Source organism: Carcharodon carcharias, chromosome 10 (assembly GCF_017639515.1).
Source record: "Carcharodon carcharias isolate sCarCar2 chromosome 10, sCarCar2.pri, whole genome shotgun sequence".
NCBI classification, from domain to species: domain Eukaryota; kingdom Metazoa; phylum Chordata; class Chondrichthyes; order Lamniformes; family Lamnidae; genus Carcharodon; species Carcharodon carcharias.
The window spans coordinates 119,047,820-119,336,177 of record NC_054476.1 but is presented as its reverse complement, the minus strand read 5'-3'; the positions used below and the strand labels follow the sequence as shown (position 1 = coordinate 119,336,177).

General features: G+C 44.4%; 1 protein-coding gene across 1 annotated transcript; it reads right to left on the bottom strand.

Annotated features, from left to right (window-relative positions):
* Positions 1–66,185: 66,185 nt before the first annotated feature.
* LOC121283062 (double C2-like domain-containing protein beta) lies at positions 66,186–287,940 on the bottom strand. Its single transcript, XM_041197088.1, has 7 exons — positions 287,471–287,940; positions 236,506–236,585; positions 184,830–184,904; positions 141,290–141,399; positions 81,908–82,034; positions 68,398–68,555; positions 66,186–66,468 (listed from the first exon to the last, which is right to left on the bottom strand). The coding sequence occupies exons 1-7, from the start codon at positions 287,784–287,786 to the stop codon at positions 66,336–66,338; spliced, it is 999 nt and encodes a 332-aa protein (XP_041053022.1). The 5' UTR covers positions 287,787–287,940; the 3' UTR covers positions 66,186–66,335.
* Between the last annotated feature and the right edge of the window lie 418 nt (positions 287,941–288,358).

The window sequence follows — 288,358 nt, the reverse complement described above, 5'->3', positions numbered from 1 at the left end:
ACACAAGTATCCTCTAAGACACAGACATGCCAAGTATAGAGGCCATGATAATCTCACATTAGCTGAGGTAGATAGGACATGTTGTCAGAATGCCCGACCCAAGGCTGTCCAAACACATGCTCTACTCATGCTCTGGTGTCAAAATCTTCCAATCAACAAGAGCAGACACAGAATAGAGAGAGAGGCGGAAGGAGAGGGCAACCTGCTCCAACTAACAATCCACCACCACTTCCACGAGCTGATAACCAATGTCCTCACTGTGGGAAAGCCTGCAAGGCTAAGACAGAACTCATAAGCCATTTGCGAATTCACAGCCAACATTGATATCTCACTTTCACCCAACCATCACAAGAGAGAATCATCCTTGACATGAGGGACTGCCGACAGATAGATAGATAGGTAAAAAGCAGCTTAGACTGTACTGCGGACTAGTTAAAAGCTTTTCACATACTCAAAATTTAATCAGCTGTGCACATCCAATCATTCAGGGTAACTGCCACAGTGATAGTAAAGTACAATCAATAGACATACTGTGTGACCTCATAAGCTACTTCTTTGAATATGTACACAGGAGAGAGCAGAGGCATAATGTTAGAAGTGGAACCTTATGTATTGCCTGTAATTTCCTTTCATATGAAATTGATTAAGAGTAATTTAATTAATTGGAGCAGAATCAATGGGCCAAATAGCTTACTCCTGTTATCATGTTCTTAATTCATGAGGATTGCGTAGCAGTTCCTTCATCACTGCAAAGTTTTGCTGCAAACATCAGTTAAAGTTTTTTTAGAGTGAAAATTTCAGTGTTAAAGAATGTACTTTATGTACCTGGTATCAATATAAAGCAGAGTCATAGCACAGGTTCATTAAAGAGAAAATTTCCCTCTGTACTGCTCTACATGAACCTTAATGATATACTCAATGCTGCACAGAGGCTACCTGCACCAGTGTGGCATTTGTTGTGACAATTCTCAATTAAACTGTCTTATTTGCATCAGTTAGGCAGAAGTTCTATGCTGTGGACTTGCATTAACTAGAAACTGGATCAATACCGATGAAAATCCTTTTATTTAGCACCCTTGGAGCAATCAAAAGAAATAAAAATTTATTCCTTTTAACTTTCTGAATGGAAATGTCTGCCTCTAAACTGCGTCATGTAGTTCTGAAGCAACTTTTAATTGTCAATGGTGACTGTATTCATTCACAATTTTCTTGATGTTACCCAAATCATTTATCTGTGGAAATGAAAGAGTAACTTTTAACGTTGGGTTTTTAAAAACATAATCTATTCAGACAAATGTTTGAGAAACGCTGGGGCAATAGGTTGTTAACAATTACTTCACATCAATTTTCCCATTGAACAGAGTGAGGAGGACAGGGATTAGCACATAATCTAGGGGGCAGAAGATTTTTGAAATAGAATAGGGCATAAACTGTGCTAGAGGAACTGCTAGAAATGACTTGATTTAAGCCAAGTGAGATGACTTCCTGGTGTCAGAAAGTGTGGTGTGTTCTTTATATTATATTATTCAGCAAAGATAACTTGCAATTTTTGAATTGAGAATGATCATTACTGCCATTCATTATACCATGTTACTGTGAAATAAAGCACTTAGAACAACAACTTGCATATATATAGCACCTTTCATGTAGTAAACTACTTGAGGTGCTTCAAAGGAGTGTTAATAAAACAAAATTTGACACTGAGCTACGTAAGAAAATCTGAGGGCAGATGACCTAAAGCTTGGCCTAAAAAGTAGGCTTTTAAGAGCACCTTATTGGAGAGCATTAGAGCGGAGAGGTTTAGGGAGGGGACTCTTCAGTTTAGGGGCTTGCTAACAGCACAGCCAATAATGGTGCAGTGTTTAAAATAGGAGATGCACAAGAAACCAGAATTGGAGGAGCGCAGAGATCACATAGGGTAGCTGGGGGTGATTACAGAGCTGGGGAGGCATTGGGCCATCCAGGGGTTTGAAAATGAGGATCATAATTTTAAAATTGAGGCATTGCTGAACTGGGACCTAAAACAGGTGAGTGAACACAAGGGTGACAGGCTACTGAGAAGGTATGATTTAGGATACGGGCAGTAGTGCTTTGTATGAGCTCAATTTTATAGAGTCTGGAATATGGGAGGTTGTCTTGGAGAGCATTGTATTAGTTCATGTCTAGAGGTATTAAAGGTAGGGATAAGGGTTTCAGTAGCAGATGAGTTGAGGCAGAAATCCTTTGCAGGATGAGGGTGCCGCTGGAAAGGCCAGCATATATTTCCTATCCCGAAACCCCCCTGAAAAAATGGCAGTGAGCCACCTCCTTGAATACAACTGAGTGGCTTGGCAGGTCATTTCAAAGGGCAGTCAAGTGTTCACCACATTTCCATGAGCCTGGAGTTGCATATAGGCTGTAATGGGTAAGGATGACAATTCCTTCCCTAAAGGGCTTTCATGAACAAGATGATTTCTTATTTTGTATTCACCATTACTAGGGCTAGGCGTTTATTACAGATTTATTTAATTATTTGAATTCTAAGCTACTATGTTGAGATTTGAACTCATGTCTCCAGGCTCTGGGTTACTAGTCTAATATCATAGCCACTACACTTCTGTGCCCCCAATGTTATTGAGGTGGTCTTAGTGATGGCACAGATATTTGGTCATAGGAACATAGGAAATAGGAGCAGGATTAGGCCATTCAGCCCATTGAACCTGCTCGACTATATCATGGTTAATTTTCTACCTCAATGCCATTTTCCAGCACTATCCCTGTATCCCTTGAGATCTTAAATAGATGGAAATCTGTTGATCTATGTCTTGAATATACTCAATGACTGAGCCTCCACAGCCCTCTGGAGTAGAGAATTCCAAAAATTCACTACCCTTTGAGTGAAGAAATTCCTCCTTATCTTAGTTCCAAGTGGCCGACCTCTTATTCTGAGACTGTGTCCCCTAGTTCTAAACTCCCAGCCAAGGAAAACATCCCTCCTGCATCAACCTTGTCGAGCCTTTTAAGAATTTTGTATGTTTCAATTTTCATTCTTCTAAACTCTAGTGGATACAGGCCCAGTCTCCTCAATCTCTCCTCACAGGACAATCCTGCCAACCAAGGTATCAGTCTGGTGAATCTTTGTTGCACTCCCCTCTGTGGGGAGTATATCCTTCCTTGGATAAGGAGACCAAAACTGTACACAAGGCTCCAGGTTCAGTCTCACCAAGGCTCAATACAATTGCAGCAATATTTCTTCACTCCTGTACTCAAATCCTCTTGCAATAAAGACCAACATACTATTTGCCTTCCTAATTGCTCGTGGACCTGCATGTTATATTTCAGTGGCTCATGAACAAGGATACCCAGGTCCCTTTGGACATTAACACTTTCCAATCTTTCACCATTTAAGAAATACCCTGCCTTTCTGTTTTCCTACCGAAGTGGATAACTTCACATTTTTCCACATTATATTCCATCTGTTCTTGTCCACTCACTTAGCCTGTCTAAATCCCCTTGAAGCCTCTTTACAACTCTCATTACCACCTAGTTTTGTGTCATCAGCAAAATGGAAATATTACATTTGGTATCATTCATATAGGTTGTGAATAGCTGGGGCCCCAAGCACTGATTCTTGCCGTGCACCCTACTCGTCGCAGCCTGCCAATCTGAGAATAACCCATTTATTCCTACTCTCTGCTTTCTGTCCATTAACCAATTCTCAATCCATGTTAGTCTATTACCCTCAATCCCATGTGCTCCAATTTTGTTTACGAACCTCCAGTGTGGGACTTTATTGAAAGCCTTCTCAAAATCCAAATACAGCACATTCACTCGTTCCCCCTTATCTATTCTGCTAGTTACATCCTCAGAAAACTTTAACAGATTTGTCAAACATGATTTCCCTTTCATAAATCCATGTTGACCCTACCCAATCGTACCATTCTTTTCTAAGTGTCCAGTTATCACATCCTTCATAATGAATTCTAGCAATTTCCCTCCTCCTGATGTCAGGCTAACAGGTCTGTGGTTCCCTATTTCTCTCTCCCTCCTTTCTTGAATAATGGGGTTACATTTGCCACCTTCCAATCTGCAGGAACCATTCCAGAATCTATAGAATTTTGGAAGATGATCATCAATGCATCTACTACCTCTACAGCACCTCTTTCAACACTTTGGGGTGTAGATCATCAGGTCCAGGGGATTTATCAATTTTCAGTCTCATTAATTTCTTCAGCACTACTTTTGTACTAATATTCAATTCTTTCAGTTCCTCATTCTCGCTAGTCCTTGGTTCTCTAATATTTGTGGGAGGTTTTTTGTATCTTCCTCTGTGAAGACAGACACAAAGTATTTGTTTAGTTTCTCTGCTACTTCCTTATTACCTGTTGTAAATCCTCCTGTCTCTGCCTGTAGTGGGCCCACATTTGTCTTGGCTAATCTTTTCCTTGTTACATACCTATAGAAGCTTTTACAGCCTGTTTTTATGTATCTCGCTATTTCACTTTCATATCCTATTTTATCTTTCTATGTCAGTTTCTTGGCCCCCTTTTGCAGATTTTTAAAATGCTCCCAATCCTCAGGCTTACTACCTTTTTGGCAACTTTATAAGCCTCTTCCTCTGACCTAATACAATCTTTAACTATCTTGTTAACCACAATTGGATCATCTTTTCTGTTTTTGTGCTTCAAAGGAATGTAAATTTGTTGGAAACCATGTATTAATTTTTTAAATGCTAGCCATTGCCTGTCTACCATCATAGCTTTTAATGCGGTTTCCCAATCTACCACAGCTAATTTTCCCCTCAAAGCCTCGTATTTTCCTTTGTTTAGACTTGAGGTCCTGGTTTTGGATTGAACTATATCACTTTCAAACTTAATGTAAAATTCCACTATATTATGGTCACCCTTCCCTAGAGGGTCCTCCACAAGATTGTTAATTATCCCTTTCTCATTGTACAATACTAAATCTAAAATAGCCCATTCTCTAGTTCGTTCCTCAACATACTGTTCTAGAAAACCATTGTGTTTACATTCCAGAAATTCATCTTCCTCAGCACCAGTCTATATGTAGATTGAAGGCCCCCATGATGACTGCATTATCCTTGTTACACCCCTAATTTCTTGATTTACGCTGTGCACTACATTACCAATACTGCTTGGTGGCCTATAACAACTCCTACCAATATTTGCTGCCCCTTGCTGTTTCTTAGCTCTACCCAAACTGATTCTACATATTGATCTTCTGATCTAAGGTTCTCTCTCACTAATGTACTGATCTTATCCATTATTAACAGTGCGACCCCGCCTCCTTTTCCTTTCTGCCTTTCCTTCCTAAAAGTCGAATATTCTTGAACATTTAGTTCCTAGCCTTAGTCACCCTGCGGCCACGTCTCCATAATGGCAATTCGATCATACCTCTTTACTTCCACTTGTGTCATCAATTCATTCACCTCGTTATGAATGCTGTGCTGGCTGCTCGTTTTGTCTAAGCAATTCTTTACTAGCCCGACCCATGTCATTGGTACCTACGTGGGGCACGAGAAATGGATCTTGCCTCTTCCACTGCAGGTTTCTCTCCTGTCAAGAACATATGTTTTGAATGCTGGCACAGAGCAGGCAACACAGCTCCTGGACTCTTGCTCTCGGCTGCAGAGGCCTGTGTCTATCCCCCTGAATATACTGTCCCCTGTTACCACTACATTCCTATTAATTCCTCACACTTGAATAGCTTCCTGTACCAAAGTGCCATGCTCAGTTCGCTCACCTACCATGCAGCTTTCTTCCTTACAGGCTGCAAAAACCTCAAACCTGTTCGTCAATTGCAAGAGCTGAGACTTCTCCACTTCTACCTTCTCGATCCCCATACCTATCTCACTCACACCCTCCTCTCCCTGACCATGGACCAAATTAGATGACCCTACCTTAAGGAATGTGACCGCCTCCTGCCACAAAGTGTCCATGTAACTTTCCCCTTCCCTGACGTGTTGCAGTGTCTGTAGTTTGGCTTCCAGCTCTATGGCTCCAAGCCAAATTTCCTCTAGCCACAGACACTTACTGCAGATTTTTTTTTTGCCTTCAATCACACAGTTGTCTGGGAGTCCCACATTTTGCAGCTGCCACACATCACCTGCCCTGCCAGCTTTATAGCATTTACTTAATTATTTTACTGATGAAATTTTAATGTCTCTAGTCCTACCTGTGCTTATACTCTTAATTCAATAAATGTTTTACTTACCCCGGTCAAAGTTCCATAGTTAAGATAAATATAAAATACTCACCAGCCAATCTAATAAGCTTTACTACAATTAGTAAACCTTACTACTACTAATAAAACCTTACTAAAATTACCAATGTTGTGAAAGATAAATGTGAAAAAGACTCGCAATTCAATCAACTGTGTGATGTTACACTTTGATTTTTCTCAGTATGTGGTCAGTCAGCTCTGGAGACATCGATTGGATAACTTTTAGGCGCTGCTGCCTGTCTCCGGGTCCTCCTCTCTCCCACTCTATTAGGTGTTGCCACCTGTCTCCGGGTCCTCCTCTCTCCCACTCTACTAGGTGCTGCTGCCTGCCTCCTGGTCCTCTTCTCTCCTGCTCTTTTTTTTCTCAGGTTGGGATCTAATTTGACATCAATACTGGAAATGGTCTGGTTTAACTTTAGACAGTTACTGATGCAACTGATGGATTTGGTGACTAGGGAACAAATTTTGTTGAAGAACCAAAGAAAATGGCTTTGATCTTCCCAATATTTAATCAGAACAGCTTCGCAAATTGGAGGGGTTAAGAGAAGTGGTGGTGAGGTCTCATTGGGAACACCAGTGTACATATGTAATTTGACATGTTTCTGGATGGTGTCACTGAGGGGCAGCATGTAAATAAGAAATAGAGGGCGCCAAGTACAGACTCCTGGGGGCTCCGGAGGTAATGGTGCAGGAGCAGGAGAAGAAGCCATAGCAAGTATATCTCTGGTAATGACAGGATAGGTAAAAATGGAATTAGGTGAGGGTAGTCTCCCCCCTAGGTGTACGGCACTGGAGAGGTGCTGGAAGGTGTTCTGATCAATTGTTTCAAAAACTGCAGACAGGTCAAGAATGGTGAGAAGGGATAGTTACCACAGTTACACACACTGATGTCACTCTTGACTTATTGATTCCTTTCAGACCTCATTTCACCTGTTTATTGTTTCAGAAAAATTGAAGAATGATCCATGTAAAAGAAACAAACATCCAATCTAGAATACAAGTGGATGCTCATATTATGTCCTGCAGTTACTTTATTGTGCAAACAGATATAGGGCTGTGTAAGTCAATTCTAGTTCTTCTAGGTAGCAGAGGTCAGGGTTTGGAAGGTGATGTTGGAAGAGCCTCGGTGAGTTACTGCAGTGCATCCTGTAAATGGTACAAACTGTTGCCACATCAGTGGTGGAGAGAGTGCCAATCAAGCAGGTTTCTTTGAGCTTCTTGATTATTGTTGGAGCCACACTTATCCAGGTAAGGAGGAGAGCATGTTATCACACTCATGAATTGTACTTTGCAGCTGATGGGAGGGATTTGCAGAACCAGTTGGTGAGTTACTTGCTAAAGAATTCCCAGCCTTGAACCCTGATCTTATAGCTATAGTATTTGTCTGGCTGGTCTAGTTAAATTTCTGGTCAATCATAATCCCAGTACGATGATGGTGGGTGATCCAGGGAAGATAATGCTTAGGGGTTGGATTCTCTCTTGTTGGAGATGGTCACTGTTATGTCTCTGAAAGGGGCGTTGTCAGAGCACTCCAGAAACCTCAGTGAGTTTACGCAGTGAGTAGCTGAGCCATGTAGATTAAAAAGATTCTAGAACTAACTTTCCACCTACATTGCACTTGTTGATTTCAGATAAAATGACAATTTGCACCAGCATCTTTGGATTAGGGACAGCAAAATCGTCCAGAATTTGGATGCTTGATTGCTCCCCAACCACTGCAGCTGAAAACTTGTGATATTTGCACATCAGGTAAAAAAATAGAACTTTCTCTGATGATGCTTACCATGATCAACTGACCCACAGCCACATGCTATCAAGACTCATATGTGATTAATGACCACCTTGAACAAGGTCCTAAATCGCAACTGTTGCTTTACAAATGCCAAAGCTTTCAAGTGAGGAAAGTAAGGGGAATAATTGCCGAGAATACCAACAATAAAACTTGTATTTACATAGTGCTTTTAAAGTAGTAAAAATGTTTTAAGGCACTTCACAGAGGTGTAATCAAACAAAAATATATACTGAGGCAAAGGAAGTGATATTAGTAGTGATGACCAAATAGTAGGTCAAAGTGGCAGATTTTAAGGAGACCCATAAAGTACGACAGGGAGAGGGTGTTAGGAAGGGAATTCTAGAAGCTGGGGAATAGACAGCCAAAGACACAGCTGCCAAATGTTTGTAGAAGACAGGGCTGATGGTGGGACAGGAGGATGATGGGTGGATGCACGATTGAAATGGTGAGTTCGGGGTTGTAGGGCTGGAGGAGGATGTGGAACTGCGGGCGAGACTATAAAGGGATTTAAATTCAAAGATAAAAAAATTAAATGTGAGGGATTGGGGCCATTGTTGCGTTATGATGTGTTATGATGACATGCACCTTTAAACTGCTGTCAATCATTACACACCAGCAGGATGTGAAGTTTAGTCCCATGACTTGTAGTCAGTGGGCAAGCAGGAGTAGGAGTCAGATGCACTATACATGGTCTCCCAGTTAATCTATCTGTACATAGTCTTATCTTCAAACAAAGAACACACGTTATTGCTTCACCAACCCTTGTTTATGTCAAAGAGAAGAACGTAACAGCCAGGAGCCAATGCAGACCAGCATTAGGCGCTAATGGGCTGCAGAATAAGATATGGGCAGCAGAATTTTGGAGGAGCATCAGGGCTAGGAATGGAGGTCAGCCAGGACAGCATTATAACAAACGAGGTGCAAAGGTATGGTTGAGGGCTGCAGTGGCAAATGGGCTGAAGTAGGAGAGGAGGCAGGCAATATTTGAGGGGTGGAAACAGGCCATTTTTGTGATGGAGACTAAATTTGGGTGAAGCTCAGTTAAAAGCACCGTCTTCATCATCAAGGATGAGTAGCTAAACCAGTTACATGTTATTTTCATCCCAACAAAGTCACAGGAAAATAATGCACTGTCATCTTGTTACAAATACCTGCCAAACAAAATCACGTTTACTAACTCTCCTTAGGTTAAAATTAAGCTTTCTTAATCTGCAAAATAGAGGATGGAATGCAGTATATTCATAGAATCTCAGTTAACAATTTGTTTGGTAAACTCCAAAGTTCTAGAAAGTTTCTTTCCTTGCTTCATTTTTATTAAAAGATATTTCCATCAACTCTTCCCTCTCAGAATAATATTTCTAATTAATATGCTGCCAGGCCAAATTAAATAAATATAAGAAATGTTCCAATTCGCTGTTAAAAAAAAGGTATTCATTTTAAAATCACCAGAAAACAAGCTCACCGCCAACAGTCTTATCACAGTTTTAGAATTCCATACAATTTCTCATCATACAAATTCAGACTGGCATAATGCATTTACAAAGCCATTAACTTACTGTGGCACTAATCATCAAGGATTTCATGGTTAAAATAGTGTGGTGAAATTTCTGTACAATTTTGAAATGAAATAACATTTATTTTTTCACTTAATTTAAAGAAACCAATTGATTAAAAATTTGTGTGCTTGGAATCTGTTCTAGATTCTTATCCTTTCTTACAACTACTTGGTATTGTTGAATAATTTGACAAGATTCTCACAAATGATGTACGAAGAAAAACAGCTTTGCGTATTGCACAATACCAAACAGATTAATCTTGCACTGAATACATGTCTCCTTGCTTTTACTACAAGAGCCATGTCTGGCTAAAATTTGATTGATTTGGTTTTTGGGATTCCCTCCATTAATAAAACATCGGAACAAAATCCAAGGGGTAAAAACAGTGCTGATCTAAATGGTGAAATCTCCTTCCACCATTGAATTTCTACATTAATCACACTTAAGAGGACAGTAATTACAGCTGAGAGGACACAAGTCACTGACAACTGTGTCAACATGACGAATCAGTCCCCAAAATCTGAAAGATGTTTAGCTTTTTATCACTGAGCAATGTTCCACAATGCCATGGCAAATTAGTGGGCTTTGGCCTCATCTTTGCAATATAAATCATCTTAATTGTTTGTGATTCCACTGACTGATGCTTCCTTTTGCAACTTTGTGAAGGTGATTCAATAATGTGCTCACTTTTCTGAGTGAGAAATCAAACTGCCTGTCCTGAAAACACCATGATTTCCCTTGGTTTGTGCCCAGGTGCATAATGGAGATCAGTAATTCTCCTAGGAATAGGAGACAGATAGGAATTCACCTCTTTAAAGAACCTACCCTATTTTCTGATATTTGCTGTACCCAGATGATCCACTGCAACCAGGAAAATCCCCTCTATTAACTTAGCCTGCCAGGTAAACGTGCAGCTTCCTGGGCTGGCTTCTTTTTTAAAAAAATGTGAACCTTTTAAAATAAAACACTGCTTTTCTTCCGCTTAGAGTGTGCTTCCTATTCTCCATTCTGCTTTTTTTCTGCTTATCATGCAGTCAGTGGTAAAGCAACTCTGTGTAGAATCACTGACAGCAACTTGTATACTTCCATGTTTAACTGCGCATGTGCAGACTCCAAAAGTTGCTGTCAGTTTCAGAGGAGTAACGATGGTGAATGTTGACAGTTTCACTGGCCCCACTACTGTAAAACCTGAGTCACTATTTTCATTTAATCTTTTACATAGCCAAATATATTCATTTATCATATATATATTTTCTGCTAGAAAAAAGTTTAAACACTTTATTTACTACTTCTCTTCTGACCTCTTGCTCCCATTGTCCGTGTGGGATGTAAAAGCTGACATTTGACTTATTGCCAGCTGGACAGCAAGGCCATCAATTGAAGGTCAAGAGTGTAAGGAGCAACATAATCATTGCAATGATGTGAGCCAATGAACCTTTAATGCAATTTTATTTAAAGAACAGATCCACAATGCTTTAAATTGTATAACTCTTCTATGCGGCAGCAGGAGCTCATTTTATTTTATTAGTTATACTTCACACAAAACATCTAACCATTTTGAACTTAGTGCTGTGCGAAATTCTATCTTCCAGCCGGTCCTGAGCATTTAAGTTTTCCAGTAACTATACATTGACACTTACCTGAATGCTGTCTTCCCCATTGCTTTTGTTGTTACAAAAGTTATGTATACATTGCATAGGAAAATTCAGCAATGCAAAAAAAAAATTAGATCACTAAAACTCATCCCCCAGCCTAATTATTCTTACATTAATTAAGCTTTAAAAATTTACTTTTCACTATAAATTTATGTCCTCTGATCCTACACACCAGGACTGAGCAATCTCTCCTTGATAGCCAGTATCCTAGGATATATACCATTGGGCCCAGGAGATATTTCGCAGTTTGAAATGACAGGTAGGGAAAGATCAGTTGGTCCGTCAAGCCTGCCCTAAACACATGACACCCATGACTAGACGCTTCCTACAAAGCAACCTCCAAGCTGAAGCTTAAAAGGACAAAAAACCAAGGAAGAACATACCCCATTTTTACATCATTAACTATACTCAGCTGTGGATCCTCTTTTCATTTTTAACGTAATTTTTATTTTATTTTTTGCAAATTCGTAGATTCTCTACTGTCTTTTCCCTGGTACATAGTTGTTGCTTTATATTCCAACTTGTTCACCCATTCATTTTAAAGACTGCTCATTTGACTTGCATTTATTTCCTGGGGTATATATTTAAAATGCATACTTACTATTAATGCTTTAAAATATCATACATTCCTTCGATTGGGATATCATTCTGTAATAACTCCCAGTTATTGGGTGTGGAATTCATCTTGGTGGGTAACACAAAATGGATGATAATAAATTGGAAGCCTCTTTTATACCCTGTCCAATTTCCTTTTCCATTGCTATTGCTGTTTTGTGCAAGTGCCCAACACAATTTGCACCCCTAATTTCTTTTGATTCTTCTGTCATTCATTTAACTTAGAAAAATCATGCTTTCTTGGCCTGGTCCTTATTGGTGCTGATTGCCAAATAACTATAAATCATGTTATCATCAATCCCTAGAAGTCTCACCACTTCTAAATTATAGGTTCAATCTCACTTGCTTGTAAGCATGAGGTGAAATGATGAGTTAGCCCATTGGGGTCTTTGACAGGTGAATAGACACATTTTCAAGTTGTAGACTGGCTGTTAACTTGCATTGCAGGATGACTGTCCATTATTGAAACTACTTAATGCCTCATTCCCATTGATTTCACATAGGCTGGGATTATACCAGCTCTTTGGAAACAGGCTGGGGGGGTGCTAGTAAAATGGCAGCAGAAGGCATCAGCAGGCATGCCCGATGTATTCCACCACCAGGGGATACTGCCAGCAGCAGGAATGCAGGGCCTGGGGGGGAGAGGGAGAGGGTGGGTGGGAGGGAGAGGGAGAGGGTGGGTGGGAGGGAGAGGGCGGGTGGGTGGGGAGAGAGGGAGAGGGCGGGTGGGTGGGGGGAGAGGGAGAGGGCGAGTGAGTGGGGGTGGAGAAGGAGAGGGGGAGTGGGTGGGGGGGAGAGGGGGAGTGGGTGGGGGGGAGAGGGGGAGTGGGTGGGGGGGAGAGGTGGGGGGGAGAGGGAGAGGTGGGGGGGAGAGGGAGAGGTGGGGGGGAGAGGGAGGGGGGAGAGGGGGAGTGGGTGGGGGGGAGAGTGGGGAGTGGGTGGGGGGGAGAGTGAGTGGGGGAGTGGGTGGGGGGGGAGGGGGGGAGGGGGTAGTGGGGGAGGGGGGGAGGGAGGGAGATGGGGAGAGAGGGGGAGTGGGTGGGGGGTGTGGGTGGGGGAGAGGGGGTGTGGGTGGGGGAGAGGGGGAGTGGGTGGGGGAGGAGAGGGGGTGTGGTTGGGGGAGAGGGGGAGGGGGAGTGGTGGGGGGGAGAGGGAGGGGGGAGTGGGTGGGGGGGAGAGGGGGAGGGGGAGTGGGTGGGGGGGAGAGGGGGAGGGGGAGTGCGTGGGGGGGGGGGGGAGTGGTTGGGGGGGGAGAGGGGGAGTGGGTGGGGGGGAGAGGGGGGAGGGGGAGTGGGTGGGGGGGAGAGGGGGAGGGGGAGTGGGTGGGGGGGAGAGGGGGAGGGGGAGTGGGTGGGGGGGAGAGGGGGAGGGGGAGTGGGTGGGGGGGAGAGGGGGAGGGGGAGTGGGTGGGGGGAGAGGCGGAGTGGGGGAGGGGGAGTGGGTGGGTGGGAGTGGGGGAGGGGGAGTGGGTGGGTGGGAGTGGGAGAGGGGGAGTGGGTGGGTGGGAGTGGGAGAGAGGGAGTGGGTGGGTGGGAGTGGGAGAGGGGGAGTGGGTGGGTGGGAGTGGGAGAGGGGGAGTGGGAGAGGGGAGTGGGTGGGTGGGAGTGGGAGAGGGGGAATGGGTGGGTGGGAGTGGGAGAGGGGGAGTGGGGGGGGGGGGAGTGGGTGGGGGGGAGTGGGGGGGGGGGAGTGGGTGGGGGGAGAGGGAGATGGGGAGTGGGTGGGGGGAGAGGGGGAGTGTGTGGGGGGAGAGGGAGAGGGGGTGGGGGGGAGATGGAGAGGGTGAGTGGGTGGGTGGGAGATGGAGAGGGTGAGTGGGTGGGGGGGGAGATGGAGAGGCGGAGTGGGTGGGGGGGAGATGGAGAGGCGGAGTGGGTGGGGGGGAGATGGAGAGGCGGAGTGGGTGGGGGGGAGATTGAGAGGGGGAGTGGGTGGGGGGGAGATTGAGAGGGGGAGTGGGTGGGGTGGGGGGAGAGGGAGAGTGGGTGGAGGGAGTGGGCGAGTGGGTGGAGGGAGTGGGCGAGTGGGTGGGAGGGAGAGGGCGAGTGGGTGGGGAGGGAGAAGGAGAGGGCGAGTGGGTGGGGAGGGAGAAGGAGAGGGCGAGTGGGTGGGGAGGGAGAAGGAGAGGGCGAGTGGGTGGGGAGGGAGAAGGAGAGGGGGAGTGGGTGGGGGGGAGAGGGAGAGGGGGAGTGGGTGGGGGTGGAGAGGGGGCGTGGGTAGGGGGGAGGGGGGAGAGGGGGAGTGGGTGGGGGGGAGAGGGGAGTGGGGGGAGAGGGAGAGGGGGAGTGTGTCGGGGGGGAGTGGGTGGGGGGTCGGGGGGGAGTGGGTGGGGGGCAGAGGGGGAGTGGGTGGGGGGGAGAGGCAGAGGGGGAGTGGGTGGGGGGGAGATGGCGAGGGGGAGTGGGTGGGGGTCGAGGGAGAGGGGGAGTTGGTGGGGAGGGAGAGAGGGAGTGGGTGGGGGGGAGAGGGAGAGGGGGAGATGGAGAGGGGTAGTGTGTGGGGGGGGAGAGGGAGTGGGTGGGTGGGGTGAGGGAGAGGGGGAATGGGTGGGGGGAGAGGGGGAATGGGTGGGGAGGAGTGGGGGGGAGTGGGTGGGGGTGGGAGAGGGGGAGTGGGTGGGGTGGGTGTAGGGTGGTGAGAGTGGGTGCGGGGGGGAGAGTGGGTGCAGGGTGTGGGGGGGGAGAGTGGGTGGGGGGGAGAGTGGGTGGGGGGGAGAGTGGGTGGGGGGGGAGGGAGGGTGGGTGGGGGGGGAGGGAGGGTGGGTGGGGGGGAGGGAGAGTGGGTGGGGGAGGGTGTGGTGAGCTTGAGAGGGGCAGTAGGTGGGGGGGAGAGGGAGAGGCGGAGTGGGTGGGGGTGAGAGGGGGAGTGGAGGGAGAGGGTGGGGTGAGGGGGGGTGGGAGGGGAAGAGGGGGGAGTGGGTGGGGTGGGGGGAGAGGAGGGGTGGGGTGGGGGAGAGGAGGAGTGGGTGGGGGAGAGGGGGAGTGGGTGGGGGGGAGTGGGTCGTGGGGGGAGAGGGGGAGTGGGTCGTGGGGGGAGAGGGGGAGTGGGTGTGGGGGGAGAGGGGGAGTGGGTGTGGGGGGAGGGGGAGAGCGGGTGGGGGAGGAGTTGGGGTGGAGAGGGGGAGTGATCGGGAGAGGGGGAGTGGGGGGGATAGGGGGTGTAGTGGTGAGGGGGAAGAGGGGGAGTGGGTGGGGGGGAGAGGGAGTGGTGGAGTAGGTGGGGCGGAGATGGAGAGGGGGATGGGGGAGTGGATGGGGGGGAGAGGGGGAGTGGGTGGGGGTGAGAGGGAGAGGTAGAGGGGGATTGGGTGGGGGGAGAGGGAGCGGGGGAGTGGGGAGGGGGATTGGAGGAGGGTGAGTGGGAGTGGGAATGTGTGGGGGGAGTGGGATTGGGGGAGGGGGATTGGAGGAGGGTGAGTGGGAGTGGGAATGTGTGGGGGGAGTGGGAGAGGGTGAGTGGGTGGGGGGGAGAGGGTTGGTGGGAGTGGGTGGGGGGGGAGAGCGGGAGGGGGAGAAGGGGAGTGGGTGGTGAGGGAGAGCGGGAGGGGGAGAAGGGGAGTGGGTGGTGAGGGAGAGGGGGAGTGGGTGGAGGGGGAGTGGGGGGAGTGGGTGGAGGGGGAGTGGGGGGAGAGAGGGAGAAGGGGAGTGGGTGGGGGTGAGAGGGAGAGGGGGAGTGGATGGGGGAGGGGGAGAGGGGGAGTGGGTTGGGGGAAATGGAGAGGGGGTGTGGGTGGGGGGGAAGTGGAGAGGGGGTGTGGGTGGGGGGGAGATGGAGAGGGGGTGTGGGTGGGGGGGAGATGGAGAGGGGGAGTTGGTGGGGGGGAGAGGGGGAGTTGGTGGGGGGGAGAGGGAGAGGGGGAGTGGATGGGGGTAGAGGGGGAGAGGGTGATGGGGGAGTGGGTGGGGGTGAGAGGGAGAGGGGTAGTGGGTGGGGGAGAGAGGGAGAGTTGTAGTGGGTGGGAGAGGGGGAGAGGGAGAGGGGTAGTGGGTGGGGGGGAGAGGAAGAGAGGGAGAGAGGGGGAGTGGATGGGGGGGAGAGGGGGAGTGGTTGGGGGGAGAGGGGTTGGGGTGGGGGGGGAGTGGGTGGGGGTGGGAGAGGGGGAGTGGGTGGGGTGGGGGAGAGGGGGAGTGGGTGTGGGGGAGAGGGGGAATGGGTGCGGGGCGTGGAGAGTGGGTGCGGGGGGTGGAGAGTGGGTGCGGGGGGGAAAGAGTGTGTGCGGTGGGGGGAGAGTGGGTGCGGGGGGGAGAGTGGGTGGGGTGGAGGGGGAGGGTGTGGTGAGGATGAGAGGGGGATAGGGTGGGGGGGAGAGGGGGAGTGGGTGGGGGGAGGGGGAGGGAGGGAGGGGGAGTGGGTGAGGGGGATTGGGTGGAGGGGAGAGGGAGAGTGGGTGGGGAGGGAGAGGGGGAGTGGTTGGGGGGAGAGGGGGAGTGGGTGAGGGGAGGGGGAGAGGGGGAGTGGGTGGGTGGGAGGTGGAGAGGGAGCAGGGGAGGGGAGAGGGGGATTGGGGGAGGATGAGTGGGAGTGGTTGGGGGGAGTGGGTGGGGGGGAGTGGGTGTGGAGAGGAGAGGGGGAGTGGGTGGGGAGGGGGAGTGGATGGGGGGGAGAGGGAGCGGGGGAGTGGGTGGCATGGTGGGGTGGGGGAGAGGGGGAAGGGGTGGGGGAGGAGTAGGGGTATGGGTGCGGGGGTTTGAGAGTAGGTGGGGGGGAGAGGGAGAAGGGGAGTGGGTGGGGGGAGAGGGGGAGTGGGTAGGGGGGAGAGGGAGTGGGTGGGGGAGGGGGGAGAGGGGGAGTGGGTGGGGGGAGGTGGAGAGGGAGAGGTGGAGTGGGTGCAGGGGAGTGAGGGAGGGGGAGTGGGGATGTGGGGGAGTGGGTGAGGGGGATTGGGTGGGAGGGAGAGGAGGAGAGGGAGAGGGGGAGTGGTTGGGGGGGAGAGGGAGAGGGGGAGTGGGTAGGGGGAGTGGGTGGGAGGTGGAGAGGGAGAGGGAACGGTGAGGGGGAGAGGTGGAGGGGGATTGGGGGAGGTTGAGTGGGAGGGGAGAGGGAGAGGGGGAGTGGGTGGGGAGGGGGAGTGGGTGGGGGGGGAGAGGGGGAGTGGGTGGGAGGGGAGAGGGGGAGTGGGTGGGGAGGGAGAGTGGGAGTGGGTGGGAGCGGAGAGGGGGAGTGGGTGGGGAGGGAGAGTGGGAGTGGGTGGGAGCGGAGAGGGGGAGTGGGTGGGGAGGGAGAGTGGGAGTGGGTGGGAGCGGAGAGGGGGAGTGGGCGGGGAGGGAGAGTGGGAGTGGGTGGGAGCGGAGAGGGGGAGTGGGTGGGGAGGGAGAGGGGGAGTGGGGAGGAAGAGGTGTAGTGGGTGGGGGTGAGAGGGAGAGGTAGAGGGGGAGTGGTTGGGGGGGAGGGGGAGGGGGAGTGGGTGGGGCGAGGGGGATTGGGAGCGGGAGGGAGGGGAGAGGGGAGGGAGATTGCGGGAGTGGGAGTGGGTGGGGGTGAGAGGGAGAGGGGGAGTGGGTGGGGGGGAGAGGGGGAGATGGAGAGGGGGAGTGTGTGGGGTGGAGACGGAGCGGAGGATGGGGAGAGGGGGAGTGGGTGGGGCGAGGGGGAGGGGGGGAGTGGGGTGTGGGTGGGTGGGTGGGAGGGGGAGTGGGTGGGGTGGAGGGGGAGAGGGAGCGGGGGAGGGGAGAGGGGCAGGGGGATTGGGGGAGGGTGAGTGGGAGTGGGTGGGTGGGAGGGGAGAGGGGGAGTGGGTGGGGGGGAGATGGAGAGGGGAGTGGGTGGGGGGAGAGGAGAGGGGGAGTGGATGGGGGGGAGATGGAGATGGGGAGTGGGTGGGGGGGAGATGGAGAGGGGAGTGGGTGGGGGGAGAGGAGAGGGGGAGTGGATGGGGGGGAGATGGAGATGGGGAGTGGGTGGGGGGGAGATGGAGAGGGGGAGTGGGTGGGGGGGAGAGGGGGAGTGGGTGGGGGGAGAGGGAGAGGGGGAGTGGGTGGGGGGAGAGGGAGAGGGGGAGTGGGTGGGGGGAGAGGGAGAGGGGGAGTGGGTGGGAGGAGAGGGGGAGTGGGTGGGGGGGAGATGGAGAGGGGGAGTGGGTGGGGGGGAGATGGAGAGGGGGAGTGGGTGGGGGGGAGATGGAGAGGGCAAGTGGGTGGGGGGGGAGAAGGAGAGGGGGAGTGGGTGGGTGAGGGAGAGGGAGAGTGGGTGAGGGGAGCGGGAGCAGGGGAGTGGGTGGGGGGGAGAGGGAGCGCGGGAGTGGGTGGGGGGAGGGGGGAGTGGGTGGGGGGAGAAGGAGATGGGGAGTGGGTGGGGGGGAGAGGGAGAGGTGGAGTGGGTGGAGGGGGAGGGAGGGGGGAGAGGGGGAGTGGGTGGGGGGAGAGGGGGTGGGGGGAGAGGGGGTGGGGGGGAGTGGGTGGGGGGGGAGAGGGGGAGTGGGTGGGGGGAGAGGGGGTGGGGGGGAGTGGTTGGTGGGGAGTGGGTGGGTGGGAGATGGAGAGGGGGATTGGGTGGGTGGGAGATGGAGACGGGGACTGGGTGGGGGGAGATGGAGAGGCGGAGTGGGTGGGGGGGAGATGGAGAGGCGGAGTGGGTGGGGTGGGGGGAGAGGGAGAGTGTGAGTGGGTGGGGGGAGAGGGAGTGGGCGAGTGGGAGGGGGGGAGAGGGAGAGGGCGAGTGGGTGGGGTGGAGAGGGAGAGGGGGAGTGTGTGGGGGGGCGGAGTGGGTGGGGGGGAGATGGAGAGGGGGTGGGGGGGAGTTGGTGGGGGGAGATGGAGAGGGAGAGTGGGTGGGGGGGAGATGGAGAGGGGGAGTGGATGGGGGGAGAGGGCAATGGGGGAGTGGGTAGGGGGGAGAGGGAGAGTGGTAGTGGGTGGGAGAGAGGGAGTGGGTGGGGAGGAGAGGGAGATGGGGAGTGGGTGGGTGGGAGAGGGAGAGGGGGAATGGGTGGGTGGAGATGGAGAGGGGGAGTGGGTGGGGGGTAGAGGGAGAGGGGGAGTGGGGTGTAGAGGGAGAGGGGGAGTGGGGTGTAGAGGGAGAGGGGGAGTGGGTGGGGGGAGAGGGAGATGGGGGGGAGAGGGAGATGGGGAGTGGGGGGGAGAGGGAGATGGGGAGTGGGTGGGGGGCAGAGGGAGATGGGGAGTGGGTGGGGGGGAGAGGGAGAGGGGGTGTGGGTGGGGGGGAGATGGAGAGGGGGAGTGGGTGGGTGGGAGATGGAGACGGGGAGTGGGTGGGGGGGAGATGGAGAGGGGGAGTGAGTGGGGGGGAGATTGAGAGGGCGAGTGGGTGGGGGGGGAGAAGGAGAGGGGGAGTGGGTGGGGGAGAGAGGGAGAGGGGGAGTGGGTGGGGCGGAGAGGGAGAGGGCGATTGGGTGGGGGGGGAGAGGGAGAGGGGGTGGGGGGGAGTGGTGGGGGGAGATGGAGAGGGAGAGTGGGTGGGGGGGAGATGGAGAGGGGGAGTGGGTGGGGGGCAGAGGAAGAGGGGGAGAGGGAGAGGGGGAGTGGATGGGGGGAGAGGGCAATGGGGGAGTGGGTAGGGGGGAGAGGGAGAGTGGTAGTGGGTGGGAGAGGGGGAGTGGGTGGGGAGGAGAGGGAGATGGGGAGTGGGTGGGTGGGAGAGGGAGAGGGGGAATGGGTGGGTGGAGATGGAGAGGGGGAGTGGGTGGGGGGGGAGAGGGAGAGGGGAAGTGGATGGTGGGGAGAGGGGGAGAGGGTGGGGGGGTGAGGGGGAGTGGGTGGGGAGGAGAGGGAGATGGGGAGTGGGTGGGTGGGAGAGGGAGAGGGGGAATGGGTGGGTGGAGATGGAGAGGGGGAGTGGGTGGGGTGGAGAGGGAGAGGGGGTGGGGGGGAGTGGTGGGGGGAGATGGAGAGGGAGAGTGGGTGGGGGGGAGATGGAGAGGGGGAGTGGGTGGGGGGGAGATGGAGAGGGGGAGTGGGTGGGGGGGAGATGGAGAGGGGGAGTGGGTGGGGGGGAGATGGAGAGGGGGAGTGGGTGGGGGGGAGAGGGAGAGGGAGCAGGGGAGTGGGTGGGGGGGAGAGGGAGATGGGGGGGGAGAGGGAGATGGGGAGTGTTTGGGGGGGGAGAGGGAGAGGGGGAGTGTGTGGGGGGGAGGGGGAGTGGGGAAGTGGGAGGGAGAGGGGGAGTGGGTGGGTGGGAGATGGAGACGGGGAGTGAATGGGGGGGAGATGGAGAGGGGGAGTGGGTGGGGGGGAGATTGAGAGGGGGAGTGGGTGGGGGGGAGATTGAGAGGGGGAGTGGGTGGGGGGGAGATTGAGAGGGGGAGTGGGTGAGGTGGGGGGAGAGGGAGAGGGCGAGTGGGTGGGGGGGAGAGGGAGAGGGGGAGTCGGTGGGGGTGGAGAGGGAGAGGAGGAGTCGGTGGGGGGGAGAAGGAGAGGGGGAGTGGGTGGGGGTGGAGTGGGGGAGTGGGTGGGGGGAGAGGGAGAGGGGGAGTGGGTGGGGTGGAGAGGGGGAGGGGGAGTGGGTGGGGGGGGAGAGGGAGAGTGGTAGTGGGTGGGGGGGAGAGGGAGACGGGGAGTGGATGGGGGGGAGAGGGAGAGGAGGAGTCGGTGGGGGGGGGAGAAGGAGAGGGGGAGTGGGTGGGGTTGGAGAGGGGGAGTGGGTGTGGTGAGAGGGAGAGGGGGAGTGGGTGGAGGGAGATGGAGAGGGGGAGTGGGTGGGGGGGGAGAGGGAGAGGGCGAGTGGGTGGGGGGTGAGGGAGGGGGGAGAGGGGGAGTGGGTGGGGAGACAGGGAGTGGGTGGGGGATGGAGAGGGGGAGTGGGTGGGGGGGAGAGGGAGAGGGGGAGTGGGTGGGGGGAGATGGAGAGGGGGAGTGGGTGGGGGGGAGAGGGAGAGGGGGAGTGAGTGGGGGGGAGAGGGAGAGGGGGAGTGGGTGGGGGGCAGAGGAAGAGGGGGAGTGGGTGGGGGGCAGAGGAAGAGGGGGAGAGGGAGAGGGGGAGTGGATGGGGGGCAGAGGAAGAGGGGGAGAGGGAGAGGGGGAGTGGATGGGGGGAGTGGGTAGGGGGGAGAGGGAGAGTGGTAGTGGGTGGGAGAGGGGGAGTGGGTGGGGAGGAGAGGGAGATGGGGAGTGGGTGGGTGGGAGAGGGAGAGGGGGAATGGGTGGGTGGAGATGGAGAGGGGGAGTGGGTGGGGGGGGAGAGGGAGAGGGGGAGTGGATGGTGGGGAGAGGGGGAGAGGGTGGGGGGGTGAGGGGGAGTGGGTGGGGTGGAGAGGGAGAGGGGGAGTGGTTGGAGGGGGAGTGAGTGTGGGGGGAGGGGGAGTGGGGGAGTGGGAGGGAGAGGGGGAGTGGGTGGGTGGGAGATGGAGACGGGGAGTGGATGGGGGGGAGATGGAGAGGGGGAGTGGGTGGGGGGGAGATTGAGAGGGGGAGTGGGTGGGGGGGAGATTGAGAGGGGGAGTGGGTGGGGGGGAGATTGAGAGGTGGAGTGGGTGAGGTGGGGGGAGAGGGAGAGGGGGAGTCGGTGGGGGTGGAGAGGGAGAGGAGGAGTGGGTGGAGGGAGAGGGGGAGTGGGTGGGGTGGAGAGGGAGAGTGGTAGTGGGTGGGGGTGAGTTGGTGGGGGGGAGAGGGAGAGGGGGAGTGGATGGGGGGGAGAGGGAGAGGAGGAGTCGGTGGGGGGGAGAGGGGGAGAGGGGGAGTGGGTGGGGTTGGAGAGGGGGAGTGGGTGTGGTGAGAGGGAGAGGGGGAGTGGGTGGAGGGAGATGGAGTGGGTGGAGGGGGAGAGGGCGAGTGGGTGGGGGGGGGAGAGGGAGAGGGGGAGTCGGTGGGGGGGAGAAGGAGAGGAGGAGTGGGTTGGGGGAGAGGGTGGGGGGCGAGGGAGGGGGGAGAGGGGGAGTGGGTGGGGAGACAGGGAGTGGGTGGGGGGAGATGGAGAGGGGGAGTGGGTGGGGGGGAGAGGGAGAGGGAGAGGGAGTGAGTGGGGGGGAGAGGGAGAGGGGGAGTGGGTGGGGGTGGAGTGGGGGAGTGGGTGGGGGGGGAGAGGGAGAGTGGTAGTGGGTGGGGGGGAGAGGGAGAGGAGGAGTCGGTGGGGGGGAGAGGGAGAGGGGGAGTGGGTGGGGTTGGAGAGGGGGAGTGGGTGTGGTGAGAGGGAGAGGGGGAGTGGGTGGGGGGTGAGGGAGGGGGGAGAGGGGGAGTGGGTGGGGAGACAGGGAGTGGGTGGGGGGAGATGGAGAGGGGGAGTGGTTGGGGGGGAGAGGGAGAGGGGGAGTGGGTGGGGGGAGATGGAGAGGGGGAGTGGGTGGGGGGGAGAGGGAGAGGGGGAGTGAGTGGGGGGGAGAGGGAGAGGGGGAGTGGGTGGGGGGCAGAGGAAGAGGGGGAGAGGGAGAGGGGGAGTGGATGGGGGGAGAGGGCAATGGGGGAGTGGGTAGGGGGGAGAGGGAGAGTGGTAGTGGGTGGGAGAGGGGGAGTGGGTGGGGAGGAGAGGGAGAGGGGGAGTGGGTGGGGCGGAGATGGAGAGGGGGAGTGGGTGGGGCGGAGAGGGAGAGGGCGATTGGGTGGGGGGGGGAGAGGGAGAGGGGGTGGGGGGGAGTGGTGGGGGGAGATGGAGAGGGAGAGTGGGTGGGGGGGAGATGGAGAGGGGGAGTGGGTGGGGGGCAGAGGAAGAGGGGGAGAGGGGGAGTGGATGGGGGGAGAGGGCAATGGGGGAGTGGGTAGGGGGGAGAGGGAGAGTGGTAGTGGGTGGGAGAGGGGGAGTGGGTGGGGAGGAGAGGGAGATGGGGAGTGGGTGGGTGGGAGAGGGAGAGGGGGAATGGGTGGGTGGAGATGGAGAGGGGGAGTGGGTGGGGTGGAGAGGGAGAGGGGGTGGGGGGGAGTGGTGGGGGAGATGGAGAGGGAGAGTGGGTGGGGGGGAGATGGAGAGGGGGAGTGGGTGGGGGGGAGATGGAGAGGGGGAGTGGGTGGGGGGGAGATGGAGAGGGGGAGTGGGTGGGGGGGAGATGGAGAGGGGGAGTGGTTGGGGGGGAGAGGGAGAGGGAGCAGGGGAGTGGGTGGGGGGGAGAGGGAGATGGGGGGGGAGAGGGAGATGGGGAGTGTTTGGGGGGGGAGAGGGAGAGGGGGAGTGTGTGGGGGGGAGGGGGAGTGGGGAAGTGGGAGGGAGAGGGGGAGTGGGTGGGTGGGAGATGGAGACGGGGAGTGAATGGGGGGGAGATGGAGAGGGGGAGTGGGTGGGGGGGAGATTGAGAGGGGGAGTGGGTGGGGGGGGAGATTGAGAGGGGGAGTGGGTGGGGGGGAGATTGAGAGGGGGAGTGGGTGAGGTGGGGGGAGAGGGAGAGGGCGAGTGGGTGGGGGGGAGAGGGAGAGGGGGAGTCGGTGGGGGTGGAGAGGGAGAGGAGGAGTCGGTGGGGGGGAGAAGGAGAGGGGGAGTGGGTGGGGTGGAGTGGGGGAGTGGGTGGGGGGAGAGGGAGAGGGGGAGTGGGTGGGGTGGAGAGGGGGAGGGGGAGTGGGTGGGGGGGGGAGAGAGAGAGTGGTAGTGGGTGGGGGGGAGAGGGAGAGGGGGAGTGGATGGGGGGGAGAGGGAGAGGAGGAGTCGGTGGGGGGGGGGAGAAGGAGAGGGGGAGTGGGTGGGGTTGGAGAGGGGGAGTGGGTGTGGTGAGAGGGAGAGGGGGAGTGGGTGGAGGGAGATGGAGAGGGGGAGTGGGTGGGGGGGGAGAGGGAGAGGGCGAGTGGGTGGGGGGTGAGGGAGGGGGGAGAGGGGGAGTGGGTGGGGAGACAGGGAGTGGGTGGGGGGAGATGGAGAGGGGGAGTGGGTGGGGGGGAGAGGGAGAGGGGGAGTGGGTGGGGGGAGATGGAGAGGGGGAGTGGGTGGGGGGGAGAGGGAGAGGGGGAGTGAGTGGGGGGGAGAGGGAGAGGGGGAGTGGGTGGGGGGCAGAGGAAGAGGGGGAGTGGGTGGGGGGCAGAGGAAGAGGGGGAGAGGGAGAGGGGGAGTGGATGGGGGGCAGAGGAAGAGGGGGAGAGGGAGAGGGGGAGTGGATGGGGGGAGTGGGTAGGGGGGAGAGGGAGAGTGGTAGTGGGTGGGAGAGGGGGAGTGGGTGGGGAGGAGAGGGAGATGGGGAGTGGGTGGGTGGGAGAGGGAGAGGGGGAATGGGTGGGTGGAGATGGAGAGGGGGAGTGGGTGGGGGGGGAGAGGGAGAGGGGGAGTGGATGGTGGGGAGAGGGGGAGAGGGTGGGGGGGTGAGGGGGAGTGGGTGGGGTGGAGAGGGAGAGGGGGAGTGGTTGGGGGGAGAGGGAGCAGGGGAATGGGTGGGGGGAGAGGGAGAGGGGGAGTGAGTGTGGGGGGAGGGGGAGTGGGGGAGTGGGAGGGAGAGGGGGAGTGGGTGGGTGGGAGATGGAGACGGGGAGTGGATGGGGGGGAGATGGAGAGGGGGAGTGGGTGGGGGGGAGATTGAGAGGGGGAGTGGGTGGGGGGGAGATTGAGAGGGGGAGTGGGTGGGGGGGAGATTGAGAGGTGGAGTGGGTGGGGGGGAGATTGAGAGGTGGAGTGGGTGAGGTGGGGGGAGAGGGAGAGGGGGAGTCGGTGGGGGTGGAGAGGGAGAGGAGGAGTGGGTGGAGGGAGAGGGGGAGTGGGTGGGGTGGAGAGGGAGAGTGGTAGTGGGTGGGGGTGAGTTGGTGGGGGGGAGAGGGAGAGGGGGAGTGGATGGGGGGGAGAGGGAGAGGAGGAGTCGGTGGGGGGGAGAGGGGGAGAGGGGGAGTGGGTGGGGTTGGAGAGGGGGAGTGGGTGTGGTGAGAGGGAGAGGGGGAGTGGGTGGAGGGAGATGGAGTGGGTGGAGGGGGAGAGGGCGAGTGGGTGGGGGGGGGAGAGGGAGAGGGGGAGTCGGTGGGGGGGAGAAGGAGAGGAGGAGTGGGTTGGGGGAGAGGGTGGGGGGCGAGGGAGGGGGGAGAGGGGGAGTGGGTGGGGAGACAGGGAGTGGGTGGGGGGAGATGGAGAGGGGGAGTGGGTGGGGGGGAGAGGGAGAGGGAGAGGGAGTGAGTGGGGGGGAGAGGGAGAGGGGGAGTGGGTGGGGGTGGAGTGGGGGAGTGGGTGGGGGGGGAGAGGGAGAGTGGTAGTGGGTGGGGGGGAGAGGGAGAGGAGGAGTCGGTGGGGGGGAGAGGGAGAGGGGGAGTGGGTGGGGTTGGAGAGGGGGAGTGGGTGTGGTGAGAGGGAGAGGGGGAGAGGGTGGGGGGGTGAGGGGGAGTGGGTGGGGTGGAGAGGGAGAGGGGGAGTGGTTGGGGGGAGAGGGAGCAGGGGAATGGGTGGGGGGAGAGGGAGAGGGGGAGTGTGTGTGGGTGGAGGGGGAGTGGGGGAGTGGGAGGGAGAGGGGGAGTGGGTGGGTGGGAGATGGAGACGGGGAGTGGGTGGGGGGGAGATTGAGAGGGGGAGTGGGTGGGGGGGAGATTGAGAGGTGGAGTGGGTGAGGTGGGGGGAGAGGGAGAGGGGGAGTCGGTGGGGGTGCAGAGGGAGAGGAGGAGTGGGTGGAGGGAGAGGGGGAGTGGGTGGGGTGGAGAGGGGGAGGGGGAGTGGGTGGGGGGGGAGAGGGAGAGTGGTAGTGGGTGGGGGTGAGTTGGTGGGGGGAGAGGGAGAGGGGGAGTGGATGGGGGGGAGAGGGAGAGGAGGAGTCGGTGGGGGGGAGAAGGAGAGGGGGGAGAGGGGGAGTGGGTGTGGTGAGAGGGAGAGGGGGAGTGGGTGGAGGGAGATGGAGTGGGTGGAGGGGGAGAGGGCGAGTGGGTGGGGGGGGAGAGGGAGAGGGGGAGTCGGTGGGGGGGAGAAGGAGAGGAGGAGTGGGTTGGGGGAGAGGGTGGGGGGCGAGGGAGGGGGGAGAGGGGGAGTGGGTGGGGAGACAGGGAGTGGGTGGGGGGAGATAGAGAGGGGGAGTGGGTGGGGGGGGAGAGGGAGAGGGGGAGTGGATGGGGGGAGAGGGAGAGGGGGAGTGGGTGGGGGGGAGAGGGAGAGGGGGAGTGAGTGGGGGGGGAGAGGGAGAGGGGGAGTGGGTGTGGAGGCAGAGGAAGAGGGGGAGAGGGGGAGTGGATGGGGGGACAGGGGGAGTGGATGGGGGGAGAGGGCAATGGGGGAGTGGGTAGGGGGGAGAGGGAGAGGGTGAGTGGGTGGGGGGGAGAGGGAGAGGGGGAGTGGGTGGGGGGAGAGGGAGAGGGGGAGTGAGGGGGAGAGGGGGAGTGGGTGGGGGTGAGAGGGAGAGTGGGCGTGGGTGGGGCAAGGGGGTGAGTGGGGTGTGGGTCGGTGGGAGGTGGAGGGGGAGAGGGGAGTGGGATTGGGGGAGGGGGATTGGGGGAGGGTGAGTGGGAGTGGGAGTGGGTGGGGGGGAGAGGGTGGGGGGGAGTGGTTGGGGGGGAGCGCGGGAGGGGGAGAAGGGGAGTGGGTGGTGAGGGAGAGGGGGAGTGGGTGGGGGTGATAGGGAGAGGGGGAGTGGGTGGGGAGGGGGGGAGAGGGTGGGGGGGAGATGGAGAGGGGGAGTGCGTGGGGGGGGGAGATGGAGAGGGGGAGTGCGTGGGGTGGGGAGAGGGTGAGGTGGGGAGAGGGGAGTGGGTGGGGCGGAGAGGGGAGTGGGTGGGGCGGAGAGGGGAGTGGGTGGGGCGGAAAGGGGGAGTGGGTGGGGGGGGAGAGGGAGCGGAGGAGGGGGAGAGGGAGAGGGGGAGTGGGATCGGGGGAGTGGGGGAGGGGAGAGAGGGAGTGGGATTGGGGGAGGGTGAGTGGGAGTGGGAGAGGGGGAGTGGGTGGGGCGGAAAGGGGGAGTGGGTGGGGGGAGAGGGAGCGGAGGAGGGGAGAGAGGGAGAGGGATCGGGGGAGTGGGGGAGGGGAGAGAGGGAGTGGGATTGGGGGAGGGTGAGTGGGAGTGGGAGAGGGGGAGTGGGTGGGGTGGAGGGGGGAGAGGGAGCGGGGGAGTGGGGGAGGGGAGAGGGGGAGTGGGATTGGGGGAGGGGGAGAGGGGGAGTGGGTGGGGGGGAGACGGAGCGGGGGAGAGGGAGAGGAGAAGTGGGTGGGGAGGGGGGGAGTGGGGTGTGGGTGGGTGGGAGGGGGAGTGGGTGGGGTGGAGGGGGAGAGCGAGCGGGGGAGTGGGGGAGAGGGAGCGGGGGAGAGGGGGAGGGGGATTGGGGGAGGGTGAGTGGGAGTGGGAGTGGGTGCGGGGAGTGGGAGAGGGTGAGTGGGTGGGGAGGAGTGGGTGAGGGGGGGAGAGCGGCAGGGGGATAAGAGGAGTGGGTGGTGAGGGAGAGGGGGAATGGGTGGGGGGGAGAGGGGGAGTGGGGGGGGAGAGGGGGAGAGGGGGAGTGGGGGGGGAGAGGGGGAGTGGGTGGGGGGGAGATGGAGAGGGGGAGTGGGTGGGGGGGAGATGGAGAGGGGGAGTGGGTGGGGTGGGGAGATGGAGAGGGGGAGTGGGTGGGGTGGGGAGAGGGGGAGTGGGTGGGGTGGGGAGAGGGGGAGTGGGTGGGGGGGCGAGGGGGAGGGGGAGTGGGTGGGGGGGAGCGGGAGAGGGGGCGTGGGTGGGGGGGAATGGGTGGGGAGGGAGAGTGGGTGGGAGGGGAGAGGGGGAGTGGGTGGGAGGGGAGAGGGGGAGTGGGTGGGAGGGGAGGTGGAGTGGGTGGGGGGGAGAGGGAGAGTGGGGAGGAAGAGGGAGAGGGGGAGTGGGTGGGGGTGAGAGGGGGAGTGGGTGGGACGAGGGGGAGAGTGGGAGTGGGATGTGGGTGGGTGGGAGGGGGAGTGGGTGGGGTGGAGGGGGAGAGGGGAGAGGAGGGAGGGGAGAGGGTGAGTGGGATTGGGGGAGGGGGATTGGGGGAGGGTGAGTGGGAGTGGGAGTGGGTGGGGGGAGTGGGTGGGGGGGAGGGGGGAGGAGGAGTGGGTGGGGGGGAGAGCGGGAGGGGGAGAAGGGGAGTGGGTGGGGGGGAGATGGAGAGGGGGAGTGGGTGGGGTGGGGAGAGGGGGAGTGGGTGAGGTGGGGAGAGGGGTGGGCGGGGCGGAGAGGGGAGTGGGTGGGGCGTAGAGGGGGAGTTGAGGGGGAGAGGGGAGTTGAGGGGGAGTGGGGTGTGGGTGGGTGGGAGGGGGAGTGGGTGGGGTGGAGGGGGAGAGGAGGGAGGGGAGAGGGTGAGTGGGATTGGGGGAGGGGGATTGGGGGAGGGTGAGTGGGAGTGGGAGTGGGTGGGGGGGAGGGGGGAGGAGGAGTGGGTGGGGGGGAGAGCGGGAGGGGGAGAAGGGGAGTGGGTGGGGGGGAGATGGAGAGGGGGAGTGGGTGGGGTGGGGAGAGGGGGAGTGGGTGAGGTGGGGAGAGGGGAGTGGGCGGGGCGGAGAGGGGAGTGGGCGGGGCGGAGAGGGGAGTGGGTGGGGCGGAGAGGGGGAGTTGAGGGGGAGTGGGTGGGGGGAGAGAGAGGGGGAGTGGGTGGGGGGGAGAGGGAGGGGGGGAGGGAGAGGGGGAGAGGGAGAGGGGGAGTGGGTGGGTGGGGGGGAGAGGGAGAGGGGGAGGGGGGGAGAGTGAGAGGGGGAGGGGGGAGTGAGAGGGGGAGTGGGAGGGGGAGAGGGAGAGGGGGAGGGGGGAGGGGGGAGAGGGAGAGGGGGAGTGGGTGGGGGGGAGAGGGAGAGGGGGAGGGGGGAGGGGGAGAGGGAGAGGGGGCGTGGAGAGGGAGAGGGGGCGTGGAGAGGGAGAGGGGGCGTGGGTGGGCGGAGAGGGAGAGGGGGCGTGGGTGGGGGGGAGAGGGAGAGGGGGAGTGGGTGGGGGTGGAGAGGGAGAGGGGGAGATGGAGAGGGGTAGTGTGTGGGGGGGTGGAGAGGGAGAGGGGGAGTGGTTGGGGGGGGAGAGTGGGTGGGGTGGAGAGGGGGTGGGGTGGGGGAGAGAGGGAGTGGGTGGGGTGAGGGAGAGGGGGAGTGGGTGGGGTGAGGGAGAGGGGGAGTGGGTGGGGTGAGGGAGAGGGGGAGTGGGTGGGGTGAGGGAGAGGGGGAGTGGGTGGGAGAGGGGGAGTGGGTGGGGTGGGGGAGAGGGTGTGGGGGGAGAGGGGGAATGGTTGGCGGTGGGAGAGGGGGAGTGGGTGTAGGGTGGTGAGAGTGGGTGTGGGGGGAGAGTGGGTGTGGGGGGAGAGTGGGTGCAGGGTGGGGGAGAGTGGGTGCAGGGTGGGGGGGGAGAGTGTGTGTGGGGGGAGGTAGATTGGGTGGGGGGGAGGTAGAGTGGGTAGGGGGGAGGTAGAGTGGGTGGGGGGAGGGGGAGGGTGTGGTGAGCTTGAGAGGGGCAGTAGGTGGGGGGAGAGGGAGAGGCGGAGTGGGTGGGGGGGAGAGGGGGAGTGGGTGGGGGGGAGAGTGGGGGGGAGAGTGGGTGGGGGAGTGGGTGGGGGGGAGTGGGTGGGGGAGTGGGTGGGGGGGAGAGTGGGTGGGGGAGTGGGTGGGGGGAGAGGGGGAGTGGGGGGAAGAGGGAGAGGGGGCGTGGGTGGGGGGGAAGAGGGGGAGTGGATGGGCTGGGGGAGAGAGGGGGAGTGGGTGCGGGGGGGGAGAGAGGGGGAGTGGGTGCGGGGGGTGAGTGGGTGCGGGGGAGTGGGAGAGCGGGTGGGGGGCAGTTGGGGTGGAGAGGGGGAGTGGGGGGGGAGAGAGGGGGTGTAGTAGTTGGGGGGGGGGGGAGGCTTTCTTCCTGGAGGCTCCATGCCCTACAGAGACCCCCTGGAGGCAACAGCCAAACCCACGGCTCTGCTGCCACCACTGGAGGGTTCACCCCTCTGATCACCAGGTCCTGCCTGCTTGGCACATTAAAAAGAAGTCTTACCTGTTCTTCAAATGTGCCTCAATATGGAGGTGCCCTGTTCTTCTTTCTGGAGCCTCAGCAGTGACCTCCTCTACTGGTGGCACCATCAAGGCTGCCAAGCTGCCAACCCTCTACAACAAAAACAGAATTACCTGGAAAAACTCAGCAGGTCTGGCAGCATCGGCGGAGAAGAAAAGAGTTGACGTTTCGAGTCCTCATGACCCTTCGACAGTTCTATCGAAGGGTCATGAGGACTCGAAACGTCAACTCTTTTCTTCTCCGCCGATGCTGCCAGACCTGCTGAGTTTTTCCAGGTAATTCTGTTTTTGTTTTGGATTTCCAGCATCCGCAGTTTTTTTGTTTTTATCTCTGTGCCAACCCTCTAATTGGGCCAATAGTTTGGAGAGCAGGTCCCAGTGTCAACCTCTTAATTGGCAACCGCTGGCAAAATCTCCTCCATGGTACCGCCGTTTGCCTGTGCAAACTTGAGATCCGCATTTGGTCCCAGAGGCATGACCCACAGCATACCAGTAAAATTCTGGCCATGGTTTCCACAAGCTGGTCCGCATACCATATCAGCTCAAAAAGCAGTTTTGTATCACATTCATTAGTTAAGATTTTGTTGCATCACTCCCTATTTATGTTGGGTTGACTGAAGTCACCCATGATGCAAGTATTATTGGGCTTGAAATTAAGCTGATCAATTTTATGAAAAGAACCCTGATAAAATTCCTTTTTCTGTTATTTCAATTTGTGTCTTTATCCTTCACGTCCACCCCCACCCTCTGTGAAAAAAGAACCTTACATTTCAGCTTTAAAACTTCACAATGAGAAGAAATGCTGCTACTGCAGCATCAACAGTCTGACAACCAGTTAAAAGTAGGTTCACTGTGCTGTACGGTTTTCTACAAATTAAAAAAAAATGAGCGAAAGAAGAGCTGGTGCTTTTCATTAGGCTAACAGGTGGGCTCAGTGATATCCTGCTTAGAGATTATAACATTCCTTTCTAATGATGAAAAACAAATTATCCATTAGGAATTCCAGATTATATTTCCTCGAGGGAATTAGAATTGCAGGCTGTCGTCTTTAACTGAGCTAAACTGCTTTATTTGAATAAGACAGGTCACCAAATGGGCCCTTTTAATTCTGCGGCATGTTTCTCCCCAGCAAACGATGTTTTCCGACATCACAAACAGCATAGCAAAACATCCACGCGCAACACAAATACAAAGGTTGGTTTTTGTCACCGAATGCTTCTGCATTGTAAAAGCTGGCAGCTGTTTCTGGTTGGACTAATCTCTTGCTTTTTTTGTCCTTTGTTGCCGTTCCAAGCGAACGAGAATTACTTTTGTTTACATCTGCTCCTCACAGGGGACTGTCTCCTAGCAACACGCTCACACTGCGCTTCTAACATCGTACAATTGTGGTGCACAGCGCACAGGGTAATGGTAGAAACTTCAAGAGTCGGAATAGACAATAAATAAACAAATGGATACATTTCAAGCTCTTGAATATTTTCCAGTAAAAATGAAGTAAAATAAAATTAATAAACAGGTATACTGATAAGTATCTGAAGTGGGTGCACTCTGCAAAAATAATTGAAAAAGCATTTTTACCCAAGGCTGACATTGAACATATATATAAAAAAAGCTTGCGGATAAGAAACTGATCTTGCAGCAAAGGGCTCGTATTACACACGCATGTTCTTACTTATATGAATGAACTGATAAAATGTACCAAACATAATGTGCCATTGTCATACATCTGGGGAGAAGCGTTCAATGGAAAATTACATTTTTCAAGTTCCTTTTCTTTTCCATTATGTATTCTCCCACTCCACTTACATTAACATCGGAAGATAGAATTGGATAGGTAAAATCAGAAATTGGAAGGGGCATCATTTGGGTGTGGGTCCAGGATTGGGTGGAAATTTTGCCTGCCCAATGGATGAGGGCCTGGCCAAGTCCCAGTCCCATATCCTGGGGCCATATGCATTTAGATAGGTTGCTGATAGGTGCTCTTACTATTTATAGGTGGGAAGAGGGATTATATATGTTTGTACTGTCTTCCCTCTGTGTAATCCCCCAATGATATTCATATATATTATGTAATAAAATATAACACATTTAATAATTGAGGTTTATTGAAGGATTATTGAGGGATTAGTACCAGTGAAGGTATTTATTGGGAGTTTTCATGCTGTAAGAGGGGCTTTTGGGAGGGGGGTTAGTGCTGTGGTGGGGATCTTTTAGGGTTTGTAATACTGTGATGGAGGCTTACTGAGGTGGCTGAATATTGAAGTGTGGGTTTTACTGAGGAGTTACATTTTTGAGTGGTGGGTTTAATTTCACTTAATTTAGTTTATCGAGGTGGGGACCCCATCAAGGGGGATTAGTGGCTAGGCTGTATTGCACCGGCAGGCACCACAGGGGGCCAATTAAGCAAAAAAATCGATACTTGAACCTGTGACTGATTGCTTTTGAACAGGGCACTTTTTAAATTTGAAAACTCCGAAGGCCCTTGGCAACATTGGATGTCAGGAAAGCACAGGGGTTCCTTGTGTTACTGTTGCTAGGGTGTGAGTGACAGGCAATTTATTGTATGACCGAATTCCTTTGTTTCCATCATGTCAGTATATGCCCAACCAAATGTCGTCAGGTGTATTACATGTGCAGTCCCACTTCAATCAGAATTTAAATGCAGCAGACCCAGCATAGCCAAGTCCCATCCCAAATTCCACCCCAACTCAGGTAATGGCATCTTCGCCTCTCAGGTCTTGAAATGTTGGGCATATAATCTCCTTAGAAGAATCAATACCTTTCATCAGCCCTATTCCTCCAAAACCCAATTCCCAGACTCAGGAAATCTGGAATTTGCTCCAAAAGCAAATTCACCTTTGGATGAATGCCAATGGTAGGAGAATTTAAAATAGAAAATGGTTTATTTTTCTTCATGCTGCTCATGCAATATTCTAAAATTGCAAATTTCTATCCCTGCAAAATCAGATACATAAGTCTTTATTTCATTCTTAGTTTTAAGCCTTCTGGGCGTTAATGAGTTACTGTACCACTGCAATGTCAACCCAATGTCATTTCTTTAAGTTGTTTAGGAATAGGGATAGGGATGTAACTTATACTTGAGTAAGACCTTATGCACCAGATTTTAGTCTGCCTAAAAATAAGGCAGGAACTATGTTATTGGTGGGACTGGACATTAAATCAAGCAATGATCAAAGATTAGACTTTTCAATAAAGACCTTCCAAATTAACTTGGCTTTCCATCTGATAACCATTCACTTGCTGACGCAAAAGGGAAGGAACAAATCACAATAATTCCCTTGACGGTTCAATACTAGACACCATGGGTGGAATTTAATAAGAATGACACAACTTACTACAGCAGGACAGGAAGTGAACGACATTTCCACTCAGTGTTGGAAGCTGCCACGCACACAATCACAAGTTAAATTTTAATTGTATGCAGCGGGCATATGTCCCATGTGTGAGCATCCAGTCTCTCCAGGGAGAGAGATGTGCTCATCCACCTGCTAGGCCATGTTTAAAATTTTTCAGCAACACACAACCTCTATCTCTCCTTGGCACCCTCCAATCATGGAACCTCCATCTGATCCTCCCCTTTCATCTGTCAATTTATGTTCTTGACACCTCTAATACTCCCTCCTTTCATCGGCATTGTTATATTTTTGGACTTCCATCACAGACCCCATTCACTTATATCGCTACCCCACCGCCCCGCCACCTGGCCAGCACCATTCACCAAGAAGTCTTGCCACAGACAAAGAACGGACCCATGTTCTCTTCCCCAGGGGTGGCAACAGGAGACCCTCCCACTTGAGCAAGGTGGCCTGGGCAGAGATCGCAGAGGGGTTGAGCAGCCACGGAGTCCAGTGCAGCAAATGATTGAACGACTGGGTTCGGTCAGCCAGGGTAAGTGGCAACGTGGTGTTGCATCAAAGGGCCTCTCATGAGGGTATCAATCCAAGGGATTTTGTAAGCAGGAAAACGCATGCTCATCATCAGTACCGCGTGGCCAAAGAGGCCAAATTGCATGACAGTTGTTTATGATGAGGCGAAGGAATACCAGTTATATTGTGGAGCCAGTATGTGGTCTGGGAATGCATGGGGACAAGGAAGCTGAGTATCTCTAGACATGCCAATAGCTCTCCAATTTGTCATGCAGGATAAGGACACATTCAATGCCAGGGAGGGGGCTAAAACAGGAGGATGAGTGACCAAGCTGAGAATCATCATGCCTTTGGGGCAGGAGGCCTTGGAAATAGCTGGAGAAGAGAGGATGCTCTGCTGCAGATGATGAAGATGGACTAGCCAGCCAGCAGAATGAGAATGCCCCCAACTTGATGTTGAGACATTGGCACAATAGAGACAGGTGTGAAACTGTGGTTTCCTGATGAACTGAGCTGCTCCCTAATGTCCTTCATCTTGTTCTCCATTGCGGATCGTCACCACAGGCTGAAAAGGGAAAAGGCAACAGTACCAACCAGCGAGTCCACCTCTGATGAAGATGAAGAACAACCAGAGGGCGCACCATCATCTGCCTCTCCCTGATCGTCCACCAGGACAGTTACATTTACATAGCTTTCCAACAGTTTGTTTGTGGAATCAGGTGCACATGCTGGTGATCAATTACAGATACATCCCAGCAGCTGAGGGAGGCTTTGTCAGTTGAGGTGTCTGACAGTGGGAGACTGTTGTGGATCAGGCCCATGCTGAGACCCATGCTGATGACGAGCCTCTGGTCTTGGCCATGGTAAGCTGGGGGACATCTGGCAGAGGTGCCAAAGTCTATGTGGAACCTTGTATGGATGGTGGGGGAGACCATCCATGCCCTGACTTCTGCCATGGCTCCAACATGTGAATGCATGGCGTCGTCCATGGAGAGGTTGGTAACTGCCATGTAGAAACATATATCATATGCGTGAGGTCTTGCATTCTGTCACTCTGGTCATGGGCTTAATACAGCAGTGGCCAGGCAAGAGGGGAACAAGGCACTGGACCTCCCTTCTGGTGCCCCTTCTCCTCAGGGATACAGGGAGGTGCCATTATCCACTGGGAATGAGGAGTGGTGCCAGCCAGCCACCCGAGGGGAGTCTTCTCAGGACACTCCCAGGGTGAAAGGTAGCTCCTCATCCCCTCTGCCAATGGTCTCAGGGCCTCCAACAGGCAAAGCCAAGGAAGGTGGCCCTGTACCTGCGCAGGAGTTCCCCAGTAGTCCTCAAGGCCTTGGAACACCAGAGAACGGCTACCAAGGTAATCACATGCAATGGGGCATCATCTTTAGAAGCATGCCTCATTGGCTGCTCATGTCCAGGTCACACCAAGGCATAGTGGTTGTTAAAAGAAAAATTAAGAAGTACTGAGGACACAATGATGGCACAGTGCTGAGGCACTGTTATTGTATATAAGTATATAGATATCACAATATATTTTGTTTGCTTGACTATTATGTGCATTATGTGTATTTGTTGAGTGGTCCTCTTTCGAGGGGCATATTGCACTGTCATGCTTCATGTTGGCCATCATTGCTGAATGAAGGGGACTGAGGGACATCTCACCTATGTCAGCAACAATGTGATAATGTGTCAGAGGTCAGTCTTTTTTTGGATGGTAATAGGTGTGAGTTGATTTGTATTCTCAAGGCAAAGCAACATGGCTGAACATGTAGCATTTGCTGGCCTCCCCATAAATGATGTGCCAAGGAGATTGACCAAGGTCACTGATGAACATGAAAGGTCATGTGATACTCAAGGAATTATGCCCTTGGCCAAGGAGCAGAGAGATGGCTCATGATAGCTTCATTGACTTGAGTACCAGTCAGTGCAAAGCCAGTATCCTTGAGGACAGACATCTCTTTTCATCCTGTGTGAGAACAGTCCACTTCCCTTGGCCTTCTAATGGGTAGAAGTAGTATGTAGTGAGGAAGCTCCAGGTGGAGACTGGCCAAGGTGGGTGCTCAATCAGAGCTGACAAAGGTTTGCAGGTAAGGAAATTATGGTCAGGTAGGTGTGTCACTCTTGGTCAAAACGATTGAAGGTGAGCTTGTCTCTGACAGCCCTAGCACATCTCTCTGCTCCTGCACATCCTTTAGAATAGTATCCTTTATTTTATACTGTCTCCCCATGTTCTTTGTACCAAAGTGCATCACCTCACACTTTTTTGCATTGAACATCATCTGCCACCTATTTGCCCACTCCAGCAATGTGTCAATGTCCTTTTGAAATTCTATACTGTCCTCACAGTTTACAATTTTCCCAAGTTTTGTGTCATCCACAAACTTTGAAATCTTCCCCTGCACATCAAGATGTAGATCATTTATATATATCAGGAAAAGCAAGGGTCCCAATACTGGCCCCTGGGGAACTCCACTACAAACCTTCTTGCGGACTGAAAAATACCCATTAACTGTTATTCTCTGTCCCTATCCCTCAGCCAATTTTGTATCCACGTTGCTACTGTCCCCTTTATTCCATGACCTATAACTTTCCTCACAAGTCTGCTGTGAGGCATTGTATCAAATGCATTTTGGAAATCCATATACCCCATATCAATGGCCTGTCCCATCTCCGTTACCGCTTCAAAAAGTTAGTTAGACACAATTTTCCTTTAACAACCCCAAGCCCGACTCTTCCGAATCAATCCACATTTTACCATGTGACTATTAATTCTCTCGAATAATTGTTTCTAGATATTTCCCCACCACTGAAGTTAGACTGACTGGTCTGCAATTGCAGGGCAGGTCTTTACAACCTTTTTTGAACAAGGGCATAATGTTTGCAATTCTCCAATCCTCTGGCACCTCCCCTGAATCCAAAGATTATTGCCAGTGCCTCTGCAATTTCTACTCTCACTTCCTTCAATATTCTTGGATGCATCTCATCCGGTCCCGGTGCCTTATTAGCTTTAAGTATCGACAGCTTATCCAATACCTCCTCCTTATCGATTTTAAGCCCTTCTAGTGACCAAGCTTCCTCCTCTGTCACCTTGGCCTGGGCAGCATCTACCTCATAGGTAAAGACAGATGCAAAGGATTTATTTAACACCTCAGCCATGCCACTTGCCTATATGTGTAAATCCCCTTTTTGGTCCCTAATCAGCCCTACTCCTCCTTTTACCACCTTTTTACTATTAATGTGCTTATAGAATACTTTGGGATTTCCTTTTATGTTAGATGCCAACTTTTTTCATAATCCCTCTTTGCTTCTCATATTTGCTTTTTCACATCCCTTCTGCACCTTCGGTATTCAGCTTGGTTCTCAATTATATTTACTACCTGACACCTGTCATAAGCACACTTTTTCTTAGTTAACTTAATTTCTATCTCCTTTGTCATCAAGGGAGCTCTGGATTTGTTTGTCCTACCCTTCCCTTTTGAGGGAACATACCTTGACTGTGCCCAAACCATCTCCTTTTTGAAGGTAGCCCATTGTTCAGCTACTGTTTTTCCCACCAACGTTTGGTTCCAGTCTATCCAGCCCAGCTCCTTTCTAGCCCCATTGAATTTGCTCTGTGCCAATTGATTATTCTTACTCTGGATGGACCAATATCCTTTTCCACCATCATCATAAACCTTATGATACAATGATCACTGTCCCCTACATGTTCCCCCACTGTCACTTGATCTACTTGGCCTACCTCATTCCAAGAACCAGGTCTAGTACCTCTTTTTTTGGTTCAGCTGGACACATACTACTGTAGGAAATTCTGCTGAACACAATCTAGGAATGCTTGTCCCTACCTGCCCCTTACACTACCATTATCCCAGCCTATATATATGTAATTATAGTCCCCCATTATAACTACTCTATGATGTTTATACTTCTCTGTAATTTCCTTGCAGATTTGTTCTTCTACATCCTTCCCACTAGCTGATGGTCTATATATTACATCAAGCAATGTAATTTCACATCTCTTATTCCTTAGTTCTAGCCAAATCGATTCTGTCCTTGAATCCTCTGACACATTTTTTTTCTCCAGTACTGCAATACTCTCAGCCCTCCTCCTTCTTTGACAGCATCTCCCAAACCCGTGACCTATGTCACCTAGAAGAACAAGCTGGCACATGGGAACACCACCACCTGCAAATGTCACATCACTTGGAAATATATCGCCGTTCCTTCATCGTGGCTGGGTCAAATTCCTGTAATAGCACTGTGTGTATACCTTCACCACACAGACTGCTGAGGTTCAAGGAGGTAGTTTACCACCTTCTCAAAGGCCATTAAGGATGAACGATAGATGCTGGCCTATCCAGCGATGTCCACATTCCATGAAGGCATAAAAACAGAGATATATTTTGAACTTAACTCAGTAATGTCTAAATTGGAATCTTGAACGCTGATTGCAATTATGTTTTACCAATACCAAGCAAAATGAGGTAAATGCTGAGATACTAAAGTAGTTACACATTTACTATTATTCTTATAATGATTGTGATGTTGGTTGATATCAGTTTACATCTGCTGCATTGCTGATACAGAAACTCATTCGTAATCATAGTCAAATCAAGCAAGAACTAAGTGTACCCCAATCTGTGTTGTACTGTGAGTCCATTGCTGAGAAACCTGGTTTGGCCAATAATAAATTGCTTCAGAATAGGTTATGCAGGATGAATGGAACAAACTAATTTAGGCATCAGATCTGAAATCTTGCAGTTAATAGTGATCCACATTTTAATTTTCTGATCTCCATGTCGCTGAAAGAGGGTGGGATGTGATAATCTGATATTCAATTGACATAGGTTATGTGCTGACAAATTTCTTGTAATATAATGGGGATCGTGCAAGAGTTAGTGCTCACATTTCTAAACATAGACCTGCAGCTGATTGGTCGATATTCAAAGTTCTCAACTTTTTTAATATACAAAATTTTCAAAAATAAAGAAAACTCAACCATTAAGTAACTTTAGCTTGTTTATACTTCAGCTAGCCAACAACAAGGTAAAATAGCACTTTTATATCATAAAACAAGTAAAATCATTAAAAATGATTTCAGCTTATTTATAAAATTTCTGTTATATCTGTGAAGAATGTTCTGAGACAAGTTTAAAAGCAAAAATGTTTATGTCACATTCTAACTGATTTCCTCCAACTACAGATGGCAGATACAGTTAGAGAAGTGAACAGAGATACAGTGGAGGGAAAAGACTTTAGCAGGAATCACTTGAAGAGCAAAGTCTTCAGTAGTTATGCCAGCTGCATTTCTCTTAGTTATTCCTATACCCAAGCCTCAAAACAACTTTATTTCCTATTAACAAGAGAAATGTCTAGAAAAATATCATTCAAGTTTGGAGGGAAGTTCAAAATATATGATTGCCACGAAGCTATTAACGTATATAATATTATTGGAAAATATTTTTCTATTAAAATAGAGGTTTAGTCTGCGGGTGTGTCTTAATTGGATTAAAGCCAGTCTGGGTGCTTTGATGTGTGCTAGTTTTGATATGTAAGAGAGATAGTGTGCATTTGCATTTTTTGAATAGAGCATTCAAGAATTGGGATGAAAACGGACACCTATCTAGTAGATAACACATCATATGTTTATATTACTAATAAAATTGGTTCTGTGATAGGGGTTTTATTGTTAGAAGAGGCTAGTGATACAATGAGAATTTACATTCAATGGGTCGTGGTAGGTATGACTTCAGCAGTTTTCAGCTGTGCAGAGGAGAGGCAATGTGAGATCAAAAGGCAGCTGTAAGCCTCCAACTGGCTTCACAAGAACCAAAGTGAAAAGAACCTCATTTTGAATTCTTAAGGTGAAAATGTTTTATCTGGTGTCTGCTTAAGTCTATGGGTTACTATTGCCTTAATGAAGATTAGTTTGGGAATTGGTTAAAAGTTATGATAGGAATTTGTAACCTTGTGTATATATATATTAACCTGTGTAAACTAATAAAATGTTTCATTTAGTTTAATGTAAAACCTTGAGAACTAATGGTCTGAATCCTGAATTTAGAGTCACATCTCAAACATAACACTTAAAATTATAGGTTATGACAATTGTTTAAAGTTTCCCTCTGGGATTTTTAAATAACTCTGCTTTACCAACTGTATCAGTCACAACAATGTTCTGAATATAAACATTCGTTCATTTTTAGGGATACTCTATTTACAGAGATGGTTGTTAAAGAAGGAAAGGCGTAAATATATTTAATGCTTTCTTAATTCTTACAAATTTCGAGTATTTGTTATAAAAAATCATACCCTAGATAGACAGTGAAAAAGTGATGCTTCCACATGTTAGGTGCAGAAATGTAGTGATTGTAAAAGTGATATGTCGCGGACACAAATGGATTTATCCACTCATCATTTTTCAGAGGTTAATCAAAAACACTTCATTGTTAATGAGGAAATCCCTTGCGCCTCCTCTTAAATTCTCTCAGCGGAGATTTTCACCCCACTCCAACTTTCACACACCCCTTGCAATAGCATAACCATTCATTCATTATGAACAATGTTATGGGAAAGCTACTAGTATTCATAACACACAGCATAGGTTAATTATGTCTTACATGCTCTGTTCACCAACTTCTTTCTGGCCATTGAAAATCAGATTCTACATTAGAAGCTTTAAAGTAAATTAACTCAGAGAGAATAATGCTGGTCATCACTGGCTCTGATGCACAAAACCTTTACAAAAGATTATCTGATTTTCATCGTGATGTGTTCAATTTTTACCTTTATATAATTGAATCATTTGACTGTGCCACAAGGCTGACATTGTTTAATGAATCCAGCTTCCTTACATATGCTTCTGGATACTAAACAGATGGTATATGTTTGAGCCTGTGCTCAAACACTGTTAATATGCAGCTTGATTTGATAACACCACAAATATTGAGAGCTTGAAAATGTTGGTAGCAAAACTGGCCATATGGGTGTTAAACAATTGTCACCATGGGCACGATTTTCCTGTGGGCTTTGGGACCTCATCATCAGGCTTAAAGGTGTTCAGAAGCCCACAATGGGCTTAATCTCATGGCCATTTCTGGGAGCCCCGAAGCAATTTCATGTCCGTTAGGCATTGGGCCTATCGTCCCTTTAAGGTCGGAGGTCCTGCCTCCAAGAGCAGCTGGCCAATGGGATGGGCAGTAAATTCCACCCAATGTCTGTGTATGGAATGATTTCAGTTGGGCTCATTGTCCTTGGGTTGAGAGTAGGGAAGAATTCTTATCACTCTTAATTACAGTTTCATAATCTTACTGGAACTGCCTACCATCTAAGGGATAACGAAAGGCAATATAAAAATGAAAGAGGTGATAAATGATAATCAGACGAAATGTTGGAAGAGAAAAATTCCAACATGAAATTGTAATCTTAAGAGCAACGTCTTACCTTTTAAAAATAATGACAGCACTTTACATCATAATCAAAATATGTTTCCAGGTTCAATGCTGACAGTACATGCTGTATATAAAATTAACAGAAATCGATAAGACAGTTAGGCCGAATGGCTTAATTTCTGCTCCTATGTCTTATGGTGTCTTATAGTTTGAAGACTTCACATATCTCTGTTAGACTTTAAGAGATTTGCATGTGCGTACTTTTTCTGCCTTAGTTGTCTTGCTATTTCTAACCAGTGAATAGAGATAAAAAGAAAATCCATAAATTCAGAGCATCTGAACTAATCACAGGCCAGTGATAGCTTTCTCTTTCATTTGCTTAATGATGTCCATTTCCAACATTCCCTGTTTCCACCAAGTGCACAATCTGGCTCCAAAGTGAAAGTAAAGAAGCGGTCTGGAAACATGTAGAAAAGAGAAAAAAAACAAAAAAACTGCGGATGCTGGAAATCCAAAACAAAAACAGAATTACCTGGAAAAACTCAGCAGGTCTGGCAGCATCGGCGGAGAAGAAAAGAGTTGACGTTTCGAGTCCTCATGACCCTTCAAGGTCATGAGGACTCGAAACGTCAACTCTTTTCTTCTCCGCCGATGCTGCCAGACCTGCTGAGTTTTTCCAGGTAATTCTGTTTTTGTTTTAGAAAAGAGAAAACTTCATTTCTGTAAATTTAATGTACATCGACCTGATCGCTCACAACTTTTCACATGGTGAGTTAAGACCATGAGTGGAATTTAATGCCCACCTGGAGGTGACTTCTGAGGCCAGTGGTTGGGGGGGGGGGGGGGGAATGGTGTCTGATCAGACAGGAGGGCTGACAGGAGGGTTTGGGGTGGGGACCCCGCTTGCCTCTTTGTTCCCCTTCAATTAAGTGCAGGGTGGCCAGGCTTGCTGGTGGCCTTCCTGCCCATTCACCAATTGAGGACCTTAAGTGGTTAATTAATGCTCACTTGAGGGTCTCAGCCGCCGCTGCTGGTATTCAACCAGTGGCAGAGTACTCACCATGCGGGGAGAGTCAGGTTTGCTTGCGGCTACCTGGGGGATGGGGTGGGCGGGTCCCTTGTTCAAAGGCACTCTCGCTGCCTGATTGAGGGGCACGCATCATGAAAGTGAGTGTCCACCGAAAGCCTCCCCCCCGCTGCCCTTTCCTCCCGACCTGCTCCTCATTGGTGATCCCCTCCTCATGACCCCACCCATTCCACTGTTATTTATCTTTCTCCAAGGATCCCTGGTGAAGGCCCAAGTAAATTATCAACCATTAACAGACAGCTGCCAGCCTCTGATTGGCTGACTGCTCTCAGGGGCAGGATTTCTGCATTCTGGGGGAAGTGCAGCAACAAAATATTTCCACGGAGCTGGGAGCCCTGGAGATGGCGTTGTTGTGACCAGTTAGAGACTTAATTTGCCTGGGACTCACAGTGATCAGATTGGTGGGTTTCAGTAGCAGACATTGGGTCCCTCACCATCTCAATAAATTCCGCTTTGTGTGTATGTGTAGTTTTCAGGGTTAGTAGATGGGATATAATTCGAGCAGGGTACATAGATATAATTCAGTCCCCATTTTAAGTTTACATTCTATCTGTATTTTAATATTCCATATTTATAATGATAGCCAGCTATGCAAACATATAATTACACTTTCTATCTGTGGCAACACTACAGCACCATCACAGAGTGAAGAGTGCAATTTTGGTATGGCTGGTTTACACCGTTAGGGCAGGATTTTGCCCTTGGCAGGGGTGCACGGCAGGGGACGGTTGGAAAGCATCCCACAATCGGCTCCGGGGGCCAATTAAGGCCTGCCCTGTGTGGGTCGCAAGCGGCAGCGCTTAGTGCTGCCTGTGCGGGCAGGGGGCAGGAGGGTGAGCCGGGCCTAGCGTGCAGTTCGCGCATGTGCTAGAAAGAGCACTTCAGTCTCCCTGAGGCACAGAGCTGCCTCAAGGAGATTGAAGCACTGTGTAAAAAAAAATGGAGAGAATAAAAATTGGATAAAACATGTCCGCTCATGTGACTCTGTCCTACCCTGCTCTATAGCCTCATGTACACCGAGCGTAATATTCTGCCTTTAGTTTCCAGTATAGACATAAGACTTTATAATGGAAAATATCAAAGGGACCTGCGAAGTCATAATTATTTAATATATTGTATGTATGGAAATATTTTTATTAAAACATTTTGGTCCAGTATTAATTAGGTATCTGGCTGCTGATTTATTCAAGCATTAATAATAGATTAATTTTTCTCCTGCATCAGGGCCATAAATTCCAATCAACAATGAGCCAGGGGCAAGATACTGTCAAATATTCTTAGTTCAAACCAAACAACTGTGCATTTGCTTAGCACAAAAAAGTAAATGTGAAGCAGTAGAAGAAAAACACTTTAACAGTGACTCGTTTATTTTTTGAATATAGTAGTTTCTCAAAACCTTACTTTCATTTAGAACTTGGCTTGTGGTTTGGCTAGATAAAAGACATAAGGTGCAACAATCGTATGCATGAAGAGCTGGTTAGTGGGACAGGGAGGAGCTGGTTATTGGGACAGGAAGGGGCCGATTAGTGGGGCAGAGAGTGTCCAGTCAGTGGGGCAGGGAGGAATCGGTCAGTGTGGCAGAGTGAAATAGAGGTCATTGAGATGGAGAAGTCAGTCAGTGGAACGGGGAGGAACCACTCAGTGATTTACTGAATGCAAAGAATTTAGGGCATTACGAAGGTGTAATAAGTTGATGTGTAAATGGATGTTCTTTCTTTTTCTCAACAGGACTCGAGACGTTCAGTGAAAAGTTCATCAGATTGCACTATATCTCTCAATTTAGTTACCTTTTCAATTTCTTCCTCCAGCAAGGTTAAAGTAATATCCATGATAGATGAGGGAATCGGTATTGATTGTGTTAATATTTCAACTCTTTCTTGGACTCGAACGCAAGTTCTGTCGAAGGGTCATGAGGACTCGAAACGTCAACTCTTTTCTTCTCCGCCGATGCTGCCAGACCTGCTGAGTTTTTCCAGGTAATTCTGTTTTTGTTTTGTGTTAATGAGTTTTCCGGGCAAAGGCTGAAGACTACAATTCCCAGCATGCCCGGGAGCTCTGGCGCAAGCGCAGAAATCAGAAAGATGGACAGGCCACGTATGTGCAAGGACAACCTACTCGCAGCGGGCATAAAAACCAGACCACAGGACCAGGGTCTGGCATGAAAATGGGCTCACGTGACAGAGCCAGTCAGGAGCAGAAGAGGGTCGATTCCATGCAGCTGAAGTGCTGCTATTAGTTCCATGCTGCTGAGGGGACTGGGGCACGGAGAAGCCCCAGCAGCTGTTGGTAGATTTGTACTGTTAAGAGTTGGAGCTCAGGGAAGCCCCAGAGCAGTATTTGCTAGGTGCTAAGAGCTGGAGCTCAGGGAAGCCCAGAAGCAGTTGTTGGCAGCTGCATGGCTGAGAAGCCAGGACCGTGTTTGTGTTTAGATGCTGGAATAGCCTGGTCAACTCAGGGGAACACAGTCTCGGAGGTAGTTTAGCTCAGCTGGAAAAAAGACCAAGACGACTGGACCTGGGAGCAGATTTGAGAGAGATCTGGAATAGTGTGCTTTTTGGGTGAGGATTGTACCCCTGGAGCTCAGGTGGAGTAGAGGTGCCAACAGCCATGAATCAGACTAGCTCTTTGAAGGAGAGGAGCTTAAATTCCTTGTGAAGAAGACTGAGTTTTAAAGAATTTTTGTGGCTCACAGTGATGACTAATGTCTGGGTGGGTTGCTGTGAAACTTGGGGATCTGCATTGGTTGGGTTTGCCATTTAATGTGCAGTTTGTGGTGTGTTCGACCATAGTTTGCCTGTTGGTTCATGTTTACCTCGAGTTAATTCTGAATATTAGAGCATAAGATAGATTGTATTGACTTTGTTTTGCTGACTCATGCATAGTAAAATTTCTGTTTGTTTGAAACAGTGGAATCTTGTGGCTTTATTCTTTTTGCAAGTAACTGGGAGATCTAATTTAATCTACTTTAAACAAAAATTGCTGGTCTCTAACCAGATCATGACCAAAATTTTGGGGTCTGGTCTAGTATCATAACAGCGCACACTTCCACAAATCATTAGCAAATGAAATAAATCAAATGTTTTATATTTCCAACCAATATGCCCCACTCTCTTTGTGACTGTCTCCCCAAACCACTATGTCTTGTTTTGTCTCTCTTATTTAGTGTACTTTTAAATTACCTCTCTATTTTTCCCTTTATCACATGCTTTGCATTTTTCTTTCCACCTATGTAAAGTGTTTGAGTAATTGTTATAAATGAGGGGCACTCTATTGTATATGAACATGGCCTTGGCTGATCTTCTGATATTTACACTTTGTGGAGAAGTTCTGACCTTCTCTTCGTCTCTTCCTACTTCCACATAGAGGGGTAGTAAAAATTGGAAACCCATGGTGTGAAAAATGATAACTACAGCCTTTCTCCTGATCCGGATGACCAACTGTCCCATATTTTAAGGGATTTTCCCCTATTTTGACTGTGTCCATGTGCCTTAAGGATGCATTTTACCTCTTATTTCTAGGACAGCCTGTAGGAGACTGAGCCTGGGAATTGTCACTTCGCTTTGCCTCTTTGTTTTTTTTGTGAGCATTTGCATTGTGGCCACTGGTCACCAGGGGGAGTTATGATCACCCCCACCCATCATTTTTTGTGGTTACCAGCACCACCACCCTTTTTCCCCCACCCCCAGTTGAAGTGTCCCTTTATTTTATTTCATAAAAACTGGTCACTCTGCACCCGATACCTGATTGCACCAGTTCCCGATAAGACCCATTGAAACAAGACGATCTTTATGGTTAAAAAAAATCTATGTGTACAAATGAAGTATTTTCATGCAATTTCAATCTGATGATTTGTTCCTTTTTTAAAATTTTCAACTGTGGTCACAACTGGGCAGAAGGTCCAACAAATTAGGAAGAAATACTTCAAAACATGTTTCAATACACCATGGTTTTATGTATGTCACATTTTCTTTGCTCTCAAATTACACACGGCAACAAGGCAGTGGTTTCTGAAAATTGCGATTGGATATAACCTGCCAAATATTTTTGACAGCCTACATCACTATGCCAAAATTACATTATGGATAAAAATGCATTATTTATGCATTCATTGTAGCAGGGAAGATCCTTTAATTAAAAAAAAATCATTAACCTCGTATACATTATAAAAAATGTTCAGTAATTCTCAATTAATGTAAGAGTGGCCAGTTGAAAGTGGCACTGGCACAAGCATGCCTCCCTCTCCATTCATTTGTTTACACCAAGATGCTATGTCTGTTATCATCATTGTGGATCTTAGATGGGGTTGTCCTTGATAGACACTGCTGGAGGCAAGGCTGTTGGTAAACTTTACCTTTTATTGAACAATCTACTGTGTATAGTAAAAGGCTTAGCATGATACTTCACATATAGAACTATCTCTCAGCATACTGTGTTGCCATGTGATCACTAATTACATATTTAACATTAACCCTTTAACACTGCAGTATGTTGATGCAAGGCAGTAACCTAGACGAGAGGGAGTCTAACTTTTGCGGTTTTACTTTGAAACTTCAAAGTAATAGATTGAGCAGTAGGGCCCTCAATTATAAGCAAAGCTACTTTAATGCATTTCACCTCTGCATTCAAAAATACTATAACCAATTGTAATAGCATCAGATAAAATCTCACTATTTATGTCATCTACATCCTCTGGTCAACTATTGTGTTGCAATTCACTGCAAGGTAGTCAGTATGCTTTAGGGTACAGAAATTATACAACTGAACTATTGATGCGGAGCTTTGCTGGATGTAGGTGTGGGACACAGAATCAGTGTCTTATCTGCAGTGGGTACTTGTGTCTCGTGAGGCGCCACAAGACCCTTGCATTTACAGTTCTTATTTCATTGCCAGTGTTATATAGCTGGAGTTGTTTATAAATAGTGTTTTTTAAAACAGACTACTTGGAGGCTTTACATCACATCAAAGTTCACCATTGGCTATAAGCTGTGAAGGAAATATATTATAAATGAATAATGTTACTCAATGGAATTATTGCAATTCCCTTTTGTAGATTCAGCTGCCACTGTTAATGAATTTGCTCTGCGACTGTTAATTAGCTCTGACAGTGAAGGTGGCACAGCACAATCAAAACTTCCCCATTCGATCAAATTTACATTCAAACTATAAAACCAAAGGCCAAATATTTTCACCTTTTATATGAGGGAATGATCCTAATTTCAAAACTGGAGTGGTTTCAGTCCCTTTGATAGTCAGGGCTGGAATAGCCTTGCCATAACATTTGAACTGTAGGAAACTGATATCATAAGAATATATCACTTTAAGCATGGTTACCAAATTCAAGATCATTACTAACAGAAGGGTCTAATGTGTAGTCCCTACCATGCTAGGGTATGATGCATATTGAAGAAGATGTAAGGAGATGATATCTGCAAATTTGCTAATAGACAAGAAAGTGCTGTCTGGATTTGAGAATAGATACATTTGATGGAGGTATTGAAAAAGTGACAATAGGTACTGAGGCTTAGGCAAGGGATTGAGGGGCCCAGTATATTGACCAAGGTATTGTGGTAATAACAATGGTAAGGTTATCAGCGCTTACCATATTATGGATAAATTTGAAAGCAACAACCAGCATCTGCACACATGCAATTAAATGCAGAAATCTGGGAATTGTTGTCAGGGATACCTCACTCTTCCGCAGGGTGCACTGTTGTCGTGCTCACCAATAGACTGAGCGCTTAAATGACTATGACACCTGAACTTGCTGTACTCCCCACTAGTTCCCCACTAAGGGTGACAAAGTTAGCACCAGTGCTTTCACAAGTGAGCATTTAATAGTGATAAGTGACAATTACTGCTGGACAACCTTGCTGGTCCTGAAAATTTTATTTTTACAACAGTGGAGACTTGTTCCTTTAGAAGAAAATAAGTGTTGGAAATTTAAAATAATTTTTTTCACCTTTTCAATCTGAGTGAAGAGCCTCACTATTTCTTGCCCAATTCATGGACACCACAAATTTCCCATAGAGGGCTCCACACAAACAAGTGCTGAATTAGCGGATGTTCATGCTCCAAGGCCAGTCAAAACTTCTGTGAGCAGCTGTCACTCCTTTGCCACTGATCACAATATCTAAGCCAATATGTTTTAGAATACATTGGACACCATGGGCAGGATTTTCCCTGTCAGCTTCTGAACCCTACAGCCAGGCTTATATGGAGGTCATGTAAACCAACACATCATTTAAATTGTATTGTATTAATCACTTTTGCTCATGTAACTGTGCTTTTATTTATTTCATATTAATGAATGTAAGTTCGTTGTGGTGGAGTCCTCTGGCAGTTTGTCTCATGGTGGTAAAAAGATGGAGCTATGAAGAGTTTTGACTGAAGACATCACTGAGGCTCATGCTGAACTTTGTAAAAATAAAGATAGTTTCAACTAAACACATACACACATACAAACGTCAGGGCAGGTCCCCTAGGTGGTGGTTTGCACAGAAATTAAATTAGACAGTGGCTGCTCAGGAATATGTAAATGGCCTTCTTCCTGCCCCAAGATACTGTGATCACGCCCATTGTTGGCATGCAACTGGAGACACCCCACCCCACCCACCCCCAGCCCGACCCGAGGGCAGGATATGATCACATAGAGGTGGTCCCGGATGACCAGAGTGGGATTAATAATCCAATCGGACGACTGATTCAATGTATTACATTATAAGCCAAAGGGTCGGGAAGGTATATAAAGAAACAGCCCTCAAGGACATTGTTACTGCGGTTGGTTGAGTGGTTTAGTCAGCCATTCCGAAATCACGCTGGGAGATCTGCTGAAGGGCTGACCACCCGAGACGAGCCCCGGCTCGCAGGATCCCTAAGCAACCAGTGCCATTGTGACCATGTGCTATTACTTAGAGATTAAATAAAAGTGTTTCACATTTAGTTAAACAGTATGCAGGTTATTGTGTGCCATGATATAAAGAGTAGAGACAAGAGCCTTTAGACCAGAGAGAAGGGGGTCTTACAAGTGTCGAGTAGGGCAGGAGTCTTGAAGATAAAGAAATGGCAGAATAGGCTATGGATGGGTTAGTCATGAAATACGTGGCAGGGAAATTAGCTCTTAAGTAGAGGTGGGTCGAGTTATCCTTGAGGGGGATGATTCAGTAGATGAGGCAGTACAGTGGATGCAGGGGTCCAAAAATAAGTGGGCTTTGATGAAGGCAGTTTGGCTGATGGTGTATCAGCAGCAGCACAGGAAAGGTGAGGCTGAGAAAACAAAATTCAAGCAGGAACTGAAGGAGGGAGATAAGAAGCTCAGTGAACAGGATGTGGTTTTTAATGGGTTAATGAAACAGCTGGAGGCAGAGAGAGAGATGAGGAAAAGGAACCTGAACAATTGAGCTGGAAGGGGAGCGGTGGTTAAGCAGAACTCAATTTTTGGAAAGCCAGTGTGTTAACAATCAGCATCAGCGTGATGAATGGGCAACACAAGAAGCAGAGCAGTGCCACAAGGCAGACAGAGCAGAACAAGAGGCTGAGGATGTGAAGGCTGCCTACTGTGTTAAGTACCAACAACATAAAGGAGAAAAAAGCACGAAAGCAGAGCACACTGAGTGTCAGTGTGAAATAGAGAGACTGAGAAAGGAGCTGCGGGTGCACAGGAGTGTTGCGTGTGCGATGGGTGTCGGTAAGGTAAAGATTACAGGAGGAGGATTCCGGTACTGATGGGGATAATCTGCTGGTACCAGATGGGCATGATGATGGCCAGTCAGAAAGTCACCTAGCCACCCATGGCCCCTGTGAGACAACAGAGGTTCCTTCTTCCAGCTAACAACCAGCAGCCCCTCGGGGCACTGGGCTGAGAGTTTGTATTTAGCTGAAACGCTGCGGAAAATGGCAGCGGACATGTCAAAGTTAGAAATAGGGAATGATCCACACGGCCACTTCTTGGAAATGGATCAGATGGCAGGATTGCACAGCCCAGACAAGGAAGGGGAAAATAAACCGTTACCCTTTACCTTAGGAGCTAACATCTTTGTGGCAGGCCCAGCCGAAGGAAAGATGCAACAGGGAGCCTGGGGTACAATGAAGTGGAGAGTGATAACAGCTATGGGCTTCAGAAGGGGAGACCCTTTTAAATTGTTAGAGGCAGTGAGACAGGGACCCACTGAAAGTCTGAATGTCTATGCTGAGCGACTACGGTTGGCCTGTAATGCGGCTCTCGGAGGTCCGGAACAGATCTGAGCCCATCTCCAGGAAGCAGCTTTAAACCACTGGCTGTAGACACCATTAGCCCATCATTACCATATTTACAATCTGCCTTTGACCCAGAGACAGCAAACAATATGTAAGCGGGAGGAAGATGACACTCTGGTTTGATAGGAGGCAGGCAGACAAGGCTGCAGGCAGGGTTATTAGCAAGCCAAAAGGGAAAATGTGTGAAGTAAAGGAGATAGCCCCTAAGACATGGCGACAGGAAGGAAATCCCAAAGAGCAAGGAGCTGTGGAGTATTCCAATTGTGGAGTAAAGGGACACCTTAAACGAGAGGGTACAAAGCCTTTCAGGGAGAAGGGAAGCAATGGACAGGCACCACCAGGTCCTAGTGTCCCCAACCACTACGAGGAGGTGGAGGATCTGACAAAGTGAGTAAAGGAGCTTGAAGTCTTGCAGGGGAAACTCCATGTAGCCTGGGTGGGGGGAGAGGGGGGCGGTGTTGTGGGAAGTCCTGAGCTGAATCAATGCTGACAGGATCGGACCCAGTCAAGTATCTGTGTCCACTCAGGTACGATGAATGGGGGCAACTGTGTGGTGACACTGAGGTGGAATGGAAGACCAGGAGATATTTAGTGGATACAGGAGCATCCTGTACCGTGGTGTATTGCTCATCACTTCAATCATCCCCATGGTCCAGCATGGCCCCGTTTGTGTTACAGGGACCTACAGGTGATGTGGTGTCTGGGATGGTATCTAAACCACTGGGAGTCAGGGTAGGACCCCTGAAAACCAAATGGGAATGTATTTTGGCAAAGTGGAGTGAACCCAAGAAGGGGGATGTTAGGAGCTGACTGGATGGCAGCACATTGTGTTCCCGTGGACATGGATAATGATTGTCTGTGAGGAGGTGTGGAAGGAGAGAAGGGAGAAGCTAGTATCCCAGACAGAGGAAGGCATGTGTTGCCTCTGTCAAGTCGTACTCGGGAGGCATGGTGATCCCATGGTCAAGCCAGTGGCAATATACATTTCCAAAGGAAGCAGAAGGGGACTTAGAGACAGCTCACTCCCTTGTAGAGCAGAAAGTTGAGAACAATTGCCGCCTGTGTGAATTCTCCCATCTGGTCAGTTATGAAACTGGATGGATCATAGAGAATGACAGTGGATTATTGGATTTTAAATAAGAATGTACCATCCTGTGTTCTGATGGTGGCAGCAGTAGCAGATCTAGTAGCTGACATCCTGAATGAAGCACAGGTGTTCACGGTACAGGACATCTCTACTGGATTTTGGTCTGTGCCCGTCCATATGAAAGGCCAGCATAAGTTCTCTTTTACTTTTAAGGTGCAGCAGCAGACCCGAATTGGTCTGCCCCAGGGATTTCACGATAGCCCATCAATACTTCCCCAGTGTATAGCAGATTGCCTGACAGGGTTTAGCCAGCCTGACCAGCTAACCCAATATGTGGAAAACCTCCTGTTATTTTCAGAAACCAAGGAAGAACATCGGGAATTGTTATTGGAATTATTAGGACTTCTGAGGAAAGTAGGACTGAAAGTAAAGCCCAAAAAGGCTCAAGTGGGCCAGGGGGAAGTACAGTTCTCGGGTCTGACAATCAGGCATGGAGAGATAGAGCCATAGAGGGAGGAAAGCATAAGGCAGGGAAAGAGTTAAATGGACCAGGCTCAGTCACAGCTCTCAGGACATCCTTGGGACTGACAGGATACTTCAGGGAGTTTATTGAAGGATATGCAGCTACGGCTGCACCCCTGTTGAGACTTGTAAGAAAAGGGGTGAATTGGGATCGGGTCGAAGGATGTGAGAATGCTTTAGTACAGTTGAAACAGGGCTTACAGACAGCCCGAGCACTGGGAGCAATTAACACGGCGAAGGATTTTGCAGAGAAGTGTCAGCCACAAACATTCGTTTAAGCGCAGTTCTCATGCAAGAGATCAATGGACAGTCTAGGCTGATAGCTTATGTCTCAAGGGTATTAAGTGAGGTAGATAAGGGGTATTCAGTCTGCAAAAGGCATCTGTTAGCCACCTTTTGGCAGTGTTCACCAGAACCCGCTCAGTGACTTTGACCACCCACCACACTTCGACTAGGTTATCTCTGGAAGGGCATATTAAGCAGGGAACAGTGTCCAGTGCATGCATAGCAAGTTGAACACTGTTGCTAGGGGGCATGGATTTTAAGGTCGGGGCATTGCTGAGCCTCGGTGTGGTTATCTGGGGTGCAATATACCTTTAAGAGAATGTAAGCAGATTGACTACATGATTGTATTATCCAATTGCTGTGTCGTGCGGGCTACAATGTTAATCAGTAGTTTAGAATAGTCTGGTTGGATAAGCACACATTGTGTTAGTGCTCTGTTAATTGTGTAAATGAACAGCATGTGCTTCATCTTATATTGGTCTCTGCATCTGCAGTAAACTGTTTGCCAACTCAGCCACTGGTAGATAGGCATGCAACCGTGTTTGTGAGCAAAGCAACCCGGCAGGAGAAACATAACAACTGGCGACGAGGCAAAACACAACCAGTCGACGACACCAAGGAAAGCCATGAAAATTCCACTGAAGTGAATCAGCTCTGCCTTGCAGGTCAATTGCAAGTACAGACCTCACCATAGTCGAAGTTATCTCCCCCGAGAATGCCACAGTTTGGCCGCATCGAACCGTTTGATCGGCCCACCGGTGACTGGTCACATTATTTGAATGCCTCACATTTTTCTTTTTGGTCAATGACATATCGGGAGAGGAGAAGAGGTGGGGGATCCTCTTATCGATATGTGGCAGTAAAACATATGGCCTAATGCATAGTCTAACAGCACCCAACGTTCCAGATTCCAAGAGCTTTGAGGAGTTGGTAAATCTTGTGGAAAGCCACTTTCATCTGAAATCCTTGGTAACAACGCGGTGTTTTAAATTTAATTTGAGGTGTCAAGCCCCAGGAGAGACATTGCTTGCTGTTTAGCAGCCATGAAACAACTGACAGAGTACTGAGTTCAGGATGTTGATTAACAACATGTTAGGTGACCAATTAGTATTTGGGATTAACAAAGACACCATTCAAAAAAGGTGGCTGTCAGAAATGAATTTAGACTTCAGCAAGGCACTGGGTTTGGTGCTCGCAATGGAGAATGCAGTTAGGGACTCGGAAGCAATCAAGGGAGCACAAAATGGCATCGTCCATCACATTGGGAGGGAAGCCCCGGTTAGAAATGGTGAGGAAGCGCAGGGCTCCATGGAAAGGCATGAAACAGCCACCATTAACAGACCAGCAAAAAACAGCGAAAACCTACATTAATAATGGCAGAAATGGAACCAGACAGCCTGCAAACAAATGACAATTTAAAAGAAGCGAGTGTTTCTACTGCCATCGTAATGGGCACATTGTGTGATATTGCAAAGACAGACAAAATTTTAAACAAAAAGGTAGAAATCGTGAAATCCATATAATAGAGGAACCAGAAGAAACAGAGTCAGAAATTTACTCACTACACAACTTAAAAATGGGTAAAACAGAGTCAATCCACGTAACAGTGGAAGTTAATGGAAAACCCATCCAAATGGAGGTGGATACAGGGGCATCCACAACAGTGAGAGGGGAACATACCTTCAAATATCTGAATGGAGGAGACCACTCACTATAGTTGGAAAATTCAGACGCTAAATTAAAGACGTATGCTGGTGAAGACATACGAGTGAGAGGTATATGCAAAGTTCCAGTACAGTATGGAAGCCATTCTGTTAATTTACCCCTGATAGTGGTAGCATGGGAGGATCCAATTCTACTTGGTTGGAACTGGCTGAAGGAAATAAAGTTGGAATGGACCGAGATTTTTCAACTCAGAAAGAAAGATCTGCAAGAATCATTACGGAAATATGACTCTGTGTTCAGGGAAGGGCTTGGGAAGATTCAGGGGCTGCAAGCTAAAATTCACGTGGATACTGGGGCAACTCCCGGATACTTGAAAGTGAGACCAGTCCCCTATGTATTATGGGAAAAGGTTGATATTGAATTAGACAGGCTGGAAAGGTTGAGAGTCTTGCAACCTGTACAATTTTCTGAATGGGCAACACCCATAGAACCCGTACTAAAGCCTGACCAGAGTGTGTGAATATGTGGAGACTACAATTTGACCGTTAACAAAGTGGCCAGACTTAATGGGCAAACTAAACCAAAAATTGATGAATTGTACTCCAAGCTGGCAGGGGGAACCGCACATACAATGCTCGATATGAGCCAGGCTTACCAGCAAGTTGAACTAGAAAAGGCCTCTTGAGATTATGTGACTATCAACATATCAATATAGCGGGTTATACCAATATACCAGGTTACCCTTCGGAGTCTCATCAACTTGCCCAATTTTCCAATGGACAATGGAAAATTTACTTCAAGGTCTACCCAATGTGGTAGTTTATCTCGATGATGTCCTAGTAACAGGACCAGCTGCTGAAGGACACCTGGAAGAGGTATTGAAGCATTTCTCACAAGCCAGAGTACGTTTGAAAAGAGAAAATGTATCTTCCAAGCAAAATAGGTGGTTTACCTGGGTCATAGGGTCAACTCACAGGGCCTTCACCCAGTAGAAGACAAGGTGGGAGCTATTCGTGAGGCACCAGCACCGAAAAGTGCCACAGGACTCAAGTCCTTCTTGGGAATGGTTAACTATTATGGCCTTTTGTTCCTAAATTTATCAACAATACTGGCTCCATTATACGGGTTACTCAAGAAAAATCACAGGTGGACTTGGCAAGCTCCACAGAAACAGACTTTTATGGCAGTAAAGCAGTTGCTATATTCATCAGCCCTGTTGATACATTTCGACCCAAAGAAAGAATTCATTTTAACCTGCGACGCATCCCCTTACAGAGTAGGGGCAGTATTCTTCTACTGGATAATGGATGACTCTGAATGACCCAATGCTTACGTCTCAAGGACTCTCAGTGTGGCAGAACAAAGATACTCACAAATAGAGAAAGGAGGCTTATCCATCGTATTTGGCATTAAGAAATACCACCAATACATCCATGGCTGCCACTTCACCATTGTATCTGACCACAAGCCACTATTAGGCTTGTTTGGGGAAGATAAGGCAATACCCCCAATCACCTCAGTATGCATCCAAAGATTCTAGCTGCTTATGAATATACTTTTATCCATGGCTCGGAAGCCAGAGTGCAAATGCCGACGCACTGAGCCAATTACCTCTAAAAGACAGCAATGTGAACACCCCATTCCACAAGAGCTGGTCATTATTAAATTTTCTGGATTTGTCACCAGTACATGCCAAACAAATAAGAAAGTGGACAGACCACGATCCAGTTTTGTTTCACGTCAGGAAACAAGTCTTGCAGGGATGATCTAATGAGCCAAAGTCTGATGAAATGAAGCCCTATTTTAATAGGAAATACAAGCTCACTTGCCAGGATGGCATCTTGCGGTCGGGAGCGAGAGTCATTGTGCCTCCGAGATGAAGACAGCCATTATTGACCAAACTGCAGAGTGCTCATCCCGGCATCTCTGGAATGAAAATGTTGGTGTGCAGCTACTTACGGTGGCCAGGGATGGGCACAGGAATCAAAAACTTGGTCAAGAGATGCATGCAGTGCCAACAGGTGCAGAAATTACTCCCTTCTGCTCCACTGCATCCCTGGGAATGACCAGGAAGGCCATGGGTCCACCTCCACGTTGACTACTTGAGACCTTTTTTGTACAATGTTCCTCTTGATTATAGACGCTCACTCGAAATAGATGGATGTATACAAGGTTAGATCACCCACATCTGCCGCTACCATAGACAATTGCATCAGAGTTTTGCGATATATGGGTTACCAGAGATAATAGTGTCTAATAATGGAATGTCATTCACCAGCGGGGACTTACAAAGATTTTTAAGTCTCAATAGCATAACACATGTTAAGACCTTGCAATACCACCCTGCATCCAATGGTTTGGCCAAGAGGACAGTCCAGATCTACATGTCTGGAATGAAAAAAACTGGATGGAGACTCTATAGCAACTAAATTATCACATCTCTTACTCAGCTATAGGACTACGCCACACACGACCACTGTTTTTTCCCCCATAGAGTTATTAATGAAGAGACGTATCAGGGCAGGTTTGAGTCTCATAAGGCCAAATTTAGGGGGGAGGCTAGAGAGAGGTCAGGAGGCTCAGAAAAATGGACATGATTACCACAATCGTGAAGTAAACTTCACTGTTGAAGACAGAGTTTTGGCAAAGAACTTTGGGGATGGGCCCAAATGGCTATCAGGTGAAGTTAGTGCTGTGACAGGGCCCGTCCTATCATATATCAGTTGAAGGTCGGATATTTAGGAGACACATAGATCACCTCAGGAAAAGGGAAACAGATCGATAAGAAAGGATTCACCAAGCATTCCCGTTGGAGTCTACACCACATGTAGAAGGAGTTCCCCTTAGTTTGGAAGTACCTCTAGGATCTGTTAAGCCTGAGGGAGTCAAAGAGACAAACTTACAGGTTCCTACTGGAGAGTCTAGTGGACAGATGACTCCTGAGAGGGAGCCCTCAGATAAACCATCTGAAGTCATAGAACTATGACATTCAACACATTTAAAGAAGTCTCCAGAGAGACTGAATTTGTAAATAGTTAATTTATGTAAATAGTTGATATATTGTAAAGATCATATATTGTACTTTTGAGTACTGGGGGACAGATGTGGTAATCTGAGGTGCAATACACCTTTAAGAGAATGTGAGCAGATTGACCATGTGATTGTATTACCCAATTGCTGTGTAGCATGGGCTGCAATGTTAGTCAGTGGTTGAGAGTAGGGTCTGGTTGGAGAACCACACATTGTTACTTGTGTAAAACAGCATGTGCTTCATCTTATATTGGCCTCTGCGTCTGCAGTATATTGTTTGCCAATTCACCCATCGGTAGATAGGCATGCAACCATGTTCACAAGCAAAGCAACCCAACAGAAGGAACATAACACTCGTTTAGCTGCTAACCTCCAGTATGAGGAAGAGCCTCACACTTGCACGGTGTGGAGCAATACAGGGGAGAGACATCAATGTGGATGCCTCCAGTTTTGTGGAGGTAGGGGTTGGAAGACATGGCGTGGTGTCTATAACCCCGGAAGGGGTGTAGAAATGGCCATTAAATTGCCAACCACACTCAGTGCATAGCAGGCAAAACTAGTAACTGTCACTTATTTAAAACCCATCCTCAGGAATTTCCCACTCCTTACACTAACTGTTCAGACTCCATGTTTACATGTAACTCCTGTACAGAATCTCTGTTTTCTTGGACTTGTCAAGGCTTCACCTCAGCCGATAGGTGACCACTCGTTACAGCCTCCATGCTGAGGACCATAGTAGAGAATATAGGGAAAGCACAGAGTGATTATTATATTCACAAGGTGTGGGCCCGTTCCAAAGTGGAACCTAGGTGGGGGGCTAACAAGGCAGCGGATGTTTTAGCATGAAAGGGGGTAGAATAGGGCAAACCATGGGATTATTCATATCAGTCAGTGTTGGTTATATCATTTACTCCACGGGATAGTGATAACAACGTACCCCTTCCTCCCGACTTGAAGGAAGTACAACAGAAGGATATGGTGCTAAAGGCAGTTTTGCAGGCAAAACAAGCAGGAACTCCAATCGAGGGTCCGTTTGGAGAACCTGATATGGAAGTTAAGGAAGGGATGCTTTTTAAAGGGGACAGGTGGATCGTGCTTGAAGGGTACAGAGAGGAAGTGATGCAGTTAGCACACAGAAGTCCTGGGGCAGGACATCCTGGCCAAGATCACAGTGGAACGGATTAATATGGTGGGATGGTGGCCTCATATGCGGGGAGATGTGGTGCATTACTATAAAGATTGTTTAGTCCATGCTGCAAATAATCCAGACCCACACAGAAGGAAGGCGCCTACTGGACACACTCGATGAGTTGATGGGCCTTGGCGGTGCATTCAGGTAGATTTTATAGGGCCACTCCCAGCCTCTAAGAAGGGTAATAAATTCTGGTATGGAGATAATTTTACCAAGTGAGTCAAGGCATTTCCATGCAAGTCAGCTACAGCACTATGGACAGCAATAACTTGAGAGAGAGAAGTATTTTCTAGATTGGGGGCTCCCTAGGGTTGTAGAATCAGATCAAGGCTGTCACTTCACAGGGCAGATGATGCTGGCCACTCTGAAGTTATTGGGAATAGAAGGGAAATGGCATGAGGCACACAACACACAATCGTCGGGGATAGTGGAAAGGGAGAATTTCAGGCTAAAGGTGGCCCTATGAAAAGAGTTAAATGAACAGGAAAAGAAATTGGATGAGGTGATTCCTTTGGTCCTGATGGGAATAAGGAGCACCAAATCAAAGGGAACAAGGTATTCACCCCACGAGTTGGTAACCGGGCGACCCATGCGTACACCTACACGTCAGCTGTTCCCCACGTTTTCTGAACAACAAACCCAGGAGATTACCAAAGATAAGTTTGTGAAAGATCTGTGGAACCTGCAGGTGGCCAACAATATTGGCAAACCCCCAAAAAATAGGCTGCAGTTGGCTCCAAGCAACCTGCAGGAATGGAGCAACGGTGATCAGGTGATGGTACAAAACTATGTAAGGGTGGGTATGTTTGAATGCCTGTACAGTGGAGCCTACAGCATAGTGGACAAGACTAGCCCCATGGTATATGCAGTGCAATTGCCCAAATGGGGTAAAGTGATTCCACATTAACCAGGTGACACTACCAACGTCCCAAAACAATACACCTCACCAACAAGGAACTGTTATGTGCAGGAAGGGTCACATCATGCCAATAGTGTGAGATTGCCCCTACAAATCCCAAAACAGGAGGGTGAGGATGATGATAGTGACAGTGATGGGGCAAATGCAGAAGCAGCTGGACCCCAACAGATGGTAAAAGAGGTGAGACAGGAAGGGGAAGTCATGGGGGAGTCGTCACCACCATAACAGGGTCGGTCATGACAAAGACAGTCTGGACCACCCCCTTCCTCACAAAAGAGGAGAAGTAGCAGAAAAAGACAGCTTTGTGTCGATGCTAGAAGTGGGGAAAGGGCTGCAATGCTTTGACACCAGGCCACATTGGAAAACAGGCCCGATTTGGTTAATGGTTGCTAAAGGGTGGCGGGGAGGTCCATAAGGTGAAGGTGCTAAGATACCCAAAGCAAGCGGAAGATAGGGAATTGGGAAACCACAGCAGCAGGGAGATCCTGAGATGATATGGATGGGAGGTCACATCAAAGGTACAAAGTGGGAAGAAGTTAGGATTAGTCCTGCTGCTAGGTTGTACTTGAACTTCATGATTTCAAGACAGTATAGATTAGTGATCCCCATGGCCGTGACAACAGTAGAAGTGGAACGTGGGGCACGGCTCTGTATTGTATGCCCTCGGCCTAGTCAAAATTAATGGCTTTAGAGTGGGAACATGAGAAGAGAGGAAGGTCTGATTGGGTACAGTATGGCAATACCAAGGCTGTTACTGTCTGCTGGACTCAAACGGAGGGAGGGCAGGCATGTAGACATGTGTCCCTGCCCAGAAACAGGGGGCTTGGAGACCAACATTGGGTGTAAGGGTGGTATTGCCCAAGAAGCCAATCAAGTCACCACCCCTCAGCCACCTCCAACTCATAACAAGATTCAGGCTGCTGAGTGTCCGAAGCACATACCTTGTCCTTCAAATGGTTTAGTATTAATACCCACAGGGAAAATATTGTATCATGATGCACACCATGAGTTAGTACCACTGATGTTGAAGTTAACAGGGATAGGATTACTGGATTGGTGTGGTAAAAAGAAAAAGTGTCTGTATGAGAGACTGCTGGGACAAGTGCTCGATCAAGCCATCGGCCCAGAGATAGGGGCAGTGGTTTGGAAACAGTCCTACAAGTCTGCAGTGGAAGGGATTAAATCAAGGAGGGAGAGAGACTTAGTTAATGATGCAGCCACAATATTTAATGCGGCTACTTCATTAGTGAATAGTTTGGATTTGGCCTCTCAGGAGGTAGAGATGCAAAAACTTAAGGGAAAAATTAAGGACATTTTGATTAAAGAAAATATCAACCAGGGCTCTGAGCCAAAAGAGGATCAAGTTCTGACAGTCCACATGGAAAAGGTGGTGTAACAATTGGAAAATCATGTTAGGATTATCACTGGACTCATCCAGGAGGATAGGAATGCCTCCAATGAGGCCGCCAGGGGTAAGGCATGTGTTATGTATGGTTCCTGTTCAATAGAACAAGTCCGTGAAAATATGAGACAAATTTCTGAAGGGAAGTGCCCTCATGGGTTACCAATGACCATTTGGAAACATTGATTATATACGAAAATAACATCAATGTGTATCAACTTAGAGGTTTGGTCCAGGTATATCCTGTACAAATAGATTGCAAAGGGAGGAGTTAAGGTGAAGGGATTGGTACTTTATTTTCTGGTAATACCGCATGAGGTGACACTGCTTCTGATATATAGGGGCGAGCATATCGGGGTTATAGAAGGGGATAACTATGTACAGTATCATGATTCATCATATTCAGTGAATTGGGATGATTATTTAATGGGAACCCACCTTGGGGTTGCAACACTCGAAGCGGTAAACTGGTGTGTCCCTATAGGATGGAAAAGCATGGTCAGCTGACCTGTGGGTTTAACATGGAGATACTGAAGACAATGTTTAAGCCTACTCAGGTAGCCTGTGTAGGGGAGGGAGAGTATTGTGTTACCACAAACAGGAAATGGTATCAGTATGGGTCGAATTTTTAATGCCCCATAATCCTACCTACATTTTGTTTCTCCCCCAAGAGATCTGCAAGGCCTGGGGAAAGGGAATTGGTGAATATTTACAGTCATAACAGCATTGAAATTAAAGCCTGGGACACAAATAAGGTAAAGTTGCAGGAATATGTGGAAAGGTTTGCTTAGGATATTCCCCCACTACCAGAACATCTAGTTGAGCTGCGAGAGGGGATTGATAAATCCCAGAAAATTTATTATCAGTTACAACAGACATAAGATCCTGCAGGAAATCCAGACCATTAAACAACGGTTTTGGTGGGACATGTAATGGGACTGGGGAAATAATATTGAAGTCCGCCCTTGGATTTGAATCATCTGTCATGTGTTAGTTGTTCTGCAGTTGATTGTCATATATCTATTGAATGATGTATGTCATCAATGTAGAGGTAGAAAGCTGAAGCAATGGGCTATAAAAGACTACGTGCTGAGCAAGAAAAGTTTATGCAAGTATAGTAATGTTCTCAGAAATAAAAATTATACTCTTAAAGGGTGGTTGCTATAAGCCAATGCATAATTTAAATTGTATTGTATTAACTTTTGATCATGTAACCGTCCTTTTATTCTTTTCATATTAATGAATGCAAGCTGGTTGTGGTGCAGTCCTGTGGGCAGTGTTTGTCTCATGAAGATAGAGTTACGGAAAAGAGTTTTGACTGAAGACATCACTGAGGCTCATACTGAACTTTGTAAAAATAAAGACAGTTTCAACTAAACGCGCGCACACACACACACACAGACACAGACACACATACACACATACACGGACACACAGACACACACACGCATCAGGGCAGGTCCCTGAGGTGGTGGTTTGCAGCAGACACTCAGCCTACAGAAACTGAACTAAACAATGGCCACTCGGGAATGTGTGAATGGCCTACTTCTTGCCCCAAGATACTGTGATCCATTGTTGGTATGCAACAAGAGGCAATCCCCTGCTGAGGGCAGGATATGACCACGTAAAGATGGTCTGGATGGCCAGGGTGGGATTAAGAATCAAATCAGATGGTCAAATTTAAGGTATTACTTTATATGTCAAGGCTCAGGGTCAGGAAGGTGTATAAAGAAGCACCCCTCAAGGACATTGTTACTGCAATTGGTAGAGTGCTTTGGTCAGCCATTCCAAAGTTGCGCTGGGAGATCTGCTGAAGGACTGACCACCAGAGATGAGCCCTTGTTTACTGGATTCCTAAGCAACCAGTGTCATTGTGAGTATGTACTATTACTTAGAGATTTAATAAAGGTACTTCACATTTAGTTAAATGGTATCCAAGTTATCATATGCCATAATATCAAGAGTAGAGACAAGAGCCTTTAAACCAGAGAGAAGGGGGTGGGGTGGGGTCTTACGGTCAGAAGCTCGCACTGTGTGGGAAACAGACATTCACTGTGGGGGTTATTAGTTAATTAATTAATCAAATAAATAAATATATAAAGCGATGGCAGGACGGGCGATGTGTTGCTGCTGCGGCACGTGGGTGCTGCTGGACACCAAGGTGATCCGGAACAAACACATCTGTAGTAAGCGTTTGCAGCTCGAGGAACTTGGAATCTGAATTAAGGAGCTGGAGTCTGAGCTGCAGACATTGTGCCACATCCGGGAGGGGGAAAGTTGCCTGGACACTTTGCTGCAGGAGGCGGTCGCATCCCACAGGTTAGATAGTTCGAAATTGGTCTGTGATCAGGGACAGGGGGGCGTGACTGCAGGTGAGGCAGGTATGGGGACCCAGGAGGTAGCGTTCAAGGAGCCTCAGCCCCTGCAATAGTCAAACAGTTACAAATTTATTGCAAGATGTGCGGACGAGAGCAGGAATTGCAAGGAGGATGAACAAATTGACCACGGCACCGTGGTACAGGGAGCTATTCAAGTGCAGGGCGGGGGGGGAAATAAGAGCATAGTAGTGGTAGGGGACAGTATAATTAGGGGGGGTAGATACTGTTCTCTGCTGCTGTGAATGAGAGTCCCGAAGGCTGTGTTGCCTGCCCAGTGCCAGGGTTAAGGACATCTCCTCAGGGCTGGAGAGGAACTTGGAGTGGGAGGGGAGGGATCCAGTTGTTGTCATCCGCGTTGGTACCAATGATGTTGATAGGACTAGAAAGTAAGTTCTGCTGAAAGAATTTGTACAGTTAGGAGCTAAATTAAAAAAACAGGGCCTCCAAGATAATAATCTCAGGCTAACTACCTGAACCACGGGCAAACTGGCATAGGGTAGATAAAGTCAAGGAGTTAAATGTGTGGCTCAAAGATTGGTCTGGGAGGAATGGGTTTCACTTCATGGTATCAGTACTGGAGTAAAAGGGAGCTGTTCCGGTGGGACAGAATTCACTTGAACCATGCTGGGACTAGTGTTCTGGTGAACAAATAACTAAGGCTGTAGAGAGGGCTTTAAACTAAACAGAGGGTGGGAGGGTTCTGGAGAGGGGATAAGTAGGCTTACAAAGCAAAAGAATATGGCAGCATTGCAGGGCAGCTACTTAGGTAGTAGTATCCAGAGTGTAACAGGAAGAGACAGAGTGTACAAACATAAAAAAAGCAGCAAATAGGGTCAAAGGAGGAAAAAATGGTAAAAAGGCAAAATTAATGGTGCTTTATTTAAATGCATGTAGTATTCTGAACAAAATAAATAAATTAATGGCACAAAAAGAGATTAATGGGTATGATCTTATAGCCATTACAGGGACACGGTTGCAAGAAGATCAAAGCTGTGAACTAAATATTCAGGTGTATGTGACTTTTCAAAAGGATAGAGATGAAAGAAAGGGTGGTGGGGTAGCTTTGTTAGTATGAGATGGAATAAGTATGATAGCAAGAAATGATCTTGGATCGGAATCCATATGGGTGGAGGTAAGAAACAACAAAGGGAAGAAGGCGCTGGTGGGAGTAGTCTATAGGCTGCCTAACAGTAGCTATGCTGTAGGACACAGAATAACTCAGGAAGTAATGAGGACATGTAAAAAAGGCAGTATATTAATCGTGAGTGACTTTAATCTTCATGTAGATTGGGAAAATCAAATTGTCAGAGGTAGCCATGAGCAAGAATTCATAGAGTGTATTCGGTACAGTTTCCTAGAACAATATGTTGTGGATCCAACCAGGAATCAGGCTATTTTGGATCTGGTAATGAGGCAGGTTTAATAAATGATCTCAGAGTAAAAGATCCCTGAGGAAACAGAGACCATAACATGGTGGAATTTAGCATTCAGTTTGAAAGTGAGAAACTTAGTACAGAAACAACTGTGCTAAACTTAAATAGGGGTATTTACAAAGGAATGAGGGCTGCGTTGGCTGGAGTGAACTGGGAAAGGAGTTTGGCAGAAAAGACGGTTGATAAACAATGGCAGACATTTAAGAAAATAGTTCATGACTCACAACAAAGATATATCCCAGTGAGGAAGAAGGATTGTAGTAAGGGGATAAATCAACCATGGTTAACCATGGAAGTTAAGGATTGTATCAAAGTGAAGAAAAAACATATAATGTGGCAAAGATTAGTGGTAAGCCAGAGGATTGGGAAAGTTTTAAAAAACCAACAGAAGATGACCAAAAAAATAATAAAGAGGGAGAAAATAAACTTTGAGGGTAAACTAGCAAGCGATATGAAAATGGATAGTAAGAGCTTCTTTAAAAATATAAAAAGGAAGACAGAGGCCAAAGTCAATATAGACCCCTTAGAGAATGAGGCTGGGGAAATAATAATGGGGAACCAGGATGTGCTATCGCCAAGTTTGCGGATGACACAAAAATAGGTGGGAAGGCAAGTGGTGAGAATGATGCAAAGAGTCTACAGAGGGATATAGACAGGTTAAATGAGTGGGCAAAAACGTGCCAGATGGAATATAATCTGGGAAATTGTGAGGTTATGCACTTTGGCAGGAAGAATAGATGAATTGAATATTGCTTAAATGGAGAAAGACTGAAGAAAACTACAACACAGAGGGATTTGGGGGTCCTCATGCATGAAGCTCAAAAAGCTAGCATACAAGTTCAGCAGGTAATAGGGAAAGCAAATGGAATATTGGCTTTTATTTCAAAGAGAATGGAGTATAAAAATAGGGAAGTCTTGCTAAAACTAAACAAGGCACTAGTTAGACCACACCTAGAATACTGTGAACAGTTTTGGTCCCTTTATCTAAGGAAAGATATACTGGCATTGGAGGCAGTCCAGAGAAGGTTCACTAGGCTGATCCTGGGGATGGAGGGATTTTCTTATGAGGAGAGGTTGAGTAGATTGGGCCTGTGCTCATTGGAGATTAGAAGAATAAAAGACGTTATTGAAACATATAAGGTTCTTAAGGGGCTTGACAGGGTAGATGCTGAAAGATTGTTTCCCCTTGTGGGAGAGTCTAGGACCAGAGGGCATAATCTCAGAGTATGGGAGTGCCCATTTAAAACAGAGATGAGGAGGAATTTCTTCTCTCAGAGGGTAGTCAATCTGTGGAATTCTTTACCGCAGAGGGCTGTAAAGGCTGGATCGTTAAGTATACTCAAGGCTGAGGTAGACAGATTTTTAATCAGTAAGGGAATCAAGGGTTATGGGGAAAAGGCAGGAATGTGGAGTTGAAGATTATCAGATCAGCCATGATCACATTGAATGGCGGAGCAGCTCCTACATCTTATAGTTTTATGGGTTAAAAGGGTGTGAACCCCTCCAAGGGGAAGCAGCCTGCTACTGCTTGTGCAGGCAGGTAGGAGCCTGCTGCTGCTCATGCAGGGAGGCAGGAAGAGAGGGCCTCCAAGCCTAACTGGAACATTAGCTTCCACAAAAGTCATGAGAGGCCACTGCCAAGCAGCTAGATTGGTCAGCACCACCTCCAAGAGCTTGGAGGCTGACTGGAAAATCCCAGTCGGCCATCCTCAATTGGTCTTAAGTGAGCCTTCATTAGCTTAATTGTCTATCTGCCACATGTGGTTGGGTAACCCTGCCACTCCCCCACATCCCATCTCTGGGAAGATGGCCCAGAATGGAATGGAGCCAGTTAACCGGCATGCTGGTTGGTGGCGCTATTTTTAGCATCTGCCCACCTCTGTTCCCAAACCCGACAGAGGGGCTAAAAATCTATTGCCACATTTATGCTTACGGAGTTGCCTAAAATGTCTTCAGTGCTTTTCAGCAATGTACATTCTTTAAAATATTATAAATTTATTTCTGAATAGGATATATTCTATTATGAAAAGCAATAGCTTATCTTAAAGTTGTCTTATCAGCAAATTCATGACAAAAAGTTCCAGTTGGTAAATTTTATCCACAAATTTACAAGGCATAAAACAGACACAAAAGGTAAAGCCTACACATGAAAATATATGATACATATAGAAGCCTCGGTATTTTAATCAATTTGGATGCATACTTCTACTTTACATTAAAATATTTACTTATGAGCTACAAGACAGTGAAATGAGGAAGAGAAAGAATAGCCAACATGAAGAGGTAAAGGTAACAAAGAATTGATGAGCATTGAAATTAGTTTTAATTGGCCCTCCATGGTCTTTTACAACATTTCTGTTCCTGGAATTATAAATAAAAGAACTGTTGGCTTTCAGGTTTAGAGATTTATTACAAAATCTCAGTACACTAAATCTCTAAAGTAACATGGAGTGCCAGGTAAGTGCATTGTAAACACATAATGCTTTATTATTGCTCATTAGGTGTACAATTTTACATATTATATTGACAGGATATTGAAATGATTAATAGTTGCAGTGAGCTCATGATATACTTTGGGTTCCAGGGAGATGGAATGGTAGGCATAATACATTTAATTACCAGTCACATTTAATGCAAGGAAATCTGATCCATAATGGCACTGGGACTTAGGAGAAGAAGATTGAAAAACAAAGGTTTATTTTTATATAAGGCAGCTCCTAGTTGTCTGTGTCAGTCCTGGTTCAGTTGGTAGCATGCTCACCTCTAGGTTGGAATTTTGTGGATTCAATTCCTTCTCCAAAGACCTGAGCACATGAATAAGGCTGATACTCCAATCCAGTACCAACGGAGTGCTGCACTGTCGGAGCTGCCATCAAACTTCTCAGTTGGAAGTAAAAAATTCATAGCAGTATTCAAGAAGAGCAACAGAATTCTGCCCATTGTCCTGGCCAATATTTATTCCTCAACTAATATCACCAAAACTGATGCTCTGGTTATTTATTGTATTGCTGTTTGTGGAAGCTTGCTCTGTGCAAATTGGCTGCCAGGTTTCCTACATCACAACAGTAACTACATTTCAAAAGTAATTCATTGGCTCTATAGTGCTTTGGGGCACCCTGAGGTTCTGAATGAATATCTACAAATGCAAATCTTCATTTTAGATATTCTAAGCAGGATCAGTGTAAAGTAAACTTTACTAAGTGCTTCCCTGGGCATGACCTTTGCCAACTGAGTGAATCAAAGCAAGAAGTGAAAGGAAATCAGTAAACATGATAGGTTGGTAAATTACATTGAGAATGGTGGTAAGTTGCACGAACGGGAAACTGACATTACCATGCCGAGGTGCTCAGAACCATTTCTTACTATTTAATACTCACTTGCTTTGTCCCAGAAGGAACTTACCTTTTTAAAGTTCAACATTAGATATTATAGAAATCTGGCTGCTTACCTCTATCAAATCAAGGACAAATTTACTACAAACACAAGGGACTGCTGCAACTCATTTTGCAGTTTTCCAGTGAATGATCTATATCTGGAAAGGAGGTGGTAAAATATCCAAAGCGCACAAACCAAATGTATAGGGAGATTATGTTTTATGGTCTCAATTATGTGATTATTTAGACGTCCTTTAATAAATTTGGAGCACAATATTTACAATGGCTTAACTAAAGAAGGTTCCCATTGAAAAACAATTGCAGTGAGAAGAATAGAAGGAAACTGAAAGCTGAAGGCTGAACAATACAATGGCCGCTTTGAAAAACTTTTGAACTAATCTAATTTAAGCCATGTTACTTTATTTTACTTCAAAGCCCCCAACCCTCTGGGTCAGGGAAGAAATAAAAGCTTTTATCGTGTGATTCCCATTGGATTTCTAACTAAATATTCCTTCAGTGATTGTGTCACAGTGCATCACTGAAATTACTTCACAAGTATAATGGCTGCAAATGGTTACAATGGCTTTTCATACACCCGAAGAAATATCAGTAATACATCGTTGATTGTGCAATACTCTATGGGTGTGCCATTTTTAAGGTATAAACATGCTCAGAAATTGCACATTAACAACCTTCCCAATGGAGTAGGAATGTTTCTAAAGCAATCTAGTAATAGATGGTTATTTTCAACCAATTTATATGATCTTTCACAACAATCTGTGGTCAGTATGGACAATATTTACACAAAAGCTTTTTTGGTTGATATGAGCTATGATTTTTAGATTGAACTTTTCCTAGGTCAAGAATTCCCAATATGCAAGTCTCCTTATCTATTAAGACACAGTTTGTTACTTACATTTTTACAAAAGGATCTGAGTAGCCATTTGCATCCATAGCTGCTAAATGTGCACATCGTGCAATGCCAACGACAAGCCCAGTTTTCTGTGAGCTGTACTTCAAAGAGATGAGAATCCGACCACGCTCCTCCAGTGACTTGTCCTCTGTTTTATCTATCTGCAAGGAGGTACAGTGTTAAATTTATCATTTACTGAATATCAATGTTAGCCACACAGAGTAATGCCAAGTGCCTGGACATGCAGAAGAACAGAATAGAGTTCTCTTAAACTAAATTTATATTCAAAAAATCAATACAGTGTCAATTGTTATGAACCCAGATGTTAATGCTGGACAAGTCAGATCCCAAAGTAAAACCTGGCTTGATAGATCCTAGCTTTGGTTTTAAGAAACTGTGGAGGAAAGTTACTGAACAAATTCACAGGAATCTGCTGATGAACTTTCAATACAAAGTATTTACTAAATCTAAAAAATTGAACCATGCTACACCAGACAAAAAGGTTGGCAAGATCTCAATACAAACACAAGAAGACAATTCAAATTCCCACAATTCCTTTACCCCAGGAATATCTTTATAGACATGAACTAGTGAAGAGGTACCACTAGCTTGACACAAAGGCTTCTCACTTGGGACTGGCACAGTTGCAAATGGTTTTCTTTCAGTAAATTCCTGAGCATTCACTTGATGCTTCTAACCAACCTATATCTCTCCCGCCACACCCAAAACTGCACTCTAAATTCACCGTTTCCTAAACTCAGTCTTCCAGTTACACCTCTGCTTAATTGATCACTTTACTGAGTCCCATAACAGATTATTCAATTAACTACTATCCCACTAGCTTTGCAGTTTCTGTCCTCAGAAAGCTTCAAATCCCTGTCTTCTCTCTCTGATACACACACTTTCAAAGCCGTCTCTCTCAACTCCTGTCTTTTCTGTGTCTATGTCATTGGATCACTGTAACTAAGAAACAGTAAAGCTTTCCTTCTTTGTGTTTCGTTTCCAGAATCACTGAACTTTCACCCTTTAACCCATCTCTTTAGCTTCACGGGTTGTAAGCCCTCAATAAAATTGTATATTTACAAACAAACCCAAAAGACCTAAAACCTACCCTGACACCTAGGCACCAAGGTTCACAAACAAAGCCTAAATGAAACAGAAACCATTTTTACCTTTCTTAACAGACGAATGTAGATATAAATTCAACTTAAAATTATACATAGTTCATAACACTTTACAATAGCTTGTTGCAACAAAATTATTTTGCATCAGACTGGGATACTGCCTTTTATACTGAAATGGTAACTAGTGCCAGGGTCTATGTCTCTAATTATAAAGCCCACTGATGGCTCAGATTTCATTATGATAAACTTGATAATATTATGCAACCAACTCTGCTTCTTTGAACCTAGCCCTAGCCCTATCCAGACAGCAACATCCAAAAGACTTGTATTTCACAAGGACCGCAAACAACAATCCAATGTACAAATGAGAATATCTTGAACTTACAGTGACATATTCTATTGACATATGGCTCCTGGTTTCATTTCCAAGTTTAAAAATGGCAAAACCTTCCAGTAAATTAGCACCAACCTATTCACCTGCAATAATGCGCTATTTCTATCCACCCAAGTAAGCTTTGTAAACAGAAAATTCACACTTTGCATTCAGTGGTAAATACTTTCCCATTTTAAATTGAAACTAACCACAAATACAAATGCCCAGCATGGAGCATATAATAGGAGAACAAAGTATTACAGATGTTGGAAATCTGAAATATAAATAGAAAATGCTGGAAATACTCAGCAGCATATGTGGAAAGAGAAACAGAGTCAATGCTTCAGGGTGCTCGATCTGCACTCCTTTTGACGAAGGGTCACTGGCTTCTGTTTCTCTCTGCATAGATGCTATAAGACATGCTGAGTATTTCCAACACTTCCTATTTCTATTGGAGCAAAATAACTCCTTTTGCCAGCCCTCCAGGCTTATGAGCTTCTCATTCCCCTTTAGCAAGAAACCCAGCAACAGCCGCCTGAGATCCGGTTTGGCACAAGATGAAACATGAAATTCAAAAAAAAGGTTAAGGTATGCAGAAAGTGTTAGAAACTTGCTGAGCCAGAAAAACAATGTCAAAGCAATAAATTGATAATTTTAAAAATGAGTAATTATTAAAAAAGACCATTAAAATGCCAAGCAGAAGAGCTAGCTAATAAACCTTTTTTGCTTTATTGTTTAAGAAGCAGAACTAGAGAGAGACAGACTAGACTCCAAGTCCAGGTTGCCAGGGAAGGGGACTGGGTCTGAACTAAAGAATTGAGTTTAACTAACAGCGATCTTGCATTTGCCTCTGGTGGTGCACACACAAAGCTGGCCGCGGCAGAATTCATATGAAAGTGTGGTAGGAAGCAGGTTGCCTTTCAGCCTGGGGGTTGGTGTGCATGTACCGAGCAGCGTCTGTGTGTGTGTGTGAGTGTGTGCGTGCGTGTGAGAGAGAGTTAGTGAGTGCATGCGTGCGAGAGTGAGTGAATGAGTGTGTGCATGCACGTAAGAGTGAGTGAGTGAGTGTATGTGAGAATGAGTGAGTGTGTGTGTGCATGTGAGTGTGTGGGTGCATACAAGTGCGTGGGTGTGTGCAAGAGTACGTGCGTGCATGTGAGTGTCACTCACTCACTCACTTCCCCCAGGCCCGAGAGGTTTAGAGAATTTTTCACTGAGCAGGAGTTTGGGATGGCTATGAAATTAACAAGACTGAGCTTCCTCTCAGGCCTGTCTAACACTCCATCTGCTGGGTCTTGCTGTTGCTGCAACCGACTTTCCTCCTGCCCTCCCTAGCCCTTTGCCACCTTCTTTTCTGTAGTCCTTTAGTAGGCCGACACCTGTGCAGGAGGGTGTCAGCGTGGCCGAGGGTGGATTACATCACCCAGAATGCACCCTGGCTGTCAAAACAAATGGCTGCACAGACTCAGGCTCTCGCTCCAATAACCCCTTATACTACAGAACCTTGACCCAGAGTGGAGCGTTTTTTTGTGAGCACATCGAGACGTGAGGCAGCCACTTGAGAGAGGGCCTGTGCTGCTGGAGCCTGGGGGCTCCCCAAAGGCAGGGACCCCAGTGATTAGCACTCTGTGCAATCCCCCTTTCCCAGGCCCTCTCCTCATATAATGGATTTGTGCCCAGTTTGTAGTTTTGACTCTGTTGACACTGACAGTGAAAAATTAATAGCCACCTTAGGGGATAGTAGGGAATGCAGGCAGATCAATTTGTCTTCACATGTGTTACAGACTTATGCATGCAAGCAAGGCCAGTTAAAATAATTTTTGTGTTTTGTATTTTCACCAAAATTTTGTTTCCAGAGCCATACAATCAGAAAGGACTAGAAGCAAAACATCTGGCAATGTAGAGGCACAGCAGGTAAGAGAAGGACCAGTGAAATATTTCCTTTATACATCCAGAGAGACTGTGTGAATACCGACCACATTAACATCAATTTTATTTATTTTCTCATTCAGCAGAAAATGACTGTTCTAGCAATTTGTGATCATTATGCTTTTGACTTGAGCAGATGAAACCTCTGAGATGGAGGAGAGGGCACAATCAGTCAAGTACCCTGAAAATAGTAATGCTGGAAAATTTCACAAGCTTGTCACAAACCAAGAGGGATTTACAGAAAGGATAAATGAAGTAAATGACACTTAATGATGTACAACTGATTGCTGCATAAAGGTTTGGGAATCGTAATGTGGCACGCCGTGGTAAATTGAGATGATGGAACCATTTTGATTGTGCTGCAAACAGGGCAGCCAGTTGCTTTTCCCAGAGATCAATTTCATCCACTGAATGTTTAAACATTAGTCCTGAATTTCCTCTGTTCTGGAGATGAATAAATCCTACTATCTTGGAAAGGAGACAACAGGTTTGGAATGGGGCTCACTAATGTTGAATCCTAATCATTTTTAATTCCATTGGATTTCACATAAAAATTAGAGCAGGTGACTAAAATGGTCTCACCGTAGCTACATCTGTGGCTAGTCAATGATTTCTATTGGACATGCTGACAAGGAGTGCAGAGGTTTGGATCTCTAACACCCAAAATATTTCACACAGATGTTGCTTTGTGGGTAGGAGATGTGCATTCACAGGATGCCTCAGCCTAAGTCTTTTGTTATTCTCATGGTAGGATGCCTGAGGGTGGATTTTAACTCCAGGAGAGATGACTGCCAGATGCACTGCTAGCCAGCTGCCCGATAGTTTTTGCGGGAGGCCTGGTCCATTTGAGGAGTGGGCCTCACCACAATGCTGCTGTCAGGTAGTGGGCACTAAACTGGTGCTCCATTGTTGCTTGGTTCTGGGCCGGTGCAATATCAGGCATCCCAGAGGTGGTCCCTGGCCAGTTGCAGGGTAGATGTGGGGAAACGTTCCTCCTCCTGTTGGCCCCAGAGAAATTATTTTCAACTTACCATTTTTGGCCCTCTTTGGCTGTACTGCCAGATAAAGGCAGGGCACGTATGGCAATTTCCATACTAGAAGGGCCTACCACCTGCAACAGGCAGGCACTCTGGCCTTCCAGTGGTAAGCTCCTCTCTGAATGGCATTAGCCAGATATGGAGCAGGAATTGCAGCTTTCCTCTACAATTTGCCCAGCATTACTGTCCCATTTCCACTTGGTAAACCCTGGGCAGAGATACTGACACATTCATGGGCTCCGGAAACTCACAGCAAATGAAAAGTGCAACACTCGGTAAAATATAGAGCACACATTCTCTCTAATTAGTTCCTTTCACACATGGAAGAATTTCTGTCTATTCCACTTAGTATAAACCATTCCTTTCTGTATTGGAACCAAAGTTGATCAGTCACCTCAGAGGTAAGTAGAATATTTCTTGTGGGCCTTATTGAGATAAACCACAAATGCAAGGGTGACATCTGAGAATATACTTTTCACGTGCAACTAGTTCATTAAGTGCCAAGATGTTTTTAGCCCTACGATATTGGATGTGTACAAGCAGATGATGGCTGGGGAAGTGGGATTGGAAGTAATTGCACATAGTGCTTTTAAATGCAAAGAATGCCAATAAAAGTAGTATAAAACAAATATGAAGAAAAACACTATTCTAAGAAATTCCTTTCTGAGCTGAATTTGGAAGGCAGAAAATCAAACCCATTCTTTACATTAAAATTGTTAAAAGCCCCTTAAGTTTGATAGCTTATATTAAAAGAAAATGCAAGGATACAAAACTAATTCTCATTTGCAAGAGAGCCCATAAAAAAGTAGCAATCTAAGTAGTTTTTAGTTATTTTGCACCACACTTAATGCATTTACACTACAACTGCAGCATTGGTAAAAAGCGTTGCCATTTGACATTATTGTAAATTCAACCCAATTCCAGCCAAGGTCAGGCCAGACACTGGAGTGAAGACGACTCTGAACCCAAGTCATTTGATCTTTGACATTCGATTTACATTGCACAAGCAGAAGCAAAGCAAAGCTGAAATCGATTCACATCATGTTAAAGTTGTAATGAGGATGCCCTGTTAAATGTTGGATAGGCAGGCATGCAAGTAGATTTAATCATCGCCAATGCATCATTTGCTAGATTGAACTCATCTGCCAAAACTGTTCCAGGATTAACCCGGGCTGCAAAAATGGCCTTTGGCTTCTCTACTCTACTACAAATCATCTTCTTAAACATGTCTAACCTGCTTGCTACATCCTGACCTCAAACAAGTGTGAGTAGCTCGTGATCTTGTTTTCAGATTGAGACTATTCAGCTTCCTCTGTCGCTTTCTTCCCTTCCAGTAGTCCACCAAACCAGACTTCCCCAAGGTTTCCCACTACACTAGCCCTGAATTTGTACCTTTCTCTAGTTTCTCTCCTATCTCTCTTCATATCCTTTCTGAGCTTACCTTGTCCATGAGACTTACTTCCTGCAGCCTCAATCCAATTCCCACTGAACTATTGACCAATTAACTTCCCTTCCTGATTTTGATATTATTAATAGGCACCATTCCTCAGTCTTCAAATCTTCCCTCATCATCAGCGTTATGACGGGGCAGGCAATATGTAACACGTGGACCAAATCCACAAGGGAAACTTGGCCATGCTATCACAATGGTTTTGCAATTTATATTTATTACGAGAAGATGTGTGCACTGAATTCAGAAGCAAGGAGTCCATTAAGACCTTTAGGGATTTAAAAAAAATAAAGTATTTATTAGCAGAAGAAAAGATTTATACATAAGACTACAATTACTACTATAATGAATCCTAAAATTCCTAATTAACCTGCCTCCCAATTACACGCCCTCTTTAAGGCAATGGTCCAAAATAGATTTTAAGTTTAAGAAAACAAGCCAGCAAGTTACCACAGTACCCACTTGACAATGGAATTTCCAAAAGCTTGTCTCCAATTTTAGTTACTGGACACAGTAGACTTATGTACAAATGGCTGGAGGCTTCCCAAGGGCTGTTTCACACACTCCTACTAGATCTTATATGGCAGCCCAGCATAGCCTTTCATTTCCCTTTATATATGTTTCTCTCTCTTTAATATGTAAAATTTACTGTTCCATATGTCTTTGGAACTGTACCTTTCTGATAATATAAAAATCTTTCATGTTGCCAGCTTTGTCAGTAACCTTTGGGAAAAATAAACACACTGCTTAGCCTTGCTTATCTGACTGGTTGTAAACATCCTAACATTCCTTGGAAATCCAAAAAACCCCTTCACTTATCTAAAAATGCAAATTCCCTTCACAATTTACATGTAAAGACCCCATGCATGTTTACTTATCATTTCAAGTATACTTCTACACCTAATTTATTTTGATAATTTCAAGCTTGCAGTCTACCTGACTCCAAGGTAATTAAATCACACAGTCAGAACCAGCTACCCTCACACCCATAAACATACTTTACAATAAACCAGAATATTATGAAAAGTATTATACTTTTGTAACATCTTTATCCTTATGGAAAAATTGACCGTCATAATTTTAAAAGATGGCTTCATTTTCTGAACACATCTTACACTATTTACTATACTTATCTATATTTCCAAACTATTACATTACCAGGTGCATGCATTAACATAACAATACATGTCCAGGTTGTAAATGTCCAATTTCTTTTGAGTTTTAAACTCTCAACAATGCGCCTGCAATTAGATTTTCTCATCCAGCCACATGTATAATCTGTAGGTTAAATGGTTGCAGTAATAAACTCCATCTGAACAGTATTATACTTTGGTCTCGAGATTTGTCCAGAAATTTTAAAGCATTGTGGTCTGTATAAACAATTGGTTCTGATGAATTGCTTGCAACATAAACCTCAAAATGCTGCAATGCTAACACCAGACCCAGAGTCTCCTTTTCGATCATTGAATATCTTCTCTGTTGGACATTCAGCTTTGTGAAAAATACCCTATCAGTTTCTCAATTCCAGTTTCATCTTCTTGCAGCAGTACAGCCCCAAAGTCTATATCTCTTGCGTCAACTGTCAATTTAAACTGCTTGGCATTATTAGGCACTGCCAAAACTGGTGTTGTAACCAATAGAGTTTTTAAACTGTCAAATGCCTTCTAACACCTCTGTGTCCATTGAAACTTCCTGTTCTTTCTGAATAGTTCAGTCAATGGAGCCATCACACTGCTAAAATTTGGTACAAACTCCTGGTAAAACCCACTTAGGCCTGGAAATCTCAAAACTTCTAATTTTTTTCTTGTCACAAGGAAATTCACAATGGCTTTGGCTTTCACGTTTCTCAGAGACACTTTACCATGTCCAATGGTATGGCCTAGATATATAACTTGCACTTTTGTAAACTCGGTCTTAGCCAAGTTCATCACCAAATTAGCTCCTTGCAGTTGATTAAACAGTTTTTCCAGATGTTTTAAATGCTCCTCCCACATTTGACTGAAAACTATCAGGTCGTCACTATAAACAGCACAATGCTCTGTCCTGCAATGACCTTGTCAGTCCTCGAAATGTTGTTGGTTCATTTTTCATACCAAATGGCATAACTTTAAACTGATATAGTCCATCTGGCGTCACAAAAGCCAATATCTCCTTTGCCCTCTCCGACAATGGTACTTGCCAATATCCTCTCAGCAAGTCGATCTTTGCGATAAACTTTGATTGTCCCACTCTCTCAATACAACCTTCCAACCATGGCATAGGATATGAATCCGCTTTTGTTACTGCATTCACTTTTTGATAGTCCACACTCAGTTTTTGTGTTCCATCCGGTTATGGTACCAGCGCACCAGGCGAACTCCAGTTATTGCAACTAGACTCAATGATGTCATTTTGAAGCATGAATTCAATTTCTTTCTGTACATGTGATAATTTTGCTGGACTTAACCTATGAGGATGTTGCCTTTTTGAAACTGAATCCTCCACATTTACATCATTTGTCTCCCCATCTTATTCCCACTGCAATAGCTTCTCTAAATCACTTTGAATTTTGTCCAGAAGGTAACTTAATATTACATTTAAATTCTTAAGTCCCCCCTCATTATCCAGATATTGATTAGATTAGAGGAAAATCAATTTCAGAATCTTTCATTTCTACCTCTTTCTCCTTATCTACCAGCACTAATACCTCCTTTTGGAAATCTTCCCTGTCAGGGTACTTTTTAACCACATTTACATTACACACCCTCTACTTCTTTCTTCTATCTAGAGTATTTATTAAATAATTTACTTCACTCAGTTTCTCTTGAATCCTGTAAGGCCCACTAAACATTGCTTTTAATGATTCACCCAGTGCTGGTAACAAAACTAACATTTTTTTCTCCAGCAACAAAACTAAAAGCTCTCTTATCTGCCTTCGCTTCCATCACCTGCTGTGATATCTTTAAATGTTCCCTAGCTAACTCACATGCTCTGTTCAATCTTTCTCTGAAGTTTGTCACATAATCCAGGAGAGCAGTCTCTGAATTTTTACCCACTGATTTCTCCTGAATCAGTTTCAGAGGTCGCCTTACCTCAGGACCATGGATTAATTCAAAATGACTAAATCCTGTTGATGCATTCCTGTTGATGGAATTCCCCTATCCCAATTCTGTGGATAGTCTTGACCATAAACCCTCATCATGATTTTTAAAGTTTGATGCCATCTTTTCAAAGCACCCTGTGATTCAGGATGGTAAGCTGTTAATTTAAACTTTTAATCCCAAGCTGTTCATTACTTCCTTAAACAGCTGTGACATGAAATTTGAACCCTGATCTGATTGTATTTCTTTTGGCAAACCATATCTTGTAAAAATTTAGTTAATTCTCCCACAATTCTCTTTGCTGTAATATTTTGCAAAGGTATCACTTCCGGAAACCTTGTAGATACATCTATTATTATAAGCAAGTACTGATTTCCAATTTTAGTCTTAGAGAACAGCCCTGCAGAATCAATCAGGACCCTAGTAAAAGGTTCCTCAAATGGTTGAATTGGAATTAAAGGTGCCGATTTAACCACTGCTGGAAGTTTCCCTGTCACCTGATGTGTGACATGTTCTACAGAATTGGAATACATCTTTACGCAAACTAGGCCAATAGAAATGTTTTTATATTTTCGCCTGAGTCTTCCTAATTCCTCAATGTCCCCCTATTGGAATGTCATGAGTTACTCTCAATATCTCATTTCTGTATCCAGATGGCATAGCAATCTGATGCCCATCCATCTATTTTTCATCTGCTGAAACATGAGATGGCCTTCACTTCCTCTTTAACACATTGCCTTTAAGGTAATAACATTCTGGAATATATTCTGCATCTGTTTCTGAGTAAGCTGTCTGATATAACTACTTTATTCATGGATCCTTTTGTTATTACTCTACCAATTTCCTTGAGCTAAACACTTCAGCAACATTCTCCTCCATTCTCTCTCCCTGAACAATCCTAACAAAGATAGTATCAGTTAATTGAATTTCAACATCTTTTCCCTGCCTTTTAATTTCCGCCTCTTTCTGTTTTAACCTTTGAGTTTGTGACCTAGTTACTACACAATCTGGAAACAATCCAGGATGCTCTTTCTGCAACACCTCTGCTGAATCACCTTCCTTAAAAAGAAACACACTTAACCCCTGTGTTCTTGGAAATGATTACCCCATTTCCATCCTCCATTTCCTCTCCAAGATCCTTGAATGTGCTCTCCTCCAAAAGCCATGCCCATCATTCCTGTAATTCCATGTTTGAATTCCCAAATCAGGTTTCGATCCTGCAACAGCACTGAAACTGCTCTTATCAAACTGACAAATGACATCTTTTGTCACTGACAGTGGTAAGCTATCCCTCCTCATCCTTCTTAAACTGTCTGCAGCCTCTGACATGGTTTACCACAACATCTTTCCCTAATGTTTTTCCTCCAATGTCCAGCTGGGTGGGAAAGTTCTCACGTGGTTTCATTCTTGTCTCTCCAGCTGTAATCAGAGAATCACCTAGATGGCTTCTCCTCCCATTCCTGCAATATTAGCTCTGGTATTCCCCCAAGGACCTGTTCGTTTTCACCTACATGATACCCATCAGTGACATCATCTAAAAACATCAGGTTCTGCATGTACATTGATGACACCAAACTCTAGCTCATCAACTTCTCTCTCAATCCCTCCATTGCCTCTGAATTTTCAGACTACTTGTCCGACATCCAGTCCTGGATAAGCAGAAAGCTCCTCCAATTAAATATTAGGAAAATCAAAGCCATGACTTTGGTATCAATCATAAACTTCATTCTCTAGCCACTGACTCCACCCCTCTCCCATACCATTACCTGAGTTTAAATCACACTGTTTGCAACCTATCTGACCCCGAGATAATCTTTCAACCACTTACCCTCTCCTTCACCAAAGCTGCCTACTTCCACCTCCATAACATTGCCTGATTCTGACCCTACCAAAATTCATCTACTGCTGAAAACCCATCCATGCCTTTGTCACCTCTAGATTTGACTATTCCAATGCTCTCTTGGCCAGCCTCCCATTTCCACCATACATAAACTTGAGCTCATCCAAACCTCTCCTATAATCTAACTCTTACTAAGTCCCATCCACTGGTGCTTGCTGACTGACATTGGCTCCTAGTATGGCAATACCTCAACTTTAAAACTATATTTCACATTTCAAATCGTTACATGGCTTTGCCCTTTCCTATTCCTGTAACCTCCCCCGCATCTACAATGCCCCAAGGTCTCTAAGCTCCTTCAATTTTGATTTCTCGTGCAACCACAATTTTAATCACTTCTTCGTCTTCAGCTACCTAGACCCTTACTCCCTCCCTGAGCCCCTGTACCTCTCTCTCGTTCTTTCAGATGCACCTTAAAACTGACCTCTTTGGCCAAGTTTTTGGTTACCAACCTAATAACTTTATGTCACTCAATGTCAAATTTTGTTTGATAATGTACCGTGAAGCACCTTGTAATATTAAAGGAGCTCTATAAATGCAATTTATTATTGTTGTCATCTAGGGTAGGTGGTGACAATGTTAAATAATTCATTAAACCCCTTCATTCCCGACAAAAGATTGCAGCCAAATATATCTCTTTGTAGTGTGTCTATGTGCTGTCCTATTATCCTAATTTGACCTTTTAGCATTATGTACCAGTTTCCTTCTTCACTCTTAAAGTACCATCATTTTCATTAAGAGTTGCTAACATTATAGCTGATGTCTGTTGAGATTAGGTAACTATGCCAACAAGATGCTCAGCAGACATCTGGGAAAAGCTACATTTTCTTATCAGTTCTTCAGCCAAATAGAACTTTCAGGAGCATAGGACAATGGGGTTAAACCCCTCCTGGTGGAAGCAGGATAAAGCGCAGTTAAAATAGCTGAGTAAAAACTAATTACATTGTTCCAGCTCCAATCCTCCATGTCACCATCTCAACTGGGTCTTCTTCATAGGCTGCAGAAGAATCCCCCTGACTTATGAGAAGCTTCATTTATATATGGTGATGCTATGATATAACTTCAAGAAATTATTAGTTGTAACTTACAGATGTTGTGCTGTAAACTTTAGAACAGAAACTTAATTCTTTAATTTCCTGGCCATTCCTCCTGATATGGCTCCTATCTTCACTCCCTCAAGCCCAAGTGATATAGATTTTAGTGTGTCTGGCATATCAGATCTGGCCAGGCCACAACAAGGGCTATTGGGTCTTACTCTCCTCAGCAATCTGCAGGATGATCTTAGAGAACAGAAATAAACCTGTCTTCTTTTCTCTGCTATCAACCATTTTTTAAAACACTTTGTCTTTACCCACCAATCCAAACATTCCGTCAAGCAGTTTCCTGCTGTAACTTTAAACACAAGTATTTCTCTAGTTTTTTCTGCTACTTCCCATCATTCCCTCCCTGGGTTCATCTGCATCCAGTGTTGCCTCGACCCCAATCCTACTAAACCATGGATTATTAAACTTTCTTTCCTGGTGTTCATGCTGCAGACCAGTGTAAATGATTGTCTTTGCTCTGGTATTGTCCCTTCCCATTGAAAACTGCTAACATCATCATCCCTCCTCAAAAAGTCCATCCTTTCACTTCCTTGTCCTTATAAACTAACACCCAGCTCTAGCCCTACCTTTCCTCTCCAAAGTCCTCAAACTTGTTGGTGCCTCCTAATTTTGTACCAATCTTCCCCATAACTCCATATTTGAAACTTGCCAAATAGATTTCCACGCTTTCACAGCACCAAAATGCTCCAATCCACGTTACAAATCACATCCTCTGTGACTCTGACCTTGATGTACTATATTACTCATCCTTCTCAATTTCTCTGTATCTCTTGGTACATTTACCACTCCACTCTCCCTGAATGCCTTTCTTCCATTGTCCAGCTCAGTAGGTCCATTCTCTCTTGGTTTCACTCTTACCTTAGAGTGAAAGCATCTGTTCCCATTCCACACTGTTAACTCTGGATTCCCCTAGGATCTATGCTTGCTCTTTCCTCTTCTTCATTCTTATCTACATGCTGCAATTGCATCAACTGACATAGGATCAGCTTCCAGTTATGCTGATGACATCCCGTTCTAACTACCCACCACCTCTCTGGACAGTGTTGTCAGACTATTTGTCCATCATTCAGTCCTGGATGAGTCACTGCGTCCTCCAGTTAAATATTGGGAAAACCAAAGGCGTCATCTTCATCCCTCACTACTCCAAGTATTTCATTCTTATGTTTAAATCCTTTCATGTGGCATGATCAAAATTCCTGAGAAAAAGGTTTAGCAACAGAGTTAACCTTTATGTTTGAAATTGCGCCAAGATTTTAGGATTTTTTGACATAAGTTCCAAAATATAACAAAGATCTGTGAACAACCACTATGGAAAGAACTTGACTTTTTCATTATAATCTTATGCAGTGAAGAAAATGCAGAGAAAATGGGATACCTTTTGATGGTATTGCATCCAAAAGATACACTGACATATTTGGAATCTGAAAGGAAAAGTGAGTATCTAACTGGTTATTGCCCATGAAGACCTTACATTTATGGCCTTCAAGTGAGTAATCAATGCAAACAGGATTAATACTCACTGGCAGCTGTTTCTCCAGGCAAATGTTGAAAGGCTTCGTTTGATTCGGCTTTAGTTTTTTCAGTGGAATTCTGGTCTCACCAATAAACTCATTATGACGGAATTTATCTTCATCACATACTGAAATTCTGCAAAAGATAAAAATACAGACATTATCAGCAATTATTTTTGCACCAGTGACACTGTTGAATTAATATACATGTACTGGTAAGAAAACTATGCCTGACACTTATCTTTGAAATGATGAACATGATTGTAAACAACAAAAAACATGAAAGGGTATGTTATTAACAAAGCAATTAATTCTTCCAATCAGTAAATGTACAATAATTATTTCCAGGGAGGAAGTAAATGAGGCTGTGGTGCAAATGATGTTTAGAAGCCAATGAAGAAATATTTGAGCAGTTTATGCTGAGCTTTCAAATAAGGAACACGAACACAATCTCACTATTTATTGATTATATAAAAGTAAAAGGCATAAAATAGCAAGGAGGATTGTATTAGACTTTAGGAGTACAGGCATTTATCAGATTGAGGTACACAAATGGCAAATGCAGCTTCAAGCTCATTGGAGTGAAATAATAAGATTAATGACAAGGGAAGAAAAACTATGACTGAGAATATAGAATTAATGGGAAGATGCTGAAGGGTGCAAATGAAAACTGAGATCTAAAAGTTCAAAAAAATTTATTGAAAGTGCAACCTTATATAGTTAGTTACATAAAAGGTAACAGTTTTTGAATTTTATAAATGGGGGTGTAAATTACAAGAGTGAAGAGATGATAAATTTGTGGAAGGGCAATAATTAGGCAACAGATAAATCAACCTACCCTCACCACATAAGGATGTCAATCAAGCAAAGTTAACAAGTCACTTCAATTGTTGGAACAAAACCTCCTACTGAGGTAATGCTTTTATTGGTCTGGGATCATAGCCAAGGCTGCTTGACATCATTAAGTGATTATAAGAAGTTGTCCTTTCTGTGATCTCTTTTGCCAATGTTTCAATGTTAATTTGGTCGAGCTTAAGAGGTGTGAAGGGTTTGAACACTATGTTATTGATACTTTAATGGTATGTCTGATTAACAGATTTATAGATTTATAGGAACAGCAGTTCTTTTTCTAAAAATGATTTGTGATTGGGTGTTTTTTTTCTCTCAGCAGTTCCACACTTGCCATTGTTATTATATGGCTCGTAGATTATATACATAGTGCATACTGGGTGAATAGGCACAGAAGGGGCATGAGTTGGTATTGAGTTGACATGGACAGTATGAGGGGCCATTGGGGTGGCTGAGGGGCATGGATTGGCATGGAGAGGCCATGAAGAGCATGGAAGGGGCATGGGCCCTTTGAGGAGCTGTGAACCATGAGTCATGGAAAAGCTGACACAACTCCATGAAACTTGTGAGGCGGGGGAGGGGGGGGCGCTAGGGAATCCCTGCTCCCACAGCGGAGCAGCCAAGTCAGGAGTGCAAGATGTTGGCTCACTACCGGCACCCTTATCCTGTGCCAGTGAAAATCGGGGATGCTGGGAATGGGAGTATTAATCCCAGAATTGGGTCCCATCCGCCAATTTTAAATAGCTCTGGAGTTGTTCTGACTCTGAAAATCTGGGCATTTATTACACAAAGTGCATTAAAGTCACAGGGAGTATACAATGCAAATTCACAAAAAATATTCCCGGGAAATTATAGTAATGAGTAGAGACATAAAGTAATGGGATTATTCCCAGTGGAGCACAGAAGACTAAGAGGAGATCCAAGAGAGGATTTTAAAATTATGAAGTGTTTTGTTAGGTTGATTAAGGAAAGGCCATTTCCTGTAACTGGGGAGTGAGTGACAAGGTTCATCAATTTAAAACTGTCAGGAAGAAGAGTTAAGAGAAATGTCTTCACACTAAGTTGTTAAGAGTATGCAACACTTTGCCAGCGAAATTGGTTGAGGCAATGTCATTTGTCTTTTTAAGGGATCATTACAAATATTTAAAATAGAAGATGTAGAATAATGGGGAGAGAACCACACAACTGGATTAGTTTTGGATTGCTCTAGCAAAGAACAAGGACAGGCAATGATAGACCAAAGGTCTCTTTCTGTACAGTATTATATACATCTATGGTTTCCTCCCTTCATTGCAGAAAGATGCATTAGTTCACACAAAACTATTAGGGTCAAAAGAGAGTGGCATTTGGTTTAGGTAATACAATTTTTAAAAAGTAATTGAAGCAAATTAAATTGAAACCTTCAATGTGATCAGAGTGAAGTATACCCAAATCATAACTAGTAAAAAAGATCTGCTTCATGCTGGTGATCATTTTAGATTCTTCATTTGCTCGGTATGCAAATGTAATCTTTTTTTAAGATTACAAAACCAATATTTCAATGGTGTAATAATTTATTGATTGGTATTTATGTAAACAAAAAGTTTAAAATACTGAGAATATTGTTTCATTGCTACCATCACAGCAAGCTATAAAGCATTAGTCATATAGTCGAGGTTTCCAAATCGATAGCAGTGACTTTTGCTGCACAATCAATGCAATACAGGTGTAGAACTTTCTTTTTCCCTTGTCAAATGTCAAGCTCTTTTAAAAATGAAAATCCAGTGAATTGAATAGGATCTTGAAAGAGATTGAGAAAAAAATTAACAATGTGCATGATCTTGGTCAACACTGAGTGTGTCATCAGCCCAACTTCCCACACAGCACTAACAGACTGGACAAGGTTTCATGAATTGAAAGTAAAATAAACATTTGTTGAAGAGATAAACACCTTTTCACAGTGATAGTAACTTTAATGGCATCTGAAATGCAACAATTTTTATTATCATATTGCTACTTTACCTATCATATCTGAAGAACAACAAATATATAATGTTATGAAAATAATTTTCATAATATTTTCCTGATTTGTTGTAAAATAGGTTCATGGGTGTGAGTGTAGCTTGTTCTGTATGTGTGATTTAATTACATTTGGAGTCAGGTAGACTGCAAGCTTGAAATTATCAAAAGAAGCTAGGTGTAGAAATGTACTTGAAATGCTAATGAAAATACATGGATGTTGCCTTAGCATGTAAGGTGTGAAGGGAATTTGCATTTTTAGATAAGTGAAGGGATTGTTTGGATTTCAAAGGGATGTTAGTCTGTTTACAACTAGCCAGATAAGCAAGGCTAAGCAGTGTGTTTATTTTTCCCAAAGGTTACTGACAATATTGGCAACATGAAAGTTTTTATATTATAAGAAAGATACAGTACCAAAGACATGTGAAACAATAGAATTTATATATTAGAGAGAAACATATATAAATTTGAATAAAAAGCTACGATGGGGGTCATGTAAGATCTAACAGGAGTGTGTGAAACAGCCTTGAAGAAGCCTCCAGCCATTTGTGCATAAGTCTGTTGTGTCCAACTAAAGTTGGAGAAAGCCCATTTGGAACTCCACTGTCAAATGGGTACTGTGTTAACTTGCTGTTTTTTAAAATCTAAAATTTATTTTGGACTGTTGCCGTAAAGGGGATGTGTAACTGGGAGTCAGGAAATTAGGAATTTTAGGGGTTGTTTTAGCATCAAGTAATTGTAGTCTTATGTATGTGCTTGAAACCTTTTATTCTGTTAATAAATATTTTAATTTAATTTTTAAAATTGCTAAAGGTCTTGGTGGACTCATTACTTCTGAATTCAGTGTACTCATCTTGTAATAAATATAAATTGCAATACTATTGTGATAGTGTGGCCAAGTTTCCATTGTGGATTTGGTCCACCTGGCACATCATAACAATAATTAATTCATGTTTTCAATGTAATCAAATCTCAAAGTACTACACAAGGGCAAAAATGACCAGAACTTGGAAATGCAGGAAGGAGAATGAGGACATGAGTCCTGAATCAAAAAAGTAGGCTTTGATAAGGTTTTTGAAGGAGGCTGAAGAGGTATCAAGGTTTAGCAGAAATGCTTCAGAGTGCAGGGCCAAAACATATGAAGTCCCTGTTGCAAAAACTGAGGCAGATAGAAAGGACAGTGCAAAGGAGGAAAGGAGGATATGAAACAGGAAGACTAGAAGTGCAATCAGCTCACTGAGACTGAATGAGTTTTTCAGATTGTGAGGGGCAACGCATAAATTGAGTTGTAAATGTGCACAAGGATGTTTAACTTTATGTATAGGCAGATAGACAACCAATGAAGCTTGGCAAGCACAGAATCATGGGAATAGAACTTAGTGTGTTAGGACTTTGGTCCTTGAAGTTTTGGATGAATTGCAATTAGTGAAGGGGAGAACTCAGGAAGCTGGTAACAAACACATTTTTGAAGGTGACAAAGGCATGGATAAAAGTTTCAATTATCAAGATGCGATAGAAGCAGAGGTGTTCAATGTTACAGAGGTGGAAATAGATGGTCTTGGTGCTTGAAATGTTGTGGGGTTTGATGTTTAGCTCAAATTCAAACAGGACAGCAGGAGTTTGTTCACACTGTCAGCATTAGTCCGAGGAAACAGCTAGAGAGGGTGCAGCTAGGTGCTAAGGTGCAGAGTTATAGGCAGAAGCCTAGTGGAATAACTTTGTTCTTGCTGATGTTGAGCTCAGGTAAATTCTTGAGGAGTAAGTGTGTTGGCACAGAGACAAATCTGGGTGTCATCAACATGCATGTGAAAAACTGGTTTCTGATTGGATGTCGTCACCAAAGGGTGGCATGCAAATAGGAAAAGGGGCCCAAGTATGAAACCTTGAGGCACGCCAAACATGACCTTGAAGAGCAGGTTGAAAAACCAACGTAGGAGATGTGCTGGTTTTATTGTGACAGGCAGAAATTGAACCAAGTTGCAGCATTTACACAGAAATAAGAGATGGAAGAAAAGGATGAAGTTGCCAACTGTGTTGAACATCACAAGGGCCGAGGAGCAGGAGGAGGATGGAGCAACATAGTCACAGGCACAATGCCATTGTCGGATTTTGATGAGGGGTCAGTCAGAAACTAGAGCAAAGGATTTAAAAAGGGAGTAAGGGGAAGAGGTAGGTGCAAACCTGAATTATGAAAACATGCTTGGAGGCTTTTAGAAAATTTTCACAGAACTTCAAAGATGTTAGTAAGTGAGTTCACGAGAAAGAATGTCTTCGAGCTCTGCAGAACTTGACAATGATCAATAGCTATGGTAAGGTTCTGAAGGAATCAATTTACAACCCAACAATATGCACTTTAGTACAGTCATTTTTGAAGAAGTGTTGAGTATATCAATAATATTGAATACAAGGCTACAGCCAAGCTACATCATTTCATCTCTGTCACACTTGCTGCAATTAATTGTTTAAAGTTTGGATTTGATGGATTGAGAATTGAATAAGAGAAGGGATGATACTATCAAAAGTATTGACTGTGTGGCTTGATTACACATATGACACAATTAACTTCTTCTAACTTTGCTAAAAAGAAACCCTGCTCAAATGTTTGAATAAGTTATTTTTTCCAGACTCTACTGACAAATAAAATTGCCCGAGAGCTTACATTACACTTTGGTCCTGCATAAGTAAATATGCAATTGAATTTTTTGTTATAGGAAGAATTGAAAATATATTCCCGCACCATTAAATCGAGTCATGGTAAACACCAGAAGTGATCAGATGCAACAGCAGAGAAAGGCTCAAACATTCAAACGGTAATTGAGGGAAAATGTTCTTTCATATGTTTGCTGAAAAGCAGCAAGTACCAGACACGTCAGCTGAATCTGATAATAAAAGTATTAAACAGACCAGCATTTGTCTCAGTTCAGGTATCAGATATTAAATTTGCAGCTGTCAGATACTGACTCAGATTTATATTAAGCTACGTCCCTTTATCCCTTCAAAATTTCTACACAGCTTTCTATTATTTGTAGTAGAAACCGAAGTGGTTAGCTCAATTTATTTAGCACCATAGTATCAATTTCAGGCAATAAAAAACTATATTGGGTCTGGCAAGTACAATCATGGCTGCATTAGTTAAACCTTTGAACAATTAAGCAAGACGGCAAAGTTCCTCCAAAGGCCAACTGAGTAAAGGCACCACTGTTTTAGCATTAACATCATGCATAGAACAAGGGTAGTATCACACTTGGATAGAATCTGTAACCTGCTGTGGCTCTACATCCATCCGAGATCTCTGTGTTCCTCCAATTCTGGCCTCTGGCACATCCCTGATTTTTATCGTTCCAACGTTGGCAGCCATGTTTTCAGCTACTAAGGCCCTAAGCTCTGGAATTTCCCTCTCTAAACCTCTTTACATCTCTATCTCTCTCTCTCTACCTTGAAGGGGCTCCTTAAAACCTACCTGTTTAACCTCCTGCTCTAATCTCTCCTTATGTGGATCTTGGTGCCAAATTTTGTTTGATAACACCCTTGTAACACATCTTATGTCTTGCAACATTATAGGTGCTGCATAAATGCAAGTATGTTGTTATAGGGCAGAAAACAAAAAGGAGGGGTAAAAAGACAGTTCCTAGGATGTGATGAGTGATGTTCCATGAGCTTGGGCTCATTGTTAGTTATTATACATGTGCATGATCTGAAATTAGAAATTAAGGAAACAATATTAAAGTTTGATGAGCTAATAACTGAAGGATGATGTAGGCTAGCAGGACAGGTGGAAGATGCAGTTCAAGATAAAAAAAATGAAATAATACATTTTGGAAGTAAGACTAAAACAGTAGAATCTTACCAGTCAAGATATATTTTAACAGAGTAGTGTAGCTTAGGAACCTTGTTATGCAGGTACACAGACCATTGAAAGTTTAAGTAAATATGAAATCGAAAAGCTAGACAGAATCCTTAGCTATGGATCTATAGATATAGAACACAGAGGTAATTCTTAACTTATATAAGATTCTAAGCCATAGATTTGGGCTACCCATTATTAACAATGCAATGTATATTCATTAGGCGGCTACCTGGAGGAAACAAGTTATGCTTCAGAAGAAAAATCTGAAAAGTTATTGATTGTTTTTAATCAAAACTGAGAAGATTAAGGATGACCTGATATAAACCTTCAGGATCATGACCAGTTGTAAAGGTCGGAACTTTACGTGGTTTGCATGCGGGCTAGCAGGTTGGAGGTGTGTAAAATTGGATGGCATGGCAGGGAGCTCTGTATCCATTGTTTATCTGCCTGTGCTGCAATTTTACCAGCTGTGGGACAGGTGGCAGGCAGACTTCCTGCCTTTGGGCCAAGTGAGGCCCTTAAGTGGCCAACTAATGGCTATTTAATGGTCTACTCCCATTGCCGCAGGTATTTTATCAGTGCAGGGGGGGTGCCCATACCAGATGGCAAGGGCACCAGGAAGTGCCTGGCAGCCTGACAGTGGGCTCAAGGGTTCTCTCCCTTCTCACACTGTGCCCAACGGAGGCCCCCTACTACAACAACTGTCATCGCTGCCCCCCCATGTTTCCTTTCCCATCCCCACCTCACCAGGACTTTTCTGACTGGCCGGCAGCTCTCAGGGGGCGGGATATCCTCCCAGATGAGCAACTTAATAGCCTGAGCATTACAAAATCAGGCTATGGCTTCCCAGCCTGCAGAAGCAGGGGTACCCTTGACTTTCTAGGCAGAGGGCAGGTCCACAAAAAAAAATCAAGTCAATAAATTAAATATTGATATGTGATTTACTCAGATTAGTGTTTAGAAATAAATTTTCTCAATGTGGAGTGAGGTTAAATTGTGGCATTCTCCGTCACAAACTATTGTGATATCAGAATCCTTAGTTATTTAAGTAGACGATTAAGATGGTTGCATGGGAAAGAAAAGGTATGGGAAAAAGCAGAAGTGTGGTCTTAGACTAGACTTACATTGGAGGAAAACAGCAGGCACCCATGATGGGCCAAATTGCCCTACAGGAGTCTCATGTTACCTTGCTACTTGAGAGTATGTCACCTTCCATGTTACACTGGTGTAGTGCCATGAGAGGGGTGTCTAGAGGGCTGGCTGTGCTGCTGTCCTGAGAGATGACAGTATGCTGCAGCTCTGACTCTTGAGCAGCTAAGTCCTTACCACCCTCCTCATTAACTATCACCATCTTCCTTGTCTTTTGCTTTCCATTATTGTGATGCACCTGAAGGAAAATCAGTTAGACACTAGGGGCCGGATTTTCGCTGGTGAGGCAGATAGCTTGAGTTGGAAAATATCACTACTTGGCAGACCCGCCTTGGTTTCAAAGGTCCCATTAGACCCAATTTTCACTTCAGCGTGGTGGGGCAGTATTGAGGTTGGGCTGCTGAACCTGGAAACAGATGCTATGTAACCATGGAGGCAGGCGAGTACAGGGTGGACTGATTAGTAGGCTCTTTTCAGTTCTCTGGGACTTCATCTTACTAGTTTTAGAAGCTGTTGGGCACTCTAGCCCTACCCCTCTCACAGACCCCTCCATGTGCCCTTGTTTCTCACCATTCCACCTCCACAGTCACTCATCCTGTATCTACCATGAGCAGACCTCAGGAGCCACGTGGAGATGAAAACAAAATAATCCTCTAACAATCTAATACAGCTCCCACTTCTACACACTTGATAGTGATAAAAACTGCAGGTAGCTTGTCAATCAAAGTCATCCAGCAGTGTTTTTTTTTCCCAGACCCTCAGTGATAGTTTTGCCCTGCTTTTTCATGTTTAAAGAGCAGGGATTTAAAAGACTTCAGATCATGACACACCTTATCTGCCCTTCAAGAGCATTTATGTACACTGCATAAATTTGTGACTCCCACGCTAGGGGTTAAAACCCTTGGACCAGCCACATGAGGTCTCTTTGAACTGAACACTATGTTCAAATGGCCCTGCTGAGTTTGGGCTTCCCTTCTGTGTGAGTCTTGAACTGAACACTATGTTCAAATGGCCCTGCTGAGTTTGGGCTTCCCTTCTGTGTGAGTCATGCTTGCCCCCCACCCCCCACCAACCACTGCCAGCAAGAATTGGATCTTGGTGCCGCCTGCCATTTTTAAAAGTCCACAAAGTCTTTTCGACTCCATGAAAATCCAGCCCTGAGAATGGGTGAGCAATTCCACCTTTGGAATGAGAAAGAGAGGAGAATGCAAGGTTATGTCCTTGTGGTACCTCACTGGGTTGCGGTGATGGTGCGGATGTTTAATCAGTAACTTGGGATGAGTGTTTAAAGGTAGGGATGTCCTTCTGGTTGCTTGCTTTCAGCAGGCATTGCATGTCAATTTGTCTTGAGAGAAAATAGAGTGAATGAGGCCAAGGCTAGCTGGTGAGAAGTTTCTGCCAAGGGGCAGGGAGAGGTGAAAGTAAAAGATGTGGGGGGTATGAAGCTGAGACAGCTGAGAAAAGGTTTTTGATTGTGCACATAAGTTATCACTGTGAATGGAGCTTGATAACCATGGACCAATTACTTAACGTGAGGACACTGTGTAGGGTTAGGTGAGAGGGTGAGGAAGCCTGAGGAAGGAAGAAGAGGGAGAGATGTATTACCATGCGTGCCCTGCTGAGGATGTTGACCTTTTTTTAATATTTGTTCACAGATGTGGGCGTCACTCGCTAGGCCAGCTCACTCTGGTTTTACACTAATGCCTGCATTAATGGGGATGCTAATGAGCAGATCCAGAAAATTCATTTGTATCTCCCTCTAGAAGTGTTGCAACAAAGACAAGTCATTCTGAGGGAATTCTTGGCTTCTATGCAATGCTTTTTGTATTCCATGTAGGGTCTCTCTGCAGCTCACCTGCTGGATAATATCTACCATGGCTCTCCTGAGCTGATGTTTTCATGAGTTGTGTTTTTTAGCAGCAAATAATCTACTTAATGGCAAAGCAATGCATGCAACCAAACAAAATCTTTTAGTTACTAACAATCCACACTTCCCCATGTTAATTATTCATCCACTAGCTAATTTACACCATTGAGTGATGGCAACGGCCAACAGACAGAGCATTAGATTCTGGCAAGCATCCATTTAATCGGATATACATTTAACAGTTTTTTTTTAAAAAAAACCTCATGTGTTAGATCCTTGAAGAAGTGTTCAGAGATGACTCATAGTAGATACTTTATCTGATTCCATCAAAATCTTCAGAAATGTCTGTTGTGGAAAATTTTAGTTTATAACGAGTCCTTATACATATGTTGCACATGTTATTATTTAAATACTAACAAGACTGAAGACAAATATTGTCTGGCAAAAATATATTAAAAATTCAATTATCAGTCTGAATTAATGTAATTTTAATCTTAATCAAAGGCAAAGTATATTGACTCCTTTTCCTTAGCAGCACCCACTGGATACTATCCTTGGACAGTCTTGAACGACATGACAATCTTTTCCACTTAATTACTGAATATCACACCCATGACTGGCTTGCTACTACTGTGACTGAAACTCATTGCACATCAATGTTATAGATTTAAGATCTTGCAGAGCTCCATGTCAGAATATGCCAGATATGTGATTAAGTTTCAGTCTTTTTTCCACTAGGGCACACAATACCAGGGCCTCAGCTCTGAGACAAAGCTGACAGGTTATCCAACTTGCTCTAAGTTACTGAGAGGCATTGAAGCCAATCTTTTCAGTTGAATTAATCACCCTGTCATTCACATTGTGGAAAGAATTGATTGAGATTCTACATAAAAACAGTTACTAAACTTCAGAAGTAAATGGCTGTTAAGTATTTGAGATATTACAATTTTATACAAGTATTAGGAGTGGCTATCATTTAAAGATAGATATTTTAATATAATCCCACATTTCCAAGATGTAACCTATTCTGAATTTAACAGTTATGATTTAAGGTCTATTACAAAAATTCTGAGTTAATCCACTGCTGTTTATTGATTTCCTTAAACTGACAATTCATAAGGCATTTTTAAAAATCAAAAAGAAAAACAGAAATACCTGGAAAAACTCAGCAGGTCTGGCAGTATCGGCGGAGAAGAGCAAAGTTGATATTTCGAGTCGTTATGACCCTTCAACAGAACTAAGTAAAAATAGGAGAGGGGTGAAATATAAGCTGGTTTAAGGGGGAGGGGGAGAGAAGGGGGGGGAGGTTGGGGGGGAGGGTGATTGTTGGGACAAGCAAGCAGTGATAGGAGGAGATAACCAAAAGATGTCACAGACAAAGGAACAAAGGTGGTGATATTATCTAAAAGAATGTGCTAATTAAGAATGGATAGCAGGACAAGCAAGGTACAGATAGCTCTAGTGGGGGTGGGGTGAAATAAGATTAAAAGGGCATAAAAGGTATAGATAAATGATCGGTGAAATACATTAAAATAATGGAAATAGGTGGGAAAAGAAAAATCTGTATAAATTATTGGAAAAAACAAAAAGGAGGAGGAAGAAACGGAAAGGTGGTGGGGATGGAGAAGGGAGTTTAATATCTAAAATTGTTGAACTCAATATTCAGTCCGGAAGGCTGTAAAGTGCCTAGTCGGAAGATAAGGTGCTGTTCCTCCAGTTTGCGTTGAGCTTCACTGGAATAATGGAGCAGACCAAGGACAGACGTGGGCAAGAGAGCAGGGTGGAGTGTTAAAATAGCAAGCGACAGGGAGGTCTGGGTGATGCTTGTGGACAGACCGAAGGTATTCTGCAAAGCGGTCACCCAGTCTGCGTTTGGTCTCTCCAATGTAGAGGAAACTGCATTGGGAGCAACGAATGCAGTAGACTAAGCTGAAGGAAATGCAAGTGAAATGCTGCTTCACTTGAAAGGAGTGTTTGGGCCCTTGGATGGTGAGGAGAGAGGAAGTGAAGGGGCAGGTGTTGCATAACTTGCGTTAGCATGGGGAGGTGCCGTAGGAGGGGGTTGAGGAGTAGGGGGTGATGGAGGAGTGGACCACGGTCTCAGGGAGGGAATGATCCCTACGGAATGCCGCCGGGGGGTGAAAGGAAGATGTATTTGGTGGTGGCATCATGCTGGAGTTGGCGGAAATGGTGGAGGATGATCCTTTGAATGTGGAGGCTGGTGGGGTGATAAGTGAGGACAAGGGGGACCCTATCATGTTTCTGGGAGGGAGGAGAAGGTGTGAGGGCGGATGCGCGGGAGATGGGCTGGACACGGTTGAGGGCCCTGTCAACTACCGTGGGTGGAAAACCTCGGTTAAGGAAGAAGGAGGATATGTCAGAGGAATTGTTTTTGAAGTTAGCATCATCAGAACAGATGCAACAGAGGCGAAGGAACTGAGAGAATGGGATGGAGTCCTTACAGGAAGCGGGGAGTGAGGAGCTGTAGTCGAGGTAGCTGTGGGAGTCGGTAGGCTTGTAGTGGATATTGGTGGACAGTCTATCACCAGAAATTGAGACAGAGAGGTCAAGGAAGGGAAGGAAAGTGTCAGAGATGGACTATGTGAAAATGATGGAGGGGTGGAGATTGGAAGCAAAATTAATAAATTTTTCCAGGTCCTGATGAAATTTTTATTTTTAAAAATCAAACTAGTGACAAACTTTCCCTCAGAAGTTTGAGTAGGGTGGGGGCAGTGATTTATTTTGTTGGATAAAAAGAACTACAATGTTATTAAAACAATTATGTTACTACAGCGGCAAACCTGTATTGAAGTTTTTGATAAGTATCATTCAAGGAAGAATTCTGTCACCACCCCCAACCCCAACCCCCAACCAAATACTGTCAGCCACACAGGACAGAGTAAATTTCATTAGAAGAAATACAGAATATATTCTTGTCAGGTTTTGCAAATTTTGAAACATTTATGTCTGGAATTTAATAAACAGTTCTGAAGTGCATGATTTAACCTAAACCCAGACATCAAAGCTGAGGTTGGCTTCAACAACAATGAGATCTTAGGTCCATCATCTCTGGGGACACTTTTGTCAGATAGTTTTGAAAACATTGAACTGTGAAGAGGAAAGGTGATTTAAATAAGCAATAAATCTAATTTTATCAAACATTAATGAAGGTGTTCTCACGAAATAAACTCTTCTGTATTATTTTATTAATGCTGCCGCAATCAAGACTGTGCTTCCTTATTTTGTTATAAAATAACCATCACTCCCAGCCTGGAGTTTCCACATGAAATTTTCCACTGGGCTGCACTTGAAGTCTTATCAATAAAACAAAATGCACATAATATACAACATCTAATCAACGCAGTTGTTTTGCACGTATAACCTGAGCAAACCCAAAAAATGTCAACCTTGTTGGCAGTGATTTAACTCACAGGCTGGTTCATCGCAGCATGCTGTCATTAACCTTAGAAATCATTGATCTGTAAAGGAGTTTCCCATGAGCAACAGGAAAATCTGCAGTTCCTATGGCAACATTGTTGCATTCTTTCAGATGTGGTCACCACTACAATTTGGATCTAACTAGGGTTTTTGTTCAAATAACAACAGCTTTCTAATGTGCCACATTATTATCTACAGATAGAGAACGATTTATTTTTTTAAATTAAAATGGGCCCCATCCTGCACACGTCAACCGCGAAATGAGCGTGTGCATACTGCCTGCCATGCTGAATAATCAGCATGTAACTTCCGTGGGGCCGTACCTTCCATGGGTTGGCAATCATAGTTAGGTTGCCACTCTGCTCCTATTTACCTGCACTAAAATGTAGCCGCACCTTTTATGCGTGACATTCCGAGTTGGGCCGGGCGAGAAAGGTACAGTGCAGTAGGTTTCCGAGGCTGTGTGTCGAACACACGCCCCTTTTTGTACAGCACTTGCTGCCATAAAGCAGGTAGGTTTAAAGGTCCAGCCACTTTGAGAAGCCAGGGAGAAAGTAAGTGTATAAATTAAGCGGATAAGATTGGGGGGTAGGGGTGCATCAGGTGGTCAGTCGGGAGGGTGATGAGTGAGGGTGTCAAATGGTCAGTGGGAGAGTGGTAAGTGGAAGAGATGGTCAGTTGCGGGGGGTGGTCAGTGAAGGGGATTGAGTGGTCGGGGAGATAGTCAGTGTTTGGCAGGGGTAGCTGGGGGGGGTGGGGTGTAGTCGTGGGGTGTGGGGAGGGTATTCGGGGTGGGGAGGGCAGCAGTCACGGGGCTAGTTGGGGGTTCCTGTGGGGTTTGGGGGGTGGGGAGAGTCCTATTTGGGGTGGGGGCGTCAGTGGGGTAGTCAAGGGGTGGTGGGGGGTATGGGGGGTAGTCATGGCATGTGGGAGGTAGTCAGGGATTTCTGTGGGGGGTTGGGGATAGTCAGGGGTCCTGTGGAGGGTCGGGAAGGGTGGGGGTGTCCCATGGGGGTTGTGGGGTGGGAGGGGTGTCACTACTATAGTTACCCAGGAGTTAGAAGTGGCTTCAATTCTTATAAAGTTTTATGGGTAACTATTACTGTAAGACAGTTGGAACCACCCAAAGTTTATGATTTAAAATTGAAGTTTCATATGGTCTCCAGTGCAGGGCAATTGCCCAACGGTAGTATGAACTTCCAGGCAATTGTTGTGCAATCCTTATGTGGGGATTTCTGGAGTGGGTATCCCCCAGTGCTTTTTTGGGGTACCTCCCTCCCTCCCTTCCGCACCTTCCCCCCCATCCACCCCCTGGTACAATGCTCTGGAGGTCAGAGGCTATGGGCCTAGATGTCTGTTTTATGTCCGTAAGTCTGATGTCGTGCCAACATATTTTTTTGCCCAAATATGATTAGATGACATAATGCTTTCTGAAATCAAATAGGAAGATCATTTGATCATAGAAAGCAATATAAGCAGAGATTGATCTTGGTCTGGATTTTGTGCTTAGTGGCAAAGCACTTGCTGTTCACCTTGCAGAATGGTCACAGAGCTTATGGGCTTCTCAGAGTAGATTTCTTCTAATCTGATGCCTTTTCCAACATCGAGCCTTTACGGGGATTGGTGGCATCTGTGAGCAGAGTAAGAAACAACAAGGCTTTCGAACCATATCTAACCAATTAGATGCAGAATCTTCACTGAGATAGGCAGAGTCCAAACCAAGAAATACAAAAAGCAGGAATATTAATTAGATTTAAATGATGTACAGAAGGCAAAGTAAAGATTGGGGAACACAGATGGAATTAATGGAAAGAGATAAAATAGAAAAACAGAAAAAAATTTAATTATTCAATTTTTAAAAATTAACAACACTAATTTTTTCCCCCGAGGGAATGAGATTCCATACTTGTAAATTAATTTTTCAGGGTCATAAAGATTGTTTGGTAGTAATTATCACTTAGCACTCCCACTCCCACCACCACCGCCACACACATACATGCACACATGCATTATATATGTGCCCTAACCTTTCCTCAATTAGTATCAGCAGCTCTTAATCACAGCTAGAGCATACATTCAATTGTCATAGCATTTGTAACAATAACAGTGGACGCTCAAAATTGCTGTTCTATTTGTCAAGTAATAATAGTAAATGTTGATAGCCTTAACATTATCATTACTGCAAAGTCCACGTCATTGTATTTACCTGAAGGCTGAATTTATAAATATTCCAGCACAGGACTGTGATCTGGAATTTCTACCTTCCCTAGCCCAGGCACAGAGGCTAAAATTCTCATAGATCTGAATTATCTGAGTTATCTAATTTCAGTTAAAATAGCAGTAGGGTAGAATTAGCTTCAGCATCTCCCAGTTAGCAAGGGATTAAACAAATAAAATGTCTGGTGTTCTTACCTCCTGATCCTTGCTGGAAATAGTGAGGGTAATTTTAACTTTAAATTTTGACATCTATGGAAAGACAATTAGACAGGTTGTATAACAGGCAGCCACTCCGATATCACTCATTCTTACACTCTTTCCAAACTCTGTGTGTGTGTGTATATATATATATATATATATACATATATATATATATGCATCATGTATACATGTCAAGGGAGGGGACAAGATCAGATTCAGCTGTAATATCATCTTGATTAAATTTCCTACTGACCCTCAGGTTATTCACTATGTTGAGGAAGGGCCTCTGCAATCCTATCCCAGAGTAAGTCATAATCTTCAGGAGACAAGGGTAAAACCATCAGGGCACAATGAACCTTTCCCAGGAACAGCACATTATCTCACCTGGCACATTGCCATCTTGTCAAGAAGATAAGTAATTTTGTTTATTCATATGTAAAATAAGAGTTCATGTTGAGTACTTTCGCTGTTGCTTTAGATTGACACCGAATTGCTGTACAGCACAGATTTATTTCTCAGTTGATGAGATTTTAATGGAGCATTGATTTTTAAGGTGTTTTCTAAGAACCAATAGAACGGCAAACAATTAGGTATTTTTTAAGACAGTGATGCATTGATCCAAGATTGAGATTCCTCACTCACACTGTGACAAAAAAACCCAGCACACTCATTATATTATCTTGAAGTAGCACAGATCTTTGTATTGACCATGCTGTTGCATTTTGCTGTCCAATCAGTTATTGCTTAATTGCGGTACTTTAATGTTTAAATCGGTAAATGCATGGACTTTAAATGATTAAAATGTAATTGACTCAAACTGATCAACTTTTACCAAATTTTCTTACCTACAGTGTACCACCAGTTTAGAAATAACATCAAATAGGGTCCTAATACAGGACCTATAATGGGCACAGTGGATAGCGTCCCTGCCTCTAAGCCAGAAATTCTGGGTTTGAGTCCCACCCCAGAGCCAAGGAAGGTGTGTCCATAACACAGCCAAACAGGTTGAGTATCAACTTGCAAATCCTTCCAACACACGCCTATGACAGGCGCTAAGTGCAGGAGAGATTCCTGGTCAGCCATGCGATGGAAAGAATGTTGGTGCCGCTACCTTTGCCATCCGGATTAGCTCCAGACTACATAACACATGTAAAAGTGCATGTTGCCACCAAAACTCTGACTCCTTGAGTGAACTGTAACACACCCACCGCCCCCACAAGGCCCAGTGCACTTATTCTCCTCAGCCATCATGCAACATTTAAGGCAGGGTGCCAGCAGACAAAATTCCAGTGGTGAGGCCTTGGTTTCTGGTGCTGTTGCAATGGGACTTTGGAGTTGGACGCTACAGGGATTCTTCGTGATAGCAAGAGTCCCATCGCAGTATTAGGGCAGAATCAGAATTGCAATCTGATGGCTCACCCCAGTGGAACCAGAAGAGAATTCAGCCCATTCTTCCTGGTCATCCCAAGGACTTACCTTGCCCAACTTTGCCAAACTTTATTAATGACAATAGATTTTCAAACAGGAGAGACATTTTTGAATGAAAAGTTTGAAATCATTAAATAGTTCAGATAAGTCGTGGATTTTCTGCTCAGGTAGTGCAGATGGAGGATTGAGTGTTAATCTTGTTGCTTGATGTCAACTGGACTGACCTGACTGCCAGCTTCTGGCACCAGCCTCATTTTGATCATTTGGGCAAGGTCTAAAAATCAGGATCACCACTCACTGGTTCAGGTTCAGTTGACACAAGTATCTCACTTGATTTCATATAGTACCATGAAGCTTACTCTTCCACAGATCAGTGTCCTCGTAGAGGCAGTGCCCAGCATAGTGGCATAGAAGGTCTGAATTGCTTTGAATGAACCCAAGGATGTGATAAGGCAAATGCAAACTCTTTCTTTCTTAAATGACACCGTGTTGAAAATCACAACGTCCAAGGGAAAAAATAAAATCAAACCTAATCAAAAACTTTAGTTTGAGAAAATGACTCTGTGATGCGAATGAAAATGGACTGATTCCTTCAGGATCAGGGAATAACTTCTGTTAGGGTATTTGTATAGTATTTCGATAGGCAGTATGATTGATGTCTGGAAGTCAAAACTGTTAAAACTCGAGGAGGTTAATGTTGCAAACATGAGAATCTAATCAATATCAGTTCTGGGAAGTAGGAACATTTGGGAAAGAAAGCATAGAGTTTACAATATTGGCACCATCTCCAAAGCTATGAAAGATAATAATGACCTCTGAAGGACCTTCAGTTCAAAAACTGATACTAGTTTGAATTCTGCAGAGCAAGCCATGAACTCCTAGTTTGCCAGTGTCAATGTTGATTATCTTGCCAAATGCTGCTTTGACAGCAAGTTGCACTTTATGGTTATGGAACCAAATGGAGTCTCTCAGATTCAGTGGGTAAGCTGGCTGCGTTGAGTGCAGTTGGCAGACTAAGCTGCAAAATTGCATTAAAAACATGGAACTGTTGTCACTGCAGGTCTTCATTTGATTCTGTGTAAAACTATAACAGTCTGTAAACAGAGAATAGAATTTGCAAGGCCGATAAACAATGGGTAAGTTTATACTCCTAGAGAGGAGTCTAACCCACTGGCAGTGAATATCAGAAAAACAGGCAGTTGATAATTCTCAGACAATTGCTATAAAAGGTTGGGAGAGCATACATGGTATGATCTCACTTTTTTGGTATGTGCTTCCAGTGAATGTGACTCCCTGGCAAGGGTGAATGTTCAAAAAAATAACCTCAGGAGAGGAGGAGAAATATGTCATACACTGAAGGGAGAAATACATATAAAATGCATGACTTCATAATTTAAATCTAGGAATTTACTTTAAATTTCAGTATTTCATAGACTTAAGATACAGATTATATAGCCATATGATATGAGGATTATTGGGATGGTATTACAAAGGCACTGAAGTGCACAAAGACCATAAGGTCTAACTTGACCAAGAAACAAATCACATCCAAAAAGGGTTGGAGGTGTAGAGAAGGGTGGATCTCCCTGCACAAACTGGATATTAGACTGATCAGGTCCCTGGCCTTCATATAAATCAGGTGAGGCCCAGGAATATACTGGAGAAGTTTAGGATTGCTACAGCTGTAAAATAATCATTTGAAAAGGACACCGTAGGTGAGGCCATCTTTAAAGAAACCAGAAGTCCTGGCATCCTCTTTATGTTATCCTACGGCATCTCTCCTCCCCATTGCAGAGAATTTCCCAGAGCCAAAGGGGTAGTCAGTGGTCCTTATCTGCTAGTGCATGACACTGCAGCTATGGCTCCAAGTATGTCACTCGTCATGCAAGTAGAGTACCATAGGACTATTCATTATCCTGCGTGCTCAGCTTACTTTTGCACAGACATGTAAAGTGCCTACTCACTCACCAACATTAACAATGCTACACCTGAGGTACTTAATGACCCTTTTATTTCAAATTACGCCACAAATGAAAATTACATTCATTCATGGCTTTGGTTTTACCTGTGTGCTTGGCCTGTGCCTGCAAATAGCTTAGTGAGTGAGAGCGATGAGCAATTCCTTGATCTGATACTCCCAACAGAGTTCTATTCAGGCAAGGAAAACGTCATGGATAAATCATAGGCTTAGCCCCCATGATTGTACCGACATGATCGAGTATAATGAGTGTTTCTACAATTCAGTTCACAGACCGCATTCATGCTTGTTCGGCCTGTAATCTTCCATCCCCTGTTCAAAAAATAACTCTAACATGTAACAAATAGGGATGATTGCACGAACTGGAGAACCTGACTGTGGAATTACCACAAGGGAATATATTCTTGATCATTTTTATCCAATTGCATAATTAGAGGTGAACCTCATTTGGATTATTTTCATTTTCATGGTGTAGCAATACTTTTATAAATGATGACCTGGTTTTTATTGGACTTTGTGAGCAGTATGGTTTTTGTCCCATCTTTAAAGGCATGTCTTCTGCCAGTCACCCAGCCTTGAGATTCCTATGGCTATCCAAGGCCTACCACCACTTTCAGGTGTCATCTAGAGAGCAGATGTAAGCAGAGCAAATGGGAGGGAAAGAGGTTGGGAACATGGGCTCTGTGCCTCCACTGAGATTTGCATCGAGGAGGCAGAAAAGGGCAGTTCTGGTTGAGACAGGCAGTCAGAACTGAGACCGGATCTGGCAGGTAGTGTTAGAGTTCGCCACCTGATATCCTTTGTGGGGAATTTTATGGAGGTGACAGAGGTCTTGGCCACTGGCTGGAGAGCTGGTGAGAGACTCATGCAGACTCCTCATGGGAAAGCCCGCTTTATTGCAAGCCAATCAGGCAGTTGAGAGGTCACTGGTTAGCCTTTTATGCAATCAGGACCCAGGGGTGGGAAGATCCACCTGCCGACAGCTGCTGGCCAGTCAGAGGTCAGCAGTTCTTTTGCTCAGCAACGCCAATAAGAAGATAGTGGCAGGAAATATACCCACTAGTGGTCCAGGATCGCAGAGTGACCCAGCCATAGTTAAGAAATGGCAGGAGAGCTTTCACAGGGTAGGTGTTATGGGGGAGGAGGGTGTAGGACAGTTAGTAGCAAGGGCAGGAGGGTGACTCTCAATGGGCCCCCCCATCCCAATGTGGGGTCCCTCAATCGAGCGCCAAGAGCCTTTAAATGAGGTACCCCCCAAGAGACAACAAGCAACCTGCACTGCTTGACATATTGTGATCCCCAAATGGCGACTGACCTACCCACTGCAGCAAGAAGAAGTCCTTAATTAGGTATTAATTGCCCCCTCAAGAGCCTCAATTGGCAGTGGGGTAGGAAGGTTATCCTTGTGCCTTTCGGGGGGGGGGGGGGGGGGGGGGGTGCTCCCATAAGCCACCATCCTGCCCAAATAAATACCCTCCCTGCCTCCAATCTCAACGTGGGGGAAGAGCATAAAATAGCATCCCTTGTTTATCCATGCCTATCCTGCCCAATTCATGGGATAGCAGAGGAGAATTCAGGCTCATGTATCAAGGCAGTCAAATTACACTTCACACTTTACCAATGATTGTAGAAATATACTTAATGCTATTTTGATACCTACTTAAAACATTCATGTTATAACGCAACTAAAACTCAGGGAGAGATGATAACAAGAACAATCTTAAAATATCAAATGTTTGAGCTCAGAATGATCAGTGAGTATGCATCAACTATTAGCCTAAACAAAAATGGCAGGTTCACTATAATTGCCCAAAGTTGAACAATAAAACTTTGACTAAGATCTTGAAGCTACAAATCATCAGTTTATGTAGCTTTAAGGAGGCTATTTTTCACTAGAATGTTTTTCTGAGCCTCTGTTGAAATAATATCTGCAGGGAATGCTATAAAAGTTTGTCAATTTTCAGTAGGAGCGAATAACAATTTATTTTTACTTTAAACTGGATCACCACTAAAATGTAAAGTAAAACGGTTGCTTGTCTCAGATGCTTGCTAATGTCTTTTTTTTTTGCTAATGACTGATGTCAGACTTAGCTGATACAGTGATGCTAAACATTAAGTTTGCCTCCTACAGTCAGCCTTGTGCCTCTTGCCTTTGGGCATAGAAATTTTTATCTTCTGAAGTCAGGCACATAGGTAGTTTAACAGGCATGTCATGTTTCTCATGGCTGTGAGTAGACGTCAGCTTTTACTCCCCCATTGTGTCAGGCGTCAGTTGCAGTTTACTTTCCTTGAGTCATCTGTTAATTACTTCCCTCCTTGCAAACATTAGCTTTAATTCATCAAGGTGTTAACATGCAACAGTATTGCAAGTAAATGTCTAGAACCTATTAAAATTTAAGCTGAAATTTATTTTAGTTTTCTAATCAGGTAAATCCTGGGTGAGTGGTAAGGTGATTCTGGGGGAACAGGGTGTTAGGTCCCCATTTGCTTACGTAAAGTACACAATGTCTGTTTCAGGTACAGGCTCTAGATGCCTCTTTTTCTGCCTGTATTTATATGATGATGGCACATTTCCAATGTCAATGAGTGCATATGCCCGAACTGCCATATTGGATATTCAGGCTCCTATTTTGGCATTGGAAAATGGACACCATGCCAACAAATTTCTAGGCCTTCACTAGATCATATGAAACAGGAGAAAGAATATGAGTAGGCTATTCTTCCCATCGAGTCTGCACCGCCATTCAATAAGACCATGGCTGATCTGATTGTCGTCTTAACTCCAATTCCCTGCCTGCCGCCGGCCCCCCCCACCCTTGATTCCCTTGTAGGTTAAAAATCTGTGTAACTCACCCTTGAATATATTCAAAGACTTGGCCTCCATTGCTCTCTGAGGAAGAGGATTCCAAAGATTAACAACCCTTTGAGAGAAGAAATTCCTCCTCATCTCCGTCTTAATTGGGAGACCCTTTACTTTTAAACTCTGCCCTCTAGTTCTAGATTCCCCCACAAGGGGAATCATCCTCTCAGCATCTAATCTGTCAAGCCCCCTCAGAATCTTATAGATGGAACTTTAACTGTGGTGCACCATTCCCCATGGTGTACCCAGAAGTGGACATTGCTTCTGCTCTCATGCTTTTTGCCAGTTCCCACACGATTCCAATTAAAATTTAAAATGCCGGCGGTGTGCATGGGAGACACTGTAATCGCACAACGGGGGTAACTTTCCAGTGGTGAAACCCACCATCAGCTGACAATGCAAGAGGTATGTGAGGACAATAACAGAGTCTCCTGGGATGCTCTGCAACATGGCCACAACTTTGCTGCCAAACACCATTGCCATTCACATAAGACTTATTAAGAGCATAAAGGTGGCATGGGTGTTTTTATAAATATAAATTTAACTTGTGAATCTCTCACATTACATTGCTATGACTTTATTCATGTGTGCATCATCATTATTTGCTCAGGCCCGCTTAGTCAGAGAGCTAGATGTACTGCCATGCCTCATTGACATGCATTGATGGTTACAGAGGATTGAGGGATATTTCTTTAGTGTGGAAGAAATGATGATGTGTTTTTGAGTTCACTCTTTATTGAAGGTTCATGTTAGTGTCCACTTGCCACTCTGTGGGACATGGCTGAGCTTACAGGCTTAGTTGGCCCTTCCTTCTATGCATTGTACAGGAGGTTATCCAAGATCACTCTCAATGAAATGTTGTAGGGGAATTCAAAGCCTTAGAAGGACTATGCCAGACAACAAACTGAGAGGGACTCACATTGGACAGTATTGACTCTATCTTTTAGGCCCCTCTTTTCTTACCCTGTCTGACTTCCCCTACCAAACCCTGGACATCATGCCCTTCCCTCTTGCACTTTTCCATGCCTCCAACCCACCCTCTGTCCTCCCTTGAATCCCTCTTCCACTCCTCCATGCCCCTGACCCCACTCCACAACTCCTCTCACCCCTGCCTTGCTTGTGCTGGTCCTGAGCCTCCATGCAAGCTGCCAATCTTCTGCATTCCTCCTTTGTGCTGCAGAGTTCAAAAGAAAAAACACTGACTACACAAAACCGACTGTTGCACGCCACCTTTGAATGAACGTGAGCCAGATGCCACAAGGTTCTTGTGCACTGCTGACTTAATCTTGAAGGTGAGAGGTAATTACAAAGAAGTTTTAATATAATGAGTATTCATACACACAAATGTATTACAAGTAGGAACCCGCCACAGGACAGTGAGGCCTGACTCACAACAAATGCACCACTGACTTAATCTCTAAATTTGAACCCACTGTTGGAAAAGTGAAATTTCAGCTCCAGTCTGATCAAGTCACCCTGTCTGCTACGTTTCCCACTCTTAGAGGCCCCACACAATTCCCCTCTATACATTCCAATAAGATCATCTCTCATTCTTCTGAACTCCAATGATTATAGGCCCAACCTGCTCAATCATTCCTCATTAGACAAACCCTTCATCCCAGGAATCAAGCTAAAGAACCTTGTCTGAGCTATTTGCAATGAAAAAATGCACCCCTTTAATAAGGCGGCCAAAACTGGACACAGTACTCTAGGTGTGGTTTCACGAATGCCTTCTACAGTTGTAGCGAGGCTTCCCTAATCTTTATATTCCATCCCCCTTGCAATAAAGGCATTCCATTTGTCTTCTTAATTACTTGCTGTGGCTACATGCTAAGTTTTTGTGATTCTTGTACCAGGACACCCAGATCTTTCTGTACTGCAGCATTATTCAGACACTGTCCATTTAAATAATATTCTGCTTTTTTGTTCTTCCTGCTAAAGTAGCCAACCTCACATTTTCCCACATTATAATCCGTCTACCAACATTTTGGCCATTCACTTAACATATCCACGTCTCTTTAAAGACGCTTTGTATCCTCCTCACAACTTGCCTTCCTACCTATCTTTGTATCATCAGCAAATTTGGCTATAATACAATTGATCCCTTCATCCAAGTCATTGATATAGATTGTAAATAGTTGAGGCCCCAGCACTGATCTCTGCAGCACTCAACTCGTTACAGTTTGCCAAGGCGAAAATGATCCATTTATCCCAACTCTGTTTCCTGTTAGCTAACCAATCCTCTTTCGAAGGGTCATGAGGACTCGAAACGTCAACTCTTTTCTTCTCCGCCGATGCTGCCAGACCTGCTGAGTTTTTCCAGGTAATTCTGTTTTTGTTTTGCTCTTTATACCCAATTCACCACTCCTAAGAGCATGAACTCTTATCTTGTTCAGTAACCTTTTATGTGGCACTTTATCAAATGCTGTTTGTAAATCCAAATACACTCCATCCTTTATACACTTTGCTTGTCACATCCTCAAAGAACTCTGATAAGCTTATCTAACATGATTTTTTTTCATAAAACCACGTTGACCCTGCCCAATTGTACAATTATTTTCTAAATGTCTGGCTGCTATTTTCTTAATAATGGATTCTAGCATTTTCCCAATACAGATATTAGGCTAACTGGTCAAGAGTTTCCTCCTTTCTGCTCCATCCTTTCTTGAATAAAGTTATTACATTTGCAGTTTTCCGATCTGCTGGGGCCTTTCCAGAATGATTCAGTGATTGAAAATTCAGCTGACTCAATTCTACCCTCTGAAGCACTCCATCTACATCCCTTTGCAGTGTCACCTCCTGCATCTCCTTCAATAACCTCCTCATAATGACTGCTTTGACCACGAACTTTGCTGCCTAACATCTTTCACTGCTTGGTGTCCATTTTTGTCTCTGCCAAGTTTGGGGATGTTTCACTATGTTAAGTTTACCAGATCAGGATGGCTAACCTTTCAAAGCTAACGAACTGTAAAAAGAACACTTCATTTGACAAGCAGCTGCACATATTCATGCCTCTTTAACTTTACAGCTCTGGGCCTGGAAGAATAATGTTAAAAGTAGTTTTCTGCATTCTTCAGCTTTCCAGAGGTCTGACAATTTATATTCATGAGGGTAGTTGACAGCAAGAGAGCCACTCTCCTTTAGTTCACAGCACTCCATTACTAGGAAAGTATCTTAATTAAAATATACCGTTGGCTTTATGTAACCCGTGGCACATTTTATTGGATGCAGTTACGGCAACAAAATTCCAGGGATCATTTTCTTCGATTAAAGGTAATTGGTTTCCAAAAATAATAATAATTCCAGGAACTAAGTTTTAAGAATCAAAATTCAATAGCCTTTGTTAAGAAATATCCCTATCGCTAGTAGAAAGCGTAAAAATAACAGCAAAATACTGCAGATGCTGGAGATCTGAACTAGAAACAGAAAGTGCTGGTAAAACTCAACAGGTCTGGTCACATCTGTGAAGAGAGAGACAGTTAATGTCTCGAGTCCAACCTGAGTTCCGAGGAAGAGTCATATTAGACTCAAAACTTTGACTTTTGTTTCCCTCTCCAAAGATGCTGCCAGACCTGCTGAGTTTTTCCAGCATTTCCTGTTTTTACTACTGGAAAGCAGTTGGCCCAAAAGGGCTGAACTATGTCACCAAAAGCAGAGCAGGAAAAAGTGGAATGCACCAGGGGGGCCACGTGTCAGAGAACTGGGTGACATAGGATATGCAAGGTTGCAGAGGTAGAATAGATCAAGCTTATGCAGGGGATTTGTAGTTGAAGTCATGAATTTGAAATTCAATCCGCTAGACAGTTGGAGCCATTGTAGGTCAGCGTGTATAGAGGGACGGATAAGTGAGCTTAGTGTCAGGCCACATGCAGGTAGCAGAGTTTTGGGTAATTTGAAACTTATACTTGGTGAAGGTTGGGAAGGCTTCTGCAGGCAGCAATTAGGCATATAGGGAATAGAGCAGCCATTTCAAACAGGTTTCAGCTTCATTCTCACCCTTACAAGAATTTCTGATGGGTTGGGACGGGTCCTACTTCCACCAGCCATCCTGATGAAAATGTCTGGCTGAACCTCAGCTTCTCCAAAAGTTCCTATTTATATTTATATTACATAGCCAGCGGTAAGTAATTGATGTTCAAATGTGCAGCACATCACTGAGGGTAGGACAGAAATGAAAGATATGGGGCATTCTCCTGTTCTCTGCCCATGATAGAACTGCTCTGAAATGCCACCTGATCCATGAGCAGGGACTTCAGTAACAGCTGTTGAACCAAATCCTAATATTGAAATCACCCCATTCCTGGACGTTGGGTGGATCCTTCACTGTAAACCTTGGCAGCCTCCCAATGGGCTTGAGGGGTTGGGGGGACCTTCCTATTCAGCCACTCTTTGACCTACAGTGGGGCCCCCATCAACGAAGCCTGCCCCTACGGCAAATGTGCCGCATGCTCTCACCAATAACCCCAACTCCTTGCCAAAGCCTGCCTGACTGTCCCCGGAGCCCTTAGCTCCTGCTAACTTGATTAAGAGGGTGGCATTCTTCCATGGCAGCCTCTTGCTTCAGGTGCAGTCCCAGCAGTGGCCACTGCTCCCAGGGGTGCTGCTGTGACTGTTCAGCTAGCAGCCTTTTGATTGGCCAGCAGCTCCTAGGGCAGGCAGCCATCCTTAGTAGGGATGGCAACCCCGACATCAACCAATTAGTTGTCTGACACCCATAAAATGCTGCTTTGCGGCAGACTCGACCCCAGTCTTTGGGTCCATTGTCGGTGCTCCCGCCACACAAATAAAATTCCGGTCATTATGTGTAGTCTAGTTCAGCCTGAGCAAAGAGTCTGGGATGGAATTGATAGCTAAGAGATAGAATTCTTGACAGGGGTCGGATTTGATGGCTTGAGTTTTCCTGGGCAGGATTTTTCGCTGAGCGGGCGTGCCTGCCCAACCCACATAGGTGTAAAATGACGTGCGATGACATCAGGCGAGCGTCCCGACATCAACGCACTCTCACGTGATATTTCTTTTGGCAAGCGTGTGCCGACAATTAAAAGGCCTATTAAGGTCATTAAAGATTTAATTAAATGTTATTTTTTGATGCCCATCTAACCTTACGGTTGGCAGGCAGGCTAAAAGGCCAAGCGGCTTTTGCACTTTTTAGGAAACCTCATCCATGGGAAGGATGAGGCTTCCAACAGCAATTAAAAATAAAATAAAATGTTAACATTTCTTTAAGAACATGTCCCTGCTCATGTGACAGATTCACAAGGGGACAAGTTTTTTAACACCTTAAAATTCTTTATTTTTTATTTTCAAGACTGTTCAGCTCAGAATAGGAGCTTTTCCAGGCGCGCACCCAAGCGCATGCATGAAGTTCATGCTCGCCCTCCTCTTGCCTGCCGCACAGGTGGCGCTGAGAGATGCCACACGCTTTTCATGCTGGGTGGGTCTTAATTGGCCTGCCAGTGTGAAATTGTGGTCCGGCCCCGATTGCAGGTGGCAGTCGGCTTCCTGACCGCTCCTGCCCACCCCCGCCGAGCCTGCCTGATGAGGAGAAAATCCTGGCCCCTCAGTTGTTTCCTTGAGAACCTCTTTTTTTGCAGTTTTCGCCTCCCTCCCTAGCTGAACAACATTGCATAAGTAGCACTTCACATCTCAGAAAATTTTGAGCATTTCAGCGTTATTAAGTCTAAAACTTTACAATCTGAAATTATCGACAAATCACACTTTTGAAGGTTAGATCAACTTGACCTTGATCCATAAAGTCACCAAAATCCATACAACACTCTGCATGCTCTTCCTCTCTCTCAATACCAAGCCTTCTTTGGAACCATTGCCTGTCAACACATTGGCTACTAAATTCTAGTTGTAAACATCAGACTTGCTCCTCTCTTAAGCTCTGATCCCACATCCATGAATACCAGTGTCACACCCTGCTGTGTACTGTTTGGAATCCTTTGGAAATCCACTCCGGAAAATGCTAATTCCACGCCACTTTTGTAAACTTTGGCCCCAATTCTCCCCTATTCCTTGTTAATGCCAGTCCTGTTCCCTCAAAAACACTTCTTCCACAGAAAATGGCAGTTCTCTCTCCAAATGCTGCAGCTGTGACTGATGCTGCTTTTCAATCAAATGGCTGTGTTACTATTAATTACATAGAAAGGTCAAAGAGCTGCACTTGAGCAACAGGAAAACTGCATTTGACCTGCAAGCTGGCAGTGCTTATATATATATATAAAAGCTATTGCTGTTATTGTTCTTAACAATGTCCAAAACAATATCCAACATCTTGCTGTCTCTGATCAGTGCCATTTTGACTCAGAGAATACTGTGCAAATAGCTAAGTCAGAAGGCTGTGGGTTCAACACCCAGTCCAACTCTTAACATTGGCTGACTCTTTACTTCTTCTTCTCCTTTGTGGGCAGTTCCTCGGGACTGAGGATGACTTTCTTCCACTCTGGGGTTGTGGGTCCTGAAGTGACCACAAAGTCCAATGCTGGATCTGCACACTCTGCCATAGGTGGGGCAGGTAGTTTTTGATGAGGCAGGTGGGTGGGATGCTTGGATTTTGGTATGCTTTCGGCCTCCACCTGGGGCCTGTTGGAGACGTTCAAAATGGTCGGAACCTTCGCAGATGCTTCTTCTCCAGTTTAGGCGGCCTTGTGCAAGAAATTCCCACAAATCGTTGGGGATGTTGCATTTTTTCAGGGAGGACATCCCTCAAATGTTTTCTCTGCCCTCTTGGTAACTGCCTACCATGATGAAACTTGGAGTAGAGAGCTCATTTTGGGAGTCTTGTGTCAGGCATGCGGACGATGTGGCCATCCCAACATAGCTGACTAACAGCAACACTTCACAATACTCAGTACCGTACTGCCACTGGCACTGTCTCTTTATTGGGCTCTGTTTAGGTGAGTGTAAAAGATCCCATGGTACTACTTGAAGAAGAGCAGAGAGCTTTGCTTGTGTCCTGGCCAACATTTTTTCTTCAACCAACACCCCCAGAAAATATTAACTGAAAAATTTATTTTTGTGCTCTTTATGGGGCCTGCTGTGCACAAACTGCTGCGTTTGCTTACATTAGAACATAAGATATAGGAGAAGGCATAAGCATTACGGCCTCTCAAGCCTGCTCTGACATTTGATTAGGTCATGGCTGATCCACATCAACTCCACTTTCCCGTTCTATCCAAAAGAAATTCACTTAGTGCCTAAAGTCTATCAATCTCAGTCTTTAATGTACAAAATGACTGAGCATCCACAGCTCTCTAGGGTAGGGAATTCTGAAGACTCACAATCCTCTGAGTGAAAAGATGGTGACTACATTCCAAAACTACATAATCAGCTGTGAAGAACTCTGGGATGTTCTGAGGACATGAAAGGCACTATAATTGCAAGTCCTTTCTTAGGACAAACATCAGTAGGAAATGGATGCATTTCAATGCATTGCGCCACACATTATCGCACTACTTGCATTATAGGGCCATCCTTGGCATCCTTAACTGAACATCAAGAGCATCTTATTTATTAATCAATCAACATCACTTGGAAAGAAGTATGGGTGTGAGGACCTCTGCACTTCTTTAATGTTACTTTGCTAAGATGTAATTAAAATTTCATGTCATTGATAAGTGTGGAAACATCTGGCATTTTTTGTTCAAATGCTTGACAGTTCAATAACATTAACATGCAGCTATTTAACTTGCCCAAGGCTGCTGCAGTGCACATTGATTTAACGTTTGAAGTGGAAATTGATCATGAGGCCCAAACCTGATTTGCATACAGGGAAGCATATTTCTTAATAATGGGAGCACGTTTCCAAAGTATGCATACCCAGCCTACATAGAAATGGTAGACTGACCAGTTAGTAAAAGGATGCATTGCGCCACACATTATCGCACTACTTGCATTATAGGGCCATCCTTGGCATCCTTAACTGAGCATCAAGAGTATCTTATTTATTAATCAATCAATATCACTTGGAAAGAAGTATGGGTGTGAGGACCTCTGCACTTCTTTAATGTTACTTTGCTAAAATGTAATTAAAATTTCTTGTCATTGATAAGTGTGGACACATCTGGCATTTTTTGTTCAAATGCTTGACAGTTCAATAACATTAACATGCAGCTATTTAACTTGTCCAAGGCTGCTGCAGCGCACATTGATTTAACGTTTGAAGTGGAAATTGATCACGAGGCCCAAACCTGACTTGCATACAGGGAAGCATATTTCTTAATAATGGGAACATGTTTCCAAAGTATGCATACCCAGCCTGCATAGAAATTGTAGACTGACCAATTAGTAAAAGGATGCTTATCGCATGAAAGGCTTTATTTGCCAACATTAACCAGTACAAAGGATTTCTATCCAATTATAACAAAGAATAATGCCATTGATTTAAAATCAAATGTCCTCTGCAATAAAAATGTTGAAGACACTTGTAGAGGAATCTCGCCATTATATGTTATGATTAATGACATGAGAATAAAAATCTAATTGAATGTATTCTAAAAGTCTTAGACATGCTCAACCATATAGGCGATCTGTTAAGAAGCAGCAATCGCAGGAACCGCTATTATGAACATTGCAAGCATTGATTTCCCCTCCACAATTGAAGTGATCAGAAAATCAGGGGCTGCAGGCATGCAATTTTATTGCTAATATAGCTGAGTGAGTACCCAATCAAGAAATCAGCCTTCCCTGTCACATTTTGTTTGCAGAACTTGAATTTCCTCAATCCGATTTACTCCAAAATCTATGCTGATCTTACCAATAGCAAGTTACCCCCAAAATTGCTTGAGAATCTTATTAGTATACAGTACATCAAAATGCCAAAGCCACCATAAAACAGTCAAGAACCAATAAATGCACAGAACATGTGCCATCCCCCTTCCTGTAGCCCATTTACATAGAATCAATAAAGGTTGAAGCCATCAAACAATCGTTTATGCATATTAGGCATAACAGCTTGAAATTTGTGCATTTGTGCCCAAAGGCAGGTACAACTAAAGCAATTATACTGATTTTTAAAATATGATTTATGCAAGCAAGCACAATACGCTGAAGTCTTCTAAATTTTGGCTAGGAAGATGGGTAGATGACCTATTCCAGGGCTGGAATTGCTGCACTACAACTGGACACTTGAAGTTGAAAACAGTAGCCTGAATTGATTCTCCCAATAATTTTTCTCCCATAATGTATTTAATCTCAACAAGGTGTCAGGGCCATAAAAATCCGAGACAGTACATATTTTCTGTGTATTACAAGGTCTTTATTAGTTTTAGATTTTAAAGCTGGATCTGTCAATCATTGAACTGGAATAGTCCTCATTTCATAATGCAAGCTTCTTAAGTCAAATTAAAGGATGCAGAGACTAATAGTTGCTTGGTAATACAGAACTTGAATACTGCTGAAAAAAGAGAGACATGCTGTTAAATGTTTTCATTTTGCACTCATCAGGACAGACAAGAATTTTAAAGGAGGCAACTATTTATATTGTATGAGAAAAGGATGTTGATTGTTCGGCCTGGTTAAGGTACATGGAGAATGTACCAGGGACTATTGCCCCCCTGTGCCCCCCTTTTGTTTAATTTTAAGAAAAGGGCACAATGCCTGGGCATATTCCTTTCACCTGTAGAGCACAGGTCTCTATGTATGAATATATGTAGCTTCCAGCAAACATATCAAGCCACATTGCGAGCCCAACTGATAATCTTAAATTGGTTTTTAGTGTAATTCTTAGCACACTCAAGATTATTCAGCAAGTGCTGTCCAATCACCAAATTGCACCTAATATTAGACATTATATTCCAAGTTTTGCAAGCATGGGCTGGTTGAATATGGTCAGTACTCTGCCTATTATGAACAGCCGAAGGGATGTGCTGTTTGAAATGAGCCACCAGTTGTCAGGACGTACAACCTATGTACCTGACATCACACCAGCAATGAAATTCATATATCACATTACTCATTTGTGGGGTAGATAGGATGTCTTTTTAGCTTGATGGCAGTCTCCTGTTAGCAGAAAATACCAGTCGTTTTGCTACTACATGGTAACAGCGTAAAAAGGCTAGCTTCATCTGTTGTTCAAGTTCTTGAGATAAATTGCCCTGGAAGGGTAAGGTAGGATATACAGGGAACTTTTCAGGTCTGAAAGTGGCGGCCTCAGGCCCATTAATGAGTATGTGTGATAAACAGAAAGCAATGGCCTGATCAGGGTAGTCGTTATCCCGCAGGATAGCTTTGATGCACCCTATAATGGAGTCAAGCTTGTATGGTGAGCAGATGGCTCGGGCTTTATTTATGAGGTTGCCAATAAGGCTAATCTTATAGTGCATGGAGCTGTAGGAATCCCGACATATATACTGACCAGTGAAGATAGTCTTGTGGTAGACAGTAATGGAGAACCAATTAACATGTTGAGCAAAGGGAATTTGTTAGACTGCTGCACTTCAAAGATGAATTTGAGCGTGAGATGGAGCACATTAAGTTGTGTAAGGAAATTCTCACATGAAGCTGCAGATTCAAATATAGCTAACATATCTATGTATCAGAAATATGCAAGGGATAGGAGGTTAGGTAGAGACTGCACATTTTCACCCTGTCAGATTGATGGATAAAAGATTCTTCATCCAGCTGGCTACAAGGATCTTCTTTCAAATGAGTTAGGGGCCATTTCAACCAAGTTCATAATGCATCACTGCATAGAATTGGTCCTAATATGTGTCATTAATTTAACAATCTTGCTTTGAAATGCCTTATATTGTTGAGATTCTCCCCTGAGGTTACAACTAAGCTACATTATTGGACCAAAATACGGGAGGGTTCATCTGTCGCTGTTTTTTTTTTTACCTATTCCTGAACTTGGAGTGCCTGATGTTGACACTGGTTGCTCAATGTGTTCCATACCTCAGCATTAGCATCCATCATTCTGATCAGCACGTGATGAAGATATAATAATTTTCATAATATTTTTATGGTTTAGTGTAAAGTAGGTTTATGGGGGGGTTGTGTGGTTCTGTGTGTGTGTGTGTTTTAATTACATCTTGTAGCCAAGCAGACTGCAGGTTGAAGTTTCAAAAGAAGTATGGTGTAGAGTAAACATGGTTGGGGTCTTCACATGTAAGTTGTAAAGGGAATTTGCATTTGTAGCTGGATGAAGGGGAATTTGGTTTTCAAAGGGATCTCAATCTGTTTACAAACAGCCAGACAAACAAGTTAAGGAATGTGCTTATTTTTCTCAAGGGTTATTGACAATATATAGTGACAACATGAAAAGATTTATATTATGAGAAAGGTAAAGTTCCAAAGACATGTGGGAACAACAGAATTTACATTAAAAGGGGGAAAACATGCATAAAGGAGAATAAGGCTATGTACTAGGGAAGGCATTGTACAATCTAAGTGTGAAAAGTGTCCAGTATTTGTGCAGTAAGCCTGCTGTCTACAGAAACTGAAGCTGGGAACAGCCACTTTGAATTCTACTATCTTTTTGTGTTATTGTGTTAATTTGCTGGATCTGTGTAAAATCTAATTTTTTACTGCTGCCTTAATGGGGGTGTAACTGGAAGCCAGATTAATTAGGGGTTTTAGGAGTTATTATAGTAGTAATTTGTAGACCTATGTACGTGCTTGAAGTATTTTCTTTTGTTAATAAATGTTTAATTTAGTTTTTTTTTTAAAAATCACTGAAGCCTTGGTAGACTTATTAGTTCTGAATTCAGAGCACACATTTCAAAATAAATACAAATTGCAAAACCGTTGTGATAGCATGATCAAGTTTCCCTCGTAGATTTGATCTGCCTGGCACATATCATCTGCTGCATCATAACACAGCACAAGAGCATTAATCAAAAAGTAATTGAATAATACCTTCTGCAAATTAAAGTTAAAGCCAGGCAAACTGAACTTCAGGCTAGATTGCAAGCATCATTCTTTCAAAAGGTGATAGTGAATATTCATTAAAATACACAAAGTAATACAGGATAGTAGGGTAGCCACTGTTGCCTGGGTGCTCTTGCTTCAGGACTCACGAGTCTGTGATTTTCCTCCACTCACTTTAATGAGCAGAAACACAGTTTTGCAAGGGCAAAAGCAGAAACTCTGAGTCAATGAGTCCAAGCTCCCATTGCGGAGCGCCGCATGACAAAAGCACAGGCCAGACAGGCAAGCGCACAGACACTGTACCTGATTGTGGAGCTCTCAACAGGGAAGGAAAGAAAGGAGGAGGGGTGGCAGTTAAATTAAGGAGAATATTACAGTGCCAAAGAGAGAGGATGCCATAGAGGGGTCAAGGACAGAGTCTATTTGGTTGAAGCTAAGGAACAATAGAGGTACCATTGGACTATTGGGTGGATTCTATATGGTCCCAACTAGTGGAAAAGCCTCTTCCACTTGCCTCACTGTGATAGCATGGCACCAATGAACTTGGACAACTGAGGGCCCTACATGAAGAGAATATGAATAGTTCCTGAGGCTTCAAAAAATTTAAGATTGTAGTGATGATTAGCAGCTAGATGTTTGTTATAGAATCCATGGTAAATACCATCGCCCCAGTTGGCATTATGATACCAAATAGATAAGTATAGTGCAGGTTTGTGTTTTGATAAGTGAGATCAGAAAGGAAGTGTTCCAATATTGATAAAATTCAATTATTTGAGTCGAGTTTTTTTTTATCCTGGTATAAAGAGCAGCTTTATCTCATTTTAAATTCAATAGGAAGGACAGAGAGAAAGACAGGGACAACAGCTTGTATGTATATACCACTTTATCATAATAAAAACATCCCAAGCTACTTTACAGAGGCATTATAAAGCAAAATACAACACCAAGCTACAGAATCACAGAATTTTAATGGCATGGAAGGAGGCCATCGTGTCTGCACCAACTCTCTAAATGAGCATTATGACCTAGTGCCATTGTCCTGCCTTTTCCCTGTACCCCTGCACATTGCTTCTATTCAAATAATCATCTAATGGCCTCTTGAATGCCTTGATTGAACCTGCCTCCACCACACTTCTAGGCCGTGCATTCCAGACCCGAACCACTCGTTGTGAGAAAAAGTTTTTTCTCACATCACATTTGCTTCTTTTGCAAATCACTTTAAACCTGTGCCCTCTCATTCTTGATCCTTTCACGAGCGGGAACAACTTCTCCCTAACTACTCTGTCTAGCCCCCTCATGATTTTGAGCATCTCTATCAAATCTCCTCAGCCTTCTTCTCTCTGAGGAGAACAGTCCCAACCCCTCCAATCTATCCTCTTGGCTGAAGTTTCTCATACCTGGAATCATTCTTGTAAACCTCTTCTGCACTCTCTCCAATGTGTTCACATCTTTCCTAGAATGTGACGCCCAGAACTGTACACAATACTCCAGCTGAAGTCTAACAAGTGTCTTATATAAATTCAGCATAACCTCCCTGCTCTTGTGCTCTATGCCCCTATTAATAAAGCCTAGGGTACTGTAAGCTTTATTAACTGCTCTCCTCCTGCCCTGCCACCTTCAATGATCTATACACATATACAACCAGGTCTTTCTGCTCATGCACCCACTTCGAAATTTCACCCCTTACTTTATATTGTCTGTCCATGTTCTTCCTACCAAAATGCATCACCTCATACGTCTCTGTGTTGAACTTCATCTGCCATCTACTTGCCCACTCCACCAACTTGTCTACGTCCTCTTGAAGTTCCATCCGGCCTCCTCGCAGTTCACAACACTTCCAAGTTTTGTATCATCTGCAACCTTTGAAATTGTCCCCTGCACACCAAGATCTAGATCATTAATATGTATCAGGAAAAACAAGGGTCCCAATACCGATCCCTGGGTAACTCCAGTAAAAACCTTCCTCCAGCCTGAAAAATATCCACTGACCATTACTTTCTGCTTCCTTTTACTCAACCAATTTTGTATCCACGTTGCTACTGTCCCTTTTATTCCATGAGCAATAGCTTTTCGCACATGTCTGTTGTGTGGTATTGCATCAAATGCCTTTTGAAAGTCCATGTACACCACATCAACAGCATTACCCTCATCAACCTTTTCTGTTACCTCTTCTAAAAGCTCCAGGAAGTTAGTTTAACACAATTTCCACTTTAGAAATCCACACGGGCTCTTTCTCATCAACCCATATTTTTCCATGACTAATTTCGTCCTGAATAATTGTTTCTAGAATCTTGCCCATTGAAATTAAACTGACTGGTCTGTAATTGCTGGACTTATCCTTACAACCTTTTTTGAACAAGGCTGTAACGTTTGCAATTCCCTAGTCCTCTCGCACCACTCCTGCGTCTAGGGAAGACTGAAAGATTATGGCCAGTGCGCCTGCAATTTCTACTCTCACTTCCTCCAATATCCTTGGGCGCACCTCATCACGTCCCGCTGCCTCGTCAACGTTAAGTACTGACAGTCTATTCAATACTTCCTCCTCATCAATTTTGAACCTTCTAGTGACAGGGTTTCCTCACGTGTCACCATGAGCTGGTAGCATCTACCTCTTTGGTAAAGACAGATGCAAAGTATTCATTTAATACCTCAACCATGGCCCCTTTGTCCATGTGTAAATTCCCTTTTAGATCCTTAATCGGCCCTACTCCTCCTCTTACAACCCTTATACTGTTTATATGCCTTGTGAAAGAAAAAAAGATAGTTTCTTACTTAACGAAGGATATTTGTGGGAGCTTTATATACTAAAAACAGTTTTTCTGCATCATGGAATTGTGCGACACAGGATCTTTAATGGGAAAAGCTGATAACTGAATAAAGGTGACCTGATGTAATCCAATGAGATATATTTCAAAAAGATGTTGGTTCTGATGGTATCCATCCCACATTCCTCAAGTGTGCTTACTTCATCTTATGCAGTGTCTTATTATAAATCCTAAAAGGTGCTCCTCATGATTCAAACTACTGATATTGGTATATTCTAAGATAATGGAATCTGGTATTTGCTTCCAAGTATGATTTGGGAAGTCCCAGCCTAATCGGATTGCCAATATGATTTTTTGCGTTGTTGTTGACATCATTACTCATCAGAGCTTTCAAATCACCAAAGTATCTATGGTCTTGAACATTCCGGTGAATCATCTGTGATTGCCTTAGACAGCCCAAAGTCCCTGCTACGCTTCTAAATAAATTACTATTCCACCAAAGCCATTTTCGTGATTATTTATTTTCCTTTCAAATTGGTCTACCTCCACTGCAGTTGTCAACTAATCCCTTACATTTTCTTCCATTAATTCAGGAGTCTCTAAAGTTCTCCCCTTTTCCTCTGTTCCTTATTCACAAAATTATCTTAGTTGTTTGCCACCTTTGTTAACTATATGGGCACTAGGATTTCTATTCTGCATTCATAAAATTATGGAGCCTCAAAACAAACTAGGATAAAATAAACATTCACTTCAAGTTAAATAACAGCTGTAGGTACAAGTTGCTGAAATACAAGCCCAAGACTGATGTAGAAAGCACTCCTTCATGCAAAGATTGATTTTCTGCGTAGGGATGGAGAGGTTTAAAATCTGGCATCATTCAAAGACAGTTATATGGTGAGGCGGGGCAGGAAATAGACCTAAAAGTTTCGGTGAAAGTGTAAATTCCATGGCTAGATGGTCTTCCTTATTTTTCTGAGCTTCTTTCAGATTCTATGTCCTTAGTGCTACCAACTTTCAAATATCTACTTCCCTCCACAGGCAATTAAAATTTGGTGTCAACTCTCGAAAGATAATAGTTTCTCGTGTGTTTAACCGAGGTGTACCTCTCATCTTTGCTGGCTTAATCTTTAGCCCTTCTTCAACTTATAATTTTATGAAACTCCTGTTTCTTCTCCATTGCTTGATTTCCTCCTTCATGCCAAACACTCCTTTGCATCTTCAATATCCCTTAACTCTTTACCAAGTCCAAGTTTGCACAAGACTTGAATATTGCTCCTCTTGATCTTTCATCTTTTGTTCCTTTGAAATTTCAAGTATTCTACTTGTTCTTTCTCCTCAAATTTTCACTTGCAGTGAGTCTAAATTTCAACAGTCTCCTGTGCTACCTCACTCGTCTCGAATTTTAAAGTGATGAAGCTCAGTCTTTCTTTCCGCCAACCATGTAATCACTACTGCTTTATTTACCTCAGCTTTTCATCTCTTTCAACCTTAGTTATGTCATGCTTTATGGTGTTTAGCCCTTCAGCATTAGTTTCTCAATAAAAACAATGCCAACATCGCCCAAGTGTTGGACCCAACTGTTTTGTCTTTTGTGCTACAGAACAATATGCTGCAAAATAAGATAGTTTGGCACCGCAACCTGACTTATGCTGCATCAGAAAACGCTACATTTAATGTGCAGGTTTTGAAAGCCCCAAAATAATGAAGCCTCAGGGTACATAAGGAGACAACCAGAACCTTTGTCAAAGAGGTCAATTTTAAGGAGCATCTTAAAGGAGGAATGTGAGGCGGAGGAGTTTGGGGATGGAATTCCCAAACTTAGGGCCTCAGCAGCTGTAGGCATGGCCAACAAGGTGAAGCAATTATAATTGGAAATGCTCACGAGGCCAGAATTAGAGGAATGCAGCTATCCCAGGGGGTTGTGGGGCTGAAGGAGGTTACAGGGGTGGAGAGGCATGAAGCCATGGAGGGATTTGAAAACAAGGATGAGAATTTTAAAAGCGAGGCATTTTTTAACCAGAAGTCAGTTAGGTCAGCAAGCACAGGGTTAATGAGTGAATGGCATTTGGTGCGAGTTGGGACATGGGTAGCAGAGTTTTGGATGACAAGAAGTTTATGGAGAGTAGAATGAGGGGGGCTGGCCAGGAGTGAGTCAGAATATTTATGTCTGGTGGTAATGATTAGGACAAAAAGTAAGGTCAATTAAAGCAGAAAACAGTAGAGGAGAGAATAAAGAATTGAAAGAAATAAATTGACATTCATCATGGCAGATGGACAAATAACAACATTTTTCAAAGTAGAAATATGAGAGTGAATAGCAGAAGAGAAACCGATATGATGACTATCAACTACAAACATAGGACAATTGGGAAGGACTCATAGAAGACCAAATGTTCATACCATTCCCAGCATATTGTAGACAGGAACATCACCAGCACATTGTAGATAAGGACACAACAAGCATTTATTAAAAATTCATTCACAGGATATGAGCATCATTTGCAAGGCCAATATTTATTCCCACCCCTAATTGGAGATGCATTCTTAAGTAAATGGAGTGGCTTGTTAGGCCATTTAACAGTCAACTACTACATGTAGGTCAGACTGGATAATGGCAATAGATTTCCTTCCCCAAAGGACACGAGTGGATAGGTTTTTAAGACAATTCGATAGTTTCATCATTGCTATTACTGATACTAGCTTCTTATTACAGATTTATTTAATTAACTTAATTAATTACTGACTTACTTAACTGAATTTAAATTCCCCAACTGATGTGGTGGGATTTGAACTCATATTTCCAGACTATTCGCCCTGGTCTCTGGATTATCCATTCATAAACATAACCACTAGGTTACCATTCCCCATATATTAAGCTTCCAGGATAGATATCCAACTGGCAAATTAATTTCAACACAGGTATGTGTGAGGTATTACATTTGAAAGAAAACAATAAGGAGATTCCTCATTTATGGAAAATAAGAATCTAAATGGGATAATGGAGAAAAGATATCTAGGAATACAAATACACAAATCATTAAAAGTAGGGATACAGGTCAATAAGGTCACAAAATAGCAAACTAAGCAATTGGGTTTATTTCTAGTGGGATAGGCTGAAAAGTAGAGAAGTTTTGCTAAACTTGAATTGATCCTTGGTTTGACCACACATAGAGTACTGTGTCCAGTTCTAGTTACCATATTATAATAAAGGATATAGAGGCACTAGAGAGGGTGCAAAAAGATTTACAAGGATAATATCAGAACTGTATGGCTATACCTATCAGGAAAGGATGATCATGTTGGGTCTCTTTGCTCTTGAAAAAAGGCTGAGGTGTGGCCTATTGGAAGCCTTTAAAATTAGGACAAGTTTTGATACAGTAGACACAGAGTGTGGGGAAGGGCAAAACTAGAGACCACTGATACAACATAGTTATCAAGAAATCAAAAAGGGAATTCAGAAGAAATTACTTTGTCCAGGGAGTGATGAGAAAGTGGTGAATGGTAAAGCTACATTTAAGGGGGAACTAGATGAAGGAGAAGTGAACAGAGGGTTATGCTGGGAATGTTAGATGAGAAAGGATGGGAGGAAGCTTAAGCGTAGCATGAACACTGACATGAACTGGTTGGGCCCATTTCTGTACTATACAAAACACATAGAAACAGGCCATTTGGCTCAACAGGTCCATGCCAGTGTTAATGCTCCATACAAGCCTCCTCCCACCCCTCTTCATCTTATACCAGTCCTTCCATTATTTTCTTCCTCCTAATTCTTCATTCAGAATGGGTAAAATATGGAAATTGCTAATACTGGAAATAGTTGAAACAAAGAGCTTAGATGCTTTCAATAGTACACCAGACAAATGCATGAGAGAAAGGGAAATAGAAAGAAACGCTGAAGGGCTGAAACGAAACAGGTGGAATAGGAAGAGACTGTTGTGAGGTATAAATACCAGCATTAACTAGTTCTGATGAAAGACCACCAGTCTGAAATGTTAACTCTGTTTCTCGCCTCACATATGTTACCTGATCTAAGTATTTTGAGCATTTTTTTGTTTTTATTTCAGATTTCCAGCATAAGCAGTATTTTGTTTTGTACCAGCACAGACCAGTTAGTTAAAAGGGTCTCTTCCTGTGCTGTATAGTCTATGTAATTTGATGTAATAATGTAGAAAGAGATGGGCCAGAATTTTACAACCTACGGGTGGGAACTTGCCTGACCCGAACGGATGTGAAATAGCATGAGATGATGTCGGGCAAGCGTCCCGACGCCATCGCACACTTGCGTGATATTTCACTTGGCGGGCATGTATGGCAGTCAGAAGTGTGCCCACCGACAATTAAGTGGGCAATTGAGCCCATTAACGATGCAATCAACAGTGATTTTACGTGGCCCGTCCACACTTATGGTTGGCGGATGCGTCATTCTCCCAGGCGACATTCACATTTTTGCTCAAACCTCGATTCAGACTGGGATGAAATCTCTGTGGGGAAATAAATTACTGTTTTTTATGAGCTATGCCTATAGGTGCTTGGTTGTGCTGCATGGACTTATTTTGCACCATTTTTGTTGTGTCCTTTAATCTGTGGAGGTCTGCAGTTCCCTGGGGCAGCTGTCTGCCTTCAGCCTCTCAAAGCGCTCACCCGCACTCTCGCTTACGTTGGCGCCAACCCTCTTCCCACCATCACCCTCGTAACGCTGAGCATTTCAGTGCATGTTTCATGCTGGCTGGCTGTTAATTGGCCAGCCAGTGTGAAACTGCGGTCAGGAGCCAATCGCCGCTGGTGGCCCATTTTCCGTCTGCTCCCGAGCCCACCAATAGCGCACACCTGACAACCAAACAATTTAGGCCATGGAAATGGTTAGGAACAGAGAAGAATTCAATTTTGGCCAATTGTATGACTACTTCCAGAGCAGAACAGTTGCAATCCTTTCTATTGGTACAATAGACTTAGATAGAAAGCTTGCAATATAACCACCTATAATGATGCCGTACAAACTGAAAAGACTCCCCTTAAAGTGTAATTCTCAAACGAAATACTAAGCTATGCTATATTAAATTAAAGCTGGCTAAGAGTGAGCTTCTGCAATGCTGAAATTAATCATGTTTTTTTTTAGTCATAACAAACTATTGAAATGGGTGTGAATATTATTTTGATAATCATACTTTGTATATGTCGTCAATAAATAGATAAAAATCTAATCAAGCATTCTTTTCTTTATACTTCAGTTTAAGCAAAAAACTAAAATGACTTTTGACCAGTTCTGCATTTTACTCAGGCTGCTGGCAAGATAACATTTTCAGAGCAAATGTTATTTGGGTCGATCAATGCAAACTAACTCAAATAAGCCAAAAGTAATGTCTTGTATCAAATCCCAGATATAATAACAAATTCCAATATACATACTCCTGCATTAATTACAGATATCGTAACATTGATACTTCCAGATAATTGTTCCCATCTAATTGGTTTCCCAGTGCAAATTAACTATTCCCACAGACTTCAGACCACTCTGTAAAGTGCATCATTTGATTTATTACTAGATATACAGAATATTCACTTGTCATGGTTTCCGATTACAATCTATCTCCGCAATTTAAAAGAGAGTGGTAAGCAAACTGGTAAACAATACACTAAAATCAAATGTCTCAATCTTTGCAGTCTATTATTCCTCTATATGAGTGAGTTTTTTTCAATCCAAATGCTGGATCAAAATCCTAGAACTCTCTGCCCAGCAGCATTGTGGGTCTCACTACACCACAGGGACAGCTGCGGTTCAAGAAAGTGGCTCACCACCACCTTCTCACAGGAAATTAGGGATGACAATAAATGCTGGCTTTGCCAGCGACACTCACATCCTGTGAAAAGAAGCTCATCAAGAATTGTTTGAATTTCAAGGCATCATGACTTAGATGTTGAATTTAGTTGGCAGGGGAGGTATAGGTGGGGATCACTTGGGAATGGGGCAAAATTACAGGCAATTTGAAAGAAATTGAACAATATTTAGATGAATTGCAAGTGATCTCAAAATCTGTTCATTGTATGTAATGTGACACAATCCGGTCAATAATGCGATCCTGGCTGCATTGTATTGGTGTGCATTAATGCGATCCTGACTGCATTGTATTGGTGTGCATTAATGCGATCCTGACTGCATTATATTGGTGTGCATTAACGTGACCCTGGCTGCATTGTATTGGTGTGCATTAATGCGACCCTGGCTGTATTGTATTGGTGTGCATTAATGCGACCCTGGCTGCATTGTATTGGTGTGCATTAATGTGACCCTGGCTGCATTGTATTGGTGTGCATTAACGCGATCCTGGCTGCATTGTATTGGTGTGCATTAACGCGATCCTGGCTGCATTGTATTGGTGTGCATTTTTGGCTGCTTGCGTTTCTGTGTAATCAGTGAGTTTAATATAAATCCTCTGAAAAGAGAATAAGATGAGCTAGACAATTTCTTTAGCTGGTGAAGAAAGGATTAAGAAAAAGCATAAAAATTATAGTCATTAGCAATAGTGCAAACTATTAATTTTCTATTATACCAGTGCTGAGCAAAGTTTAACAGCCTTAATAAATATATATATATTGCTAGTGTTATTCACTTGTTCCATTATTATCTATTACATTTCTTTCACATTTAGTGTCCAAAACAGTGTTTAGTGTAGTACTGTTATGCTACTTTTGAAGATAAGGAGGATCCTGTGAAGGTTGAAAAAACCTAAAAAAGGGTCATTTGAACACACTGGATATGAAAGAAATGGGAAGCAGTCTCAAGTATGCCCTGACCCAGGGGTCATCTACAAGTGTAGTCTGAAACACAGAATTTTTTAAAAATGCAGAATTACATACAATAAAGGAAGCCAAGTTACAAGAACTTGGACTTGGCAGATATAGGGCAGGCTTTCACCCTATTAAACTGAGCTGTAGCCAAATCCAGACCTTAGAGCTATTAGTCCAGTGTAGTGACACACACCAATTCATCTCCCAAGCTATTGCTATATGAAAGAAAACTGCTAAACATTTAAGAAAGCATGACATGGGAAAATGGAAAACGTCTGCATGGCCCCCAAAAATTCATTTTCAAAAATGTATATTATTATTACTATTAAGTCAATACTCAGCATTTTTAAAGCTCTCCTGTCACATTAGGTAACTCAATATGATCATTGGCACTACCAACTCACTCTTGTTGGGATACAAAGGAAACTGCAAGCAGAAGGGTTGACCCTCCCTCAACAGTTTCCAATGCAAAAAGCCTTCTTCTGAGGCAGTCTCTCAGGATCCAGGGTGACCGGCTTCCACTCCAGTTTGATGGGTTCTGAGAAAGTAACGCCCACATCATTAACAGCAATGGCTTTCTAATTAGATTGCAACTACTGAAAATTTTTTAGTATCATTGGTGCTCACAAGTTGTAATACAGACAATAGCCCACTCTTCTGATCAGGGTCGGCACCACTGTTCCAGACCCTGATCGGACAAAAAATGACCCAACTTACCTTTCTCTAATTTTTCAGGACAATCTTCCAATGGAGGATCCTGCAGAACTCATTCAGTGCAGGGAACCTCAGAGGGAGCAGTGGAATCTGTGCAGAAGTCACGCCTCTTTTTATGGCACTAGCTCCTGTATTCTGCTGCAAAGAGTTAAATGTCCCAAAGCTTCCCAGCGCGTTAGTGAATGCGTAGGTGTGTAACTGGATAGGGTGGGAGAGTTAAGTGGGGAGGGTGAGCGAAGTAAGCGGGTAGGGTAGTAGGGTGTGTGAGCTAAGTGGGTAAGGAGGTAGGGTGGCAGCTGGGTAGGTTGGTGAGGTTGAGTCAGATCGGGTCGGGGGGGTTGGGTGAGAGTTGAGTGCTGGGGGTTTGTCAGGTCAGGCCGGATTGGGGGTGCGGTCAGGAGTGGAGTCATGTTGGGTTGGCAGAATAGTTGGGGGTCAAGGTGGGAGTTGGGGGGGTGGGTGTTCAGTTGCATTGTTACCCAAGAGTAGATTAGGACTTTTCTATCTAACATTTCCTGGATAACTATTCTGCTAAGTAAGTCAGAACCTTCCAAAGTCTCTGGGCTAAATTTTCCCAGATTTGCACTGTGCGGTAGCAGGAGGGCAAAATGGTGTCCTACCTGCCGACAGAGATAGCAGGTTTTCACACCGTATCGTCCCAAGCTGGCCTCATTATTTATGCATTCCCGGGAAATACTACATTTCCATGGCAGGCAGGCTCTCATTCGCCCTCCTGCCATCACCCCACCGTTGCATCATGCCTACCACCATGTTTAAAAGGCAGCTGCAAGCACACCGCTCATCACTACCAGTTCACCACTGCTGCCTGAGAGACATGGCCAGCAAAGGATAAAAGACTCCAGCCTCCCACTTTAACAATGGGTCCCTCGAGCGACTTCTGGATGCCATGGAGGCCCGCCGGGATGTACTGTACCCCAGCTCTGGCCACAGGATGGGCAACAACATGACCAATCCGGCTTGGGAGACGGTGGCAGCAATGGTCAGTGCCAATGCCCTTCTGAGGACAGCCAAACAAGTGCTGTAAGAGGGTGAATGATCTCCTCCGTTCCGCCAGGGTAAGTCACTCTTTTCATCACTCCAACTCACGCACTCACAACCCATCACACATCCAGAGCACTCACTCACTGCCAATTCAAGGGACATCACCATTCACTCTCTCTCACACACCTTCACTGTCCTCAGCCCATCTGTGGGACCACTCACCACCCACACAGGTCAGGCACATTTATCATCCGGCCCAGCAGGCATCCTGCTTACTCTTTCGCCATCTCTATCCATGCAGGACAAGCTAGCACACAGTAAGAGAGGGAAGTCACAGACCGGTGGCGGAATGCCCGAAATCAACTTCCTCACGGACTTTGAAAACAGAGCTATCCAGCTGGCCGGTGACGATCTGGACCAGTACTGTGCTGGCCGTGAGGTCGGCAGTGCTCTACCAAGTGAGGATCCAGCAGTGCAACATCCATCAGACAACCATGCTGTGAGTGATGTGTCCTGTTTCACAGGCCACTGCCATGCACTAATTATCTCCCCTTGCTTTCACAGGCACATCTGCCAAATAGCCGACAGAGTCCATGACTCAGGGCCTCCAAACAAGCCCCGAAGAAACCTCCAAAGGGGAATCTGAAGGCACTCTCCTTGAAGTCCTGTCACAGCACTCATCCATACCCTCCACCAGCACAGAGACACACACCTCTGTGGGACCTAGTTTTAGAGTAGCGTCGGGATCACAATCTGGTGAGCACATCGCACTGTCTGATCCACAGCAGGTGGAGGCAGGGGCTTCACAGAGAACTGGCACTCAGAGTACTGCTGGAGATCAGAAATTTGCTGTCCGAGTCAGATGACGAGCCTTTGGACTCGGTCATGTCACAGTTGCTGGAGCTGCAAAGACAAGCTCGGGAACATCAGGAAGGGATGTCCGCTGCACTCATCAGATTGCAAGGCATGATGGAGGAGTCCATCCGCTTTCAGGCTGAGATGATAGCACCGGCATGCCAATCTACCAAGGTCAACACTGGTAGGATGGCAGCCACCTTGGAAACCTTGGTCCAGGACATCGCTCCTTCACTGCTGTGTGGGCTCAACTCCATCGCTGATGCCATAGTTGGCCCCAACAGTGCTTACGCAAGAGGGGTGCGTGGCAGCTCGGTCTCACTCCAGCTACCTGTTCCCCCCAAGGAGTCAGCCAGGGGCCCGTGGGCACCCATAGGGAAAAAGATCAACAAGTGCACATTCTGGGCCCATCTAACCAGGTGACTCTGGGAGTGACCAGCCCATCCCGAATCCCCTCTTCCTGTGACCTCAGCAGCTCCAGCTTCATAGGCCTAGGAGGGTATCACTGCCACACAGCAGGACCCTAAATGCAGGCCGGGGCCCTCCAGGTCTTGGCCCTCCAGAGGATGCCCGCCAATGTCATCACAGACAGGATGTAGCAGTCAGCAGGCTGCCTCCACCTCCGCTGTGGACGTCCAGGGAGCACCAAGGCATAGCAGCAGAGTTAGGAAAGCTAAGGAGAATTAGTTACACAGCCTGTGCACAGGTGTTAATCACTCGTACATTCTGTTCACTATTGTCAATAAACTACCAAGAATGTCTCCCTGCCTATGGCTCCTTGTTCTGATGAGCAGTGTTTGTGTCCCTCAGATGTGAAAACTTCCTGCACAGGATAAAGGCAGGTGTCTCAGTCCAGGGACTCTTCCCTGTGCTTTGTGCAGCCTTCAAACCAAAGTGATTGTCTGACCTCACACTCCCTGGGAACATTACTGATGCCTGCACCTCATGGTGCTGGTCATTGCTGCCAGAATGTAGTGGGCAGGCGCCACAGAGTCCTCTCATTTCGCTGATATGCTCCCAGCACCTTTAAGGAGTGGCTGACCCCCATCTCTTCAGCACCTGTGACCAGTGACACTGTGCTCCTGAAGGGCTCAGATGCTGAAGGCTGACAAAGCATCAGATGCTTCTAAAGTTTCATGGCTCCATCTCTATGATATGACTGATCATGGAGCACAAGCTAGCTGCACTCGGCCAGACGAGTCAGACATTCTTGGAGGCTATGTGAAGATCTACGGAGTGTCCTCACTGCATGTCGTCATCATCCTCCTGCAAGCAAGTGACTATTAGGCCTCCACTGCATCTCCATGACAGGAGCATTCTCACAGAGGGTATTCGCGTTGCCATAAGCCAGACTGGAGTCAAACGTTCACAAATGCAATGTGAGGATCTATGGGGACACCTCACTGCATGTCGTCACCATCCTCCACAAATCTGGCGGCTATGAGGGCCTCCCAAACGCGCCTGCCTCACCTTGCCAGTGCGAGGGCCTCATCCCCTTCATCGTCGCTTCCAAGGACCTGTTCACCCTCATCCCCGTTGGCGTCCTCCTCATTGGAGGACACCTCCAGCTCCTCCTTCTCCTCCTCAGCCAGCTTGTCTCCCCATTGGAGCACCAGGTTGTAAATGGCGCAGCAGACGACAATGATGTGTGACACCCTCTGCGGACTGAATTGCAGGGCTCCACCAGACCGGTTCAGGCACTGGAACCTCATTTTCAGTATCCCGATGGTTTGCTCCACCAAGTTGCGAGCTGCAGCATGAGCCTCATTATAGCGTCGCTCTGCAGTCTGAGGCTACAGCACAGGTGTCATCATCTACAGCCTCTCTGGGTAGCCCTTGTCCCCCAAGGAGCCATCCCTGCAGCTTCTGTGGACCCTAGAAGACTGCAGGGATCTGTGAAGGGCTAAGGATGTAGGCGGTGTGCACACTCCCTGGAAACCATGCACACAACTGCAGGATGGTAGCACACCAGCTGCACATTCAGTGAATGGAAGCCCTTGCAGTTGGTGTAGTCCACTGAGTGTAGCGATGGAGACCTGAGCGCCACATGGGTGCAGTCAATCGCACCCTGCACCTGTGGGAATCCTGAGATCCAGACGAATCCAATGGCCTTTGCATTCTAGCTGTCCCGGTCCCAAGCAAAATGCACAAAGTTTTGCCCTTAGGAGATGGCATCCGTGAGCTCATGGATGCATTTGTGGGTGGCGGATTGTGAAATCCCACAGAGGTCACCTGTGGAGCCCTGAAAGGAGCCACTGGCATAGAAATTGAGCACCGCAGTCACGTTCACAGCCACTGGCAGTGGATGCCCTCCATGTCCCATTGGCGCCAAGTCCTGTAGTAAGTGGCAGATGTGAGCCTCCAGGTCCCTAGACATGCGCAGTCATCGGTGACACTGATTCTTAGTCATCTGCAGGAATGACAGGTAGCGTCTATAGACCCTAGATGTCGCCAGGCACTGACCAGCCGCGGCTCGCTGTCACTCCTGGGCAGCATGTGCAGGGGCCCCCAGCAACCCTTCTTCCTTAGGTTGCTGCTCCCCCTATGAACGGCCAGGAGCCTCAGTCGCTCTCTCCTTCATCTTCTTTGCTCTCTGTAGGCTATCAGGCATACAGCTAAATCACCTGGTTCCATACTCCTGATGTGGTCCTCCTGCGGCATGAAAGAGAGAAAGACCTTGGTTAGCATGGGTGTACTTAGCACCTTTCCTGACCCTGTGTGACTGCCCTTAACACTCCCCAGAGAGTGCTGGTCACCCATCGGATGGCCACAGACATGGGGGAGACAGCTCCTAACTGGGTTGCTGAGATTGCAAAGGGCTGTGAGCACCTCCAGCAGTGACTGCTACATGGCCAGCGTTGGTGAGGAGATTGTACAATGTGTGCCGACCAACTACTCTGCGGGGTCCAGTAAAGTGGCCACAGACTCGCAGTCTGTGCTGGGGGTTGCAGGTGTTGGGGACTTTGGGGGGGTGGGGGTGTAATGACTGGAGTGCTTGCAGGCCCTTTGGTGCCTCCGCAATGCTGCATGGGTGGTCAGGCTAGGAGCCCGACCCCAAACATATCACTGTGGCTGCGTCTGATCTGTCTCAGTTGCAGAGAAATGGTCAGTTTATACAGGTGTCCCTACTGCGTGGCCACTTCCCTCACCTACCCTACACCCCCACCTCGATTTCTTGTGCACGGGATCTCACCCCAGGGCAGCAGTTACCCCACCCCACCCCACTGACAACAGCAACAGTCGCCTCCAAGGCAGGGCAGCAGTTGCGCCCAGGCACCACCACACCACACCCCCCAACCCCGAATACAGTCCCTCTGAGGCAGGGCGGCACTTCACCCAGGCCCCCCTGGTGCCCCTGAAACCTGCAAAGCAACAGATGACCCTGGCGAGTTGTGGAGAACAATGCTGTTCAATTAACCTTAGTTCCCACAAAGCGAAGGCCACCAAGTGCATGTCACCTGTGTGCTGTTGTGAAACACGTCAATATGCTTTCCTGCCGATGTGGGACTGGCGATCCAGCGGGGGTCCAAGAGCCTGGTGGGATGGCTTTTTAATGATATACAACGATCTCCCCGACAACTGTTGTCGGGAAATGTGGCCCGCCTACAGCGAGCTGAGCAGAAAATCGCGAACTGCCTTCTTACCATCGTGAAAGCAATCATACCGTATTGTCGGTGTACACCACCTATCAAGCTCGTTGACAGCGGGCACGGAAAATTCCGCCTTCTGACTCAGAGTTGGAGACCTTTTCAAGGATTCGAGGGAGCAGGGGAATTGCCCATCAGAAGTTCAAGCTTCCTGGGCAATTCCCACAGAGTCAATGTATTGAGACTTCCAAGGGATCCCATCTTGATGTCCAGTCTCTGATGATCCAGAGACCTGATGATCGGGGCCAATGTTTGTATCTCATTATCGTCCACGTGAACTGAATGTTATTGGGTTGTAACTTCCGACTAGTGTCAAAAAGTGCTAGCCCACAAAAATCAGAAGAAACAAATAAATGAACACTCACCTGGTCTTGAAAATTACGTTGCCACTTCCGTTCGCCGGAATTGCTTGGGGCCTGCATCGAAAGGCTCCTCGCAGACCTCACTGAAGTGTAGATCCAGTGGATTCAAGAGGTTACGCCCCCTTCTTAACGACACTTGCTGCCATAAAGCAGGTAAGTTTAAAGGGCCAAGGGAATTGACAGGCCAGGGAAGGTAAGTATCTAAGCTAAGTGCATAGGATTTGGGGATTTGGAGATTGGGGGCATTTTGGTGGGGGTGGGGGGGGGGAATGTCCAGAGGTCAGGGGCAGGGGGCTTGTTGGGGGTGTCCAGAGGTTAGTGGGGTGTCCGGAGGTCGAGGGGGATGTGGGTTGGGGAGGGTGCGGAGGTCTGGAGGGGTCGGGAGGTGGGGGGGTCCATAAGTTGGGGGCGGAGGGGGGGTGCGGAGATCACAGGCCAGGGGAGATGGGGGAATGGGGGGAGTCCCATGCAGTCGGTCTGGGGCTTTCACTAATGGAAGTTAGAAGAGGTTTTATTTCTAACTTTTTCTGGGTAACTATTGGTATAACTCCGTCAGAACCACCCGAAGCTTGCGATTTAAATCGCATTTTCGGATGGTTCCCAGCACAGTGCAATTGTCCAGAGGAAGTTAGCACTTCTGAGCAATTACTGTGCAAACCCTTGCCTGGGAACTTGACAGAGGGATTCCCCAGCACCCCCAAAGGTGAGGGCTGTACTCGGGAAGGGGGTGATATCCCAGGGTTTGTGTGGGGGCACAAGCTGATCTGTGCAAGTGGCCTCAAGATGATGAAGGCTGAGGAGGCAGTCTCCAGAGCAGATGAGGCCAAATGGAGATGTTAGGGTGTGTGAAAGAATGAGTGGTGATGTCCCTTGAGCTGACAATGAGTCAGATGCCAGTGCTTGTGTGATGGGCTTGAATGTGTGAGTTTAGAGTGATGAGATGGTTGCCTTACCCTGGCAACACGAATGAGATCATTCATCCTCTATCTGTATTGGATGGCCAACCTCTTCTGTGCAACATTGGAACTGATCACCACTGCCATCGCCTACCAAGCCAGAGTGGTAATGTTGCTGTCCCTCCTGCAGTCAGAGCAGGGATTGAAGACATCACAGTGGGCCTCCACGGCATCCAAAAGGCATTTGAGGGACATATCACTAAGCCTGGTGGCTGCAGTTTTCTTGCCTTTTGGAGCCATGTCTTATTTGCAGCAGTCCTGGGCTGGAAGCACTGAGAGGCATGCACGTGGCTGTACTTTAAATATGGCACCCCGCGTGATGAAATGGCAAGGTGACAGTGTGGTGGGCGAATCTGAGCCTTCCCTCCATCAAAACAGCGTGTTTCTAGGGAATGCATAATTAATGTGGCAGGTATGGGATGATACAGCATGGGAAGCCACCATAGCGGCCGGCGGGTAAAGCATCACTTTTCCTGCCCACTGCCACACTTAGTGCAAATCTGGGACAGTCCCACCCATTCACTCTCTCTGTTCCTCTCTCCACAGATACTGCCTGACCTGCTGAATTTTGCCAATATTTTGTGTTTTTATTTCAGGTTTCCAGCATCCCCAGTATTTTATTTTTATTAAACCAAAGAAAACAAAGATCTTTGTTGCCAAATTAAGGAATAAAAAGCTGAAGATGAATAAATAAATGTTATCATCTGATAATATGGTTAATAGGGCTAGGCTAAAATATCTCTTTGAACAATCTGATAATTGTCTTAATAATCTTCCTACTGTGCAAAAATATGTTTTTATGACACATGGTGAATGCATAAATTGGGGCTGTTTTACCTGATGATTTAGCCAGGATTATTAGTTAGTATCCCACATGGGGTTCTCATCAACATGTGTATGCAATACTGCAAGATATTTTTTCAATGATATGGAAATATACATCTGACATTTATTGTGATATTTATAACATATTGACAAAAATCAAAACATTCCTATTTGGAAATATTTTTTGTTGATTTCAGTAGATTTGCTCTTGAATTTAATAGTCATTAAAATGCATTTTTTTAAAAAGTTTAAAACAATATGTTACTTTTATTTTATGACATCAAAAACTACATAAAACACATTGCTAAACAAAGCTGTGTAACTGATAAAACAAACAGGTATTTCTTGAAACATGAAAGCTTGAAAATCGTTCACTGACTACTGATAAAGCCAAAACTTAAACACAGCCGCCAGTCACCATGGTCTCGCTGCTCTTTAGTTGGGAGCTTCACATGGATCTTGCCCTCATCTTCCTCCGCTTACACTTCAATCTGCACATCTGTTTCTTCCTCCGCTCGGCCCTCATGGTCTGCAGGCTAAGCAGCTCCCACTCGCTTTAAGGTTGCAGTGCACATGTATGAATTGGCCATTTTCAGTACAATTTAGAAATGATTCAGAACACAGGACAGTTACAAAAGGTTTATGACTTGAAGACTGTAAAATCTGGAGCTTATCCTCAAGTCAATGCACACTTCTTAAGGATACACTCTAAAATAAATATTTCTAAAACTCCATTGGTGTCAGGTCAAGTGTGAAAACCTGCTACTGCAAGGATGGTTGACAGTGCTACTGGGTGAGTGGCAAATGCTGGACTGCGGTTAAATAACCAAGACATCTCCAAAAAGTGTCCAAGGCTTCAGGCAGACTGTGGCTTGGAGTAGGGGAATAGGACTGTCTATGAAGAAATGTCATTAAAAGGCAGATGATGTAATCCATGAATTCGCCATTGGTATTTTTTTTTTAATTCATTCACGGGATGTGGGCTTCGCTGGCTGGGCCAACATTTATTGCCCATCCCTAGTTGCCCTTGAGAAGGTGGTGGTGAGCTGCCTTCTTGAACTGCTGCAGTCCATGTGGTGTAGGTACACCCACAGTGCTGTTAGGCAGGGCACTCCAGGATTTTGACCCAGCAACTGTGAAGAAGATGGCAATTTTTTTCCAAATCAGAATGGTGAGTGACTTGGAAGTGGTGGTGGTGTTCCCATCTATCTGCTTTCCATGTCTTTCTAAATGGTAGTAGTTGTGGGTTTGGAAGGTGTTTTCGAAAGACCCTTGGCAAATTCCTGCAGTGCATTTTGTAGATGGTACACACTGCTGCTACTGTGCGTCAGTGGTGGAGGGAGTGAATGTCTTTGGGTGTGGGGTCAATCAAGTGGGTTGCTTTGTCCTGGATGGTGTCAAGCTTCTTGAGTGTTGTGCGAGCTGCACTCATCCAGGCAAGTTGGGAGTATTCCATCACACTCCTGACTTGTGCCTTGTAGATGGTAGACAGGCTTCGGGAGTCAAGAGATGAGTTACTTGCCGCAGGATTCCTAGCTTCTGGCCTGCTCTTGTGGCCACACTATTTATATGGCTTGTCCAGTTCAATTTCTGGCCAATGGTCACCCCCTGAATGTTGATAGTGGGGGATTCAGTGATGGTAATGCCATTGAACATCAAGGGGCGATGGTTGGATTCTCTCTTGTTGGAGATGAACATTGCCTGACACTTGTGTGGTGCGAATGTTACTTGCCACTTGTCAGCCCAAGCCTGGATATTGTCCAGGTCTTGCTGCATTTGGACATGAACTGCTTCAAGTATCTGAGGAGTCACAAATGGTGCTGAGCATTGTGCAATCATTAGCGAACATCCCCACTTCTGACTTTAGGATGAAAGGAACGTCATTGATGAAGCAGCTGAAGATGGTTGGGCCATGGACACGACCCTGAGGAACTCCTACAGCGATGTCCTGGAGCTGAAATGGCTGGCCTCCAGCAACTACACCCATCTTCCTTTGTGCTAGGTATGACTCCAATCAGCAGAGAGTTTTCCCCCTGATTCCCATTGACTCCAGTTTTGCTAGGGCTCCTCAATGTCACACTTGGCCAAATGCTGTCTTGGTGTCAAGGGCAGTCACTCTCACCTCACCTCGGAAGTTCAGCTCTTTTGTCCATGTTTGAACCAAGGTGTAACGTGGTCAGGAGCTGAGTAGGCCAGGGGGAACCCAAACTGGGCATCAGTGAGCAGGTTATTGCTAAGCAAGTGCTACTTGATAGCATTGTTGATGACCCTTTCAATTACTTTACTGATGATCGAGAGTAGACTGATGGGGCAGTAATTGGCCAGGTTGGGTTTGCCCTGCTTTTTGTGTACAGGACATACCAGGGCAATTTTCGACATAGCTGGGTGGATGCCAGTGGTGTAGCTGTACTGGAACAGCTTGGCTAGGGGTGTGGCAAGTTCTGGAGCATAAGTCTTCAGGGCTATTGCCGAAATGTTGTCAGGGCCTGTGGCTTTTGCAGTATCCAGTGCCTTCAGCCATTTTTTGATATCATGTGGAGTGAATTGAATTGGCTGAAGACTGGCATCTGTGAAGCTGAGGACCTCCAGAGGAGGCTGAGATGGATCATCCACTCAGCACTTCTGGCTGAAGGATGTAGCAAATGCTTCAGCCTTATCTTTTGTGCTGATGTGCTGGTCTCCTCCATCACTGAGGATGGGAATATTTGTGGAGCCTCTCCCTCCAGCGAGTTGTTTAATTGTCCACCACCATTCATGACTGGAATTGGCAGGACTGCAGAACTTAGATCTGTTCCATTGGTTGTGGGATCGCTTAGCCCTGTCTATTACTTGTTGCTTATGCTGTTTGGCACACAAGTAGTCCTGTGTTACAACTTCACCAGGTTGACACCTCATTTTTAGATACACTTGGTGCTGCTCCTGGCATGCCCTCCTGCACTCTTCATTGAACCAGGGTTGACCCCCTGGCTTGATGATAATGTTAGAGTGGAGGATATGCCAAGCCATGAGGTTACAAATTGTGTTTGAATACAATTCTGATGCTGCTGATGGCCCACAGCACCTCATGGATGCCCAGTTTTGAGTTGCTAGGTCTGTTCGAAATCTATCCCATTTAGCATAGTGGCAGTGCCACACAACACGATAGAGGGTATCCTCAACGTGAAGGCAGGATTTTGTCTCCACAATGACTGTGCAGTGGTCACTCCTACCGATACTGCCATGGACAGATGAATCTATGGTAGGCAGGTTGGTGAGGATGAGGTCAAGTATTTTTTCCCTCTTGTTGGTTCCCTCACCACCTGCCACAGACCCAGTCTAGCACCTATATCATTTAGGGCTCGGCCAGCTCAGTCAGTAGTGGTGCTACCGAGCCACTCTTGGTGATGGACATTGAAGTCCTTGAGAGTACATTGTGCGCCCTTGCCACCCTCAGGGCTTCCTCCAAGTGGTGTTCAACATGGTGGAGCACTGACTCATTAGCTGTGGGTGGGCGGTACGTGGTAATCAGCAGGAGGTTTCCTTGCCCATGTTTGACCTGATGCCATGACACTTCATGGGGGCCAGATTCAATGTTGAGGACTCTCAGGGCAACTCCCTCCCGACTGTATACAACTGTGTCGCCACCTCTGCTGGGTCTGTCCTGCTGGTGGGACAGGACATACCCAGGGATGGTGATGGTGGTGTCTGGGATATTATCTGTAAGGTATGATTCCATGAGGATGACTATGTCAGGCTGCTGCTTGACTAGTCTGTGAGACAGCTCTCCCAATTTTGGCACTAGCCCCCAGATGTTAGTAAGGAGGACTTACAGGGTTGACAGGACTGAGACTGCTGTTGTCGTTTCCAGTGCCTAGGTCAATGCTGGATGGTCCGTCCGGTTTCGTTCCTAAAGTATCTAAAGCCTACAAAGGGTGATGAAGTCGCAAAACTGAACAAGTCAATGAATGTGTGACGATGGGCAGTCCAAAAAATAACACGGGGGGATCAGGTGTGAAGGATGTTCACAGGTGCTCCGACGATAGTGAGCAATGGTATTTAATATTTCATGGGTTATAATTCAAGATTAGATGAATCTGAGCTGCAAAGTTTAATTTTAATGCAATAGCGTTGCTTATGCATCAATAAATTTACATATCATCTCAAGATCATGCTTCCAAATTATTACAACATTATGCATAACCCAAGGAAGTCTGAGAATAATGTTTAATTTTTCTGGGACAAGATACGTTGCTTCTAAATGTCACAAAATGTAGAATTCCATTATTACAAACTTAGGCTCTTTGTGTGACTTAAAAGCAAAATATAAAATCTTTGGATGAGTGACAGAAAATTGTAGTCATAGTTATTGATACATTCAAGAGCAAATCCACTGAAATCAATACAATTATATAATGTCCAAATAGCACTACTTGTGACTGTTGTCAAGATGTTATAAATATAAGAATATACTACAGTAATAGAAATTTACTTCCACATCATTGCAAAAATGTTTTGCTTTGCAGTATTTTGCATATATATGTCCATGAGAAACTTATGCTATAGGACCAAGGGATACTGGCTAAGTAATTAAGTGAGTAAGAAGGGGCTGAGAAAGCACTCTTCGTGGTGGCTCCACAACAATACTCATTATTCTGTAGCCGTTAATGATGAACAGACTATTTTCATTCAAATTTAGCACCATCTTTCTCTCTTTCCAACTAACCTTCAAGAAAACAGTGGTCTGTTATTTAGTGCAGTTGTCAGTTGCTAGGGTTACTAGATACAGAAAGATTATTTTAGCACAGGCAAACACCGTTACCTGTATTGAACCTTGCAATGTATTAATTTGGCACAGAGGAACTGCCAGCTTAATTAGATTTTGCATTGGTTGATAATTCAAATTTAAAACACTGTCAGTTAAGGTGCTGCCGGGTCTCCTGCAATCTAACAATAGGTATAGGGACTGTAATACACTAATTTGTATTCAAACTTTTAAAGGAATCAAACGTATCACTTCAAAACTATCCCTTTGTCCTACTCCCACCAATAAAACCTTGGGTTGATTTTCTTCATAAATTTTGTACAGAATGCACGAAAACATGCCACTTTCCTTTAAGTAATAGTTTTTCTGCACGAGTCATTACTGGATACCCATCTCTCGCTCACTCTCACTCTAGTCCTTTCCAAACAACTATGCAATTGTCTTTTAAAAATTGATTTTTGCTTTGAAAATGGTTTGTGGCAGGGAATTTGCCTCAAGTCCACAGCACAGAAACAGGCCATTCGGCTCAGCTTGTCTATGTCTGCAAATGTTCCAAATGAGCTGCCTTCTAGCCTTCTTCATCTAACTGTATCACCACATTCTTCTATTCCTTTCCCCCCTTAATTGGCCATCTAAGCTCCCCTTAAATGCACCAATGCTGTTTGATGCAACTATTCCTTATGGTGGCATATTCCACATTCTTATCAATACAACTTTCCTACTTTTCCTTTTAATTCCAAAATATCTTACATATCTTAAATTCTTTCATTACCAAACTCTCATTACCATCTCTTCAACCAGTGGAAACAGTCCATCACCTAATCATAATTGTCGGTGTTTTCATTCTTTTGCACCCGATATCCTCTCCCTGTAGTTCATGCCAACCCCTTCTCCCAGGACTTGAAAGAGGGCTGCTGCCAGTGAGGCAGATAGTCCAACACTGAGGTCTTGACTCAGGTGAGCCTCTGGTGGTGACGTGACCAATATTGGCAGCTGGCGCCACATGTACTGATGAGGTCTGAGGCCCAATTTTCATCGGTCGTGGGGTTCTTGGTTTGGGCATGCGCTAGTTGATAATGCACTCGGACTAATTTAGAAATTAGTCTGCGTGCATTATCAACCAACCTAAAATCCTCATCAATGATGCGACCCTTTCAGCTAACTGACCGCTGTGTCTTCCCCTAGTTTCAAGACTACAAGTTACATGGGTAAGCAGTACCACTGCTATCTTGTCAGGGGATGAGCTATTAAAGCTTTCTTGCTAAGAAACCCTTTGTAGTATTGAAGGCCTCTTTTATTTAATTTCTTAAACTTTATGGCCAGAATTTTCCTGTTGGCGATTTGGGGGCAGGGCCCCCTCGCCGATGGGAAAATGACGCGGGATGACGTCGGGAGGAACCCCTGATGTCATCCCGATCCATTTAAACTTTTATGAAGGCGGGCGGACAGCGAAATCAGCTGTTCACCTGCTGACCTGTCAATGGCCAATTGAGGCCATTGACAGGATCATTAAGCTCATTGAAAGACCTGCCCGTCCAACCTTAAGGCTGGCGGGCAAGCCAGGAGCCCCAGCGGGCTCCTGAAAAAAGATAAAACCTCATCCACTGGCAGGATGAGGTTTCATCTCAGTTTTTAAAAAGTTTATTAAAGTTTCACTCATACTTATTAACATGTTCCATCTTGTGTGATAGTGTCACATGAAGGGGACATATTAATATTTTTCTTTCTCTATTTTTAAAATTTTTTAAACATTCAGCGCTCTCCCTGAAACAGCACTTAGTCTCAGGGAGCAGTGCGCTCTTTCACGTGCATGCGCGAAAGAGTGCACTTTGACAGATGGGGAATCCCTCCACCCTCCGCACAGGAAGCGCATAGCGCTTAATTGGCCCGCCCACTCAAAATGGCGGCCGGCCCCATTTCGGCGGCGGAGTTTGGCTGCCCACCCGCCGCCAAGCCAGTGGGGCCCGCCTGCCCATCAAGGTCAAAATTCTGGCCTATATCTCAACTGAAAAACTCCAATTTCTTCAAGCTGCACTCTGTCATCCCTGGTAACACTGCTATTGAATTTCATTGGAACCTTTTCATTGCTTGCCATAATGGGGAGCCCAAACCTTTGCACGATATTTTGATTGCAGCCTAACCAAGACCATGTACAAATTCAATATTATCTTAAAATTAAAAAAAAAAGGAGAATTTGGAAACAGAAAGAGAAAATGCTGGAAAAACACAACAGGGCAGTCAGCATCTGAAAAGAGAGATGATGTTGATTTTACCCAATGTGTACTTCTTGAACTTTTTCTTTTGACATTATTTTCTAGTTTTGCATCCTTTGTCTCTGGATACAAAGCCAAGGATTCTACTGCTCTTTTGAAGTCTCTTCTACTTTCACTCTCACCTTGACTAATCTGTACCTTCCTACCAAGTCCCTCTGTTTCCCTAAATTATTTAAAATTATATAATTTGCTTTTCTTATTCTTGGAAAAGCAGCATATCTCATTTTTCTACACTGAACTGGAAATACCGTCATTTGTCCATTTTGCAAACCGTGACCCTCAATTTGATGTCAAAGGTAAATTTCAATCATGCTCCCCCAATTCCTCAGTCCAGATCATTTATGTGTACAGGAAGTAACACTGGTCTCAGAGCATTGAAGTACACCACTCACCACATTTTTGCCCACTCAGAAATTTTCTTTTAATTCCAGTCAGCTTTTCCAATCCATGAGGCCATGTTCCTCCTAATTTCAATCTTCATTATCTTTGCCAAAAGTCCCTTACTTGATCAAATGCTTTTTTGAAAATCCATTTAAACACATCCGGTCTCTTCTCTCTTATTCCCTCAAAAACTTCTGAAAGGTTGGTCAAGCAAGACGAGCCTTTGAGAAATTTATTCTGACCAGCCGGATTAACTCACGTTTCTGCGCGTGCTTAACGATTTCCTTTCTTTAAGCTCCAGTAGTTTTCCCCCCTCACACCTAAAAGAAAAGATTTAAACAGCTTCAAAATTTTCAAGATATTAAAATTTAATTTTACCTTAATGTCTTCCGTACCATGTCTTCATCAGTGATCCCATAGTAAGTGAGAGTCTCGTTCCAGACGGGATTCAAAGTATTTCGCAAAGTCTTTGTCCTTAGTTTGTTGGCCTAAAGTCAAACAGTACAAAATAGTTTAATTTTACAATGTGTTTATAACAAACCTTAAAACTTTTATAAACAAATGTTTATAATGCATCGCTTAAGTAGTTAAACACAGAAATCCAGAAGTTGCTGCCAATGATTCTGTGCTTCTCCAGAGGGAGCACTGTTGAGGTCCCCCCAGAATGCAATCAATTGGAAATCATTGAACTGACAAGAACCTCCATTCTTAGTCTTTGTCTTGTTGTTGTAAAAACACTTGAAAAAGCTAAACATTGTTGAATAGGATGTAATTGGGTTTTTGGCAGCATACTAAGCCATAATTATTGCTAAACAGCCTCACTGACGCAGTAAGGGTGATTTTAATATTTTTGAATGTCAAATGCCTCCAATGTGATAAATCCCATAAATTTTAATTTTTTTAATGTTTGTTTATGACATTTTATCTTCTAAGTTAATCCCTTGTGTATGTCCCAATCATTTATTTTGCTATTTGTAAAATATAAAATTAAAAAGGAAGGAATTCTGTGTTTTTTACTTTCTGGTTTGCTGTCTGTGAAAATACTTCGGTGTGATTGGCTACTGAATGGCATCATTTTAATAAATACCTGGAGATCCCATTGATTTGATACCAGAAACAAACAGATCTTTTTGCACAGCTTTCTTTAAAGACACTGGCAAGCACTGTTGCTTTGCTGGCGACCACTAAATCTAGCTCAACAATATAATTATAATACATTTATTTTGCATTTAGGTTTGTTTGCTTGCTTGGTATACACAATATTTTACTTCACTGTCCTTTTGTCTTCCCTAAACCCATCCTCCATATGACTCTCCTACCCATATTCAGGGCCAACTCTAGATACTGCTGTGGATTTGATATGGCCTCTCATGAGAAGTGCATTTATTTTTCTACACGACAGTTTCAAATGTTGGACTTTTATAAAATGGTTATGGTTTAAACTGTGTCCTTTAACTCAAGGTAAAATGGAGTACTTTGAAGAGGGAGATTTGATCTCCTATGAAATCTGCTTAGAGACAAGCCCATGTGACCTGGTTGCTGTGGGGACAGGGGCCCAGGTCAAAACTTATTGAAAGTAAGGTACAATTTTTAACACCTGGACACAAAAGAAGAGGCAACTGTTCTTACTGCATATGGAGTCACAGAGTCAGCCGGAGAGTTTTTGGGGAAAAAGACCATTGACCTGAAACTGAACTAGACTAGTCAGATAAATACTGTGGCTACAAGAGCAGGTCAGAGGCTAGGAATCCTGCGGTGAGTAAATCACCTCCTGACTCCTCAAAGCTTGTCTGCCTTCTGCAAGCCACAAGTCAGGAGTGTGATGGAACAGTCTCCATTTGCCTAGATGAGTGCAACTCCAACAACATTCAGGAAGCTTGACATCATCCAGGACAAAGCAGCCCACTTGATTGGCACCCCACCCACCACCTTAAACGTTCATTCGCTCCACCGCCAACACACAATAGCAGCAGTGTGTACCATCTACAAGATGCACTGCAGGAGTTCACCCACACTCCTTAGACAGCACCTTCCAAACCCTTGACCACTATCATCTAGGAGGACAATGGCAGCAGACATATGGGAACACCGCCACCTGGAAGTTCCCCTCCAAGCCAGTCGTCATCCTGACCTAGAAACATATCACCGTCCCTTCACTGTCGCTGGGTCAAAATCCTAACAGCACTGTGGGTGTACCTACACCACAGAGACTGCAGCAGTTCAAGAAGACAGCTCACCACCACCTTCTCAAGAGCAATTAGGGATGGGCAATAAATGCGGACCTAGCCAGTGACGTCCAGATCCCGTTAATGAATTTTTTAAAATGGGTGCTGCTATGTCGAACAGGACAAAAAGGACTGTTTTCAGGTTAACTTCTAAGCAGGGAACTACTGGGCGCAGATCCCCTGTTTGAAGAAACAAAGCTTGTGGAGATTAAAGACCCAGGTGTCGCCAGTGGGATGCTTGTGACTGGGAGTGGATTCGAGTATGTTCAGAAGATAATGTGAAGGGGACTTTGTTAAGAGGATAGTGGAAGATTCACCCTGATGGGGCAAGGAGAAAAGATCTTGTTAAAGCTGGGAGGAGCTTGGGGACTTTAAGTACAAGGCTACATTTCTACTGAGAGTGTAGTGTAATGCAAACGTGGCTTGGGGTTTATGGTTGTATTAAGAAGTTAATAGGGAATAACTTTTCATAGCTTAGTATATTGGCTGCTACTAAGTAATGTTTAGGTGATGTTGATTTTCATTTGTTTGTTACAGTCACAGTCTTAAAATGTAAAATCTTGTGTGACTCTCTGCATTGGTGACGGCGGAAAGTTCATATCTTTTGTTCAAAGTTTTTGGTCCCTACAGGGACCGTACTCTATTCCTTGCTGGCATTCAGAGATCTCACCCTGAACCTGTAGACATTATGAACATGATAAGGCTGGCTACCTTTAGCCCTTCTCCTCCCTGGACTCCTTACAGAAACAAGTGCAATAGTACTTCAGCCCCTACTTGTTGCTGCTCCTGTCCCTCCTCTTCCCACAGGAAATTTGTTGACCAATACCACTCCCCTCCAGTAGAGCAGAAACCTCTATGTGCAAAGAAAATGGTTACAATGTTGAAAAATAGGAAAATATTAGCATATTTTCATAAGAAAGATCCTTTGCAGAAAAGCTTCAATTCTCCAGGCAGAACACTTGAAGGCAAATGGGCCTTTAAATAGCATTGAAAATGTCCAGCTTATACTATTAAGTATTAGTGACATACCTTGCAAATAATGAGCATGTTAATGAAATGGCATTGGGTTCCAGTGATGTTAACAGTGCTGAAGTTGCATTTTTGAATGAAGCTTGCACCCAGTTCAGCTGGGAGCTCTGGCCACCTATCTCTAAGCCGCGACCAAAACTGGCAATGAATGGAGCAGCAGAGGGAATAGGTTGATAATTTATGCACCACAGCCCTATTCTTGATCAAAAACAGGGAGATAAATCACTCCCAAAGACTTGCAATCACTGATCATTAGGAATAATGAATTGCTGACTCTCATATGAGACTCCTTGTATAAGGCAACAGATGTGTGATTTGGAATACAGTTTCTCCTGGTTAAATCAGGATTTTCTCTAGTTTCATTTAGGCACACAGCACAAAGAACATACATGCCATAGCTGGATGTACAAGGATTTAGTAACAGGTAGATCTTTGCTTCACAAGTGTTAAAAAAGTGTCACAGGTGCATAATGAGCAAATGCTAATTCTTCATTTTCAAAAATGAAATCACATTTTTAGGAAGCACATATTTGAAAGGAGCCTGCTTTCTATTTTCAATACTAGGATAAAATAACAAATAAATAAACCTTTTCTAGAACAGACTGCAGCCGGAATTCTCCAGCCCCGTTGGCGTCGTGCAAGTGTGGACAATATGGCCGGAAGGCCAGAAATCGGTTTTACACCGTCGTGAAACCAGTTTGTGATCGTCCGCTCCACCCGTCAATGGCGGGCCTCATTTCCCGCCATCATACATTGGGAACATCACGCCCCCAACATCAAATTTACCCTCCACATCAGTGTGACTTCAGAACGGCATGCTTCATGACTGCTTTCAAAAGACGTGCATCAAGCGACTTGAACTTCGAGGGGAACTTGGGAGGTGAGTACACACACCCTTGTACAGCGCTTACGAGCATCGCCTGTAGGACATCAATGAAGAGGCACCGCTCATTCACAGGGGGCACAGGCAAGTCGCTTTTTCCCAGCTGGCTTTCAATGCAGTGCTGGGCCAAGGGCTCCAGTGCGGGTCACACCTGGGTGGGGTGGGGTGGGGTGGTGGTTGGGCGGCATGCAAGAGTCAGGTCTCTGAAACTTTTCTGCCCACTCAAACAATGCAAAAGCATGGAAGTGCCACCACCAAATGCTCCAGAACTTTTCATCTCTCTGGCGCAGACTGCAAATTGTGCAGTTGAGGGGTCAGCAGTGCATTCAGCCAACTGGGCAAGTTGTACAATCCCCTTGTGAACTGTGGCGCAGTCACTGGTGGAGTCACTCAGAGCCCCTTGCAATATCTTTATTAAGGTTTGGAGCAGTCTCCCCCATGATTCAAACTTACAGTGAAGCCTTGTAATGTGGGTTAGGAGAATGCCTGTGCCTGAGCTGAAAGCACAGCATGCAGTCCAAAGGCTGAAACTGCCACAGTTGGTCAAGTGGAGAGGGGCTGGGATGGGTGGGGTTTGGGACAGCCAATGAGCGCACTACACATTGGCCATCCAAGGAGTGGCCAGCACCCACTTGCATGCGTGAAGGAACCTTCTGACTTAACCAAGAGAAGTTTTTAGTTCACCGATGCCAACCCATGAATCTCTCTCTTTGATCCTGCAAGAGGAGAACGTCAGGATCATGGAGCCTGGTGATTTAGTGGCATGTCTCATGGCTTACAGGAGGGCGAGGAGGAGGAGGGCGAGGAGGAGGAGAAGAAGAGGGAGAAGAAGGAGTGCAGTGGAGGCACCTGGCTCGGCAAAGGGGAGGGCACTGTCCTCAAGATGAAGGGGTAGCAGGTCCTGCTGCACATGCAACTGAAGATCCACAGTGAGCCATCACTCGCAAGTGCCTCGCTAGACCCAGGGTCCACAGGTGGCGCCTGTAATTCCTGCAGATGACAGAGAAACAGGGTTGCCAAAGACTGCACATGTCCAGGGAACTGGTTGGTCACACCTGCCACCTGCTGCAGGATTTGGTGCCACAGGGACCTGGAAGGCATCCACTGCCAGAGGCTGTGAAAGTGACCATGGTGTACAATTTTTAAGCCAGTGGCTCCTTCCAGGGCTCCACAGTTGACCTGTGCGGGATCTGGCATGCCTTTATGCACAAGTGTATTCAGGAGGTCATGGACAACATCTTCGCAAAGACAAAGAACTTTGTGCATTTCACCCTGGATCAGGACAGCCAGGATGCAAGAGTGCTGGGATTTGCACAGATCTCTGGTTGTCCACAGGTGCAGGGTGCCATCGACTGCACTCACGTGGTGCTTAGATTTCTGTGGCAACAAGCAGTCAACTACGTCAGCCTCAAGGGCTTCCACTCGCTGAATGTTCAGCTGGTGTGCAACCACCACAAACACATCCTACAGGTCTGCACACGATTCTCAGGGACTGTCCACAACTCTTACATGCTTAGAAGGTCTCAGATCCTTGACATCTTCCAGGTTCCAGAAAGGCTGCAGGATTGGATCCTCAGGGACAAGGGCTACCCGCAGAGGCCGTGGCTGTTGACGCCCATGCAGCAGCCTCAGACTGCAGCAGAGCAATGGTATAACGAGGCTCATGCCACGATCTGGACTTTAGTGGAGCAAACTATAGGCACTTTGTAAGTGCGGTTCCAGTGCCTCAACAGGTCCGCCGGAGCACTGCAATACAGTCCCCAGATGTCACGCATCATCCTCACTTGCTGCACACTCCACAACCTGGCGTTGCAACTGGTGGAGGACCTGGCTGAGGAGGAAATGGAGGAACTGCACATATCCTCTGATGAAGACGACATTGAAGATGGTGATGGGGTCCTCGAAGGCGAGGATGCCGGCAATGAGGCCGTTGTACTGACCAGACATGGCAGGCGCTCTCGGGAGGCCCTCATTGCCACAAGATTCGTAGAGAATGATGACGAGATGCAGCAAGGACAGTCCTGACATCCTTACCTTGCATCTGTGAACTTTCAACTCCTGTGTGGCAGACGGCAGTGCACATGTCCTCAGTGCTCAGGCTCATGTCATGGAGCTGCAGTGGAGGCTATAATGGTCTCTAGATTCCTGGATAATGACGACATGCAGTAAGGACACTCCATAGATCTTCACATTGCCTCTGTGAATGTCGGACTCCTGTCTTACTGAGGACGGCTCACTTGCACTCTGTGATCAGAGTCATATCATGGAGATGCAGCCGTGAAACTTTAAATGCACTAGAACCTTTGTCAGCCTTCAGCACCTGACCCCTTCAGAAGTACCACATCGCTGGTCATAGATGAAGAAATGGGGGCCAGCCCAGCCTCAAAGGTGCTGAAATTGGTGTGGAGCAGGTCTTATGGAAGTCCATGGAAATGTCTCTATGATCATGTCCAAAATCTCATGTTTAGGGTAAATTCCATAATGTGTGCAGCAGTACTAGGATGTCTCCCATGCACAATGGTGAAGAGAGGTAATGCTGTGACATCTTGCCACCATTAAACAGGATCGCTGGGCCAGTCAAGGAAATTTTATTTTGCAGGCTTTAAAATTATTTTTCAATATTTCTCTTTCCAAGCCATCATTTCACACTCTTTGGCCCCCACCACCAGTAGGATTGAATCCTGGCATGCAGTTCACACATGCAACATTCAAGTGTTGGGGTTTACAGAGGTGGATCTCAAGAGAATTCTGGTGGGCAATGCCAATCTATCAGTTCCAGGTGTATTGTGGTGTGTGAGCAGAGGGTGGGTAGAGACACAAAAGAAACACCTGCCAACATCTTCAACAGAATTTGAATGGCTACACAAAAAGGGACAGAGATCCAGCAGAAGCAGGTCCCACATCAATTCCTTGATTACACCTCCAGATAATGGTAGCTTTGCACTGCCAGCAGTCAGGAACTTGCAGGCTAAATAGTCCTGAGCAACATAAATTAACTTCTAATAAACCTCAGGATGTTGCTTTACAGCCAGTTAAAACGGGCTTGGTTAACAACTTTTCTTATGAAGTCCCCCTATGACCATTAGGAAAGTGACAAAGATGTAAAATCTTCAAGAACGTATAACTCAATACGTGTCATGTGGAATAATGTCACCGTCATTCAAATACATTGATTTACTCTGAGCAACCCATGCAAAATCCACTTGCATTAATATTCACGGCTACAACAATCTAGAGATATTATTATACAGTTCCCATAGATCGTGGCATACAAGTCAACCTGGCATATAAACCAACCCTATTTTTTCAGTCCCAAAAATCATGTTTTTGCATATGTGCGGTGTGTAAATCAATTTCCCCTTTCCAGTCACAACATGTTGTGCTTACATTAGTAGTCAGCCTCAATTTCTCACCCCTTAAATGGATGTATTACTCACCAGTACTTTATAACTGGGTGCAAAGGGTAAAGCAGGTGATATGAGCTGTTCTGCAAAGATGCACAGGAGTTTAAGGCATGACCGCACAGAGCAGACCCTGCGTGGCGAACGACAAGGTGCAATCACCCACATCAGGGTTCAATTTTACACTGAGCACATAAGTCAACCTTTGAATACTTGAAGAATCCCTCCAAAATCGGGAGTACACTTATACTCCAGCATCTAGGGTAGCACCTGACACAAATTTATACGGTGTCTGCCAAGCACATAGTGAGGTGGTTTTTCCACTAAGTTTTCAACACAGGTTTCCTTCTTTGCATCACCTTATTTAATAACAGTCAAATGATCTATCAAATTATCCCATTTCCTTATGCACATTTCTCAGTTCCCCAAAGAAGTCCATATCTTTTTTCTAAATCAACATCACTGAACAATTATTTTGCAAAAAATCTTGAATCATTAGTGATTTGCCAAAAATTTCTTCTATGGTTTGCCTTTAAGCAATTTAATCACATGGAAATGTTACTTTCCACAGCTAAATGCTATTATTTGCGACCTTCAAACAGTTGGCAGTGAGTAAACAGATAATGACAGAAAAAGTGTTTGACGTAACACCGATTCAACTTCCATACAAGTCATTTTGCATTGACTGTAAGTTTTAATTTATGGGTTAAAATTCAGTCCTTTCTATCATAAGATTGTTTCTTTGACAGGATGCACGGCAGCAGCTCACCAAGGTTACTTTGAAAGCACTTTCCTCCCTTATGACTTCCATTATTGAGGTTGACAAGAAGAGCAATGTTGCGGCAACACCTCAAAGTCACTAGCCATCCTGGCCTGGATACGAACATATGAATTAGAAGCAGGAGTAGGCCACTTGGTCCTTCGAGCCTGCTCTGCCATTCCATGCTGCTTCCTCTTCATTGCTGGATCAATACCCTGGGATTCCATAATTAACATTGTTGATTGTGAGAATATCATCACTATAAGAACTAGAGTGGTTCAACGAAAAGACCCACCAACACCTTCCCAGACAGACAAGACTACCAATTAATGCAGCCTTGCTGGCAACAACCACGTCGAGAAACAAATAAAAAATACATGAAGCATTGTTTGCATTGGAAGAAGAACACTGAAAAAGAATCTTTCATTATTTATTGTTTATAATCTAAATGTACACAGTGACACCAAAGGTTAGAGTAATGTTGTGACATTGCTTTCTTCATGTAATGCTACATACATAACTCTGTACATTGAGTCACAGGCCATTTTACTCAATCATTTTGTTGTTATGGGTCACAAGCTTACGTTTCTTTTTGAGTCGATGTTTTAATTTTTATTTATATCATACCTCAAATTCACAGAGCTTAGGCGACAACAGTTTGAGGTTTCACTGCAGCACTCACTCATTGGCTGGTTGCTGCTTGTGCTACAACAGGAGTTGCAACATCAGCCATGAGAAGCTGCATTATGGTTAGGTCCACGAGTGTGCAAAGAGAGTCCATAAGCATTTCCATGCCAGAAAGGATGGGCTGCAAGCTTTGTACAAAGCCTTGTGCAATGTTGGTCCTAGACTCCTCTGGCATTGACCATAGGCTTTCTGGAAGGTTTCCCAAAGCACCAAGCATTTTGTTGTGCATTCCTATTAGTGTTCATCTGCTGCAGGCACCTGCATTATCCTTTCCCCTTCCCCTGTTCTGCCATTCCTCACTCTTTCCCAGGTCACTGTTTCTTCAACCACTACTCCCAGCACCTGCTCCAGCCACAATGAAGTTTTCCATTCAGAGGTGCAGGCTGACTTCAAGTGAATCTGCTGATGTGTGCAGTCAATCAAGAGCATGGTTAGCACTGGCTCGATACAGAATTCATTCAAATGAGCAGTCTGCATGAAGTTGGCACGGTGCCTAATTGCAATCAACAGGCACGGATTGATGACTCATGATACCCACGCTTGTCTTTCGGTGGATATCTAATTTAACCCTGGCATTCTCTTCCTCCAATCTGCCAAATCATACTGGAAATTTTCACCCTCTAACTTTGTACATGCCAGTACTACTTTTCCTCAATTCCAAGTTGGGATTCTTCATCTCACTTGCCCATTCAAGCTTTCATTCCTGCCATTCTGAATGGTAAGCACAGTGTGATCAAAGGTTTATCTAACTCCATGCTTAGGGAAAATTAGCATTCATTTTCAGTGAAAAGAAAAATGAATTATCCATGTCATCCATAAGAATTATTTGATAAACATCACATGGGAAATGTGGTGTCTTCCCTTCTCTCCAGAGTCAAGTGCAAATTAATGGATGAACCGCACTAATGGGAGAGAAATATGTTTTCTTATTTACCAAACACTCCAGCGACTAAATTAACTCTCCACATATCCTAGATAGAATCTGGCTTTCCTTTAACCAGCTGGTGATTCTAATCCTAACAGCTGTCCTATATTAATTGAATAGAATTGTGTTCTGTCTCCATCATTCATTTCAAAAAAGTCAGAGGGATTAAAGGAACAAGGTTCTTATTTTCCTGTTCTCATTCTTCCTTCCTGCAGTTGATTTGTTCCCTTGGCTAAGTTCACTATCTTGCAAGAAGCCTATCTTCTTTCCTTCTGAGATCAAGAAAACAGAACCTTCAGCTTGGATGTTTGTCAAAGGACAGTGAATCTTTTGCCCTTCCTATTGATTCTAACAAGCTGGAGTTACCACCAACTCCAACTACATTCACTTGAGAAATACCTTTCCTTTCATTTTAACTGAAATTATTCCTATCTGATAGACAAGACTGTTGTTTTGCTCTGCAAGTAGCCTCTGTATCAAAGTGCCATTTATGATCAATATCACAATGACACAGCAATATCTGTTGCTGCACAAGTTCCAAATAGAAACCTGAGTGCCCACTTCAGTTGCCAAAGGCCAACTGGAATGCAATAGTAATGGGGCTTAGGATCGTCAAGCAATCCTGACAAAGAGTGGAAAAACATTGGATTATGACTAGGAGGTTGGAAACTAATAATGTGTTTTCCCTTAATTTAAATTGAAAGTAAAACTGTTTTTTTGATGTTTACATAGCCCAATTCAGTATAGGACGTCATCATAATCATACAAGATTGAGAAAAAAGCCAATTATCCCATACAACTTTGACATTCAGCTTTCCTTTCAAGCTCCAATTTGATGGTCAGCACATTATTTTCATATTCCAACTCACCCCACACATAAAACAACTAACTGACATCCACTACATAACTAGACAGAGCAGAGATGGGCAAGCTACCCAAAGTGGTTCACCCTCTGGCTGCTGCTCCTTAGGGTAAATGCCTGGTCTGCACCCTGCTGATTCACTGTGTAGGAAATTACAGGCACAAACCCACTTGTTAAATGGTGAATAATATTAGTGCTTCCACTACTCCATTCTCATTCTTGTCATGCAGGTCAGAAAGCAGGAAATTATGTCTTTGCTTTCCTGCAATTTTATCAAATTCAAAAAGAGAGCACATCAAGTTGCTGTGAGAGTAGCAGTACAGCAGTAGGATATGATAAATGGTTTCATATTTATACTTTATATAGGAATATTCAGTGGTTTATATAAGCTTAAGAGACAAAGTAAAATCTTTGCCTTTATTTTCTGAGAATCCCAAATAGCATTTGCAGCTAATTGAGTGAAACAAGATTTTATGACACAACATATTCCCCTAATTTATTACAATTTAGAGTGTGCAACCATAAATGGGCTAAACTATTTGCTGGTAGATCAAATATATTTTCAAATTCTTCATGTAGCTTAAATTGTTTCTGAACCCTCAGTTTTTCACTGTCAACTTGGGGCTGTATATAGCTGTCAAGCTCCAGTTTATTGTCTCCTTGAGAAATAATGGAGCATTTATAAATTAATGACTTGAACTTGGGGGTACAAAGCATAATTTTCAAATGTGGAGATGGCACAAAACTTGGAAGTGTGGTGAACAGTGAAGAAAATAACATTAGGCTTCAACTGGACGTGGGCTGGTAGAATGGGCAGGAACATGACAGATGAAATTCAAAACAGCTAGGTATGAGGTGATGCAGTTTGGTAAGAAGAATGAGGAGAAACTATATATACTACCCGGCACAATTTTAAAGGAAGTTCAAGAACAATGAGACCTGGGAATGCCGTGCACAAATCTTTGAAGACTGCAGGACAGGGTAACAAAGCAGTTAATAAAGCATACTAGATCCTGAAAATAGAGGCATAGATTACAAGAGTCAAGAAGTTATGCTAAACCTATATAAAACATTAGTATTGTGTCCAGTTTGAGGCATCAGACTTTAGGAAAGACACAACGGTTTTGGAGTGGGTACAGAGGAGTTTTACCAAAATGGTCCCAGGGATGGGGGATTACAGTTACGTGGATAAACTGGAGAGGCTGGAGTTAGTTCTCCTTAGAGCAGAGAAGACAGAAAGGAGATTCAATAGAGGTATTTAAAATCAAGGAGGGCTTAGGTACAGTAAATAAAGATAAACTGAGATGCAGAGGGATCTGGGTGTCCTAGTGCATGAATTGCAAAAGGTTAGTATGCAGGTGCAGCAAGCAATTAGGAAAGCTAATAGAATGTTATAATTTATTGCGAAGGCAATTGAGTATAAATGTAGGGAGGTTAGGCTTCAGTTATCCAGGGCATTGGTGAGACCACATCTGTAATATTGCGTACAGTACTGGTCTCCATATTTAAGGAAGGATGTAACTGCATTGGAAGCAAGTTAGAGAAGGTTTACGAGACTAATACTTGGAATGGGAGGAAAGGTTAAACAGGCTAGGCTTGTATCTGCTGGAGTCTAGAAGAGTAAGTGGTGACTTGATTGAAACATCAGATCCTGTAGGGTCTTGATAAGGCAGATGTGAAAAGAATGTTTCCTCTTGTGGGAGAATCTAGAGCTAGGGATCACTATTTACAATTAAGGGCTTCACCATTTAAGACAGAGGTGAGGAGAAATTTATCTCTGGACCTATTTATTGCCCATTTCTAATTGCCACTGAGAAGGTGGTGGTGAGCTGCCTTCTTGAACTACTGCAGTCCAAGTGATGTAGGTACACTCTCAATGCTGTTAGGAAGGGGGTTCCAGGATTTTGACCCAGCTATAGTGAAGGAACAGTGATATATTTCCAAGTCAGGATGTTGTGTGGCTTGGAGGGGAACTTGTAGGTGGTGGTGCTCCCATGCATCTTCTGCCCTTGTCCTTCTAGGTGGGAGAGGTTGCGGGTTTGGAAGGTGGTGTTGAAGAAGCCTTGGTGAGTTGCTGAAATGCATCTTGTAGATAATGCCAACTGCTGTCACTGTGCTTTATTGGTGGAGAGAGTGGATGTTGGAGGTGGTGGATGGGGTGGCAGTCAAGTGGGCTGTTTTGTCCCTGATGGTGTCAAGCTTCTTGAGTATGTTGGAGCTGGATTCTTCCAGGCAAGTGGGGGTTCCATTGTACTCTTAACTTGTGCCTTGTAGATGGTGGACAGGCTTTGGGGAGTCAGGAGGTGAGCTACTTGCTGCAGGATTCCCAACCTCTGACCTGCTCTTGTATTTATACACAGTATTTATATGGCTAGTCCAGTTCAGCTTCTGGTCAATGGTAACCCAAAGGATGTTGATAGTGGGGGATTCGGGGATTCAGTTATGGTAATGCCAGCGAACGACAAGGGGTGATGGTTATATTCTCCCTTGTTGGAGATGGTCATTGCCTGACACTTGTGTGATATGAATGTTACTTGCCACTTGTCAGCCCAAGCCTGGATATTGTCCAGTTCTTGTTGCATTTGGACATGTACTGCTTGAGTATCTGAGGAGTCATGAACGGTGCTGAACATTGTGCAATCATCAGCGAACATCCCCACTTCTGACCATATGATGGAAGGAAGGTCATTAATGAGGCAGCTAAAGATAGTTGAGCTGTGACACTTGTGACACTACCCTGAGGTACTCCTGCAGTGATGTCCTGGAGCTGAGATGGCTGACCTCCAACAACCACAACCATCTTCCTTTGTGCTAGGTATGACTCCAACCAGTGGAGAGCTTTCTCCCGATTCCATTGACTCCAGTCTATTGCTTGCTGTTTATGCTGTTTGGCACGCAAGTAGTCCTGTGTTATAGTTTCACCAGGTTGACACTTCATTTTTAGGTATGCCTGGTGCTGCTCCTCCTGCACTCTTCATTGAACCAGGGCTGATCCCCTGGCTTGATAGTAATGGTAGAGTGAGGGATATGCCAGGCCATGAGGTTACAAATTGTGTTCGAGTACAATTCTGCTGCTGCTGATGGCTCTCAGCACCTCATGGATGCCCAGTCTTGAGTTGCTAGAACTGTTCAAAATCTATCCCATTTAGCACAGTGGTAGTGCCACACAATACAATGAAGGTATTCCTCAATGTGAAGGCAGGACTTCGTCTCCATAATGACTGTGCCGTGGTCGCTCTTCCGAAACTGTCATGGACAGATGCATCTGTAGCAGGCAGGTTGGTGAGGGTGAGGTCAAGTATGTTTTGCCCTCTTGTGGTTCCCTCACCACCTGTCGCACACCCAATCTAGCAACTATGTCATTTAGGACTCGGCCAGCTCAGTCAGTAGTGGAGCTATCGAACCACCCTTGGTGATGGGCATTGAAGTCCCCCATCCAGAGTACATTGTGTGCCCTTGCCACCCTCAGTGCTTCCTCCAAGTCGGGTTCAACATGGAGGAACACTGATTTATCAGCTGAGGGAGGGCGGTACGTGGTAATCAGCAGGAGGTTTCTTTGCCCATATTTGACCTGATGCCATGAGACTTCATGGGGGCCGGAATCAATGTTGAGGACTTCCAGGGAAACTCCGTCCCAACTCTGCTGGGTCTGTCCTGCCGGTGGGACAGGACATACCCAGGAATGGTGATGGTGGAGTCTGAGGCATGATCTGTAAGAAATGATTCCATGAGGATGACTATGTCAGGCTGTTGCTTGACTGCTCTGTGAGACAACTCTCCCAATTTTGGCACTAGCCCCCAGGTATTAGTAAGGAAGACTTTGCAGGGTCGACAGGGCTGCAATTGCAGTTGTCATTTCCGGTGCCTAGGTCAATGCCGGTGGTCCATCCACTTTCATTCCTTTTTTGAGATTTTGTAGTGCATTGATAAACTGAGTGACTTGCTAGGCCACTTCAGAGGGCATTTAAAAGTCAAGTACATTGCTGTGGGTCTGGAGTCATATGTGGGCCAGACCAGGTGAGGATGGCAGATTTATTTCACTAAAGGGAAAATCCCAGATGGGTTTTTACAATGATTTCATGATCATCATTAGACTTTTAATTCCAGACCTGGCTGAGCCCAAACTGAGTATCACTGAGCAGGTTATTGCTGGATAAGTATTGCTTGATAGTACTGTTGATGACACCTTCCATCACTTTGCTGGTGATTGAGTGTAGATTGATGGTACTGTAGTTGGCTGGTTTGGATTTGTCCTGCATTTTGTGTACAGGACATACCTGGACAATTTTCCACATTGCCAGGTAGATGCCAGTGTTGTAGCTGTACTGGAACAGCTTGGCTAGGGGCGCAGCAGGTTCTGGAGCACTAGTCTTCAGTACTATTCCCGGAGCACTGTCAGAGTCCATAGTCTTTTCAGTATCCAGTGCCTTCAGCTGTTTCTTGATATAACATGGAGTGAATCGAATTGGCTGAAGACTGGCATCTGTGATGCTTGGAATCTCCGGAGGCTGAGGTGGATCATCCACTCGGCACTGCTGGCTGAAGGTAGTTGCAAATGCTTCACGTATGCCTGGTGCTGCTCCTGGCTTTCGCTCCTTCACTCTTCATTGAACCAGGGTTGATCCCCTGGCTTGAAAACAATAAAACATATTTTTAGACAATTCCTCTCTCACTCCAATCTTCTTTCGCTCTCTTTTGGCGTTTTCTGTATATGATTTGGCAATCAATTAAATATTCTAATGGGTACTTCCAGGTTAAGGCTCTGTGTGCCCTGGTAACAATTCTTCAATATGATTGATTAAGGAGATACACTTTGCTTGCCTTGTTTATTAATTCCTGTAGACAATGCCATGCTGAAACAGCTTTCCAATCACAACAAATCACACTACAAAACCCCACAGAAAGTCTGCAGGAAATTTAAGTGTAGTTAACAGTTGTGCCATTTGTTCATTGCTTGCTTCAAAATCCAGGCCATTATTTATTTATTTTTATTATTCATTCATGGAATGTGGGCTTCGCTGGCTGGGCCATCCCAAATTGCCTTTGAGAAGATTGTGGTGAGCTGCCTATTCTTATTCTAGAAAACTGTCTCAACTTCTAGAAATTAATTGTCTTCACAGCTGGAGCTGTTCTGCTTCTTCCAATCTTTGTAAAAATTAACATCTTCTATTTTAACCACATTGTTTTTGCAACATGCTTCCTGATGTAGGTATTTATTCATCCTCAGCACCACATCATTACTATTAGGTGGACTGTAGACAGCTGCACTTGCATCATCTGTGTTCCTTATTTATATCCAAAGTGTTTCTATTGCCTGATCATCCTTACTGAAATTCTTCCATTCTGCTGCTGTAATTGTTCAATTTCAGCACAATTGTGCAGGATGTCTAATGAGCAGCAGTCTTGATGTAACAGCACTGGGCTCAACGTCTTAAGCTTCCAAATGAACCTTATCAATCATATTTTAAAAAAAAGAAACAAAGCCAGAATTTCAACTTGGAACCTGAAAAGCATTTAAACTCTCATTAAATGACCTAGTGCTTATTTAACAACAATTAGATTTTGAGGTCTCCAAGGAATGCAGCTTCACTTTAGCATCAGAATATATAACATTATACTTGTATCATAAGGAAATAGCGCATTATTTGACTTACAATGAGGTGCTCCATGTGCTCCACTATGTGTAAAAAATGTCTAACCTTCAAATATTAAACTTCAAATATCGCACTTCAAAGCATCAAGAGTATTTTTTAAAAAGTAAGTAAAATGCTGTTTCTGATATTGACAACCTTGTTACGGGCAAGAAATTTACAATCAGCATGCAATTAACCTCCAATTGACCCCAGTGGTTTGTAGGCAGCTACAGTTACCTGAATTTATCTCCTTAGTTCATCCCTCAGGAGGAAATACATGAAAACTTCAGGTGATGCAACTAATCAGTCATTGGCCACTATAAGGGTACTGTATTAAATTAATTTCGACAGTTCCAATCCAGTTTCTAATAATGGGCCTGGGCCTGCAGCACAAAGCTGCTCTCATAGAAATGATTTAAACACAGGCCCACGTACACTGGGCCAAAATTGCCCCAACAAAAAAATATTTTTAAAATGTGTTCCAGACCACAGAAACTGTTCTGTTTTCTATAAGTATTATTAATCTGCATGGGTGAGGTCGGATGACCGATGGAGAGAGTTTTCAGTGAAATTCATGAATTTTGAGAAATAAAATGTTTTATGCAATAAATATAGATTGAAAATTGTTGTTCGAATAGAATTACCCCATATATAATTTTGATTTTGCATTTGGTACCCTTCCCATCCCAGAAAATATGCAAAAATCAAGACCAACACAGATACAATTGTTCATAGGCTGATCGACATTTCGTTATGGTAAATAATGCTGACAAGAGTCATAGCAAACAGGGCCATCTGTTCAGAGATCTGCCAATAGGATAGCTGTTAACTAATGGGATGTGGCACTTTGTCTATCTGTAGCAGTTACATTCTTGAATAGGGTAATATACCGCTGCTTAACTAGAGCAAACCTATCATTATACATGGAGGACCTTCAATTCATTAAGTCCAGAAAAGAGGCTGATCTATTCTCTTGGGCTCTCCAGATCTTCTACAGAATGCTAGAAAAGTTAGTCACTCCTGAAAATGGAGTGTAGCCAGCAAGTCAACACATGCTATTCATTGGCTGCACATCTGTCTGGAATTGGGGTGGGATGCATTTGGGCTTAACTGCCACCACTTAAAAGCAGCCAGCACCTCTTAAATGGGAGATGCATCCTACTGCAGACAGCAGTGAAACAAAGAAATGACTTGGAAGAAGTACAGCGAGGTCACTCAGGTTCTCTGATGTGTCATTGGAGGCCCTGGTCCACAACAAATGAACTCTAATCTGGATACCCATTCAGGCCTGCACTGATAAACTTCTCCACAATGGTTCATGCTACGGAAGTGTTACTCAAGGAAACCAACTGCCTACCCAATGATGATCTTGGTAGCAGCATGGCTTTCATTCTTGGTGACCTCTGTGCTGTCCCCAGGTTTCTGACAGTAGCGTTGAGCCAAGGCTGGAGTGGATAGTCCTTGCTACTCAATAGCCAGCCGGTAACCTGATAGCCTGGTTAGAATGAAGGTGGCACAGAGGGCTGGCATGTGATAAATGCATCATGGCTGCTGTCAGGGCACCAACCACAAACCTGCACAATGCTCTGTCTGTGGTCACAAACAAGCTGGACACTGAAGCTGTGGAATCACTTCACATTCAGAAAGATGTCATTTTGGTGATGGGGAACTCGCAAAGCATTGTGAATGCAGTCTATGTCACCTCTCACCTTGAGGAAGCCAGAAATGCAGGCAAATGGTAGTGCTATCTTATGCTTATCAAAAGGCAGAATGCTCCAGATGCTGGAAATTTGAAATAAAAGCAGAAAATGCTGGATATACCCAGCAGGTCAGGCTGAATCTGTGAAGAGAGAAAGAGAGTCATCATTTCAGGTTGGTGATGCTTCATCAGAGCTGGGAAAAGTTAGAGATGTAATAGGTTTTGAGCAAAGCATTGGGTGGGTCAAGGACAAAAGGAAAGTCCGTGATAGGGTGGAAGACAGGAGAGATAGAATGACAGAACAGTTAGTCTTACAGGGCCAAAGGAAAAGGTGATGGGGCAAGAAACAAAAAATGAGCAGGTGTGCTGCTGTCTGAAAGCAAAAATAAAAAGACAAAAAAGAGAAAAATCAAAATGTGCAAAAGGAAACAAAATGGGGTTACAGTCTGAAATTGTCAAACCCAATGTTGAGTCCGGAAGACTGTAAAAAATTATTGCCTTGACTCAACATCGAGTTCAACAATTTCAGACTGTAACCCCATTTTGTTTCCTTTTGCATGCTTTGGTTTTCTCTTTTTTGTCTTTTATTTTTGCTTTTGTACAGCAGCACACTGACCGACTGAGGATTTCCAGCATTTTCTTTTTTTTATTGCTGTCTTACACTGTGTTGCCTGCGGGAAAGACATATAGGCCAGGATTTTCCAGTCGTCGGGCAGGCTTGGCGGGAGCGGCCACGAAACAGACTGCCCCCCGCGATTGGGCCCTGACTGCGATTTCACGCTGGCCGGCCAGCCAATGTAAATCGCGTGCTGCAGCGCTCAGCGTTGCCAGGGTTGTGGGGGGGGCAGGTGTGGTGGGGCCAGAAGGGCGAGCACGGAAGTTCAGGGATCTGAAGATTTTTAAAATAAAAAAAAAATCAAGAATTTTAAAATATCACATGAGCAAGGATATGTTAGAAATTAGTTTGAAAAATTTAAAAAAATTTTTTAAAATCACTGATTGAAACCTCATCTTGCCCGTAGATGAAGTTTCACGAAAAATCCAAAGGCTGCCTGGCTGATTCGCCTGCATGCCAACCATAACATTGGGTGGGCAGTGAAAAATTCCTTTTAATTATGACTTTAATGGCCTTAATAGGCTGCTTAACTGTTGGCGGGCACACTGCCAACTCCCACGCACGCCCGCAGACCAAAATATTGCGTGAGTGCACGATGACATCGGGACGCTCGCCCTACGTTGCCATTTTACGCTCATTCGGGTCCGGTCCATGCCCGCCCAAAAAGCGAAATATCCTGTCCGTAGGTTCCTCCTGGAGTAAAGATTTGCTGATACAAGCTGCTACAGCTGGAAGGAGCCTGTCAAGGCCGCAGACGGTGACATAGCTCAGAGACAGCCTCCTTTTTGAAGCAAAGACACCAGGTACATTGGTCCTCAGAGGAGGATCCACTGTGGGTATGGCTTCCTACACAGTGTTCTCTCTTCCAGCTCCTCCTGCTCTCTTCTTTACTGCTCCCTCTCATCCTCTAGCTCCAAAAGTCACTTATTTTGCAGGTAGGAGCAGAGAAGGTGATGGACTCAAGGACCAAGGTGCAGACTTTCCAGAGAGTAGTTTTAACTTTTGATAATGTAAAATGGCTGATATGAGATCAGAGGGAACAGTCCAAAGTGTTTCATATACTGTAGTCAAATTTTCCTTTTCTTAGCAATGCCAAAAAATGGCAATTTCAGCATCAAAATGCATCAGAACGAATCAAGGTAATTAATTTATGGCGACTGAATTAGTCTTATTCTTGATCATGTGGAGGAAGCTCCTCAATTTATCAGAGTTGTGTGTGATATACACACACCACAAACCTGATATGATACAGGCAGTGTTGAAGTACCCTGGAAGCAGATACAAGAACAAATTTACATGTTCAGCTGCCACATTTACCAAGGCTGCACCATTGAAAGCTTTCTCTTTTCTGTTCACAATGGACTCAATCACTGCTGGCCTCACCAGTGCAAACAATGATTAAATTCTGATCTTTTCTTTATCAGTGCTGCAATTAATTAAATGATACTTTGTACGATTTCCTCTCCCCATTATGAAATATTAGATATGAATGAACCAAAACTGGAGATTTCTAGTACACAATATTCCACTTGTGTGCCATATTATGTCAGCCAAAGTTGCAGTTTCATGGTCTAAGCCAACATATATATGGCAAGTCACATTGGTTGATATGATGAAAGCAGAAATAATATATAAAACCAACAGGGCAATTTCGAACAAAAAATCTTTGTATATGTATGTAGTGGGTAATATGTGGACCAACACAACATAATATGGGGGAGTGTAAACACCAGTGGTGGATTTTAAATTACTTAATCATGCATCTCTTAATAATTAAGCAACACGCTGTGACCTCGACTGCTTGTGGGAAACAAAATCCAACTAATAGCAGGAGGTGGGATGTGTGAATTATAATAAAACTTACCGCTTCAAAGCATTAAGACTGTACAATTTAGTAGCTGCACCGTAAATTATTTGAAAGTCTTTTAATCCACATTTGCAACATGAAACAGAAGCTGCTTTGTGCTACTTTATTAAGGCAATTAGTTTATATTTTTAACCTTACAGACTCCAGCCAGACCAATTAGAAATTAATTTTCTTGGCAGAATCCTGCTGAATAAAAAAACAAGCAGAGAGGCAGGTGCGTCACAGTATAAATAATAAAAAAGAATTTTGATGGCATAATTCACTATGCAGAACATAAAACAGTGGCTGGAATTAGCTGCAATACAGTTGAGACAAATTTGGCGATGGCATAAGCTCTGAGTGCGACATGTAAGCTGTACATGCTGTCATTCTAAACTTAAGAGCCTTAAAAGCGCCTTAGACTTTGTTAATACTACTTGATCTCACAAGACATTGTTCACAGTCATGACCAAGGGCAGTATTCCGGTCAGACAGGGTTAGCACGTAAGCTGATAACTGGACCAAAGTGGGGGAAACAGTGGAAAGGGAGAGAAGAATAGAATTTAAAGGAGTGAAGATGAGGATGGCAGGGAGGTTGGGGCAGAGAGTTTGGGCAGAAAGGTCACGAAAGAAAGGAGGAGAGAGGTTGGGGGGAAGGGGGGCTAGGGTGAGTTTAGCAAGAGGATGGTTGAGGGCAGATGTCAGAAGATGGGGATGGAAGGCGTAAGTGGAAGAGAGAAGGAGGCAAAAAATTGCTCAGCAGGGGCAGCAGAGTCCACCAACTGTGGACAGCAGCAGCAGCTGGCAGCAGCAGTGGAGTGGAAAACCTGCAGGGATGATAAAAGGTCAATGTGGGGGGAGAGAAACAAAGTCATCTATCAGACAACAGTTTGTTTGAGGAGCTAGGGGGAGACCATATTGGGAGCTACTAGGGTAGAACAGCCTGCGATACTATAAAACAAAGGGAGAAGGAGGCAGGAGACAGAAGTAGAGGCAGCGGGCAGGTAACTGTGGTGGTTTCCTTAGGAAAGGGAGATGGTGAGGGTAGCTTTGGATTTGAAATATTGTCATTGATCACAGCAAGAGATGAGAGGGAGTAGGTTCATGTAGCAGACAGAGCTGGGGGAAGAATACAGGATCCTGGGATTTCCAAAGCAAGGAGCAGGAACCGTGAGGAACGGCAGCCAGCAGGGTGAAAGCTCAACAAAATTAGCCAGGGTCTGAAATAATAAAAAAATTGTCTTTACCTCCTTTGCATACCCGTACCAACATGGCCGAAGATATAGACAAGGAGGAGGAAGGGGGCTCAGGGACACAGCCTGCTCCATAGCAACAACCGTATTGGGGTTTTGTCCAGGAATTCTCATGTTGACTGCTATTTATGTACCAATACAGGGTTCCAATCCTTCACTGATGTTACAGTAGCCCAACAGGAAACTTCTGAGCAACTTACTAGCATAGATGTCCAGGGCCTGAAACTGCATGTAGACTTAACAAGTTCTTTGTAAACCATAAACTCTCAGTGTACTATGTTGTAGCTATCATTTTATTAGCTAACATTACGTGAAATTTAACACTGAAAACCTTTATGACAATGCCTCCTACAGGTAAATACTGACATTTTTAAAATGGGTTTTCCCATTGGCAAAGTCTGACATACCAGTTTTCAATGTACTGTTGGTTGCCAACCCTCCAGGATTGTCCTGGAGTTTCCAGTGATTAAGGATTAATCTCTTGATCACTGCGATGAGTGACTGAGGGGGAAAAATCATAGTGACACAAAAGTAATATTTTTTTTTCCTTTTCTTTGAATACATTTATTCCTTGGGTACAAAAATATGGAAGATGGAAAAAAACATTGTTTGACTTGGATGGGAAGGTTTGAGGCAGGAATTCATGTGATGAAGCTTCCATACCTACATCCAACCAGGGCTGGTGGTTTTGAGATGGAGCATTTTGACTGTTGCAGCATTGAGTATATAACAGCTATGTGTAACATTAGAATTTTGGATAGAAAATTCCAGAAAGAACAGCTCCTGTGAGATAGAGAAGATAATGCTTTGGTGTGGCTCATCAGAGCTGAAATGTTAGCTTCTCTTGAATAACATACTGCATGTTCTGTTTTTATTTATCATTTCCAGTGTTGCTGATTTTTTTTTGTCCTTTTAAGTTACAGAAAAATTTTTCAAAGCCTAACTTTCGCCACTGGAAATTTTAGGGGTGAAATTTCTCCTCACATCATCAAAGGAATCAGGCGTAATGAGGATGAAAAAGGAATGGAGGTCTCCTACAATAAGTTTCCATCCCACTACGCAACCCAACGATTTACTCAACATTCTTGGTCCTACGCCTGGAGTAAGTGCAAGATTGGTGTTCAAATAAAAATGACAGATGAGGTTGTTCCCCTTAACCCACCTTGTTTTGTTCCTCATTTGATCACTGACTGTTCCATTTGAAGAGTGCTCAGGAAACTAGATTTTGGGAGTTGTGCCAAGATGCCAATGGAATGAAGGGTCTGCAGAAGTCCTGAGCCACTCGAAGAAAAGATCAAAAGCAAATCACCTTTCAGATTTGCATTTATACACCTGCCTCAAATGATTTTCAGGCAGAAATAGCTGTGGCCAGGAGCACAGCGTCTGAGACCTCAGAAACTCTCTCTTCCTCTGGTTCCTGCTCATATACATCCCTCCCCTACATTTCATAATTTTTTGCTGTGAATTCACCCACCCATTCACCATGCTGTGGAATTCCCTCCCTAAACTCCCTCATTTGTTCCCCCCCACCCCCCTTCTCATTTGAGGCTCCCTTTAAAACCCTTCTCTTTGACCAAACCCTACCTAATCTCTCCATTCCATTTTCTTTCTTTATGCGCCTATGAATTGTCGTTATACATTTTATTTTACGTCAAAAGTTCTTCATAAATGCAATTTTCTCTTATGTTGTTGCTTTTTGCAATAAACCCAGCATTCCTCCCCTTACGGACTCAGAGCACCTAGCCACTGGAACCTTACCCACCTTACCCACTACAGTTACTAATCCAAGAAATGTGGTTTTTTTCATTCTTGGACAAGTCTAAATAGAGGATATGCTTATTTATGCTCTTTTATAAGGGTCTTTCTTATCCAATTCATCACAGTTGGGAGTTTAAAGTTGTATTTGGTGGCATAGTAGTATTGTCACTGACTAGTATTCCAGAAACCCAGGGAAATGCTCTGGGGGGCCCAGGTACAAATCCCACCATGGCAGATGGTGAAATTGGAATTCAATAAAAATCTGGGATTACAAGTCTGATGATGATCAGGAAACCATTGCCATTTGTCATAAAAGCCCATCTGGTTCACTGATGCCGTTTAGGGAAGGGAATCCGCTGTCCTTACCTGGTCTGGCCTACATGTGACTCCAGACCCATAGCAATGTGGTTGACTCTTAATAAGAGCAATTAGAAATGGGCAATAAATTACCCACGTCCCATGAACAAATAAAAAAAACTCCACAAATTGAAGGCATAATGGAGACACTAGGTTGAAGAAATTGAAAATGTTCCTCATTGATTTCCAACAGGGTATCATTTACTTCCAGCACAAACGGGAAAAGTTTTAATTTTATTCTTTAATTTCTTGAGTGAATTAACAAAAAAATAAATTCCAAAGTCCAGCAAGGTGTGCTACATATGCTCAACTCTAACTATAAGAATACAAACCATGTTTTGTATTGAGTCTTTACGAGGATGAATCAGATTAAAGCTCTTATTGAAAAAATAAGAAATTGGTTAGCCTTCATACACTATTCCAGAGCAATTCGCCATTCAGTGTATCCATATTTTATTGAAAATCAACAATTCTCCCATTAACCGATGACTCATGCTGTCCTTGTACTGTGACTCCATTATAGATAGCTGACGCTCAATCTCATGCTGCATCTGCGTCAGCTCATATACTGAGTCTTCATTACTAATTATCATTGAGTGCAGGTCTTAATTCAGCCTGCGTGCTCTTGCTCCCTCCCTCCTGAGATTTCTTTCCCCGGCTCATCTGTTTTCTTGGCCTGCTCTCACAAAATATGTGTTGAGGCTTATTAAGGTTCATAATTTTTTACCTGTCTGCCTCACACATACTGTCTGCCCATAAGCATTGTGCATGACCTGTCAGTCCAGATGAAAAAGCAGTGCGCAGTCTTCTATTATTTGGATATTTCATGATCTTTAATTCAATAATACTGAAGGGTGATAAGTGGTGCTGCCTCAGTCAATGTTCAAACACTTTGAGAGAACCAGGTCATTCGCTCAGGATCAATACTGGCAAGGTTTTAGTGGTCCTAACCTCATAGTTACTAGTACAGATACAATGCAGTGTTAGAAAATGTAGTTCTGTTGTTCAGCCTGTTCAGCTGTTCAAGTTGTTTCAATAAAATGCATTCAAATTTCTTTTCTTTTTTTTTTATAAGTAATTTTGTATTTCCAGCTATATTTCCTTACCATTCCATAATTCTGTTAGCATTTCGAGTTTTGACCAAGAAAATTTAATGAGTTCTGAAGAAACTTCATGGATGTTCCTTTGGCTGATTCAACATAGCTGAAAAAACTGCTCTCCATAAACAATATCCCCACTGAGCAACATGGACAACAAACATCTGAATGATACCCAGGTACCCAGATGTGAATTAACCGAGGAAGAATAACTCATGAGAATTATTCAGTCCTATGGAGCTGTTATGTTCTTTATGCTGGGTCACTTTGCTCAGCAAACTGGTTGCAGGCCTACCTACTGTTGAGTGAGTTGGTAAACAACATACTGCAAATGCAGAGACCAATGGAAAATGAAGCACATGCTGTTTATTAACACAAGTAATAGAGCACTACACAATGTGTGGTTCTCTAACCAGACCCTATTCTAAACTATTGACTAACATTGTAGCCCACACTACACAGCATTTGGGTAATACAATCACGTGGCCAATCTGCTCACATTCTCTTAAAAGTGTATTGCACCTCAGATTACCACCCCCCCCTTTACATGAAAGTAAGAGTTACAATCTTTACAATATATCAACTATTTACATAAATAAGCTATTAACAAATTCAATCTCTCTGGGGGCTTATTCAAACGTGTCGAATGTCATAGTTCTATGACTTCGGATGGTTTATCCGAGGCCTCCCTCTGAGGGGTCATCTGTCCACTAGGCTCTCCAGTAGGAACCTGTAAGTTTGTTTTTTCAACTCTCTCAGGCTCAGTGGATCCTACAGGCACTTCCAAACCAAGTGGAGTTCCTTCCATACATGGTGTAGACTCCAGCGGGAATGCTTGGGGCACCTTTTCTTGTAGATCTGTTTCCCTTTTCCTGAGGTGATCTACATGTCTCCTAATTATCTGACCTTCAACGAATGTGATAGGAAAGGGGTCCTGTCACTGTACTAACTTCACCTGATAGCCATTTGGGCCCATCTCCAAAGTTCTTTGCAAAAACCGTGTCTCCAACAGTGTAGATTCTTTCACGGTTGTGGTACTCATATCCATTTTTCTGGGCCTCCTGACTTCTCGCTATCCCCCCCTAAATTTGGCCTTTTGAGAGTCCATGGTGTCCTGAGACATCTCTTCATCAATAACTCTGCAGAGGCAATACCGGTGGTTGTGTGTGGTGTAGTCCAATGCTGAGTAGGAAATGTGATAATCTTGTTGCAAGAGTGTCCATCCAGTTTTTTCATTCCGGACTTGAAGGTCTGGACTGCCCTTTCAGCCAAACATTGGATGCAGGGTGGTATTGCGAGGTCTTAACATGTTATGCCAATGAGACTTGTAAATCTTTGGAATTCCCCACTGGTGAATGAAGTTCCATTATTAGACACTATTATCTCTGGTAACCGTGTATCGCAACTCTGATTCTATCTGTCTACGGTGGCAGCAGATGTAGATGATTTCACCTCGTAAACATCCATCCACTTCAAGTGAGCATTTATAATCAAGAGGAACATTGTACCCAAAAAAGGCCCCACATAGTCAACGTGAAGGCAGACCCATGGCCTTTCTGGCCATTCCCATGGATGCAGTGGAGCAGAAGGGGGCAATTTCTATACCTGTTGGCACTGTATGCAGCTCTTGACTAAGTTTTCGATTTCTGTATCCATCCCTGGCCACCATAAGCAGCTGCGCGTCAACATTTTCATTCCAGAGATGCCGGTGTGAGCGCTATGCAATTCGGTCAATAATGGCTGTCTTCCTCTTGGAGGCACAATGACTCTCGCTCCCCACAGCAAGATGCCATCCTGGCAGGTGCGCTCTTATCTCCTATTAAAATAGGTCTTCATTTTATCAGACCTTGGCTCGTTAGGCCATCCCTGCAAGACTTGTTCCCTGATGTGAGACAAAACTGGATCATGGTCTGTCCACTTTCTTATTCGTTTGGCATGTACTGGTGATGAATCCAGGAAATCTAATAACAAGGCTAGCTCTTGAAGAATTGGTACATTCACTTCGCTGTCTTTTCGAGGTAGTCAGCTCAGAGCTTTGGCATTTGCAGTCTGGCTTCCCGGCCAGTGGATAAAAGTATATTTGTAAGCAGCTAGAATCAGTGCCCACCTTTAGATGCATGCAGAGGCAATTGGGGGTATTGCCTTATCTTCCCCAAACAAGCCTAGTAGTGGCTTGTGATCGGATACAATGGAGAAGTGGCACCATGACTGTAATGGTGGAACTTAACATTAAATACAATGGATAAGCCTTCTTTCTCTATTTGTGAGTGTCTTCATTCTGCAACACTAAGTGTTCTTTAGACGTAACCATTCGGAGGCATCTGCCATTCAGTGGGAGAGTACTACCCCTACTCCATAAGGGGATGCAGTGCATGTCAAAATTAATTATTTCTTTGGCTCGAAAGGTACCAACAGGGCCAATCAATGTAGTAACTGCTTTACTGTTATCAAAGCCTGTTGGTGTGGAGCTTGCCAAGTCCACCCATGGTTTTTCTTGAGCAAACCATATAATGGAGCCAGTACTGTTGACAAATTTAGGAGAAAACAGCCATAACAGTAAACCATCCCCAAGAAGGACTTGAGTTCTGTGGCGTATTTTGGTGCTGGTGCCTCACAAATAGCTCCCACCTTGTCTTCTACTGGGTGACGGCCCTGCGAGTTGGCCCTATGACCCAGGTAAACCACTTCCTTTGCTTGGAAAATACATTTTTCCCTTTTCAAATGTACTCAGGCTTGTGAGAAATGCTTCAATGCCTCTTCCAGGTTAGCCAGGTGTCCTTCAGCAGTTAGTAATGTTACTAGGATATTGTCAGGATAAACCACCACATACGTCAAACCTTGAAGTAAATTTTCCATTGTCCATTGGAAAATGGCACAAGCCGATGAGACTCGGAAGGGTAACCTGGTATATTGGTATAACCCGCTATGTGTATGGATAGTCACCAAATCCCGGGAGGCCTTTTCTAGCTTGACTTGCTGGTAAGCATGGCTCATGTCGACCTTCACTTATGCAAATCCCCCTGCTAGCTTAGAGTATAATTAATCAATTTTTGGTTTAGGATGCCTGTCAAGTCTGGCCATTTTGTTAATGGTCAACTGGTAGTCACCGCTTTTCATATACTCTAGTCAGGCTTTAGTACTGGAACTATGGGTGCTGCCCATTCGGAAAATTGCACAGGTTTTAAGATTCGTGACCTTTCCAGCCGGTCTAATTCAATATCAACTTTCTCTTGTAATGCATAGGGTACCGGCCTCACCTTCATGAATCTGGGGTTGCTCCAGGGTCCACGTGGATTTTAGTTTGCAGCCCCTGAATCTTCCCAAGCTCTTCTCTGAAAACGGAGGCACATTTCTGCAATAATCCTTGCAGATCATTCATTGAGTTGAAAAACCTCGGCGCACTCAAACTTTATTTCCTTAAGCCAGTTCTGACTAAGTAAGCTTGGACCCTCCCCTGCTACCGCTATCAGGGTAAATTAACAGAATGGCTTCCATAGTGTACTGGAATCTTGCATATGTCTCTGACTCATATGTCTTCACCAGTACACATCCTTAATTTAGCATTTGAATTTTCCAGATTTAATAAGTAGTCTCCTCCATTCAGACATTTGAAGGTATGTTCCCTAATAATTGTCGTGCATGCCCCTATATCCACCTCCATTTGGATGGGTTTTCCATTGACTTTCACTATCATGCAAATTGGCTCTGTTTTACCCATTTTTAAGTTCTGTAATGAGTAAGTTTCTGACTCTGTTTCTTCTGGTTCCTCTATTATGTGGATTTCACGATTTATACCTTTTTGCTTAAAGTTTTGCCTTAATCTGTCTTTATAATATCGCATAATGTGCCCATTACAAAGGCAGTAGAAACACGTGATTCTTTTACATTGTCATTCGGTTGCAAGCTGTCTGGTTCCATTTCTGCCATTATTATTGTAGGTTTTCTCTGTCAAACCATTGTTTTTCGCTGGTCTGTTAATGGTGGTTGTTTTCCTCTTTTCTGCAGAGCCCAGTGCTTCCACACCATTTCTAACCAGTGCTTCCCTCCCAACGCAAAGGACGGCACCATTTTGTGCTCCCTTGATTGCTTCTGAATCCCTGACTGCACTCTCCATTGCGAGCACCAACTCCAGAGCCTTACTGAAATCTAAATTCATTTCTGACAACCACCTTTTTGGATTGGCTACTTCATTAATCCCACATACTAATGGGTCTCTTAACATATCATTAATCGATGTCCTGAACTCACAGTGCTCTGTCAGTTGTTTTAAGGCTGCTACACAGCAAGTGACTGTCTTTCCAGGGACATGACACTTCGAATTAAATTTAAAATCCTCTGTTGCTACCAAGGATTTCAGCTGAAAGTGGCTTTTTGCAAGGTTTACCAACTCATCAAAGCTCTTGTAATCTGGGGCGTTGGATGCCGTTAAACTATGAATTAGGCCGTATGTTTTACTGCCACATGTCAATAAGAGGATCACTCGCCTCTTCTCCTCCCCCGATGTGTCATTGGCCAAAAAGAAGGACACGAGGCATTCAATATAATGTGCTTAGCCGTCGGTGATCTGATCAAACAGTTCAATATGGCCAAGCTGTAGCATACAGGAGAGAGATAATTTCGACAACTATGAAGAAGGTTGTACTTGCAATTATCTGGCAAGGTACGGCTGATTTACTTCTGTTGAATTTCCCCACTTTACTTTAGTGTCGTTGACTGGTCGTGTTTTGCCTCATCACTAGTTGTTATGTTCCTTCTGTCGGGTCGCTTTGCTGAGTGAGCACAGTTGCACGCCTATCTACTGGTGAGTGAGTTAGTAAACAATATACTGCAGATGAGGAGACCAATGGAAGATGAAGCACATGCTGTTTATTAACAGGTAACAGAGCACTAATAAATGTGCTTCTCCAACCAGGCCCTATTCTAAACTACTGATTAATATTGTGGCCTGCGCTACACAGCAATTGGGAAATGCAGTCACGTGATCAATCTGCTTACATTCTCTTAAAGGCGTGTTGCACCTCAGACTACCACAAGAGCCATCAATTTTGTAAGATACACACATAAAACAGCGTACAATTCTTTATATATCTTGCTCATTATTTCAGTGGTCAGCTTCCCTTTAATCAAGGGACAAAATTGGCCAAAATCAGTAACATAAAACGGGCTGATGCCTGAACAGCAAAAAGTGCAATAAAGGCTGAAAGTAAATTGACTGCATTTTACATGTTTCCCAATTTACTAGCCCTCTGACTTTAATAGAAATAAAAATCAAACATAGTGTAAACTGAGCTGTTGATTCACTATCAACCCATCTTGCACTATCAGCTGTGACTAATTACACTCCTTAAACCTTTAACATTTCTGTTTTCCTTCCAGGAGTTTAACCTTTTTTGCTGTACCACAAAATAATGGGTAATGAATTAACAGACGTGACCTGAACTTTAATGTGAATTGGTTTATGATTGCAGTGGAAATGGCCAACATCATGTTCTAATACCCAAGACTGAAGACTGGAGGGACTGCCACACAATTTGGTTCGCTTTACAAACCTAGAGGTCAATAGTTTTTCAATGATATCAAAGAACTGTATGTTAATATTTGTTTTATTACAGTCTTAAAGCTTATTTAAACTGTAGCAAACATTTCACTTCTTATGTGTATTCTTTTTCTTATCAGTATTCCATTTTCCATTTATATTGTCCACAACAGGCTGCTGGTGTTATTTAACATTACACTTCATCTAATTATCTTAACATTTTAATCGCATAAAATATATAATTAATCATCAGACATTTGGAGCAAATCATTTTGGAAGACGATGGATGACCAGCTACTTCCACCTTTTGTAACATTGCACCCATAACCCCTCTCCATACTGGCCTATCATGATTCCAGTTAAGCAATGCATTGAATTTAGAATTCTCATCCTTGTGTTCAAATCCCTCCATGGCCTCGCCTCTCCTTGTTCCTGTAATCTCCTCCAGTCCAACAATTCTCCCAGATAGCTGCATCCCTCCAATTCTAGCCTCTCGAGTATCCCTGAATTTCATTGTTGTGATTGTTTTTGTTGTTGCTTATCATAACGCTCTTAATGGACAGCAGGGACCAAAGATACACTATTTGTTCTGTGGTAGCATCGATACCAGTATTAAACTCATCAATATTGTAATATATTAGTCATTTGTATCGAATTGGCAAACGAGTTGAGGGTGGAGAAAATCAGAGATATTAAGAATTTGCTATAGTTTGATTAAACTATTCCAGTTTTTTTTGGCCTTTGTCCATTGCTTTTTTATTCATTTATTCTACAAGTAAATCATTATAAAACTGAGAGTTCATAAAGTCACAATGTATAACTTATTATCTAATATAATAAAGTGAATGTGTATGTACGCGTGTCTGTGCGTGTTTGTTTTTTTGAACATGGGTGGTGACATGGAGTGAAGAAAGTATTAATTCTCAAATGTGAAACAGACAGTTATTGACTATCTCAGAATCAAAAAAATAAATAAAACATCCAGGCACTAAGTGAAATTCAGTCCCCACCATTTAGAGTGGGCACATTTGCCTGAACAGGATTTTCCCACTATACGTAATGGCCAGTTTAACATTTGTAAGGCTTTATGATGAGCATTACTGTCATACAGTGAACAGGCACAAAATTAAAGCACATATATTTAGAACGATTTCAAATGAAAGAACAGAAGTTTGAATATTATGTGACAACAGAGGTTGAGCTGACAATTATATTTAAAATGTCAAGTCAATCTTCACATTTCAATCTATACATCAGGTCATAATTAAAATGCCTCTGGTTATGCCTTTCCTATTTTTAATGTAAGTTTGACTGATTTCCAAAAGACACGCTTTAACCAAAGAACGTTACATTAATCAAACAAATGTGCCCTATGAGTCAAACGTAACATTACTTCAGAGACTGCATCAAAAGTGGGTATCATTTATAAAAGCTACTAAATTTAGATCATTGATGTAGCTGGCTATTTTCTGGGGTAGTTGTTGAACCAAAAATTATATTAAACAAACATTTTACCGTTATTAGCTCATGCAGTCATTTGGATATTGTTCCTGGTTTTGTATCATATCAATCACTGATCTCATAGAATAGTAAGACCACACTTGGAGTACTGTGTACAGTTCTGGTATCTATATTATAAACAGGATATAGTGGCACCGGAGAAGGTGCAAAAAAGATTTCCTAGATTGATATCAGGGCTGAGAGATCATACTGATATCGGAAAGATTGAGCAAGCTGGAGCTCTTGGGTGAAGAGAAGACATTGAGTGACCTGATGGAGGCCTATCAAATTACCAATGGGTTTGATAAGGTAGACATAGAAAAGATGTTTGCATTTGCAATTGAGATGAGAACTGGAGGACCATAAATAAAAGATAGTCACTACAAATCCAACAGGGAATTCAGAAGAAATATCTTTCCCCAGAGAAGGGTTACAATGTGGGACTTGCTACCACAAGGAGTAGTTAAGAGGAATAACTTGGATGCATTTAAGGGGAAGCTGGATAAGGACATGGGGTAGAAGGGAACAGAAGGATATGCTGGGGTTAGATGAAGAAGGTTGGGAGAAGTTCATGTGGAGCACAATGCCAGCATGGACCTTTTGGGCTGAATAGTCTGCTCCTATGTTGGAAGTAACTTGTAGTCACAATCTTGGTGACTTTTGCATTTTGTGCATGTTAACTTTTTCATTGAGGTAAATTTCAAGTGGTGCCTGTTCATGTAGCTCCACAGCTTTAACACTGATTGAAGAAGTGCTGGGGAGCGAACAATCCTGTTCTAATATGATCTACTATAGTAACAATGACTCAAGCCTGAATGGCAGGCTGATAACTGGCTGGTTGAGTGGACTAATGAATACAATTGTTTCTAACAAAAATAAACAGTGCACTTAAGGCGCAGTAACAGGAAACTTTGAAATTGATGTTAATACAAATTATGATGGTTATCTCTTTTTGACCGATATCAAGTGAATACCCATTTTAAATGCAGTCATTTTTAAGTGGTGGGGATTGTATTATACTTTGAGCCATGTTGAAGACATAAAAAATAGAAGCAATAGCCCCATAAGTCTGTTCCACTATTCACTACAATCATGGCTGATCTTCTACCTCAACACTATTCCACCCATTTCCCATATCTAATGATTCCCTGACAGACCGAAAATCAATCGATCTAAGTCTTAAATATACATAACACATAAGCACCCATAGCTCCCGGGTTAGAGAATTCCAAAGGTCCACAATGGTCTGAGTGAAAAAATGTCTCCTTTTCTCAGTCCAAATTGATTGACCTTGTTGGATCCAGTGCCCTTGGTTTGTTGGGGGCTAAAGGATCCGGGTTGCACGCTTGTTTTGGGGTGACCAAGTTAGTACAGAGACAGAGAACATTTAGAGATCATTGTTAGAATAAACACATGCTGTTTATTTACAAACTAAACTCTGCAGCTATACTTGTGTGCTCATAACATAAAACTCTATCTTCACTCATCAGTGAATACCTCAAGACTCTCACAGAGGTAGCCCACACTACACTGCTATTGGATATTAAGATCATGTGACCTTACATTACAATACTTGTCTTAAAGATATATTACATATCAGATTACTACAGGCTTCTTTCCTAAAAATGTGCCTTTACTGAAAAATACAATTTACAATTTTTCAATATATCAAGTCATTTACACAGTTCAATTATCTACAAAGTCAGTCTCTCTGGGGGGTTCCTTATGCATGTAGAACGTCTTAGCTCTACAGCTTCTGAAGTCTGCTTTGGAGTTTCCCTTACTGAAGTCATCTGAGCTTCAGGTTCTACAGCAGGTTCCTGTAAATTTGTTTCTTCGACTCTTTCAGGTACAGTTGGCCTTTCAAATACATTTGTACTTGGCCGTGTTCTTTCAGCAGGAAATGTTGATTCAGTCACGAGCACTGGTGGAAACACTTCTGGATATTTGGTTTCTCCACTTCATGTGTGATCCACAGGTTTTCTTATTATTCGATCTTCAACTTTCATATTGTAGGAAAGGGGTCCTGTTATAGCACTTATTTCACTGAACAACCTTGCTGGTCCTTCTCTAAAATTTTTCACAAATACCTTCTCTCCTACAGCAAATGCTCTGTCCCAAATGTGACAATCATGTCCCATTTCCTGATTTTCATGCTTTCTTTCTACCATCCCCCCCAAAGTTCAGCATGATTAGGCTCAGTCTCGACCAGAGATGGCGCTTCATCAACAATTCCACAGGTGTGACACCTGTTGTCAAATGAGGGGTGGTTCTATCGTGAAAAAGAAAATGTGCTAATTTAGTTGCTATCGAATCTCCAGGTTATTTCTTCATACCAGATTTGAATGCCTGAACTGCACTCTCAGCAAGTCCGTTTGAAGAATGGTGGTCTGGAGATGTTTTCACATGAATAATACTATTGAGGCTTGTAAATCAGTTAAATTCAGCACTTGTGAATACTGTTCCATTATCTGATACTAGCACTTCAGGTAATCCATTTATAGTTAAGCTTTGTCGTAGCTTGTCTATTGTCGCTGAAGATGTGGGTGACTTCACTTTGTATATATTCATCCATTTTGAATGAACGTCTATGATAAGGAGAAACATTGTTTCCATAAAAGGTCTCACATAGTCAATGCGTACTCGTACCCATGGCCTTCCTGGCCACTCCCGGGGTGTAACAGGACTGTTGCAGGTAATTTTTGCACTTATTGACACTGCATACAACTTCTCATTAGGCTTTCCATTTCTCCATCCATTTCCGATCACCACATATAGCTACGTGCTATTACCTTCATTTTGGAAACTCCAGGGTGTGCACTGTGAAGTTCAGATAACAATGGCTTTCATCCTTTTGAGGAACAATCACATGAGCTCCCCACAATAAAATAGCTTCTTGGCTAATTATCTCGTATCTTCTCTGGAAATATGGTTTTATTTCATCAGGTTCTTGTGTTTATGACCAACCATAAAGAGCTTGATTTCTCACTTTGGATAAGACTGGGCCTTGGTTTGTCCAATCTTTAATTTATTTTACATATATCAGTGATGAGTCCAGGAAGTTCAACAACAAGATGTATGCCTGAGGAATTGGAACATCCTCATCTTTTGCTTGCTAGGTAAATGACTGAGTACACCTGCATTTGCAATTTGACTTCCGGGTCTATGAATAAAAGTATACGCATATGCTGCCAAGATCAACGCTCATCTTTGTACTCTTGCTGAGACTATAGGAGGTATAGTTTTATAGTTTTGTCTTCACTGAATAGTCTCAGTAATGGCTTGTGGTGCATTATGATCATAAAATGCTGACCATTTACATATTGATGAAACTTTTTAACACCAAAAATGATTGCCTGGCCTTCTTTTTCAGTTTCACAGTACTTTTTCTCTGCTGTACTAAGTGTTCTCGACGCATAACCTATAGGTTGTTCTGATCCATCATCCATTTGATGGGAAAGCACTGCTTCCTCTACATAAGCTGATGCATCACATGTTAATTTCAACTCTTTCTTTGGGTCAAAAAGTACTAAGTGTAGATGACTGTAACAACTTTGTCACTTTTGTGAAAGCTTCTTCTTGTGGTGTTTGCTATCACCATCTCTGATTGTTCTTGAGAAACAATACAATGGTGCCAGTTCTGTTGATAGTTTAGGCAAGAAGCATCCATAGTAATTAATTATCCCCAAGAATGATTTTAGTTCGGATGTATTCTTTGGCTCTGGGGCTTCTTTAATTGCTTTCACTTTTTCTTCAATTGGATGTAGCCTTGTGAGTTGATCTTGGTACCTAGGTAAGTTACCTTTTTTGCCTGGAATATGCACTTTTCCTTTCTCAATCTCATTCCAACTTGCAAAACAAGTTTCAGAACTTCCTCCAGGTTCATCGAATGTTCCTTTTCTGAGAGTCCAGGCACGAGAACATCATCCAGATAAACTACAACATAGGGCAATCCCTTTAACAAACTTTCCATGGTTCTTTGGAATATGGTGCAAGCAGAAGATACGCCAAATGGTAAACAGGTGTATTCATACAATCCCTTATGTGTAGTTATAGTGACAAACTTTTGGGATGCCTGCTCTAATTCCAATTGCTGGTAGGCATGACTCAAATCTAACTTTGTGTAAGCCTTTCCACATGCCAGTTTAATGTATAAATCTTCAATTTTAGGTATGGGGTGTCGATCCAATTTTGCAACTCGATTGACTGTTAATTTATAGTCACCACATATTCTAAAGCTTCGGTCAGGTTTGAGAACAGGTACAATTGGAGCTGCCCACTCTGAAAATTGTACTGGTTGTATCACTCCCAGTTTTTCTAATTTGTCCAGTTCGATGTCTACCTTATCCCGCATTACATAAGGTACTGGTCTTGCCTTCATGAATCTTGGTGTCACTTTGGGATCTACATGAATTTTTGCATGTGGCCCTTCAATGTTTCCAAGTTCTTCCTTGAAAACTGAGGTATATTTCTGTAGTAGCAGTGAAAGTCCATTAGTTCTTAGTTGGAAGATACCATTTTATTCTAATTTAATTTCTTTTAGCCAGTTTCGTCCAGGGAGACCAGGTCCCTCGCCTGCTACTACCATAAAGGGTAATCTTACCGTTTGACCTTCATAGTTTTCAGAGGCTTTACATATGCCTTTGATTTGTATGTCTTCTCCTGTATAAGTTTTTAATCTTTCATTAGTTGCTTCTAAAATTCAGCTTACATTCTCCATGATTCAGGTATTTAAAGTATGGTGACTAATCATCGTAGTGGCTGCACCAGTATTCACCCCCGTTCTGATAGGCTTCTCACTCACTCTCATGATTACATAGATAGGCTCCGTTCTTCCTACCTTTAAATTATATAACAAATAGATGTCAGCATTTATTACTTCAGGCTTTTCAATGCTATTAACCTCAATGGGTTTTTGCTTTTGACTGAAAGCCTTCCTGATTGTCTTTACGACGTCTCATGAGGTGTCCATATTGGTGGCAGGAGAAACATTCAATCTTTTTAAATCGTGGTTCATTACAAGGCTGTCTGCTCCCATCCCTGTTACGATTATGTCATTTCCCTTTTAATTTGTCTGTTAGCGGTGGCTGCTTCCCACTTCGGAAAGCTCTGCACTTTTGTGCTCCTTTTGGTTGAGGCTCCCTGCCCAACATGGAGGACAGAGCCATTTTGCGCTCCTCAAATGGCTTCTGAGTCTTGCACTGCATCTTCCATTGCAAGAGCAATTTCTAACACCATCTAAAAATTTAAATTTGTTTCAGCCAACAATCTCTTCTGAATTGCATTTTCGTTTATACCGCACCCCAAACGATCTCTAAGCATATCGTTAATAGATGTACCAAACTCGCAATATTCATTTAATTGCTTCAGACTTGCCACATAACAATGACTGTCTCCCCCACAGCTCTATTCCTTGAGTTAAGTTTGAACCCTGGCATCATTACCAACAGCTTAGGCTGATAATGATTCTTTATGAGGTTCTCTAAATTATCAAAACTTTTGGGGCAGAATTTTCTGCCCTCCGGATGGGCAGGCCCGACCCAATCTCCGGCGGGCGGGGAGCCAATCCCTGCCGGAGAAGTGAACCACACCGCTAGTTTAAGTGGGCGGGCCAATTAAGGCCCACCCAACGTGACGCCCAGAGGGAAGTGCTATGCACTTCCCATGCAGGCGGGGGGGTGGGGGGGGGGATTCCCCAAAAGTGAAAGTGAGCTCTTTCAGGCATGCTCACAAAAGAGCGCACATCTCCCTGAGGCTAAGTGCTGCCTCAGGGAGATCGCTGACAGTTGTTCAAACATTAAAAATAGGAAAATAAAAAATCCTTAACATGTCCCCCTCATGTGACAATGACACACAATGTGGGACATGTTAATAAATTTCACTAAAAACTTCATTAAAGTTTTTTAAACCCTACATGAAACGTCATCCCGCCGGTGGATGAGGTTTCATGTTTTTTCAGAAGCCTGCTGGGGCTCCTGGCCTGCCCACCAACCTTAAGGTTGGACGGGCAGGTCCTTTAATTGTTTTAATTATCCTGTCAATGGCTGCAATTGGCCATTGACAGATTGGCGAGCGAACAGCTGATTTCACTGTGCCCCCCGCCTTTCTGAAGATTTAAATGGGGCGGGATGACATCGGGGGGGGGGGGTCAACCCGCGTCATTTTGCGTGTCGACAAGCGGGCCCCGCCCCCTGCTTGCTGATGGCAAAATTCAGCCCTTGGAGTCTGAGGCAATGGGCGCCAACAGCTTTCGGATTAATCTGTATGTCTTACTCCCACACGTGGAAAGAAGGATTGTGCGCCTTTTCTCCTCCCCCACAATGTCGTTCGCCTGGGTGAAGAACACAAGGTGTTCAACATAGTGAGACCAGTTGTCCGAGGTTGGATTAAATGGCTCCACTCTTCCAAATTGCGGCATCTCTTAGGGAATTAATTTGACACTGAGAAGGAAATTTTCTTTAACTTGCAGCCACTGTGGGAGGTATGGCACAATTTCGGTTGTTCTGGTTTCCTTCGTTTTTCCCTCTCACTTTTCACCTCATTTTTTTCCATGATCTTTTGTACTTTTACTCTTGTCACCAGTTTGTTGGATCCAGTGGCCTTGGCTTGTTGAGGCTAAAGGATTTGCGTTGCACGCTTGTTTTGGGGTGACTGAGTTGGTACAGAGTCAGAGAACATTCGGAGATCATTGTTAGAATAAACACATGCTGCTTATTTACAAACTAAACACTGCAGCTATACTTGTGTGCTCATAACATAAAACTCTATCTTCACTCATCAGTGACTAACTCAAGGCTCTCTCACATAAAGCTAGCCCACGCTACTCTGTTATTGGATATTAAGATCATGTGGCCTTGCATTACAATACTTGTCTTAAAGGTATATTACATATCAGATTACTACAGAATTCTATCTTAAAAAATGTGCCCCCATGTTCTAGATTTCCCAGAAAGTGGAAACCACTCTCACTATCTACACTGTAATGTTCCACAAAATTTTGTATGTTTCAATGAGATCACTGGGGATTCTACTGTAGATGCCCTGGTGCTGCCACAAAGCAAACATAATGGCAACTGCAGTGCCTCCCTGCCACTCTATCATTCTGAGCCTCAGCTGCCACTGGTGTCTCAGTGGGATTACCAGGCTCCAGTGGAGTGGTCTGTGATGTCCTGTGCTCCAGCCTCAGGAGGCCACACACAATCCTCAATTGGATGGCAAAAGCAAAGGGGGCCTCTTATTTGGCCACCTCTCATAGGATGCCTGCTCTTGCTCACCTTGGACCCATGCGGGACCAGAGCCAGAAATAGTGCCTGAATTTTTTTTAGAGCTGCTAAGATTCATTTGGCATGGCGTTGTACTTAAGTGTATGCCTTAGGGCACTAAGTATGCAAAAAAATTAAGTGAGAAAGATAATACTGTCCTTGAACTTAGCAAAGATTCTCCCTTACTATGCCTTTGCGTTCCATGTCATGGCCTCTGAATGCACTGACCCCCTTAATGGTGTACTGACCCCCGGTGTACATGTCTTTTTCCTTTTTTACATGCTACCTTGTCCTGAAAGTAAAGAAGCAACGTTTGGAGTGTTAGAGGCAAAATGTGAGTAAGCAGATGTTTAAAGCAGTGGAATAGCAGGAACCTGCTGGCCAAAGGACGTGTTCACGCCCCTTCACAGTTACAGGTCCTAACCCATCTGTCGTGACTGTTAGCATGTGTGCACTTACATCATGCAGCTCGGTTTTACTTGAAGGGATTTTTGGGTGAAAACATTTTAACTTGTTAGTGTTTCAAAACTTTCAAGTAAAGTAGCAATTGCAATTTGTACCCTGTAGCAGAATGGGCATGCATGGCAAGCACTCAAAATGCAATAAAATAGTCTGTGTAGGGTGAAACGGTTTGTGGCATGTAAACCTTACTCGTTTACTGCTAATGACTGTTAGTTTTCTTAGGTTCCAAATTTTTATCATATTTGGAGGCAAGTCCTCAGAACAATAAAAACAGGATTGACACAGAGTTACCTCCTCCTAGGCTAGTGTAATTAGTGGAGTGCCACAGGGATCAGTGCTGGGGCCTCATCTATTTACAACCTACATAATGACTGGGATGGAAGGACCAAATATATAGTAGCTAGGTTTGTTGGTGACACAAAGATAGGGAGAAAAGTAAGGTGTCAGAGGAGGTAAAGAGTCTACAGAGGGATTTAGGTTAAGTGAGAGGGCAAAAATTTGGCAGAAGGAGTATAATGTGGGCTTGTCCACTTTGGCATAAAGAATAGAAGACAGTATATTTTTGAATGGGGAATGACCGCAGAACTCGGCAGTACAGAGGAATCTGGGTGTCCTGGTGCAAAAAACAAAAATCACAAAAAATTGGTACACAGGTACAGCAATTAATTAGGGAGGCAAATGGAATTCTGGCGTTTATCGCAAGGGGAATCGAGTATAAAAGTAGGAAGGTGTTGCTGAAGCTGTACAGGGTCTTAGATTAGATCATATTTGGAATACTGTGTACAGTTTTGGTCTCCTTACTTAAAGAAGGATATAATTGCATTGGAAGCAGTTCAGAAAGTTCACTCGACTGATTCTTGGGATGAAGGGGTTATCTTTGAGAAGAGGTTGAGCAGGTTGGGTCTCTACCCATTGGAGTTTAGAAGAATGAGGGAAGATCTTATTGAACCATATAAGATCCTGAGAGGACTTGATAGGGTGGATGTTGAGAGGATGTTTCCCCTTGTGGGGGTGTCTAGAACTAGAGGACACAGTTTAAAAATTAAGGGTCTCCCATTTAAGACTGAGATAAGGAGAATTTTTTCTCTTAGAATGCCGTTAGTCTGTGGAATTCTCTTTGCCAGAAAGCAGAGGAGTCATTGAATATATTCAGTGCTGAGTTAGATAGATTTTTGATCAACAAGGGAGTCAAGGTTTATGAGCAGCAGGCTGGAAAGTGGAGTTGAGATGACAATCAAATCAACCATGATCTTCTTGAATGGTGGAGCAGGCTTGAGGGGCCAAACGGCATACTCCTGCTCCTATTTCTTGTGTTCAGATGTTCTAGGGAACAGAATACCTTGGAGGGCCAAACAGAATAGTTTGTGCAAAATCTTTTCCCGCAACACTTTCACTGCTGCATCAGGAAATCTTGTGCTCCAACAGGCTGTTTTTCTATCCTTGCAGTGCATAACACTGAGCGAGCGATGGAAAATGGCTTTCCACTAAAAGCACTGTACACCTTAAAGCAGTGGCAAGCAAGTTGCCCTCTAATTGCAGCAATCTGTTGAATTACACACTGAGCTCAGTCTGAATGACAAAGAGATCTGACTTGAGATGATTTGCTGGGATTTCCTTGTGTGCAACTGTAAGGAACAAAATTTTTTATTTCTGTTAGAGTGTTGTAAAGAACATATCTTTTTATTTTCTGTTGGTCTGTGGATTAAAGTTACAATGGCTGCAGTTTGAAAGACATGTCCACTGGAACAGGATGCGATATATATATATAATGTTGCAGTCCTGGAACAGTGTGCTGTGAAAGACATGATGGTGCCAGAAAGGAGTCCTGCACCAAGGGAGCTACCTGGCAACAATGTTTTAATTAGCTCCTGAGCAGGTTTTGCCTGAGAGCAGTGCAGCAGAATAGCTCCTAGCCTGAAAGGAATAAGACCTAAAACTCTTTCTCCTGTGTGTGGAAGATTCCAGCACTTCCACAATAATAGCTAGCTGGCTTTTTCTCCTCATATCTCTATAACATGCTCTCTCTGAAAACCCCGGTCAAAAAGCAAAAGAGGAAAATCACTGTTAGAGATGTTGAAAGGCAAGTGCTCATCCAGTGAACTAACTACTGAAGGTGCTGGAAGACCAATTCATGTCATCAATAAGAACTGAAAGGAATTTGGAAGACATCAATCAAAATCAACCCATCGAATCCTGTACTCCGGAATTGGTGCTATTGAACTGTTTTATCCCACCCTAAAATCCACATTTTTGTGCATCTTGTATGCATGTGTATAGGGACTTAAGAAAGGGTAGAGTTTAGGTTATAGAGTTAGAAATTAGCAGTTCATATTTCTTTCTTTTGCCACTGGTTAATGACAGTTTGTTCAATAAACAGTTATTTATTATTAAGTTTACAAACCTGGTGCTTGTATTCTGTTAACCTAACTTAAACAGTTAGGTAGCATTGGGGCAATCTGGTGGTTTGGTCAAACGTTTCACATTTGTCGTGGCTCAGGGAACAGTGGAACTCAGGCAGGCACAATGCCTGTGTCACAATGTTCCTTTCTGATTCATACCAATATTGGAAATCTTGGTTTAATTATAAGCTATTGATAAATGTCTGTTGTGTACTAGAAAATAAGCCACACTTTCCTACATTTGGGATACAATTCTTTTAAAAGGTGGTTTAATACAAATACATAGATAAATTGCTTCCTTCAAAGAAGCATGATTTTTAATAGACAAGTACAGTTCCATTGCACGTGACTGTGCACTCATTCTCTCTGTGAATTATAATGAGAAATAAATGGCATTAGATTAAAATCAATAGTAAATAGAAAAAGGAGTTTACTGGTATTAATAAAAATAATAGGAAGTCCAATTATTATTGCAGTTGTTTGATAGTCAAACTTTTTAATGTATATGTGGTCCAGTATATTATATTTAATAAAGTCAATGATAATAACGGCAGATGACCACACAACATATTTCAGAAAATGTCAAGGTCCAAACTTACTTTCGTATGCTGCTGGTATCTATCTCTATTAATGTGTTATTTTTGCTGGGCATTCAAAATTCAGTGAGCAAACCTTGAACAAATATATGAATGAAGAATAATGCAATATTATTATCAATTTTGAGCTAAGAATGAGTGATATCCTTAATAGGGAATGAGATACTTACATTTTGATCCCCAGTGTCACAGTCAAACACTTGGGGGTCAGGTATATCATTGTTTATACAACAGGCTGTTTTCTCAGTATATGCCATTGACAATTAATTTTACCTACTGTCACTACACATCAGAAAATCCTGCTGAGTGCCCTGACCATAACTGTCCAGTAGGTCTTGTGGTAGTTAGAGCACCTCAGAGCCAGTTTTCAGAAAATTACTCTATACAACTTCAGCTTCACTCTGAAATGATACTTACTTTCCCAGGATGCTAATTTTGCAGTATAAATTCAAAATCACGAATTAATTTGGCTCCAGAGAGAAGTGGTGTGAAACTCCCTGGAGTAGAATGGCTCCATGGAGTGTAACTCCAGTATGGTGGTAAATCAGGTTTAAAAATGTCTGCAGCTGATTCTGCAAACCTGCTGGACATTTCAAAATCTACTTGGAGGTTAAATTTAAATGCATAAAAGGGTGTGGACACTGCAACTTGCACTCTAAACGCTTGACTTGCTGGGAGAAAAACATGGCTCATGTGTACCCAGGTATATACAGAATTCTCTCCTGGCCAGGGGATCAGAATCCCAGCCAGTTAGCATCGGAGCACTGCCTGCCCAGAACCCATACTGCAACTACTGTTCTCAGGTTTGCAGCTGTAAGTATAAATGAAACATTCAATGAAGTGGTGCACAACTCATCCTCCACACAAGCCATCCTGTAACCTCTGTGTTAAATTGTCAACTTAATGCCAATTACTGCTGTTCCAGTCTTGTGCAGTGGATGCCCACTAAGAATAATCCAACTATTTCATAAGAGTCCTTACAATCAATAAACAATGCAGATTTTCATCAATAACATCGATTAGATTTGGAAACCATCAAGTATGTCTCACATTGTGATAATGAGCAGGATTAGTCCACACTTTTTCACCTTAAACAACTGAAAAACATTTCTGCTTTTAATCCATAACTTACCTTACTGGCTCCAGGAAGCAAATGTAATTTGACATATGGATCAGCAAGCCCATTGTGGTCCATTGGCTTCAGGCCCTTTGGAAAAAATAAAGAGAATACTTATTGTCATTATTGATGATTGAAATTAAAATTAACACATCTGGGCCAGGATTTTACATTTGGCATGCAGGCTTGGCAGGAGCGGGCGGGGCAGTTGGGAAGCTGACCGCCACCCATGATCAGCTCCGCACCGCAATTTCACGCGGGTGGGCCAAGTAAGGCCCGCCCTGCGTGGATCACAAGCGGTAGTGTCGAACGCTGCCTGTGCAGACGGGGGTGGGCGGGGGTGGAGGAGGGAGAGTCGGGTCTAGCGCGCAGTTCGCGTATGCGGGTGAAAGAGTGCTTCAATCTCCCTGAGGCAAGGAAACTGAATTGGGGCATGTTTTTAATGGCAAAAGAAAGCTTTTATTTAATTTGTATTAGCTTTAGGAAACCTCATCCCGCTTGTGGATGAGGTTCCATAAAAAATGCAAAGGTCTTTTGGCCTTTACGTCTGCCACCAACCATAAGCTCGATAGGCAGCATAAAATTCAGCTTAATTACCTTGTTAATGGCCTTAATAGGCCTTTCAATTATCGGCCAAAATATCATGACGGTGCGCGGTAACATCGGGACATGCCTGCACACCGAATGTAAAATTCTGGCCCTGGTATATCAATATGCAACTGTTACAGGCCCAGAACCACTTCCCCTCTTATGATATTATGCTTATGCTAATTCTACAAGACATGTCTGACTATGTGGAACTTAACAACCAGGCTAGGAAAATGCAAATACATGAATTTAATACAGGGTACTGCTTTCCAGCACAATACCTCTTATCAAAATTGTCTGAATTGTGGGACACTAATCAGTTGAGAATAAGCACTAATTGGATCTGCTGAAATAAAATTATCCTGTGTAGGACCTGTTGACCATGTCCAAATAATAGGCTAATGGGGAAAGGTTAAAGCAACATTACCATTATGCTGATCTGAATGCAACATTTGCCCTACTTTTATTGCCAGAATTTCAGAAACACAATTAAACATAAAACTCAAGTGGACTGCTGGTTATCAAAGGAAAACTAATACATTATATATAAGGAAAACTAATTGCACAATTTAATGGGGAAAATATAACTGTGGCCTTTAGGAACGACAAATAGCAAATCCTGGGCAAGAGTGCTATACTGCTGATCAGAAATCCTTCTTAAAGCTAAAATTTAAAACAGATTTTCTCAATACATTCATTTGAACTATACTTTACTTTCTAAGCCTTACTGCTACTAACTATGGGGTTTCACTCTGTAACCTTTATGTGCAGAATTCTGATAATAATGAGAAATTAATCTGAATTGTTTTGCAATACATTCTTACAATAAACTTCCCATTATAAATGTGCTTTGCGAAACTGCTTTCAATGATTGTGGAATAAATTTTCCATAAAGAAAAAGATTCAAGGTTGTTTCAAAATTGTCCTGTTTACTTGTATTCTACAGGCTACCAAAATTCTACTGAATTGCTGAATTTTATTTTGCTATTTATTTAAAATATCCCGTGCTTGTGTTAATGTATCGAGACAAATACTTCAACAAAAAAAATGATTCTTCCACCAATGAATAAATGTATCAGTCAGTGTGGTAGTCAACCACGTAGACAAAGGGTGAGAAATTCAGCTTGTTAGCACAAGTTCTCTACGAGTTCTCTTGGAGTTCAAAAATGGTGTCTGCAGTTATGCGCACACACACACTTGAGGGATTGTGCCTGGCACCTTATTGGTATAGGCAATAGGGTATGCAGTAGCCATCCATTGGAAGTATGCAGAACAGGCACATCTTGACATCAATCAGCGTAAAGCACGCATTGCGCCCCAGCAGTGCCATTTTGGAGATCAACACTCCAGTCATTGCCCTTTCTTAACCTCAAGGAGCTGACCATGCCTACAGCAGCAGGAAAGGACACCACCAGTGCAATTCGATTACTTACGTATTAGCTGCTGGTTGATTTCTTCTGGCTGTTTCTATGATCCTACAAGTGTTTAGTGTTTTCTATAGTCATTTCAAGTTGCGAAAGTCTATAGAGAGTGGAGTGTGGCAGATGCTGAAGCTCTTTTTGCTGACTTCAAGGTTTCTGTGCTATTGCCCCCAGAGGTCACACTAGTAGGAATTCCCTCAGAATAAAGCACAACTGGGAGAATAAACAGAGGTCATAGGACCAGAACAAGATGCTGCAGAAGGAGGAGGAGAACAGCTGTCAGCTGGAGACCATATTTGCCTAGTGTTTGGGGAACAATTCACTACCTGAACCTCAGCGAACAACAATGGCTTCTGCAAGGATGTCCTGACTGAAATCTGCCAGCTGCTGCAGCCACAACTGCAATCTTGGAGCAGGCCATGGGCTATATTATCAGCAGCTGTCACGGTGACTGCGGTGATGAACTTTCAAGTATCTGACTTCTTCCATATTGGAGTTAAGATAGCTTCAAAATCTCACAATTTGTCATCCACTGTTAATTAAGGGAAGTCACTGAGACTCAGTTCAAAGGGAGCCGATTACATTTCATTCTTTGTTGCCAGAGGCCAGAAAGGAATGAGCGTGCAGCCTCACCAGGAATGCAGACTTCCCCAAAGTGCAGAGTGCCAATGACTGCACAGGTGTTACTTTACGGGTGCTGCAATGACAACTTTGCCACAAACTGGAACTGAAAGGGATTCCACTCCTTCAACGTTCAGCTGCTATATGATATTAAGAAGAGAAACATGCAGATCAGTGCCCGGCAACAGTCATAGCACCTTCATTCTGTGGCAATCTGCTGTGCCAGATGCATTTGTGCCACCGCAATGAACCAAAGAGTGGGTACTGGTCAACAAGGGCTATTGGCTGATGACACGATTGATGACTCTGGTGTGCAACAGGCACATATGTACAGCACACATATACTAAAAGCTATGCTGCCACATGAAATGCGATAGGGCAGACCATTGGTGTGCCTGACACAACATTTCTGTTGTCTGAAACAAAAACAGAATTACCTGGAAAAACTCAGCAGGTCTGGCAGCATCGGCGGAGAAGAAAAGAGTTGATGTTTCGAGTCCTCGTGACCCTTCCACTCTGTGGTGTATCTTGTGTCCCACATCCTGACTACTGTTCGGAGGCCTGTACATAACTCCCATTATGTTTTTTTTACCTTTGCGGTTCTTCAACTCTACCCACACAGATTCTACATCATCTGACCCTACGTCATTTCTTGCTATCGATTTAATTTCATTTCTTACTAACAAAGCAACCCCACACCCTCTGCCAGCCTGCCTATCTTTTGGATATTTAGCTCCCAGTCCTGATCCCCTTGCAGCCATGTCTCCGTGATGCCCACCACATCATACCGGCCAATGATGCATCTACTTTCTGGACAATTAAGGAACAAGGGATGTGTTTGAGGGTGAGGTAAAGCATATGAAATGCAGGACTAAATAGTCTTTGATAGAGATTGTTGGTAAGCTGGAAGTGTAGTGAATTCAATAGTGCATAAGGCTAGTGTTGCAGTTGGTAGGATATAGTGTTTGAAGATGAATTTGCTCACCTTGACTACTCATACCAGATCATTATACTGCTTCTTGCATCGCATCCCTACATTTGGAGCTAGACTTCTAGCATTGACCTCTGCTGCTCTTTGTTTTCATTGTTTTCTGAGCATCTGTCTGGGGTCCTCCTGCTAACTCTGGATACAGGATGTCTCCCCTTCTTTCTACCTATTGCACAAAGTCCTTCAGTGCAGCATCCAAAAACCTTGGACTTCACTCTCTCCCCATGTTGCAACATTCCTTCCTCTTTCTCAGGTCAGACTCTCTCCAAGCATGGCTCCCAGGACCAAATCCAGCCATGAAATACCTCCTTTTTAACAGCTGCAGACTAGATTTAAGCATTGCAGCCTAGTTTGAAGCAGTGCAAGCTAGCTTTAAATGGTGCATTCTCAAAATTGGCCCTCTGCTGATGTGTGAAACCAAAGATCAATGTGGGTGGCCCTGGTAGATACAGAGATAATTCAAATGAGCAGGCATCTTGAAGTTGGCATGCTATGTGCAACGCAATGAACTGCCAAAGGTTAACAATTCATCATGATTCCCATGCCCCTTTCCAAGGTCATCAATTTTAGTCCCCGGAGGCTCAAGACTTGAAGTTTGTTTGTTTTGAATGAACTGATATCAGTAGTGGCAGGATTTGGACAGGGAATGAAAATCAGCCTAGGTTTCCTGCTCTGATTGCTATACAGCCAATGTATGTTGGAAAGTGTATGTGTGTGGGTGTTAGCTAAGGGCAGGCTCTGGCTCAGCTATGGTGATCTTCAGTTTACATACAAAACTAAAACAGAATTACCTGGAAAAACTCAGCAGGTCTGGCAGCATCGGCGGAGAAGAAAAGAGTTGACGTTTTGAGTCCTCATGACCCTACAACAGAACTGAACTTGCCTGTTTAGCAAAGTTACAGGAAGCTGTCAGTGCCCACTGGAGTACAAGTGAGGAAGGAAAAGGGAGGAGATTTGGGGAAACGAGCATTACAAAGTAAAAGTAAGGAAAGGGTGGAAATTCTTTCAAAAGCAGACAGACCTGAAGGTAACTTGAGTCAATATGTATTAATAACAACAGAACAGGGCTTGAAGAGTATAATTTTCTTTTGATGACAGGACATTTTTATAACTTATTGCAATTCAATTACAGCAACAAAATAAATGCCATCAATTCCCAGTCTGAATAATCAGCAGTAACAGTTTGTGCATGCTGGCTGAACGTGGAAAGTGCAATTACATTAGCACTGCTATAGGTACAATGATTAAACAATATAGGTTTGAGTAATGCTAACAAACATTAAATTATCTACATTTTAGTTACTACTTTTTCCTTTAGGTTCCACCATTTGGAATATGTTTCAATCGCATTTGCCATCATTAGCTAACCATACAACTCAAATCGCCTCAGTGAGTATTGATACAGTCAATGCATAGCTACGGTAAAAGTCTCTTAATTACGGCATTGATGCCTCAGCAATATTGCTGATGGGAACATTATAATGTATAAATGAGGTAGCACCATTAGCTGCAATGGCAGAACACTATCCGCTTGTGTTTTTCTGTGCAGTACCTGAGGGACAGTACTGCTTTTGATGAACAAAGGTACAGCTGGAGTGGCTGCCGACCATCACTGTTTCAACCAGTCAGATTTTATTTTTGTTTTCCTAGCTTTTCCGGCCTTTTCTTTCTATCGGAGATGATATTCAGCCACAACTTTACAGACGCAGCATGGAAGTAACCGTAGATGCACAAAGTCGCCTTACTATAAGTTGTAGCCACTTCTCTGAAACTTGGCCCACAATTTAGAAGCAAAACTGTGGAGTTTATGTGGGCTAAGTTATTAGTAAAGTAACATCAATGCTACTTTGAAAGGAAAACTCCAATAAATGCTCCTCCACTGTTTAGTCTCTGGCACTATATTCACCTCTCCTACACAAGCATACTTCAAAGCAAATGTTTCCCACTGCTATACTAATGCATTGAAATTAGTCATTTAGCACTTTGGACAGATTGTTAGTCGTCTTTTCTCACCAGACGATTGGCATGTTGCTCAATGCTGCTAAAAAAATAACAACATACCTGGGTTTTTTAATTGGAAGACTTCAGGAAAAGGGGCTTTTTACCACTGGGTAATGGAAAAGGAATTCCTTTGTATTGACAGATGAAAGAAGAGCGTAAATTTAAAATGTATTGAGTACCTTGATTTCATTATTATTAAAGCCATCAGTAAGCAAATAGGATTTGATAGAAAGGCTGCTAAAAACATCACAACCTTCAGGGAGGACAGGATCAAGATCAGCTATGATGGCCTTAGTGGTCAAAAAGCATGACTCACATGAGAAGAATGGCCATTTGGGAGAAAATGCTGGGGTTCGCCAATGTTTGTGGAGAACTGCCCCCACACAAGCACCATCTTCAGAAGAGGGCTGAAGGAAAGGGAGACAGAAAAAACAAAAGGTGAATTGGAGAGCCAAAGAATCTTGTTAGTGGGGATGAAACATTTCATAAAACCATCTCCATCTCCAACGTATAGTGTCCCCCCCCCATTTGCTAATGAGAGTGAAAATGCAGGCATGAGTATAACTTGAGAGACTTGCTTTAAACTCATATCAACTTCTTCATTTAATATTAGCAATAAAGGAAAAGATGCTTCAATACCTTCCACAAATGAGTCACAGACATCAAGGCATAGCTTTTAAATTCAAAACTAATATAAAAACAAGGGACAATTATCCGTCACTTTGTGCCAGGGTGTGCTCAGTTCCTGCATGAAAAGCAAGGACTAAATGACCAAGACCCATAATGCTGAATCTCTGCTCTTTATATGTTGCCCCTTTATTTTTTGATGACTCACCAAGGTGGGGATGGGGCTGTTGGCAGAGTGGTTACCTTCCAAAAAGACATAACCATATTACCAAGGTGGGGAGGGCATTAACAATCTCCCACCTCATTTTCCTCCCTGAGTAAAATAACCAATTTTCAGAGATATCCAGGGGAATTGGGCCTTAGAACATCTGCCCAGCCTTCTTCTGCTTGCAAGATGGCATAGTGGTATTGACACTGGACATGTATTCCAGAGGCCCAGGGGTAGTGCTCTCGGGACCTAGGTTCAAATCCCACTATGGCAGATGGTGAAGTTTGAATTCAATAAGAAATTCTGGAATTAATGGTCTGATGATGACCATGAAATCATTGCCGATTGTCATAATTGCCCATAATCCTTTAGGGAAGGAAATCTGCCATCCTTACCTGGATTGGCCTACATGTGACTCCAGACCCACAGCAATATGGATGACTCTTAAAATGCCCTCTGAACAAGGGCAGTTAGAGATGGGCAATAAATGCTGGCCTAGCCAGTGATGTCCACATCCCATAAACGAATAAAAAAATCAAAAAGGGTCAGGTAATAAGAAGACTGTTACAAACAAGAACAAGTGCTACTTTCTCCCACTGGTTGATTTGCATAAACCTGAGCCAGGAATGCTTTCAAATGAGCTGATGGTTTCTGAGAGTTGGAATCACGGGCATGCTTATTGTTTATATAACAAACAAACAAGCCACCAAAATAGTTTAAAAAAATCCTCAAATGAATTTTCTTCCACAGCAGAAACCTGTCTGTCTGATGTGAAGCTTTATTTTCTTCAATACTAGTTCAGCTCTTTTTGAGACAAGAAGGATGTTCCTGCTGTGTGTACAGCAACTGGCTGTATTGAAGTATTTTCTCACTGCACTTTTGGAACTGCCTGTTTTTGGAAAAGCATTAGGGGATATGTTTGAGTTGTGATAAACATCACTTAATTTTAAAAATTGTACTGAATTTCCTATGTTTAGTATTTTTTAAAAACCATGATCTATAATGCAAACTGCTAGGGAGATGGGTTGTGGCAGATATGCCTTTCAGCTTTTGGAAGCTGTTTTCAGTTTGTTTATGTGCCTCACAATGGGAGGCCCCTTTGTTACTGTGTGTTAACTGGGGGAATGCCTGTATCATTCCCATTAGAGTAGCCAACATCTACAAGGAAAAGTCAAGAGTTAAAATAATAACCAGTAAGGATAATTTGCAAACCATAGAATGGAGAGAGTTAGGTCCATATAACAGCATAAGATCCTGTCCTTCCCAACCCTGCAAATCACATTTTGTACTTTTTTTTAATGATTCCACTGTGCACACAATTTCTTTTTCTGTGTGCTGAAGGAGTCAGAAGAACATCTGGACCAGAAATCACTATTGCTGATGAATAGCAGAAGAATGATTAGTACATTCAAATGAATTTCTTTTCTCTGTTATTTTAATGAAAGGCATTATATAGGCTAACCCAGCCATTAAAATAGCAGAGGAATGACGTTGAGGCATATTAAGCATTTGTCTGCAAACAGCAGTAATGATAATTCATAGTCTTATACCAGAAATTGTTTGAAGGACACAGCAGTTTGCTCAGCATCCAAAAGAAGGAAAGAAAAGTTCACATTTGGTCAGGAGAACTTGGATCTAATGTTTGTTTCAAAGATACAGACTCATAATTCTCCCTTCTGCAGCTATTAAAAATAAAAGTTGCCCATTTCAAATAATTAAATCAGCACACCCACAATTAATATAACCTGTAGCTGCTGCTGGGTTACCATGGGGTCAGAGATAGATGCATTTGTGAGCTAGTTTTGTCTTCTGAATCTGCATTGCAGTACTGTCTGGGATTATTAAAGGTGCATCTTAGAAAATATTTTAATTTCTAAATTACTAATAGAATAGATCTGGAGTTATATTTACTGAATCCTATAATGTCGGATATTTTTAAAGAATTGTCTGGGAGGCAGTTGGATCAGCCAATGGGAATTCTCCAGACTATGGAGTCAGAGGAAGGGCTCCTGCTCCCCCCTGATTCCACAGAAAGGCTTGTTTAAATAAAAAGTTGTTAAACTTACCTGTGAAGAATTTCAAATGGGGCAGGCCCAATGCTGGCCCTACTCATCAATCATTAATTTCTCCAAGGTGTTGTGCAACAGATGTTAAGTTAAAGATGAGTCTAACACCTATTTCACATTGGAACACCTAAAAAATGCTTCCCATGAATTTAGCAGTAAGACCAATCTTCATGGAAAACAAAAATAAAAATACCTGGAAAAACTCTGACAGCATCTACAGAGAGGAACACAGTCAACGTTTCGAGCTTCAATCTTCATGGAGATTTGATGCAGGCAGTTACAACGAAATTGGTATTCTTTGCACCCGCTTTAGGTGCAACACTTTCAATTTCTACCCGTAGGTTTATATTTACATTCAGCCACCAGCAGAACATCTTGATTCGGGTACAAAAGGCTGCTGAGCAATCAATTAATCATAGCACTCAATAAGTGAAAGCCTGGAAATATATGATCACGATGTAGCCACTGGCATGTACTACATCATAATTTCTGATGCAATGGTTTAATAGAATGCAAAAGAAGCGTCCAACACATTGTATCCAAACCCAAAATAAACATGCGTTATCTGAGGTCTGCAGAAATAAAGCTGTGCTGGCAGGAAAAAACAGCTGCCAGGACTCTCAAGCACACAAGAAATTCTTGGTCCTCCATATTACATCTTTCAGCCTTTTTGTTGGAGACTTCCCTTCTGAAGTCTCTCACTCTGATACTTATGGAAACAAATGGCACTAATCACATACTTGCTTAAAGGTGAGCTGTTTATTAATTTCTATGCTAAGCCAGACTTGTACTCCATCAAAGTGCGCAATAAGAACACTACAGATGGGTGCACTCTACACTTCTCGCCAGCAAAAGCATTTTTAACGAAGCAAAAGTCACGAACTGTAAATTTCAATCATTAGATTCAGGGCAGCAATTATATTCAAATTGCCTGCTGCTCCTCTGTATTTTAAGGTGCACATTACATAGATCCTTGACGTAGCATGGCAAAAGATATAGCATGTGGCAGTTGGATCAGAAGGTCAAACTCCACCATAGATCTTACCTGTAGGCTCAGGGCTTTGGATGATGATCACCCTTTTGTAACAGCACTGAACCACCACTGATTGAACAGCCACTGAAATACTAAATTGGCTAACCAAATTCATACTGACAGAAATATTTCACATTGATACTGCATTGACAACATAATTTTATCATCCCAGAAGGAAAAAACAGTAAAGACTTGGAAATAAGAATACTGGTCCAAAGTGGTCTCGCATACCTTAAAATGGAGCACCGTAAAAACTGGGAAATAAGAGTACTGGTCCGAACTGTCTTTTTTTCCTTCTGGGATGGGCTCAGTTGTATTATATGGATTAAATATCAAGGAATAAATAACTTTAGACCAAAAACAGAGCCATAAGCCCTGCTTTTGACATAACCCACCAGCATGATTTGACAGTTTTGAGTTGGATGTCTAATTTACAAACCCCTGCCCACTAATCTTATGATTTCTTGGAGTTTAAAATAGGGCAGGGTTTAAATCATGTATCTGGCTCAAGTCCATCTGGTTCTCACCAATGGGTGTTGGTTTAAAATCAATGCTTACGTCACACAAACAAACATACGCATTAGGAAGAGAAATAAGTCATTCGGCCCCTCGAGCATGCTCCGCCATTCAATAAGATCATGGCTGATCTGATTTTAACATCATATTCCTGCCTATACCAGATAACCATATATCCTACATTATACTCCATTTGCCAGATCTTTGCCCACTCATCTAATCTAGCTATATCCCTTTGTAGCCTCCTTTTGTGCTCCTCACAACTTTCTTTCCTACCGATCTTTGTTGTCATCAGCAAATTTAACAACCATGTCATCTGTCCATTCATCCAAAACATTTATATAAATTGTAAAGAGTTGAGACCTCAGCACTGATCCCTGTGGCACATCACTTGCCACATCCTGCCAACCAGAAAATGAGCCATTTGTGCATACTCTCTGGATAAAATTGTCCCAGAAATTAGCGAAGTCTGAAATTGGGCAGGGAAACTGGTGTGTGACACACCAAAGACAATGGCGGCATTTTCCATCGTATTGTGCACAACTTGGTTGAAAAAATTGAGGGGCACGGGTTTTACTTTGGATCAGTGGTGGGGCAGCCTCTGATTCCCTGCCCCACCTCAGGCCTTCAGTAAACTGGGTGCCATATTTAAAGGACACCCCAGCAGCTTCCAATCTCTTGAAGCATGCTAGCTCTGTGCAGGGAACAGATGGCTGCCAAAGGGAGAAAACATGCTGCCCCCAAAATTTAGTGACAGCTCCCTCGAGCGCCTGGCAAATGCAGTGGAAGCCCACCATGATGTTCTCTACTCCCATCCTGGGCGAAGGACCTCATTCAAGGTGACAAATCAGCATGGGAGGTGGTGGCAGCGGCGGTCAGCGCCAATGTCCTGCAAAAGAGGACAGCTATCCAGTGCTGAAAAAGGATCAATGATCTCCTCCGTTCCACCACGGTAAGTCACTCTTCTCAACACCCTCAACTCACACACTCACAAACCCATCACACATCCACAGGGATCTCACTCACTGCCAGTTCAAGGGGCATCAGCATTCATTCTCTCACACATGCCTTCAACTGCTCTGCGGATCGTGTCCTCATCCCATCCATGGCAGCACTCAGCACCCACACATCTCAGGCATCCTTCTCATCTGGCCTGGCGGACGTCCTGCTTACACTTTCTCTAACTATCTTCATGCAGGACAAGCTGGCACATGACAAGAGGGAGAGGTTGCAGACTGGTGGAGGAATGCCTGAAATCAAGGTCCTCACAGACTTTGAAAACAGAGCCATCCAGCTGGCCGGCGAGGATCTGGACCATTCCTGTGCTGACGGTGAGGTCGACGGTGCTCTACCCAGTGAGGATCCAGCAATGCAACATCCATCAGACAACCATGCTGTGAGCAAGTTCCCTTGTTCCGCAGCCCCCTGCCATGGACTAATTATCTCTCCTTGCTTTCACAAGCACATTTGGGAAGCAACTGAGGGCATCCATGAGCCAGGTCCTTAGCTCTAGCCCTGAGGACACCACGGGAAAGGAATCCACAGGCACCAAAATTGAAGTCCCATCACAGCACTCACCCACGCCCTCCACCAGTGCAGAGACACACACTTCGGTGAGACCTATCATTAGAGTAGCCACGGGGTCACAATCTGGTGAGCACATTGCACTTTCTGATCCACAGCAGGCAAAGGCAGGGACTTCCCAGGTTGCCAACACATGGAGGGCTGCTGGAGGTCAGAAGTTTGCTGAGTCTGAGTCAGATGAGGAGCCTCTGGACTTGGTCATACCTCAGCTGCAAATATAAGCTCGGAAACATCAGGAAGGGATGTCTGTGCGCTCCTCAGATTGCAAGGCATGATAGAGGAGTCCGTCCACCTTCAGTCTGAGGTGATAGTGCCAGCATGCCAACACACCAAAGTCAACGCTGGTAGGATGGCAGCCACCACGGAAACCTTGGCCCAGGACATGGGTCCTGCACTGCTACAGGAGCAGCACTCTATTGCTGAGGCACTTGCAGGCATCCATCAGTGTCAACATGAGTTGGGGTTAGGGCATCTTGAGCTCACTTCAGCTGCCCATTCCTCTCATGGAGACAGCCATGGGCCATCGAGCACCCAAAGGGAGGGGGTCAGCAGTTGTACTTCCCAGGGCAATCCACCCAGGTGACTCCAGAAATGTCTGTCCCATTCGAATCCCCTCTTCTTTCCTCTGCCAAAGTCATGGCAGACAATAGGGCATAGCAGTTAGCAGGCTGTCTCTACCTCCACTGTGGATGTCAGGTGAGCACCAAGACGTAGCAGCAAGCTTAGAGAAGTCCAGGAGATGTAGTTACATGAAGTGGGTACGGGTGTTAATCACTTTTACTGACCATTGTAAATACACTCCTAAGAATGTCACCTTGTTTACAGCTCCTTGTTACATTGAGCAAATGTGAAACCTTGCTTTCTGCATAAAACGAAGGCTAGTGCTGCAGTGTGTAACATTTTGAGCACAGTGATTGTCTGCCTTCAAAGTCACTCTCCAAATCAGTGATGTGTGCACCTCCATGTGGCTTGTGTTTGCTGCAAGAATCTTGTACACAAGTGTCACTGGGTTCCGTGATGTTCTCTGTGTGCTCTCAGCACCTTAGAGGCAGGGCTGACCCCCACCCCGATCTCGTCACCATTCTTGACAAGTGAAGGTGTGGTGCTGAAGGGAACAGGTGATGAAGCCTGCCAAAGGATCAAGTTGTCTTAAAGTCCATGTGCCCTCTGTATCTCAGCAGCATGGCTATGATATGAGCCTCTTCACAGGGTGTATGTGTGCTGCCTCAGCCAGACAGGTGCCAGATGTACCCAGGTGCAATGTGAAGATGTCAGGAGTGTCCTCACTGCATCTCATCATCATCCTCCTGGAATCTTGTGGCAATGAGGGCCTCACAAGTACGCCTGCCTCGTCTGGCCAGTGCCATGGCCTCATTGCCTGTACCCTCACCTTCCAGTACCTCATCACCCTCATCCCTTTCGCCTTCCTCTTCACCAGAGGAGACGTGCATCTCTTGTATCCCCTCATCATCCAGGTCCTGCACACAGTGCATCACAAGGTTGTGTAGTGCGCAACCAGCCACTATGATGCATGATACCCTTTGGGGTACGGTCAATGCCACCCAGTACCTGTGGGAATTCGGAGATCGTAGAAAATTCCCATGCTCTTGCTTCCTGGCTTGCCTGATCTCTGTCAAAGCTTACAAAGGTGTGTGCTTTGCCAAAAAGGGCATCCATGACCTCCCAGATATGTTTATGGGTGGAGGCTTGTGAGATCCTGCAAAGGTCCCCAGTGCAGCCCTGGAAGGAGTTACTTCCATAGAAGTTGCGTGAGGTGGTAAGTTTGACACTGGCAATGGATTTCCTCTGAGTTCCTGTGGTGCCAAATCCTACAGATGGTGCATATGTGCATGACCAGTTCCCTTGACATGCGCAGTCATCAGTGAAACTGATTCTCACTCATCCGCAGGTAACAATTGCGCTATCTGTAGACCCTGGGTTTAATGATGTGCCCATAGACGATGGCTGTGTGTGTAAAGGATGAACCTCATTGTGGAGGGTTCTGCTCCACCCTTTGGCGAGCCAGGTGCATCCATCACATTCTTCTCCTTTTCTCCTGCCTATGATCAATCAGGAAGGCAGCGAGGTCACCAGACTCCATGTTCCTGACCGTCTCCTCATTGCAGTATCAAAGAGAGAAATGCAAATTGTCTCCCAAGAACCACTCTTAGTCAAGTCATCGCCTGCGGCTGCCTCTCAAGGCCCCTTAACACATGCCAGAGAGTCTAGGCCACCACATGGATGCCCAGTGTTCAGTGCGCATGATGGCTCACCATGCCCACACCTGCTGCAGTCCCACAGCACGTGGCCGAGTGGCAACAGCTTCAGCCACTCACCTGCATCTTTAACACTCATCTCAGGCACAAGCATTGTCCTAATCTGCACTCCAAGGCTTTGCACTTTGCTTGGACCATGAGGGTGATTTTTCAATGTCTACTTAAACACAATGCAAGGGACTAGGAGTGTGCCTCTCCATCAGTGTTCGATAGCCACCTTTCCTAAGAGGATCCTCAAGGTTACCCACTCGCCCAATGGTTCTGCAGCACCATAGCACTCAGTCAAGGTTGAAGTGTGCATGCGAGGGGTTAACAGTGGAGGAGCAATCATTGGCGCTGAGAGAAATTAGTGCTGCTTGAGTGGGCACAGCTGCTTGACTAGCCTGACTTCTAGCATGTCAATTGAGCTCAAGTTAAACACTCTCAGCTGCAGAAGAATGCTCATCTTTGACACGTTTTGGCACTTGCCTGGCCATTTTCTTTCCCCCGTCCCCCTGGCATGTGTTTGTGTTCAAACTTCAGTCTATGCTGCCATGATCCCCTCTTGTACTTAAAGTTGCAGCCCTTATCCTGAGGTTGCCTTCCCCCCGGCACCATCGCCCTTGACTCATCACCACAACTCAGCCACAAAGAAGCTGCTGTGGAGACTTGTCTGTGACCCCTCCCTGAATCCGTGGGGCCTCTTCTTTGCATTGGGATCATAGCAAACACTACGCAAAGTTGTGTGCACTCACCTCCGAGTTCCCCTCAAAGTTCAGGTCGCAAGATGCACACACCTTTCAAAGTAAGTCACGCCATTGTAAAATCACGTCAATGTGGGCTTTAAACTTGGAGTGGGGGGGGCGGGGGGTGCGGGAGAGATTACAGTGTGTGGTCACAATAATGAGATGCAAATGAACTCAAACTAAGTCCCTGACATTACATGGCGGGAAACGTGGCCCACCATTGACAAGTGGTGGGGAACAAACTCTTTCTAGATTCACATTGCTGGGAAACACACCCAGGGCCTTCTCACAAAATTCTCCAATCTCACCACCAAACATGCCGTCACGATTGGACTTGGAAAATCCCAGCCTGTTTCCTATTAACAAGTAAATATTCTATCCATGCCAATAAGGTGCCCTCTAGATCATGAGCTTTTATTTTCCACAATAACCTTTGATGAGGCATCTTATCAAATGCCTTCTGAAAGTCCAAGTATAGTGTATCCAATGGTTCCCCTGTATCCACAGCACCTGTTACTTCTTCAAAGAACTCCAATAAATTGGTTAAGCATGATTTCCCTTTCACAAAACCATGTTGACTCTGCCTTATTACTTGAATTTATCCAAGTGCACTGTTATAACATCTTTAACAATAGCTTCTAAATGGCAGTTGAAGTACATTACATCAGTAGCTATGTTTGCTTCAGATATAAAATTATCTTTAGAGTTCCTCTTTGTTAATAAGTATGCAATTAATTCATTCAAATGTTTATTGCGAACATAGGAAATAGGAGCAGAAGTAGGCCATTGAGCCCCTCAAGCCTGCTCCACCATTCAATAAGATCATGGCTGATCTGTTTGTGTTTTGAATTCTACATTCCCATCTAACCCCGATAACCTTTGATTCCCTTGCCTAACAAGAATCTATCTAACTCCGCCTTAAAAATATTCAATGACCACCGCCTCCAGCACCTTCTGAGGCAGAGTTCCAAAGTTGCACAACCCTCTGAGAAATAAAACTTCTCCTCATCTAAAAGGGCAACCCCTAATTTTAAAACAGTGCCCTCCAGTTCTCGACTCACCCACAAAAGGAGACATCGTTTCCATGCCCACCTTGTCGAGGCCATTCAGGATCTTATATACTTCAAAAAAGTCACCCCTCCAAAAAGACAAGCCAAACATCCCAAAGTGAAGGTTAAAAAAAAGCCTATTTTCCACCTTATTCCAGAATATAAAGACCTTATTGTAGAGCAAATGGTTAATAGGTATGTTAATTAGACAATGATGTTAATGATGATATAAGCATGACATCAGGGTCAGATGACCAAGAGAAAAAGATACAGAGCATTCTGTGTCCAGAGAATAATGCACTTACCATGAGGTCGTGGATGTAAATAGCGTAAATAAACAGTCTTAAGAAAAACTAAATACTGACTATCTGCAAGTCACAAGTCACTCAGAGTAAGAGAAACCTCAGTGAGCCAGAAGACAATACAAGTAAAGGGCAATAAGCCAAACCACTTATCATTTCCAATTAATTTTTAACAGGAATTAGCATCAGATTTAATCCATGATCCTGTCTTGTGATTCCCCTTACCCTGCTCCATAGGGAATGAAAATTAAGAGGAGAACACAAAAAAAGATGCTCTCCAGGCCTCACAGTTGAGTAGCTATAGATAGTGAGTCAGAGTCTATAAGCCTGTACATACTCTCCACTGGGAATATTAGTTCACTTTAAAAAGGAGATAAAACTAATTTGCTTTGATCCTGCCACCACCTAATCAGGCACAATCTCCCCACCCAGACTGTGCCCTTATTCCGTGATCCAATTTTTCTGGCCATATCTATAGGATGTATACAATACTAAAAGAATTTGGGTTCAAACTCCACTCAACAACTTGAGCAAATAATCTGGGCTCACACTTCAATGCAATGGTGAGGAACTGCTGCATTTTGTCATTTCATTAAAACTCGACAATAAACTTTCTGATTCCATGTTCCCTGTATAGAAGCATTTTTTTCTTTATTCTTTCAAGGGATGCGAGCATCACCGACAATGTCAGGATTTGTTGCCCATCCCTAATTGCCCATAAACTAAGTGGCTTGCTAAGCCGTTTCAGAGGGCAATTAAGAGTCAACCACATTGCTGTAGATCTGGAGTCACATGCAGCCCAGACCAGGCAAGGATGGAAGATTTCCTTCCCTAAAGAACATTAGTGAATCAGGTGGGTTTTTGTAACAATTATTGAGTTTTGCCCTTCCTGAGACTAACTTTATATTCTAGATTTATTAATTGAATTCAAAGTCCACCAGCTACCATGGTGGGATTTGAACCCATAACCCCAGAGAATTAGACTGGGCCCCTGGATTTCTAATCCAACGATATTACCACTACACTACTCTCTCCCCCTAATAGACACATCATATAGCAGGAAATTGTGTGTATACTCCAATGTTTTTTCCAATTGTTAATTTTAAGGACAAAAGCTTGGGAGGGGTAAACACGAATTCTCAAAACACACACCCAACTCGTGAGGTTCCATGCTGGGAGCACTCACTTGACAAAACCTACTCTGTTAAAACTGAGGCAGACCTGATAGTGGACATGTCAAAGAGATGTGAAAAGGGGCTTTGTAAGTTCTTCCTTTCTTCTGAGAATTCAGTATTCCCCTGTTTCGTATCTCTATTCTATCAAAATTTGCACTGGAATAAGCATTAATACTTTGGGCCGAATCTTCTGTGGAGCAGCAATCTCCACCAAATTGCCACTCTGTTCCTGTTTTCCTATCTTGGACTGGAACTCTACATTTCTCGCCCAGACTTCCAACCCAGGCTGAGAAATGTGGAGTAGCTGCTCCTGGATTCCTTCAGTGTAGTGCAGGATTGTGGGGAAAACAAAGCTAGGTCCCCTTTTTACAGTACCAGCTGCTGTTTTCTGGTAAGTTTAAATATCCCAAAGCCACTTTGACAAGCCAGGAGAGAAGGTAAGTGGATGACGGGGTAGGGTGGGTCAGGGGAGAGGGGTAGGATGGACCAGTGGCTTAGGTGGTCGGGGGTGCAATCGGACTATTGGGCAGTGATCAAGTGGTCAGGGGCTGGGGGATGATCGGAGGGTAGTCAGGCGGTGTGGAAGGGTAGTCGGGCAGTCAGGAGGGTAGCCGGGGTGTCGGATCGTTCAGTAGTATAGTTACCCAGGAATTAGAAATGGTTTTAACGCTTCTAACTTTTCCTGGGTAAGATATTCTGCTAAGATAGTCGGAAACATACAAAGTCTCTGACTTGAAATTGGAGTTTTGGAGGATTCCAGATGCAGGGTAATTGCCCAATGGAAGTTGAAACTTCCCAGGCAATTTCCTTGCAGTTCTTGGGTTCCACAGCATATCTTCTGGGGTAAGACCCTCTGAGGAACAGAAGATCTAGGCTTTAAATGCTGCATCTTATAAAGATGCCTTACATCTGAGAATCTTACGAAGCATGTTAATATCAGCCATCTTGCCAGTGTCAGTCAAGCTGTCATTCCTTCTGCAACAATATGTTGGAAGGGTCGTTCTAACCATGAGTGGTCAGTAACTATTACTGGGTTGGAATTTGTTGGGGTATGCCTCTGGGTTTTTACCCTGCACCCTTCAACTCAAAATGATTTTGCCTACAAGTTGCTGGAAGTGCATGTTGATAATGATGTAGAGAAGGCAACAAGACATCTGGGGCAAACAATGGATCTCCTTAACTAATGAGAGTTAAGGATTGAAAAACAAAGAAGTAAATGCAACAGAAGATCAGACAGAGAAAGAGAAATAAAATCAGGGAAAGACCAATTAGATTGAGAGGAAAAAAAGGAGACAGGAGGAAAAGGAGGAAAAAAATTAAAAATCAACAATGCACCACCTAAAGTTTAAATTGCTCACTTTCTAGGTCAAAGAGGTTGAGCAACAATGATTGACAATTATCATACAATTAAAAGGATGCTTACACTATTAGTTACTAAACTTAACTTTCTGTGGTGATTTAATCAATTATTGTACAAATGAAGTAACTTCATGAAACTCACAGGGAGGCTAAGGACAAGATGCTGTAACATGAAGTGGTGGAAATAGTTCCACAACTTTTTCAATGTGTGGCATGTCTCATCACATTGTTGACCAACGTGCACACAAATGACAGCAAAAGTACAGCATTACTTTTTATGAAAATTTCAGCCCATTATGTTTTTTCTCTGACTGGGATTTTATCATGCATAATTGTCCACACACTGCACCAATGAAAACAAATAGAGGAACAAATTGTCAGTCACTCTCCTTTTAATATTAGCTTTACGATTCAGGAATTTTCCCAGAAATCTTCAGAACTGTAGCAAAAAGGCAGGGCAGAATCTTCTGCCCTCTCTGTGGCGTGTTTGGAGGTGGGGAGGGCATTTAATCAGGCAGGAGGGTGGAGGCTGAGAATCCTGCTGCTGCCTCCACCCCAATTAAATCTGGGACCGGAAGGCCTGTGCTCGCAGCCTTCCTGCCCCATTGCCAATTGAGGCCTTTAAGTGGGGAATTAATGACCACTTAAGGCCCTCATCCCACTGCCTCTAGTATTAACCCAGCTGCAGGCAAGCCTGCAGCCATGCGGTGTGCATGACAGCTAAAACAGTGCCGGCTGCTTGTCATTTCCCGAGAAGAAGGGAGGTTCCCTCCTTCGAAGGCATTCAGTGCTTAATCAAGGGACCCAACATCGGGAGTGTCTGCAGAGATTCACCCTGGTGCCCTTGCTGCCAACCCTCCTACATCCCCTACCCACCTCACAAAACTCCTCTCAACACTTACTTATAGCCTGGGTCGCTCTGCAATCCAAAGCCTCCAGTAACTGTCTTTCCTGCAGCAGCCATCACCTCCGCAGTGGCGCAGGTGAACAAAAAAGCTGCCAGCCTCTGATTGGCTGGCAGCTCCCCGTAGGTGGGTTCTCTGCCCCTCAGGCTCTGATCCTAGGGAAAGGCCCGCTGCTAGCCTCTCCACTGCCTGACTGGCTCCCCAAAGGAGTCAACAAAGGTCTCTCACCAGCTCTCCAGCCAACAGGAGAGATGCCCATCACCTGCACAAGATTCAGCCCACAGTTTCCATAATCAGATCCACACCTGCCCTGATCTGGAAGCTGCAATTTTATGCATGAAGTGTAGGAACTACCAGGCTTGGAAACTAATCATTCACCTTTCGTTAGATTGAATTATTCAAGTTAGAATAGATTCTTAGAACTATAATTACACAGAAATGCAAACAACACAAAATATGACTTCTACAATATTCTAAACTATTCTGAAAATAATAAATTGAAAACTTTAATGTCCTTCTTAGAATCTTATATCTGAATTGAGTTGGACCAAATGGACTGTTTCTGTGCTGTATATTCTGCGTGAATCAATGAATGCTTGGCAACATAATATCAGCATTTCATTCAATAGAGGCCCTTCCACTGCTGGAATGTAGAAACTGGTCAATGAACAGTGAACTGTAGAACTGGGAAAACCAATACCACTTGGGTCATTCCAATAAACCCAAGATTAAATAAATTATTTTCCACTTTGCAGGCAGCCATATCGTTAATCATTTTTCTCATTCAAATATATAAGGGATAATTTAAATCTAACTTGCTGGGCAGGTACTTGTTAGGCACTTGGAGGTTGCATTTTGAACCAAGCCATTTAACTATAAACCAGGTGTCAAACAAACTGGCCACAACGACTGGGAGTCTGTTTCTCTTATGTTACGGTGACAATTTTAAACAAACCCACCCATCAGGAAACTGATGAGATCAGGTGGAATGTTGGTTTTTCACTTCAAACTTCATGGAGAGTAAAATCCGATGGGGTGTACCTCACCCAATTGCACCCGATTCAACAGTGGAACAGGGTGTCATGGGGGGAAAGGTCCCTTGGAACGCTGAAAGGGAAGATCTGTTGGTGGTGGCATCACTTTTAAGGTGACAGAAATGCCAGGGGATGATCCATTGAATGTGGAGGCTGGTGGGGTGAAGGGTGAAGACAAGGGGCTTGTGGTTCTAGGAAGAAGATGAAGGGTGAGAGTAGAAGTGTGCGAAATGGAAAGGACATGGTCAAGGGCACAGTCAATCGTGTGTAGAGTAAAGTGTTAATATCAGGAGCACCTGATATTAATGTAGCTGTGATGCAATGTCACATGATTAAAAACAGCGATCTGGTGGGAAGCAGAAGTACAACATCATGTAGAGTTCTGAGATGTATATAGATCTGTAAATAGACAAGAATGGTTTTTACAAATTATAAGTTAACATGGCATTTTTAGGATAGGAAGGAGTGTAGGTAAGGTAGGCATGGGAGTCTATGGGAACATAGGGCTGAATTTTACAGGTGTAGCAGTCCCCGTCCCCTCCACCTGAAATGACAGGAGGAGCCAGCGCATCTTCCTGATGACTGTCCCACAGCAATTTAACACTGGGAGCAGTATTAATTGCTTTAAGGCTAGACCTCCACCCATTTAATCGGATGGCTGGCAGCTCTATAGTCCCAGCAGCTCTAGCTGTGAATGGTGGCCAGTGCTAGACTGTTCCACCATGCCGAAGAGCCGAAGTAATTCCAGGGTTTGGCGGGGGCGGGGGGGGGGGGGGGTCTCAGCAAGGGGGGTGGAGGGCCGGACTCAAGATGCCAGGGGAGAAGGTTAAAGATGGGGATCATTTTGTTGGGGAGGGGATGTCAGGGGCCCCCAGATTAGCTTCCTCCACCTCCTTGCCCACTACCAACCCACACAGCTAAAGCTGCTGGGCTTCCCGTGTGGCATGGGCCACCCTTACCACACTAATTGGCACTTAAAGGCCTTAATAGGCCCAAGATCAGGTAGGTCACCCGATGTCTCCCCTGCCCCTCCGTAAAATTTCAGGCAGGTTGGCGGCAGGATGGCCGGCGGCAGGAACGCCACCCACTGACTTTTATGTGCCCTGCCTTCTACCCCACTTGTAGGGGAGTATAAAATCCAGCCCATAGTGGATATTGGCTGATAGCCTATCTTTAGGAGACACAGAAGTTTAAGAAGAGAAGGGAACAGTCAGAGATGGACTATGAAGGCAAGGGAAGGGTGGAAATTAGAAGCAAACTTGGTGACATTTTCCAGCTTGGTGAGAGTCATCAAAACACTTGAAAATGAGGTAAGAGATGGGAGTAGGACTAGAACAAAGAACATTCCACATTTTACACAAAAAGACCCGTGTAGCTAGGACACATATGGGTTCCTATCCTAAAAATGACATGTTAACTTATAATTTGTAAAAACCATTCTTGTCTATTTACAGATCTATATACATCTCAGAACTCTACATGAGGTTGTACTTCTGCTTCCCACCAGATCGCTGTTTTTAATCATGTGACATTGCACCTCTTGTGTGTCGTTCTGATTATGCTACCTTCTATATCAATGTTTCTGCCTTGTCTTCCTTTTCCCTGAAACAAGGAATCCTTTCTCCATTGGTTGACAGGGTCCTCAGCAGTGTCTGTTCCATGTTGTGCACTTGTGCCTTCACCTCTTCCACTCCCTCCCAAAACTATGATAGGGTTCTACTTTTCCTCACCTTCCACCCTAGCCCCAATATTCAATGGATCATCCTCTGCCATTTCCACCACCTCCAGCATGATGCCACGACCAAACACATCTTCCCTTCCCCTATCAGTATTCTGAAGGTATTTTTTGCCCTCAGTGACACTCTTGTCCACTTTTCATTCACTCCCAACACCCAATTCCCTTACCCATATCACTTTACCATGATGCAACACCTACCCTTTTATCAACTCCCTTCACACCATCCAGGGCTTCAAACACTCCTTCCACTTGAATCAGAGATTTATTTGTACTTCTTTCTATTTACTATAGTGTATTCACTGCTCAGGGTACAGTCTCCTCTACACTGGGGACACCAAATGTGGGCTGGGTGTCCATTTTGTGAATCATTTCCATTCAGTTCGCAATCATACTCCAAGCTTCTGGTCACTGTCATTTTAAAAAACACAGCTTTCAACTCCTTTTAACCCATTTTTTTAACTTCAGGGGTTGTAAGACCTGATTAAAAATGTATGTATACAAACAAACCCAAAAAACCCAAATCCCTTTAGTCACAAGTGTATCCAGACATCCAGGCACCAATGTTCATAAACAAAACCTAAATGAAACTGAAACCATTTTTACCTTTCTTAACACAAATACATATATATATAAATTCGACTTAAAATCATACATTGTTCATAACAAAATCAAGTTGCCTCTTACTCTTCTAAACTCCAGTGTATACTGTCCAACCTTTCCTCATAAGACAACCCTCACATTCTAGGTATTCATGTAGTACACTTTCTTTGAACTGCTTCCAACACATTTACATCCTTCCTTAAATAAGGACAATACTGTACACAGTGCTCCAGATGTGGTCTCACCAATGCCTTGTATAACTGAAGCAAAATGTCTCTGCTTTTGTATTCAAATCCCATTGCAATAAACTATTAGCTTTCCTAATTACCTACTGTACCTGCATACTAACCTTTTGCAATTCATGCACCAGGACAATTTAAATTGTTTAAATTTAGTGTACTGTATTCGCTGCTTACAATGCACTCTCTTCTACACTGGGAAGACCAAATGCAGATTGGCTGAACATTTTGCAGAACATCTCCATTCAGTTGTTACGAACCCAATATAGGAAAGGAAAAATTTACGTTTTAAATAGGCTGGGCCCTTGGAGTTGGGAACTACAGTTCCCAACTGGCTTCAGCGGTTTCTGCGCAGGCACCGGCCCTAGAATGGCCGTACATGCGCAGATTGTTCTGTCTTGCGATCTATGGCTTCTGCGCATATACTGGACGGAGAACGGCCGCACATGCACAGTGGGGGCATATTCATGTCTTCAGACCAGTAGACCAGCCCTGCGAACATGCACAGTTTTTTTTAAAGCTTTAAAGCCAATTCTGCGCTTGCACAGAAGAATAAAGGAAATGAAAGCGAAACAGTGCAAAAAGAGGATCAGGTGACTCAGAAGAGAATGCTATTAGCAAGATAGTGCTAGAAGAAGCTGGACACGAGAAAGGGACAGAGAGCAAGTCCCAAACCAAAAAACAAAGTCTCAAAACCAGGAAGTGGAACAGGAAAGGTCCCAAGAGGACAGTTAAATCAAAGGACAGGGATAGGAATCTGGAAACTGTCCTGTTAAGTGAAGTTAATAGTGAGGAACAGAAAAAGGCTCCAAGCTTAAAGGGAGAAAGCTGCAGGATGCAGACTTAAAGCAAAATAGGCTTGCGAGAAGCCAGGAGATCCAAGGAGACAGCCGAAGATCTGTAACTCTTTACTACAGCACGTGAAACAGCAGTATTCGGTTGGCATGGCTGAGTATATGAGAGAGAGTGTGTGTGGAAGGCAAAGTGAATGCACGTGATGTTCCAGGGAAGAGGAATATCTGAAGGAGAGTTCAAAACCCTGGAAGTGGATCCTTGTGGCAGGTGTCCAAGAGAAAGCATCGGTTGGGAGAAGATTCCAAAGTGGGTTCTTCAAGAGTGGAGATTGGAAACCCTTGTGTGAAAATGGAGTTCAGTGAGACCAGTTGGCTCACAGTGTGACAAGAGTCTAGGGGGAGTTGAGGAGGGATCCATAGCATCTGTTTGGGGTGGCATCTACCACTTGGTTTCAGAGAGTGGCGTGCCTGACCACAGATCGCCTATTGGTTTACATTGGCTGTGTACTTACAGTGATCATGAGAGTATAAGATGGCTTTTGTAACTTGTGTTATCCTTACAAATCTGTAAATCTCTGTAGAGGTATAGTTGTGGGTGAAGGAGTATTGTAATATAGTTATCTTTTCTCATTTAATAAATGTTTTATTCTTTTGTTAAAAGTGCATCAGCTGACTCCTCTGACTCTGTTCAATAACTGATCCCCACGTTTCTAAACAAAAAATAAAAGTTGGGCTCTATCAAGCCGGGTTCCACCCTGGGATCTGACTTGTCCAGTAATCACATCAGCTGAGGTCATAACACAGTCCTCAAGTATGGCCCGAGCATCTGGTCACCTGTCATTTTAATCCTCTGCCTGCTCCCATTTTGACCTCTCTGTCCTTGGCCTCCAGTGTAGGTGCAGAGAAGGGTGAAAATCGACAATTATAGTTTAACCATCTATTTCTGCAGGGGACTTCAATAGAAATGAATGTTTGGTGGTGTGTTTAATGGATAACCAATCTACAACTGCTGGGTTTCCACTCATGCCTACCTTTCAATTACCCTGTGTCTTTGGAAGAGGCGGGCAGAACAATTGGCAGACTAAATAAATATTTATACTGGGATTTCATTCAAGGTTTTCCACTTATTCACCTCCTAAGTCATACAACAAATCAGTAATTGCTTCAAATAGAACCACTGTCCATTATCCAGGCTGAAAGGGCAATTTATATTACATACAGGCTCTCCTCCTCAAAGCAATAACAACTGAAGATTTGGACCAAATTGAACAGTTTAATTTAATTCTATACAAGATTGCTTGTTCTGTGAACAAAAAGGGGACAATTTAAAGTGTGTTTAAATAATAACATGGCTGACAAATGCCTTTGTTTTCAACATTTCAGCACATTATAGGACATCAAAGCATGAAATATATTTTATCTTTTGGTCAGGTCATGGGTTTAAAAGCAAAGAATGAGAGAGTTGGGCTGATTACTTCAAGCTCAGCAATATCCCTTACTAGTGAAAGGGGGATTTACAGCCAGCTAATGGGTAAAGGAACCCATTTTCAATTTCAACATTTTAATCCTGTTATTTCTTCTTTTCCCTAAATTTGAAACCTGAATGAAAACCCTGCTTCAGTGTAATCCATCAGATTACCCTCAGCGTAAATTCTTCACAACTAAGTGTATTCCTTAGGAGTAGCATAGAACAGCCAAGTCTCATAATCCAAACAGCTGGATGCTTGACTTCAATCCAAGAGGTTCCAATTTTACATCTCAAGGCTGTCCACCCATCACAGGAATTAATTTGCCAAAAGATCAATTTTCTTGTTCCTGCCAGTGCATCTGGGCTATTGGATCACCTCAGTGAATATCAGAAAGTGAGGAGCAGCAAACATTCCAAAGGGACCCCGCCCAGAATCCGATTAAAAACGGACAGTTCAATAGGTTGACTTTGGATTGGCCAGTGGTACAGCATTTGCTGCATTCAGGTGTCAGGATGCCCCTAATAGCTCTCAAGATTAGATTGCACGCTATGCAGAAAATAAATCTTACAACTTGGAGTGGAATGGGGAAGGAAAGCTGACAAAGCCTGTATTCTTCTGCTTAATTCAGGCCTCCTGCCAGACAACTCAAAAAGTACCACAGATGGCAACTGCCAATGCTCTTGCTCCACCGTGCATTCCCCAAGCCAGAGACTGGTGGATGGTGAGTGAAAGACAAACAGAAAAACAAATTCTTTAAAGGTAGACAAACATTTGGCATATACCAACTGAATTTCATTTGTAATGCTACAGTTGGTAATGAGGGTAAAACAATTTCTTATTTTACAGTGCAGGAATGAAATAACATAAGAACAAAACAAAAGGCCATGTAAAAATGATGCTACATATTATTGAATTAGTACACTTTATTTCAGTCAACATGTTGGCAGTAGGAGTGCTTGGATGTACAACAGATGCTGGCCCCAATTACTTTCCTAGTGAGTGTTTAGAACACACTGGTAATTGGTAGATTTTTGCAATATGATTACAGGAAATAATTTGCAATGTTTAGGCGTGTAATTTATGCAGCACCATATTTTGTTTCCTGGATATGGTAAGTCTTCATATTTGTTCATTGGTAATTTTATCACATATTTCAACAAACCAGCTGCTTTTAAGGTACTGACCCCAATTTAACAAAACAGTTTGTTATGTTTCGCAGATAGGTATGCTCCTCACAAAGCGGGAATTGAGTGAATTCTCTTGAAATTAATATTTATTTATTGCATTTTATCCTGCACCTCCTTTAGGAATAACATTTTAATTATTCGTTCAAAGGTATAATTTATGAAGTTGGAATCCTCTTTATTGTCTGTCTCTTTGGGGCCTCATTCTAATAGACGAGTCAGATGTGTATATATGAGTCTGCCAGAAATACTTGCAGCTAGCCAACACATTGGTTGGAGCATCTGTGGTGATAAAGATCCTTGTGGTCTTATACTAATTCTAAGTTCTGACATAAATTATATTGGAGTTATTTCATGTGACAGTGTTACATGAAGGGACATCATTTGTAACATTTTTAAAATCTTTATTTTTATTTCTTAAAATCTTCAGCTCCCTGAGGCAGCTCTGTGCCTCAGGGAGCTTTTCCAGTGTGCATGTGCGAAGTTATTTCAATTCATGAAACAAACGAGTATTTATGTAGCACCTTCAATATAATAAAAATACTCCAAGGCGATTCATAGGGCTGAATTTTGCCCTTGTCAGGCGGGCTTAGCAGGGGCAGGCGGGGATGGCCAGGAAGCTGACCGCTGCTCACAATGAGGGCTGGACCTCGATTTCATGCTGGTGAGCCCAGTGTGAATCGCGCACTGCAGCACTCAGTGCTGCCTGTGCTGGCGGGGGGGGGAGGTGCGCAAGCGGGGAATTTCGCACATGCACGCAGGAAAAACTCCCTTTAGCACAGGGCTGCCTCAGAGTGGTAGAGATTTTAAGAAGTAAAAGATTTTATAAATGTTACAAAACATGTCCCCACGTGTAACTCTGTCACATGAGTAGGGACATGTTATTCATGAAATGTTAAAATTTATTTTATTTTTAATTGCTGCTGGGAACTTATTCCGTCCGTGGACGAGGTTTCCTAAAAACTGAAAAGGCCACTTGGCCTTTTCGGCTGCCCACCAACCGTAAAGTTGGACATGCAGTGAAAAATTATATTTAATTGGGACTTTATGGCCTTAATAGGCCTGTTAACTGTTGGCGGGTGCGATGCCGACTCCCGCATGCATCCGCTGAACGAAATAACGTGCAAGTGCACAATGACGTTGGGGCACTCGCCCAACGCCATTGCGCATCACTTTACACTTGTTCGGGTCAGGCGCACATCCGCCCAACGAGGTAAAAATTCTGGCCATAGTATTCTAAATGAAAATTTGGCAATGAGTCACGGGAATAGGTTATTAGGTCAGATAACCAAAAGCTTGGTCAAAGAGGTAGGTTTTGAGTATCTTAAAGGAGGAGAGAGAGGTACAGAAGCAGAGAGTTTTAGGGAGGGAATTCCAGAGCTTGGAGCCTTGGTAGCTGAAGACTCGGCTGTCAATGATGAAATGATTACAATTGAGGATGTTCAAGAGGCCATAGGAACACAGGAAATAGGAGCAGGAAGGGGCCATTCAGTCCATTGGGCCTGCTCCACCATTAAAACAGATAATGGCTGATCATCCACCTCTATGCCATTTTTCCCCACTATCCCCTAAAGATGTCTTTAGTCTCCAGAAATCTATTGATTTCTGTCTTGACCATGCTGAATGATTGAGTTTCCATGGCCCTCTGGGGTAGAGAATTCCAAAGATTTACCACCCTGTGAGTGAAGAACTTGCTTCTCATCTCAGTCTTAAATGGTTTGCTCTTTATTCTGAGACTGTAGCTGGAATTTTCCAGCCACATTGGCGTTGGGCGTCATGGCGGGTTTGGTGGGTGGGGGGGGCGGTGGGGGGACATGGTGAGAAGGCCAAAACTTGGTTTAACACCATCATGAAACCAGTTTCCAATCATCTACACCACCAGTCAATGGCAGGCTGTGTTTCTCACTGATACACGTAGGGAACCTAATTTCAATACTTTAGCCCTGCTTGCCAGAATTATCCTCCCTTGCTGGATCATCCGGGCATGCTGACATGTTTCACAACTGTACATAAGTGACACGCACCTGGAGAGCTGCACTTTGCTCGGAGCTGAGAGGTTTGTTTGCCTACCTTGCTTCAGGTAGCACTTGCAGTCATCAGCACCAGGCTTCACAGGCAGCACCCCATCACTTTTAGGGGGGCTCATGAGCAGATTTCTATCTACTAGACCAACTGTAAAGCGGGAGTGGCTTTTCAAAGGCTGCAGGGCTAGGGCTTGCTTGAGGATGGGGGAGAAATGGCCTGAGGCAAGGGAAGAGGTTGCCAGGTGGAGGCTGTACTGGGGAAGGCGGGGGGTATCCCAGGGTGTGTGTGGGGACACATGTTGATCTATGCAAGTAGCTTCAAGATGGTGAAGGATGAGGAGACTATCTCCAGAGGAGATGAGGCCAGATGGAGATGTGAGGGTGTGTGAGAGAGAGTGAGTGGTGATGTCCCTTGAGTTGGCAATGAGTGAGATACCAGTGAATGTGTAATGGCCTTGTGAGTGTGTGCGTTTAGAGTGATGAGATGGTTGCCTTACTCTGGTGGCACTGATGTGATCATTCATCCATTCTCTGTACTGGATGGCCAACCTCTTATGTACAACATTGGCACTGACAACCAATGCTGCTGTCTCCCAAGCTGCAATTGTGAGACTGATGGGCCTCCTATGGCTAGAGCGGTGGTAGAGGACATCACAGTGGGCATCCAGAAGGCACCCCAGGGATGCATCACTGAATTGGGGGTCTGCACACCTCTTGGCTTTTGGGGCCAAGTCTTCACCGGAGCAGCCCTGGGCTGCAAGCATTGAGGGGCGTGTCAAGGGAGGTGATAGTGAGGTAGAACTGGGAAAAACCAGAGTACAAGTGGAAATAGATGCTGTGTTATGGTGTCACCAAGGGACAGCATGTAGATGACAATCTTCTTGCCATTGTGTTTCCAAGAACGGCTATGGGGCTTATACATAATCTTCCTCGGAAACGACCAAGTATAGATCCTTGGGGAACACCTGGGGTTAATGGTGCAGTAACAGGAAGAGATGCCATTGCAGGTGATTTTTTTAGGCTATGTTTTGGTAAATAAGAATAGAATTAGGCGAGTGAAGTCCTACCGAGCTGAAGATGGTAGAAAGGCATTGGAGGAGGCAATGTGGTCAACCATATCGAAGGCTGCAGACAGCACAAGAAAAGTGGCACTTGCTTACAATAACCTGCTTACTGACGCTCAGTTTGGGTTCCACAAGGGCAACTCAGCTCCTGACATCATTACAGCTTTGGCTCAAATATGGACAAAAGAGGTGAACTCCAAAGATGAGGTGGCAGTGACTGCCCTTGACATCAAGGCAGAATTTTACCAAATGTGGCATCAAAGAATCCTAGCAATACTGGAGTCAATGGGGATCACAGGGGAAACTCTGTGCTGCTTGAAGTCATACCTAACGCAGAGGAAGATGGTTGTGGTTGTTGGAGGTCAATCATCTCAGTTCCAGAACATCATTGCAGGAGTTCGTCAGGGTAGTGTCCTAGACCCAATCACCTTCAACTGCTTCATCAATGACCTTCCTTCCATCATAAGTGGGGCTTTTGCTTATGATTGCACAATGTTCAGCACCATTCACAACTCCTCAGATACTGAAGCAGTCCATGTTCAAATGCAGCAAGATCTGGACAATATCCAGGCTTGAGCCGACAAGTGGCAAGTAACATTCCTGCCACACAAGTGCCAGGCAATGACCGCCTCCAACAAGAGATAATCTAACCAGTGCCCCTTAACATTCAATGGCATTACCATCAAATAACTCACCTTCTGCCTCCCCAAAGCCTGTCCACCATCTACAAGGCACAAGTCAGAAATGTGACAGGATAGTCTCCACTTGCCTGGATGAGTGCAGCTCCAACACTATTCTGGACACTTGACACCATTCACTTGATTGGTACCCCATCCACAAACATTCACCCCCTCCACCACCAACGCAATTGGCAGCAATGTGAACTATCTACAAGATGCACTGCAGGAACTCATCTTGGCTTCTTAGTCAGCACCTTCCAAAACCACAACCACTGCCAACTAGATGGACAAGGGTAGCAGATGCACGGGAACACCATCACCTGGAAGTTCCTCTCTAAGCCACACACCATCCTGACTTGGTTCATTGTCGCTGGGTCAAAATCCTGGAACTCTAACTCTAACCTAACAGCACTGTGGGTGTATCTACACCACAGGGTCTGCAGCAGTTCAAGAAGGCAGCTCACCGCCACCTTCTCAAGGGCAATTAGGGATGGACATAAGTGCTGGACTGGCCAGTGACGTCCATATTCCATGAATTAATGTAAAACTCAGAGAAGGGATAGTTTACCTTTGTCACAGGCAATAGGCAAGAATCTTCGAGTCTAAAATAATAAAATAACGTGGTGGCATCAGGCATGTATCCCGATGTCATCAAACGTCATTCAGATCCTCAGTTCAGTGGGCGTGCAGCGGAAATGGCTGCATGCCCACCAAACTGTCAAAGGCCTATTAAGTCCATTTAAAGTCCAATTAAAATGATTAACTGAGCTGTCGGTCCAAACCTTAAGTTGGCGGGCAGGCGAAGAGCCCAGGTGGCCTTCGCATTTATCATGAAACCTCATCCATAGGTGGGATGAGGTTTCACGAAGGTTTTTAATGTTTAATAAAAAGTTTTAATAAAATTCATTGACATGTCCCAGCTCATGTGATACTTTCACATGAGGGGGCATGTCTTAAATTTTTTTTTTATTAAAATTTTTAAAAATCAAACAAATGTCCCTGAGGCAGCTCTGTGCCTCAGGAAGATTTCTGCACTCTTTTTCAGGCATGCGTTAAAGAGCGCAGGCCCCGACTCAGCCTACTCCCCCGGCCCACACAGAGGGCACTCAGCGCTTCTGGGTGCGCATCACGCTGGGTGGACTTTAATTGGACTGCCCACATAAAATGGCGGCGCGCAGCCAATCGTGGGTGCCGATCGGCTGCGGGCCCACTTGCGCCCGCTCCTGACCAAACTCCCCGACAGGGAGAACATTTTCCCCATAGGATTTCATTTGTGACTTTGATAAGAGCCATTTAGTTACCATGGAAGCAGCAGAAGCCTGATTGGAGGCATTCAAGCATGAAGTGTGGATAGGTGTCAACCACATGTTCAAAGACTTTGGAGAGGAAAGTGAGGTTGGAGTAGTTTGCAAGGATGGAGGGAAAAGAGCTTTATTTTAAGAAGGGTAGTGACAGCAGATTTGAAAAAGAGGGGGATAATACCTGAAGCAAAAGAACCGCTAACAGTTAAAATATAAATTTACAGCAACATTTCTTACCAATTAACAAGGTTCTGTATGCTTCTCGGGTAGCTTTGGCTTGATTACAGTTGAATATATTAATATTCTTATTCTAGTCAACAACAATAGCAACTTGCATTTATGTAACGGCTTCCACATAGTAAATGTCACAAAGAGCTTCACAGGAACATTTTCAGTCAAAATTTGACACTAAATCAAAAAAGAGATATTGAACAGGCGGAGGCAGGTTTTATTGAGTATCTCAAAAGGAGAAAAATAGGTAGCGAGGTTTAGAGAGGATAATTCCAGAGTTTGGGGCCTAGACAGCTGAAGGCGTGGCCACCAATGGTGGAGTGGCAGATAATAGGAATGCGCAGGATATCAGAATTGGAGGAATGCAGAATTCTTGGAGGGTTGTAGGCCTGTAGAAGATTACAGATATAGGCAGAGGTGAGGCCATGGAGGGATTTGAACACAAGGATGAGAATTTTAAATTTGAGGCATTGCTGGATCAGGAGCCAATGCAGGGAAGGGAGCACAGAGGCAGTAGGTGACCAGGATTTGATACGATCGTGTGGCTCGAGAGTTTGGTTTATGACCAGGCTTTGCATTTTAATGACAGAAAGCTAACATTAACATTATTATTGTTTCAAAACATTTTGTTTCAAACACAAACATAGCCTCTCATATTTTATGTTTCTTGAGACATAACTCAGCAATAAAATTGATGCAGAGTCTGAACTACTTTTATTTCTTGAACAAATACCAAATGTGACATTAAATTGAAATACTGCAGGCATTTTTTCAGATAATATTAATCAAGATAAATTCCTTTAATATTAAATAGATATGCTACAGCATAGTTAACAATGGCTTCTGGGGAAAAAACATTTTAATAATTAATAACTTAAAAATATTTTTTTTGCCTGAGATGGACATTTTTAATTAGGACTTCAGTGTATAAAATGATATTAAAGAGATGAGAGCAAGATATTTGGAACACTACTGCAGCTATTATAAGCATACATGGACTCAGTCAATTAACAGAGAAAGCAAGAACAGTCAATGTGGCATAAGCTGCCAATATTGCAGGAGGTAAAATACTGAACTAAAAAGATAATATTTCCTGTTATTTTAATAAACACCACAGATGCTGGAGTTTGGAAATAAATACAGAAAGTGCCAGAAAAACTCAGCAGCTCTGGCAGCACCTGTGGAGAGAGAAACAGAGGCCCAGATTTTTGTCCCTGGTCGGGTTTCTCGTCTCAGTAAACCTGGCCTTTGAAAATGTCCACATTCAGGACGGATTTTTGGAGGGGGGTTGGGGGAGGGAGGGGTGTGGGCTGACAAAGCCGTCGGGGAGGCTGACCCCAGAAAGAAAGTACAGGCTACCGGGTGCAGAGGCAGGCTGGGAGCGAAGCCCGCCTCTGAACCCCAGGACTGTGTTTAAATAAATAAAAATAATAATAAAACAAAAAAATTCCTCAAGCCCCAATCCCTCACCACCCACGCATTCCCTATGCCCTACCCATGCCAACCCTTGCCCCCATCCATTCCCCATGACCCTACACCCCCAATACTAACAGTGCCAACTCATTTCAACACATGCCCCCACCATAAACACAACCCTTTGCCTTTACCCCCTCCATGCAAACTCACCTGGTATCCTTGGACAGTTCTTTGACACTTCCTGAATAGTTTTGACAGGCTTGACACTTTCTGGATAGCTTTGACAGCTTTGACACTTACTGGATAGCTTTGACAGCTTTGACACTTACTGGATAGCTTTGACACCTTTGACACTTCCTCGTTAGTGTTGACTGCTGATCAGCTCCTTAACATTTCCTTGACAGCTGGACAGTTCCTTGACAGCTGGACAGCTTTTTTTTTACAATTCATTGACAGTTTGAGAATTCCAATGAGTATGTGCGTAAAAAGTGCATAATCATGCTCACTTAAACAATTCCAAATGGTGCCTTACCTCTCTCAAAATATGCATTATCTCTCCTAAAGGTGTCTTAGGACCCTATCCAAAGGTGCACCTTACATTTCCTGGCTATCTAGAAGAATCCGTCAAGTTCAGACCTAATCTTACCTGTTCTAAACTGCACACTCCGGATTATACACTTCTGTTCTTCCAAAATCCCACTTCAGTGGAGGCAGCTGCTGATTTAAGTGGCCAGCTGCCTCCACGAATCTCACATGTGCGAACCCCTGCCTGACTCCAGTCCCACCCCGGTGCAGGTGGGAAATGTCAGGGTGGGACTTAGAATTTTTGGCCATTTTCAAGATTTTCACAATGGCAGAGAGCATCTCTGTCATGGTGAAAATCCAGACCACAATTAATGTTTCTAGCCGAACATGACTTATTCAGAAGAAGTCATATTGGATTCGAAACATTGGCTAGGATCTTTAGGTCGGTGAGCAGGGGGCAGGGCCCGCTCGCCGATGCGTAAAATGATGCAGGATGACATCAGGCAGAAATGCCGACGTCACACCGCATCATTTCACTTTTCAGGTCAGGAGGGGCGTGGCCAAATCAGCTATGCGCCCGCCAACCTGTCAATGGCCTATTGAAGCCATTTAAAAACTAATTGAGATAATTAATGGATTTGCCCGTCCAACCTTGAGGTTGGCGGGCAGGCCGGGGGCCCTGGCGGGCTTCAGGAAAAGCATGAAATCTCATCTATGGGCGGGATGAGGTTTCATAAGGATTTTAAAAATTTTAATAAATGTATGCTTTAAAGTGATAGACATGTCCCAACTCATGTGACATTGACACATGAGGGGACATGTCAGGGAAGCTTTATTTCTGCACCTTCACCATTTTTAAATTTGGCGCCGATCTCCCTGAGGCAGCACTTAGCCTCAGGGAGATGAGTGCATAGCGCTTCCTGGCAGATATCACGCTAGGCAGGCCTTAACTGGCCCGCCCACTTAAAATGGCGGCATGTCCCCAATCGGGGACGCCAATTGAAGGCGCGTCTGCTCCTGTACTCCCCCACCCCCCCAACCCCCGACAGGGGGATAAATTCTTCCCATTAACTCTGTTTCTCTCTCCACAGATGCTACCAGAACTGTTGAGTTTTTCCAGCACTTTCAGTTCATATATTGGTATTTATTAATGTTGGGTTGACTAATCACTACTGTCAATGCAACTGGAAATAAAACAAAATCTGCAAAATAGCATTTCACAGTGATTTTAATTCCAGGCCAGAAATGCCTACAACATAAAAAATAATTCAGTGAGTAACAGTATATTGCTAGCATGCTCCAAGCTCATGGGAAAAATTTTCATTACTCTATTGTGCCTTAGGCACTTGCAGATAGTGGGGCTTTCACTTTTAGCAAAGAACAGCAATTCTTGGTAATAAATGTGACATTCTATCTGTATCCTCCCACATAGTTTCTCTTCATATTTTTCCATGTGGCCACTCACCTCCACCTGTTACCTGAGTTCACCAAAGCAGTTACTAATAATACATTCCCTCAGTGCTGAGAAGAGTCGTACTTACAAGTTAACAATTTCCATTCTTCTCTCCCTAGTGGAAAACAGGTTACCAGAAGACCACTACTTAACAGGCTAATCATCAAATGGCAAACATTTTTCAGTAGGTTTCAGAAGAGGAAACAAAAATAGTCTATTTAAAGAATAAATCTTACATTTAGCAGAGGTTATTATATTCTGGTCATCAACTATCTGTACCTCCCAAGTATATTTTTACTCCCATTAAAACAATAAAAGTAACTAGCACTCCTTAGCAGAAGTCTATCATGTCCTTTCAGACACAAGAACATTGGCCTAGAAATTAGATTTGCAGCGCACGTCTTTCAGGCAAGAAATAGAGGTAAAGAGTCCACTATGGCATGCAGGTGCACATGCTCAGTAGGGGCTGGAGGTGTCCTGCAATCCATACTGTTTGAAACCTGGAGCAGTACAGTCTGATACCTTTAAACAGGAACTTGTTCCATGGCCCATGCCAATCAGGGCCTTAAGGCCTACCTCATGCCCCTTTGTGAAATTGGATCAAGACAAAGTTTTCCATGACATTCAGCGGTTAAACCAGTGAACCTTGAAGAGGTGCCTGGAAACCGTCACCAAGACGTGAGAAGGCAATTTTATACATAGTTGAATGTGTAGAAATGCTCCTCCTGGCTCCACATTAAACTGCGGGCTGCTGGCAGAGTGCACTCACACTCCCCTTCCGATTGCCTCACCCCTCACAGATTTAACTGCTGGTATCAGCCAGCCAATTTGCCTCCCCGCCCAACAATCAGCAAGTTGCCTCTAGTGCCTGCAGCTTGCTAGTAATATACAAATAAGGCCGGAGGACCAATTTTCTGTGCTCCTGACACCAAGCGCTTTCAGCCCAAATTTGGGCACAATCCAATTTCTAGGCATTTGTTGTGATCTATCCAAGAAATACAGGTATTGTTTTTCTCAGTAACTATAAGCTCTGTTCACTATGGGAGGATGGGGCAATAACCCTTACCTTTTTGTGCCAAAGCTTTGGGACCTTTCCTCAAAAAAGCATGCATTGAAAGAAACACGATTAGATGAGAAACAAAAATAAGTATAAGACAGGAAAGGTGCAACATTAATGGTGCAATGAGCTTAGCAAGACAACAATATTTTTTTATACTTGTGGATAAATTACAATTAGACCACCACTACAGATCAGACCAATCACATCATGACATTCTTTCATGAACATATCAACAGCTCAGCTCCTAAGAGAAGTATATATAGGTTAAAAAAATAGAAAAAAAAAAGACCAAAGAGCAGGTAATTTTGCATTTCAATCATGATTAATGATAACCAAACTCCAAATCCTTTCATACTGTTTAAAAGTGACCAAGCATGCACTGAAATGCAGCTTTTGATCAATGATAATTATTTCATACAAATGGCTGGTGCTCTTCATATTTGATATCTCTGACAATATATAGATTATGAACTACACTGGTCCAACAATTATTTTGAATTTTTGTTTGTATTATCATTTGCTCTGTCAGTGATAATGTTTGATACTCATTTGTTCATAAATAAAAAAAGATTCTAATGCAGTACAGATTTCCAGCAGAAACAATTCACATGGTGTCAATCAACAATTTCAAGAAACAGTTGGATAAATATTTGGTGGGGAATGGGTTTAAGGTCTCAGAAAATGTGTAGGCTAAGTTGAGGAAATAGAAGACACTTTGATTCCTGGGCCAGTGGGATTGAGGTTAAAAAAATAATAAATTGCATTTATATAGGCTCTTTCATGACTCAAAGCACTTTACAGCCAATTATGTACTTTTAAACTGCAGTCACTTTTGTAAGCTGAGGAATGCAGCAGTCAATTTGCACACAGCAAGTCCCCATAAACAGCAATGTAACACACAATCGGGTCATCTGTTTAGGTGATATTCTTTAAGATAATATTGGCCAGGACACTGGGAGAATGCTCCTGCTCTTCAATGACCAACACCATGGGACTTGGTCCAGCTTAAAGAGCAGATGGGACCTTGCTTTATAACAGCTCAACTGAAAGACGACACCTTTAACAGCGACTGAATTACTGAAGCAGTTTGTGCTCACATGCAGTAAAACCTGGACAACATTTGGGCTTAGGCTGATAAGTGGCAAATATCATGCAGGCCACACAAGTGCCAGGCAATGACCATCTCCAACAAGAGAGAATTAACCATCTCCCCTTGACATTCAATTACATTATCACTGAATCCCCAATCATCAACAACAACATAGCGCTCAAGACAAAGGAGTCTGCTTAATCAGCACCCCGTCCACCACCTTAAACAATCACTCAAGGAAAGGAGAAAAACAGAATTGTAAATAATTTTTGGGGTATCAGGAGGAGCATTAATGCTTCTCCAGGTCCCATGAAAATCCCCCATTGTGCTCCACCACTAATGCCCTCCCTCACAATCTCCATGCCCTCCTCCCCACCCCAGCCCTTCAAGTTACATTGACCGGCTGGCTCTGCAATGAAACTGTTGGATTTTTGACCCCTGTGTGATCAGCGAACTGCTCCAACTATGATCAGCTAGCTGATGGAAAGGCACTAAGACCCAACCCAACCCAGATTTTGGATCATTTCCATTGGGGCAGACGGCAAACTTCCATGTTCCACCCACCTCCCCCCAGTAACCCCACTCCCCCACCCCATGGGAAACAGTCACACAAAAATACATGTCAAACAGTCTCAAAAGCACATTAGTAAAAGTTGTGTGCAAGTCAATTTCAAATGGATCTAACCAATAAAAGGGGTATCACACAATAGGAGAACAACATCTTTCAGCCTTTGGAATGCCTTCCATTCATTTTACAGACTTTGCTGAAGGCACAGGGATTAGGGATTGAAGGGAAGCAGAACCTAGATACAAGCTGAGCAAGCCAGCATCCGAATGCCTGCTTAATGGCTGCCAAACACAAGGTAGTGCTGCATGAATTGCTTGTGAGGCAGGTTTCTGCTGTGCCACTCCATAGGACCGTCTGTCATTCTGCAAGGGGATGTGGTTAAGTTTCAAGTTACACTGACCACTATTGTTTCTGCAAGTCCCAGCTGAGGCTATATAATGGCTACAGAGAGCCGTGAAGCAGATGGCAGAATTGCACATCTATTAACCCAGTCCCTGAAAAGGCAGGTCACCATAGTCTATGCCAACTAGATATTTGGAACTTACAGAAATGGATTGCAGCATCTTGGGATGGAGGAAGGTAGTATGAGTTGTGGGCTGTGCAGCCATCTCAGGAAAATGTATCCTTGATCACCTTGGCATGCTTTCTTTCATGCAGTGCTGTATAAAGCATGACATGTGGGTGCCTCTGAAGAATCATTCAGCATGTTCATGCTTTGACCCACCTTAATGATACCAACTGGTCTACTGGTTTCCACATGTACAACATCTGGCAAAATGGGGTCATTTCATCTTTATGAAAGTTACAGAGGTAGTGTAACCTGTCTGACATTTCCTCTATCGATTGTCCTCTTCCCAATAGATCAACTTAAAGGGAAACCAACTGGTGCCAGTAATCATACAGGGGCAAAAGAAGCTATACCAGACAACTGGCACAAAGACTGAGGCCGGGATTTTCCGTGCCTGCTGGCGTTGGGCGTTTTCAGTGGCATAAGTGGACAATAAGGCGAGAAGGGCAAAAATCAGTTTCATGATGTCGTGAAACCAGTTTGCGATCTTCTGCTTGGTCCGTTGATGGCAGGCTGCATTCCCCACCATCGGACGTCAGGGACCTCATTGTAATACATCTCATTATAAGGCCAGCCCGCCAGACTCATCCCCCCAACCCAGCTGGATCATCCACCACGTTAGCAGGAAAACACACCGGTGCAGAACACATCTTGACAACTGTGCCATTCAGAAGTCGGGACTTAGCTCCAGGGCCTTGCTCACATTGCGGACGTCCGTGGAGCAAAAGATGCTGGAGCCCTGGAGGAATGCCCATGGCATGCTGGATGGATTCTCATGGACATGGCTCTGCTGTGAAGCAGCTCAAGGAAGTTGGAATGTCACCATTGATGCTCACAATGGATGATGGTCAAGGGGATGGGAGAGGAAGGTCCAGGATTGACTGGGAAAGGAAGAGGTATTGGGGGTGGTGGGGTTGTGGGGAGAATTAAGGCTTTGGGGTGTGAGATTTGGAGGGGGAGGGGGTAAGGAGGGAGGAGGTGGTAACGGAGAGAAGATGGCAACTGGGGAGGTAGGTGTAAGGGTGGGGTGGAAGGATTAAGGGAGGAATTCAGGGAGGGGAAGGAGTGCAGAGAGGGGTGGGAGTCCAGGAGGAAGAAGAAGTGTGGAGAGGGGAGGGAGTAAGGGTGGAGGAAGAAGTAAGGGTGGAGGATGGAGTAAGGAAGGGGGAAGGAGTAAAGCTGGAGGAAGAAATTAGGCTGGAGGAAGGAACCGGGAGTGGGGAAGGGCTAAGGGTGGCTGAAGTAGTAAGGGTGTCAGAGGAAGGGGGAGGGAGGGACTAAGCTGGTGGTGTCGGTGGGGTGGGAGGACTAAGGGGGGGAAAGGGTTCCAGTGGGGGGAAAGGGTTCCAGGGGTGAAGGGATGAAGAGGGCGGAGGAGGTCTGCAGGAGCGGGATATCCAGGTGAATGTGCAAGGGAGGGGTCTGATGGGTCCATGACTGCCTCTTGGGGATTGAACTGAGTGTCGTACGAGGGAATGGTTAGAATGGCCGAGGGCAGAGTGAGGCGGTAGGTGAGGGTTCAACGGTAGAAGGGACGGTGAGGGTGGTTGGTGGGGACTCAGAGGCAGACACGGACCCAGGCGGTGAGAAGGAGAAAGTCTGGCAGGTCAATGTGGATGGGGATGAGATTTTCAGGAAGGGAGGGAATGTGCATGTTCGCCTTGAGAAAAAGGGCTGTGGCTGGTTGGTCACAGAAGGAAGGTGGAAGGTGATGCCAGGGGCTAAACTGTGATCAGGGAAAGGAAATGGGTGACTGGGGGAGGGGAAAAGACTGGGATGCTTACGAAATAGCCAATCCAGGCCATGCTGTCAAAATTGAAAGTGAAACAAGAGTCATGGTGGGTGATCAGGTGCTGCATGGGAGTATGATCATTGGGTGGTTGGAGATGTAGGTCAGTTCAGAAGGGCAACTGAAAGCGCACCCCAGCAGGGTTCAGGGCATTGAGGTGAGCATGAAATTTGAAGGATCTGAGTGCGTGGGAGAGTGCTTGCATGAAGCTCTGAAAGGCCCTGTCACACACACACTTCTCCTTCCAGAATTACTCGTTGGCCAGCTTTCCCCCCCACTCCCCCACCCACCCAAGCGGTGACAGAGGACGAGCTGAGGGGTTCACAGGCAAAGGGGACTTGGAGGGAGAAGACAGCTTCTGAGGTTCCTGAGTGGATGACCCAGGGGTGTCCAGCTGCCGCTCCTCCTCCCTTTGGGTGCCCAGGGGCCCCAGCCTGACTCCTTGAGGGGAAGGAGCACCTGGAGGGACATCGAGGTGCCCTGTTTCCCTCTCAAGTCGCCACTACAGGAACTCACCCATGGCTCCTGCGATGAATTGCGGGTCTGCGCACATCTCTGTGTTCCGCGGGACCAGGGTCTTCATGGCATCCGCCATCCTCCCCACGAGAGCTCCAAACATGCCACTTCATTCAGAGAGCAGGTGGAAGCACTCCTTCAACTCGTGTGCCACTCTGCTGAGGGCTTCCAACAGCTCTGCATAATGTTCCCACGCCTTCTGCTGACTCTCCAGGATGAGTTGGAATGTCAAATCTAGAGGCTCATCATCTGACTTGGGACCTCAGATGCCTGATCACAGCAGTCTTCTGAGTGCTGGGGAGCTCACACAAACCTGCGTCTTGCTGCTGCAAACATATGTCCGTGCGGTGACCGCCAGACTGTGAACCCACGCCTGCTCTGGATGTAGGTCCCACCAAGGTGCGTGTCTCTGCGCTGGTGGAGGGTGTGGGTAACATTCTGACAGGTCTTTCAGGCTGTTTATTTCCAGCTCTTCAATGAAGGAGGTGTCCTCTTGGTTGGAGGTGAGGGCGTGAATGGAGCTGAAGGATTGGCTGACTGAGGATGTCAGTCTCTTGGCAAAGCTCCCTATGAACCAAAGTAGAGCGAAGTAGTGCATGGCAGGAAGTAGTGCATATCTTCTGGAGCTCACATCCCAATCCTGTCCATGGCTCCACTCACCATACAAACATTCCATGTGAGTTCCTGTAGTGATGACTCGAGAGGGAAACAGGGCACCTTGATGTCCCTCCAGGAGCTCCTTCCCCTCAAGGAGTCAGGCCGGGGCCCCTGGGCACCCAAAGGGAGGAAGAGCGGCAGCTGGACACCCCTGGGTCATGGCAGCAGAGTCAAAAGCAGGAGAGAGAGCACTCATATTTGAGTTGAGAGAGGAATGGTGTGGTGCAGGAAGGTAGTATGAGGTGAGGGCAGTGCAGCCATCTCAGGTAATATGTATCCTTGATCACCTTGTTCACCACCGACATCACCATCGCCGCAGACATGGTCCATGTCCTCACCAGTCAGTGTGATGGCACACTCCTCAAAGTGAGTAAGGGGCCTGATGTGGGTCGCTCTGCCCCCAGCCCCTTCCTGCTAATGTGAGCAGACTTCTCCTGCATGAAAACAGATGGAGAGAGTGTGAGCAGGACACATGGCACTGCATGGAATGTTTGTAAGGTGAGCGGAGCCATGACAGGATTAGGACGTGAGCTCCAGATGATATGAGCCTGATGGAGATGTGAGGGTGTGTGTGAGAGTTAGTGGTGTTGTCCCTTGAGGTATGAGATCCCTATGGATGTGTGATGGGTTTTAGTGTGAGTTGAGAGTGATGAGAATAGTGAATTACCCTGGCGGAACGGATGAGACCATTCATCCTGTAGCGGCACTGGGTGGCTGTCCTCTTTTGCAAGGCATTGGTGCTGACCACCACTGCCACCATTTCCCAAGCTTAATTAGTGATGTTGCTGCCCATCTTATGGCCAGAGCGGGGTAGAGGACATCACGGCGGGCACCCACTGCGTCCAAAAGGCGCTCAAGGACGCGTCATTGAACCTGGGGCTGCCATCTTTTTACCTTTCGGAGCCATGTTTTCTTTGCAGCAGTAATGGGCTGGAAGCACTGAGAGGTGTGCATGTGGCTGGACTTTAAGCATGGTACCCGGCATGCTAAAGCAGCGAGGTGATGGTATGGTGGGCGAATGACAGCTCGCCCGCCATGTAAATGGCGTTTTTCCTGGGAATGCATAATTAATGCGGTGGGTTTGGGATAATATGGTGTGAAAAGCCGCCATTGCAGCTGACGGGTAAAATGTTTTACTTGCCTCCTACCACACTGAGAGCAAATCTGGGACGATTCCGCCCTAAGACTAAGTGCCACCAGTACTGGAAAAATGAATGAACAGAAGGGAGGCCTAAAACACTTTTATAACCTGTAAGCATTAAATGACCTCGCAGCTGTCTGCAAATCAGTTTCAACACAGCTATGCCAGACACATAGCCTTAAGTTCCATGAAGCACTAACTAGTTCCACCATAACTTTGGCAGGAAACCTGTGTGGCCCCATTATACCACATCCTTAGGATTTTGCTGATCTCCCACTAGAGTTACAGTTGGAGATGGGCGTGGAAGCTCAGTCATTGAGTATGTTTAAAGCAGAGAATTCGAAATACCAATGATATGAAGGGATGTGGGATAGTGTGGGAAAAGACATTGAAGTGGATGATCATATTGAATGGGAGAGCAGACTCAATGGCTTAAATGGTTTATTCCTGCTCCTATTAGTGGATCCTTACAGAATTTCTTTTACGTTCGTTCATGGGATAAGAGTATCACTGGCAATGCCAGCATTTGTTGCCCATCCCTAATTGCCCTTGAAGGTGATGAGCTACCTTCCTGAACCACTGCAGTCCATGTGTTGTAGATATACTCACAGTACTGTTAGGTAGGGAGTTCCAGGATTTTGATGCAGTGACAGTGAAAGAATGGCAATATATTTTCAAGTCAAAGTGGTGCATGACAAAGAGAGGAACTTACAGGTGGCGATGTTCCCATGCATCTGCTGTCCTTGTCCTTCTGGGCAGTAGAGGTTGTTATTTGGGAGATGCTGTCAAAGTAGATGCAGTACATCTTGTAATGGTACACACTGTAGCCATGGTGCACTGATGATGGGGGGAGTAAGTGTTTAAGGTGATGCACAGAGTGCCAATTAAATGAGTTGCTTTGCCCTGGATATTGACAAGCTTGTTGTTGGACTACACTCATCAAGGCAAGTGGAGATGATCATTGCCTGGCATTTGTGTAATATGAATGTTATTTACCTCTTATCAGCCTAAGCCAGAATATTGTCCAGATCTTGTTGCATGTGGCCACTGACTCATTCAACACCTGAGGAGTTGCAAATGGAACTGAACACTGCAATCAGACATACTCACTTCTGAACTTTTGATGGAAAGAAACTCATTGATAAAGCAGCTGAAGATGTTTGGACTTACAACACTATCCTGAGGAACTCCTGTAGCAATGTCCTTGGGCTGAGATGATTGGCCTCCAACAACTGCAACCATTTTCTTTTATGTGAGAAATGATGCCAGACAATGGAGAGATTTCCCCCAACTCCCTTTGTCTTCAGTTTTGCAAGGGCTCCTTGATGTCACATTCAGTCAAGTGCTGCCTTGATGTCAAGGGCTCTCACTTCCACTCATCTCTGGAATCCAGCTCTTTTGTCTATGTTTGGACCAAGGTCTGCTGCTGAGTGGATCTGGCATAATCCAAAATGAGCATTGATGCGCAGGTTATTGTTGAGTAAGTGCCACTTGATAGCTCTATTGATGACCCCTTTCATCGCTTTGCTGATGATTGAGAGTAGACTGATGAGATGGTAATTGGCAGATTTAGATTTGTGTTTCTTCTGGCGGACATGACTTACCTAGGCAATTTTCCACATTCTTGGGTGGATGTGGTGTTGTAGCTATACTGGAACACCTTGGCTAAAGGTACAGCTGGCTCGAGAGCACAAGTCTTCAGCACAACGGTCGGGATGCTATCAGAGCTTTTAACCTTTGTTGAATCCAGTGTTCACAGGCTTTTCTTGATATCAATTGACTGCAGACTGACATCTGTGATGCTGTGGACCTCAGCAGATGGTTGAGGTGGAACATCCACTTGGCACATCGGGCTGAAGCTGGTTTCAGTACGTAATTTTTAGGGTGGAGTCAGACAATGTTACTTAGATGGAAAGGCGATCTTAGTAATTGCACTGACATGTGATCAGAAGCTTATCTTAAGGTTAAATATGACACCAAAGTTGTGAAAAGTCTGGTTCAGCCTCAAACAGTTGACAGGGAGAGGAATGGAGTAGGTGTCTAGGGAATGCACAGTGTCACTGGCACTAAAGACGTTGGCTTTAACCTTCCCAGTATTAGCTGGAAGAAACTCTTGCTGATCCACAACTGGACAAGCAATCTGACAAATCAGATTCAGAGGGGAGGTCAAAAGAGGTAGTATTGAGATTGAGCTGGATACAATGCAAAATTAAAGAACTATTGATTCAGCAGATCAATTTGAAGCAAATGATGAGTGTGTATTCCTTTAAGGGTAACAGATTAATTTGTGATCATTGTGACTCGAGGAATCAAAAGTGGAAAGTGCCCACTCAGGACAACTTACAACAGACAATGTGAAAAGCCACATTTTATCACCGCTATACAGAGTTATAATATTCACAAATACAATGGGCAGTATTTAATGGAGGCTACAGGGGTCTTGCCCACCAGCTGGAGCTGGCAGGTGTCCTGTGTTGCTTCCTTTGTGGAAGCACTGCAGCATTAAGTGCTGGTCAGGCAATTGAGTGGACAGGGGCAGACCTTCTCCAAGATCAAAGACACCCAGGGGTGAAGTCCCACCCGCTGAGAGCTGCTGGCCAACAGATGTTGGCAGCCCTTCAATGGCACCAGGGAGGCGGTGGCTGCTGCCATTACTACACCCACCCAAGGCCTAAGATCACCATGGATCCAGGCACAACTGAGTGAAGTTGCAAGGGGTCATGGAGTCAGGATCACCGGGAGGTGTGTTGGCAGCAATGGCAAGGTGTGACTGTAAATGAGCCCTCCTCTTCTGAATGCTGGGTCCCTCGATCAAGGCGCTGAGTGCCTTTAAGCAACAGAGTTTGCTTTTTGGGCTTCAGGCAAAGTAAGTTCTTTGCCCACTGTGGGTAAATACCAGCAGCAATGGGATGAGGCTCTTAAGTGGGCATTAATTGCCTATTTAAGTGCCTCAATTGGCAGTGGGGCAGGAAGGCTGTCCATGAGCCTTCCCACTACAGATTTAATTGAGGCAGTGTCAGGAAGATGGTGGTGTTCCCACCCACCACCCTCCCACTTGATTAAATAGCCCCCACCAAACTCGACACAGGGGAGGGCATTAAAACCCGCCCTTTAAAACATCCCTCATGACTCACTGTTGATTGTTCTAAGTAAAATTCAAACAGTAACCACAATGTAAAGCATGCAAGATTCACCAATATCAGAAGAACCTAGTTTAGACAAAAAAAAACATCTTGCAACAGTGTGATCAGTAGCTTGAGGTATTTGAAAAGCAGACATCCAATCTAACTTACCTTTGGAAGTATCTTTGGGCTGAACTTTTTTTAAACCGGGTAAAGCTTATAATCCTTAGAGGACGATAGTAATGTTATGCAAGTTCAAAAATATTAAAATCATAAACATCATCAAATTTTACTGTCAGCAAGCTACTTTCATGACAGCAAACAGAACTGAGAAGTTTTTATTGGAAGAAAAAGATCTTGTATTTTACTGACTGTAAGGTTCCCTCACAGTGCAGGATTAACTTTGCAGACCATCTCCAATTGGGTCCACCTTTCCGGACACAGGTACTGTAGGTTTTGATTCCACAGCAACATGCTTCCTTATAGAATGCCTTTCAGTTTTGATAAAGTTTCTATTTTGCGAAAGCCAACTTGCTCTCAGTTAGGCTGGCTGGCTAAAACATTTGCTTTAAAACATCGCTTTTGGAAAGGCAAAACACAAAATCAAATGCCCAAATGGAATTTGATAGGTCTTCCTCGTCTGCAGACCTTGAATGTGGAATTACTTCAAATTCTTGAGCTTTGACCACATTTGATGATGAAAGACCATAGCAAACTTCATTGTGTCTGAGCTTCCCTTTCTTCTAAAATATTGATCAAACTGATTCTTGTCAGATTGTTTGATTAAAAGGGAACCAAAGGAGATGATGTTGCTGAGCAACAGAAAGACAAAGGTTTAGTGTATTTTCTATGACAATATGAAGATTCAAGGCCATATCACCAAACAAGGTTTTCTGTTCCAATTAGAAAAAGCTTTTTATTTTGGATTGTGATGATTAAGACTACATTTTCCAAGTGCATATTTTTGCAGTATCTTAATTACTCAATGGGCCCAATTTTGAGTTGCTTTCACAAATTCTAGGAGTATGGTAGCATGTTGCTGAATAGCAATCCAGAGACCTCGGCTAATGATCCATTTGAGTTCAAGCCCCCAAACAGCAGCTGGGGAATTTAGATTCAGTTAATTTGATAAATCTGGAATAAAAAGCCACAAAACTACAGGATTGCCATAAATACCCATCTGGTACCCACTGGGTTCCCTAATGTCATTTACCAAAGGAAATCTGCTGTCCTTACTTGGTCTGGCCTATATTTGACTCCAGACCAACAGCAATGTGGTTGATTCTTAACTGCCCTCTGAAATGGCCTAGAAAGCCACCAGGTGTACCAAACCACTACAGAAAAGATATCAGGTTAAAGCTGGACAGACAGCTAACATAGACCTGCGCACTAAACATGACAAAAGCACACCCAGTCAACCCCACAGTCCTCCTCACTTGCATTCAGGAATTTGTACCAAAATTGTGAGAGCTGTACCGCAGATTAGTCAAGCAATAATCTGGCATGCTACAGGACAGATCTGCCAGATGTGGTGGCACAGTGATAGGGAGTGATCCTTTGAGTCCTCAGTATTCCCTCTGTACATGATGAAGCCTCACGGCATCAGGTCAAACATGGGCAAGAAAACCTCTTGCTAATTACCACCTATCACCCTCCCTCAGCTGATGAATCAGTACTCCTACATGGTGAACACCACCTGGAAGAAGGGTAGTAGGAACGCGGAATGTACTCTGGGAGGGGGAGCTTCAATGAGCATCATGTAAAATGACTCGGTATAACCACTACTGACCGAGCTGGCCAAGAACTGGCCGGACAAGCCTACCGCAGGTGGCAAGAGAACCAACACAAAGGGAAAAAACTACTTGACCTCATCTCATTAATCTACCACGACTGTATCGGTAGGAGTGACAACAGCAAGGTTCGCATGGAGACAAAGTCCCGTCTTCATACTGAGGACATCTTCTATAATTTTACATGCACGACCACCGTGCTAAATGGGATAGATTCAGAACAGATGTAGCAGCTCAAAACTGGACATCCATAAGCTGCTGTGGGGCATCAGCAGCAGCAGAACTGTATTCAGCTACAATCTGTAACCTCATGGCCTGGCATATCCCTCCTTATGACATTCCCATCATGCCAGGGTTTCAACTCTGGTTCAATGAAGGGTGTAGGAGAGCATACCAGGAGCAGCACCAGGCATACCCAAATAATTAAGTGCCAACCTGGTGAAGCTACAACAAAGGACTACTTCTGCGTCAAACAGCAGAAGCAACATGTGATAGACAGAGCAAAGCAATTCACAATCAAAGGATATAATTGGCAGTCCAGCCTTGAATAGTGGTGGCCAATTAAACAACTCACCAGAAGAGAAGGCCTCATGATACCCCCAGCCCCAGCAAAGACCTAGAGTATTTTTTTTAATAATAAGATGTTAATGAGGAGGACTTTATCTGTTGACTAGGTGTGCATTTGTTGTATTGGGTGCCCAGGTCAACTCTGGGTGGCTCAGTTTTATTCGTGCTATATGCTTTCAAAGCAATTAAGTAGTTTTGACTATCTTTCTACACCATTTCAGAGGGCAATTAAGAGTCAACCATCTTGTTGTGTGTCTGGCATTAAATATAAGCCAGAGCAGATAAGGATGGCAGATTTCTAGCCTTAAAGGACCTCAGTGAACCAGTTGGGTTTTTACAACAATCCTGTAGTTTCACGGCTTTTTATACCATATTTATTTAACCAACTGATGGCAGATCCAGTACATGAGTATCAATGATAAGGCTGGAGCACTTGCAACCATCTTCAGCTAGGAGTGCCAAGTGGATGAGTTACTTTAGCCTCCTCCAGAGATCCCCGCCAGCATTGACGTCAGTCATCAGCCAATTTGATTAATTTCACTTGACACCAAGAAGCAGCTGAGCGAATTGAATACAGCAAAGGCTCTGGACCCTGACAACATCTCGGCTGCAGTGTTGAAGACTTGTGCTCTGGAACTTACTGTGCCCCTTGCCAAGCTGTTCCAGTGCAGCGAAAGCACTGGCATCCATCCAATTAGGGTGAAAAATTGCCCAGGTTTGGCATGTCCACAAAATGTAGGACAAATTCATTTTGGCCAATTACCGCTTAATCAGCCTATACTCAATCATCAGCAATGTTTTGGAAGGTGTTACACTTGGGTGCAATCAAGCAACACTTACTCACCAATGCCCAGTTTATGTTCCACCAGAACTACTTGGTTCCAGGCCTCATTACAGCCTTTGTGAAAACTTGGACAAAAGAGCTGAATTCCAGAGTTGGGGTGAAAGTGGCTGCCCCTGACACCCAGGAAGCATTTGACCGAGGAGCCCTGGTAAAACCGAAGACAATAGAATCAAGAAGAAAACTCTTCGCTGGCTGGAGAGAAAGCTTGTACAAAGGAAGATGATCATGTCTGTTGGAGGCCAATCATCTCAGTCCCAGGACATTGCAGCAGGAGTTCCTCAGGGTAGTGTCTTAAGCCCAATAATCTTCAGGTGCTTCATCAATGACCTTCTCTCCAACCTAAAGTCTGGATTGGGGATGTTCACTGATGTACACTGTTCAATTCTATTCGCAACTCTTCAGATAATGAAGCAGTTCATGTCCACTTGCAGCAACCTGGGCAACACTCAGGTTTGCACTGTTAGAAGGCAAGTAACATTCATGCTAGACAAATCCTCAGCCATAACAGGCAAGAGTCTAACTACCTCTTCTTGACATTCAATGGCATTACCATTGCAGAATACCCCACCATCAACATCATGGAGGTTACCATTGACCAGAAACTAAACTGGACCAGCCATATAAATACTGTGGCTACAAAAGTAGGTCAGGGGCTGGGAATTTTGCAGCAGGTAACTCACTTCCTCACTCCCCAAAGCCTGTCCAACATCTACAAGGCACAAGTCAGGAGTGTGATGGAATACTCTCCACTTGCCTGGATGATTGTGGCTCCAACAACATTCAAGAAGTTTGAAACCATCCAGAGCAAAGCAATCTGCTTGATCGGCACCCATCCCCCAGCACCATAAACATTTACTTCCTTCGGGTGCGGTGTCTACTATCTACAAGATGCACTGCAGCAACTTGCCAAGGCTTCTTCTACTGCACTTTCCAAACCTGCAACCTTCACCACTCAGAAGGAAAAAAACAGCAAGCACATGAGAACGAAACCATATGCAAGTTCCCCTCCAAGTTACATACCACCCTGATTGGAATTATATTGCTGTTCCTTCACTGTCGCTGGATCAAAATTCTGGAGCTCCTTCCTCATAGAACTGTGGTTTATCTACACCACATGGACTGCAGCAGTTCAAGAAGCTGGTGCACCACCAACTTTTCACAGGCAATTAAGAATGCTCCATAAATGCTGGCCTTTCCAGTGATGCTCACATCCCATGAAAAGATGAAAAAAAAGCCAACATAACCTCATAACCTCTGTGCATGCCAGCTATTGTACAAGTGGGATTATTTATAAACAAAAACAAAAATACCGGGAAAAACTCAGCAGGTCTGATAGCATCTGCAGAGAGGAAAACAGTTAACGTTTCAAGTCCGTATGACTCTTCAACAGAACTGATTATTTATATGTAGGTTACTGCAATAAAAGGCGAATGCATCTCATAAGAAAATGACCCAGCTGAGATCATCACACATTTGAAATATTGTATTTTATTGCTTTACTAGATTTTGAAGATATGCAAATAAAATAATTTATATTTTTATTGCACTTTTAAATGCAGAGAAATGTCTTAAAGTGCTAGGCAACTGGGCAACAAGTGGATATCAGGGAGAGAAAAGAGAACAATTAGGAAAACACAAAGCATCGTCAGAGGCAAGAGCCTTCAGTTAATGTCATTCAAAATTTTGGGCCTCAGAGGAATTTCAGCTGATTTATATTCAGGTGATGTTGTTGAATTCAGCTCATAAGAGGGTCAATCCACAACAGGCAGCTTCTGGAATTATATTCAGACCAGGAATCTGTCCAGAATAGTGTTTCCCCATCTCACATCAGTTTGAAACAATGAATTTTATTAATATATTCCAGTAAACATGAATACATAATACATTGGATTGATTTCATCTGAATAAGCTCAGCAGGGGGCAGTTTCTGAGCAGGCCTACACGTAGGAGGTGAATAGTTAATTTGTTTTGCAGCTCACCTGGCTAACTCCTGGCCATGGGGAGCTGGGGTGGAATGGTAGGCAAGTCTTTGCCTTCCTGATTAGTTGAATTAGGGTTAGTTGGGAAATCAGTGAGTCTATAGTAACCCGGAATGGAAGTCAGGAACAGGGGGAATATTTTAAAGTCGGGTGCAAAATGGGTAATACTGGGAAGGCCGAGAGGAGTGAAGTGCAGGAGGGATTTAAATGGGGCCCTGAGAAAGTAACATCAATTCTCTGGAGCACAAGGAACCAATGGAATTTGGAAGGGATAGGGTGATGGTAATGTGGGCCTTAGTTCCTGAGTGGAGATGCAGCTCACTGTATTCTGGAAAAACTGTAGACTAGGAAGGCTTGAAGCAGAGAACAGGGGTTCAAGGGGAACACTGCAGAGGTCTAGTTTTGACAGTTAGGATTTCAGCAGAAGATGAAATAGGTCTTGATAATCAATTAGATATTGGAAAGGAGCTCAGTTTGGGATCAAGCAGGATATTAAGGAGAAAAAAAAGAAAAATAAATTCCGGTATTGGAAGTATATGGGAGTGAAGACTGATGGATGTAAGCTATTAGATTGATCAGTGCAGCATGCATGAATTCCATTCACTCCTTCATCAAATTGTACAATAGCTTTCTCTAGATCCATATTACTGTGTGTACCAATTATGCTCACAACTGAATTATCTGGTATATTTTATGAAAATAAATGAACAATTTGCATCCATTAGAAAATGCAAAGCAAAATCAATAGACAGCGACACCTACAAACAGATTCTTTATTATTTGCAACTTTCTAAGGTTACATACCTTTGCTTTATTTATTGAGCAATGAAGAGCATTGTTTTCTTGGTCGTACAGCAAACTGAAATCTAATGTACCCAGGGTGGCTGGAAAAGGAAAGGAGATGGATTTACCATCAACAGAAACAGACCGAGTAAAAAAGTAATTTAGCAGCTACCCATAAAATGACTATCTCATGGTGAAAGAAATGTTAACATGTAATTCGAATAGATAAAACAATATGCATTCAAGAATAAGGGTAAATGCAGTTACCTATAAGCAATTTTATTCCATTTATCATGTAGCTCATGTCTAGTTTCTGTAAGCCAGATTATATGTGACATTTTAATATATCAAAAAACTTGTGTTTCTCTATTCAGTTACAAACTGTCTCATTTCTAATGTAAGGACATTTTTTGGATAAACTGTTTGCACTAAAGGAACTGAGCTGATATAATGAAAACAAGCATATTAATATTTATTATTTCATTGCTTTTGTTAGCACAATTAGAGATCTAAGGTGCTGGTTTAAAGATAAAAAGGGCAGCAAGGACAGATCCAGGACTATACTGAATAGCTGAGAGAGGGAACCTAGCTTCTTTTGGCAAGAAGAAACAACCAGGTAGGAGCACTAATCATTTGTGCGTGTGTAATTATAAAAAGAATAGGTAGGGTGAAGTTGTACAATTACTTGTGATGCACCAGAAGAGATGGATCATAGGAACAAGAGTGTAAGACGTTATCATCTCCTATTTTTAGATTTGGATAGCAAATTAACAGAATTCATGAGAGCCAGGTGGATTTCTGCAGTTAAGCAGGCATCTTTTCCACTTAAAAAGCAGGCCCTAAATTCCTTTGTGAATGACACCAAAATCACACAGTAATTCTTATGAATTTCCTGGAGAAAACTCCAGAAATAGACAAGAACTTGAACACTATTGGTGATTCTGAATGTTTCCAGTCTGCCTTGTGGAAATGAAACTTCATCTGCACCTTAGAAAGGCAAACAAGCAGAGCTGGTGGGAGAGTTGGTCTAAGGCAGAGATGCCTAGGTTGGGAGTTTACAATTCCTGATTTCAGAAGACAACTGGTATAAGACTGGAGGCTGGAAAACTAAGAGGGGTGAGGAAAACTAAGAGGGGTGAGGTATACTTGCTTACAGATGGGTGAAAGTGGTCCCCACAGGAGGAAAATGATGGTGGCAGGGGTTGGGGAATCATGGGAGAGGTGGGAAGGGGCAGGGGGTGGAGGAAGCCTTCCTAAGACACACAGGTACCACACTTCCACGTAGCAGATATCTGCTACCTATGTAGATGCTGTCCAGCGACCTTGCCAAATCTGACAGGGCTAACATTGGTGGGATCACAGCCCACAGTTTTTCAGGAAGATTGTATTTTAGTAAATACCCAAACCATGAAGATCCCACTCACTGCTCAGTTAGTTGATCTGAGCAGTAGTGATGGGATAAGTAGGGGGAAGATGATCGGACTATATCCAGTGACACTGCACTAGAAAGTACATGTGTGGGTGAAAAATGATATCCCTAAGTTCAAACAGCCTGCTGACAATGACTGTGTAGGCTCAAACTTTAAAAAATGGGCATGTGAGCAATGCCTATGAAACTACTCCAGTATAAGTCAATGCCTTCAGGAGAGGAGGAAGGAAAATATGACATGATACAAAATAACAGTGACACTTTAATAACACTCCAATTCAAACTATACAAAGCACAGTTTCAAATTTTCCCTGGAATATGAAGAGCTGCTTTATTGTCCTCCATGGTCATTTAGGTGCATAGGAAAATAAAATGTTCCATTGCACATTGTGATTCCCATATCTATGTCCCATTATTGTGGCCTGCAGTTAAATAAGAATGCAAGTTTCATTTTTTTAAATGATAAAATATTTAACCTTTGATAATTGAATGGTGGTACGAGGTGTCCCGAAAAATAATTTTTGTGTATTTTAGGTTCTGGCAGGGCAGATGTTGTAGGGGTTGAATGGAATTATAGAACAGGATGGATCTCCGAGAGCACCAGTGATACATTTCCTATTTCCTCCCACTAGCTATCCTTATGTTCTGAATGAATTCAGTGGTAAACCAATGGGAGTTCCTAAGAAAAGGGGGAAAATAGCCCAACTTCATTTCATGTAGGACCATTACACAAGAAACTTCCAACTTGTCAACCTAAGTTGGATTTCAACCCAGGTTACTGAAATGAAAAGGCAGTGTGCTAACCTAGTTTGCCACCAAATCTCCATTTTTTGTAGGGAGTTTATTTCTGATTTCCTGAAAAGTAAAAAATGATAGAGCTATGGTGAAGGAGAAGGTGGCTGGGATAAGTTAGATAGTTCTTTAAAGAGCTGACACAATACAGGATATTTGGCCCAACTAGTCACACCCTCTAATCAAGCAAATAGTCCTAATCATATGTATCTGACCTGATCCCATAGCCCTTTGCTCCCTCTTTCTTCAGCTATCTACGTAATTTAATCTTAAACCTTGACACTTGCTTGGCTCAATCGCAAACATTGAGCACAAATTCTTTAGCTTCACACTTCTGTGTAAAGAAGTTTCTCCTGTCCTCTGTTCTAAAGCTTCTACATTTACCTGTATGTCTGTGGTCTCTAATTCCAGACCTCTCACTGACAGAAACCAACTGTTTCTACTTAGCCTGTCCCCTTTTCTTGGAAAAATTTGGACAGTTCTATCATGTTTGCACTAAGGAAAGGGGCCCCATTTTTCATGTTTTTCTTTGAATTTGTATTTCATGTCTTTGTATTTCTTCAGACCAGAAGCATTCTGGTGAATGTGTGTTGTACCCACTCTAGAGCTTCACTGTCCTTCCTGTAGAAAGTTCTCTAATTGCCTTGTTGATTGGCAGGATAGGAGCATATCTAATAACTGGTGGGTCTGAACCAGTCATGCAAGTGTCTTTTGATAAACTAGTGAGGCACACAGGTACTGACTAAGATAATCTTTTCAGTTGAAATTTCCTGAGCATAATAATATTAGAGCTTCTAAAACCAATATCCACCAGAATTGATATATTGTAGTAAATTAAATTAACTCATGTCTACGGAAAATAAATCGGTTTTAAAAGAATATCAGTACACAGGCACATGCACGCACGCATAACACACACACATCAGGCTTTTAATCAACTTTTCAATATGTATGTCACTTTCAGTGCCGCCAGTTATTCAGAAAATAAGGGTGTAGGCAGCAAATTTAAAGTCATACACACTTCTTCCAAATGCTCTCCGAGTGCACCCATTCTTAATGGGATCTATGGGTATTTATTCTCCCTCTGCAAAAAAAATGAATTTTATATTTAAAATTGTGCATTCTGTCTCATTTTAGAACAATGTTGCAACTGTTAATAGGTATTTTGTTCTGATAATAATTAGATCATTCAGATTATTAAGGATACAGGGTACTTTTATCAATAGACCAAAAATACTCAGGTATAACTAATATGAAATTAAAGACAGAGTTTATTGAAAATTTGCCTGAAAAACATGTCAGTGCAGCTTTGCTGATGTCCGTTTATAAATTTACCTGGACAGCCTTATTATGAATAATTTTATTTTGTTTCTGCTTCATTAGTCTGTTAAGAAATATGGTTGCCCTCCTACAATTGATCTCCAAGGCCTGTTCAACAGTAAAATACTGTCTAATGCAATTATAAAACCTCTAGTGTTCAGATTGCAAGCACCGTTCATCAACTACTAGCTGTGAAATCTGAACAGACTGTTTCTCAATAGCATGATCCTTAATCCATCTTTCACACATCTTTGTGCTTCAACAAACATGACCATATTTTAGATTTCACTATATGATGGTAGAACTGGTTTTTAACTTGATGCACTAAGATGATTAATTCATGGATAGAACTGATTTAACACTGAAAATATGATTTGGTAAGAATTACTTTTTGTCAGGCCAAATAGCAACAACCAAACTTCAACATGGCCTTCACATTAAAGGGCTTTTGTTTTCCCTCACAAATATTTTTCAGATCAGGAAATTAAGCTTGTCATAATTTAGTGCTTTGCACAAGTATCAAACCCTGAGAAATGGACCGACATCCAGCCAAGAGGCATATTAAATGCCAGGATGTAAGACAATTTCAGAGTGATTCAGCCTTTTAAGTGTCTTTGCAACCTTTTCTTTTACCTGGAATATCAATTACACGGATTGCAATTCAAGAAGTTAAAAACGCAACATTATTCTCTGACTTAGATTCAGACCTCAAGGTCTGTTCTGTCGTCTTCCTCTGATCCTGAACTTCGATTCGCTGCTTCATTCAGAGAGGCTTCCACAATCCAACGCTTGATGTGAAGCACCATCTTCATTCTTCTTCCCTCACTTTGTTTTATCCCTCTGATCTCAATGTCTTTGTATTTATAACATGCTATTTCCCACGCTTAGCTTCCCATATTTGAATTGTTCCCAGAACTTCCAGTATTTTCCCCCCCAAGAAGATCTGCTGGTGCTGCCTCCACGTGGTCTCTTCATACATTTCATACATTAGCACTATACGGTGTGGGAATTTTTTGGGGGGTGCTGACTTTACTTTAGGGGGAGTGACACTAGCTGAGTTGCTCTTGCAGAGGGGTGGCATGGGCATGATGAGCCAAATGGCCCCATTCTGTGCTGTAATGATTCTATGGCCTGTATTTTCCATTCGTTGGGCAGGCTTGGCAGGAGCTGTCACGGAGCCAACCGCCACCCACGATCGGCTCCACACCACGATTTTGTGCAGGCGGGCCCCCGCGTGGATCGCGAGTAGCAGCACTAAGCGCTACCTGTGTGAGCCGGGGGTGGAGGGGGGAGGGAGAGCTGGGCCTAGCACGCAGTTTATGCATGTGCACAAAAGAGCGCTTCAATCTCCCTGTGGCACGGAACTGTTTCAGGGAGATTGTTAATTTTTTCAAAAAGCGTTTCAAAGAGCAGAAAAATTCAATGAAACATGTTCCCTCATGTGACTCTGTCACCTGAGATGGGATATGTTTTTAAGTTCAAATGAAACTTTTTATTTAATTTATAATAGCTTCAGGAAACCTCATCCTGCTCGTGGATGAGGTTTCCTGAAAAACGTAAAGGCCGCCTGGCTTTTTCACCTGTCCATCAACCGTAAAGTTGGACGGGCAGCCTAAAATTCAGGTTAATTACCTGTTTAATGGCTTTAATAGGCCTTTCAATTATCGGTGGGCGTGCAGCCAATTCCAGCGCGTGCCAGCCGAACGAAATATTGTGCAACTTCGCGATAACATCGGGACACATGCCCAATGTCATTGCGAGTCATTTTATGTTCCGGCATGTTGGGCGTGCGCCCACACTCCAAATGTAAAATTTTGCCTTTGATTCTACTTAAACATTTTTGGCAGTCGCTTACTCTTCGTTCTGAACCTGCTACCCTATTCTTTCACTTAGAGCAGAAAGAACCACAAAGAAGATTGGTGGTTTGTGTCCTGGGAGTAGAGTAAGTTTTGTTGAGAATCAAGATTCCTCCAACCGAAGAAGAACCAGCAACTTGTATAAAGTATCTTCAATGTCGTAAAACATACCAAGGCACTTTACAAGAGAATTATCAAACAAAATTTGACACTGAGCCACACAAGGAAACACTAGGACACATGGCCAGATGCTTAGTCAAATAGGTGGGTTTTAAGCTGCATTTAACAGGGGAAAAGAAAAGTGGAGAGGTTTAGGGAGAGAACTCCAGAGTTTGCAATCTCAACTGTTGAAGGTACCGCCACCAACGGTAGAATGATTAAATTTGGGGATGTGCAAGAGGCTGAAATTGGAAGAGCTGAGAGTTGTTGGGCTGGAGGAGGAAGAAGTGAATATATCATTATCTGCATAAGTTTACAACATGGAGGGAGGCCATTCTGCTCATCAGGCCAGCTCTTTGCTTCAGCAAATCAAAGCAAATCTTGTCCCAGTATTTTGATATCTTCATCTCATAGAACTATAACTGAAAGAAATGTATGCATGTACAATGTAGGCACTTACTATTGTTGCTGCCACTAAACAGATATCATTTGCATTAGAATTCACACCAACACGGAAAGTCAGTACTACCCATTTCTTATCAAACTCAGCACATTTTACTGTGCAAGTCAAAGCAAAAAGGATAGCTGATGACATGCAGAATGATAAAAGATTGCTGCAAGTCTATAGTACATGCAGTGGTTAATTTATGATTTAATTGGCATATGAACAATTGTAGAGTAGAACATTTCTTACCCAATGAAAAACACTCTCCGTTCATTGTACCAATTATATTAAGGTGAACAGTGTCTGCTTTATACCCATGTACCGTAGTCACAGCTTACTTCAACTGCTAGTTAAATTAGAGTTTAACATTTTTACTTCTGTCCAAATATATAGGCATTTTGATAGCAGTCATCTCCTGACAATGTGTTTTGCAACATTATACATTTACCACAAAAAGGAGGCATTTCAGCCCACTATGTCTGTGCTGGCTCTTCACTGGAGCAATCAAAAGCTATTTCCAATATCCAGTTCTCTTCCCATAGCTGTATGTGCTCTGCTTCAGATTTTTTCTTATTTTCCTTTAAAAATTCAATAATCTCTGTCTCAACCATTCCCAATGTCTAAATATTCCTAACTCCAATAATCTCTTAGCAAAACAAAATCTGTGAACCTATCTCCCTACCCCCTCAGTGCATTTTACAATGACAACCCCTTGTTATGACCCCTCAATCAATGGAAATAGTCTTTCTCAATTCAAACTTATTATAATCTTTTATAATTTTAGAAACCCTTTCTCCTCTTAGGTATTTCTACAATAATGGAAATAGTCCAAGTACCCCAAGTCTCTCCTCAAAACTGCAACTTCCTATCCCAGACATCACTCTGATGAAACTATGCCATACAGCCGATGTGTTTTTGATGTCATTTCTAAAGGTGCACCCAAAACTGTACACGCTACTTCATCTAATCACTGCTATCCTCAACCTTATCATTATTTCTTTACTCCTGCATTCTCTGCCCTATGTTATCAAATATTTTATGGCTTTACCTATCAGCATTTCTACTCTTAGGGAAATATGTATTTGAAACCGTCTCTCTGTTCATTTATATTCCAATATCTTCTCATTGAGTGCATGCTCCAATTCCTTGTTTTTCTTTCCCACACCTATCCACACTAAATTACATCTGCCACCTGTGTTTCCATCATGATAATTTGTCTGCTTGAAATCTTTTACAGTCCTCTAAACAAATATAAGATTGTTTTCCTTAATTCCAAATCACTTATAATACCGTGAACAAAAGTCACTGTGGCACATGACTTCTAACTGTTCTCCAGTTTGAGCACCATCCATCTATTCTAAGCCTTGGCTTCCTGTCCATTAATCAACTTTCTATCCATACTGTTACGTTTCTTTCAATGCCACTGTTATGACCCAGCAGTTGATTAAGGCTGAATTATTTAAATCCCAGAGGGAAACTTGATAATCTATATTTTCAAATGGTATGTTTGAGATGCAGCTCTGAATTCAGAAATAAAACCATCAAGCGGTTTTTTTATATAAAACTAAATTAAACATTAACTAACTTAACAACTAATTAAACACATACACATGTCTACAAATTACTACCATAATAAATTTTAAATTCATCCCCAAATTAATCACTCCCAGGTAAATCTTCAACAAGGCAACAATAACCCATAGATTTTAAACGGACGCGAGGCACATTTGACCTTACGAATTCAAAATGAGGTTCCTTTCAATTTGGTTCTTTTGCAGACAGTTGTAGGCTTACAGGCTGGTTAGATGTTACATGCCTCTGACTCACACACAAAAACTCCTCTCGGTTTCCCTTTGAATGTAAATTTTCCATTGTATTACTAGGTTTTTAACTGTACCTCTCCTAACAATAATTCTTTCATTCTACCAATTTTATTAGTAATATAAATGCATTGCTTGGTGTCTCCTAGCTAGGTGCAAGATTTACCCATTCTTTTGAATGGTTTATTCAACAAATGCAAAATTGCTCTTTACTTTCCATCTAATTTACGTTTATCTAATTAACATCTCAAACTATTATACATCAAAGCACCCAGGCTAATTGGCTTTAATCCAATTAAGACACATGCATACACACACACACACTACTTCAAGTCCAATTTAAAAATAATTTCCAATAACATTATACACATTAATATCTCTTCATGACAACCACACGCCTGAGCTTTGTTTTAACAAGCCTCTTGCAAAACATAATCCATTGCCTTCTGAAAACACATTTGCACTGGATACTTTTAAAAAATATATTAAATTTGTTTGTCATACAAGTCTACTGCTCTGTCCTTTTGTTATCTTAAGGGGACTAGATTATAATGCGGAGAAAGTCATGCTTCATTCGTAGAGACTTGGTTAAACCTTAGCTGGAGAACTGTCTTCAGTCTGCACACTAACAACTCAGGGAAGATATACTGGCCTTGGAGGAGTGCAGATTCATCAGAATAAGAGGGTTAAATTATGAGGATAAGTTTAAAAATTCCTTTGAGCATAGAAAAATTCTTTACTCAAGGAATGTTTATAGGAGAATTCTATACTCTAGTCAAAAGGGTTTCTTGGGATACTTCCCTGGGTGGGGGAACCAAGAATAAGGGGACGTGATCTTAAAATTACAGCCAGGCTTTTTAGGAAGCATTTTATCATACAAATAGTGGTAGTAATCTGGATTTATCTTCTCCCTTCCCCCAAAAGTATATGGTTGCTGGGATAATCAGAGTTATCTAGACTGAGATTAGTAAATTTTTGTTATATAAAGGCATTGAGGGACATTGAGATAAGGTGGGTAAATGGAGTCGAGGTACAGTTCAGTCATAATTTACTTGAACAGATCAGAACAGGTTTGAGGGAATCAATGGTCTTTCCTGTTCCTGTGTACACCTTATATGAATATTGGGCAATGTCTTAAATATTCCTCAGCAGGTTTTACAGCAGGAAAGCAATTACTTGCTTTACACTTTATGACTCAAGCATTTACGGGTTTATTAGTATGAGTTAATTATTTTGAATAGCTTGATTAAAAATAAGAGCAATCTGGTCTATAATGCAAAGTTTGCATGATAATCTGGGCTGTAATCTTTTCTAAACAATACATTCTTGAAGTACCAAATCAAAATAAGCTTAATCTAACTTAACCAAAATAAAATAATAATAAACTTACAGTGCCTGGATTTTCACTCCCGAGATGGGTATCTCAATTTGGTGTGCCCACCTTGGGAAAAAGTGCCTCAAATGGTGTGATGTTTGCTCCTGGTGGTGGGGCAGGTGCAGGATAGAGCCAGGTCCACTGCTCCTGGGCGCAGATCAGAGGCAGCTACAGGTGCTGCCAGGTGCTAAGTCGGGCTATTTAAAAGGTCCACCTCAATCCTCTGGGACTTCATCCTGACTGTTTTGTTAAATATTAGACCGTCTAGCCCTCATCCTGCACACCCCATCACCTCCCTACCCTCCCCACATGGCCCCTCATACCCTCCCATGCTAACTCATACCTCTGCACTACCCCCCATAGCTCCCAAGCCAACTCATGCCCCCATCCACCCATGACCCCTTATAGCCTCCACCCCAACTTAATGCCAACTCATTCCCCCACCACTCCATGGCCCCTTGTAGCCCCATCCAACTTAATGCCAACTCATGTCAATCCCTATGTCCTGCACCCAGCACCCTCTGCCCTTACACTCTTTATGCCAACTCCCCCATTATCTACCGTGGGCAAACCTCAGGTGGCATGTTGAGACGAAATAAAATAAAGGCTGAGGATTTAAATAACTTAACAGGTTGACAGTTCTACATACCTTATCTGCCCTTCAGATGTATTTACATCTCCTCCATAAATTCATAACACCCACATTGCGGGATAAGGCCTTTGTTACAGTGAAAATGGGGTCAGTTTAAACTCAACACTGAGTTCAAATGACTCTGCTGTGTTGTGCAAGTCATGTCCCGCACCTTTTCCCTACTGGCAAAAATAGGATGTGTCAGAAATGCAGACAGGACTTCTGGATCCAGGTCCTGCCCGCCACTTTCAAAGGCCTTTGGAGTCTCCAGAACTCCATGAAAATCCGGCTCTCAGTCTCACTCATAGGGGCCTCATCTATATCAATTAGTTATAATAGTTTACAGCCATAAAATGGAACACAACATTAAAATAATTGGAAAATAGCTACATCAAATTCCATAGATTTATGTCTATTATTCCCACACACACAACAGAGCCTCTAAAAGTCTTTGAGCGTTGCCATGTTAATAAATAGTGAAGCAAGACAGCATAGACTGTACAAGTTTAACAAAATGAATTGATGTAGTATTTTACATATCGCCATATCTTAACCAATAAATAACACTGGCAGGCTGGAAACTTGGATCAGAACATTTAAATAGCAGCATAATTGAGAGTGCAGTGAAGACAGATTTAGTTAATATTCTCGTAACTCAGTTACAAGTAGTGTATTGTAGACTTTAAATCAATGTCTAAAGGCATCAAGGAGATTTTAAATTCAACATATTCAACAGGCTTTTTCAGCTCAATTTCCTAACTGCTGCTGAAAGCATTTTCAAGAACTACACTGCACAGAACATTCCAATTCAGTGGTAAGGAATATTAGAAAGCTGATTCCCTGCAGTAGCAGGAAAGTTGGTTGATGTTAACAGCCTGACTTCATTAGCATTCTCCTTACCAACTAGCTGTCAAAATGGTCAGAAGGGTAGTTGGGAGGGTGGCAGGAACTAGGGGAACAGCCACCAGCACAAGGTGACTGCTCCAGAAAGGAAAATCCATCCATCCATGGGGAGGGTGTAAAGCCCAGGGCAGGGGAGGCCCTAGATTTCTTTGTGGCTTCCGGAGGAGCCCTTCACAAGGAAAATAAAAGCAAAAATGAAAAAAATCATACTGGCTTGGCCTCTTCACACCCTGGCTGCGATTCCCAGCAGCTTTAGCCTTGCAGATAAACCATCCCTTCTCTCCAGCACAGTCCTCAGGTTAAAATAGCAGATCAAGCCCCAATGGCATCCTCAGATCCCTGTCTATATGTTTAAACATGATCCTGGTGGCTTGGGATGGGTGTCCTTGCTACCTGCGTTTTCAAATTGCAGTGGCCCAAATTGAGGCTGACCCCAGCTGCATGCAATACGTTAGATAGGTGAAGTGAGGGGGGTAGTTTAATTAACTTGCAATTGTCTTGTAATTAGTTGGTCCAAGCATTTTGAATACATTCCTGAAAATACTGAAATAGGTGATAGCCTGATAGATGTCTCTACGGCAAATATTGTTTATTTATGCTGAAATTATGTGCCGACAGAGCTGCTAACATGACTCATAGCTATGGATATAGCATTTGCGAGGAGGAAAAAGTATTCCTCAGTCCTGTGGTCTTTAAATTGCACTGTTAACATATGATCACTTAAAATTGTCTATGAAATTCCTTTGTTCATTATTTCAATGGAGACATTAATCTATTTATTCTGAATGAATTAATAGCTACAATTTAAATTGCAGACAATGAAACTTCATATGGAAACAGGTTATATATCCCTATGCTAATATTCAGTTATTTCAAGCCTTATGAGATCTATTAAAATGCAAATTAATTAATTTTTACCCTTTTGAATGGAATTACCAATTAACTGAGAATTATAAGCAACGTGGCTATAAAGATTTTCAGTATGAAATCCTTGATTTAATTTATTAGTAATTACTGCATTTATGAAAATTCTACAAATCTTGAGAAATCAATCCAATAGACATCAATACTGATGTAAACTGGAATTTTTAAATGCTAAATTGGAAGTCTTTTATACAACCACACACAATATTGCTAACACAGATAGACATTCATACCACTTGTCGCATTAAGCTAAGCTATAGGAGAAATACACTTAAAATGTACACTGCATTCTCATACTGGCCTTGGCATGCATGTGAAACAGTAACAACTTGATATGCTTACTTTGTGCTTCTATTACTGTAGGTACTTCAATCTCATGTTGGTATTGCTGTAAACACTCCAACCTTGTGTGACTAAGATGTAGGTACTCTAGCCTCTTGCCATCACTGGCATGAATGTGCCAACCTTATGCAGTAATTGGCATAGAAGCTCCAACCTTGAGAAGCCATTACATTAGATACTCAAACCTTAAAGTTGGCATGCATATATGCAAGTGTGAGCTGTCATTGCTAAAGACCTGCCAGCCTCACACTGCCATATCTACAAACTTGCCAACCACACACCGCCTTTGCTACAAGAAACAAAATACTTGCACTGTACTTGAGCACACAACACTTAAGTTTGTTATTTGAAAAGATTTTACTGCTAAGCCTACACATATCATTTCCTTAAACCAGGTGAATGTTACATAATATTCACTTTATGCATAATCTTCTTACTAGTCATTGCCTTTATTTTGCAGTACATTTAAATGTTTAGAAAATGCCGCAGTATATATACAGACTGCTCTTAGTATTGTCTATATCACGGATGGTCATATTACAGCCTATAGGACAACTGCAGTATTTGTGAGCTTAGTCCAGATGCACACTTTCCACCTTGCCTTATGTTTTGTCACATATGACTGTGACGTCCATGAGTCATGCTGCCAATGTTCGGGATTGTGAAGTACTTGAAGAGAACAACAGGGTGTAGAGTGAAAATTGAAATCACATAGGCTGAACAAGCGGGAAGGATGGGAGATTTATAAAATGGGCTACATGTACAACTTTGTAGGGGGTGGGGGGGTGAGGGAGATCAGGCATGCACCATGGGCCTTATTTTGCCTGCCATTTCCTTATTCTGTTTCACAAAACAATGGCTGGAATTTTCAATTCCCATTGGTGGCAGGTGTGAGCAGACAATATGGCAAGAAGGCCAAAAATTGGTTTTAACCGTCGTGAAACCAGTTTGCAATCATCCACTCCACCTGTCAATGGCGGACCATGTTTCCCACCGCCGCACATCAGGAACCTAATTTCAATATCCAGCATCTTATTACACTGAACTCTTATCTTGATGCTGCCAGACCTGCTGAGTTTTTCCAGGTAATTCTGTTTTTGTTTTGGATTTCCAGCATCCGCAGTTTTTTTGTTTTTATCTTATTACAAGCCCTGCTCACCAGAATCAGCCCTTACACTGAATCATCCGGGCAATCACGCCGACGTGTTTCACATCTGTACATAAATGACATGCACCTGGTGAGCTGCACTTCGCTCGGGACTTTGAAGTTTGTTTGCCCACCTTGCTTTGCGCAGCACTCATGGTCATCAGCACCAGGCTTCACAGGCAGCACTACATCATTATTAGGGGGGGCTCACAGGCAGGTCTCTAAGGCGGGGATGGCTTTTTAATGGCTGCAGGGCTAAGGCTTGCTTGGGGAAGGGGAGAAGTGGCCTCAGGCAAGGGAGGAGGCTGCAGGGCGAGGGCTGTACTGGGGAAGAGGGTGTCACATTGTGTGTGGGGGCACATGTTGATTTGTGCAAGTGGCCTCAAGAAGGTGAGGGCTGAGGATGCAATCTCCAAAGGAGATGCGGCCAGATGGTGATGTGAGGGTGTGTGTGAGAGAGTGAGTCGTGATGACCCTTGAGCTGGCAGCGAATGAGATGCCAGTGAACGTGTGATGGCCTTGTGTGTATGAGAATTAAGAGTGATGAGATGGTTGACTTACCCTGGTGGCATGGATGAGATCATTCATCCTCTTTGTGCAGTAGATGGTCAACCTCTTCTTTGCAGCATTGTCACTGACCACCACTGCCACCACCTCCCAAGCCAGAATAGTGAGATTGATGGACATACTGCGGCCAGGGAGGGGGAGAGACAGGACATCATGGCAGGCATCCAAAAGCACTCCAGTGACGAGTCAGTGAACTCTTCCTGGCTTTCAGGGCCATGTCTTCACTGGAGCAGTCCTGGACTGTGAGCATTGAGAATTGTGTGCGCAACTACAGGTTACATATGACACTTGGAGTGAGAAAACGGTGATGTAACAGCGTGGCGGGTAATTCAGAGACCACTCGCCAGTGAGACAGCCTGTTTCCTGTGGCTGCATAATCAATGAGGCAGAAAGCAGATGATACAGCGCGAAAACCTGCTATTGCAACCGGTGGGTAAAACATCTTTCCTCACTCCCGCTACCACTCTCAGTGCAAATCTGGGATGATTCTGCCTAATGAGGGGAGCAACTAATTTCACATATCCATGACTTTGCAACAGGGTCCCAGCAGTAATTTGGTTTCCAGGCAAACTAAACTTCCCTTTAGATCTTTGATCCCAATCGGAAGACATTTGAGGATAGGAAGCTCAGGGCCTGATTGTCTTTCATGAAACTGATGTCGGGAGAGTTTCTGGATCCCCACCATGCCCCCGGGTAGGGAAACAGTCACGCCCTCCCATTTTCACAGAGGACGGCTGCTAATTGGCTGGACAGCAGGTTGGGTGGCCAATTAACCATTGGGGATGGTGGGACTGGAGGCGGGACTGAGCTAGTGGGGGCACCATTTAAACACAGAGATAAAAACAAAACAACTGCGGATGCTGGAAATCCAAAACAAAAACAGAATTACCTGGAAAAACTCAGCAGGTCTGGCAGCATCGGCGGAGAAGAAAAGAGTTGATGTTTCGAGTCCTCGTGACCCTTCAACAGAACTAGGTGAATACAAGGAAGGGGTGAAATACAAGCTGGTTTAAGGTGTGTGTGTCTGTGTGTGTGGCGGGGGGGAGGGGGGGTTTGGGTGGGGGGAGAGAAGTGGAGGGGGTTGGTGTGGTTGTAGAGACAAACAAGCAGTGATAGAAGCAATAATAATATAAAAATAAAAACAAAAAAACTGCGGATGCTGGAAATCCAAAACAAAAACAAAAACAGAATTACCTGGAAAAACTCAGCAGGTCTGGCAGCATCGGCAGAGAAGAAAAGAGTTGACGTTTCGAGTCCTCATGACCCTTCGACAGAACTTGAGTTCGAGTCCAAGAAAGAGTTGAAATATAAGCTGGTTTAAGGTGTGTGTGTGGGGGGCGGAGAGAGAGAGAGAGAGAGAGAGAGGTGGAGGGGGGTGGGTGTGGTTGTAGGGACAAACAAGCAGTGATAGAAGCAGATCATCAAAAGATGTCACAGACAACAGAACAAAACACATAGGTGTTGAAGTTGGTGATATTAGCTAAACAAATGTGCTAATTAAGAATGGATGGTAGGGCACTCAAGGTATAGCTCTAGTGGGGGTGGGGGGAGCATAAAAGATTTAAAAATATTTAAAAATAATGGAAATAGGTGGGAAAAGAAAAATCTATATAATTTATTGGAAAAAACAAAAGGAAGGGGGAAGAAACAGAAAGGGGGTGGGGATGGAGGAGGGAGCTCAAGACATAAAGTTGTTGAATTCAATATTCAGTCCGGAAGGCTGTAAAGTGCCTAGTCGGAAGGTGAGATGTTGTTCTTCCAGTTTGCGTTGGGCTTCACTGGAACAATGCAGCAAGCCAAGGACAGACATGTGGGCAAGAGGGCAGGGTGAAGTGTTAAAATGGCAAGCGACAGGGAGGTTTGGGTCATTCTTGCGGACAGACCGCAGGTGTTCTGCAAAGCAGTCACCCAGTTTACGTTTGGTCTCTCCAATGTAGAGGAGACCACATTGGGAGCAACAAATGCAGTAGACTAAGTTGGGGGAAATGCAAGTGAAATGCTGCTTCACTTGAAAGGAGTGTTTGGGCCCTTGGACGGTGAGGAGAGAGGAAGTGAAGGGGCAGGTGTTACATCTTTTGCGTGGGCATGGGGTGGTGCCATAGGTGGGGGTTGAGGAGTAGGAGGTGATGGAGGAGTGGACCAGGGTGTCCCGGAGGGAACGATCCCTACGGAATGCCGACGGGGGTGAAGGGAAGATGTGGTTGATGGTGGCATCATGCTGGAGTTGGCGGAAATGGCAGAGGACGATCCTTTGAATGCGGAGGCTGGTGGGGTGATAAGTGAGGACAAGGGGGACCCTATCATGTTTCTGGGAGGGAGGAGAAGGCATGAGGGCAGATGCGCAGGAGATGGGCCGGACACGGTTGAGGGCCCTTTCAACGACCGTGGGTGGAAAACCTCGGATAAGGAAGAAGGAGGACATGTCAGAGGAACTGTTTTTGAAGGTAGCATCATCGGAACAGATGCGGCGGAGGCAAAGGAACTGAGAGAACGGGATGGAGTCCTTACAGGAAGCGGGGTGTGAGGAGCTGTAGTCGAGGTAGCTGTGGGAGTCGGTAGGTTTGTAATGGATATTAGTGGACAGCCTATCACCAGAGATTGAGACAGAGAGGTCAAGGAAGGGAAAGGAAGTGTCAGAGATGGACCACGTGAAAACGATGGAGGGGTGGAGATTGGAAGCAAAATTAATAAATTTTTCCAAGTCCCGACAAGAGCATGAAGCAGCACCAAAGGAATCATCGATGTACCGGAGAAAGAGTTGTGGAAGGGGGCCAGAGTAGGACTGGAACAAGGAATGTTCCACATACCCCATAAAGAGACAGGCATAGCTGGGGCCCATGCGGATCCACTACTCTCTACCACTACTCTCCTCCATCGGGCTGAACTTGTTCTCACACTGAACAATTTCTCCTTCAACTCCTCTCACTTCCTCCAAAAGGTGTGGCTATGGGTACCCGCATGGGCCCCAGCTATGCCTGTCTCTTTATGGGGTATGTGGAACATTCCTTGTTCCAGTCCTACTCCGGCCCCCTTCCACATCTCTTTCTCCGGTACATCGATGATTACTTCGGTGCTGCTTCATGCTCTAGTCGGGACTTGGAAAAATTTATTAATTTTGCTTCCAATCTCCATCCCTCCATCATTTTCACGTGTTCCATCTCTGACACTTCCCTTCCCTTCCTTGACCTTTCTGTCTCAATCTCTGGTGATAGACTGTCCACCAATATCCATTACAAACCTACCAACTCCCACAGCTGCCTCAACTACAGCTCCTCACACCCCGCTTCCTGTAAGGACTCCATTCCATTCTCTCAGTTCCTTCGCCTCCGTCGCATCTGTTCCGATGATGCTCCCTTCAAAAACAGTTCCTTTGACATGTCCTCCTTCTTCCTTAACCGAGGTTTTCCACCCACGGTCATTGACAGGGCCCTCAACCATGTCCGGCCCATCTCCCACGCATCCGCCCTCATGCCTTCTCCTCCCTCCCAGAAACATGATAGGGTCCCCCTTGTCTTCACTTATCACCCCACCAGCCTCCACATTCAAAGGATCGTCCTCCGCCATTTCCGCCAACTCCAGCATGATGCCACCATCAACCACATCTTCCCTACACCCCCATCGGCATTCCATAGGGATCATTCCCTCCAGGACACCCTGGTCCACTCCTCCATCACCCCCTACTCCTCAACCCCCACCTATGGCACCACCCCATGCCCACGCAAAAGATGTAACACCTGCCCCTTCACTTCCTCTCTCCTCACCGTCCAAGGGCCCAAACACTCCTTTCAAGTGAAGCAGCATTTCACTTGCATTTCCCCCAACTTAGTCTACTGCATTCGTTGCTCCCAATGTGGTCTCCTCTACATTGGAGAGACCAGAACACCTTCGGTCTGTCCACAAGACCCAAACCTCCCTGTTGCTTGCCATTTTAACAATCTACCCTGCTCTCTTGCCCACATGTCTGTCCTTGGCTTGCTGCATTGTTCCAGTGAAGCCCAACGCAAACTGGAGGAACAACACCTCATCTTCCGACTAGGCACTTTACAGCCTTCCGGACTGAATATTGAATTCAACAACTTTAGGTCTTGAACTCCCTCCTCCATCCCCACCCCCTTTCTGTTTCTTCCCCCTTCCTTTTGTTTTTTCCAATAAATTATATAGATTTTTCTTTTCCCACCTATTTCCATTATTTTTAAATATTTTTAAATCTTTTATGCTCCCCCCACCCCCACTAGAGCTATGCCTTGAGTTCCCAACCACCCATTCTTAATTAGCACATTCGTTTAGATAATATCACCAACTTCAAAACCTGTGTTCTTTTGTTCTTTTGTCTGTGACATCTTTTGATGATCTGCTCCTATCACTGCTTGTTTGTCCCTACCCCCCCCTCCACTTCTCTCCCCCCACCCAACCACACCGCCCCCCCCCCCCCACACACACACACACACACCTTAAACTACCTTATATTTCACCCCTTCCTTGGATTCACCTAGTTCTGTTGAAGGGTCATGAGGATTCGAAACCTCAACTCTTTTCTTCTCTGCCAATGCTGCCAGACCTGCTGAGTTTTTCCAGGTAATTCTGTTTTTGTTCATCATTTAAACACACTATTGTAGTGTGGCTGCTGCTTTACAAGGAGAATGGATGCACAAGTGATGAAGGAAGACAGATGGCTGGCACCATGGGGCAGGGCTGGTACCTGGGGCAGGGCTGGCACCTGGGGCAGGGCTGCCCCTCATTTTTCTGATGCTGACCTGAAGGTCCTCCTTCTGGCAGTGAGAGGGGATCTCTTTCCTGAGGTGGCAAGTGAAGGGCACCCTCCCAAACAAAGCTGGCATGGATAGAGGTGGCTGAGACCAGCAGCAGTCCTCTGGATATTCAACCTTCAGCAGGCACCCAAGCTGAGGAGCCTAAGGGCGCATGCTGCTCCGAGCATGTGTGAGATCTATGGCAAGGGTACCTACTGACCTCTCAGGAAGGCTCAGTCATAGTGCTGTTGGGGAATTGCCAGCACTTAGGACATGCAGCTTGCTTTGTCAATAAGCCATTGGCATTGGCCACAGAGGCCAGCATTGCCTTATCTCACTCTTTTCCTTGAAGGAAAAAAAGGGCTCATAATGCCCACGAAAGGACTCTGACAGGAGCAAGAGTGCTTTGTCTCCACGTTATCACTGCCATGGAGGTGGGAGCCATGGAGATTGCTAGGGTGGCCTGTTAGGAGCAAGTGAGGGAAGGCAAGATGGGCAATACTTGGAGAACAGGGTGAAAATATATTGTAATCTATCGATGAAGGGGTGGAAGGCACTCCTCCCTGTCTGATAGCATGCCAAAGACTTGGCTCCATTGGGAAGCCACAGCACTGCAGAAATTCCTGCTTTCCAAGACTAGTTCTCACAATCTTGTGTCTCATAGGCTTTGAGATGGAAGGGTAAGAACAGATTCCTGTGTCTACACCGAGGCAAGCGCTGGCATCAGGGACATCAGAGCAAGAACCATCACATCTTACAAGCACAACCTCCACCAGTGCAGGTGCATTCACGTTAATGGGTTCTCGTGCGTAATTAAATAGGGTGGTGCTGGGTGAAGAGCACGCCATTAGTGTTCAGGAGAGGTGAAAGAGGCAGGGGCAGCTGTAGGCAGTACCCCCTTAGAGAATGGATAACAGAACAGCCCTGCTCAGTGGGGTGCACAGACCAGCAGCAACAGATGTTCTCCCACATGTCAGAATTCCTTTGGCAGTGTGCGGTCATGGGCTGAAAATGAACGGTGAAGTCCATTCAGGTCATGTGTACCACCATGGCTCAGGGCTTTTGAATGCATGAGCTCCTCCATTGGACAGAGTGGCCAACTTCATGGAGAGTCATACACGCAGGACTCTTAAGTGGATGTAGAAACAGTGCATGACATGCACAGAATGCATAGCACACACTGTGTCACTGACTGGTCAGTGATGCTGGTGGTACAGAGATGATTGGAAAGGATGCTTGTTGCGCCCCAACTGGTGTGCACCTTCTGCCATCCGGAATGCCATTTAAGGGTTGAGGTTACCGAGAAGAACGAGGATGCCACCCTGTCATGGGAATCACTATTGTCACCAGCCTCCTTGGCCATCTGACTGAGGGATCATCTATGCAGCAGGGTCCAGTGACGGAGCCTCTGATTGATACCCCCACTGGCACCTCCATGACGAAGATGACTGCCACGTGCATCTCAGCCACAAACAGAGAGAGCTGGCTGCCTTCATCTCATCTGAGGCCACAAGGGAAGCACTGTAGAGAAATAGCTGACAGAGGAGGCCATCACATTGGCAGAACACTGAGTGGGTCACTGGGGTTTCTTTCACCTGTTATTGTGCACTTTTTGTCTTTTTCATGTAAATATTGGCATATGAAATCAGGCATGTGAGCCTTCTTTTATTAATGGCAGGGCATGATATGAAAGCCCTCAATCAAAAGTTGCTGAGAGCCTCTGGTTGGTGTGAATGAAAGGTTCTAAAGAATTTCATGAATTGTGACTTATGACAACTAATTGTTATAAGAAAATATATTTATAGATTGTTGATAAAGAATTTATTTTAAACAAGTTCCATTCTTTTTCTCTGAATTCTGAAAGATAAATCCTAAAAAGCCAGACTTGAAAATTCAATAAGGGTCAGATTAAATTAAAATTGACAATAGTTGCACTATGACAGCCATCCGATTTGATTACTAAGGTACTTTGAATGGCAGTACTCACTTACATCTATATTGGGGTGGGGATAATCACTGATTCTGTCAAGAAGTTGCTACCCATCCAAAGGAAGGCACCTGGAGTAATGAGAAAGACCTACATTCACTCCTTGTCAAATGGATCCAAGCCAGATGGTGAAGTACAAAACAAGACACAATTATTATCCTTGATAGTAGGTTTATTCACAGGGTGCAATCTTTCAGATCTCTGCCTCTTAACCACTCGCCCATGTCCCAGCTAACTCTCTTTTGAGTATACCAAATGAACAAAATTAACTAACTGATGAACCACCTCTTAAAGGGACACTGTAACAAAAACAGAATTTTAAAGGAAACTTAAATTAAATTAAAATGTTATTTTGGGTGGAGATAATGCACCCCTGCCCCTATGGTGCCCACTGGTCAAGGAAGGCCTCAAGCATACCGGTGGACACTGTATGCTGGAATTAACCAAGGAAGAGGGGCAGGCAGTCACGTTGAATGACCCACTCAACAGCCCGCCGCCCTCACCTGTTTATGGTCACCTTGGCCAAGCCAAGGCAAAGGTCCACTGATCTGCCTGTCCCCTCCAAACCAGATGGCTAATGATCAGGGAAATGTGGGGTGGTGATCTGTTACAGTTTACTCAAGGAGTCCAAGTTCCTGTGGCAACATACGCTTTTACTTATGTTGTAGTCTGGAGCTATGGGCAGTGATGGTAGAGACTCCAACCTTCTTTCAATTACATGGCTAACTAGGAATCTTTCCTGCTTTTACTACCTGCCACTGACATATGCATATGTCAGGTTACTCACCTGATTGGCTGCACCTTCCTTGGCTATCAAGTCCTGGGGTGAGACTCAAACCCACAGGTTTTTGGTTCAGAGGCTGGGATGCTACCCACTGTGCCACAAGACCTCTGACTCGCTTCATGGGCTTTTTGAGTACAACAATTAAACAAATTAACTAATTGACAGCCCCTTAAAGGGGCACTGCAACAAAAGGAGAAAATTTTAAAAGGAAAGTTAACAAATCAAGTTAAAATGTTGTTTCCGGGCTGATGATGCACTCCAGCTTCTGCTGTGCCCTCTGGTCACAGACGGCCTCAAGCGTACCGGTGGACACCACTGACTCTCTTTATATGTGTGACACCACTCCTTTATCAAACATTGCCCATCACCTGTGTATCTTTAGCAACTTAATCAACAAACCATTAACACTTCCCCCCCCCCCCAAAAGTTAAAATTCTCATTGTTATGTTTAAATAACTACATCATAATTACTTCTCTATCTCTGTAACCTTCATTCAGCCAAAACCCCGCTACCCCTCCCTGCCCGATCCCCATCCCCAGATAGAGCTCTATTCCTCTGACTCTTGCTTTTTGTGCACCTCCCTCTTTGCCCCACCATTGGTGGCCACGTCGTCAGTTGCCCAGGCCGGGATTTTCCAGTCCTGCCCATGACGGGAATCGTAGTGGACGGGATGGAAATGGAAAGTTTGACCACCAGCCAAGGTCTGTTGACATTGGGCGGGACAGGAAAATTCTGCCCCCTAGATTTCATACATTGGAGTTCCCTCACTAATCCTCTATGCCTCTTCACACTCCTCTCCTCGTTTAAGACACTCATTAAAGCCCACTTTTTCAGTCAAATGTTTGGTCATCCCTCCTGATACTAGGGTTGCCAAGGCTCCAGAATTATCCTGTAGCCTCCAGGAATTAATCTCCTGAACACTGCTGTGAGCAGCTTAAAAGAAAAATCACAGGCATCTTTGAAAAAAACATGTTTTCTTTGAACACTTTTGTTTATTAGTTGTAAAGGTTGCTGTTTGACAGTTGAAGATGGGAGGTCATGTGAAGAAACCTCCAGGAATATATCCAACTAGAGTTGGCAACTCTACCTGACACCTCATTACTTGGCATGGCACTCATTTTCTCTTTACAACTCTGAAATGCCTTGGGTTGTTTTCTCTACACTAAAGGCACTATATAAATGCAAGATGTTGTTGTTTATGTTACATGAGAGTTAATGCAAGTTGAATTATACAAGGCCAGGAGAATGTGCACTGAATAAAATGCTCTAGATTTTTGATCTTTTTTCTTTTTCGATGCTCTCCCCTCGTCCCTCCTCCGTTGAAGGTAGTGATGCAAGCTGAAGTATATGGGGGGGGGGGGGGGGAAGGAATTGCTCAGTTCTATGATTGTAGTGAAATTGTAATTGTGTTCCTTAAATTTGAATTTGCCATTTCACTGTAAATAACAGGGGACATGTTCCTCCCCACAGACAGCAACCGGAGCTCTCTTCTACCTCCACCCTATGGTTAGTCTTCATATGCGAGAGTGGACTGAAAGGCTTGGCAGGCTATTCAAAAGTGGCAGCTGAGCCCGACTCTGTCCTCAAAAGACATCCACACAATGTCTAGACATCAAATCGAATCTACAAATGGCATGTGGTTGCTCAGGATCGTGTTACCATGGTCTCTCTGATCCACAGCTTTTTTTCGTTTAGCAGTCCCTACACGTAATTGCATCAACAGAACAGACAGATTGTTTTATCAGGTGAAACACACCACTGAATGCCATCCCACAGTGTTTGTGTTCTTTATAGAGAATGGCACTGGCACAAAATAAACAGAAAGCTGCTTCTGACACAATATATAAATCTACAGCATAAAAAAGAAGCAAGAGGTGCTGGACATCAGGATAAATCACAGCACAACGCCATTGCCTGATTACTGGGGAAGATGATGAAGAAACATATCAAATGGAAAAATTAAAAAATAATTGACAAAAACTATCATCTCATTTTTTAGCTGGGCTTAATGTGCAATATTGTATGGCATAAATATTCAGCATTTGGTGATTTATTACATATACCTGAGTGAACAACTTGGTTATCCAGAGTAAGTAAATAAACAACACACTTATTTTGTCCCTGTTATTCCTGTTCAATTGACAGCCACTACATCATGATGTCATTACCTGAGGAAAAATGTAAGCACAGATGAAATGAGGATGATAAATAATTATGATTTTTTTTTTGTAGAATCACCTTCTCTCTCGACAATGTGACAGCAGGACTCATAATCAGATATTTCCCCTACAATCCTGAAATTGCACCATAAATTAAAAGTCTTGTGTCTACTTGGCACCCAGCACTCTCCAGACGTTGCAAGTTATTACAGATGTAAAATTATTATTTTTCTTAAAAGCCAGGCAGTTCTGACCTGGAACCTAGAATTGACAAGCAGTTTACTGATCTCTTACTGATCTAAGGAATTTCCAAGCAACTGCAATTACTGAGATTACCATAGGATTTTGAACTGCCACTTCCACATACTTGATCATTATTCCTAAAGGCATTGACCAGGTTAGCAGCTGAAAATAACTATGCTGCAGAAACAGTTACCCATGAGCAATATCATGAGAGATACACAAATAGAGAACAAAATAAACATACATGCAATATGAAAGTCCATAATAGATCAATTCCCTTTAGTGTGAATTGCTGCACATTTTCTATAAGTGTTTTAGTGACATCAATAATTAAAGTTCTATTTCTGAACAGCCTGTTTTGCCTTCTCACAAATCTTCTATACCAACTTAACGCATTCTCAAGTAAGGGGTGACTATATGTTATTCAGAGCACATAGGGAAGTTAAACAACAGAGATTTGCATTCGTCAAAGCTGTATTCAAGCAGATTTCACAGCAGCAGCAACAAAAATAGTAAAGCTATATAATGGAATATGTCATTAATAAACAATTAAAGCATAATGCACAAACTTGAGAGTGGAGTGCAGAAAGATAACAAGAAGAATACAAGGGCTAAAAGCAAGATGAAATCAGAAACAAAGGTAAAGAGAGACGAGAAGGAGAAAATGAAGTAAAGATAACAAATAAAATGAAAGGTCAGTGACTTAAAACTAAAAATGTGAGACAGAAGATAAAGAACTGGAACTGAAACTAAGAGCATAAATCAAAAGAGATAAATGGAAAACAAAAAAAGTTATGAAGAAAAGGAGGAAAAAGAAAAACTATAAAATGAAAAACAAAATATAATCGGTGAGAAGAAATGAAGTTGCCTGGGAGAGATGGTGGTGTAGTGATTATGTCACTGGACCTATAATCCAGAGGCCTAGGCTAATGCTCTGGGGACATGGATTCAAATCTTACCACAGCAGCTGGAGGATTTAAAATCAATTGATAAAATCTGGAATTGAAAACTAGTCTCAATAATGCTGCACATCATTGATTGTCGTAAAAATCATTTGGTTCAATAACACCCTTTAGGAAAGGAAATCTGTCACCGGTAGTTTTTTTATTAATTCACGGGATGTGGGCTTTGCTGGGTAGGCCAGCATTTATTGCCCAGCCCTAGTTGCCCTTGAGAAGGTGGTGGTGAGCTGCCTTATTGAACCACTGCAGTCCATGTGGTGTAGGTACACCTACAGTGCTGTAAGGGAGTTCCAGGATTTTGACCCAGCGATATATTTCCAAGTCAGCGTGGTGAGTGGCTTGGAGGGGAACTTCCAGGTGGTGGTGTTCCCAACTATCTGCTACCCTTGTCCTACGAGATGGTGGTGGTTGTGGGTTTGGAACGTGCTGTCTAAGGAGCCTTGGTGAGTTCCTGTAGTGCACCTTGTAGACAGTACACACTGCTGCTCCTATACCTCAGTGGTTGAGAGAGTGAACATTTGTGAATGTGGTGCCAATCAAGCAGGCTGCTTTGTCTTGGCCGTTGTCAAGTTTCTTGAGTGTTGTTCAGCTGCGATCATCCAGGCAAGTGGGGAGTATTCCATCACATCCCTGACTTGTGCCTTGTAGATGGTGGGCAAGCTTTGGGGAGTCAGGAGATGAGTTGGCATAGTGGTATTGTCACTGAACTAGTAATCCAGAAACCCAGGGTAATGCTCTGGGGACCTGGGTTTGAATCCCACCATGACAGATGGTGGAATTTCAATTCAATAAAAATCTAGAAATAAAAGTCTAACAATGGCCATGGAGCCATTGTCGATTATTGTTAAAAATAAACCCATCCAGTTCATTAACGCCCCTTTAAGGGAGGATATCCTTCATCCTTTCCTGGTCAGGCCTACACGTAACTGCAGGCCCTCTTACATGCCCCTCTGAAATAGCTTAGCAAAGCCACTCAGTTGTAACAAAACTACAAAGCTACAAAGTCACAAAAAAGGAATGAAGCTGGATAGACCACCCAGCATCAACCTAGGCACACTGGAAACGACAATGGCAATCTCAGCCCTGTCGACCCTGCCAGGTCCTCCTTACTAACATCTGGGAGCTAGTGCCAAAATTGGGAGAGCTGTCTCATAGACTAGTCAAGCAGCAGGCTGACATAGTCATACTCACAGATAATGTCCCAGACACCACCATCACCATCCCTAAGTATGTCCTGTCCCACCAGCAGGGATGGCGGCACAGTGATATACAGTCGGAAGGGAGTTGCCCTCGAAGTTCTCACCCCCCAGGACAGGGGGGTGTAGACAGTGTTGAACACCAGGGGCTAGGAGGGGGCCTGGACTTGGTGTTTTAAGTGGTTGTCCGTACTGAGCAGCCAGAACATCAGATCTGAAAGGCTGGCTTTAAAGTATCCATATAATATAGGCAATGTTACCAAATGATGGAGTAGGCTTGAGGGGCCAAATGGCCTACTCCTGCTCCTAATACATATGTTTGCATGTCATTCTGGGATGGATGAGATGAGCTGGGTTAGATGGCCTTTGCCATCCATAATTATCTTGCAAATAGAGGGTGGAATCATGGCTAGAGTTCTGTTTATTTTGTTGCTAATGAAAGTTTACTATGAACAGGCTTTGTGGAGTGAAATTGCCAAGGCAGGGGTGCATAATGGGCTCATAGTGAATCAATAGCCTGCTTTATCCTGCGCATGATTCTCAAGAGTCTTTTCCATTGACTTCAATCTTGTCCTTTGTCTGCTTACCTATTATGCCACTCTATCTTGGCACTTTTATGAGTTTTTTGAGGCATCAAGATACCCTGATGAAGTTGTGTTGCATGGTAGATATTGAAAATACATTGTAGTGAGAAGCAGCAATTAGCAGAGTCTTCAACTTGCTGATCAAGAAATCAAGATACAATTGCCAACCAATCTTTGTCCTCTGGCTTCTTAAAAGCTAAGTCGTACAGAGAAGCCTGAGGGCTCCAATGCTTCTCACTAACAATAAGACAATAAACTGTTCAAGCATTCCACTTTGTTGCTCAGGAAGCATTTGATCAATCTACCCTGTGAGATACTGATAAAATAGAATCCAATTACACTCTTTGTATGAAATAATTATATTGAATAATATCATGCACCCAGAAGGGAGAAAGTCTTCTGCTTCTACAGAATGGAAAAGATCTTGTACAGTTTATCTAGGCTGTAAGTATTGAATCTTTCCCCAAATATAAATTTACTGTCACCGTTTCCATATGGTACAATGTGCACAACATGTTAATGAGGGCTGAAGCAGTTAATGAAATCGGTGTTATCATCTGCAGTGTTATAAGTAACTAATGGGATATTTTCTTGTCAAATTAACAATATTGCACAATGCTGTTAAAGTAAAATTTGTACTCTCTGGTTTGTTTAATAGTCACGGTGCGGTCACCTATAGGGTGCACACAAACTAACATTGCATTAACATTAAGAGCAGCAACAATATAAAGACCTGTGTTGCATATACATCAATCAATATTTATAACCAGGTGCCAACAATGGACATTACCATTTTACTTGGACCTTTTTATGTTTGGTGAATTGATTGGTAAATTTTGAAATGATAAAAATAATCATGATTGAGGAGGTGGGCTAAAGTGGGGAGGGGTTAATAAGGGGCCTGGAAACAATAGAAGCACCAGGGCCCATGATTTCTCTCCCTGGCCCTGCCTGACCTACATGTGACTCCAGACCCACAGTAATGTGGTTGACTCTTAACTACCTTCTGAAATGGCCTAGCAAGATACTCACTTCATGGGTTATTAAGAACGGGCAACAAATGCTGGCCCTGCCAGTGACACCCATATCCCATGGAAAAATAAAAAATTACAGAAAGTGAGAAAAACAAAGTTTGGATCTCTGACACAGTTGTGGCCAGGGCCAAAATCACTCCAGCTTCTTAGAAAATGTTATCCTGACTTACATTTACATTTATATCCATGAGATAATAACTGAGTGTTACATATTATTTCACAGTGTGTAGGTGTCACTGGCTAGGCTTTGCCCATTTATTGCCCATCCCTAATTGCCCTTGAGAAAGCAGTGGTGAGCCACCCTTTTGAACCACTGCCGTCCATGTGGTATAGGCGTACCCACAGTCCTGTTAGGAAGGGAGTTCCAGGATTTTGAGCCAGCAACAGTGAAGGAACAGTTAAATAGTTCCAAGTCAGGACGGTGTGTGACTTGTAGGGGAACTTGCAGGTGGTGGTGTTCCCATATATCTGCTGCCCTTGTCAGTCTAGGTGCACGTTTGGAAGGTGCTGTTGAAGAAGTCCAGGCGAGTTGCTGCAGTGCATCTTGTAGATGGTACACACTTCTGTCACTGTGCTTCGATGGTGGATGGAGTGAATGATGATGGTGGTGGATCGGGTGCAAATCAAGCAGGCTGCTTTGTCTTGCATAGTGTCAAGCCCCTTGAGTCCTGTGGGAGTTTCACACATCCAGGCAAGTGGAGACTATTCCAACACACTCTTGACTTGTGCCTCCACATGGGGGACAAGCTAAGGGGAGTCAGGTGGTGAATTATTTGTCGCAGGACTCCTAGCCTCTGACCTGCTCTTATAGCCATAGTGTTTACATGGCTGGTCCAGTTCAGTTTTTGGTCAATGGCAAACCGCAGGATGTTGATAGAGGGGGCTTCAGCAATGGTAATGCCACTGCATGTCAAGGGGAAATGATTATAATCTCTCTTGTTGGAGATGGTCACTGCCTGGTACTTGTGTGATGTGAATGTTGCTTGCCACTTATCAACCCAAGCCAGAGTGTCAATGATGTTGAATTAACTTCCATCCTTTTTTTTTTTCATTGCTGGGATAGGAGTCAACACTGGCAAGGGCATAATTTGTTGCCCATCAAATCTCATCTTAAGAAGATAGTGGTGAGTGGTCTTCTTGAACCTCTGCAGTCCATGGGGTATAGGTACATCCGCAGTGCTGTTAGGGAGGGAGATCCAGGTTTATTACCCAGTGACAGTGAAGAAATGGTGATACAGTTCCAAGTATTGGTAATAGTGCCCACTGCAGAGTCCTTGTGGAGACAAAATCCAGTCATCACATTGAGGATACCCTCCATCATGTTTTATGGCACTACCACTGTGCTAAATAGGATAGATTTCAAACAGATCTAGCAACCCAAAACTGGACATCCATGAGGCTCTGTGGGCTAGCAGCAGCAGCAGAATTGCATTCAACCATAATCTGTAACCTCATGGCCAAGCATATCCCTACTCTACCATTACCATCAAGCTGGGGAATCAACCCTGGTTCAATGAAGAGTGCAGGAGGGAATGCCAGAAGCAGCACCAGGCATACCTACAAATGAGTGTCAACCTGGTGAAGTTACAACATGCCAAACAGTAGAAGCAGCATGCTATAGACAGAGCTAAGTGTTCCCACAACCAATGGATGAGATCTAAGCTCTGTAGTCCTGTCACATCCAGCCATGAATAGTAGTGGACAATTAAACAACTAATTGGAGGACAAGGCTCCAAAAATATCCTCATTGATGGGGGAGCCCAGCACATCAATGCAAAAGACCAGGTTGAAACATTTGCAAGCATCTTCAGCCAGAAGTGCCCAGTGGATGGTCCATCTTGGGCGATTCCTGATGTCCCCAGCATCACAGATGTTAGGCTTCAACCAATTCAATTCACTTCACATGATATCAAGAAATGGCTGAAGGCACTGGATACTGCAAAGGCTATCGGCCCTGACAACATTCCAGCAATTGTGCTGAAGACTTGTGCTCCAGAACAAGCCATGCCTCTAGCAAACCTGTTCTAATACATCTACAACACTGACATCTACCCGACAATGTGAAAAATTGCCCAGGTATGTTCTGTCCAACAAAAAGAACAAAAAGTACAGGGTGTTGGTGAGGCAGCACCTGGAGTACTGTGTACAGTTTTGGTCCCCGTATTTAAGAAAGGATATACTGGCATTGGAGGCTGTTCAAAAGAGATTCACTAGGCTGATTCCTGGGATGAAGGGGTTGACTTATCAGGAACAGCTAGATAGATTAGGTCTTTGTTCATTAGAGTTTAGAAGAATAAGGGGTGATCTTACTGAAACGTACAAGATTCTGAGGGGGTTTGGAAGGGTAGACGTTGAGATGATATTTCCACTAGTGGGGGAATCTCGAATTAGGGGATATAGTTACCGAGTAAGGGGACACTCATTTAAAACTAAGATGCGAAGAAATTTCTTCTCTCAAAGAGTAGCGAATATCTGGCATTCTCTACCCTAGAGAGTTGTGGAGGCTAGATCACTGAAAGTGTTTGAAGAGGAGGTAGACAGATTTTTGAAATGTCGGGGAGTTGAGGGCTATGAGGAGCTGGCACGAAAGAGAAGTTGAGGCCTGGGACAGATCAGCCATGATCTTATTGAATGGTGGGGCAGGCTTGAGGGAACAAATGCCCTACTCCTGCTCCTATTTCTTATGTTCTCAAATCCAATCTGGCCAATTACAGCCCTTCAGTCTGCTCTATATTATCCAAAGAGTGATGCTAGGGGTCATTGACAGTGCTATAAGTGGCACTTGCTTTGCAATAACCTGCTCGCAGATGCTCGGTTTGGGTTCTGCCAAGGCCACTCAGCTCCTGACTTTATTGCAGCTTTGGTTCAACCATGGACAAAAGAGCTGAACTCCAAGGTGAGATGAGAGTGACTGCCTTTGACATCAAGGCAGCATTTGACTGAATGTGGCATCAAGGAGCCCTAGCAAAACTGGAATCTTTGGGAATCAAGGAGAAAACCTCCCGCTGGTTGGAGTCATACCTAGCACAAAGGAAGATGGTTGTGGTTGTTGAAAGTCAATCATCTCAATCCCAGGAATGCTGGAGGAGTTCGTCAGGGTTGTGTCCTTGGCCCAACCATCTTCAGCTGTTTTATCAATGACCTTTCTTCCATCACAAGGTCAGAAGTGGGGAAATGCGCTGATGATTAAGCAATGTTCAGCGCCATTCGTGACGACTCAGATACTGAAGCAGTTCATGCCCAAATATAACAAGACCTATCAGAGGCTAGGAATTCTGTGGCATGTAACTCACCTCCTGAGCCCCTAGAGCTTGTCCACCATCTACAAGGCACAAGTCAGGAGTGTGATGGAATACTCTCCACTAGCCTGGATAAGTGCAGCTCCAATAACACTCAAGAAGCTGGACACCATCCAGGACAAAGCAGCCTGTTTGACTGGTACTCCATCCACTGACGCATAGTGGCAGCAGTTTGAATTTGTCTTGCTTTTTGTGGACAGGTCATACCTGGGTAATTTTCCACATTTTCAGGTGGATGCCAGTGTTATAGTGGTGGCAGCGGGTGCAAGGCAGCACAGACTGAAGGAAGTACTCAAGCACATGTCAGGGGGTTGAGAGGAGGGCAAGTGAGGGATGCAGCCATGCTCTTGGAAAAGCTTGTCAAAAGTGAGCATTCTTCTGCAGCTGAGACTATTCAGCTGCAGCTCCATTGACATGCTTGGAGTCAGGCCTCTGAAGATTTTCTGCCCACTCAAGCAACGCAAATGCATGAATGTGCCACCAAATGCTCCAGAACTTTTCATCCCTCGGGCACAGACTACAAATTAATGTGCATTTTAGGGGGCAGCAGAGTAATTGGCTGACTGGGCAAGCTGTACAATCCCCTTGTGAAAGGTGGCCATGGTGCAGTCACTGGTGGAGGCACTCACAGCCCCTTGCGATGTCTTTATTCAAGTTTGAATAGTATCCATTATGTTTCAAGCTAAAAGTGCAGCCTTGCAGTGTGGGTTAGGAGAATGTCTGTACCTGAGCTGAGAGCACAGCATGCAGTCCAATGGCTGAAGCTGCCGCAAATCGGTCAAGTGGAGTGATGCGGAGGTGGGTGGGGCTTGGGACAGCCAATGAGCGCAGTACACACTGGCCATCCATGTGGCAGCCAGCACTTTCCTGCAGGTATGAGGGGGCCTTCAGACTTAAGCAAGAGAGGTTCTTAGGCCACCGATGCTAACCAATGTGCCTCTCTCTCTGATCCTGCAGGAGAACATCAGGATCATGAAGCCTGGTGATTTAGCAGTATGCCTTATGGCTTACAGAGACCAGAGAAGAAGAAAAAGAGAACAGTGGAGTTGCCTGGCTCGGCAAAGGGAGGAGCATCTCCCTCGAGATGGAGGGGCGGCAGGGCCTGCTGCACATGCAGCTGAAGATCCACAGCGACCCATCACTCGTAGACACCTCGCTAGACCCAGGGTCTATAGATGGCGCCTGTCATTCCTGCAGATGACTGAGACCAGTGTCGCCGAAGACTGCGCATGGCTCAGGAACTGGTCAGTCACATAAGCCACCTGCTACAGGATTTGGCACCATGGGGACATGGAGGGCATCCACTGGCCATGAAAGTGACCGCTGTGCTCAATATTTACACATGTGGCTCCTTCCAGAACTCCATAGGTGACCTTTGCGGGATCTCACATGCCTCCACATATAAGTGTATCCAGGAGGTCACCGATGCCATCTGTGCAAAGGCACAGAGCTTTGTGCATTTCACCAGGGATCAGGAAAGCCAGGAAGCAAAAGCTTTGGCATTTGCACAGATTTCAGGTTTTCCACAGATGCCAGGTGCCATCGGTTACACTCACATGGCACTTAGATCTCTGTGGCATCAAGCATTAAACTGCATCAACATCAAGAGCTTCCACTCACTGAATGTTCAGCTGGTGTGTGACCACCAAAATACATCCTGCAGGTCTGCACATGATTCCCAGGAAGCGTTCACGACTCTTACAAGCTTAGCAGATCTCAGATCCCCAGCATTTCCGGAGTCCAGAGAGGCTGCAGGGTTGGCTCCTCGGGGACAAAGTCTACCCACAGAGGACATGGCTGATGACGCCTGTGTGGCAGCCTCAGGCTGCAACACAATGACAGTACTTTGAGGCTCATGCCACAACCCAGACTTTGGTGGAGCAAAACATAAGAATTTGAAAATGAGGTTCCAGTGCCTCGGCATGTCCGCTGGGGCATTGCAATACAGTCCGCAGAGGGTGTCGCGCATCATCATCGCTTGCTGGTGCTGCAACGGGGCGAGGACCTGGCTGAGGAGGAGATGGAGGAGGACATCAAAGGGGATGACGGTGATCAGGCCCTTGAAGGCGAGGATGCAGGCAATGAGGCCATCGCACTGGTCAGACAAGGCAGGCACACTCGGGAGGCCCTCATAGCTTCGAGATTCATGGAGGATGATGACGAGATGCAATGAAGACAATCCTGAAATCTTCACCTTGCATCTGTGAATGCCTGACTCCTGTGTGGCTGATGCCAGTGCACAATAACCTTAGCGATCAGGCTCATGTCATGGAGACACAGCGGAGAACTTAATAGGTGCTAGATTCCAGGAGGATAATGATGACATGCAGTGAGGACACTCAATAGATCTTCACATTATCTCTCTGAATGTCTGACCCCTATCTGGCTGAGGACAGCTCACTTGCACTCTGTGAGATCAGCATCATATCATGGAGTTGCAGGCGTGAAACTTTAATTGCACCTGATCCTTTGTCAGCCTTCAGCACCTGACCCCTTCAGCAGCACAGCATCACAGATGCTGAAGAGGTGGGGGCCAGCCCCACCTCAAAGGTGCTGAGAGAACACAGAGAGGTTGATGGAACTCAGTGACACCTGTCCATGACAATCTGGCAGCTAAGATAAGCACCATCATTCACAGGTATTGCTAAAGTGTCCAATGAGTGTTAAGCCAGGCCATCATTTTGGTCCGAAGGTTACACACTACACAGGGAAGAGGCCCTGGACTGAGACACCTGCCTTTATCTTGTGCAGGAAGCAAGGTTTCACATCTAAGGGAAACGAACTCTGCTCATCACAACAAGGCACCATAGGCAAGGAGACATTCTTGGGAGTCTATCTACAATAGTGAACATTAAGTACAAGTGATTAACACCAGTGCCTAGGCTGCGCAACTACATCTTTGTAACGCTTGGCCTAAATAGCCAAGTGGTTATGGTACTGGGTTTGTAACCCCAAGATCAAGAGTTCAAATCTCACAATGGCAAACTATGAAACAATGTAACTTCATCTGAATAGGAACAGATGGAAACGTGTTTGTACTCGAAAGAGTTTACTCGAAAGAGTTACATCTTTGTAACGCTTGGCCTAAAAAGCCAAGAGGTTATGGTACGGGATTTGTAACCCCAAGATCAAGAGTTCAAATCTCACAATGGCAAACTATGAAATAACGTAACTTCATCTGAAACAGATGGAAACGGGTTTGTACTCGAAAGAGTTACATCTTTGTAACGCTTGGCCTAAATAACCAAGTGGTTATGGTACTGGGTTCGTAACCCCAAGATCAAGAGTTCAAATCTCACAATGGCGAACTATGAAATAATGTAACTTCATCCGAATAGAAACAGATGGAAACGTGTTTGTACTCGAAAGAGTTACATCTTTGTAACGCTTGGCCTAAATAACCAAGTGGTTATGGTACTGGGTTCGTAACCCCAAGATCAAGAGTTCAAATCTCACAATGGCAAACTATGAAACAATGTAACTTCATCTGAAACAGATGGAAACGGGTTTGTATTCGAAAGAGTTACATCTTTGTAACCTTCCTATCCATGCCACTATGTCTTGGTGCTCCCCTGACATCCACAGCAGAGGTGGAGGCAGCCTGCTGACTGCTACGCCTTGTCTGTGATGACATTGACGGGCGTCCTCTGGAGGGCTGAGACCTGGAGGACCCTGGCCAGCTTTCACAATCCTTGCTGTGTGGCAGTGGGACCCTCCTCAGCTTGTAGAGCTGGAGCTGTGGGGGTCACAGTGAGAGAGGGTTTGGATGGGCCAGACACTCCTGGAGTCACCTGGGTGGATGTAAGAGAGCCCCAGGCTGACTCCTTGAGGAGAAGAGGAAGCTGGGTGAGATTGAGCTGCCCCACACCTATCTCACGTTGACACTGTTGGAGGTCAACCATGGCATCAGTGATCGAGTTCAGCCTGCGCAGCAGTGACATCCTGGACAAAGGTCCCCATGGCCATCCTACCAGTGTTGACCTCAGTGTGTTGGCATGCCAGCACTATCATCTCAATCTGAAGACCGACGGACTCCTCCATCATGCCTTGCAATCTGAGGAGTGCAGCGGACATCCCTTCCTGATTTTCCTTAGCTTGTCTTTGCAGCTCCAGCAACTGAGGTACAACCGAGTCCAGAGGCTCCTCATCTGACTCAGATTCAACATATTTCTGGCCTCCAGCAGTCATCCAAGTGCTGGAAAACTGGGAAGTCCCTGTCACCATCTGCTGTAGATCAGACTGAGAGATGTGCTCACCAGATTCTGGTCCCAAGGCTACTCTAGAACTAGGTCCCACTGAGGTGTGTGCCTCTGCGCTGGTGGAGGGTGTGGATGAGTGCTGTGATGGATCTTCAATTAGGGTGTCAAAAGATTCTTTTTCTGAGGTGTCTTCAGGGCTTGAGTCAAGGACCTGGCTCGTGGAAGCTCTTGGCTGCTTCCTAGGTGTGTTTGCAAAAGCAAGGGGAGATAATTCATGCATGGCAGGGGGCTGAGGAACAAGGGAACTTGCTCACAGCATGGTTGTCTGATGGATATTACACTGCTGGATCCTCACTTGGCTGAGCACTGCCGACCTCACCATCAGCACAGGAACGGCCCAGATCATCTCCGGACAGCTGGATGACTCTATTTTAAACATCTGTGAGGACCCTGTTGCCAGTCATTTCTCCATCAGTCTGCAATTTCTCCCTTTTGTTGTGTGACAGTTTGTCCTGCATAAATACAGATGGAGAGTGTAAGCAGGACATCTGTCTGGCCAGATGAGAAGGATGCCTGGCATGTGTGGGTAGTGAGTGGCGCCATGGACAGGATGAGGGCACAATCCTCAGGGCAGATGAGAGAGTGAGTGGTGATGTCCCCTGAACTGGAAGTGAGTGAGGCCCTGTGGAGGTGTGATGGCTTTAAGTGTGTGAGTTGAGAGTGATTAGAAGAGTGACTTACCCTTGCAGAACAGAGGTGATCATTTATCCTCTTTCAGCATTGGGTGGCTCTCCTCTTCTGCAAGGAATTGGTGCTGTCCACCACTGCCACTGGCTCCCTTGCTAGTGACCTTGCTTGCTGGTCTTCGCCCAGAACAGGGTTAGAGGACTTCTCAGCAGGCCTCCACAATGTCCAATAGGCATCCGGGGGAGGTGTCGCTAAACTTGGGGACAACATGTTTCCTCCCTTTGGCAACCATGACTTTCCAGCAGCTTCCGATGCCTTACAGAGTGCTAGCTCTGTGTGGGGGGCACCCTGATTACTGAAGGCCTGAGGTGATGGAGGGGCAGGCAAATCAGAGGCTCCCCAGCCAGTGACCCAGTGTGTTTCCCAGGAATGCATCACTAATGAGGCAGGACGCGCTGGAAATGGGATGATATGGTGCGAAAAGCCGCCATTGTGGCCGGTGGGTAAAACGTCCTTTTTCCCACCCGCTACTGCACTTTGTACAAAACTGGTATGATTCCGCCCTTAGCCTCTAAGATAATATTTTACTCCAGCAAGCTAGTTTTTAAATGATTTTTTTGGCTGAACAGCTATCTCTTTTTCGTCTGCACTTCTCTGTCTTTGTCCATCTGCTAATTTTGCATTCAAAGTGTACTATTTTACATTTTATGCCAACTTCATCAGTAATTATTTCATTCTTTTATATTAATTTTAGCTCATAGCCTATTGTGCCAAAAAAAGCACAAGTCAAGTGGTCAAGACTCATGACATTATGCAGAGTAAGTGCACAGTATGAATTAAGTCCACTGTGGGAAGAAGGGCGGCTAGGGGACGCATTTCGTCAATGTGCGTACAGGAAGAATAGGGTTTGTGTTAAAGATGTTAAAGGCACTACACAAGTGAAAGACTGTAGGGTCCTGTGTCCATTTGTTCAGAACTCCAGGACTGCCACACCCCCACCCCACCCTCCTTACAGAAGAAGAATGTTGGGTGTCTGGGTGGTAGTCACCATTAATACCAGCATCACACAGCACACATGGAGGCTGTTGCAAAAGTCAGACAAGCAAGGTAACAGGGCAACATTTTCTTTACCGAGTGGATGGACAAAGTATCTGTGCCACAAAGAATTCCGTCTCAAAAACTGCGGTTGCATGCTATTTAACATGCATGCCTATATTGCACCATGGTAGAACTTCCAGCTACAAATCTTATTATACTTGTATCATTAAAGCTATGCCTTGAAAAGATGTACATTCATCCATCAAAACATAGCTACATGATGCTTATTCATTTGCTCACAAATGCATTCTGGAATGCATAATTTGTCATTTGGATCTCACCTTATGCTTTCTTAAAACTTCCAATATCTCAACAGTACCTTTTCTGTTTGCAGGATAAGTTGATGCTTAATAAAAATAAACATAAAAATGCAGAAGGAGTTATTTCAATTTTAAGTCACTGTTTGGCTTTGAGGATTCATGTCAAAATTGTCGACAGTAACGTAAAGGCAGTGCACAGGGTAAAGCCAGTATTCTTCATCAACTGAGAGCTAGTATCATCCAATTATTGTCATTTCATCTTCTCGTTTCCATCCTCATGCAGCTACACACTCAAGAACAGCATCAACATACTCCATTGCAAGTAATATTTTGAAAGGGTGTCTAACACCTGCCCACCCTGTTCCTAGAATCATGAAAAAAATGAATGAAAGTCACCGTAGTCCCAGGAGACCATAGGCCATGCTCTCATTAGAGAGAGAGACAGCTGGTGGTGAGTTTAACCTGAGGGTCACCACACCTCAGGCGAGGGGCAAGGTTGAGTATGCGGGGGCTTCATGGATGCCCCAAGAATCAGCCACAGTACCCAATTCCAAGCGAGAGGCCGGGATCTTGCATGCTAACTCTACTAATTCACCCTGGGGTATTTAGCCAGTCAGTTTGAGGAAATAGATCTATATAAATTGCAGAACATTAATGAAGAGGAGTATATAGTGTGATAATCATTGCAGTCCAGAGACCTGCTCCCACGCAGTAGGCAGGATGAGGGGTAGCCCAGCAGCTGCAGTATAGCTTGACTCAGCATGGATGAGCTTGTTGTATCTCAGGATTATGTCATATCCATTAGATCCCTCCTCTGCCCCTATGCTCCAACAATACCACCCCTCCCCCAACAACCACCCCACTTAAATACAGATGTGTCAGAATGTGGATAAGACCAGCCCATGTCATAATATCAACTGTAACAGCATTAGGGTGCAGTTAACTCATGAACCAGCATTTCATGAACCAAAGGACAACTTTAACTACAAAAAGCTCCTAAAGACACTCAGCAGTTAGCAATTCTACTTAGGCCCTCTAATTTTTTTTCTGTGTGTTCACAGGGTGTGGGCATCATTGGCTAGGCCAGCATTTGTTGCCCATCCCCAATTGCCCTTGAGCTGGGGCAACTCTTCAAAGGGGCATTTGAATACGCAGTAACATATTTGTGTTACCTGTTGGAAACAGTGCCAGTAGGGCATATGCTCACTTTCAATTCCCAAGTATTATCAAATCCTCCAGTAGTTTTGTTTCTGTTGCGCTTTGCAGTCAATTACCTAGCAAAGACCACTTTCATCATCTACATCATGCAGATTCTCAATTTCTGCATTGTGCCTGGAAGAGTATGTGACAGGGCATCTTTAGAAGGGCTCTTTCCTCTCAGTCTGTGCTCCAGCTAGCTCCAAGGTATCTGATGGGCATAGGAAGATGTACAATTTTAGCATGTAGTGACTGGGTGATTCAGAGAATTAAGTTAAAAGAGTAAAGGAAAAGAGAGTGGCCTCCAATCTGGCCATATGAATGCTGCATTTCCACATTCAGACAATGATACTGATAGCCAATTCCTTCACTGGCATTGGGATGTGCATAGAGCCAAGGCAGCCTCCTGAAGTTGGACACTCTGTTCAGTTGTGTTAGGTTTTTTTGAAAGAAGAATGGAAAAGGCTTTGCCTATGCCCTACAGAATGGTTTTGAAGGTGTGTCTAAGGCAGCTAAGTATAGTGTCCATAATAATAGAAAACAGCAGCAAGTGTTACCAAGGGAGGAAACTAGTTGTGAGGTCAGTAGCAGGTATTGACAGTACACAAGCAGTTAGAGATGAAATGAAGTATCCCATTATAATTGGAGGGGGAAGCACAGGAAGTGGCAGAGGAAAGCACAGTTAATGCTAGAACTAAAATAGAATGGTGCAGGGCTGTGCAGAGAAGAGTAAGGGCCTGGAAAGAAGTCTCATCTTGACAGTTTTAGTTCAGGTCATTAACATCTTTTCCTGTACTGCAAACAGGTCCTCAGGACAATGCTGGTGGCATTGACTTGCTCTGCCTTCTTCCTCCATTGCTGCTGATTCATTTGTCTGGGCATTTATTGTCCACTGAAAAGGGAAGAGGAGCCCCTCCAGTTATCCATTCACTCTATGAGTATCTCCTCTGGCTGCATTAGAGAATCTAGAGTACTTATTTGAAGTCATGCTGCTTGATTGTTTCACTTTCCACTATCCACCATTTAAAAATGCACCTAAAGGACAGCAGGCTGTCTTTGAGCAGCAGCTGCCCTGGTCAATTTCCTACCCTCCCAAGTTGAGTTGCCTATAGGGAGTACAGTTAGCATCAGCAGCTATCTGATTCAAAGTTAATGAGGGCCAATAATCAAAATTGATCAGGCCTCCTGTCAACTGCATTAGGCACAGGTTATATGTCAAATTATGCCAGGACAGGCAAAATACAAACTCTTGCAAAAGTTGCAAGTAATTTTTCCAGAATAGCTTAACATGTGGATTCTCAATAGATCTGGTCAATTGCACCATTGTTTCTGTATATCTGGCATGAGTAATGTGCTTCAGAGTCTCCTTCATCCAAACCACTGGTACTTTTAAGTTACTGTGTTCTTGTCCTTGCTTGGTCCAGTCTTGAAAACACAATCTGTGATGATATCCCTTTCTTACAACTAGATCTCTGGAAAACAGTGACAATTTTTCCTGAAATTTGTACCTTGTCAACAACTCACACCAATTCATCAGAACAAACCTCAATATAATTAACTGATGAGCTCCATGTCTTCTGGCCTTCCATGTATTTGTGTCTCTCATAAAACACATATACATTTTGTAGACTCAGACCATACTAACTTTGCAGCACCAGAACATTTCTTGATAGAGTGCCAGTTTCCTCTGGGCTTTCCCCAGCACTATGGTCTACTGTCTGCGATTTTGTCCAGTGTCTCATTTATTGTGAACAAGTAACGTCAGTCCCGATTATATGAATTATAGAGGATTGTACCTTGTGGCTATGTTTTTGCAATGTGATATGTGGGCAACCTTTAAGAAAAATGTTCCCAGATTCAATATCTCATAGTGAAACCAGATTGGATTCAGGGCCTTCCTTAATACAGTGAATGATGTTGGAACAGTGTGGGACTATTTTCCCATGAAAATAAATACCAATGTAATAATGTAACTTTCACAAAACAAAAGAAAAACAAATTTATATCTGCCACAAAATCTTTGTTCTGTACTGCAGCCACCTTCATTCCATTTGTTTTCTCATCATCAAGCTGATCATTAGAAAGAGTTATCAAATATAGATTGCTTTTATTTCATAACATATATTCTGTGCTTTCACATCACTAAGATTTCTGGCTCATGAATTATATGATGTCAGAGAGAGATGACAAGGAGCAAGACAGTTGGAGAGCTGGATTTCAAATCAATTAATTTAGATTAAAAGGACTTATGCATGCTTGTAAGCGTGGGAGGTGAACTGTGCATTAGGGCAATAATCCAGCTATTATGATTTATAATATTTTTGTTAATGAGATAAAAGTAAGGTGAGACAATGGCACATGTGTAGGGCATGTGTGACAGAAAGAGTTACCAAAGGGGAAATTTTAACTATCTGTTCATTGACCAGTGGAATGGGTGAGTTGGCCACTAGATGCCCACAGTCGGAGGCACCTCTATTTTGAACACCAGGCATCATTCACATACACTCAGTGATCTGCACAATGCTGCAAACATCTTGTTGCTGCTCCATATCAAGCATTGATGGGGCTGACACGGCTGGGATAGAGGTGGGTCCAGGGCTCGTTGGGAGTTGTGAGGGTTGATGTGGGAGGATATAATTGTGCCCAAAGAGACAGCAACCAACATTACTTTTTTGGGCTCCCCGCTTCTCCTGTCCCCATTAAATTAATGTTAAAACTTTGGCCTCTTTTCAGGCCTTTTCTTTTTGCCTACCAGCATGGCACACATAACCCCAGCATAGCATTAATAGAGAATTAGGGTCTTATGCATTTCGTAGGAGCTCCGTTTGCATGGCATTAAGGGGTTCCCATCTGATTCAACCAGGTACTGGGGCCACTCAGCAGCAGGTTCCAGGTAATAAAGCGGTGGAGCAGGATCAGGATAGTATGCCTATCACCTTGCTTTTACCTTCACGACTGTCCCGTTTCTGCCGGGTGGATGTTACAGTCCCCCTTAATTAATAATTCAGTTTTGGCTCAAACAAATTCCAACTCCTCAAATGAAACTGGTTTTCCCATTACATCCATGGGCAAAACTCCAAAAAGCAACAAACAGCAAAAACAACAAGCTAGTTTTTAATGGCACCAAGAACATTATTAATGGAGCCAGGATCTAGCAAAAGTAAACTCGACAACTTAATTAATTTTTCATAATGGAATATATTGCTTTATTATATGCATATAGGCAATAATGAAATGGCTCAATGTTTGAATAGCTTCCAAATGCAATACATTAGAAGGGAAAATTGACCCTGATGCAGAATCATGCTGGGTAGGTGCCTGCCTGAATCAGGTGAGAATCTCAATAGTTCTTGCAATCTGGGATCCTATGTCTTACATAAGGCTCCCCAGACAATTTTAGTGGTCAAATAGGTGGAGCTTGTGCCATGGATGTCCTACTCAGCAAATGATGATAGATAAATGGAAAAGGCCTGAAAAGCGTTAAAATTAAATTTAAAAACATAAAACAAAATAACAAAATATTCTACAGGCTTGACACAAAAAAGGAAAGTTGTAATGGAAACAGGGCCACTAAGGATAAAATCAGAGGCAGCGATAGCGGAATGCCAGAAGTATTAAATAATCACTTTGCTTCAGTATTTACCAAGGAGACAGATCAAGTGGACATGATATCAGATGATCAGATTACAAATGATATAACTATATTTGATATAAAAAGGTGAATTATTAGATACAGGCTGGAATTTTCCACCCCCGTTGGCATCAGCTATCATGGCAGCTGTGAGCGGACAATATGGCGTGAATCCAAAAATCAGTTCTATGCCCTCGTGAAACCAGTCTGTGATCGTCTCCTCCGCCCATCAATGGTGGGCTGCCTTTCCCGCCATGCAATGTTGGGAACTTAATTTCAATGCATTTGCATCTCATCATCTTGCCTACCCGCCAGAATCATCCCCCCACATCAAATTTACCTCTCATGTCGGTGTGAGTTCAGAACAATGTGATTCACAACAGCATTTCAAAGGTGTGCACCTGGCGAGCTGAACTTTTGAGGGGAACTGGGAAGCGAATGCACACTAACGTAGCACAGCGCTCACAAGGGTCACCTGTTCGACTTCAAGGCTGAGGTGCTGCGCATTCAGGTGAGGTCACAGGCAAGTCACTTTTTCCCAGCTGGCTGACAGTGCAGTGCTGGGACAAGAGCTGCCCTGTGGTTGGGGCGGTGTTGGGGAGGGGGGGGATGAAAGCAACACAGTCTGATGGTAATGCACAAGCACATGCGAAGGTGGGGGTTGGGGGAAGGGAATGCGGCCACACATAAGGGAAACTTTGAATAAAAGTGAGAATTCTTCAGCAGCTGAGACAGTTCAGGCGCTTGTGTGGAGTCGGGCCTCTAGCTTATCTGCCCCCTAAAGCATCAAAGTACCATCAAATGGTCCTGAGCTTTTCACCCCTTGGGCACAGACTGCAAACTAATGAGTATTTTAGTGGACTGCAGAACAATTGGATGACTGAGCATGTTGTACAATCTCCTTGCTAAAACTGGCCATGGAGCAGTCATTGGTGGAGGTGCTCACAGCCCCCTACAATGACATCATTCAGGTTTGGGGATCAGTCTCCCCCATGGTTCAAGCTAACAGTGCAGCCTTGCAGAGCAGGTTAGGAGAATGCCTGAGCCTGAGCTGAGAGCACAGCATGCAGTCCAGTGGGTGAAGCTGCAGCCAGTCAGTCAGGTGGAGTGGGGCGGAGGTGGGTGGGGTTTCGGCAGCCATGCAGCACACTAAACTCTTGCCATCCAAGTGGCGGCCAGCACTCTCCGGGATGCATTAAGGGGCCTTGAGACGGAGCCGGAACTGCACACATAACCATGAGAGGTCCCTAGGAGACCAATACAAACCCATGTGTCTCTCTCTCTCTTTCACCCTGCGGGAGAAATACATTAGGAGCATTGAGCCTGGTGACATAGCTCCATGTCTCATGGCTTACAGGGAGCAGAGGCGAAGAAGACGACAGCAACAGAGTCGTCTACCTGGGCAGAGGGAGGACAAGCATCCTCAAGGAGAAGGGGCGGCTGGGGCTCCTGTGCATGCCGTTGAAGAGCCACAGCAAGTGTTCATGGGTCGGCACCATCTAGATCCAGGATATACAGATGGCATTTGTCATTCCTGAAGATGACTGAGAACCAATGTCGCTGAAGACAGCACATGTCCAGGGAACTGGTCGGTCACATATGTCACTTGCTGCAGGATTTAGAGCCACAGAGACATGGAGGGCATTCATTGCCAGTGGCCATGAGGGTGACCGTAACGCTCAAATGTTAAGGATACTGGCTCCTTCCAGGGCTCCACAGGTGACCTCTGCGGGATTGTGCAAGCCTCCACACACAACTGCATCCAGGAGGTCACGGACGCCATATTCACGAAGGCGCACAACTTTGTGCAGTTTGCATGGAATTAGGAAAGCCAGGAAGCAAGAGCACTGGGATTTGCGTAGATCTCAGGTTTCCCACAGGTGCAAGGTGCCATCCGCTGTACTCATGGCACTAAGATCTCCATGTCAACAAACAGTCAACTATGTCAACCATCAGGGCTTCCAAATGCTGAATGTTCAGCTGGTCTGCGACCACCACAAATGCATCTGACAGTTCTGTGCACAATTCCCAGGGAGCGTCCAACATTCTCAGTAGGTCTCAGATCCCTGACATCTTCCAGGATCTACAGAGGCTGCAGGGTTGGCTCCTTGGGGACAAGGGCTATCCGCAGAAGACATGGCTGATGATGCCCATGTAGCAGCCTCAGACTGCAGCAGAGAGAAGGTACAAAGAAGCCTGTGCTGCAACTCACACTTTGGTGGAGCAAACCATTGGGATGTTGAAAATGAAGTTCCGGTGCCTGGACTAGTTTGGTCGAGCCCTGCAATTGTCCATAGAGGGTGTCATGTAAGGTTGTTGCCTGCTGCGTCCTTTACAATCTGGCGTTGCAACAGGGGAGATGCTGCCTGAGGAGGAGATAGAGAAGCTGCACATCTTCGATGAGGACATCACCGACGGGGATGAAGGTGAGGAGGTCCTCGATGGTGAGGATGATGGTGATGAGGCCATCACCTTGTTCAGACACCCTCATATCCGCTAGATTCATGGAGGATGATGACAATATGCAATGAAGAGACTCCATAGATCCTCACATTGCATCTGTGAACATTTGACTCCTGTCTGGCTGATGGGTGCACACATACCCTCTGTGATAAGGCTCCTGTCATGGAGATGCAGCAGATGTCCATAGTCCCTACATTCCAGCAGGATGATGACAACATGCAGTAGGGACACTATAGATCCTCACATAGCTTATGTGAATGTCTGACTCCTGTCTGGCTGATGGCAGCTCGCTGGCACTCTGTGAACAGGATCATATCATGGAGATGCAATGAGGAAACTTTAACTTCTCCTGATCCCATGGCATCCTTCTTGAGCTGAACCCTTCAGGATCACACTATCTCCGGACACAGATGCTGACAAGATAGGTGCCAGCCCCACCTCAAAGCTGCTGTAAAACAAAAACTCCTCAAATATTTTGAACATTTTGATGCCTTTACTTTAACAAGATAATTGACTGGATTGAAAAGTGTTTAGCAAAGTACCACCCTATATTTTCTTTTTAAAATAGAATACTTATAGTATAATATTCCCATAACCCTTAAGGAATACTTTAGTTTGTGGTCAGTCAGGAAGGTATCTGAAATCAAAATTAAATAATGGGGCAGGAGTTTTACAATGTTTACAATGATGTGTGCTTAATAGCAAAGTTCTAAATTAATTTTTATTTCATCTTAAATTCATTTGCCCATAAATGTGATATATTCCTTGACTGACAGCACATACAAAACACCAAAACAAACAATAATATTACAAGGATTAAGCTGTTCTGAAGTCAAAATTATTTATTATATTAATTAAAACATTTAAAATAATATTTTTAATCTCTATCTGTTAGAAAATCTTTAATTCTCATAAGAACTTATTTCTTTCCTTCTACCTGATGCATTTTATTCATAAAATGCTAGTCTAAAAATTAGCTTCTGGCAGTCTACCAGTGCAAACTGGGTGCGGGGAAATGGCTGGGCCCAAGGCCCAACCAGGAAACTTGCTGGCAAAGAAAATTTCATGGTCGCTGTGTCATTGGCTAAGTGCTGGGAGAGAGGGGAGAAGCGATTTGGAGAGGAGATGACAATCATGACAGGATTCCAGCTATCATGAGGAGGCAGCAATCCAGAAAGGGAGAGCAGCAATCAGGAAAGGGCTGGCAATAGTCTTCAACACTGAAGTGGAATCCGGAGGAACCCTCCTGTTCCTCCCGTCTGCATATTCAGCCAAGTATTTATGAATGACAGATCTGTTTGGTGACAGCTTCCAGTGGTCCCATTAAGAACTGTTGGGTAGACCACAAATAGTCCATGTTTGCCTGAATGCCGCTGGCCTGGATTTGCATGTGCAAAAGGCCTTTTGCCGGTTTCAGGTGCAGGCCCTGGATTCCTCTTAATTCTGCCTTTACCAATATGGTGAGTGGCATACTTCCAGTTTGTAATGAGCACCTGTGTTTTGCCCCACCCACCTTAATAATGGATCCTTAGGCATCCATTTTACATATAAAAAACTGGTGCAGCACTATCGACTTTGAGGCCTTACCTATAGATGGTGTGTATACCTAATTTCTGAGCCATCAGGATCCCATTGCCCACTTAGAAGTGAAGACACATCAAATCAGCTGGCCTCAGATTAGCTGCAAATTAGCTTCAGCGCAGGCAAGCACATGTAAAGATCAATGTAACTGCACCGTTGACATGACAGGTCAAACTTTGACATAGTTTCCTCCTGTCAGAGACTGACTTCTGCTCAGCAATCCCACCAGCAAAATTAAAACAGACAACATAACTCAACGGCAAAAATTTTTATTTCAGAAACTCTGTTCATTACTCGTCTCAACTATAGATGATTTGTGATTGAGATGATTGGCCGAATTCAAATCCCTGCAAATAAGAAAAATTACTATTCGCATTTGTTTCGTGTGGGAAGCCTAATAGCAGAATTCAAGGTCTCATTAAATTAAATGGAATCCTGGTGAATTATATTTTGACATCAATTGGTAGGGCACTAGGTAACTGCACAGTGATTATAATATTAACCTCCTGACGATGGGAGCTGAGTTTGAATCCTACCCAAACAGATGGAAAGGAAGTTTCCTTCCTCATAGCTGGTCCTCAACAGAATAAGTATTGGTAAATCTCAACTCAGCTTTCAATGAACACAAATCCACAACAGAGGATTGTCTATAATTCAGGATTAACTGGGTAGCTTGACTCCATAATATCATTCGATAGCTAATATTGAAATTGTTAAATGTCACACTGGAGCTGCACTGAAGTTATGATTAAAATACTTTGATAGAACAGACTTTACACTTGACCAGTCTGATTTGAATCCTGTCTAGACACTTGGAAAGAAAGCCCCCTTCTTTCTGTAAAATGATTCTAAATTGGACCTTAAATCTCCATTCAGCTCCCACGCACCACAAGACTATATTGTTGAATTTGTTTGTAATTGGGTAATAATCTAAATCAGTAACACCCATAATGTTATTAACCACCAATGATCATCCAAGTATTATCTCTGACCAGACCAGTGAACACAGAGAATTAGTGCACAGGTAAAGCTACTTGTTTTGCATTTGTGCAGTTAGTCATTTAGGTTCCCAGGCAAACTACACTTCACATGAAAAATTTTACCTATCCTCAGACTCCTGTAGAACCAAAGATACATACTGCACTAAAGGAGGAGGCCATTCAGGGTCATGTGTCTATGCGAGCTCTTTGGTGGAGGAATCCAAAATTTAATCCATACCTTGCTCTCTTGATATAGCCTGTAAATTCCTACAATGCAAATATTTATATACAACTAGTCGTTCAGCAGTACAGAACTTTAGTATTGCTGAAAAAGAGATGTGTTTTAATATGCCTTCTGTCTTGCACTCATCAGGACACTTAGCAACAATGTCAATAAGAGGAAAACAACAATTTATACTATATGTGAAGAGAGTGCTGATTGGTTGGCGAATGGACTCTGGTAGAGGCGTTGCCATGGAGAATGCACCAGTGATAGTGACTGACATTTAACTGCCAAGCATCATTTGACATTTAAACCAGGCAGCTTGCCCCTGATTGGTCAAGGCATTGCCCTGAGGAATGAGTCAGCGAACGGCCGTCACTTATTCTGTTTAGCTGTAACAGGTGCAATGTGTCTACATGTTCTTTCTGTCTGCAAAGATCAGGGCCCTGTGTATTAATAAATGCAGCTTCAAGTACACACAAATGCGTCAGACTGCAAGCCTGACTGACAATCGTCAGCGTAATTCTTAGCACACTGAGGATTATTTAGCAAATGTTGTCCAATCGTGGAATCACATCTAATGTTGGGCAGTTTTGAGTTTTGCAAGCACGGGCCAGTTGAGTATGGTCTGTACCCTGCCCATTGTGAACAGTGTGGCTGGGACATGCTGTTTGATGCGATCCGCCAGTCTTTGGGACGTAAGGCCTACATACCTAGCATCACACTGGCACTGAAATTCATATACCATGTTACTCATTTGATAGGCAGAACGTCTTTTTGGTTTCACAGCAGCATCCTGTTAGTGGTGAATACTACTCATATTGCTCCTGCATAATAGCAGCGTGAAACAGCTAGCTTCACTTGTCGCTCAAATTTTTGAGATACCTTGCCCTTCCAGGATAATCTGAGGTATACTGGACACTTTTCAGGGCTGAAACTGATGGCCTTAGGCCCGTTCGTGAGTTTGCAAAATATAAAGCACGAAATGATCTGATCAGGGTAGCCATTATTCTACAGTGCGCCTTTGATGCGCCCTCTACCAATCAGAGTTTACTTGCCAACTCTCTTCACATACAGTATAAATTGTTGTTTTCCCCTTATATTAGTATTCTTGTGACGTGTCCTAATGAGTGCAAGATGAAAAGTTTTGGAATGTCTCTTTTTTGAACAATACACAAATGTTTGTCTAATTTTCCCTTAAAAGATGCAATGGTGCAACAACTGCAACCACCCTCTTTGAGGGGTAGATTTTCCCGCCACATACAATAGTTCTCAGGCATTCCGGCCAGCTGCTTAATTGCCAGTAAGAGACTGGAAAACAAGTAAAAACAAAAGATGCTGGAAAAACTCAGCAGGTCTGGCAACATCTGTGGAGGGAGATACAGAGTTAACGTTTCAAGTCTGTATGACTTCTATAGAGCTGAAAAATGAGTGTTCTGAGGCAGCTCACCTGTTCCAGGTCACCACAGTATTAGGGCGGCTGGTGGCGTGGCCTCTGGATTTAGGTGTTGAGGTTGGTGGTGGAGTGAAGAAGGGGTGCAGGGAGCAGCTGAAGATATTTTTATGAAGATATTTTTATGAAGAACTCCTACTCCTTCTGATCCCACAATATAAATGAAAACTTACCTTCTGGGCTCCTCTTCAGCTGGACCTCCAGTTGAAGCTGGTTGTAGCACCACAATGATCACTTACTTCCTCCCTTCACAACAATGCACATCTCTCCCCCAACTCAATCCTACTAATGCCTTTGTCACTTCCAAACTCCATTACTTAATTTTCAGTTTCCCAAGTACCCATAATTCACAAACTGCAACTTGTACAAAGCCCCACTGCCCACATCTTCTCCTGCACAAAGTCCTGCTCACTGATTACCAATGTTCTTGTCAAACTTGATGGATCCACCAAAATCAAAATCCATGTTCCCATTTTAAAGTTCTCCCCACTACCAGCCCACATCCCTGCTGTGGCCTTGCTCCTTATGATCTCTGCAAGCTCCTTTAGCATTCACCATACCCACCTTCAGCAGCACAGCCTGCAGCTGTCTTGTTCCCATTCTCTAGTGATTTCTCTAAACACCTGCCCTTTCTACCTCTGTCCTGTCTTCAAAAACTTCCCTAAAATCAATTTATTTGATTCTGCCTTTGGTCACCATCCTTAACCCTCCTTCTATCTCCACTTGATGTCTGCTTGTTTCTACTGCCATGCAAAGCTCTGAGACTTTTTATTGCATTGAAGTTGCTACCTAACTGCAAACTCTCAGTCAACTAGAATTGATCTGAGCTCACCGATATCAAGGCTAAATATAAATCTCTAGCATTCCTATTAAATTTTAAATGGAAACTTGGGTCTTCCCCAGTCTGCAACTCATTCAGAACTGGCTTGCTTAAAGGGGAAAAAATATCATTTCTTTTGAAGGACTGCAACCTTAATACACTATTAATCACCCAATTCAGTATTAGTTGTACTAATCTGTCTGCTATTTCCAACCTCAATACCTCAAGTTGAATACTGATTGATTACGCGTAAGTATCATCATTTTAAACTTTCAATAATGCTGCTTGGAATCAATATTAGTTGGATTGTTAACTCATTGGGACTAATTAAAAAGGATTCTTAGAGATTTGTGGTCCCTTTTCTCATCAGGATTACAGACCGCCCTGTAGAACCTGCTCATAGATTTTGTGCCCAACATATCAAGTACCTGGTAGGAACTGGCTGGATAAGGCTTTCTATGTGTAGGTCATTGTAGAGAAAAGAATAATACATCTGAAATAATCAAACAGAGAACATCATGTCCAAGAATACAAAATTTTAAAAAACTGGGTGTGGTGTTTTTCAAAAATATATTTTCAAATCACTTGTTACATATCAGTACTGGGGATATGATTAATGCACTCAATAATTGAGCTAAAATGTCAATGTATTTTGAGCTTTAGGGACAATTACTTAGATTTTTACCCTACAGCATTTAATATTACAGAATGTATTGTATTAGAAATTTTATAGCTACATAGATAACCAAACCTCAGAACAGGAAAACATCGTGCTGACGAAGATTTCCAATTTATTACTGTTTTCACAATACTGGACTACATTTTGACCTGTCGCAAATAGTCAAATGTGCAACTTTTAAAAAATCAATATTAATGACTCTGGTTTGCCCTGTTCTTTATCTTCATGGTGTATGCAAGACAGGTGTATACCCTGCAGCTTTCCAGAATAATTTGAACAGAAGAGCTTTTTGTGCTACACTGTAATTTCAAGTACAAGTATCTACATTTCCACAAGTCTATTTCAAAGTCGATCTGTTCTGAAATTAATAGGACTGAAATTCAAAGAATTAAACACAGCACTCTTATATTTAAATAAATTAAATGCCCCTAATTTTAAAATTATCTTTCTGCATTTTCTGAAGTTTAGGGCTGAAGAACCAGAAAACCTAACACTCTGCAATAGTCAAACTCTGAAACATCAGCAATCTAGAGTGAAAAATAGATATTAGCTTCACTTGGAAACATTCACTGGTTAACCATTCAAGGTCAGGTTCATTAAAATGTAACTCACTTGAAAAATAAAGTGCTAAATATTTTCCATTTTGACTAACCGGAAACCTATTGGTCTGTATCAAGATAATTTTCTGATCCATGCTCATTAGGGGAGGAATCAATGGGACTTGAGAAAGGGGTGTTTAATGGCAGATGGCTTCATCAATCAAGTGAAGTTTCACTTTAACACTTTGCATTCCAACCTCCTTTAACTGGAACTCCTATTGTTGCTTGAAATGTCACAGCAGTATTTAAAGGGTTAAAAGCCTGTTTTGGAATCCATTGAAATGCCCTAAATATAATCTACTTGTACATTTATATTTTACACTTGTTAAGAAAAAAAATAGAAGGTTTACAGCAACAGCAGGCCACCATAAATACAACAATTAGTTAAGTTGTGAAGTAATGGACTTACTGGAGTCATCAGATTCATAGCCTTCAGCCTCGGTCTCCTCTTCATGTTTGGTAGGTGCAGCAGATGCAGCTCCGTATGCCCCAAATAATTTGTCCATATCTTCCTCATCCTTTGTAGCCTCTGACTGGGTGACAGAAGGCTGGCTGACAGTGGAATGCACAGAGTTGTTGCGGCTCACAGCTGCAGGAAGACCACGAGGAAAACGAGGAAAGTAATCAGAGATTTGTTTAATAGGTTTAATAGGACCTGGGCAGACATCAATAGCCATATGCTCCTGAATGCTTATGGCCATTTTTTCTCCTTTTCGGACTGTCATGCAAGCAACCCTTTTTAACACAGCAGACAGCAAAAGAAAGAAATAAAAGCCACCCTGAATCTTGAATTGGGCAAAGAGCACAGGGAGTAAGAAGGCTATCTCTCACACAGCAGAAGTCAATCTCCAGCGTTAGGCTAGGATGCTTATGTACTTTGAGTTGTAGAAACCCTGTGCATGCTGCCTCACTGCCACAGACACTCCTTATCTTTCTAATACTGCTGTTCAGCCTATGAATGCGTGCGTGTGTGAGTGTGTGTGTGTCTCTCTCTCTGTATGAGAGATTGATTGGGAGAGGTGGAGACTATGATGTCAGTGATTAGCAACCAAGCAGTAAACAGGAAGCACTGGAATGAAGACAAAATCAGGTGTGAGGGTGAAGAGAGAAAAAAGACAGGAATCTGTCTGGAGGAGGAATCTGACTCCAATAAATCCTCCAATTACTGAAAGTCATCACCTAAATAAAATATCATTCCATTTACTGCCACCTTGGACTGTGTTGAATGACCTGACTACAGATTAGAGCTACAATTAAACTGAGGCACTTCACACACTACTGTAAATCAGGATTAAAC

Bases quoted from the DNA above. Each gene is read 5' to 3' on its own strand.
- LOC121283062 (XM_041197088.1), bottom strand. From the start codon at position 287,786: ATGACAGTCCGAAAAGGAGAAAAAATGGCCATAAGCATTCAGGAGCAT. The intron at 236,586-287,470 runs GTAAGTCCATTA...TTCCTTTTCCAG, and splicing joins CTATGAATCTGATGACTCCA to CCACCCTGGGTACATTAGAT. The intron at 68,556-81,907 runs GTGAGTATTAAT...ACCTCCTTGCAG, and splicing joins GCCTGGAGAAACAGCTGCCA to ATAGATAAAACAGAGGACAA.